The 236462-nt window shown below is 40.7% G+C and overlaps 2 protein-coding genes across 5 annotated transcripts; both read right to left on the bottom strand.

Annotated features, from left to right (window-relative positions):
- Nucleotides 1–98417: 98417 nt before the first annotated feature.
- Nucleotides 98418–176968, bottom strand: OGFRL1 (opioid growth factor receptor like 1). Of its 3 annotated transcripts, XM_030447405.1 has the most exons (9): nt 176839–176968; nt 169393–169504; nt 144339–144517; nt 110205–110291; nt 109596–109677; nt 107816–107894; nt 107659–107725; nt 107374–107519; nt 100631–105265 (listed from the first exon to the last, which is right to left on the bottom strand). In XM_030447405.1, exons 3-9 carry the CDS (start codon nt 144339–144341, stop codon nt 104506–104508), a joined length of 1224 nt encoding a protein of 407 aa, XP_030303265.1. In that variant the 5' UTR covers nt 144342–144517; nt 169393–169504; nt 176839–176968; the 3' UTR covers nt 100631–104505. The 3 variants fall into 3 exon arrangements, with proteins under 3 accessions (XP_030303264.1, XP_030303265.1, XP_030303263.1); XM_030447404.1 differs by lacking the exons at nt 144339–144517; nt 169393–169504; nt 176839–176968 and adding an exon at nt 112214–112605 and having other exon boundaries at nt 98418–105265; nt 109596–109674; XM_030447403.1 differs by lacking the exons at nt 144339–144517; nt 169393–169504; nt 176839–176968 and adding an exon at nt 112214–112542.
- Nucleotides 176969–194427: 17459 nt separating this feature from the next.
- On the bottom strand, nt 194428–216557 carry ASRGL1 (asparaginase and isoaspartyl peptidase 1). Of its 2 annotated transcripts, none has more exons than XM_030448652.1 (7): nt 216463–216557; nt 215034–215276; nt 210988–211130; nt 205788–205939; nt 200368–200486; nt 198294–198404; nt 194428–195674 (listed from the first exon to the last, which is right to left on the bottom strand). In XM_030448652.1, exons 2-7 carry the CDS (start codon nt 215218–215220, stop codon nt 195439–195441), a joined length of 948 nt encoding a protein of 315 aa, XP_030304512.1. In that variant the 5' UTR covers nt 215221–215276; nt 216463–216557; the 3' UTR covers nt 194428–195438. The 2 variants fall into 2 exon arrangements, with proteins under 2 accessions (XP_030304512.1, XP_030304513.1); XM_030448653.1 differs by lacking the exon at nt 216463–216557 and adding an exon at nt 215377–216366.
- Between the last annotated feature and the right edge of the window lie 19905 nt (nt 216558–236462).

The following is a 236462-nucleotide window of genomic DNA, read 5'->3' as shown; positions in this document are numbered from 1 at the left end:
TCTTTGAACTACTGGGGGAAGGTATGATAAGAACCTTTAAAGGCAGGTGGATAAAACAGAACAAAATCATTTGGTAAATGAAGTGTGTCTGAAATGTGAATCTCACTGGTCTGTTGATACAGCAGAGGTGGTGAACCCTTCATTTCTGGTTATCCATGCTGGATGTGCTGCAAGAAGATGCACAGTAGCAAGGGACATAAAAAGGTTCAGGAGAGGAGACCCTGAGTAAATGTAAGAGCTTATATTAAATAAAATTTGATTAGGTGGCCTAACAGTCTTGGCATTAACTCATGTGAACCATTTGCACTGGCTGTCCATCATGTCTGTGCTCTTGGCTGGATGCCCTGTACTGGGGCCAGTGGGTGAAGGCAAGATGCAGGCAGAGGTTGCCCAGGAGAGAATTGGTTATGCATGCAGCCTTCAGAGTACGTGTGCTTGGCTGTGTTAGCTGGGACAGGCTTTTCCAAAAGTGATGATAATGAAATCCTGCTGCAGACATTTTCAAAACATGGGAAATCCTTTGGGTTACCCATCTGAAGAGCTCTTCAGCCTTTTGGCACAGGAGCAGCTTGTTGTGGTTTCACAGACCTGAGAGATGCCAGCACACTTTGCCAGCATCCTCACAGGACTCACGGTGTGCCTCTGATGAAAAATTAATATCAATCCCTACTTTGCAGTGAGTAGGGATTGTGTAGTGAGGCACAAGAGCCCAGAGCACCTGGTCTGAGATCTTCAGCACTATCCACCACACCCTCTGACTTTCCTGGGGTGCCTGACTCTGTGATGATGGAACAGTAGAACCACAGAATGATTTGGATTGGAAGGGACCCTAAAGATAATTTAGTTCCCCCCCCACTAGCTGGACACCTCCCACTAGACCAAGTCACTCAAAACCCCATCCAACTTGGCCACGAACACTTCCAGGCAGGGGGCATCCACAACTTCCCAGGGCAACCTGTTCCAATGTCTTACCATATCTAACCTAAACCTACCCTCCTCCAGCTTAAAACCATTCCCCGTTGTCCTACCACTACGTGCCCTTGTGAAAAGTCCCTCTCCAGCTTTTCTGCCCAGGCTGAACAACCCCAACTCTCTCAGCCCCTCTTCACAGGGAGGTTCTCCAGCCCATGAACCTCGCTCTTCAGGATGCCCCGCTGCTGGTACCCAAAGCTTCAGCAGGGATACTGGGAAGCGCTCAGCCAGACCCAGGCTGCGGGCTGCAGCCCCACCTAGCGGACAGCGGCGGCGCCAGCGGCAGGAGATGCGCGCTTCCTGCGCTGACCGCGGAGCGTTCGTCGGGGTGGCGAGGGGGAGAGAATTTTCGTTTCCGTGCTGCAGCTGGAAGGACTTTGAAGGATGAAGAATTAAAACAAACAAACGAACAAAAAAGTTTCCACACTCCTCTCCCCCCCGCCCCCCTAAAAAAAAAAAAAGGCGGAGTTTGGGGGGTTGGCACATTAAAAATGGAGCTGTCAACACAGTGGGGTTTTGGGGTTTTGGTTTTGGTTTGGTTTTGGTCGGTGGAAAATCAGTTATTAATCAGCAACTATTGATTTTCCAGCTGCTATTTCCATGGGGATAGTAAGTCAGCTGTTGAAGTGGGCACGCTGTGGAGTGCCACCAGGAGCACCGCCCGCCCAGAGGAGCGGGTCGATCCGCAGCGGGAGACCCGGGATGTTCGGGGGTCACCGTACAAAATAGAGCAGCTCCCAATTTGGAGAGCGTCTGGGTTTGCATTTCGTGTTTATAATTAACAAATCTGGGCAAATTCCCTGTTGCGTTGGGAGGCAGAATGGAAGATGTAGTATGGCTCTTCAGCTCCACCTAAAAACATTTTTTGATGGATGTAGGCTGTTTCCAGTCAGTTCATGGTGGACCTGAGGAATACATCATTTTCCTCTCTCAGAATTCAGTTAGCAATGCAATCTCTCTTCTCTCCCCCCCCCCCCCCCCCCCCCCCCCCCCCTTTTTATTTTTTTTTTCTTTTCAGTGGAAATATTCATAAGGTATTCAGTAAGTTACAGTCTGATTGTTTCTCTTCTGCACACAGCTCATTTGTGATGGTTCACCCAGGCAGACGTGCACTGATCTGGACCACGTGCACTGATCTGATTTGCCTTTTTATTTTAGCTAGGTCTATAATGGAGACTTTTATTACCAACCACAGGGATTTGGGTCCCTTTTGCGAAACCTGCCCAAAAATGGAGAATTCTGAGACCTGAAATTCTTTTGTAGTGTTTGTCCTAAAATCCCTGAGTAATATACTCTGGCATATCACTGAAATACATCCACAATGCAAAGCTTGTGCTGACATTTACCCAGGAGTGTGTCAGCAGCAGCAGCAGTGTACAGTGCTGCATAATAGGAGCAGGCCAGTGTTCTTTCGTACTTTTTAGTATGAAAATTATAATTTCATGATCTAGAAGATGCCCTGATTTAGATCTGAATTTTAACTGTCCAGCAGTCAGCAGAGAGTGAAGGTTTGCTTGGGTCTATTTTAGGCACCTTTTCAGTATGCACACAGTCAGTGTTACTCTGCATTTCCCTGAATTTCTCTAACTGATCAAATTGTGGTTGTTTCTTCAGTCATGGTCCAGCAACACAATGACAGCAGCTAAAATAGGAGCTCTCACAGCTGTCATTAAAAATCACAAACTCGTTTACTCACTACTGAAACTTTTATCTGAAATAATCCAATACCGCATAACTATTACAGGCAAGTGGAATGAGGGACAAAATATCTCATTTTGGTACTACTGCTATGAAAGGATTATGCTGATAAGAAGAGCTCTGTGCATAGTTCTACTCTGATGATCACCATCAGAACACTGGAAGGTAGGTTAGATGCTAAAATTGCTTATGGAAGATGGTATCTCAGCTGTCACTGTTACTACTGCCCCTATGGAGACCATAACCCTGGCTTATGGTCTATACAGCATCACTGCTATGTGCAGCCCTACTACAAGGAAAAAAGCGGCCAGCTCACATGGTTTAAACTGGGATTAAAGCAATTTATTGATTTATTAGAAGTCCATAATAAAGAAGAGAAGGCTCTGAGAGAAACTTTGTAGCAGCCTTCCAGTACCTGAGGGGACCCTACAGGAAAGATGGGGAAGGACACTTAGCAAGGACAGGTAGTGACAGGGTAAGGGGGACAGTTTCAAACTGAAAGAGGGCAGGTTTAGATTAAGTATTAAGAAGAAATTATTGACTGTGATAGTGGTGAGACCCTGACACAGTTTGCCAGGGAAGTTGTGGATGACCCCTTCCTGGAAGCGTTCAAAGCCAGTTTGGATGGGGCTTTGAACAACCTGATGTAGTGGGAGATGTCCCTGCTCATGCAGGTCTGGGTGGAACTAGATGATCTTTAAGGTGCCTTCCAATCCAATCCATACTATGATTCTATGATTAACCAGCAATCAATAAACTCTATTTTCAGCAGCAACACTCTATATGAACAACACATCAGATAAACCACAGTGCTGGACATTTGCAAAATGTTAATAAATGCCTGCAGATGTCTAAGCATGTTTCTATAGCCCCAGCATTTAAGAACCCCTCTCCAAGGCTGTGTGCATTACACACCCCACACCCTGCCTGTGGATGCAGGTGCCGATGTGCAGACCCTCCTGTGGAGATATGGGTGCTCCCACTGTGCAAGCATCCCTGCTAAGGCACCACCATGGGCAGGTACACCCTGAGCAGGGATTGTTCTCCCCCCTGTTACCCTCATGGGGTGACAGCTAGGTGACAGCTGCTCCTCCACCCCCAGGGGAGCTCCTGGGGATGCTGCTGGGCAGTGCTCACTGCTCCCTCCCCTGCTCCAAGGCATCTGCCACGAGTCTCTGTCAGGTGGTCTCTGTCTCTGATAACTGTTTATTCAGGCTCTTCATCTTCATTACTGCTACCAGGCTGGAGCAATCTCCCTCCCAAGCAGTTTTAGGTGTCCCATAAAGCCACTTAGCTGAGGGGACTTTGGGGCACCCCCACTGGGGATGTGTCCCTGTGTTTCCATTGCTGCCTGTCCCTGTGTGTGCATCAAGCACAGCCCTTGTGTCTGGGCACTGAAGGTTCTCTAGATGATATTCCTCATTCTCCAGGTGTGCTGCCTTGGCAGGGAAGATCCCTCCCTCACTGCTGGTAAGGGAAGCTGAGCAGGAGCTTTGCCTCTCCTGGTCTGGGATTGTCCCAGGTGACTTCCCCAAAGCAAGAGTTTTGGAGGCACGAACCCTCTGCTTTGCTCTGTTAGAAGAGTTTGCAAAACATCTGTAGAAGTCTGAGTTTACTGGTAGTTATATAGCCCTGGGCCTGCAGGATGTCTGTTTAAGATGGTCTCTGAATAAGGCTTCCTAGAAAACGGAGGGTTTGTAACAATAATTTCTCTCTCTCCCCTGTACCAAAATTCTTGCCTCAAAGTATGGCAAAACTGATCTCAGCATCTCCTTTTAGGAAGTAATAGTAATAAGGCTGTGACTCCGTTTGTAGCTGTTTTCATTTGATGAGGATGTAGAAAAAGAAAGAGCAATTTGGGAGTACATATTTATCCTTTTCTTTTTCCTCCCTGAAAAAGTAAATGGTCCAGATTTTGCCTGCTGTGGTGCTTCTCTTTGGGGTCTTTGTGGCAAGACTTGAACAATAGTAAAACAGGGAAGCACAGAGAAAAATATGTAGTGCTAGCAATATTTTCAGATCTGAGAAGGTCCTTATGGATGTAGGAGTCCAGTGTTCTCCAGCTCTGATAGTTCTGAATTGTTCTGTAGGGGGTAAAAAACCAAAAAGACAAATTAAAAATGAAAAACCATCTCTTTTAAGTCCTTTCTTATGTGTACTCACACCTCCAGTTTCATAGCTGGAACCGAGCAGAACTGAGCCAAGTGTCATCTTCTTCCACCCTTTGAAATATGCAAAATGCAAAGTAAATAAATCAACAAAAATATAGGCGAGAGTCGTGTTTGCAAAGTCACAATGCAACCTCTTTACCTCGCTCCATGCAGTCCTCCCACTCCTATGTTTATGCACTATGTGAAACTTTTTAAAGCTGATATTTGGGATTTATCCCTGGAGGATTATCTTTGAAGCAAAATATCACTTCTTTGTACTTAAGATTTTTTTTTAATATCAAGCATTCATAATTCTAAGGCTGAAATAATATCAATATTAATGCATTGAAGAATTTTTTTTCCTGTACCTGAGGGTATATTGCTACCCACAGAGTTAAGTAGACTTTCATAAATATATACAAAAATCTTAACTTTTGTTATCATGACAGATCTCCAGTGTTGTAACTGTAATAACATTTTGGAGCATAACATTGTTACTAGCTGTAAAAGAGACAGAATCTACCACTCAGGAAAAAATGGCCCCATTGAGTCAAGCATCTCTACTCAAACTGAGAAAATGCTGAATATATATATATATATACACACATGCACACACTGACATATATCTATCAATAAAAATACAAAGGGGGTGTTGTATTAATATCCCCACAGATAAAGAGGTGAGTTGCCCTAATTTTTTCTTACCATTTATGTTGAAGAAGTCTCCAGTATCCCTTGCAGCAGTGTTAGTTATGCTTCTTTTATCTCTCCATAATTTTTGTGTAATGTTTATTGTGGAGACCTCAAGATTTTTCTTCAATATATTTGTTAAGTAGTAAGTGTAATTATTATTAGTTACCTATTTGTCTTTTAGACATCACACAGAAATTAATAAACAAGAGAATTTGCCAGAGATACTTTACAGCTTGAGTATAAAATAGATAGAAATAATTGATATACTGATAATTTATCTATAGCTTTCAAATGGGAAGCAAGAAAACTATAGAAAGCACACTTAAAAACTTTATTAAAGGCCTGGGGCAAAGTATTTCTTCCTGTAATGTATTTTAGTATACTATATGATGTATGAATAACAAAGCTGCATGAGATGCTTGCAGGGGAATTGGGCTCACTTGAAGTCGGTCTTGGTGTCATCACAGAATAGAAGCACACTTCAACCCCAAATCACAAGCTATACCTGTCTCAGCAATAAATCATCTGGGCTGGGCTGCTGTGACATTCCTAGATGTACAAGTCCAGAAAGGATTTTTGCATCCTCTGGTCCCCCAGCCCACTGGGTCACAAATCCTGTCTGAGATTGCCTTGGCCTCACTTTGTGGCTTCTTTCAGCTCCAGTGGTCAGAAACCACCTTCTGATTTCCAATATCTTTTTTTTTTTGGACTGGTTTGTGCCATTTCTGTGTTGTGCCAGTACAGTATTTTATCTGAAATCAATTTTCCCTTCCTACAATTTACCCCTCTGATGTAGAGGAGCCTCATCCTTCCTGAGACTCTTGCTCAGTGGAAAAAATCAAGCTGTCTTAATCCACTTTGCTAGATACAGAGAGTAGCTCTGCTCATCTTAAAAGCTCTATCCTGTCTCTAGTCTAATTAAAATTCAACTCTCTTATACATAAGTGACTAGAACTGTAGAAGACCTTGTTGACAGGCTGTGGGTTTTTTGGAGTCACCACTTAATTTGTTGTGGCCGCAGGGTGTGGAGACATCTGTGAGTTGTGCTTCTGCATAGGTAAAAGTGTATATATTTATCTAAGTACCTATGTACACACACATATGCCAAACATACCCGAGGAACTCTCAGATTATAATGATAATGATGATTGATGATTGATGACGGTGGTTATCAAAATGTATGGCCTAGTGTGTTATGGTGATAAGGCCTTTGAGGTGACACCCCATGTGACAGCCAGCCTTCCCAACACTGAGGATGATGCACTTGGCAAATTCTTTCCCCACTCATCCCTTTTGCACAGTTAATATTTCTAAAACTAAACCAGACTCAGTAAATGAAAAGCTTTGCTCATTATCTTCTCCCAGTCTTATATCAAGCCTTCCAAACGCATGCCATCCCTTCCAGCCCATCCTGTTGATATTTTCCCTACAAGCATCCTCACTCACACTACAGAGCTTGTACTCATTCTTCTCAAAGCAAAATGATTTCGTGTATGGCCGTATAGCATATGTTTCACAGATGTGTAGATAAATGAGATTTTTATCTTAGTAATGAATAATAAGAATCTTAGAATCACGGTTTGGGTTGGAAGGGACCTTAAAGATCATCTAGTTCCAACCCTCTGGCATGAGCAGGGACATCTTTGACTATGCTAGGTTGCTCAAAATCCTATCCCATCTGTCTTTGAAGACTTCCAGGGATGGGGATAGTAAATAATATCAATTAGAGTTTCCAAGAAAGACACTAGGCTCATCTAACAGATATGTTGTGTTGATCTTCCTCCCACATTCACATATTTAATTAGTTTTTCTTAATAGGACTCCAAGGCTGCATATATGAATCATATGCTCTGAGCTGCCCACCCTAGGCTTCTCCTCTTTTTCTTAGGTTTGTTTAAGATCTCCACTCTCAGATTTGTGACTATATGATTCTAATGTCTGGATCTGGCTGTGCTGCTGGTATTGAGATGGCAGCTACTTTCTTCTTCCTTTTAAAGTCTTGGTTACTGCATGCAAGAGTACATCTCTTATCTGACTGTTGCATAAGGACTTGAACAGACTGTTGCCCATTGAAGAACAATTAACCAGGTGAGGAAAGTTGGAGGTAAGGGATGGCAGGATGCTCCATCCACAGTAGCTCTGTCATTTCCATCATTAAGTTTGTTCTGTTAGACTTAGAATGGAAATATCTCTTCCCCATGGTTCCCACCCCAAAGCAGTTGCCAGCTTCACTTTTATAATTGTGCCTAGGGCTGGGACAGTTGGATGCAATCAACTCTGTCCTTCATCTCAGTGTTCTCCAGATATAAAGACCACGCATATGACCTGTGAGAGGCTGGGGGTTGGCATGAATGTGCAGTTGAGTTGAGTCCCATCAATGCAGTAGCAAACATTACTGCTGAAGCATTAGAGGTCCTTAGATGTGGAGCAGGACAGGAGGGATGCTGAGACTATTTGGAAGGTCAGGGGAGCACATCTTTGCCCTGTGGCCCTGCTGGACCTGGACTGAAAGTCAAGGCCTTCATTCCTAATGGGGAAAACAGCAGAAATGGGGGTCGTATGCAGGGTCTTAGTGCCCACTGTGTGGGGAGGCTCAGTGCATCCAGGCAAGATGTGTAGGGCCTCTTTGAGGAAACCTCCCCAGTGTTGACCCCAAAAGGGAAACAAAAATAGACCACGGAATTTCAAGAGCATGTGCAACAACTTCAAAAATCTTATACATCCCTGCAGTGTCAGTCATGGCAATAGTTCTGCCTAAACTCTTCCTTTTTTTCCTGTTGCAGTGTAATGAAGGTTTGCTCCCCCATTTAGCTTGCGTTTAATCCCCCTTTTGAGCTGGGCATGCCTTTTTCATTTTTTTCTAGTGCTTAATAATCATGTATGTTCGGTCCCCTAGGTGGTATGTTAATGCTTTTCTTTCATCTACTTAATTAGAAGATTTTGTTCTGCATAAAATATATGAGGCAGCTGGGGCAGGGTCTTATGAACTGGTGAGCATCCAATAACTATATTAAGCAGTTTCTTAAGGCTTTGAAATTGTCTTCAGATCGTAGCTGTTGACAAACCCTGCAGTGAAGCACTACTTGAATATTCACATGAAAACCACCACTGCAGTGAGGTTAGCGATGCATGATTAATTGGCTTAAAAGCTATGGTTTCATATGGAGTAAAATGCTTCTATGAAAATCAATACCATGACTACAATTAGCAAGAGCATTACTTTGAAGATACTAAGGGCCACAGATCAAATTTGTCAGAGGAAGAGTAACAGTGGCTGTATAAATGAATAAATAAACAACAGCTGGGTCTGTAACAGAGCATGAGGGGCTTATGGGTCTTTCCAACCATTCCCTTCCCTTCTCCTTCCCTTCCCCCTTCTCTTTTCCTTTCCTTCCGTTTCACTTTCCCTTCCTCTGCCCTTCCCAGACACAGGGATAGGGTAGCACGATAGCTATGCAGGGCAAATAAGACTCAAACGTGCTATTTAACTTCCACCCTGGAGGTTTGGACAGGACCTCTTGGCCCCAAGCACCTGCAGGTAAGCAGTGGTTGATGTTTTCTCCGAAGAGTGGCTCCCCTCTCTCTGCTACCTCTGTCTGTCCCCATTTCAGCCGGTGCTGGCAGCCTGTGCCAGCCCCACAGCTGACAGAACGGCAACCCCAGAGTTTCACAGGGGTCTTGCTCCTCTACCTTGAAAATCCAAAGACTTTTTTTTTTTTTTTGATTGTACAAATGTCATTAATACTGTCCTTCTCTTCTTGCATCCCCACTAATTCCCTTTTACACTATTGCATAAAAGCCTCTCAAGGACCAAGAGATACTTGAATCCACAGGCAAATGAAACACTGTATTGCAGTCATGGTTGCAGGGGTACACAGGGGATACTAGAGATTTCAGAGTCTTCCTAGGATATGTGTCCTGAATTAAAAAAAAAATATTTAAAAATGCACCACAGGGTGCATTTCTTTAATGTTTTTTGTTCACACAAATGTGCTGAGTGGTTGGTTCTGTGTACCACTCCAAAAACTGAAAGCTGTCTCTCTGCTGAGGGACTGTTCCTCTTGTCTGGAAGGTGAAGGAAACAATGATAAGATTTTTCACTTAGAAATAAAGAGAGAAGGATGGAACTGACTTCTTTAACCTTCATGCCTGGATAGCTAATATATAAAAAAAAGACAAAAATAAAATAAATAACAATATGACCAATCTGTAATGGAACTACAGAAGATGAGAAGATGGAAAGTACAGAGAAGGAAAGTGAATTATTTTGAAAACAGGAAAACATGGAGGCTAAACAAGGGCTGTATTGACCTTAATATTAACCTCACTCTTCAAATAACACAATAAAGCATCTACACCCTTCTTAGAATATTAAGAATTATTAAATTAATTAAATTATCAACTAAAACAGAAACATACAGTGTACTATAAAAATATTAATTTGAGGTAGAGTTTTGTCAAGTATCCTGAAAGCAACTAGTAAGAGAGTGCTTTTGAAATTTAATGGTGACCTGAAGATGAGAGGCATTGTCAATATGACAGCAGATGATAATATCAGGCACAAAAAAATCTATCCTAAAAAGACAGACAATAGAATAATCTTAAGATTGGAATAAAGCTCAAGATCATATAAAGAATAATGTGGACACTAAAACCTGGGGTCTTATCAGCTAGAAATGGAAATGAGTGTAAAGCCCTGGGTCACTGAGTCAGTTAGGATGAATATTGCCACCAGTGTGATGCAACCATGAATGGCAAATCCAGGCTAGGGTTCCTGTGATGACATATTTCCAGTGGAGAAAAAGTGGAATTCAGGAGGCTTTGTAGAATACCATTCTGAGACCATGTCTGAAGTATCCTGCACAGTGGTGGCATCTCTGTGCATGAAAGATGTGAGAGCTGCAGAGGACAGCCCATGGGGTGGATGTGGGAGGGAGAGGCAGGGACTTGGATCGCTTAATCTTTCCAAAGCTAAAAAGAGATGCAATTGTTCCCTACAACTGAGACACTGAATTCTGGAGAAACAGAATATTTCAGCCAAATATCATTCATATAGAAACAGCTGGGAATACATCTAGACTGAAAAACTTTTCAGAAAATGTTTATAATTTACAGTGTTCTGTGGACCTGGAATAGGATAGCGATGGTGTAAAACCTGATCATCATTAAAACAAAGTTTGGTCAGCTATTGTATGACTCCAGTATATTTGTCAAGTACTGGTATTAAAGGCTCAGAAGCTCCTTTCCAGTCTTCTAGTGCTCCAACTGGCACCGCTTAAAGCTAGGAATAGATGGAGTGTTTCATCTCCCAGAAGAGTCGATGCCACTGGTCTGTTACACCAAGTCCAAGCTGTTTTAATTGCTTAAAACTCAGCCATCCTGGTCTTCTTTTATGAGAGCTGTGCCTGCTGTGGGAATTGGAGGAGAAGCAAGTTTGGTTTAATTCCAATTATTCAGAGCCCAGCTGTTGTTTATCCCTCTGAGACAAGTGCCCAGCATCCCTCCTACTGTGCTGCATCGTCTGGCACCTCTGCCCGCTGCTGTGTCCCCACGCAGTGCTGTGCAAAGCAGCCTGGTGTATCAGACATCCCAGAAGCAAGCAAATAAAATTATCCTGGAGATAGGTGTGAGATTCAGACCTAGAAGCTCTCTCTTCTTACTGCCAGTCCTCCCCAACCAAGAATCAGCGTCTCTGGCAGCCTTAAAGGTTGGTTAGCCAAATACTCCTCTGCAGCAGCTCAGAAATACTGAGGAGGAGGGAGAACCCTCATGCTCTGCACATGCCTGGCCTTGCCTCTGCAAGGCAGTCACCTTAGGATTCCATAATTTATATTTGGCTTCTAATGTCTTGAGGGTGCAGTTATGATGTTGTGTTTTGCTCCAGACACTCCTTCTTCTGCCTGTCCTGTAGACTTAGGAGAAAAGATGCTTCATCTGGCTCTGGCTCTCCTGAGCCAGGCTGGGAGGCACTTCTCCATCCAGCCCTGGCCTGCACCACTGCTGGTGGCTGACAAAATCTGCCTCACTATTTAATGAAGCAGAAAGCAGATGTCAGAATACAGAGGGGTGTTTTTTTCCTCTTTTAAGTGAATAACAGCACCAAGGGACTCAGGAGATGCAGCAGACAGGCAGAGATGCAGCAGGATTGTGTTTTTGAGCATATTTTTTTTAAAAAAACCTCCCACTATGAATTCTGAACAGGTGGGGAGAGGAGGCAGATTTAGTAATTTTTTTTGTCTCCTAAAAAAACGTGTGATTTATTATCTGAAGGCAATAACTCTAACCAGTGTTATTGGTATGCAGCAAGCAGGGATGTTGGTGGTAGCGCATCTTTATTAACGGTGTTATAAAAGCTTCTACTGGGATCCTAGTTATCAAATGACTCTGACAGCAATTCCTCCACAAAGCCCTGTGTTTTAATTTCTCTCTAACTGAAAAGAAATGGGCTGGGTGGGTGGAAAGGCTCCTATTTTCAGCTGCTTTGTCCTTTGCATTAAAGCCTGGTACGTTGCAAGTGTAAAGGAGGAACATGTAGGATTACAGCAGGAGGAACACATCTTTGAAAAATAAATATCCTGTCATAAAAAGCATGTTACAAAGTGACAGGTACCATCTATTGATATAATGGAGTCTTTGATTCCAATATTGCTGGCCATTATAAGAAGAAGTACATAGAGATGTGAGCCAGAACCTTGAAAAGCTCTTTTGAATAGCAGCAGAGCCACAAATAGCAGCAAAGGCTTTAATGGTAAAACATTTTACAAAGATTTTGCTGTGTGCACTGTAAAACAATAGAGAGTCAATGAATTACTGGAAACAGCAAATATCTCATTTGAGACAAATCAGAGGCTGATCAGGAAAGCAGCTAATTCCTAGGACTGTCTCCTTCTTCAGCTCTCTCTCTAGCCATGGTTATACATGGTCAGCTTCACATTGCTGACATTTTTAAATTGCTAGCACAAAAATTGCCTGGCATAAAAATTTGGCAGATTTTTAGAAGAGACTTAACCAAAAAGTAAAATTACTAAAAGAAATTTTGTTCTGTCCTGACTCAACCAAGACATATACACAGAAGATCCAGACCCAGCAGAATTTGTGAGAAAAAATGATCAGCTAACCCAAGTAAGCAGCTAAAAGATAATATTTTTTGCTTATTACTTTTTCCTGCAGGGCTCAAAGCTTCTCCAGTTGTGTGATATTACAGTGTTGCATCATGTGGAGGTAGCAAAGTGAATGCTGAGTGAATGATGCATAAGATGAAAGTGGAAATGGGGAATATTGGTGATTCTCAAAAAACACAGGCAGATGTATGTCTTAACTTTTCCCCCTCAGCTCATTGCTTAGCATCTGTCCAGGCAAATCTGTCCTTGCATCTCTTTTATCAAACCCTAGAAGGACAATACGTTTTCCAGATTATAACTTTGAGGGCCAAGTCTCTCCCACATGGGTATTTTTGTGTGGCTGGGAAATGCCATTTCAGCAACATTGTGGTGTGATGGCCCTTGTTTCCAAGGAAGATGTATTATTGCTTGCCTGGAGAACCTGCTGCCTGGGAGGATAATTCCCTTTAATTGAAGATGCATGGTGATGCAGCCTTTAAAATGGCCTTTAGCCTATTTGGAGGTGAAGAAGGTAGTAAGGGCTTTGTGAGAGTGGCCCTTCTTGTATGGCCAACACATACATCTGCAAGGACATTTTATCCAGACAGGATTTTATGTCTCACACTGTCCTGCTCCAAGCCTTTTTTCCTTTGCAAAAGGCAAAGTCTTTTAAATTCTATTTAATGAGCAGTGGGTCTTTTGTGGCTTTGGCTTTATAAGAACAAGGTGTAGATCTCAAAACTGAGTTCAAGCTGAGGCTCTGTCCCAGTGTTTGTTGTTGATATGGTTGTGTCTGTGATGATATTTTGCTTAGGTCAGAAAGGCTTCTGCTAGCCATTGTACTAGGAGCCAGGTTTTTAATCCAGTTGCTTTTCTGGCCTGATGCAGTGAACAGGCTTGCCAAAGCTGCTTCTGAGTTGTACACAAACCAAGCTGCTTTGGAGTTGCTGCTAGTGCTCTCTTCTCATTTTATTTATCTCTGTGTGAAAATCAATCAGATTTCTGCCAAGGTTTGGCACAGGCTGGGAGTGGTGGGGAGCAGAGCATCCACAGAGTCCCTCACGTGGGTAGAGGAGAGATTACTGTAGGGTCCTCTCCACATCTCCTCTACCAGCTGGCTACCCAAGTGACCTGCCCCTCTCCAAGCTCTTTCACTTAGGTAGAAATTCATTATGAACATGGCTTGAGCTTCAGCTTGAGCCAGCTGTAGGGGGAGTGAGAAGCTGTGGGGTGTGTGGGTTTGTACTCAGGGTGAGCCCAGTCCTGGGTGAGTGGTTCAGAGCCTTGAGAGAAATGTTCCTTGGAGGTGGATTTTTCCTTGAAGGACTGTGACTCAGGTGTCCAGCAAAGCACTCGGCATATTCCTGGTATTTAGCAACCACAGTAATAATTCCTAGTTGTCTGCAAAACCACCAGCTCTTAGTGGCTGAAGAAGTAAACAATGTTTAGGAACAGTAATACTGCGGTGTGTAGAAGCTGTATCCAGAGCAATACAAGCACCTCGGAGACTTTGAAACCTTTCATCCTGGCAGCAAGGATGTTCATCTTGCCAACACACCTTCTGCTCCTAATTGCACCACTGGAGAAGAGAAAGATTAAAAGAAACTTTTACATATCAGTCTCAGCTTTTTGGAACAGCCTGCAAGTCTCTGTTAGAGATGGGTATCGTTAGGAGGCAGAGGAGCAGCAGGAGTGGGCTGCTGTGTGCATTTGATCTTGGCATGACTCTATATGGTATAGAAATCATTAAGGGAAATGAAACCAGAAGATGACCTGTAGGAGTGCAAGGCAATGTTACTGCATGGTCCTGTGTGGGCAGAGGATGGGGAGGTGATGTGCAGGAGCAGGGTAGTGCGAAAAGAGCTGCAGTGCCTCGTAGCAGGGCACAGGGAGGATGGGAGCACAGGTTAGTCAACAACTCTGCAACTGAATACCCCCCATACAAAGGGAAAGCAAGAAAACTGGAATGAGGTAGTAAATGAGGAGTCCTGCAGCGAGCAAAGCTTTAGAAATCACAGACAGTGACTATGGAAACGTTATGCTACCCAAATAGGAATAAATAATTTAGGAAAGACTCATATTAAAGACTGAATTTCTCTCCCAAGATCAGATAAATGGACTTCTTCCCTTGGATAGATAAATTCTATCTCTTTGAACAAAGCACTGCTCCATCCAGCATTTCAGCAAAAGGTAACACTCGACCCACAAAGCTTTTCATCTCTTCAGCATCCAGTATTTAACCCATACGAAAGAAAGATAACATTGAATTAACCTCATCTGTAGCAGACTATGTGTAAGCTAATTCACTTTAAGCTGTCTAGATAGAGAAAAATAATGACTTTTTTTTTTCAGGATAAGTATGTATCGAGTAAAAAGAAGTGCACTGGCTTTGCTTCCTGCCATTATTTACGTGGCAGCCCAGGTGAAGTCCCTGATGCCACTGCTGCTGCCTCTTGAGCTTAACTCGAGATGGATGAGGATGGTTACAGAGGTTTTGCTGGCTGCTTGCCTGCCTGCACAGCTCCCCTCACCTGGCCCTGGGGCTCTGCTCCTGGCAGTAAGGGATGGTTGTAATGGGGAAGGGGAGGAGAGGCTGCTGCTCTCAGGGGGATAGCATTTCATCCCTTGTGCCAGAGCTGATGTCCAGCAGCACAGGCTAACCCCTACCCTATGCAGTCACTAAGGGATGACAGAGCATACACTGGGGAGTGTTTCTTTCCTAAAGTTTGGGTCTCTCTGCAATGTAACAGAGTTACAAGCTACCTATCTGCAGCTGAATTGTTTTTCCTGGGCTACTCACATTAGTAGCAGCAGCATTTGCTGCCAAATGAAGAGTTTGGGGAAAAAACTGTTGAATGCCAAGTAATCCATCTTGAAAAGCCACCTGCTCAGAGGAAAGGAAATAAAGGATCTGGGGGTGCCTGAAAATCATATTTCACCAAAGCGTTTGGCAAAATGTAGAGTTTCAGCAGGGTCTTCCCTCTGCTCTGGTCCTCTTCTTTCCCTGCTCACTTCAATAGCTCATTGGCTCATTCAGCACTAGTCTGGCCTTCTACAGCTGGGGCAGGTCACTGGTGGCACTGATCACCTACACAGAGCATAAACCCATTTTCCAGGCTTTTAGGCACTGTTGTAGTAAGCAGAGAAGTTGGGTTTTTTATACATTACGTCCTTCCTACTTGTAACACATCCCGTCCCAAAGACTCGGGTCCCATTCTTCTGGGAAGTTGAATCCCATTTTGTGTCTGGTCATCCAGTGTTTGTCATCTGATGACACATGGAAGTCACAGTTACTCAGGCTCCTGGAAAAGCAAGGAGGGGAGAGGCAGCACTGCAGGCAAGCAAATAGTGAGAGAATGAAGTGAAGGCAATGGAAAAGTGTGCAGTGAAAGGTGCTTGGCTTGGGGATTGCTTTCTGCAGGTTATGTTGAGGTTTGGGTCTCAGGATATTAAAGGGAGCATCTGCCAGACATTTCCTAATCACAGAAGTTTTTCATATTGGACTGAAGTCCCTGATTAAAAAGTCCACAGCTGGGAAAGGGCTGTCTGTAGGAGCTTACATATTATTTTTATTACTTGCAAGTAGATGTTAAAACATTTTCTACTGCAATTCCCATTCATTCAAAATTTTCAATATTCTCTCTTGAAGTAAATTAAACTGCATACAGAGTCCTTAAAAATCAAACCTTGGATAGTTTCCAAAGAGCCATAAAGCTAAGGTTGCAGGATGATAAGAGTAATTTGTAAAAGTAAATATTATAAAATGAACAGCTGCTTGTATGAAACAGCACCACAGACTTCCTAATGACTGGGTTGGTTCACTTGGGGTTTCAAAATAATTCAAGTTCTGCTTGTCTGAGTGCTGTTAATTGATCAGAAAGTAAAGCTGATCACTGCTTGCTTTTCCCATGACATATATGCTTTAATAAATTATTGCTTGCAACTCAGGCAGTGTAACTCATTATTGACTTCAGATACATTAGCTGGCTGGCTGGAAAGGACTGTTCACCAGAACCATTAATACCATCCTGGAGGTTTTTGAGGTTCTCAGCAGGACCTCTGCTCTCTGACAAACTCCCATCAACAAACCAGTGGTTTTCAGAAAACTGCCAAAGTACTTTTCTTAGAAATATATTCAAGTGAGCTCTCCTACTAGGAGAAATTTCACTTACTAAACACATTTAGTTGGCCATAGGCAACAAATAAATATATGTCTTCAGATTTCAGCTGCTGATAAAGACTTATTGTGTTCTTTTAAATACGTTATATCTGTATGCAGCACTGTTGGATCTGAAACTTTAATGATTTCTTGATTTTCTTAGTAATTCTGCTCTTTTGGCAATCCCTGGAGAAAAGGTTGGGACTTGACTTGGGAAACCCTCTCTTCTCTGAAAACAATCTCATACAAGTTTAGAAAACTTGTTCAACAACTTGTAAAAAACATATTTTTCTAAATTTATATATGATGCAAGAAAATGGTGGATGGGGAGACTGGAGGAGGATGGATTGAAAGAGATACAAGGAGAAAGAAAAAAGTGAAAGAGGCACTTAAAAAGAGAGTAGGGAGAAGTGAAATGAGATAAGAAAATATTGAAGGGAAGCAGAAGAAGATGAAAAAATAAGTAGCTCATATATTTATTTTATAGGAAGTTGGCTGACAGGCTGAATTTCTACTCTGTTCAGGGAATCAAAATTATGGTGGGCTCTGGATGAAAAGTGAATAGAAAATATCCTAAATTAAGAACTCAAGAGACTGAAATCTGCTTGTAAAACTGTTTTGGAACAAAAAAACCTGCCATATTTTAGCACAAACTCTTGCTGATGAATAATTTGCAAGCAGAAAATAGCCTAAATGTCGCTTAACAAAGAACTAGAAAAATGTTTGCCCCAAACCACTGATGAAGTGAAACACTATACTGTGTTATCAGCTTTCCTTACCCTGAATTCCATTTAAAATAATGAGATAAAGAATCTTGTGCCATTAACAATGATATTAGCTTTTCCTTTCCTGCAGGTAGCTGCCTTCATATAGTTTGTGGCTGGTGCTGATTTATGCAATCCTGGTAAGCTTCTTGTACAACCAGTGGTAAATTCATTCTTCAGGGATGAATTCAACCTGACTTCTAATGGAAATGGGAGGATGGGGAAGGATGAGGAAGGTCTCTGAAATGGAAGCCATTACAGGGTAGTCCTGGGCAGCAGGGCTGGAAGGCTCGTGGGACCTATCCCTCCCCAGAAACATGATAACTTGGACACACTGTGCAACTACTGCAGCATTGATCAAGGACATATGGCCTTCCCAAAATGTATAAGCAGAACATTGTGATTTTCCAATAAAAAGGGATGCTTGAAGAGAAAAGAGGATGAGCGTTTTATTATTTATTTGATAGCAACACCATCTTCAAAACGTGCAGTTGACTGCTGTAATCATCCCAGTAAAGATTTCTCTGTGTTTGAAAAGCAGCAATCTTTCAGAATCTTGGCAAATAAAAGAAGTGTAAAACTGACTCTTTTTGTTATTCAGATCATAACAGAGATGGAGCTAAAGATCTAAGAATAGGAGTAAATTTTAGGATGCTGTATGTACACATCGAGGGGTTTCTGGTGGGATACATGATGCTGTGGGGTACTGGGGGTGCTGGTGAGGTCAGGGCCAAGTGTCCAGTGGCACCCAAGCCATGTGGCCAGCCAGCCTCATGCAGCTCTTGTACCATGGCAGGTCAGCCATTGGTGCATGAGAGTGTCTGATCTTGGAAGTGAATATGAGACCCCCTAAGTCTCATCCAAAAGGCTACTACAAGCCTATCAGCTCAGAGACTCTTATCTGTTATGCATCTATTACCTCTTATCTGGTTGATTGTTGGAGATCTGTAATCATAAGTAAGTGCCTTGTTTCCCTGCACAGGTTGCAAGATTCAGTGCAGCAGGGTGAACTTTTGATTCTGAAATGAGTCTGGGATAATTCCTGGGCTTGCACTCTTTCACTGTTTTTGGCTGTTATTATTCAATCAGCTTCCAAAGAGATGTGTAGCCCTGATGGGTATCACTGCCAACTGGAGCAGAAATGTACCCCCCATTTCTGATAGAATGGTTTCCATATTTCATCATGAAGTCTTCTTTCAGGAAACCCATTGCTTACATGATAGCACTCTGAATTATAAAATGTGTGAGAAGAGGTATCTGTCAGGACGTATCTGCTTTTTTTTCTCTTCCAATTCATAAATCAAGCAAAGCAAAAATAGGAGTTGAGGAAAAAAACCTTAATTCAGTATTGAATTTCCATGGTAATAGAAAAATTCAACACTGTATAATACAAACTGATCTACTGTGTGCAGTTTCCCAGACTTTGATGCATGATGATCTCTCATGGGTACACCTTTGAATCAAGTTAGAGGAATCTAACCCCCCTGCCACACTTCAGAGAAGGTTGACATGCCAATGGGGAGGAGGTAGCTAGGATAACAACAACCTTTATCATAAAAACAGGGCTGTGCTGTCATCCAAATCAAAGGTGTGTGCGTGCAAATGGTGGTGGAGGTATTTATCTGGGTACATTTTGTGGAGGTCTTTATGTCTTTGAGAGAAACTGCAGAAAGAGCAGAGGCAATGAGAGAAGGTAGCAGTATTTGGCCTGGCAAGGGAAGCTCTGAGATAAAAATCTAGGCAAAATAAGAAAGAAAACACCAGGGGGTGAGAATTAATTGGCGGGGCATTACTTGCATTGCTTTAGAGCTCAGCGAAACAGAATTTAACTTATTCTTGGTGAGGGAACAAAGTTGCATTAAAGCCATACAACTCTATATTGATGTTTTCTCTTTGAAGTTAAACTGAATCTAAAGTCTGGTCAACAGGTTGGCTGAGAAAGTGGTAAGAGCTCTAAAGATGAAAGTATGAACAGAGTGCAACGAGAACAAGTAATGAGAATCAGATATCCAGGATTCACACCAATACAGCCTCCAAAATATTACAGTTCATGTAATATTCACTCAGCCTTCTTGAGTGAAAAAATGTCACCACATGTTCAGATGGTACTTCCTGTGTTTCAGTTTCTGCTTGTTGCCTCCCTGGGTACCACTGAGAAGAGCCTGACCTCTTTGCACCCTCCCTTCAGGTATTTACATACATTGATGAGAGCCCTCTGAGCTTTCTCTGGCCCAAGGAGCTCTCATAGGTCTTCCTCATAAGAGAGATGCTCTGGTCCATTACTCATCTTATTGGCCCTTTGTTAGATTCTCTCCCATATGCCCATTCTTAGGTTCTCTCCTCTACTGGGGAGCCCAGAACTGGACTCAGGACTCCAGATGTGGCCTCACCAGTGCTGAGCAGAGGGTAAGGATCACCTCCCCTGACCTGCTGGCAGTGCTTCTCCTCATGCAGCCAGGATACCATTGGCCACCTTTGCCATAGGGGTACATTGCTGTTCAACTTGTTTGGTCTGCCAGGACTCCTATGTCCTTTTCTGCAAAGCTGACTTTATCCTAAAACCTGCCAAAGACATTGCTGAATGTCTAAGATGACAACAGTGATGGTCATGTTGTCTGCACTAACACTGAAGAAGAGGCCAACACGTGGACAGGCTGCCATGTGCTACACTGCACGGGAGTGACCTAAATTTAACGTGTCTGAAAAATTAATTGAAATTCAAGAGTTGGATGTCATAGCAGTGTAACAGTGTGTACCAGTAAGAATTTCCTTTATGGCTCCTACAGTCATTAATTTAGTGCGTGGAAATTATGTGCCTACCAGAACTGGAGGAAAGCAGGAATTCTGCTTCAGCCAAAGCTTGTACTCTATTATTATCTTACACTCCATTATTATCTAAATGCAGAGCATGTTCTGGAATCAAAGCTGTATTTCTGTGCTGCATCTGGAGGTAAAAAGTCAGGGGAGAGAGTAGCTACACAGATATTTTTTGAATTCTGTGAATACTCTTCATTCAGATAGAATTCATAAACCAGTAACTTCTTATCTTATATTCATGAAAAGATTACCACTAGCATGTAAATGAGATATTTAAAATCTTAATCACTCTATGACTTATAACTACAATTTGAGATTTTCATGTAATTACATTACAAGAAAATCCATAAAATAAAGGTGAATAATTTATCACTTACATGAGGCAGCCAGAAATGGAGGCTCTGAAGTGAATTGTAAAATCTATTTTTATTTGGACTTTTTAAGTGGCAAGAAATAACACTAACATGTGATACTGTAATATTGGTTCCTGATATGATCTTCCTGATACTCCAAAGCACAGACGACCAGCATCTACTAATTGGATTGGGACACACTAAAGCTGGAAGAGGAAAAGGGAAATATTAACATATGCAGCAACATATGGATAATGAAAGAGCATATGCTTATAGTAAAATGATGCTTCTGATATTTAGGAGTTCTGTGGTAAAGAATGGGCATATAGAATTCAAAGTCCCTGGTACAAAATTGAACCCTTATGTTTGTTAAGCATAAGAATCCTTACAGCATATAGAAATTACTCTTTCAAATAACAAAAAAAATCCAAGGTCTGGAGATGTAAGGATGAAGAGAACAGCCTGCACATGGAAGAACTGCAAGAAGGGACCCATCCATCTAGAAAAGGGTATATTGTAATTGCACAAGCTTCAGTGACACTAGCAGCTTTGATTTATTACTGCCTGTTCTCAGACAAATATTCCAAGAGTTTACAACAGTGGTCTGCAGAATGGCCAAGAGCAGAGACAACTGAACATCTTTCCCTCATTTAGTACATTATCAAAGCATTTGGTCTGATCTCGTTAGGCTTACAGGAAAGGGTAGTGTATGTTAGATACTTGGGATTTTTTTCTTCATAGCACTATGCAGTATAAACAAGGATCTTATAATTTTTACATGGAACTTGCCAGCCTGTAATCTGTGCATGGTGTCAGTAGAACTTGCTGACCAAAATGAACTTTTTACCTAAAGAAAAAAGACACACTTTCTTAGTGACTCTGTGTGGCCACAAGGCAGTAGCTGAGCAGGTGTATCTTCATAAGAGGATGGCCTTAGTTTATTTATCTAGATTTTTAACCTGGTCCATATAGTTCATGCTAAAGTTGATCACACATGGAGCTGCTCACAGACTGTAGTGCTGCCTTGTCAAAAGCTTTTTCTAAGCCAAACAATGGAGCAAAGCCAGGAGCGCTTGGAGCGTCATCAATCATTTCTGTACGTCTATAAATGGTTTCTGCTTCTGACTGCTGAAATAAATCCATACAATTGGCTTTATATAAATTGACAGGAAGGCAATTTGAATCCTTTGCCACATATAAAAGATGTGATGTTTGTTTCAGTTGCCTCCAATGTTGTGTTTGCTTTGGTGAGGCCAATGACTTCCTTCAGTTCTGCACTGACTCTTTTAAAGCTCAACAGAAAAACATGGCCATAGGTGAGAGCATTTCTAAAATGATCTAGCTTAAGCTAAGAAGAGGGTTAATCTGAGGGAGATGTGGGAAGGAGAAGGCAGATAGAGTACTTACAGACACAAAATGACCCAGGGCTTAACCTTAGAGAGGAAATCAATATGCAGCCATACACATGCAACCCATTTTGCACTCTGCAACATTTACTCTAGGAAAACTCAAGCCTGCTCTTCAGGGGGTTTGCCACTGTCTGCAGTGGTGCAAGACTGGCTTTAAAGCTCCCCCAAACCCCAAGGGCCCCCTGCCAGCCTGCAGGCGGCACTGGCACACGGATCAATCACTGCTGGAGCACACTTAAATAAGAAGAGTGTGAGTTACAGCCAGAACAACACAGCTGACAATATTAGCAAGAAGAGTGCTAAAAGCCAGTGCTATATAAGGGGTTAATTAACAATGTGAACCACATCAGCAGCATGGACAGAAGGTGACAAGATACTGTATGTTCTCTAGAAATAAGTGTAAACAATGCATTTGGGTTACTGGGCTGCACTGGAAGTGGAGAGAAATTGCCTGACTAGATGCCTATCATTACAGGGCTTATTTGTGATAAAGCTGAAAAGAAGTTTAAATAAATTATTTTTTTTTTTTTTAAAGACAGGATTCTAATGGAGAAATATTTTGCTAGTGACAGTCTCAGTGGCAAAAGTACTGCTTCAGATATCCTCTGTTAAGAAGTGGAAAGATGGGGATCGAGACCACCTGAGTGATCTGATGCAGAGAACTCAGACAGGAGACCTTCTCACTGGCTCCTCATGGAAAGGGGTTGTGAGCTGCTTCTGAAATCTTTCTCTTCTACCAAGGCAGAAATCAAAACAGTGACTATTGCACCACTTAGTAGGTGGAAGATGGCTCTGGCTGAAGACTGATGAGATTGAACACCAGAAGTCATTGCCAGTCCTAGATGCTCAGTAACCATGGATATTGATCTCCCTTCTCATGTGCACTATTCCCTCAAGTGTTGAACATCCTTGAATTGTATATACAATGCTACAGATCAATTTTCACTGTCCTTTTCTTCACAGCTTTATGAAAGTCTATGCCCCACATCCTTTTGGACACAGGGATTGTCTGGTCTGTGACCTGATCATAGTGTTTGCTGCTTCTCATGAAGAAGGACTGCAACGTGGTGTGCTCCAAGAAGTGGTGTTGAGTTTTCACATTTCAAAGGGATTTGAGGTGTCTAAATACCTGGAAGGGTTGGGATGGCCCCATTCACTGCAGCCCTCAGGTATGGGGTAGAGGTAAGACCTCTCATCTGGCTAAACACCTGAGGTGAGAGAGAAAGGGAATCCTGCTCCAATATGAAAAAAAAAAAAAAAAAAAAAAAAAAAGTATCTATGTGAACAGTTTTTAATCTGTTTCTTTTAGGTCTTTACAGCACAAAAGAAAATGCTCATTTGGACCTGCAATAGGTGTAGGCAGATTGCAAAATCAATTAAATAGTTCCTGTGCAAAATAAAGGTGGGGTATACAGAGGACCAAAGGAACTGCAGTGTCATATTTTCTTAAAATGTAATTAATTATTTGTTTATTTAGTTTTATTGAATGTTCAGTGGGTGTGTTAGTGAGCTGTATGAAATGCAGTAACTGAAATCATGCATCTTTTACAAAGTTGTATCAGATAATTTCATAGCTTCCACCTCCCTGGAGCTGAGACATCTCTTGTTTTCCTGCCAAAGTAATTTCAGGATAAGCAAATAGGAAGTAAAAGCAAAGCAAAATTTATCTACAATTCATTACATTACACTTCATCTAGAATTACATGAGATTACTTGTATACTTAAAATAAGGTGCATAGCCAAGGGCACATCTGAACTTTGGCCTTGAAAATATTATGTGCACTCCAAGAATCTCTCACTGTTTAAGTTGCTGCATTTTCCCAAAACACAGTTCAAGCTTTAGGCCAGAGAAAGAAATGGTAACTCTGTAAGGCACTGATTGCAGCACTCAGCTGAAAGCAGGGTATAGTGCAAGGACAGCCTCTGCTAGGAGAAAAAGTTTCTGTATTGTGGCCAGAGGCTGGTATAAATAAAATATCTAAGTATCCCTTAGTACAGGAATTTAAACCAAAAGTTCTTTTTCAGTGATCCTCAATCAATTACAGCTTTTGGCCTGTGGTTATTGACTTAATCTTCTGCAATTTGGAGGAGTTCAAATAAGAAAAGTAAATAACACTCCCAACCTGACAGTGGAATGGGAGCAATGCTCACCAGGGATAAAACAGAAACAGGTCTGAAGTTTCACAAAGCAAAGAGAGATCTGAACCTGTGTTTCCCATTTCTGTGGGAGCATTTTGAGACAGGGTCCCAGTTTTCCCAGAATGAGGGGACAAATTTATCCACATGGTGTCTTTAAAGTGATACCAGTGAGTTTTATGTGTCTCATATTAGGAAAAAAAACCCCCTAAACCTGAATGTTTCAAAGCAAGAAACTCAAAGTGATTTACAGTGGAGGACCAATAAGCAATTATCCCCTGTCTCCTTGTGCTTTATCAAGGCTTTATCAAGGGAACTTCTCCCAGCTGTGGAGGATCAGGTGCTCCCTCCTCCTGGGGGGCTCTGCAGTGATTGCCTCCATAGTGCTCTGATGGACCAAGACTGCAGCAGTCCCATGGGCCAGACTATGTCCAGCACAGTGCCCCAGTCACCCAGTGTTGGGACAGAAGGGTATTGAGACCACCGGCAGCCTTCCCCCTACCAGGATATTGCAGGTGAGTTACTGTTTTGTGGTTTATCATTGTCTGCAGTGCCATTCAGTCAGGTGGATGTCCTCAGTCTTGTATTCCATTCAGTAAGGTCTTCTGTGATCACCCTTAAGTGCAGGGTGATGGGACACTGCTTGCCATCCCACAAGTGCCTTTCTGGAAGCACAATCCTAATAATAGGAAAGTACACATTTAACCAAATCTTACACACACACACGTTTCACTTGAACCTATCAGCTACTTCTAGGGTGACTTGTTCACATGTAGACACCTATCCCCAGTGCCCCAAATAGAGGAGCTGCGAATTTCTATTTGTCTCTGACCCATTAACAGCCTGGTCCAGCTCTGGAGGGGAGCATTCAGGAGCAAAACACCCCTAATACACAAGTTTCCAAAATGACCACAATGGGGTTGGGATGTACTGGAGCTGCCAATAGTGCCTGCACCATAAATGGCTTCATTTTGTGCTGTTCCATGTTTGATTGAACATGTGCAAGGGAGGGGAATGCCCAGCTTCTTGTGGCAGCTTTTACCACAGCTGATGGAGGAGGTTTGCCTTAACACAGTGCCAGCATCCCTTTGGCAACACCTCAGGCTGCAAGAAAAGGGAAAAGTTAATGGGTCCTTTATCTCCTTCCCCTCCCTGCAAGGACAGTTTTGAGACCAGTCTTGAAAAGGGAGATGAAATCCTTACTACCACAGGTATGACTGCTCTTCAGTAACTTTGTATGTAGTAGCAGCAGAAGTCCCCTTCTGAGACTAGAACACCCTTGAGATATTTCCACTGGAAACACAGAGACAGTCCATGCTCTGAAATGTGCCCAGCCTAATGAATCAGAAACCCAGGAAGCAGCTTGGCATTTTGGTCTGTCTTGTCTCTGCAGTGAGTAGATAAAATCTCAAAACATTTTCATGTGTATGATTTGTCTGTGTTCACAGTGGATTCTGCCATCACGTGCAGGATTTTATCTCTCAGGTATGATTAGCATTAAATATTGAGCACATTATGATCTTGAAAATAATTTTTTTAAAATTTAGAAATTGGAAAGACCTTTAATATCTCCTGCTGGGATGCAATATGAGTTTCTTCTCTCTGTAAAGTAGAAAATGGTGATGAACTACATCTCTGTTGAATGCTGTTATTATGTTTCCACACTCAGCTGTCACTTTGTCTCCCAACAAGAAAAACATGTTTAATAGATGTGGGATTTATTTGTAGTTCTGAAACAAATTAATTCCAAACTCATTCTTTTTTTTTCAGCTTCTGTTCATGAGCATGTTATTTAAAATGAGGTGAAACTCAGCTCCTAATTCCCATTTGTCATGTCTGCTCTTTTGAGAAATACTCTTGCCCAGTGGTTCTGAAAACACCCTGTGCAATCTAAGAGGAGACTATTTTTTTCCTTTAGCTGGAGTTCCTACTGACATCTTTTTTTCTAGTGGTGTGCTGAGAGTCACTGGCAGTTTTTAGGAAGAGATCAGCACTGGTGAGGCCACACCTTGAGTACTGTGTCCATTTCTGGGCCCCTCAGTTTAGGAAGGATATTGAGGTCCTGGAGCAGGTCCAAAGGAGGGCAGCCAGGCTGGTGAAGGGACTCGAACACAGACCCTATGAGGAGAGGCTGAGGGAGCTGGGGCTGTTCAGCCTGGAGAAGAGGAGGCTCAGAGGAGACCTCATCACTCTCTACAACTACCTGAAAGGAGGGTGTAGCCAGGGGGGGGTTGGTCTCTTTTCCCAGGCAACTCTCAACAAGACAAGAGGGCATGGTCTTAAGTTGTGCCAGGGGAAGTTTAGGTTAGATATTAGAAAGAATTTCTTTATGGAGAGGGTGATCAGGCATTGGAATGGACTGCCCAGGGAAGTAGTGGATTCTCCGTCCCTGGAGATATTTAAAAAGAGACTGGATGTGGCACTCAGTGCCATGGTCTAGCAACCGCAACGGTGGGTCAAGGGTTGGACTTGATGATCTCTGAGGTCCCTTCCAACCCAGGCAGTTCTATGATTCTATGACTCCATAACTGGCTCAGCTCATCAAGAAGTTGGAGGTTCCTACCCTCTATGCTTTTGGAGGGAGACAGGTGATATATTTTGGAGTATCTGGGTAGTTGCTGTGCATTTTATGCACAATTCTTATCACGTGGATAATAAGAATAGAAAGAAATTATACATGTTGAGGATCAGGACCTTAATATTGGCCCTTGCTAAGACCCTCTTAAGCAGGTCTAATCAAGTGCCACTATTTGACATCTTTGCTTTCCTCCTCTCTTCCCTGTGGCTTTAATGATGGAAGTCTTTTTAAAAATGAAATGTGTGCTTTGAGACAATGTTTTTTGAATTATGTATGTATTGTTGTTTACATGCTCCTTTCCTGTTTGTTTCTGAATATTTAACTGCAAGTGTCCTTTTTCTCATGTTGGGTTTTTTCCCAATCTATATTATAATTTATGTGCTCCAGAAAATATTTTTGAAAGCATGTGCTGATATGAGGATCAAAGACTTAAAGATGGGCCTAGACCTACAAACTTTAAAGATTTTCATTAGTTTTGCTTCATCTAAGGCATTTCAGTAGTTATTCTGAATCTCTGAATAACCTCTATGACTTTGGGTAAATGCCCTGAGGATGCATACCCAAATAGCTGTGCTTCTGCTCATGCTGCCTGAAGCAAGTCACAGAAAGAAGCTTAATATTAATAATACACCAAAGTTTGAAAACACAGCATCAGGCCTCAGTGAGCCCCACTGGTGCAGTGAAGCCCTGTGAAGAATTTATTGAGAGCAAACAGCATCCCTTGCAATGATGGGGAGAGTGTGGCCACTCCAGCTCTGGAGGATGTGAAGGACAGGACATTAAATTGAAGGCTGCTTGACAGCAGAAGCATGAAGTGACCAGGACAGCACCTCCCATGTGCTGGGACCAGTGTTCTGCTGTCTGGTTTGAGCTCTGGTTCTATGGCAGCTGCATCTGCCCCCTTAGTGCTTTTTACACGTAGGACAACATCTCTTTTCAGAGGAAGACCATAAGGTGAATGATTGGGTTAGACAGAAAGGGGTCCAGGTGCATACCTTTTCTGAGGGACCTTGCACCATCCTCCTGTGGGTGCCAGGCAGCTCTCAGACCACCCCCAGGCAGCTGCCATGGACTGGGTGCTCCTTAAGGACATGGTGCCCCTATGGACATGTGGACACTAGGGATTCACCTGAAGCTGGGAAGCCCCATAGTCACCCCCATCTGCTGTGCATGTGCACCAAAGCAGAACTTTCTGAAATACTTTCTGCTTGGCTCTAGATCAGCAGGTTTCCTGGATGTGTGCATCCAGCAGCTCTTGTCAACTGATGAAACCCTGCTTCCAGGCTATGACCTTCTCTTCGGAATCAGATGCCTCTGCCTTGTGTGTCCATCTTAAGAGTCCTTACCAAAAGGGCAGTATTTGTCTGCATTAGTACATCCCTCTAGAAAATCAGACCCACTTAGAAAATCCCAAATTGGTCCCATATACAAACATTGCATCCAAACCAATGCCCACTTTATGTATAATTCAGACAGACTCGCTTTATGTATAATTCATGCAGAAAGACCAGAAGGAGACATTTTGGCTGGGCAGCACTTTTTCCATGTAAAATACATTTCGAAGTATAAACGAAAGCAAGATCTTCCTAGTACTGCATTTATTGTCATAGACTTTGAAGTGAGCTGAGCCTCTCCCCAGTTTTGAAAGGATCCCAAACAGCAATCTTTAATCATTTCTCTTTCCACTCTTCTCCTTATCAGCTGTCTCCACACATCAATTTTCCCTGAACTTTTGTCCTCTATTTTATCACATACAATATTTGTCTTGACTTATTTAGATTGCAGGATCTCTGAGGGAGGGAATGTGCTTTATCTGCTTGGAAGAAATAGCCGTGGAAATGTATGGCACTATATAAATGCTTTGTAATACTAATAACACAAAATGTGGCTGAAGTTTGTGCTTTTTATGGTTAGTAGATTTCATGGTGATTAAGTCCTTTCTATTCCTTGAGATGACAAACACCTTTTTTTAATGCTCTCAAGGCATCTCAAACCCCTCCTTCTGCTTCTTCCATTATCATAGAAAGATAAAGCAATGCATCTTTTTTATTTTCCTTTCTTAAATGTGGGAGGTCTAGGGGGAGGAGAGAGTGTTACACCTAAGCTGAATGGATCAGCAGAAATCACCCAACAGCACTTTTAAGTGTTAAGGATGAGAAAAATGGAAATCTCAAGGCAAAAAGGCATGAGGCCATGTTTTATTTACCCCACTGTAAATCAGGAGTCAATTTTCTAGTGAAATATTGTCCAGTGTAAAGTGGTATCAGGCCCATAAAGACCTGGACTGTAGGCAAAGGTCTCAAGGGGCAATGACAGAGAAAGGAGAATGGTAGGAGAAAGAAAATAAACATAAAATATATTACAGTAAACATTGCTGGAAGCATGTATTATAAGACTGATGAATGGGAGGTGTATCTGTTGTGGGAGGGGAACAGTATCATTTGTATTGCTGGACTGTAGCACAGACAAGAAAATTATGGGCTTAAAATCACTGAGGAGTGGAACTTACAGAAAGGATAGACCAGGTGACATGGAAGGTAACAGGGCATTAACACCAAAGAATAATTTTATGTTTGATGGAAGAACATTAGGGCTTTACCTGTCACAGAAGAACGTGACTGAATTTGTGATAAGAAGGAGGGCCACATTAAACTGAGTTTTGATTGGTTCTTAATAGAAACTTGCATGAAATTATGGTACATCCCCAGGCCTTTAACAAGACACTGCCATGGGTCATTCTTCAGTTATTTTCTGCATAATAATTCCTGCATAATGCAGTAGCATTTGAAGGATGGTCCCTTTCTCTCCTGACTGAGAAGGTGCTTTAGAAACTGAAGTTTCCTTACTGTCATGTGAATTTCCACAATTAAAAGACAGCCTGCCTGTGCCAGATGTCCTTTATAATGCAGTTTAGTATTACTTAGATACCCCTGCACGAAGCTGATAACATAAAGCCAGTGACTTGGATGAGCATTTCTTTCAGAAGGTATTTTCTCTATGCCTTGATATCAAGAGCTGGAGAATCAGCCACTTATTTTCCTGGTATTTTGTGCTAGAATTCATCAACCTGATGTTGAAAAATATGATGCTTACATTTTATGTCCTCTGCTTCCCAATTATTTGCTCTTGCTGTGTGCCTAGTTTTGGTAGAAATTGTCCAAAAGCTCTGACTGATAGCACTAGGAATGCCAACTCTATATGCAAAATCACACTTAGTATAAGAACAAAAAACCACTAAATTTGTCTCATAATCCTCAGCAGTTGATTTCATACCTGTTCAGGCAAGCATTTCCTTGGGTGGTGCATTTTAAATTTTCTATCCATTGAGCCTTTGGCCTCTTCATGGAGTCAGCAAACAACATGGCCTATTTGAGATGAGAAACAGTGGGATGAACAAATAAACTACGTTTGCATCACACAGCAGAGATCTTTGCAGATTTTCAGTCCGACATTTTCAGAATCAGTGTCTCGTTGGCAAGAGACACTAAGTACAAAATACAGTCTTGTTATCAGTCCCCTGAGCCAGCCACTCCACTAACAGTTTTTATATAATTTATCTCTGTATTATGCTACTACTGCTAATTATTTGGTCTACAAATTGTGGTTTTACTGTCAATTTACTCCCTTTACTATCTGCAATTTTCAGCCTGTCTGTAATTCTCCCCGACTCCTATTCTAAAGCAGCTTTAACACAAGGCTCTTTTTCTTTTCATGTACAGGCTCAATTTTTCAAGTTGTATGGGTAGAACTTGCCAGATATATTTCCAGTGTCAAATTAGTTTGCCTGTAGCCCCTGCTACATCCAAAGATGCAGAGGAGGATTTACATGAACACTCTACCCTTGCATGCTTCCAATTAGTGCTCACGAGCTGGGATTTTGCAAAGCTAATTAGATATGGAATAAGACATACAGACACTTGAAAGCAAGGATAAGATTCAAATCGTATGAATCACCCATGACTTCTTTTGGACCATGACTTTGAGAGATCCTCATTCAAATTGGTGCTCAGGAGTCAACAAAGCGTACTTCCAAGCAGCCAAATCTGGCTCCTGCATGTCTATCTGTAGTAACTGAGCAGATAACTCTCACTTTCTCTAAATATGCACCCTGTAGATAGACACACACCACTGCTCAAATAAATCAAGGGAAAGTAGCAAGCTAACGGGCCATCAGAAAACACAACATCAGTCTCCTCAGGAGCATATTTTTAATATACCTTTACCTCAGGTGTTCCTGTCTATTGGGAAAGTAAATGAAGAATTCTGCTCATTTGCTGCCAGCATGGAGGAAAACTTATCTTAATCTTTGGGAAGGTGTTTGTATACACCAACCTAATCCATTCTTGTCTCTACTCCTACAGTGCAACTTGTATCAATACATCATGCAGATTTTTCCTCCTACAGCTCTGAAAGCAAACTCCTGTGCATGATGTGCATTAATACAATGGGAATGATTGCTGCAGCAGGTTAGGACGTTTTAAAAGGACTTGCTTCCAATGAGCTTCGTGGCAAAAGGTCTTTTGAATCCTGGGCAGTTAGGGTAAAACTCAAACTTTCTGGCAAAGAAGTTAACAATGTAGAAATCAAATGCATAATAAACTGTAAAGTCTGCTTCAGTGATAATTTTGTGGGCCGATGGCATACAATATCTATCCCATTCTTACATGAGTTTCAGAGGTACAAAAATGATCCACTATCCTCCTCAAAATTGTACAGACAGGTATAATTGCATGTACAAGTAGTATTCCAAAAGAAGCAAATTATCACACAGTGATAGAAAGAGAATTAATGGGGTTCTTTTAGCATAATTGTTGCAATCAGTTCACTTTTTTCCCTAGCAGCATGCATACATACAAGAGCCCTGAGCCAGTGGCTTTTGGTTATGACCTTCTGCTGTCACTTTCTCCCCATTTTTAGCCACTTTGGTTGCCCTCGCAGAGGCCAATTGCCTGTCCCCTGGGGCTGAGGATTGCAGCAGTGACACCACATTTCTCCACTGCTCTGGCTTAGCAGTTCACACTCTGTGGAGAAAGACATTTCTCTGGTGCACGGCCCCAGTTCCTATCATTCTGTCACAGCACAATGTTATCAAAGAAGGGATTTTCTGTGGTTAGCACAAAAAGGCTCAGACTGTGGTCATTAGCACTATCAGCATACCCAAGCAAGCAAAACAGTGTAAAAATGACAAAGAGTGTTTGCTTTTCTGTATTGTGAGCACTACAATAAAATATGCTTCCTCAGTTATTAGATAGCTTGTGAATAAACATATTATCACATTAGGCATCTCATGCCTATTATGTTAAACACAGTCTTCAAGTTATTGTTTGTAAGACCACGAGTTTTGAGTTATGTGATGGGTTTTTGCAGAATCAGCTTAGAGACAGAGGGAATTGCATGAGCAGCAAAATGGTTTGCTCTCTGCCAGAGGTGCTGATTTGCATCGGTCCCTGAAGCAAAGTTAACCCCTGGGAAATGGGGATTTAGTCTTCAGTAGAATTCCTGTAGGAAGAATTGCCTTGAATGCCTTCTGGCTCTTTCTTTCAGAGATCAGGGGTATGTGTAAATAAGGCAAGTTATACTTAAACCAGATCTACAGTGCTGTTTGCATTGCAATGTAGAGATACTTCAATAAACCTTAAAAAAACTAGCTCAGCTCCTGAAATCTGTCTGCAGCACTTTAAGCTGGTTTCCAGCTCTATAGAGTTCTGCTGTGGGTACAAAAAAAGAGTTGGAGTTGAAATGCAGATTACGCTGGGCAAGAGAAGTAACATCTCAGTGCTTACCCTTGAAGAAAACTCTGACTCTGCATCCCTGGCATCTTCTCTCCTGGGAGATTACCTGCATGGTGTTCCTGCTCAGGAGCAAAGACCAAGAGCCTCAGCAGAACTCCTAAGATCCAGAGAGAGATGGCTACGTGTTTAGTTTTATCCCTGTTTATTGTGCCTTCCTCTTTTCATGCTAAGGATTAACACAGAGAGAAGTAATCTATGAGCAATCAAAAAAAAAAAAAAAAAAAAGTATGTGACATAGACTGTAATTATTCCCTTCTGAAGGAGGAAGAATATCCAGCAGCACCTAAGGAATACCTTTTAATCAGGGCTGATGCTTTCCATTTTTTACCACACAATGTTATGTTTTCCCCCATGCTTTTAGAAGGACTGCAAATTTCTCTTATCATCTTCCCTGAAGCCCTACTTAAAAATTATCCTTTGTTCGGTACCAGGGTAGTGGTTGGTATTGTTATTTTTTTTGAGTTGATATATGTTTGTTGTCTGTCCTAGCCTGAAGAGGTTTGAGAGTTATTTGTAACAAAATGCCTACTTTCATACTTATTTGTTTCCCTTTGGGGCCTGAAGATGTTATCAGCTATTTCTCCACAATATACACCAGTTCAGGCAGTAGGTACTTGTGAGGCTGCTGCTGCCTGTCCCTGGTTCCCACAGTGGCTCTGCACCACTCCATTTTGATGAAGAGATGGACTTTTTCAGGATTTCAGGCCATACCCATATTTTTCTTTTGCCTTTTATTTCTTCAGGTTCTTTGCAGATCTGGCATTGGTTTCCAACCAGCAGGTGCTCTTGTTTTCAGCTTTCTATTGAGTGAAACACCAAGGGAGGACAACTGACACTTCCCTGATGCTGCTCTGAAGTGAGCAGCAAGCAGGCACCAGGCTCTGATTATGCTCTGCTCCCTGAGGCTACCCCATGGGAAAGGCTCCATGCCCATCCTGAGCAAATGCCAGTTCTGCTTTTCATTTTCCTTTGATTGGAGATAACATGGATTTCTTGCTATTTCTATAAACATTGGGGCTTTTATAAACATTAATTGGGGCTTTTTGTCCCTAGGTGGTGGCCTGAGGAGATAGCAGTTTGTTATCTAGCTCAGCACTAGCAGGAGGAGCAAGCAGTTCTCAGACAACCAGGTTGTATTTTTCCAGTAGCAAAAGTAAATGTACTTTGCACAAAGGACTTTTTTTTTCTGTCACCTGTTCAGATTTTATACTGGCCTCAGTCTCCTGTCTTTGGCAGGTGCAATAAGCTTTAGTAACTCCCATCCATATTGTTGCTCATTTGATGTAAATATAAAACATGGCAATAATGGCTTTGATATTTTTGTTATATATTATTTTATAATAAATTAATATTTGCTTTTCTGTTTTGTTCATACTAAAAGTCCATCTCATTTTGAAGGCATCACTTAACATCAATAAAAAGCCTGGGAGCATTCCATCCCAGCCACCTGCTAAGGAGTCTTAATTACTCTCTGCAGTCCCATCCTGCAACAGTTCTGGCACTCAGCTATCCATGTTTTGGCTGGGATATTTTTTTTTTTTTAAATCAGATTGATGTGAACATCATTTTCCTCGGGTCTTTGCTCCACTGCATTCCTTTCAAGCTCTTTACAAGTGTGCCTGCCTCCCCCAAACCCTCGCCAATTTGTATTCTATTTGCGTAAGAATTTACCTACCCCAGGAAGGCAAAGCAGCCAGCAGCCAGCCTACCCTCCTGCCTCCAGCAGCCCATCTTGCAAAGGTGTGAGGAGATGTTGCATATTTTTTTCATGGTGTGGTTTGAAGGGCCCATCACAGTACATATATTTTGGTGAGAAGAAGAGCTTAACATGGGTAGATGCACTGAAGTGCAATTTCTCTGAAACCTGGCTGCACCCGTCCCCTCACCCCACCCTGTGTTGACACCCTTTTAAAATCCCTATGCAGTCATCCATGCAGAGAAGCAAAAAGGTACAACCTGTACCTGTCAACCCTGGAGCTATTTTTGTGGCCCTGCATTTTCATGCCTTTAGGAAAGCATCACTGTGCTGTCAGACATGCTCTGTTCAATGCTTTCCTCCTGTCACTTCCCACTCAACCTCTGACCCTTGCTGATACACCTGGGGTTTATTATTCTCCAATTCAATGAGATCTTATTGTTTTCAGGCTAGACATTAGCTCATTCTTCTGTGGCAATTCACCGAGGACAATGAACTATAGCAATTAGAAAAAGAAAAGGTAGAAGGCAGATGTGCTTCTTCTCCTTGGCATACCCCTCCAGCCTCCAGCAGCTGGTAGCTTAGAGGCATCCAGGGCAGGAGCTTGTTCCTGAATTATCATGTGTAATGGACAAAAATAGGCCTGTGTTAACAAATCTATCTAAGACTAAAACTGATTTAAACTTTGGCTTCTAAAAGAAAGTGCTGTGTTGAGTTTGCTTTAATGCAGCTGCAGGACCACAGCCATGGTGCCCTCTAGGTTTTGTGTCCAGCACAACAATGGACACAGCAAACTTGAGTGTTTTACCCAAGAATTAGCCACAGGGCCAAGGGAGGTGATCCTTCCCCTCTGGAGACCTGTGTCTGGTCCTGGCTCTCCAGTGCAAGGGAGAGTCCAATGAAGGGCACTCAGATGGTTGAGGGACTGGAGCATTTGTATGATGAAGAAATCCTGTGAGAGCTGGGGCTGTTCAGCCTGGAGAAGAGAAGACTTAGGGAAGATCTCATCAAACCTGATGGAAGGCTAGAGAAGACAGAGTTTTCTTGAGACTTCTCTTTATTAAGTCAGGAGGCAACAGACACAAGCTGGAATATGGAATGTTCATCACAAGGATGGTCACACCTTGGTCACATTCTGGACATGCTGCCCAGAGAAGCTGTAGGATCTCCATCCTTGAAGATTCAAACACTCAGGTAGGAAAGACTATGAGCAACTTTATTTGGACCTCCTTTGGACAAGGGATTGGATCTGGTGACCTTCAGAGATCCCTTACAACCTAAGTCATTCTGATTCTCTGAGTAAGCATTTTCTTTTTACATCCTTAATTCTGTCTGTAATTCCAAGATTTCTTCCTTGTTTAGCCACCTGTCCTGTGGAAGCACCCAGAATCATGCTGCTCATCTTTGTGTATTTTCTAGTTCTGAGATGATGTGACATGCAGCCAGCAGTATCATAGCCCTGAAAAAAACGAATATCTGTTTTTCAAAGCTTGAGCTGTTGTTGCCCCTTTTTGGCACTGATAATAGCTGTTTATAATCAATTTCAGTGAGTGCATGGCTTCCAGAAATAAAGACATGAAAATCTACAGTCACAGAACAAAACCAAGGCCACCTTGTGTTCCTGGATGGCCCAACAGCCCATTTTTCCAGAATCCACAGCACATTAACCAGCGATCTTCAATTTTGACCTCACAGCTGCAAGAGGACTGTGCAAATACTCTGCACGGAGGCATCCATGTAGAACTTTTTTTTGTGCTTTCCAGCTCTGAATATTTCCATCAGCTTCTTCCTGAGCAACTGCACATCCCAGCCATCACACAGTTCTGCTCACCAGCAATCAGCATGTGGTGAATCAGACTGAGTGTCCAAGGCTGCTTCACCACTCTGGACTATAAAGGCATCCTACTAGGTATAACCCTGCCCAAACCAGGACAAACCTTAAATTTCCTATTAGCTACCGATACACCTTACTGTGTTTTCTTTTCTCCCCCATATCTAGGGCAGAATGTACCTCAAATGTCATTCAGTCCTTTTGTGTTAACAACTATCTCTAGCCCTTTGTCAGCTAAGATCCTGGGCTTCACTGACTCCTTTGACTCCTGGTTTGATTCCATTTCTCCACAGATAAGCATCAAGAGATGCTGGAGGCACACTGGCTTTGACCACCAGTCCAGTGAGGATGCCCGGTGAGAAAATGCTACTGTCCTGATGCATGAAGCACAAACCATCCATTTCTTCCAGGTATTCAAACATTATAGCTGGTGTAAAAACCTTATTTACATATTGATTTAAATCCTTCTGAAACCATGCATCAATGAAGAATTATGTCATGCATCAATGAAGAATTATATATTCAGTGTGACATTTCTGATTCTTCTGCTCTAAGGTCTCCAGACTAATTAAAACACCCTCTTTACTTTTGCCTTAAGTAAGAACAACGTTCTTAAAGATAGGAACCACAAGGCAGAGTTTCCTTTCAGCTCCACCCTGTGGTCTCCTATCAGCTCCCTTGTTCCCTTCAATTCATTCCCACACCAGCTCTTTTTGACTCTTGTTCCCCAGCTTCTCAAATGAGAGGACACTTTTAATGAGGCCACAGAACAGAGAAGTTTCCAACAGAGAAATGCAGATTTCTCACCCTCCACCCTAAATATTAGTCATTTGCCTTCTGCTCCCTGTATTTCTTCCTTTAGCATTCGTATCACTGCTTTTAGCACCGGGTTGGTTTATTCTCCTCTGCTCAGTCAAAAATTAATAAACCTCCAGTTGCTTTCAGGCTCCATCCCCCTGCATGGTGTTCACCATTCACAAAGGTGAAACTATCAGTGTGGTTTTCCATCTAGTGTGTGCACCCTCAAAGAAGCTCTCTGTAAAGTCTCAGTGAGCAACACACTCCACTGTAGTTCTTGTGTTAGTTCCCCAAGGTCAAACCTTGTCATGGCTTGTGATGTTTCCTAAAGGACATATAGCTTCTGACACTGCTTTTTGAATGCTCCAAGCTTCAGGTTTTGCATCCTTAATGTATCTGGCTGTCAAAGAGCTAGTCACATTCTATAGGCTTCATACCAGTTTGCTTAGACAACTCTAAGTTTGTTTTGTTGAGGATTAATCCTGGGATTTGCTGGAACTTCCTTTTAACTTTTGATCCCATTCCGAGTCCCCAGTCTGGTCTCTTCTCAGAAGTACAAATTGCTAAAAATGGGAGACATATGATCAGGAGTTGCAAAATCCATTTTGTACTCTGGAAGCACATTTGACAGTTGTTTCATTTCACCACTATTCCTCATTTTTTTCGTGCAGTAACACAATATCATTATCAGTCTGAGTTAATTGAGGGCTATTAAAAAACAGAAAATGCTTCACAACCAGCAAAATTCAGCCCTATACCCTCATATCTATCTATTTCTGCTCCCCTTTCTTGCAGACAGAATATTCAAGCCCTCTCCAGTTGCTTTCCATATTTCTGTGCAATTTCACTGTCAAATTTTTATTTTTTTTTTAAATCATCTTCATTCTTCTTCCAGGAAATTTTCGTAGTGCCTTTTATTTCTATACCCACACAACACATATTTTGTGCTTAAACATTTTGGTTTAAGTTGCAGGAGACAGTAGAGCAGTTTCATTTGTTATTTGTGCTTTCCCTTATCATGATTCCAGCTCATCAGCCTCTGCCCAGTGGAAGATCTGGCCCTGACTGGCTCTTGCCAGCATCTGCTGAGGTGCAGCTTCACCCAGACTTCCTCCCTACTGCTCCAATAAAACCAAATGAATAGAACCATGAACACTTAGGAGACAGCAGGAAGACAATTTACAAACTTAATATGTTACCTCCAGGGTTACAGGGCATCACACATCTGCTTTCTTGCTACAAACATTACTCTTTCTGCCTCCCCTAAAAGTAATGGATTTTTTCTGCTAAATGACTCCATCAGTTTATGCAAGGAGACAAATGCCTTCCTCCTTCTGTGTCTGTGAGCATACCAAAACCTGGTACAAAGCAAGAAGTCAGCAGTATATGGGGAGAGGTAAATTATGTGCTCGTATGGTATTAAGTTATGGGCAGCCTCCTGCACAGAATTCAGGCTGTAGCAGGGAAGTGAAAAGGACAGGCTTTGGAATAAAAGGAAACCCACCTTCTGACACCATTTCTTCTTCAGTTATATGCTTTAGTTTAATGTATCCCTGTTGGTGACCAAGTCAAGGAGCAAAGGCATGGCTCGCTCAAGTCAAGATGCAGACCTATTATTCTACCTGTGGGAAATAAGGCTTTTGCAGTCTATTATGGGAAGCAAAATTGCTTCATCCTCAGGAATCCAAGTATTTCATGAGCTAGCAATAGGGAGCCCATACAAAGCTATAATTTGCAATCTGAATCTAATTTCAAACTTCATCTCACCAAAAATGAAAATTAATGTATGAAGGGACTTCTTGTATCACAAGTGCTCTCTTCCTGAATTCTATTACCTTCTGAGTTAACCCATAATTTAGTTTTTTAAACAAATCAAATTGCAATTGATGGATGCTTTAAAGTTTATAGTTTAATTTCTTTGTGTACCGTATCTTAACAAATTACAGTCAGTTTAGGATAAAGCCAAGTGTACATAATATGAAATAATCTTGCTGGGAAGCCTACTTCCTTAGGCTGCAGAGTTTTCAAATCTTCTTAGCATAAAGAACTTTTAATAGACCTTATCCAAGTGTATTGAGACCGTGCAGTGCTGCACATCTACTGAAAATAGATGGTGAGGGCAAATATTCACTATCCTGGATGTGGTTTTAGCCTCTAATTCAATACATAAGTAATAAAACTCCATCTGATATGAAGAACACTACATTGGAGGAGACAGGCTAGATACAGATTGTCTTAATGGGAGTGACAAGAGTGATTTTGAGCCACCAGAAAGACAATGTTTCCCAAGTAGAGGTAGGACAGACAGCTATGATTTTAGGCAGATGGGGTCTTTTGAATGGTGTGTTTGCAAAAGGCTTTGAAGACCAGGTTGGTTCAATAGGTTCAGTGAACTATAGGGAGGAGGTCCCTGGGGGGCTTCAGTTACCAGAGTAACTTCGGTTTCTAAGAGTAAGCTCATGTAAAAGCTAGTAAAAATAAATAAATCATCCTAGCTAGTTCCTTGACAGTTTTATCCATGCTTTTAAGCAGAGACTTGTGTTCTGGCAACTGATCACACTCATGCTGGGGACATGGACTTTCTTGTCCCTCTGAAACTTCCTTGAGTTTGTCTCAAGCTTCAGACCCCATGGAAAGCTCTGCACATGAGTGTTCAGGGAGGATTTACCAGACCCAGTGAGAGCAGCAAAGTTCTCTGGAGAGCCTGCTGGCAGTGGGCAGGATGTGCTGCCTGGGTGCCCTGCCTGCCAGGGGCTGCCACCAAGCTGAGCAGGACATGGAGGGTACTTACACCAGCTGTGGTACCCACCAACACTCTCCCTGTGGATGCTCATGTCTGCAATAAAGAGGGAGGGCAGAAATACAAATAAATGTTCATGTTAAAATTGTCCAGCATCCTTAATTCAGCTGCTGATCCCTACCTGTTCTCTAACCCAGAGGGTCCTGTTTTGAAATCTTAACATTTTGTGTCATTGCTTACCCGCAATAAAAATAACGCAGATTCCGTGTCTGATGTTTCCAGGATTTGTTTAGTGACAACTGATTTACCCAGACTTGTTTTGTTTTGCTGTTAATTTTTATGGGTGCTTTCTCTTTTCAGGTAGTAAAACCTGGAGAAATATCCTGTCTAATATGGGTTAATGTGGTTATTTCTCTGTGGAGTAAAAGCAATTGCATGAAACATGAGTGCTTGTTTTTGTCATTGCCAAGTGGTACTTTTTTTCTGACTTGTATCACCAGTTTCTCCAGCTCTTAACTTGGAAGGACTGAAGAGTGTGAGGATTTTGATGCCATGTTCTCACACTCCCTGTAGTCCCATAACTGATCTCTCAGTCCTTGGGCAGTAGCATGACAACACAATCCAGTATAAATCCACAAAGGCAAATGCAAATGCTACATCCACTTGTGGTATCTACTTACTGTAAAGAAACTGATTATTGAGGAGTAAGTAAGTAATTTTCCAGAATCATTTAACAACGTTCTGGAAAACCTGCTATATGCCTAAGCATGGAGAAGAAGCCTGGATGGGCAGAAAGGAGGAATCTGTGGGACAACAGTTTTCTCTTGCAAATGTGTGAAAGGTCCAGCTTCCAAGTGGCCATTTATTAAGAATGAGCCTAAGCAGGGTACAACTATTATTTTGACTATCATATTTTAATGTGAATGTGTAGACAATTCTGTAATAGATTAGCCTCACCTGTTCTCATGAACATCTTTTGCTAACAAATGCCTTTTAGAAGGAAAAGAAAGGAAGCACAAATATTCTCAGTACGTTTTCTCATTTATGCACACGTATTACTGCTAACTAATGTAAATTTTTGGCAACAGAAATTTATTCTTGTGTCTATTGACATTAGTATTGCTGTTGCTGAGAACAGATTTCTCATACATATGCATTACCTCCCCTTTCTCACCACACACCAGGTAAGAAGTCACCAGTCAGTATTTCATCGTGTGAAATGACAATAAAGAGTCCTGCAGCACCCACTGGTTTTACAGCTTCTGGCTCTCTACTTTAAGCAGTGTAGTTTTAAAGTCGTTTCCCAGAGGCACAGAGGCTGGAGGAAGCAGGTCTAGGAGCAGAAGTTTAGCTCTGGAGTAGGTGGTGCAGTGGTGCAGGTCACTAGGAACACATCCATCCATGTTCCTTCCTTCCCCTGGGGGGCAGCAGAATATTGCTGTTAAGGTCAGTTCACTTGCTGCTGAACCCTTGGGACTAGCAGAACACATATTCTTTGGCCATGCTGGATTTTCCTACCATGTATTCCTGCCATCCTGCAAATAATGTGTGGTGTAGATGTGTGGGAAGAACTTTACCAGGTGAGGAGAATGGGTTGAAATGAGATACTTCTATTGAAAGTTTTAAGGGAGACAAATTTCTAACCTGCGGGTACCTTTAGATTGCAGCTTGCTTCTTGCCTCCCTTGAATTCCTCATCACCTCTAGGAAAGCTCATGTCTGAGATGCTGAATTGGTTTATTGAAGGTGTTATATTGGACAGGGCTGGAATAAGCTCTGCCTTGTCACAAATGTGGAACCTGTAGGTCTGGACCCACAGATGGTACAAGAAGTCTCTGCAGCCTCTGTGCTATGGCAGTGGTTTGTCCTTTTGTGGGTATGCACAGTGCCGCTTGCGTTGCATGTCCCAAAACCCCCAAGCATCAGCTATTCCATCTGATTTGTTCAGGCTTTTGAGCAGCATGAATGTTGCCCTCCCAGAGAAAGTACAGTTCAAGCTGTTCAGCACAGCTTTTCCACACTGTTTTGCCTGTGTCTTTCAGCATTCACCGAAGCAAGGAGCACCGTTTTTAAAAGCAAAAGGTCTTAAGACATCACTCCTCACATACTGAGTTTAAATGTTCAAAAGCAATGAAGTAGTGAGGCTGTTTGGCAAACCATTAAAATGGCAGCATATGGGGGAATAGAAACTGGGAAATCTCTTTGTTATTTCTCCTTTCTGGGACCATACTTTCTGTTTACTTCTCAACTGTTCTGGTGATAATAATGAGCCAATCAAACCAGAGCCTTATATATATATATATATATACCTTTGTATACAGGCTGTGAATGCTGCTCAGGCTGCAGTATAGCTGCCTATTGCCGGGGCAGGCATTTCTGCAGTAAGCAAGGGGTTGTAAGAAAATTAAGATGGCTACAAGCACATTTCACATTGGTTTTCCAATCAGAGTGGCCTCAAGAGTGTCAGTCTCAAGCTGGCAGCTTGGAAGTAGAAGATGCCATATCTTATTATCAGTCTCACCACATCCTCCCTTTCAAGCACTGCTTGAAGAAGCCCGAGGCAATTGAGAAGCTATTGAATCACTTCTGTTAAAGCTGGACTTCCTAAAGCTCACTGTGACTTATTAAAAAAAAAAAAAAAAAAACCAAACAAAAAACACCCGACAAACAACTAGCACTGGAAGAGATTTAAAGAAAGCATAAATTGTATTACCTTGGAAAGTACTGGAAAACAAGTGTTGAGGTCCAGCAAGGGCATATAGGGTAATGTATTAAATATGATATCCTACCACAAACAGGACTTTCTTAATCTGTAGGAGAGATGATGAAAAATAGGGCTAAAAAAAGGTTAAGAGGCTCTGGATTCTCAATTACTTTGTAACAAAAGTGTCTCAAGGCGATTTATGAGAGATTCAGGACTCTTACGCCTTCTGGGAAATGAAATTTTTTTTTTTATGGGAAGCTAGTCAGCATGCCATAAACCCTTATTTTTTTCCAACTAAATATATTTTGCACCTCCAGGTATTGTGCGGCAAAATAAACAATAATAGTAATAAAGACAGGTCAGATGAAAAGCCTCATATCTGTTGGATAGCTGTCTGCAAGAGAGGCTTCAGCATTGTGTGGTGGTTGAGGAAGGCAACAGGGGACACATGTGAGGACACTCCTCACCTGGAGATGGCTGGTACACCCAAAACCCACAGAACCTGTCTGGCTCCTGGTGAGCAGCAGAGGCTCTCTAGCCAGAAGCAGGAGGTTCTTCCTAGAACTGACCCACAGGATGAAGGCAACCACCCATAATGGGCACATGCTACAGTCAAGGATGATGATGTAACAGCTTGGTAGCCACTAACATTATACTGCTCTGAAAAGCAACTGTGTGCTATACTGTGTTTTTCCATACAAACAGCCTGTATATTGGGGCCATCAGTGTTTCCTGGAGTGGGCAAACTACTTATTTTTTACACAGTTTTGTTCTCATTGTCCCAGAACAGCCATCACCATTATGGGGTGTTAGCCGGATGCTTTTCACTGTAAAACATCATCAGCTGAGTCATTTACTGAATCCTAACATTTTTGTATCTGGGTTGCAGGAAAACAGATGTACACAAGTGGCTCTGAAGACTGAAATGACTCAGTGCTAGAGATGGCATGTGAGAAGGAAGCTTGATAGCAGCTTGGACTGCAGAGCCCAGGCTGAGTCCTTAGAGATGGTAAGGGGAAAATTTTAAACTTGTAGCCTGAGAATATCTCTTATGGAAACCACTGGATGATGGTAAGCCTGAGTGCTGTGTGCCACTTCCTTACAGTGTAATTTCACAGCATGTAAGGACATCATAAAAACAATACCATTTCTTGGGTCTGCAGTGTAGCTCCTGACTTTGATGTTGTCTTTTCTGTGTGTCAGTGGGAGTTCTCACCATATAAAGTACAGAACCAGAAGCAAAATGTTGTTTGCAGGTTGAGAATAAAAATTTTGCCCTAAGACTGATTAGAAATTAAATTTAAAGATGCAGAGATTTATTTACTTGTTCAGTCTGTAGTCAAACTGCTCAATGCAGCAATGCCAAAGAGAATTGACAACTCTCAGCCATTTGCTTATCCTCCTAAAACACCAAAATCAATCCTTGCAATGAAGTAAATATAGGCACATTGATCTGGCAATGACCTCATTTTTGAAAGTCACTAAGAGGCTATAATGGTATTTTAATAAAATACAGCATGTGTTGGAGGGCTGATACAGGCAATGGGAGGGTTACGTGATTGCTCTGATCCGTCTTGGGACTCGAGAGCAAACAGTAGCAGGAATCTTCTCCAGGGTACAGTCGAGAGACAAGGAGATCATTAAAACCCCAAGTGCTGTTCAATTAACTATGGTGGTCTTGATAGAGAGGTGATTCTTCCAGATAACTTTGGCTTAAGAACAAAAAGATCCCTTGTTTTCCACTTCTTGGAGGAAGCTTACAGAAAAAAGTGCCCATTAATTTGCTCTTGGCAGCTCTCTTAAGCTGAGATCCATGGAGCCAGATTTGGGCAAACCTGGCTAAAGGGACCCTTCTGGATACACTCCATACCATGTGTGTATGTCCAACTGCTATACTATATTTCTGTACCTTATGTTTCTGTAAATCTACAGGTTATTATTTCCTATCCCCTACATTACTGTTTGTAGCAATCACCAGTACATGAACAGCCTCACCACACACCTTCCCTATGCCTTCCTTCTCCTGGCGTCACTGTAGCCAGGGCTATCAGGGATCCAGGGAAAGCAAGGGGCAGCAAAGCCATTTACAGGGTCTGCTTTTTCAGAGGCATGAGATTGTCCTTTACAGACAGTCCCAGTTCTGAGTGCCCCTGGTGCTCCTGTTTACCCTCTTTGCATTGATGACCATAGGGGCTGCTGGGCACTGACACCTGCCCTTGGGGACAGGCTCTTCAAACCTGAAATTGAAGTGCAAACTTCCAGCTCATCTACTGTTTTTTCAGTAATTCTGTTTGTCAGCTTGAGGAACAAATTACTTACTTGCACACATAGGGAAACCAGCTAAAAACACTTTCACCTTTCTCTAGCTTTGCTGGTTATATTAAATATTCATCTTAGTTGTTAGCTGCAACACTGGTTTCTCACTGCCACCTAACAGTGTAATGGTCCTGCCCCTGTTTTAAAGCTCCTGTACAGCATCTCACCCTTCAGCTGGGGGAAGCCTTATGTGCCATTTTCTTGCCTAACACAAGCTTAGTGCATCTTTAGAACCTCCAGAGGTACCAGGAGATGTTTTTCTGTTGCATCCCCTGGGGTTACCTGTAACCTCGCATCCAAGCTATACATCCCATTCCCCTGGGATGTGTACAGTCTAGTGCTGTTAGGTCTATACTAACACAGAAGTAGGGATGTGCCAGCTCAAACTCTCTGTGTAGCCAGCAAATGTATGCCCTAAAATTGTCTATGTGGCTGCTACCTAAACCTAGTGGTCACCAATGCCTTCTGCTAGTTAAAGGTGGGATTTGGCTTCAGAGTCATCCATCTACATACACTCACACTGAGGCTCCTACAGGCAGGTATCTACACAGGGCTTCTGTCAGGTCCCAGCAGTATCTCTAAACCTACAGACTGATGTTCATTCACATTTCTCCTCAATGTCCCCTATTTCCTTTTTCCTATTCTCTCAGCCTCTTTCCACTCTGGTACTTCTTTTACACAACAATTTTCCCTCCTTCTTTCAGTGCTCTTGCATCAGCAGGCTGATTAAGGCAACTAGCTTGGGAGTCTGAGCTGTGGATCCAGGCTCGAGACCACTTTACACATGCCCTTTTTTTCAGATAGGTCCCTTTTATCCAACTCTCTGCTTGGCTTTTGGGCCTCTGCAGATTTGCTGACCTGGATAAAGTGCCCAGAAGCTCCTCTCATGCCTGGATAAAGCCCCATAGGTTCATCTTGAGGAGCTGTCTGTGGGTGGAGATGCCCCTCAACAAAGTCCTCTTCAGGCTCCTGGTGCTGCTGCTCCTGCACATGGCTCAAAGATGTACATCCTCATTTTCAAGCCTTGAACCTTCAGCACAATCCTCTTGGGGCACACTTAAGAACTGGGGCAGGTGGGCATAAGAACTGGGAACCTAAAGGGTGTAGATTGATACAATGTCTGATGAGGTTATGTTGTAGTTGACTGCAGAAGAAAAGCAAAAGCACTCAAGTTGATGCCTCAGCACATCACTCCATCCTATATCTCTAATTAAACTCTGTACAGTATTTTACGTCCCTAGAAACCAGTCAACAGCTGAGAAGCAGCTTGTGGGGGGGGGGGTTTTGCTGTTTTTTGTTTGTTTGTTTGTTTCCCTTTTTGCTTCCCTACAGTATCCATTATTTAGCTTCTTTAGCTTTGATTTCTAAGGCAAGCTCTCTGATCCTTGTTAACTTCAGCCATGTAATCAACCTCCTTCCAGTACTACAGGATATTGTGTCCCTCTGTCACTGTATTACCTTTTGTGTTTTACCTTATCAGGTCTGGAGCACCTGCTTGCAGTGCTCAGCCAAGGTTCCTTGGAAAATCATACTCTTGGTAAGCTGTTTAAATAATTCCATCCTTTAAAATCCCAGGGTTTAATAAAAAAAGTTGTTCTTAAAAAACTTGACTCTGACTGTCCAAAACAATTTCTGTTCTTTTTTTGATGTTACCTCCTGGATACTTTACACTTTCTCTTTGGAGTTTCTTTTCCGTGCTGGTTTTGTATGTCCAGCATTAACTTTATTTTATTTTGCCCTGGAGGCCACAGGTCTACCTTGTAATTATAAATCTTTCTTGCCTTTGAGTTCTTTCCAGTGTAGCAGTACCTATTTTAATTGACTTGGCAGAAAAAAGATTTGAGCCTGAAATGCACCAAAGATTACAAGAGCATTGTTTTTTTAAGTTTTGCCTGAGCAAGAGCAAGGTAGATTTTTGGTCTTTTGGCAGAAGCTTGGATCATCTTCCAAGTCTAACCAAGAGCATGGCCTCTGTCTTTGCAGTCTCTCTTGAATCAACTGGAAATTGCAGAGACCAAGAGCTCCTATATGGATGAACATGAGTTTCTACAAGGTCATTGATGCCATAGAGCTCTGTGCTTGTGGAATATTATAGACCATATTTCTCCTGATACAAGGCCATTTTAGAGAGAGATGTTTTGTCTGAATTGGATACCTCATTGAGTTTAAAAGTAATTAGGGTGTAGAGAGCACATTACAAGCAGAAGATTGAATGAATTTTAATAAACTAGATTTGAAGTAGAAAACATTATTATTGGAAACTTTTGTAAACTATTTTTCTCCCTACTGGCTACAATGCATCATATTCCTGCATTTATCATTCCTTGCCTTTACTTTCAGTTTCATCTTCATGATTAAACCTGAAAGACATCTAAAGTGAATTTATTTGGTTGTAATGTCTAGGAAGAAAGTCCTAGTAAGAAATATCAGGTTGTCCAAATAGTTTTACAGAAGAACAGGAAAGTCACACCCACCACTGGCTACTACAAAGCTACTACCCACACTACTACCTACTATTACAACTAAAAGTCTTTCATTCAAATCATGATGAATGGAGGAAAGTAGGTATAAAAATCCTGTATACACACATGTGGATGCAATTGTAAGAGCTCTTGGAGCAAGTCCAGAGAAGGGCCACAAAGATGATCTGAGGACTGGAGCTCTTCTTCTGTGAGGGTAGGCTGAGAGAGCTGGGGTTGTTCAGTCTGGAGAAGAGAAGGCTCTGGGGAGACCTTAGAGCAGCTTTCTAATACGTGACGGGGGCCACAGAAAAGCTGGAGAGAGAATTTTTATAAGGGAATGAGGGCTAATGACTAAAGTGAAAGTGGGTAGATTTAGGTTAGACATTTGGAAGAACTTCTTGACTATCAGGGTAGTGAGATGTTGGCACAGGTTTGCCAGAGCAGCTGTGGATGTCCCCTCCCTGGAAGTGTTCAAGGCCAGGCTGCATGGTGCTTTGAGCAACCTGGTCTAGTGGGAGGTGTCCCTGCCCATGCAGGGGGATTGGAATGAGATGATCTTTAAGGTCTCTTCCAACCCAAACCATTCTATGATTCTATGGTGCACTCCCTCCTATGAAAGCACATCAGGTAGGATAGACTGTGTTAGTGATTACCTGAGTATCTAGTGTTAGTACTTCATGTAAATATTTTGGATTTTATAATTTACAAACCCAAAACTGTTGCTGCTTTGTGTGCAGGCTGAATCAATGCTCTCATGCAAAATCCCAGAACGCAGTGCAGCCTCACTGCTACACTCATTTCTGCTCACCTGTGGAAATGACCCTGCAAGATGCTGAGCAATCTGCCATGAGTAAAAACACTCTAAAATATAACCTGGTGGGTTAAGTATGAAAGTTATTCCTCTGAGCCTGAAGCTCATTTTAAGTAACCGCAGCGGTAGCGGATCAAGGGTTGGACTTGATCTCAGAGATCCCTTTCAACCCTTTCAATTCTATGATTCTGTGATTCTAAGTGCTTCAAGGTGGGCTAAGTACATGGGGAGACCAGAAGAGAGGTGCTCACCCCTTTTTGCAGAAGTAAGCTCGATCTGCAGTGGCACCCCTGCATGTGGCAGTAGATGCATGCAGGGCTGGATCCTATTTTTGTTTGACAATTGATCATGTTATTCATTGTTATAGGAGTCCACCCAGCAAAAGAGCAGGTTGGCTGCATGGGATATAAATGTGCATTTAAAGAGCATTTTGGAAAGGTAAAACTTCCCCAGAATATATAGGCAAAAGGCCAAATGGAGAACCAAGCTCATTAAATGAGCTGCTTTTCAGCTTGCACAGCCAGCCAGAGACTGGTTACAGCAGTACTGGTTGTGCTCTAATTTACATACAATAACATTTGATAATAGTCCAGAAAACCTTGGTACTCCTAAGACCAATGCTGTTGCTGGCAGAGAAGGCTGTTGAGAGCATCCCTCCTACAACTTGGTGCAAGATGACTTGTGTTCAGGAGATGTCACTCTTTTCAGAGATGAAAAAAAGCTTTTGGGGTGAAACATGCTGGATTTTGGGTATTACAGACAAATTGTTGAAATACAAACATCCACTTCAGAGGGCTTTTCCTCCACACCTAAGGACTTGTAAGTAAGATGTTGAGATTGCAGCAGAGCAGTGGGCTCTGGAGATGGCTGTGGGAAATGAAGAGCTTTTACTGCATATGTGATTTCCTAATGAGTGCAGCAGAATTAACCCACGGCTGCTTTTAAAGCAAGAACAATCAAAATGAGGAAGCACTGAGAAGGTGACATTTGAAATAAAGATTTTTCTTTACTTTAAAAATACATGTTTGCTTCTAAAGAAGGAATATTTCTGATGGGTATCTGTTCTGGTTAAGTAGGTATTGTAAAGGCAAATAGTTTCATTGTATAAGTTTGTAAACTAACATTTCTTAATATTCAACTAACTAATATACTCAATATATAAGGAAAAAAGGGTCCTGATTTTAACTGACCAAGGCAGTGGGTGGTCATGAAAATGGAAGATGTTAATATTCCAGCCTTCACATATATACCATGTCTATTTGTAAGTGTATTTCTAAGTGCTCAATCATAGTCACATCTCCCTGGATACTTTACAAAATCAGATAAACCATGGCAACTGAATAATAATGTGGCTTGAAAGGAAAAGCCATTAACAAAAAGAATGCATTCTCCTCACTAGTGCCTTAATTTAAAATTCACACCAGGCTTCACCAATCTGAATATTAGAAGAAAAAAATTTACAGAGAGAATATGCAATGACTAAGTAGTTATATATTCCTGTCTCCTCCCAGAAGAGTAAATGATAACTATGTTTGGCAGAAAACTGAGGGGTTGCACTACACCCAATTGCATCCAGTTTTTGCCTCCACTGATGGCCAGCAGCAAACTGGTTTGGCACAGGATGTTTGGCTTTAAGCTTTGTGGCTCCAAAAAAGGCCAAGCACTACTGTATGTGTACAGGAGTTCTGTTCTTCATTGCAAGCCATGGAAATCAACAAGGCATATATATGCCTCATTAATATTCCATCCTGGTCAATACAGCAGCACTTAATCTCCTTAAGGTTCCTGGAAGTTGTGGTCTACAAGGGGCTCTGGTACAACTGCAGAGCCTCTCCCCATCATGTGGCAGGGCATTAGAGAGCAATCAAGGCCACTTGTTCTATTCCTTGCAGAAATATCTAGCTCTTGCTGATCTTTCAAGAGTGGCTTGTGGCAGTGAATTCCAGAAGACAGTTGTATAATGTGTGGAAAAGAACTGTCTTTGAGGAATTTCTGGTTTCTACAAAGGTGGTTACCTCTCTTTAAGTTTGAAAGTGCCAATAGTAGATTTTAGTTTCTACCTTATTTTAACCCACCTAAAAGGAGGTGGTAGTGAGGTGAGGATTGGTCTCTTCTCCCATGTAACCAGTGATAGAATGAGGGGAAACGGCCTTAAGTTGTGCCAGAATATTAGGAAAACTTTTTTCACTGGAAGAGCTGTCAATCATTATAACAGGCTGCTCAGGAATGTAGTGGAGTCACCATTCCTAGAGGCATTAAAAAATGTGTACATGTGGCATTTCAGGACATGGTTTAGTTGGCATGTTTGGTTGACTGTTGGACTTGATATTCTAAGAGGTTTTTTCCAACCTTAATGATTCTGTGGTTCTATGATTCTATTTTCTGTGTTATAAACTTGTTCATTCATCTGTTTTAACTTTTAAAAGCTCTCCTCATAAGGAAGAATATATTCTATGCATATTTTTGGTATCATCCTTTTCTCTGGTTTCAGCTGTAATATTTTTAGCTGGAGTACTTGAAATTATGCATCCTAGAGATCTCCTACATTAGTCAGGGATGTTTCAGTAACCTGCAACAGAAGGATTCGGTCTTTTTTTTATTTGGTACTGTTCTTTCTCACCTTCTTAATACAGCTTAACATTTAATTTCGTCTGCTTCCTTATTTCCTGTTAGAACTTTTCAGTAAGATATCCATGGTGATGCTGGTGTTCTTTCTTATTTGTTTGATTTAGAGTACTGTAGCACTGAAGTAGATGCAGCCACCCTCTACCTTGCATTTCTATCAGTTAATTTAACAGCAGCTCTCTGTCTTATGTTCAGTCTCCTCTTTCATTACATGACCTTTAAGGCAACATTGTTAGATTCTTAGGGAATTCTACATGGCCTTTATTTTCCTATTATGATTTTGTGTCATGCTAAAGTGATGTTAATTTGTTTTCTCTCATTCACACAGTCTTCTGAGTAATAAAACACATATTCATGGGCTTTTCTCTGCTTACAGCATTTCTTTTTGTTGAAGATAGCTTGTATAGGCTCTTTCTCTGATGATAACTTTTTGAATTGCTCCAAAACTGGAACAGAATGATTTCCCCACATCTGGTTTTGACTCCATGGGTGGTAGACAAAAACATTGGGATGAAGAAATGCTATTACAATATTTTAAGGAAAAATAAACATGTATTCAGACTAAAGTCACATTTAGTATTCTGAAATAAATATTGAAATCCGTGACATTGATAGACTGTCATAGTATAACCATAAGTAAAATAATTTGGGTTGAAAGAGACCTTTAAAGGTCACTTAGTCTAACCCCTCCTGCAGTGAGCAGGGACATCTTCATCTGCATCAGATTGCTCAGAGACTCTTCCAAACTGACCTAGAATGTTGGCATCTACCACCTCTCTGGGTAACTTGTTCCAGTGTTTCTCCACACTCATCATAAAACACTGCTTTCTTGTAGCTAGTCTAAATTTCCCTTCTTTTAGTTTTAAACCATTACCCTTTGTCCTATTGCAACAGGTTCTACTAAAATGTCTGTCCCCATCTTTCTTACAAGCCTCGTTTAAGTACTGAAAGGCTGCAATATGGTCTCCCCAGAGCCTTCTCTTTTCCAGGCTGAACACCACCAGTTCTCTCAGCCTGTCTTCATAGGAGATTTGTTCCATCCTGCTGTCTTTGTGGCACTCCTCTGGACCCACTCCAGCAGGTCCATGTCTTTCCTGTGCTGAGGACTCTGGAGCTGGACACAGTATTCGAGCTGGGGTCTGATGAGAGCAGAGTAGAGGGGCAGAATCACCTCCCTCAGCCTGCTGGTCACGCTTCTTTTGATGCAGACCATGAAGGACACAGTGGGTTTCTGGGCAGCAAGCACAAGTTGCCAGACAATGTCCAGCTTTTATTCTACCAGCAGCGCCAACCCATTTTCTGCAGGGCTGCTCTCAATCCCTTCATTCCCCAGCCTGTATTGATAACCAGGGTTGCCTTGACCCAGGTGCCAGACCTTGCACATGACCTTGTTGGGCTTCATGAGGTTTACATGGGCCCAATCCCCAAGACTGTTGATGTCCCTCTTGGTGGCATCCCATCCCTCAGGCATGTCAGCTGCACCACACACGTTGGTGGTGTTGGCAAACTTGCTGAGGGTGCACTCAGTCCTGCTGTCTATGTTATTGATGAAGCTATTCAAAGATGATTAAAAAAGTTCAGTCATCAATAAAAACCATGGCTTGCTTCTACTTGCAGAAATCAGGGTAACACCAGAAGGGTTTCTTTGCCATACAATACCTGCAACATGATGTCACATCAGAGGCTAACAAAGCAGGCATTGGGTACCCTAAATTATATAGTGATTAGTGGAATACCTGTGCATTAGGCTAAGTAAATATTAGATTACGGGCAAAAAAAGGGTTTTCCTAACAGCTTCGATCCCCAGAGAGAAGTTAATCCTGCATGTCACACACACCATAAACTGCTTCACTAATAGTCTCCACCATCTGCTAAAAAAATAGAGCAAGTCATTCAGTTACAAGAATGTGGTAAGGTTGATAAATCCTCAAAGGCTAATGAAGTAAAAGGTTCTGAGCAAGGATTTAGTGAGATCTATGCTCATGGGAATACTGCTGGCATACCATACATCCCCCTCCTTGAGCCATTTAGGTAAAACCTTTGGTGTTTTGGGAGACAGCTGGGCACGCAGGCACATCTCTGGGGTTCATATCTCATGCTGCCAGTGTAGCCATGCCACCTATAAACCACAGGTTGCCTGCAAATCAACAAGGCTACCAAATTGCTGTGGGCTTCTCTGAATGCTGACATGTGAATATAAAGGAAAAGGCCACAGTCTTGTGTTTCTGCTGAATTGACACACACACAGGGGCAGATCTCATTTTCCAAAGCACTGCCTTCAGCACACCCAGCCAGTCAGACACTTGTCCCAGGCATGTGGTCAGAGCAGCCCCAGCCCCAGAGCCTGGAGAGCTACAGGGCACCCCAGGAGACAACAGCACTTCCATCTCCTTTCTGACCAGCTGCAGCCTCACTATCCAAACCACTGCATTGGATAGACAATGTTTAATTCTAAGACTTTTAGAGATACTTATTTCATAAGTTGGAGGAAGAGGTAAGAGACACCCATTCACACGGATGTACATATGTATTTATAGCAAGTAAGTTGATAAAAATAAAACCAAAACCTTCAGCTACCAGCTTTAGGCTCAAGAAAAACTGACTGAGCTGCACTCCCAGAAGAATATCACATCTCTCTTCTAGCAAAGAGAGAGGGAGAGGGCATGGTCTGCAGCTGAAAGTCCCTTGGCTGAAATGGGAATTCAGGTTGCCTGGAGGCCTCTCTAAAACACAGCAAAGTAGCATCTGCTTGTGCAGATCTCTCCCAGGGCAATGTGGCCTAGGGAAAGCAAGGCAAAAAGACTTGCAAGCCTTTTAGACTTAATATGTTAACATAATTATGGCAAATTTCAGGCAGAAGTCTACTGATCCCCAGGAAATTCCCAAGCATTGCCACCCTTGCCTGCCTGGCACTGAGGTGCACTCGGTGATGGGGCAGGCACAAGCCTGCACTCATCTCTGGAGAGCAGCAAGGTGGCAAGAGAGGTGGTTACTGCAAACCAGCTTCCAGGGGAGAAAATCACAGATGACTGGCCATGTGAATTGGAGGGAGGACAAGTTGCATTCTTCTGAATGCATGCAGGTGAAAAAATTGTATTCTTTGAGGTGAGTTGTACTTGACAAGTCCCAGTGTGGTTTGTTGGTACCTCCTGAATTACTGGGCCTGCTGGAATTACCTGCAATTTTGAACTTCAGGTACAACTGTAGATAAGGTTTGATGCTCTGTCACTGTGGAAGTCTTGTGGGGTCTCCTACTACTATTTTGGATATTGTGAGCAATCCAGGTCCTCAGTGTCAGGGACAGCATTGCTAGCAAGCAAATTATCTGCAAAACTGTGCAATGGACATTTACACTTTGTTAGCTGCTTGTACAGATTTTAATAACCTTGTAATCTCAGCCAAGACCATGTTTGGCAGGACAAACAGAGTTTTGCCCTGTCCCTGGACTTTTCCTTGCCAGAAGTGCCTCTGCCAAGATGCAGCTCTGACAGGATTAGCTGAGAGCAAGCAACTAAACCAGGGAGTTACTGTAATGGAAAAGTATGAGGTTGTTTTTTTTTAAGTTGATGTGACTAGCAAATGAAATATAACCAATTAACAGCACCTAAAAGTCTGTAGCACTCTTTAAATACTATAATGGAACTTTACCAGTTCTAACAGGAGTCAGCTCAACCCAGCTTTGTCTGGTAAAAATACCAACATCTGCTCTCTAGCAGGAGCCAGGTAGCAGGGATCATATATATTTTTGGAAGGGATCTTAAATCACAGCCTTTCACAGTTACTAAAGTAAAGACATTTTGAACTTGTCTCCTGAAAACCCTATTTTGGAGCAGCTGTTAGAGTCAGCAGGATTTCTGACACTTATTTCAGTGAGAACTCTAAATCAAAGCATCTTTTGTTGGCAACATGGTGGTGATGTATCTGTTGGAAAAGAATTTTTGATGAAAGACTACAGAGTACGTGTTTAAAAATGGAGGCAGGCTATCAGGAAAAGCTCTCCAAAAGTTCACGCAATTGCAAGACTGAAAGAAACTCCAAGACAATTTTTAAGTGAAACCCCTGCTTTGCAGCAGAACCAAGTATTTTTATACTACTCTAACCTCTTCTTAAATCTAAAGTGAAGGTTATGCAAAAGCTTTCCTTAAAAGAGAACCTGGAAAATGTTTCCTAATATATAGTATTATTTTGCTTTACTGCAAATTTGTCTATTGTCTTGTCGTTAGACAAGAAATATAGTTAATCACTGTCCAATAAAATGGTTTGGGGTTGGTTTTTTTTTTTTTTTTTCATTTTAAGACCACTATTATATCACCTGTATATTCCACTTCCCTAGAAATCAGGCTGTCTGAATTGTTGCATTCTTGTTCTTTTTCCTGTGAATTCTTTTTTTCTTTAAAGAAGGAAACTAAAGCTCAACACAGTATTCCATCAGCTCTAAGAACAACCAAATTATTAACTCTCATATCTGAAACTCCTGGAAATACATCTCATGATATTTTTCTTTTTGTGCAGTAGCTTCCTGGGTTTGGCTCATGTCAAAGATCGTGGGAGTTTGTAACCCCTGATACCTTTCTGCAGAGTTATCCCTGTTCCTTCTCTCTTGACATCCCCAAGCTAATATCTGTTCATTTGATTTTTTCACTTGCTAAGTGCAGCACTTTGTACTTGTCTTTATTTCATTTTATCTTATTGATTTCAGGCATTTCTCCAATTTGTCAAGATCATTTCAAATTCTAAACTTGTTCTCCATAGAGATTGCAACCCCTCCCATCTTAGTGTCATCAGCAAATTAGTATACATGCTATTCCACCATTTGAACTGCTAATGAAATTATTGAAGAGAACTGGCCCACGATAGCCCCCTGTGGGAGCCCTTATAAAATGCTTGTCTGATTTGATAGAGAGTGTTGATAAGAATGTGAATCATTCTGACTATATTTTTTCCAGCAACATATCCACTGTACAAAAATTTCAACCAGGCCACCTCCCACTGTACTATGAAACACTGGAGAACATTATACAGGACTGTGTCAAAAGCCCTACTGAAGAAGTCACAGAGACTGTTCTCCACTTATCCAGCAGACTTATTGAGAGAGGAAATCAAATAGGTTTGACATGGTTTGTTTTTTACAAACCTGTGATAGCTGTTTCCTATCACCTTATTATTCTTCAGGTGCTCATAAATCGATCATGTAATAGTTTGACCCAGGATCTTCTCAGGTACAGAAATTATGCTGTCCTTTCTAAAACTCTCAAGGGTTTCTTTTATTCCCTTTCTGAAGACAGAAACCATATTTGTCATTCTTTGTCCTCTGACATTTCAACTGTACTTCTCAAGTTCTCAAAAAATACTCTTTTTAGATTACCTCTGTGCACTTTTTCTCGCCCAAATTCACCTCAAGACACAGGCACTGTAATTGCCTCTCCACCCCTCCATCCCATCCTCCTAGGCTGTCTGTGGTCTTCCTCACTGCAGCCTCTGATGCTATGCAGTAGGTCTTGCAGATGAGAGGCCAGTTCCTGCCTTCCCTCCACTTTGAACTATTCCTTTCCCCCAGCCCAGGGACCCCCCCAGCAAGTTCCACCCGTGCCAAGCTCTGTGGGGAGCAGCCTCTCCACAGCCCTATGCTGCCTCTCAGGGGATGTTACAGGATCTCTTAGGAAGGATGTTTAATAAATCCACTCCAAAAAAGTAACTTAATATTATGCAAGTGAGTTGTTACAAATCCTAAATTCTGAGACAGAAGCTCTTAGTAAGGACTCTTGGATAAAGTCTTACTATATATTCAGCCTAGTACGGTAGTCTGGAGAGCATTTCAACAAGATGTAGATTAATTATTATTCAAAGTGGGTTTTTTCTTTGTTCAGTTTTGTAACTCTTTTTATTAATATTAATGGTGATCAGCTCCTGGAAACAATTGTGAGTACCAGAGCCAAAGAAGGAAGAGGAAAGTCATTAACATATCAGCTTCAAATGTGTCATTTTCCACATTCGCTCCTTCTGTTAAGTATGGCCTTTCTTTCAGTTCCATCTGCCTTGTAATGAATTTGGAAAAAAAAAAAAAAAAAAAGAGAAAAAAAAAAAGGTAACAAACAAAACCAAACAAAAAACCAAACAAAAGAAAACAAAATTCAAACTTTTTTATTGCTTACTCTTTTAAAGTTCCATCAGTTCAGATGGAGATTATTTTCCTGGAAGAGCTGATAGAGTTTCTTGACACAATTACAACACTTGTAGGAAAAACATACTATAGGTGCTACAGGAAGCTACCCATATGGACAAAGGTTATGATCTTACATGATTTCTCCTCTCCCTTACAGTCTGTAATATTATAATGAGCAGAAGAAGGAATGCATTGATAGAATGAGAATTTGGTTAATTACGTCTTACTTCAACTAACCAACTCCTTTCTCAAACACAAACTTCTTGCAGGGCTATTTCTGTTCTGAAATCCTGATGCAGTTTTTCTCCTGCAATCAAGAGCTGACAAGTCAGTGCATTTGCAGCATGCCAGCCAGGCAGTGCTCCCTTTCAGAAATTTCTGCTGGCTTAGCAGAGAGAAGGCCACAGTGCTCATTCTGGGACCAAGTCTGTGGCACCCACCAGAAGGACGAGGGAACAAGTAGGAGAAGAACCTGAAATGCTGTGTCCCTTCCTCACCTGTGGTACTGAGTGAAGCCAAATCAACAACTTCCCCTATTTGGCTCCATAGCAGACATTGCATTTTCAAGGTTTTATGCCAAGTGTTTTTCTGTTTTCATGCTGAGAAACGATCAGCATATTGATGCAAAGCACATAGCTCCACTTTTCCTCTCTCTTTGCACTAGATATTTGGATGCCAGCAACCCGTAGTCATAGGTGCAGGGAAGTGTTGCTTCCAAGGAGAGTCTATGCACTTGACAGCTTTGACTGCAGATGTTTTCTTTCTGAACTTTTAATTAACAGACTTTTGTATATACCTACACCTAGAGCATAAGGTATTAACCACTTGCCAGGGTGTATGCACTTGGCATAGCACCTGAATGCAATACCTTTAGCTTTTGACATTACTTTCATTGACCATGGATAAACCTCAAAGAACTCACAGTTCTTCCCTATCAAGAACCTCCACTTCATCTGCCATGGAAAATTAAAAATAGACTCTCTCCAATTAGAAACATATGTATTTTTCAGAAGTTTTTTTCATCTTAATATGAGACAAATAGTTGAATATTTTTTTAGTTAACAATATAATAAATATACTGCTATCATAATTTGAAAATTAATGTCTTAGAGGCAAACAGAAATATTATGATTTGTAAAAATTTTTTGAAATAAAAATTGATCCATTACCTCAAAGTATGTCAGTGTGAGTGAGTGACAGGCTTTGCCCACAAGTTCTCCCTACAAATACTTACGTCCTTATATTGACCTCAAATACCTGAAGAGCAGGTCATTATATCACTATCTGGCTATCTCACATACTAAAATTAATTCACCTTCACAAGTGCCATGTTTATTAGGTAGTATTATCCTTCTTATATAAATAGGGGAATGTCTTCCATCACCAAGGAGCAATTTTGTCTGTCTGATAAATCACAGATGTTTTTAGCCCAGACACTGAACCACAGATTCAGACAAGTGCAGGCAACCTACATTCTGCCTTTTTTGCCTCCTGTTTGACTACTCTGAACCACCAACCTGATTCTTCAGCTACACCGGCATGCACAGCATAGCCCAGGCACACAGCTTGGTTGTGTGAGAGAACATTGCCCTTCTCTGTCCATCTTGAATAGACACTGCCTCACCCAAAATCCAGGGACCTTGGAGATGTCCTAACCCATGGCAGGTCCTCAAAGGCTCATGCAGCACCTGTAGGTCAGTCTGTCTGAGCCATAAACTTGTTTGTCCCAGTTGTGCAGTATTGTTATTGATGGGGGACTGAACGTGATGCTGCTGGTGGATGCATGAACCCCACTGTGCTCAGCTCCTTAGGAATGAAATATCTTGACACAGAACTGTGGAACAAAGGTATTTCACTGAGGGAGGTAGGCTGCAGTCTTTCATTATATATTGCAAAAATGCCATCTCTTAAGCACAATCATCTTGATGCCTTCCCACATTGCACCTGTAGCTATGCACCAACCTCATCTCAAGCTGGTGCCTAAATGGCATCATTTATGTCATTTGCTGTGACTGTGCAGTGGTTTACCACTCTGTAGTAAGTGCTGATTGTTGTTATTGAACACCAGGTCTGAATTTTTTGTTTATCATGAAAACAGAAAAGTTTTCACCATCAAATTGTCAAAATGTATAGGTTGTGGCTCACGCCTGTGCCTTTCTTTTCCAATATGATCTCAACAGCTACATGACAAAAAGATTCACAAAAGTTTCTCCTTTCAAGTCTTACTTTTCTCCCTAGGAGAATTAATTTCTATTTAGCAGTTGGAAACATTTAGAAAATCCCACAGCGAAGTAAAACCAACATAATTTCTGCCAGTGACACAGAACCCCCTCACAGCTTTCACAGGAGCATTTGCCCTAAGGAAATACTGCTGCAGCAAGTATAATTACAGCTGGGTAACACACACTGAAGAGCCAAGTTATAGCAGCTTTAGCAGAGACTGTATTATACCACTAATATGTTTCACTATATGTTTTACTAAAGGTTTTCTGAGATTGACAAGTCTTCTATCAATTAATGTTATTCCTATGGTGAAATCAATAGATTAATATTCACTGTACAGTTCTGATGTTCTGGGAGAGATAAATGTATTCTTTGATATTGTCCAGGCTTTCCTTCTTCTTCTGCCCATTTTTTGTAACACTCAGAACAGTATTTCTGTCTTGTCAATCATGTGCTCAGCCTTATTGACATTGTGTTTTGTTGTGGTGTCCCCTTTTATTCTGATCTTTTCCCAAGGACACCTGGAATACTGCAATGCTATTCACTGCCTTCCCCTGCCCAAGCCCTAGATAATATCTGGGCCTCAGTTTCTTGTCTTACTGATAGCTGCCTGGGAGAAGAGACCAACCCCCCCTTCGCTACCCCCTCCTTTCAGGGAGTTGTAGAGAGTGATGAGGTCTCCCCTGAGCCTCCTCTTCTCCAGACTGAACACCCCCAGCTCCCTCAGCCCTTCCTCACAGGACTTGTGCTGGATCCCTTCACAGCCTCCTTGCTCTTCTCTGGACCTGCTCCAGCACCTCAATCTCCTTCCTGAACTGAGGGGCCCATAATACCTCTGCTCTCAGAAAAGGCCAGATGAAACTCAGAACCAGAAAAGACCCAGCTATAGGGACAAAGCCTTTTTAAAGTATGCAAGTTGTCACAGAAACTGGACTCCAAATTTTCCTAACCCAATTAGGAAAAAAATAGCAGTGATCTGGCCAAGGCTGTTAGGCAGAGAACGAAGCTCTAGGAGATAGATATCTTTCAGGCAGCAGCCAGCTGGTCACCGGCCCAGAGAGACGTGAGAACTCCTATAATCCCAAGGTACACTCCTCCAAGGAAATGAAATTGGTACAGTATGAAATATTGCTGAAGATGACAAGAAAGAATAAAGAAGCATTGGTTGCTAATGAAGAACCCTTTGGGAACTACTGCCTTCTCCTAAATATGTCTTTGGCTGGTGCATTAAAGGGTATTAGTCTATTAAGGCTGATTTGGATGACAACTTGTGTTGGGATCCTTTACTTTTATTTGAAATTCAGCAAGTCACAATAGATTAGGAAATGAGGCTCCTTTTTGTTTTCTTCCTACTAATTAAGCTTTGCAAAAAGTTTTTAAAAATCCTTTACCTTCCAGTAAAAAGGTTTATTTTCTGCAGGTGTAATGATTTAATGATTCACTATGATAGAGATGATCAAAGAAGGGCTGTCTGTCTTGGAAAAAGAAAACAGGTATAAGATTCTCTAATCCTGGTGTTAATGAGGGAAAACGAATGGACAATTTACAGGTGTGGGGGTTTTATTGGTCATTTTTCTTCCTTTTTTTGTTTTCTTCTGAAATTCTCTTCCAATTTTGAAGCAGTGAGTTTATCCACTTTAAGAAAAATCAGAATGTCTGATCATAGTGCAGATCAAGAGCTTCATTTGCCCAGTATCTTGTCTCCAGCTAAAAGTGAATTGTAGAGAAGAGTGGGAACAGATATTTTTTAGATTGGATGTTAGAAATAGTTTCTTTTAGTGGAAGGGTTATCACACATTGGAACAGGCTGCCCCGGGCAGTGGAAAAGTCACCATCCCTGGAGTTATATAGACATAGTACTTAGGGATATACACCTAAGTATATAGGTGTATATACCTATATACATAAGTCATATAGACATAATCATATAGACATAGTACTTAGACATATACTTAGACATAGTACTTAGACATATAGACATATAGACATAGTACTTAGAGATATGACTTAGTGAAGGTCTTTACAGTGTTAGGTTGACTTTTGGACTCAATAACATTGGAAGTCTTTTCTAGCTGAGGTAATTCTGTGATTCTGTGAACAGGACAGAATTTGATACCTCCTGATCTTCAACTATTTTCAACTTAGAGAATTTTCTGAACTTGATTTGTTTCCTGTATTTGGGGATCCAAAGTGGACCTCTCCTCCACACACGTTTGTCCATCCTCCCCTGAAACTTATGAAAATATTCTGTATTTACAGCTTCCATTGGTATCAAGTGTCCCAAGTCTACCATCATTGTGGGAACCACTATTTTTAGTTTTGTTTTTCACCCAGCTCCTGTTAACCATATTTTTAGGCTCCCAGTTCTTGTATTGGAAAAAACAGTCGCTCCTTCTTCACTCTCTGTGCCATCATGATTATTCACATCCATATTATTTCCCCTTACTCCTATCAAGTATCTGAAGGGGGCCTACAGGAAGGCTGGAGATGGACTGTTTGCAAGGGCCTGTAGTGATAGGACGAGGGGCAATGGCTTTAAATCAGAGAAGAGTAGATATAGATTGGATGTGAGGAAAAAGTTCTTTGCCATGAAGGCAGTGGAAAAATGAGACAGGTTGCCCAGGGGTGTAGTTGAGGCCTCATCCTAGAAGATATTCAAGGTGAGGCTTGACAAGGCTCTGAGCAACCTGATCTAGTTGAGGATGCACCTGCAGGAGGGTTGGCCTAGATGGCCTTTAGAGGTCCCTTCCAACCCAAATTATTCTATGATTCTATTTGCATTTTGACAGAGGAATGATCTGCATCCTACTTGTTCCTTCAGCCAAAACCATTGAAGCATTCTGAAGATTTGATCCTTTGGGATACTCTTTCTTGAACCTCTCCCAACACCAGAGCATCACTTGGGAGATTAAGCAACTTAGAACCACACACAATATTCAATTTTTTTTCTGTCTTTCCTCTGGCACTGAAGTAGAATACAACTGTTATTCTTCTGCCTATACAAACAGTGAGCTCTGGCCCATCCTTCTTCAAACCCAAGACCACCCCCCCAGGCACTGCCGGGGCTGTTCCTGTGCCTGGGGAGGGAAGGGGAGGGCTGGTCATGTGACCCACACAGACCAATCACAGCACTCCTGCCCATGGGGATGGGTACAAAATGGCTCCTTGGAGAGCCCTCTCATCACTTCTCTGCCTGGGGTGTGTGGTTGTGGTTGTTGGTTGTGGTTGTTGGTTGTGGTGACTTCTGCTCATTTCCTCATTGGAGAAGATGATTCAGTGGGACAAGTTGTCTTCTTCTGCCATCCCAAGTAGTATCCCAAGTAGCTCTAGGGCTATTGTGAACTGTCCCTGGGAGCCCCCTCTGCTGCCAGGTTCAGTGTGGACCCCTTCTGTTGGAGAAGGAATTACCAGGTGAGGAGTGTGAGTACCATATTTATGCATACTTGTAAGTCACCATTGTTATTTTCTTTTGCATGCATGGATTTTTTGCAAGGATAGCAGGTGTTAGTTTTATTAGTGAAACTTCGCTAACCCTGTAATAAGCAGGAAAAAAAATAATATGTTATTCTGGTATCTTTCCCCATGTGCTGATAATTCCTCTTTGCACACTGCTGATCTTGCTCTTATCACTTTAAAATAGACAAAGGATGGCTTGTGGGATTTGGGAGATAGTTAAAAATGGGAAATCTAAAATTTTAATGTTAAATTAATTAAAGAATGAAGTTTTACCAAATCTTCTATCCAAAGTTTGACTTATTTTTTCATTTGAATTTATAGCTTGCAATGCCACTGAATATAATTCTTGTCTATAATGTGCTTTATTAAACTGTGCAAGCAAGTTTTTTCCCAATAGGCTACTCTGCTCGATAAGAAAAATTGAGCTGATTAAATGATGCCCATTTCATCCTCATTAGAAACCTATTTCAGTATAATAAAGTGCAGCTATGTCACAGCTCCTGGCTATTTGCAGTCCTCATTATTATCCCTATTACACCTCTTCATAATTTGTCCCAAGCATTTACTGATGTATATTAATGCAAGTATTCTGTTTGCAAAGTGTTCACCTTGAGCTTTATGGCCAACACAGTCTCAAGCAGGGTACCTAAACCCATATGTTAGGCATCTGACTCAGCTCCAGAAAAAGGCATCTACCAGACATTTCAGCCAGCCCCATGCTCAGAAGTGCCTTTCTACTGCAGGTATTCTGCCATAAATGTCAGTAAAATGCTCCTGATGCAGGCATAGCTCTGTATTGATAAATAAACACCTTGGATATTTTTACATATAAATTTTTCTCTGGTCTTTTATGATCATGTAGGCTGTTCTAAAACCTGTTCATACTGATTTTGCCAATTAACTGAGTCTTCATTAGAGTGTGAGTTGATACCTATGGTATTTGATGTTACTCTGAGTCTGAAAAGCACACAGCTATACCTGAGAGGTGCATTTAACTGATAATTCTCATTTTGGGTACTAAGCTCTTTTCCCCTTTTCAAGGTGTGGTATGTATATAGTTGTTTGAGTTTTTTTAAATATTATGTATTTCCAGGTATGACTGGAGCTTTCCTTGCTAAGTCATCTACCTGGTGACAACTCTCCTCAACTCCCCATCTCCCTCTTTCTGCTCACTGTATTGTGTTGGTCAGGTTTTCTTCCTGACTTTACAAGACCTGCTCCTTTCCCCTCTCAAAACTGTCCTTCATCTCTGCTATGGTATTATTTTTTTCCTTGTGGGTTGATTAATGGCTTTTTACTTGCACAATGTGATTTTAAGTCACATTATCCAGAGGAGCGTGAGGAGAATGTGCAAGATAATGGGGTGCTATTTGGGATTGTTTACTAGTCCTGGAAAAATCTGTTTTGAAAATCAGAAGGGTGTGGTATTAGAAAATTACCCTCAATATAGCTGCAAAGAGTTATTGTGCCAATACACAGGCACATGCTCTGAGAAGAGGGCAGCTGCATAGAAACCAATTGAATAAGGAACAAGAAGTCTCAAAAACTGATAAGAAAAGGAAAACCAAATGTGGACCAAATAGCCAGCTGAAGTAGGGGCATGAGAGAGACATTAAACATTTTAGGAACAAAAGGAGCAATAAACTTAGTTTATTGTTCACATTATTACACTAGGATAAAATAAATATCATTTTAGTGATAACCTAATAGGATGTGGGTCTTGGCCCTGTTCAGCTTATTTTTTTATCTGTAATGTAGAAGAAAATACGGACTTAAAATTGATAAAGCATTCAAACAGCACAAACATACAGTTTTGTATCAAGACCCAAACCAGGACGATGATTAGAGTTCTGGATTGCTTACAAAGGAGAGGAAATACACTGTCTTTTGCTATGGGCAAGGAGAAGCCATATTTCAGAATAAAAGGAATGCAGGGTTGTGAGACTTAGAAGGGGAAAACCACCCAGGTTCTGAAACATGGGTTGTGGTTGGTAATGTGTAGGGTGCAGGCCATGTGCGTGAGTGTGGTACCAACGTACATTTTGGGTTTAGAAAAAAAAGGAGTATCAAGCAGAACTAGAAAAAATACATCTGATTGTACATCTGATCTGAGTGTAATTTCTGCTAGGCATCTATACTTAAAGAGAAGCACTGAGAAATTGGATGCAACTCAGAGAAGAAAGCCCTGTGAATGATTAAAGGTTTGAGAGATACAGCTTGTAGCAAGGCACTCAAAATGTCAATATGTTTGAATTATCAAAGAGGAGGTTAAAGGAAGCTTGTTTTCAGTTCAGGAATATCTACAAAGGGAAGAAAACATTGCTAATGAAGGATCTTCAGAGCTGTATACAAAACACAGCTGAAAGGTAAAAGAGGTAACTGAAGTTCACACTAGAAATAAACTGGTAGCTTTATCAGGAAACATAATAAATCCTGGGATATTACACAAGCTAGAGCAGCACTAGTTGTTTCTTTCTATTTAGCAAGTTTGATCTTTATTAACTGATGGCAGATGTAGAGAACCAAGCAACAGTAACATCTTGGAAGTTCTCCATATATTGTAAAATCAGTCTAGAGGGTTGCAATAATCTCTGATGGCTTCTGAAAATCAGTAAAATAGTTTTAAGCTCATGAAATGCATATAGTTTTTTTGCACAATGTTTGTGAAAATGCTACATTAAAAAAAATTTATAACAACCATCTAAAATTTAAAAAGGGGTAATTTTATTTTTACAGTGTTTCCATCAGAACCCCCAAATTTCTGTTACCGATTCTTCCTAAGAAAAAGAATCTTGACTACTCCCTTATTTTTTCCATTTCTTCCTTTCTTATTTTAACACCCAGCAGATTGTTTCAGGGAGAATGAAGGGAGTGGGTTAATACTGATACTACAAGTCATTGCCTTGAAGTCTAAACTGAAACATTTTATCTGAGAGGTTTGGATTATATATTTTTTTCCCCTTTATTAAATGTAAGTCACTATCAAGCACGTCTTCCATTTGCTCACCTGATGAGCCTTAACCTGGAACTTTGCTGTAAGCATTAAGGGTTTTAATAAAACCACAAAACTGGTTCCAGGAACTAGCTATTACACAAAGGGGAAAAAGGTTGCTAGAGCACAAGACTTTGTAGTTCTCTGTGTTAGATTGCAGGAAAATCAGCAAGAATGACAGCTCAGCTGTAGGATAATTGTACTCTTTAATACACAGAAATACTGGAGTGAGAAAGTTTTGTAATAGTTTAGTCATAGCTATTTTCAGTGGCTTAGAGTTGCAATGACATCCATAAAACCTCCTGCAAGCTTGGAATCAGTTGCAGGGGAGAGCAAAAGCTGGTGATGGAGACCTGGGGCTCATTGTTGTGTGTTTGCATTGATGTGCCATGGAAATTTCTCCACACTGGAAGAGACTAATATTCAGAGCTAATATTCATACTGTGAGCAGAATGATCTGGGTTATTATATGTGGGCTGTGTCTGACATCAATTTGAAAGCTGTGCAGGATTCATTTGTTAATGAATCTAAAGTAGACACTGTAATTAATGCACATAAAGCATGGAAAATGGATCTGGTGAAACACAGATAATTTTCATTTTTGGTAAGTTTACAAATTAAGTTAATAAAGATACCTACCTAACTCTTACAAAGCTAGACTCCTTAGTAACAGACACCATCACAATTAAAAAAAAAAAAAGTGTGATATCAGTAAAATACATCTTGAACAAATTCATTGTTGTGTAGCAGTCAAATTTTAAACACCAATTTTCAGTGGGGAACCAGTGGCAAACATTCTGCAAGCTCTGCCAGTAGACTGAACACTACCAAAAGTTTTGCAAAGATCTGGATATAATCATGAGCTCATTACTGACTGAAACTTTGGGTGATACCGGGAAAGTGGTAAATATTGATGAAGGCTGGACTGTCTTTTGAGACATCTGAATAATTCAGTAGAGTATCCCATTCATACAGAAAATATTTTCACACAGCCAATATATCCTGATTTACAGGACTAGAAACTGTAGCCTATACCAAGAGAAGGGGTACTAATTGGCAACCACTGACTCCTGAAAACCATTAGGGATTAGAAAGAGTGAAAAGGTGAATGGATGTCTCTGTGAATTAAAATACCAATCCTGTAGTAATAGAGAACACCAAGCATGGGTGCTCTTACTCCAGGGATAGGTGAGCCTGCTACAGAACTGCTCTGCATATTTTAAATGGCAACATGTTTTGGAAAAATCTTGAAATATTAGAAAATGTGCATAAGAGAATAGTTCTGAGTGCAGGAGCAAATGCTTCTGGATGAAGATATTTTCAGTATTTTTACACTCTAGTTACTGCACTGAGCTTTGTGTTGCTGCTTCGATTACTTGACCTAATTCTTCAAAAGGTTGCTCTGTGTAGTGTATCAAAAGGGAACTTGGGAGGCAAATGAACTGCAAAGTGTACATCCCTTAACAGGAAAATATGGGGGGGGACACTATATCTTCAGCCATTCTGGGAACGTCATGCCAGGAAACAAGACAGACAAATGTAAATGCGTAACAAGACAGATTGTTAATGATGAGTGTGTTTGGATGCTGCTAGAAATATGCAGTGATGTTTTTTCTCTCCCATTGTTTTCACACTAGGTCTGAAGGCATTTGGAAAGTCACTATTTTCCAAATGAGCCATTGGGATTCATGTAAAGGGCAGTAGGGAGGAAGTGTTCAGCCTGTTTATATAGGAGGCCACTCTCTTACAGCATAGGGCTCTCCAACCTCAAATTCTGTAGAGTACTGCCACTGGTTTAAGCTCTGTGAAAAAGGAGTGAATCTGGATGCAGTATCAGATGAATTGTATTTTCTGCAATTGCCTAATGAGGCTATAAAATTCCCTCTATCATTCCCTTGTGTTGTCAGACTGTTATGTCTAGCAGCTATTTTTGAATTCTTGCTAATAGACAAGAAAATATACAGGAGATCAATCAGAGGAGATTCAGAAGCCCTTTATTATTTCCCATCTCTTTATTCCCATAGCAATGACAAAGATGAAGCATCCTCTATAAAAGTGCCAGAGCTGCTAAATCAGGACTCATGTGAACGCATCTGCTTTTACCACCACCCCTGTGATCCTCCTCTTGTTTACACGGCTTTTATAATTGAAGTTATATTGTTGAAATCATAAGTAGGACAAGAGCTCCATATTTATTTTTCTTGTCCATGCCTTTGGTCTGAGATTTCTCTGATAAAGCAGTAGATTATCTTCCTGCTATGCAACCAGTCCTTCCCCACCTCCCCAGACGCAGCCATTCACACCATCTACAGACCTCTGATCTTCTTTCTTCACTTGTCCTTGTCATTAAAAGCAGAGGCAGATGCAGCCCCCAAATAAATGGGAGGAGCTGTGCAGATACAAGAACATCAAATGACACAGAGATTTTACAACAAACCAGAAAGTGCTAACAGACATTACAACACCCACCCTACTGCTCTTCTCCATCTGCACCTCTGGGAATCTGGCACTGGTTGAAGGGAACTCTCAGCTCTGCAGGATCTTTGCCATCAAGGTATTCGTGTGTTCAGTCTATTTATTCAAGGGTACAACTTCATATCTTGCATAAGGTCAAAATGCATTGAATTCGTTGAGCACTTTCCTCAAGGAGCTGTTCCCATATTTTTCCATACAATTTCTGCACTTTCTCCCACTTCTTGAAGGATGCAGGAATGCGCTGCTAGCATCACTCAACCTTCCCATCCACCTGACATTTTGCAGATTTTTATGGGAAAGAAAATTAAAAGGCTTACTCGTGGTCACACAGCATGTCCACCCCAGGTTTAGTCAGGTAACCCAGAACTCATGGCTCCCCCAAAAATCAGGCATGACAGGCATGAAGCATACCATGTATTTTTTTCTATTCTTACTTTTCCACTTAAGTATTAACACAGAGCTCACCTGGCAAGAAATTTTATTTAGAAGTTTAAATGAACTTCAGCACCAGTGTGTCCTTTTGAATTTCTGTCCTCTTCTTTTCATGTTTGATTTTTACTCCAGTCTGAGGTGACAAAGGATTTGATGGTCTGCTATAAACATGGGTATGACAGCAAGAAGTGAAGGTTGATACCAAGTCCAAATGCCCTAAATTTCCATTGAAATCGGTGATTCTCAGTGTCTTAACAGAGTGAATTTTACATTATTACACTACATGCCAGAGAATATTATCCAAAATGTCAATTTAAACTTGGGCCAGCAATAAATGACAGTTCAGAATTTGAATTTCATGCAGCACTGAAGCCACACTTCTACTAGGTAGTAGAAAATGAAGAAAAGATAGAAAAATTTAAACAATATTTTTATGTCCAACTTTTGGACATAAAAAGTTTATAGGGAGTTTTCATTATATTTTTATTAATACACAGTCTTTTTTGTTCCATTGATTCTTCATTTGCTTTGTTGTTTGAATCTCATTAATGTGGTGCAGAAATATGAACTGCAGAAGATACTTACAGACCCCATAACTGAAGTTATGTGGAATTAAGTGTTGGAATTAATAACCAGACCGAAAAAAATGAATATAGCACTTTATCAGGACAACAAAGTACCAAATGTGATAACATTTTTATGTCCAGAACCCCTCTCAGATGGCAGTGTCATGCTGAGCTGATTTTCCTTGGCACATCAATTTCCATTCTAAAAAATAATAAATAAATCATCTTTGGGCCTTGGATTCATCATACCACTGACAATTAATGATATTTTCAGAATGCCTCAAAATCCACCACAATATGTCTGGCCTCTAGAACAGCAAGACAAGAAAATTTAACTATTTAAAACCTATGTTTCCACCAGCCTCAATAACAAAAATGTAACAGTACAGAATCCTGAACACTTTCAGTGCATGAAATAAACAATATATTGTTCCGAAGCAGTGTTTGTCATAAGGAGAGAAAAGTGATTGCAAGGAAAAACTAGAAAAACAGATTTTTCCTTGTATTTCCCTGTAAGTTCACCACTTACTAGTGCTTTTTTTTGGGACACAGTGCTTTTCCAAATGTTGTCTTTCAGATAAGATATGAGAGTCAGCTCTATACAAGACCTGGCAGAGAATGAGGTATTAGCCAGAACACCAGGAAAAAAAATCCACCTTGGGTAATTTCTCTGCATTTAGTAATTATTTCAGGAAATGAAGTTGTTTTTCTTCACTTTCTGGCCTATAATAATAAGTTACATCTGCAAATTGATGGTATGGAGCTGGATTGAGCTCCTCCAGGTTGAGATTACTTTCCACCAGGTCCCTTCTATGAAGATGGCTCTTAATTCAATGCATTTTCCATTTTACATTGAGTTTTTTTACTAGTCTGGCAGCCAAACCATGTTAATCACAAGCTCCCTGGTGTGCTCTGGGTCAGGCAGGCATGTCCCTGTCCCTAATTGTCCTCCTGCTCTGACACACTCCCTGGGCACCACAGGTAGGAATGAACAAACACAGCAGAGGAAGCAAATGTCATCTGAAATCCTTGTTAGTTCTGGGGTTTGATGGGAAAGGACCATGAAAAGTCATGTGGGAAATAATGGGTGACACTGAAGGAAAGGGAGGTGAGTGGGGACTCAGGAGTGGGAGAGAACAAGGAAAAGCAGTGAAGCTGAAGCAACTGGGAGGTGTAGGATGGAGGGATTTCACTAAAGGCTGAGCAAAATTGCACTGTGTCCTCTGAATGGCCATTGATTTCCCTTCTCAAGGTGGTAATTTTGCAAGTATTGTTACTACTTTGTTCAACTGTAAAAAGTTCAAAATGAAGCTCTTAAAAGCATACCTTTGCCATGTAGTCTACAGGACGTTTTGGGAGTGTTCAAATTGAAAAATGCTACAATAAAACTAGGTTATTAGAAATAATTACATATTCCAGTCTTGCAAACTTCTGAATCCTTCGTTCCCACAGTCAAAGCTTTTTATAGCACAAGGTTTTTATTCTTTTAATTGTAGCCTTATATTAAACTTGTCCTGCATTTTATCTAGCTTGAGTATCTGGAACAATGGCTTATCCTTTCAACTATATAACTTTTGAGCTCCTTTGTAGCATGAGAGAAAGATGAAGATGCTGAGTTCATTCACAATAATTATATTGTTCCATTGTAAAGAACCACAGAACACTCATCTTGCATTCCTCATTAAAGATCCAGCTGTGATTAAGCATTAGTAAGGCCCATTAAAATGCTAGGCTACCTGGAAGATAGGTATCCTAACAAAAATTTCTTTTTTCTCCACTTTGATCACTGTTATATTGGATATTTTCTATGCAAATTAACTACATTTTCTTTCTAAGGTATTGTCCTCCCTTAAGCTTTCCATGATTAACTATAACTGTGGCTTTCTACTCATAGTCAGTTTAGCCTTTCTCTCTGTAGTTCACTGCACTTTAAAATTGCCTCTTCACTTACCCACCTTCACTGAGCTCTGGAATTTGGTCAGGCTTTGGCATCTCCCCTTGGATATCTAATCAGGGGCTTAAATGGGGAAAAACAAAACTCCTTATCTTCCTTGTTAAATTCTCAGACTCTCTGCTACTACTGCCACTATCCCTGTGTTGCCCTGGATACTATGTGGGGTTTATTTTTCTCCTTTTTGCAAACATCCAGGCCAGATTTAAATCCAACAGAAACTCCTTCTGAAGCATATTATCATTGATTCTTAACAGGCTGCCGTTCAGACCCTCCTCACCTCCCATAGCCTCAAAGACAACTATATCACTTTTTGTTCCTTTTGTCTGTGTTACTCCTTTCAAACTATCCAAAGATGAGGGAAAAGCTAATGTGTTCCCGAGCCAGCAGCCCAGCCTTCTCTTCACAAATTCACCCTTACAGCTGCTGAACCCGAGATGTTACACCTCACGGCACAGGTTTTGCACAATTCTACCTTGTCCTACTTCTCTGATTTTTGTCTCAGAACATGTTGTCCTTCTGCCTTTGGTTATCCTGATCCCACCTTTGAAGGTTCCCTTCTCTGCTCACCTCACAGAAGGCTGTAATCTTCTTCCCACATTGCTCCTCGTATATCCGGCACTCAACCTGCTGTGAGACTGTGATCCTCTTTAAAACCTTCCACAAGACATCACTGCCTTCTGCAGCCAGCATGGGTAGCCCCCAAGAAATCAGTCATCCATTAATAACCAAGACACTCTGAAGCTTATATTCTTGGTGTTTTCTTATACTTAGAGAATCAGACGGAGTGATACTTTGGAAACACAGAGCTTCTTTTTATGTAACCACAGTGTTGTGTTCTCATCATCACTGTGCTTGTTTTCATCAGGTCCTTCATTATTAGAACTTCTTTCGAATTCCATTTTAAGTTCTTTGAGGTGCAGATGTGGCCTTCCCATGTAGCCATTATCTTTCCATTTTCAAGGAACCTTGCTTCCAGCTGAGGACTCCAGATGCCAATTTATAGGGACAGGTCCCTTTTACTAGGAAACACGTAGTAGAAGAAAAGTTAGTTGGAAAAGTTGTGCTTGCAAATTTTTTTCAGATTATTAGGGATTAGAGGATTTAGGGAGCCCTGGATTGGAAAATTTGCCTAGCAAACAGCTTTGGAGAGGTTTTGATGGGAGTTGTTATGGAAAGAAGCTGATGTTTGTTCTTTCCATCCATGCAATGAGCTCCTAAACTCCCCAGAGTGCAGATGTTGCTTTGTGAGCTTTCTATTTTGACTATAGCCTGGTGACAATTTCTGCCAACAGTTGCTCAACTTAGTAAGGTTTGACCTTTTCTTGCAGATGAAAGCTGTAGCTAATGTAATTTTAAAATCCTAGGGCAATGTACTTTAGTGCTACAGTATACACCAGAAAATAACATACTAACTAACCAAATGTCAACAGAATGCAATTATATAGGACAACTAAAATTATATCTTGAAGGCAATCCAGAGTACAGTATTAGTGTGGACTCTTTTCTATGAAAAAAACAAATATTAAAAATAACACCTTGTTGGGTTCTGTTCTGGAATGGACAATTTATTCAACCATGTCCCATCACTTGTTATCAAGTGAGATATGTAATAGAAGTGATAACTGTAAGAAGACAGCAAAATTATTAGCCTATCATAACTCCTAGAGACAGTAATTTTTTTCACAAGGCTGTGCATGCTGAGTAGAAATACATTGCTCAATAGTAAGGGGAGGTAAGGAGCAACTATTTTATAGTATTACCTTCTAAATCCCCTTTACTCAACATCTGCTGGCATTGCATCACCTCCCATCAATGTATTACATGTATTTTTAATAAATGCAAAATTTAAAGAAGAAAATTAATCAGTGATGTCCATATTAAGAAGTAGCTTTTTTTGGCATCATCAGAAAAAGGCAGCAGAGCCCACCTGGGCCACCTCCTCCCTCCACACCAATGTGGATGGAGACTCCTGTTCCCATGCACCATCCTTGCCCAGCATTTCACACTCCTCTGTTGAGGGCCACTCACATGTCCTTTCCTACAAGAAAGTACCTACAGTGCTCAGCACACAGCTGTTGGGGGAGATGTTGCTGTTCATTGCTGGTTATGAAACGATAGATTCAGTAACAGGCCCCAGCTACAAGCAAGTTCTATTGTGCAAAAATATTGTGCAAAAAAAGTTTGCCTTCTCTAGATTGAGATTCTCAGAGCCATACTAGCACAATAGGGCACATTTACATTTCCCCAACAAAATCCCTTTGCTCCTTATGTCAGAGGCTACTTCATCTCAGTCATGGAAGGATAAGAGCCCCAGCTGGGGAGCGGGCACTGAAACATCTCACATAATTCCAGGCTCAGTGAAGAGCTCCCTGTCCTTGCTGCATTGTAGAGCTGGCCACCACCCTTGAGGGGAACACAGGATCTGCCCACAGGCCTCCTTCATATTTCCAAAGGAAGCTCCATGTTTTAGTGTTGTACAGGTATGAGATATAATTCAGACAGGAAGATTTCTCTCCAGAGACACCTTTGTTTCAACATTATTTAGCTGTACTCTGTCAGTCCTGCTGCTCTTGCCTCAGCCAAATCCCACCTGAACAAAGATGAAAGATGATGCTTTCTCTTCTCTGTCCCTGGAGGACAATGCCAAACTAGCCAGCCCAGCATTTGCCTCTGTTGCATTTTGTGGCTGTGGTGCAGATTAACTCCGCAAAATGCATGGAGTTACTCTGAGAGGAGTAAGCAGGGTACTTGGTTGACATTTTTTACTTACCCCACGCACTCCCCTTAGAGAAGAGAGGCTGATGAAGAGATATGTGAAGGTTTGGATCACTCTGCATATCCACATATAACGGGGAGAAAAAGGGTAAAGAACGAACCTGTGGAACCTGCCAAAGTACCTAAAATGTGCTGAGGCCAAGGGCTGCCCAGCTACAGAGCTGCTATGTGCACCCTGTCCAAACCCACAGAAGATGAGCACATCAGCATGGAGGCAGCAGGTGTGTATTCCTACTCCTTCTGCATCTCAGCTGTGACAGTGGGTAAATCTCTCAGCCCTATGCCTCGCAGTTTCTTTTTTGTGACTTCTTTGGTACTGGCTATGTTTCAGACCTGGTGTTTGTGCAGAACCTTCCTTTCAATCAGGTTCTCTCTCCTTTTAACTGTTCCTGGAGATAGAATTCTTATAATACATACCATAAGGAGACAGAAATACCTTTTTTTCACATAGCAGGAGGGAAATATGGAGAACCATTAAATACTAAGGGTAAAACAGAAGGCTGCTCGTCATTCTTTCTATGTAGTTTTAGAAGAGGCTTTGTAATTCATAATAAGTAAAGTTTCATGAGTTCTGGTATTTTTGTTTCAATTCCCACTCAAACTTTTGAAATGTGGTTAGTAAAAACTGAAACAAAGGAGACAATAATCTCTAGAAATACTAGAAATGGAAGCACAGAGGAGCAGTTAGAATCTATATATCCAGCTGTGCAAAAATATGGTTTCTGCTACTGCCTCAAATTGGTACTGGCTGTAGGGCTCAATTCACAGACCAAACCTTGATGTCAGTCTTGGTTTTATAAACCATTTATGTTTAACTCCCTGTTTCCTCCTCTCTTTTTATCTTTCCACTCATGTCAGGCAGGCTTGCTGTCTCCCCTTGTGCTTCCCTCCTACCTATCTAGGATCATTTGTCCTCCTGCCCAAAATCATTCTGTCAGTGCTTTCAGGTTTTCCAAATTGCTTTAGAAAATGCCTATCCACATGCTGCCAAACAACTGTCTTAGCAGCAGCTCTTGTCATTCCCTTCTCCTCCACCTTTTTACCTTACAATCACTGTCACTCACCAGGTTACACCAAGTATCTTCTTGGAAGGATTTCTGTCCTTACACATTTTTTCAAGGTGTGTAGCACATACTTGATAGCTTGAAAGAAAAAAAAGGTGAATCATATTCAACATCTGTATTGATGACCTGGATGAGGAGACTGAGTCTACCCTTAGTAAATTTGCAGATGACACCAAACTGGAGGGAAGTGTTGATTTGCTGGAGGGTAGGAAGATGCTGCAGAAGGACCTGGACAGGCTGGGTCAATGGGCCAAGGCCAACAGTACAAAGTTCTACAAGACCATGTAGGGTCATACACTTAGGCCACAACAACCCCAAGCAGCACGCAGACAGGGGGAAGAGTGGCTGAAGGGCATCCCTGCAGAGCAGGACCTGGGACTACTGGCTGACACCGACTGAACATGAGCCAGCAGTGTGCCCAGGTGGCTCAGAAGGCTAATGGCATCCTGGTTTGTATCAGGAATAGTGTGGCCATCAGGACTGGGGATATAATTCTCCTCTTGTACTCAGCACTGGTGAGGCCCCACCTCGAGTACTGTGTCCAGTTCTGGGCCTCTCAGTTCAAGGACATTGAGGTGCTGGAGCAGGTCCAGAGAAGAGCAAGGAGGCTGCAAAGGGACTAAAGGGAAAATCTTAAAAGGAGAGGCTGAGGGAGCTGGGGTTGTTTAACCTGGAGGAGACTCAGGGGGGACCTCATCACTCTCTACAGCTACCTGAAGGGAGGTTGTAGCCAGGTGGGTGTCAGGCTCTTCTCCCAGGAACCTTGTGAAAGGATGAGTGGGCACTGCCTGGAGCTGTGCCAGGGGAAGTTTAGGTTGGATATCAGGAAGTACTTCCTTATGGAGAGGGTGATCAGGCATTGGAATGGACTGCCCAGGGAATCTTTCCTTAACACCCTTTTCCTGGGGTGGTTTAAGGAAAGGCTGGATGTGGCACTTAGTGCCATGGTCTAGCCAGTGTGGTTGTGTTGGGTCATAGGCTGGACTTGACAATCTCAGAGGTCTTTTCCAGCCTAAATAATTCTGTGATATTCATCTACTAAGACATGATTTTTAGCAAACTGAGTGTGGAAATTTCCTAAAAGCTTCTGTGGATTTTTATGGGTCACTCCCAACTATAAGTCTCATACAGATCTCATGTAGATCTCACTCTGGGTCTGAGCAGAACTGAGGGGATAGCCCACAGCAAATCTGCATTAAGGACAGGAAAGCCACGGCTTTGGGTGCTGGGATGAAATCCCTGCCATGGTAGGGAATCAATTTTGAAAAGTCACTTTGAAGACTGCTTTTGAGACAGTCAAGGGTGTGGGATTTCATTTGGGTAGTTACCCAGCAAGGCAGGGTGCTTCTAGCCAAGACTCTTCTTGCATTAGTTATTACCCAGGTATAGTCACAGAGCTCTGGCAAATCTGGAGTAGGATGTATTCTAGCAGAAATAAAACATCGACCTTGTAAAAGAAGTCTTGTTCATACAGTGAGTATGGGGATGTGCAAAGAAAAGTATGACATGCTGGACTGCAGCAGTTAATGTCAGCAAAAACATGAAGAGTTTAATTAACACACTCTAACCTATTAAGTGACCTAGACCCGGGCATAGGGCTTTATTTATTTGTAACAAGGATGCTTAGCATTACCCACCTGGTGAAGTCACATTTTAGTGGATTAGTGTATGGTTGATATTCAAAAAGAGAAAAGTGCTCTAGCTTCTGGTGTGCTTTGTTGCCATACCAGAGAATGTTTTGACCATTAGGTCAAAAGCCTCAGTGATACGTTCAAAGAAGCTACAAGAATGAAAGAGGAGTTTTAGCATCAACACTTTGGTCTAAAACCTCATCTGTACTTCTCTGTAGCACCTATATGTCAAATGCAGCAGTTTGATGTTCACTTCCTCTCCGTGAATCGTGTTCAAGTGCTTTCAGATCTAAGATTTTACTTGTTTTTTATTTCTGTTAATCTTAAAATAAGTTGTGGTAGATCTGAGGTGATTCAAATTACGAAGATGATTCGAACTTTTAAAGTATTCTAAAATATGATTTAATAAATTGTCCCATTTCTTCTCCTGATGCCCTAAGCCCCCAGGGTCTGCACAATAACTACTCCTTTCTCCAGTCTGCTTCATCCTTCAATGAAGCAGATTAATTTAATAACCTTAACAGAGGGAATTTTGTATCTCTCTAATCCCTACATGTCAGAGCTCTCGATATATATACCCTAGACACAGACAAATTGAAAATTCATTCAGGACCAGAGTGATAGAAAGACTGAGGGAAATGATGACACCTGTGGCAGCTCTACGGGTGTCTGTACTCAGTGGAGCTGACAGAGGTTTGGCTCTGAGGGCATCAACCAAAATCTAGGGGAGCTGAAGACAGCTGATACACTGTGAACGCTTCCTTTGGACAACATACTGTAAATGGAAAATAATTATTTATTTTGGGATCTGGATAATGTTGACATTTTCAGTGACAGGAGTCAACTTGTAAGTTTCTGTAACCTTCAGTCCTTGCTGACATAAAGAGTTTGTTCCTTGCATTATCTTACTCACTTTACATTTCAGAAATGCCTGAAGTACCTTGGGATCAAAACTACTCCCTAGATAAGCCTAAGTTACTATTGTAGAAGGGTAGTATTTACTTCTTTGTGATGCCCTTTCCTCCACTCTCACTTTAAAATGAGTTTTCTGTTGGTTAAAAACCCCACCAGATTGACAGCTTTATAGGCTGCAGCTCTTATCCTCATAACAAGTATATTGCAAATAGCAGGACTCCACCATCCTCCCTGCCACGTTATCCAGGCAAGTATTTAAAAGGAAGGAGCTGCCCTACTGGAGAAAAATCCACCCACTGCAATGGTCATTCAATTTGTAATTGGTCTGCAACAGGTGTCAACTGATATTCTAAAGGATGAAGCAAGTTACCCTGAGACTGTAGTTAGAGCCTAAAAAAAAATACTGATGCAGCTGCACAGTATTAATATCAACTTCACTTTAAAGATCTTCAGTGTAGAGATGAGCTACTTGTCCAGAAGTTCTGTGTAGTTTGAGTTTGGGGTGAGAGGCAGGACCATCTACAAGGATTTGTCTCAGATAAGTTGGATCTTAAATGCCTTGTTTATATGGAGATACTTACAATGCAAGCACTTGAATTTCGATTGATGAATCCCATCCCAAATATCATTCACAGGGCCAGAAATTTTTTTTATCTTGATAGTGTAGGTCAAATTCAAAGTTATGGTTTCAAAGGAAAAAAAAGTATGTTGTGATTAAACTAAAATTTTCAAAGATGCTGATAGTCCACTTGAAGTACTAAACTGGCACTTCAGGATGTATAATAATAAAAATAAAAATAAAAAGGGTCTATATTTTGCACATAGAGTGCCCTGTTTTCAAGATATTAAGATGCTCCAAAATAGTTGGTATTAGTATTATATATTATTTTAATTTTACCTGCAGAGTTCCAGAAATGTTGATGCAACTTCACAGAGAAATAAAAGGGGCAGTACCTTACTTAAGAGCTTAAAATATTAATGAGACTAAACACAGGAGGTGATGACAACAAATGAGTGGATAAAGTCAGGCATGGAAAAAGTAATTCACAGCAGCATAACTACATGAGAGAAGCACTTTGAGGTGGTTATACTCTTTAATACCTCTTTGGCTCCTCCAGTGACTATTTTTGTATGTGTGAAGGGGATGACAGAAAAAGACTTTATCAAGGGAAAAAAAGGGCCAGAATTAAGACTATAAACTGCAGTAGTTCACTAGACCTAAATCAAGACACTGCACCAAATTATTTTGTGAAGACCTCACAGCTGTGGCATAAGTAGAAGTCTGAAAACAGAGTAAGGTAAAATGTTCATTGGATCTCTCCTTGCTGAAGGAGGTTAAAGCAACTTTAATAGAATTTCACACAAACATTTCCATTCTGATGGACAAATTTCAGCCCAATGCAATTGGAAATGGCAGTTGAAAAACCTTGATAAAAGGGGTTTAGATGAGAACACTAAAAAAAAGCAGTAAAAATTGGCAAGGTTAATGCAAGACTGCTTTTCTTCCTGTCCCACAATAATTTTGTAAGCCAACTATTATATTTCTCATAATATTCATTAGGTAACTCCTGAAGGATGCTGTGAAAGCTGCCATTCATGTGCTCTAATGGATTCCTTGTTGTCTAAATCGAGGAGACACATTCAGATCATGAATCCAAAGTAACCATCTTTTTTACTTCCAAGATTTTTTAGGACAACATTTTCCTCATATTATTACAAATTATGGACCCAATTCACTTCAGGCTACAACAAACTATGTTTCAGTATGTTCGGGGAGAAGATGATTTATTAAGTGCCTGATAGAACACATGCTTAATTAAGTAGGATCATCTAACCCCTTACCAGCTAATTAAAACATCTCCTGGGATAACCTGTCTGTAGCACCCCTCACATAAAATGACAACCCTCTTCTCCTCGAGTCTTGAGGAAGAACATCAGCATTCATGACCCTTCTATAATGATGGTCCTTGAAATGCCCTAAGGCCACTGTTAAGGAAATTCACATATGACCTTCAACCAGGGGTGACAGCATAGGGTTATGTGTGCAGCTGCAATTAAAAGATGCACAAGAAACTGTATGGAGAAAAAGCCAAGGTATTTTTCTAAAACTTTATTAGCAAGACAGCCACAGCAAGCAGCCAAGAAGGTAACAGTCATATATGAACTAGACATGTGCAAGCTGTGGGTATCAAATGGGAGAAACCCTGCACAGGTGGTGCAACTACCAAAATTGCTACAAGCAGGTCTGTAATTTACATCTTGTCCTGGTTTGTTTCTGGGGCAATTACTCTTTCATTAATGACACTGAGGGAAGGACTCTGAAACGTTATTTTGCTATTTAGAGTAATGTTTCTGAGTGCCACCAAATGTTGTGTGAGAAGCTCTGTTTATCTCAGATAATATTGAGGCGAAAAAAACATTGTGTGCAAGTGAGAAATTTTTTTTGGGGTGTTTAAATAAGGGCACAGCTCAATGAATGAGGAGGGAATTGATGTAGTGTGAAGACAGGTGACAGGACAAATGGAACTGATGTGAATAAGGTATAGAGCACTTGCAAATTCTACACTTCCACACATCACATAGAAAACTGATTATTTCTTTGAAGTAGCAGAAATAATCATGCCTACATCTTTTAAGGAGTAAGTGAGCTGGAATAATACACTGCTCTACAGAATAAAATTTTCCAGCCTATTATAGAGAGATTGTGAATAACATTGCACCATCTGGAATTCCATTTCTCCATATCTTCTATGTTGAAATAAAATGGATTAGTAAAATCTGAAATCAAAGCAGTCCACATTGCACTGAATTTCCTGTTGCTAGGCATCCCTTGGTCATACTGTGATAGGAGGTGGTTTTTTTGTTTCCAGCACCACAAGAAGGTGGTGAGATTTTCCCACCTTATAAACATTTAATCAGGCAGTAGAACAGATAAGCAGATGTCAAAAAGAAGTGTGGCTAGATTCATCATTCTTTTAAAACACAGACAAAACCAATAACTCAGTCTAGGCAAACTGTTCTCCAGGATCATGTTTGTGCCTTTATGCTACTGGTTTTGTTCTCTGCCTAGCAGCCTGGCTCCTATCCATTTGACCTTGTTTTGAGGCCAGTAGCTTGGATTGTAGAATGTACTGCAGGAAATAATTGAGTTCCAACCTGAAAGCAAGAAATGGAGAAGCTACCCTTTCCCCTAAAGTTGTTCCCAAATTACTCACTCAGACTGCTTTCAAAGTGAATGTGACTGGCTGTAGGTTTCAGCTACCAATTCCTTCCGTCTTCTCTATCATCAGTAAAGGATCTTTCAGTACCTCATCTTCTCTCTAAGATAATGACACTATAATCAACTCTTCTCTTTAGAGTCTGTTGGATAAACTAAATTCACTGAGCTCTGCATGAATATCCATAAAAGGCTTTTCCTGTAGCTGCAAAATACTTGTGGTATCATCTCCAGCATTTCGGAATCTGAGAAAAATTGTGGACATTGAAAGTAGAATTCAAATAATCAAAAGCTGTTGTCTAAAACACACGTCTAGTCCAATGTAATAGCTGTGTCTCTCTCTCCAATGACTGAAGAGACAGACAGTGCCAGGAGGCAATTTATCCTACATCTGAGGCACCTAGGAAGGACTGGATGCCCCATGAAGGTGTCTTAATCAAATGCACAGGATGTCTGAATGACTGGTTTAGACTATGGGCCTGTCTCAAATGAATGCTAGGCGAGATGTGTAACACCACAGAACTGTACAAATTCACATACCAATCAGAGAAAATATCACCTCCCACTCATTCCTCACTTCTACTAGTGATACACTCCTCAACAGAAGTAGTTTTTTCAATTTAGAATTTTTTATTTAAGTGATCCTCAGCTATAAGCACTAAAGCCATTTTTAGAGTCATGTTTACAGCATATATTCACACAATGTGTAAAGCAGCCCATGCACTTCTAGCTTCTAGATGTGTCATTTTTTTCATTCAGTTTATGTAAAAATGCTCACTGTGTGAATCAGACAGCTCCATCAAGACTCCCTTGACCACTGTGTCCATCTTATTATCATCTATGTTTAGCAACACTTCATGCTGGTGTGGACCCTGGAAATACATTACACACTGGGACCCAGGGTGTTGTCAATAAAATTCATAGTGATATTTCTCCTTTGGGGAGATTACAAAGTAAAACAGCACATCTGTTCATCACTCACTGCAAATGGAGAGACAGATTAATAGAGAGCGTCTGTTATTCGGTTTAATTGCCGGGCCAGTGTTAAACCGTGACAAGTTCCTATGTCTTTTTTAATACAGTCAGTAATCCTATTGTTTGCATAAGCTGCCAAATTTCTGAGTTGTAAGGGTTTAATCCACAGTTCAATATTGAGCTCAGTTTTCAGACTCAGGAATATACCAGACACTGCACTTCGTGGAGATGTCTAATGGGGTAGATATGAAGCCACTCTGGAAACAGATGACATTTACTGAGGTCCTAGTACCACAGGCACTGCTATTAGTGCAGCCTCAGCTCCCTGCTTCCACCCCAGTGAAAGAGATGGCTGAAAGAGGATATGAGCAGTCATCATCAATTCCTGTGCAAATCCTCCATGTTAAGTTACACAGCAGATCATTCTGGCTGATTTAATTCTAAAGTGAATTAGTCTGGAAAGGAACAGTCTCCTTGTAGATATGATATAATTTCTTAGAGGTTCTGAATGGCACATTGAGCCCTGGGAAAGGTATAATGGCCAAAGGAAGCCATCACAGCTTTTGCTGTGATAAGTAGGTAAAATCACTATTATCAGTTGTATCTTCAAGTGCCATAAGTGGAAACAGCCCTAGTGGCTACCATTTAACTTACCCAGCAATTCTGTGGTCATGTCTGTGTAGGACACCAATTGCTTTGATGTCAGTCTTTGTGGCTATGTCAGTGCTAGTAAACAATATGGAAAAAGGATGTGCTTTAAAAAAACCCTGCTATTTTGTCCCAAAGCAGGGTGACCTTTTTCAGGTTGCCCACTTGCCCCTGAAAGTGTGCTGCCAGACATGGGTCCTGACATCCACAAAGCGTGGTAACAATCAAACAACAGAGATGGTCCCTGGGATGGTGTTCAAGCCCCTTATGTCCGGTTGTGTCTGGCAGTCTAGGTGTATGCAACCCAAAGGGCCTGAGAAGCAAAATTTTTCCTGCTGAACAGAATGGGATGAAAGACCAGATGCAGAACCTGTGTTTGTAAAGTGGCTTGACATCTGTTCCCTGAGCAAACTTGATTTCTAATTCTGCTTTCATTAGGTTTCAGACTTAGAAAGGACAAGTCAGTTATTGATGGTAGTGATTTTGAAGTGCTTGTTTGTTTTAAGTACTTTCCTATCCTGTTCGCAACCAACAACAATGTAAAGAGCAAGTTATTTATTGAAACTTTAGAGCTGGAGACTTTCAGGTTATGTAAGTGGAGATCTGAGCATGCTGAATAGAGTTATCAGATAATAACCCATCCCTCTTGTTCTGTACTCTAGCTGTGAAGCATGGGAGTTATAAGTAATAATCATTAAACTGGTATTAAACGAGTGGTTTTAGTGGTTTCAGCATGTGTTCCTTACAAATTAAATTCTGTTTCTATTTTAAACAACATAGAAATAGCAGTAACAAAGAAAATGTCCCTAGGGAAGTATCTGCTTGAAATTCCAGATGGACCTGAGAGAGGTAACATGCAGCTGTCCCAGCCTTGATATGGGGACATATTCTCATCTTTGCAGATATTTCCAGACTTGACATTTTTTAGGTATTCACTGTTTCCCTAAACTGTTTGTTTCTCCAAGAAAGCCCAGGCATGGAGCAGAGCAGCAATTGTACCAACACACAGCAGAGAGATGGTTGTTGTCCTAAGAAACATCTTTTTATTTAGGCAGAATGTAAGGAGAGAAAACACAGGTGCCTCTTCCTTGCAAACACCTCCTTAAGGACCCAAAGGTGGCTGAAACACCCCTTCAGGCTGTTACAAACAGGTTGATAGGTACCAGCCACAGACACTCCAGCTTCTTGCCTCGAGCTGTTAGTCAGCTAGTAATGCACTCCTTTTTTTTAACCCTCCAAATTTGATTTTACTGAATTAGTTACTTCCTGCATGAAAAACAAAGGATGAGACTGTGAGGTTTTTTTCTTGTTAAAGCTATGCATTCACTGTAAGGTGGATCATCAACAAAAAATGTTATGCATGTACAATAATTAGTTTAGGCAGGTGAGTCATGCCTCTGATTTGCTTCTGAATCCAGATATTACTTCAAATATTTTGTTCAGGTTTCTCTGTGGTTTTTTTCTGCTACCTGCTGTAAGAATGAAGCACTTAAATTTCCTGTGATTTAAGCTGGGAACAGCCAGGTTAGAATAAAGAAAAGCATTGAGAGAGTCCAAATGAGCCAGCTTTCTGTCACTCTTCCCAGGCTGATTACAAGTCTCACACTGTGCTATGCCCCTTTGGAGTATTTTACAAAAGATTTAAAACTGTTGAAAAGGTAAATGAAATTCATCATCAAAAAAAAAAAAAAAAAAAAAAAAAGATTTCTCTGACAGTCTTTGTTCTATGCAGTTAAGGGATTGCTTCTGTATCATTTAGAGCCTTTGTGCACGGTGAAGCTTGTTGACATTCAGAATGGCTTTAATACAGTGTCACTGTGCTTGGAAGACAACCTAGATCACACCGTGATTTTTTTTGTGTTGGAGTTGCCCTCCCCTCCGAAAGCAAAGCAGTTGTTGCTGCTTTGTGAAAAAAAAATGCATTTTTTTTCAGCCTTTCCACAAAGCATGTTTATTATTCTCTGAACAGTCTCATTTAAAAATAGGCATTTAACCATCATACACTTGCCAGAATTTAAGACTGAGTGATACAAACTGTGTTAATATTATTTTAATCGCTGGGTTCTTTTAATCTTCCACACATCAGTGGTAGAATAGCTTTCCCTGAAGCATGAAGCATTCAAATACATATTTTGTGTTTCCTCCTGCTGTGTTAATGAAACTGGGCAGGTTTTAGGGAAATCAAATTAGTCTTCTCTTTAAATATTCATTAATTTGAACAGGAAGGCTGGAAAATTGGTCACTAGCTATTCAGTAAATAGCACTCTCAAATTGGCTATGTCCTTATGATTGCTATGATTTTTTTTAATAACATTGATTTCTTTATGCAGTGAAATAACATATTGATACAATCACAGTCAGGGCCCTTAGTACAGTTATTGTTTAACTGTAGGGCTCCTGCTTAAAAAATGATACAGCAATATGGCCTTGTAGGTACTTTGTGAAGGCATTAAGTAATATTTCTCTGACTGTCAAGCCAGTAGCAAACCTCAGGGATAAAAAACCACAGCCATAAACACTAAAACTCCAAACAGAAAAGATGCAAGCACTTTGGGAAAATTTAGACCGAATCCTATTTTTGAAGAAATGGACTCTTGAATGTGGAAGTGATTCTTGATTATGGATCTTATGCTGTTACTTAGTTGCTTTTTAAAGTGCTACATATATTGCCTATACCTGTATCACAGACCTGCCATATTTCTCTCCCAGATTTCCTAAACAGTCTTTTATGAACGAGCTTGCTGAGTCTGCCATGAGCAGGGTGTACCCAGCCTGCCATGCATTTACCACTCAAGTGAAAAGGATTTGTAGAGTAAACCTGAGGTCTCCTCCATGCAGTGGACTTGCTGAGAAAGCAGTGGCTATCTGTCTAACACTTGAGCAATACTTCTGACCCTTCCTGACTCAGCTGTGTGCATGAAAGAGCTGAGGACATAGTTTAGGAATTTGGAAAGGTTTGGAGAGGCTCCTGGCCTGAACTGACTGCTGGAGATCTGGAAATCCAGGACTAGTGTCTGTCGTCTTCTTCCTCCAGTCATATTAAATTTTTTGGTTGGAAAAAAAGTAAATCCTGTGCGGAACCTTGATAACAGCACTTTAAGTACAGTAGGTCAAGGGCATTTGAGCTAGGAATGCAGAAATCATTGATATTCACCTTCAGGTAACAGCACCCAGTCGGGGAAGATGCTGAGCACTACCAGAAATCCCCTTCTCGATTTACAATTAGGCTGTGCAATTTATCACTTAGCCAGTTCTTCATTTGTTGCTCACTGGCTGCTTTTGTGCAATGATGAATGAAACTGCCCAGTATGTTAGAGGAAAATTTCAGAAGACAAATGAGAAACACAGATATAGGTCACAAAAGCAATCCTACTTCCTAACCTTTACAGGAGAACACTTCTTCACTACTGAAAGGAAAGGAAATAGGACTTTATGCATTCCATTATTACAGTTTTCTATTCTATATACTGGATGTATTACAGACAATTGTGTCTATATACATCAACTTCTTTGAGCTACCGCATAGAAATCTGAACCTTTCTCCACAAAACTTCCCTGTTTCCAAAGCTAAAAATACCAGCTTTTCTGAAATCTTCTAAATAACATTATTACTGAGCTGTGGCAGTAAAATGGAGACTAAATTTTTTTTCTTCTGATCCTCTTTATGTTATTTTACTTTCTACATGGAAGTGTTCAAGGCCAGGTTGGATGGGGCTTTGAGCAACCTGGTCTAGAGAGAGCTGTCCTTGCCCATGGAGGAAGTACAGGATTTGGCCCAATTTTGTATGTAACACATTGGCTGGGGCTTCTGTGCTTGACTCACTCTTCTACCACTCTCAGAAGGGAAGGAAATTCTGCCTCAGCTTCAGAGAAGGAGGTTGGTGACTGGTGACCCAAACTCTGGGACACAATCCTGTTGCACACATGGGTGAACTTAACATCAGCTGTGGAAGACTTCAGTACCTGTGCAACCCCCTTTGCCAGCCACCAAGAGAAGGTAGAGCATCATGTCATCATAAGATAAAAGGTCCTGCTTCAATTCTTGCTGTTCTGGGGTGTTTTTTTGAAGATAATAAACAAGTAATTATTTTAAAATAATATGCAAACACAAACATGTTACTAAGAAGAAAAGAAAATACGGGGATGTACCAGGTGCAGGTGCCTTGGCACTGCCAGCAGGGACTGCTCGGTGGCCTCTGAAGGACTGCAATCCATGGGCAGTCCACACTGGAGCAGAGGAGCAGCATGAAGAAGGAAAGAATGACAGAGTGGAGCTGTTTGTGGACTGATCACAATTCCCTCTTCCCACCCCCTTGTGCTGCGCAGGGCAGAGGAGGCAGAGGAATCAGGAATGGAAGAGTGAAGATGATCCGGGAAGAAGGCAGTGGAGAACGTGTTTAGGTTTTTTTGTTTCTTTGTTTCTCACCATCAAATTCCATTTTAGCTGGCAATACATTCAATTAATCTTTCCCAAGTTCATTCTGTTTTGCCCGTGATGATAATTGGTGAGCAATCACCTTGTCCTTATCTCAACCTATGAGCTTTTTGCTTTTATTTTCTCTGCCCATCCTGTTGAGGAGAGGGAGTGAAAGAGTGGCTGGGTGGGTATCTAGCAGTGGGCCAAGGTCAACACATCAAAGGGGAATGTGGAGAAATCACAGAACTCAGCTAGATATTTACCTCAGGGGAAAAAAACCAACACAAACCCAACATCTTTCTATCTAATTCTACAAGTCCTTTGCCTCACTTTGCCCAGATGATTGTTTATGTCTCTACAAACAGTGGATCTATGAACATTCATTTCCTCCCTCTCTAAGGTTACCTGTGCCTACTGTTTTGTTGGTGAAGTTACAGAGCCTGGCAATGATTTGAGCCTCAACATTCTGCCTCAGCTAGGGAGTATTGTGGTGAAGCAACTGGGAACCAGAGGGCAGAAGAAAGCTTTCCAGGTATCTGTGGAAACAGGAAAAACAGGCAGACAATTCATTGCCACTAGCAAAAGGCAAGTCTGCAGGGCTGTCACTCAGGTAAATGTATCAGGTTATGGCATTTTTATTCATTTTGCTTCAGCGGGTCAAGACACTTAACAGAACCTCTTTTCTTGGCACCTCTTTTTCTTAGTGGTTTTCCACATGACAGGCTGCCCACATGGCTGCAGACAACAAGCCAGTTCTTTAGGAGTCTGTGAAGATTTAGGATACTGCATTTTTGTGCTATCCAGCACAGCCATAGACTAAGTAATTTCTTTCTTTCTTAGGACTGTTCAAGGCTAGTCTGAAGCATTTGCAGACTCCTACAATGTTTATCATTCAGTTTGTGTTCTTCAGGTTAACAGTCTGAGTCTGTTAAGTACCTCTTTAAAGGTCATATATTTTAGCCATCTCAGCATTCTTGTTGCTCCACATCATCCTCAAAGCAGAGGTACAAGACCTTGGATCAAGATCTCTAGGTTACTCCTACAGCATTATTCAGCATTATTAAGGCTGAATTACCACAGCTCTACAAATTTCTTCACACCGCATATCACTACATTAACTGTGCTCAGAATTTTCCTTCATGGTCCTATTAAGGAAGAGCTGCTTACATTTGTTTGTACTCATACCACAGAATCGTGAAATAATTCCATCTGGAAGAGCCCTCACGGCTGTTCAGCCTCTGCAAAGAGCCTGTCAGTCTCTTGCTCATTCTTCCTGACAGTGTCCAAGCTCCTCACCTCCTCCCCAACTCCTTCTCTTGCCAACAACTCCTCACACAGTGCACTTATCCCTCCACAAGGACGCTGCCACTGTCCCCTGCCCCAGCCCTGGGGCACCAGCCAGGCACTGCCTGGGACTCTGCTGGTGGCATCCTCTCTCAGCACTCTCTCTGTGCTGAGGCCTCCAATACACTGAGGTCTATGCTTCCACCCGTGTAGGAGACCACCTCCCATGTGCTTCACCATCATCTTAGGCTAATACATACAAAATCTTTCTGATTTCAGGTATATATATGCACTGGTTTTATATTCTGGCTTTTTTCCAGTCGCCTGAAGAAGGCTTTATCTACTTCTTCCTGATCAGGTGGTCTGCAGCACACACTGCAGTCACAATGTCATCCATGACGTTCTGCTCTCCAACCTGACCCATAAGCTGGCTCATCACTCTCCTAAGGCAGAGCTCTCTCCCACCTCTGGCTGTCTCACTAGATGCTGAGAGCAATGTGGCTCAGGTTTGGCTGCCCAGGCTGCCCAATCTATACCCCACTAAGGTGGGAGGTGGCTTTTCTTCTTGAATGAATGCAGGTGAGAAGTTGCTGGAGGCCTGAGTGAAATCAAATAAGAAACCTAAAAAAAAAGTGAAGATTGTGGCCTTCCTCCATGGCAGAATTGAGAGGACAGCTGATGAAAACCCCAGCAACATCATTCAAAGTTCTGAAAAGAAGAAAACTGGAAAAGTGTGGAGGCGAGTCCAGAACTTAAGGAGAGGCTCAGTTTTGGGTGTGTCAATATCCCACTGATCTCAGATGGTCTCTTTTAGTGGACTGAAACACAGGTACACAAGTGCTTGGCTTAGCCTGTGTACTTCTCAAAACACCAGGAGGTGCCAGGTGTTTGGCAAACAAAATTTAAACAGTAACATTCTTACAGCCAAGACAAAGGTTTTTAAAAGGTGATGATATTGAAAACCTGAATGCAAAAGGCCCTGGGATGGCTGGAAAGAGTAAGATTTTGTTTTGTGAATGAGTTACACTGTCTTCTGATTCAGACATAAGCAGTTGAAAAGATGACCTTATTTTTACATTGAAAAAATGTTATCAGTTGTGACTAATTAGAGACCAAAGGCAGGGTAAAGCTTACAGACCCAGTAATTGTTCTTGTCTGATCAGAAGCATCAAAAGAGAATCCCTCAGAGAGCTAAGTTAAAAAATGAGATTCCTCTGGCATGTTGATCATAAGATTTATTTCTTCTGGACACGCTTGGACAAGGAGGAAAGAGCTGAGTATGATTGAATACAATTTTGCTGCAACAAAGCTGAAGAATTTGTTCTCCTTACTACGTGCCTTGTTCTATATTATGGTCACATTTCCATTTGTCTGCTTGACAGTTACACTTCTATTCTTTGAAGAATAGAGAACGTACTTTCTGGCTGTGAAATATCTGTGCTTATAGGAATTTCATTGTTAAGGACCTGAATAAATGAGTGCTAGCAATGATTTTTAACTGAAGACTTTTGCTCCAAGCAAGGCCATATTAATCCTCTGTCTTATGGCTGGGGATGCATACAGACATTCACTGAAACACTGAGTCTCCTGTGGCACCACACGGTGCATGCAGGAAGCCCAGGGTGCTGAGGCTGAGGAGTGGGAGACCACTGGGAAGCCCAGCACAGCCAGCTGCCACCACCACACTGCCCAGTTCAATCCTGTCAGCACTCAGGACTTGGGCCTGAGGATGCCTGAGCTGCTGAGGCAGATGGTGCTCTGGGTGAGCATAACTGGCTAGAAAAAAATCCCCAAAAAAGGTGCTGCTGTCCCCTGCATGTTCACCCCTGTTTGCACACGCTGAGATTTCCAAAATAGGACTTTTCTCTCTACACTTCAAAACTCAATGCCACCAAAAGCAATAAAATGTGAATTGATTTACAGCTTTGTGATGGAGCATTGTACAAAATGTTTCTGGGAACCTCATCATAAGGAAACCTCTTTAGTATTATACAGCCTCATTCAGGAAGTCTCCAGAAGGGGCAGATCCCGGTGCACACAGCTGGGGTAAGGTGGTATCCCATACCCAGCAAGCACAGCTGGGATTCACCTCTTTAGGTTGCTCTTCAAGGTCTCCTATTTTTTCCAGCTACAATGAGGTCTCATCAGACAGGGATATAAAAACTGGGGAAATGGATGAAGTCAATGACAGGCTGAAAAAAATTCCCAGCTCTTTCTCTTGAAGTAGAAGATCAATATCATACGATAAGGGAAGAAGAAGAAAGCACATTGCCTCTTGAAGGTTTCCTTCGCAGCACTCCTGCTCTGTCAGGGCCCTTCCACAACTTTGAGAAAGGGGTACAGAATATGTATCTACAGGAAGCACTCACTTTATCAGAGCCTGCTTTGCTCTGGGGCTTTTTTGAGAAATGAATACATTTCACATTCTGTCTCTCTGCTGTTTCTCTAGCTGAGTTATTCCTTTTCAACAGATGCACAGCCAGCTCACACCACACTGCTAACACAAATGCCTGAGTTTCCTTCTGTGCTTCTTGATGTTCAAGAAGGACAGGGATTTTCTTGAGAGTACAATGAAGAGCTGTGAGGATGATTAAGGAGCTGCAACACCTGCCTTATGAAGACAGGCTGAGAGACCTGGGGCTTTTTGGTTTGGAGAGGAGAAGACTGAGAAAGGATCTAATGAATGTGTATAAGTTTATAAGGGCTGGGCATCAAGAAGGAAGGGACAAACTCTTCTCACTTGTGCCCTGTGAGGCAAGGGATTCAAGATAGAGCACAGGAAGTTCCACCTCAACATGAGGGAGAATTTCTTTACAGTGTTACAGAGTCATGGAACAGGCTACCCAGAGAGGCTGTGGAATCAGTACTGGCATTTTTGAGTGACCTGCCCTAGTTTTGGCCCTGCTCTGGTGGGGGGGGGGTTGGACTTGATGATATTCAGAGGTCTCTTCTAACCCCTGACATTGATTCTGTGATTTATCTTCATCACAGTACATGAAATAGATACATGAGTTGGCCTCCTCAGTGTCCTCTTCACATGCTAGTTACAGACCAGTCTTGAGTGTTGAAGACATTTCTGTCATTGTTACAGGCTTTTCTAGAGAGGTATCTTGTTAATGCCAGTTCAGGATCTTTGAATTCCTCTCTGCTGTTGCTTTTATTACCCATTTCTGCTACCTAAGGACAGAAGAGCCAGAGCTGCTCTCTGTGACTGCTCTTTCCCTTTTGAGTCATTGCACTCCGTGCAAGCTGGGCATGAGATGCATTTTTGTGTCCTTCTTAGCTAGGCACTTCATAGTGGCAGTGCCTTGCTACATTTTTCTTCAACTAACGGGTTTTGTAAATTGATGTACTAGAAACACCAGTGTTTTCAGCTCTGGACTGAATCCCAGAATAGAGAACCAGTGTTTTTCCATTTAAAAAAAAACAACTCACAACCAAGCCTGTCTTTCAGAGATGAAGAAAAGATGTAGGAAATACAGCAATCTATTAGATTAAAATGATAATTTTTGTATAAGATTTTATGGCATGTACTATTGTTTTGATACTACAGGCAATGATCAAAAATAGGTCAGTTCCCAAATCACACAGGACTGAAATGTGCAAGATCAAAAACAAAAAAAGAAAGCAAGGAGGAAAGGAAGGCAAATTTTAAAAGAAAAGCCAGGTTGAGCTGTCATGTAATTACTAGATTACAGTGGCAGGAAAAGAGGAATTTATCCTTTGGCTGATCCACAGGAAGGGAAAAAAATGTTATCCTATTTCACAGATGAATAACAGAAACATAAAAGCCTAAACTCATCCTGTCCCACTTTGAGCTTCTAACCCAGCTGTGTTAGGAGCAGCAGTATTCCCTTTAGTGTTTACTCCTGTTCTAGGAGAGAAACAGGCACCTCCAGAGAAGAGTTCTTCAGCAGTCATGCTACCTGTATGAATATGCTCAACACCAACAATTGCAATGCTTTCACAATCACATTTGAGAACCCCAAACTCACAAACTGGCTCAAATCAGAAGATTTAAGGCAGTGCACTTGAAAGTTGTTCCATTTTCTGTAGCTCTTAGGTAGAGATGGGTCACTTAACCATAAGACCCAAAAAGAAATTTTAAAAATATAAGTGTAAGATTCCTGAGTAAAACCACGTCTACTGATGCTAAGGCTTTAAAGAAAAAATGATGCAGCTTTCAAGAAGCTGCAGGCTAAAGATGAAGAGCTGGCAGCTTTCTATTTCCCCTCTCTGAATGATAGATTTGAAATGCCATTTTTTCAGCAGGGCTTCCCTTGCCTGACTGAGAAACTTTCTGTTGTTGTTTAATTCAGACAGCCTGACCAGTGAAGTGGTAACTCATGGCTGGCGGGCTGGTATCAGACACTCACCCTGCTATGTGTCCCTGGCAAAGCTCTGCACACAATTCACTCTATTGAAAAGCCAGCTCATTTCTACTTGCAGCCAGCTCTATTCATATTCCTCTCAGAGTTAGTGACAATAAATATTACAAAATCACACAAATCCAGATGGTGTGAGTTGGAGATGCCAGCTGTTCCACCACTCGTGAATTGCCTCTCTTGTCCTGCAGCTTGGCTTCCACAGAAAGCATCTCATCAGTTTCCTGTGGTCTCACTGCATTTCCTCACGAGCCATCCATCACCTGCTCACCCTGAGATATTTTCAACTTTCACTGTAGATAGATAAGAGAGATAGAGGTGAAGCAATCTGGAGGCAGAAAATCAAAGAGCCTTTCACCTCAGAAATTGAGGATTATTTTTCAAATAGTGACCTTAACCTCACAACAGCATCCCAGTTTTCACCTGGAGACCATTTGAAGAGTTCAGCTGATTTTTACTAATAATCTTTAGAAGATTTATAAGTAAAGAACAGGTTCTCTAATCTTGCCAGTAATTATAATTGCAAAATCAGGAGGGAACCAGTGCCAAATGAACACAGAAACTAATATTGTCATGACCTGTGTGAACAGCAATGTGTAAATCCTAGACATTCCTGCAGTTACCTTGTTTTAGCTTTGAGTGTTTGCTCCCAGCGTTGATTCTTTGAGCCTGGGGTGGTGTCTGCAGGCTGGAGGCAGTCTCCAGACCGGTAAAGTTACCATCCAAATGACCACCAGAGTTAGGAGAAAGAAAGACTGCAACATAGCTACGCTCAGCAGTGCTGTCATTAGTGTGGATATGAACATTGATATGACTAACAAATGTGTGACTGCCATTAGTTTTGGTCCTCATACTGGCTATCTTCTGAGTTCTTTGTTGTTGTAAAGGGATGCAGAGAAGAATGAGCAGGAGGCAAGAGAGGTGGGATCAGACCAAAGCCAGGACAGTGAGAGTGGGAGAAGAGAAAGGCTGAGCCCAGAAGAACAAACAAAGCCACCAGCTGTAGGGCCATGCTGTAAGTCAGCAGGCTCTGGGGTTGTGGTGCCAGGAGGGAGCAGGCACCAGCAGTGGTTCAGAGCCTCACAGCTGCTACTCTGGCTGGTGCCATGGTTTGGGGCTGCAGTGGTCCAAGGAGGATGTTGGAGGAAGGAAGACCCACAGTGGCCCTCCAGGCAGGTGTCTGAGGCATTGAAGCATCTTGCCAGCAGCCTATCTCATTATATTTGCAGCGAATTCTATTCAGTTAAATCACTGTTTAATATTCTACTTCCCTCGGTTAGCTACAAAATTGAAAAAAAAAAAAGCAAAAACCCAATAATGCCAAAACAGGTCCAGTCAAGCCATGAGTAAAGTCACCCAGCTGGGTTCACTGAGTCAGATGGCTGGGTGCAAGCACAGCTGCAGCACAGCTCAGGCAAATCTTAGGGATCAGGGGTGGAGGGGTGGGCTTAACCCCAACTTCCCTGAGGAGCAGAGGAGGCCCTAATGAGGCATCTTACAGTTCTTTCTTCTACAGCTCTTTTCATTACAGTCTGAACCCAGGTTACAGGATTGCACTGGATCAGGGATGCCCTTTTTTTTGCACAGATATTGCAGAGCCTGTATGTGAAGCTGGGCCCCTGACATCAGGCTTGCATTGAGACAAAAAAAAAAAAAAAGAGCAAGATTTGTGATTAAGGACTGTTTCTCCATGATGATCTACAAGAGTGAGCATTGGCCCTTGAGAAAATCCTGTTTAAACTAGGCTCAGGACTTTTTAACAAAGCTTTCCACTCACAGGATAGTGAAATTAGATTTCCAGATCCATGAATGCACTGGGATTTTGAATACAAGTCTCTTTTGAAATATTTCTACTTATCTTCAAGTCAATGATACCCAGTTAGCTCTGGCTGAGAAAGCGAGTAGGCAACAAGGGGAGCACCCACCTCCAGTCTATACACAGTCTGTCTCACAAAAGCATGAAGGTCCTTTTCTCATCCCTAAGTCATGCCTTCAGCAGTATCCTTGGGCAAGAAACTCTCCAATGCAACAGACTTCTTTTTGTGCCTTTTCTCTGAGAATCCCGCCTTGCACCTCCCTATAATCTTTCATTAATTCCCATCTGCCTCCTGATGTTTAAATTTTGCCATTGGAACCTGCCCAGAAATGGGACATCAGGCATGTGGGAAAATGTGACTTTAAAGGTAAGACAATTTAGGGTAGGGTAGACACTGAACTGGAGCTATCTGGATCACAGATTTTACACTTGGAACACTATTTTTTAATTTGATTTTTTAATTTCATATCGAAGGATTCAGTCACCAAAGTCCTAGCTTCACATTTGCGCTTGGATGGTTCACACCAAAGGACTGGGATATATATAATCTCCCAAATTATTCCTGACAAAGTGGATGTGGCTTGCTGGGATTAACTCAGGTGTCAGTGGATGAAGAGTCTCTATTTTCACTTCTAATTTCAACAAGCAGGTCCCAGAAGACTTGGATTCTGTCCAACAAATATCCTTGAACTACAATGTGACTCTTACTATGTAAATTTATCATGCTTCTGAGTCTACAGAAAAAGGTCTCTGTAAAGTTCTGGCCAAACTCTGACTCTGCCTTGAATTTACCTGGTAAGACACCTATTATCTCAGTAGCAGTGCAGCAAATGAATCAGCAGAGAAGGTGCCACTGGGTATGTTATTTAATCATTCACATCCTCTGCGTTCAGGGACACAGCTGAAATAGGCTTCGGTGCTCCCAGCCATGCCTCAGGGAGGCACTTACCCTATCCAAGTGTGACTCAGCAGCATTTCTTAATTATCTGATGGTTGCAGGAGATTTCAAGATTGAAATTTTGTCAGCAGCATTTTATACAAAGTGGTGGAAAGCTTCTCAAAAGCACTTTTGGGACATATTCTTGCTGGCTTTATGGCACTAGGCCTTCGTTACCATAAACAAACTCTAATACCTGAGTGGAGTCTTTTGGGAAATTTTACATCAAGTCACAGGAATGCTCACTGCAATCACCTACACATGTCCTTAAAAGCAGTGGTACTCCCTATGTGGGCTGGATCTGAGCTGGGCTCTCCATTTCCCAAGGGATGAGAAGAGGGAAAAAAAATTTAAAAGAAAGAACTCTTAAGTGAAGAGTTAAAATGTGGGGTTTAATGATAACCTTTTCAAAACTGACTGAAGAATTAGACTCCTCCTGAGCTCCCTTTAGATGCAGAGACACCCTTCACAGACTTCCTGAGAGCACTCATTAACTAAGCATCATCATTAGCTGCCTTAGAGCTTCAGAAAATTCTTCTACATTTCCAGATTTTGAGTTAACCACGTACTACACATTTGCTTCCAAGTGACTGAGGGATTCACATAGGACAGGTCCCAAGTCTTAGTTCTCAGATGTAATCTAAGACCCTAAATTCAGCTGTCAGTCTGGAAGCAGAACATTTGAGGCTTCCTTGTTTAAGCTTACAAAGGAAACTGGAGAAGTGAAAATGTGAGGGGTTTTTTTTTTTCTATTTCTATTCTGAAATTTCAAACAGCTGCAACAAAATGTTTATAACTATACATAGTGCTCAATAAATGTCTAAACCTGGAAGGAACTATGCATGAATTATGTCTGATTTATACATTAAATAAAAATAAAATGACTCAGTTGAATTTTAAATGTTCTTCCTACATTCAGTAAGCCTGGAAATTACATATTGCCTACAAAAACACCTGATCCAGTGCATATACTGTATCAGAAGATTTTAAAAGCATATCAAGAGTTTATCAGATAAGGCAAATATTTCAGCATAATTAAGCCTCCATAAATTGTTTTTATGATAGATTTCTTGGAAAATAATTTTAAGTTCATCCTATAATATGTAAACCAACCATAAGGAAAGGTCTGAGCTGCAAATAATTGATGCAGGTAACTGCACTCAGGCAGGTACCCCCAGGAAGATACCTTGGCCTGCAGGAATCAGACCCCAGCAGTGAGACACAACATCCCCTGCCCAGCCTTGGATTCTGGCTGGGAGTGGCAGATCCCAAGCCAGCTCTGAGAAAGCTTCAGCTCATCTCCTTATGGGGAAATGAAGTGTGTTTGATTACAGCATCTTTAGAGAGGTAGGAGCGGGGCCATTTTACAACCCTGACCCCAGACTATGCCTGACTGTCCCACTGTGCCAGCCAGCAGTGACAGCCTTCCAAGGCAGGGACAACACCAGGGACCCCAGTATTTCTAAAAACCCACCTTTCCTACCCCTGCTGAAAAGAGCCACACATGAAAGAACAGGCATCATGAAAATGCAAATTTCATACTGGGTACAAATGACTCAATAAAGTCATACTAGAGTTTTGACTAGGATGTCATCCACCTCAGAAGATACCTGAAGCTAGTATTTTTAAAGCAGTGTCAATATATATCTTTATTTAGTTGCAAAATACTTTTGTAGATACTTTCGCTGCTTCTTTGGAGGATTAATTTTAAACTCTTCAGTTACACTTAACTGGTTTAACTTTGAAGTAGTAATACTTGGTCTGTTTGACCCCAGGGAGTGAAGATATTTAATATCTTGTCTTCCAGTTTATTACCAGCCAGTCAAACAAAGCAAAATAAATCAATTAAAATGTAATTTTGAGTATTCCCAGGTTTTGTTAGCTGAATCCCATTTTTGCAATTAATGTGATCGTTACAAACATTTCAGGCCTTGTTCAAGATCATTCACATATGTAAAAATAAAATATTCCCATCTCAATTTTATGGCACAGCTCTATTAGAAATATTTCAACAAAAGAACAAAATCAAAACAAACCCATGTGGTTTAGCTCCCTAAACAACAGAGGTAGTTCAGGTTTATTTCATCCATCTCCATCAACACCCTGTGCATGACAAAAGTGCTTCCCAGCTCTCCTCACACAAAACACAAGCGCTGCTGTCTCAGTTTGTCCTTGCTGGGTGCCCCCCGTCACCCCAGCACCTGAAAATTTCCAAGATTTCACTGCCCAAAAGAAAGTAAAGCAGGAGGATGTATGCCCTGAGCACTGTGCATGTATTACCAACCAACATCATATCTGTATGGAGATAGGGGGAGAGCAGCGAGCTCCTTTACTGACCCCAAGGCACAACAGAGGTCACCTGTCCCTTTGGCACAGGAAGGCAGCAGGCAACGCACTGGGTGCAAGCACATCACCCCTTGCTCCACCTCTGCCAGAAGCTGGTTTGTCTCAATTTAACTGGGACAGCTAGATTTGGGCTATCACTTTATGTTCTTACCCTTGTAACGAGCCCCAAGGAAACCCTTCAGAAGCAGCTCTGGCACTCATGAGGGTGCATGCTCATAGAGGAAGGACCTTTTTACTGAAGGCACGCTCAAAGTCTGAAGCTGCTGGTACAACAGCCAGGAACATGTCTAAGTGTCTCCATATAGGCCACAGCCCTTGAAGTTGTTAAGTTTAGGGCCCCAGGGTAGAGGAGGCCAGCTGCCTTGCAGCCAGTCTGCCAGGGAGTAGATAAAACCATCGCAGTTGCCTCAAGGGGAGTGCAACTGCATTTTCTGAGAAACCAAAGCACTGATGCATCGTGTTATTGCCTACCCCTTCAACCCCAACCCTGGGTGGTCTGACAACAGGGAAATAAGTTAATACAGCCATGCTAAAGCCAAGCTTTGTTTAAAACATGGACTATGCATGAAGCACTCCTCATACATAAGGAGCACCTACTTCTCGTTTGAAGAAGGAACGTGTGAGAGTAGCAAACCCTCTCCAAAGCTGCTGGACCCTTTATAGAGCTACACAGATCTACAGTCCCACCATGCAAGTAACAGCTTATTGGAAAACTGGGGTAAAAGGAGCTGAAGCCATCCAATTCTACAACTTAAGCAGAGGATAAATACAACCAGCAGGTGAAATGTTTCCTTGCTAAGTTTAAGCAGCAGTAGCCAGTTGCTGGCACTGCTCCAGAGAGCTTCTCCCTGCAATATCATTATGGATATCTTACCCTTTAATGTTAACAGAGTTTCCATAGCATGTATTTTTTCTTAAATTAAAAAGCCCCTGAGCCTTTAGTAAAGCTCACTGCGAGCTCTCCCTTATTCCTCTGCTATCCACAGTGGTTTTGTCACTGACAACAAAAATAGGAGAACCAGAGCCTTTAATGCCCTACTTGTAAGTGTCAACACATTTACAGAAGACTATACAAACAAGTGCCAAACAGCAATTACACATCATTAGAGCTACACAATATTTGTACATGTTGCTAAAACAATACTGCTAAATGAAGAAGCTTTATTGATTTAGACGTTTTGGCTGCTGTTATTAAAAATATATTTACCTGAAAGGAAATCCAAGTCTTTAATTTTACAAACCAGTCAAAATATAGCAGTAAGCAACATAAACTATTGCTTTTTTATGTTTATACATTTTTTTGGCATAACACTGCCATACAGTTACAGAATTATAAAATATATCTTTTTAGTGCATTACAAATCCAGAAACTGGTTACCACTCCTACCACATACATATGGTATTGGTACTACCAAACATGCACAGCATTCTGTAATTAAACACTGCAAAGGAATACAGAGAAGAGAGCAGGACCACTCATAAAAACTGACATGTAACTTGTTCCATTTTGCAAGTAAAAATTATTGGGTTTTGCTTGATTTTTTTTTTTCTTTGTATTGCACTTTTTTTTGGTTTTAGATTGCATTTTAGCAATGAAGCCTATGTAACTTCCAAATTTTATCAGTGCAAAGCTATTCCTAATCATCTGTCACTGTCAAACAGCATAAAGGGCAAACAACCGTGGATTGGTTAAAACACAGAAAAAAGAGCAACTAATGATTAGCAAACATGCTTCAGCAGATCCCAAAAACATATGTGCCATAACCCGTTTTTTTACTGCAAAACAGTAATTTTCACACAGTTAGCCACAGCAGTAAATACATTCAGTATATTTCACAATAAACTTTAGTTGATGAATACACCACTAGACTTGTAAGCATGGTAGAATTAAAAAGTGCTGAGTTTCTAAGAAGTAAGAGACTTCTTTCAGAACAATTTGCCAATTCTCATGTTATTTTATAGTAAACAGCTTAATGCTTTTGAAAATAAATACAAAGGTGATGATAAATGTAAAGCCACAGGAAGTCTCTATTTAATTGATCTCTAGCTTCTGAACTATATTTAAGACTCTATTAGGTATGGCACGTATTAAATATATTCTTAAAATAAACTCTTGCTTCCCCTAATGGTCTAAGTGAGAATACCTGAAAACATGGGTTGTAAAAAGAACAGAGCTTTCAGGAAAAGAAGCAGTTGATAGGCAATACAGAGCACAGAGATGTTAGAGACTCAATTTCCATTCCCCTTGGGGAACTGCATGTAAATACCTGTTAGCAGTGAAGCTGCAGTAATGACTGTGAAGTGAACAAAGGGCAGGTTGCCCATGCTTAGGCATTTTTGACCCATCCTTCATTTTCAGACTCCCATGGCCATCAAAACCACCTTTTGAGCAGTCACACCTATTGCAATTGGAACTGGGGACAGGTATCAAAATAAGTTACCAAAATGTGGACTGAGGAGGGTAGTTCTCAGGAAACTCCCAACAGTATTTCTGTCTTCTAAATGATCACAACATTACAGCCATCAATGCTGGTGTCTCCAAATCCTAAAGAACCTCACTCAGATATGGGATAGGAATGGGTTTTGCCTTTGACTGATTTTGGGTTTACACTGATAGAAAAAAATTAAAATCTGTTCTGAAGTTGCAATCTGACTTTTCATACTTGATAAAAAAGAAGTTATGTGTAAAAATTTATTCAGATGGGACAAGTACAAGAATATTGTCATCAACACAGGACAAGTTTTCAGCCTAAGCAGACAGCCTCAGGACAGAAACACAGGACATTTTCTCCCTAAGCAAGTATTTTAGCATTAGAATCTCACATGGCTTTTAAAATCTAACTTGAAGTGGATTATTGTTCATCTTAACAGTACTTTCAGCAACTGTGTTCAAATGCACTAACAATTCTTGAATAATCAGATCTGAGACAAGTGAGACAAACTTCTTCCACAGAAAACAATTAAAACCTGGAACTCATAGCCACAATTGCAGAGGCTGAAAGAAAATAAGTTCAAAAATGGAAAAATTCCTGGAGAAAACTGGGGTCACCTCATTTGATCTTCGTTTCACATCATTAGTGGCCACTGCTGGGAGCAGGATCATAGTGTCACATTTTTATTAATGGCAAAACTTACTTCACATACTTTCATCTTATTCATAAATACAGCTTTTGTCAAGGAAATTCAATATAATGTTACCTGTAAAAGTTGGAGCTACATTTTCAGTTAAACATATATATCTTACTATAATTTGGGATCAGTACCACCACAACCATCAGAAAAAGAAAGGTGAAAAAAATTAACTAAATTAGCATATATACATATATTTTGTTTAAAAAAATTAAAAAGATCTCTTTTCTGTTTAAATCTAGTAAGTCTCCCTAGACTTACCTTACTGGATCAGCCATCAAAATTATAAAAAGTTTGTAAACGTTCTGGCTATAGTACAGGTATATGCACCTGCAGATTATTATTCTGGAATGGCTCAAGGAGACTTACACCAGGGTACAGGAAACATTAGCTATGATTACACAAATACCTAATACATGAGACTGCTGCAATCTCAAAGCAGCAAACTGAGGAGCTGACCAAGCCTGAGAAAAACTCTCAAAGACTCACTGCAAACATTTCTCAGGATCATGCCTTTAAATATGAGCAAAATGGACATCAAGAGCTCAGTTCTGCTCCTAGATATATGCCAATGAATAACTGCTCATCTTATCTGAATGGTCTGTGGTGCAAATCTCCTCTACAGAAGCCTTCAGTCTCTACATCCAGACAGTATCAGGTACCAAGGTACAGTTACATCCTGGATAGTAGGGCACAAAGTTGAAACTAATCCTAAAGTGTTGCATTTTCTGCATGATTTGCAGGACCACCTTCACTTGCATGTGTGTGCACAGTCATGTTGTAGCAAGCTGTGCATTCCTCTCACCTTAGGATACTTAAAACCAAATCTACAGGTGTGTAGGTATACACACTATTCCCATTTAGCTGTCCCAGAGGCTACTGAGATGTACTTATTAGGAAAGAACACCTGTATGGGAGGTTCTGTTCAATTAGTAAACGAATAGCTCAGATTCAAAAATAGAATTATTGTGCAATTACACAGAAATCACTGAATACTTAGGTGCATAGCAATGCAAAAACAAGCTTAAAAATGAGCAAATGTCCAGACTTCCTTTGCATATCCCCAGTTCCTGAAGTAACGATTCAATGACTACTGGCGTTTTTAATACAATCATTTCTACATATTGTACTGTAAACCTAAAAGCCAATATTAAGAAAACTCAAGCATGGGGAGCCTCTGGTTGCTAAGGCCATGATTCTGTAATGAAACGCACACAGTGCACCCACTTGATCCTCACAAATCTCAATGGGATGCTACGCTGCAAGATTGCTCTGCAATGAATCCTTCTTTTAAGCGCTTACAACATCAGAAGAAACAACTCTTTCATGAAAAGAATAATATACTGTCACATTTTACATAGAGAAGAATGCTTGTGTTAAAGCTGAAGTGTCACATGGGAGTAATTCTGCTGCTAAAGCTATAAAACAAAGATCAGAGTGCAAGAGCCCACCTGACACAAGAAACCTCACATACCTAATACCCATACTTTTTTGTAGGCAACTGGTATGCCACTACTCTTTTCACTTCTGTAAAAACTTGATAGGAATACAAGGAGCTGCAGATTTTAAAAAAATAAAATAACTGCAGAGTTACTAAGTACATGAGTCCCAAAGTTCTTGATTGTATTTTCAGATACACTGGGCCCTTAACGCAGAGAGCCTCACCAGATTAAAAGCACATTAAGCAGCTGATTTTGAGTGGTTGAACCAGCAAGCATGTACAGGTGAAAGCTGTGTCACAATAACAGAATACTGTACTGCAGAGACATCTTTTGGATGCAAATCCCAAGAGCAAGATTTGTTATTTTTTCTTGGCAGTAGGCAATATTCTATGTTCAATCAAATGGCAGTATAAATATAGTAACACTCCGAGCATCCCTTATTTCACTTGAATACTAGGTATTTTTATAGTGTTTAGCCTTAATACTAAAGTCCATAAATTGAAGGCTCTGTACAACTACCTACCTTCTAGTTATGTTCTTCATACGCAGTGTGTAAGTTTTCCTTATGCCCTTCAAGAAATAACTATGTAAAAACAACACTATTAAGTCAGCATGGTGAGGCACTCAAGATTTTAAAAAGTCATAGGCAGAACATAAAGTTGTCCTGCCTGTGCTTACAGGTGGGGCCAGAATCCTTAACTACACAGACCCATTTCATCTCACTATTTTGTGTCCCCTTCTGCTCCAAAAGTCAGAGGCAAACATAACACAGGCATCCTAGTTCAAGTCCTGGGTATTGTGAAAGGCTTCTTTTCACCTTTCCAGCTTTTAAGCAGCACTGGCTGTAGGAGGAATTATCTGGAGCATTTCTGCTATCACATACTTAATGTTTCCTTGAACAATCTGGGTTACCTTTAAAAAAATCCATGTACAAATGACCCTTTCTTTACAAGTAAGCACAGGAGAAGGAGGGACACACCTTCCTTCTTTTCTGCCTCTTTAGGATGGAGAGAACCTTACCTGTGTTCATAGGTACCAATATCTCTGGCTGCCACTCTATTTGATCCCAAGAAACAGTGCTACCCAGGGAAAGCAATGGATGATAAACTGCCATGATGGGTATTAGTGAAACAGAAAAATACAAGACATTCTGTTTATGCTCTGAAACCCCCGAAGACTTTGTCTTCTTGAGCTGTGAGACTTGATTAAAGTCTCATAGCACTCCAACACTCAAACTGTAGTCAGCTACTTGCCTTGTACCTTTTCATTAAAAATACATTAAAGGCAGTGGATAACATATAGACTTTTAAATAGAAAACACATACAGAAGTTTTAGATTATTTTAGGACTGTAGAAAGTGTGAGATTCTACCTGCATTATTTTTAAATTCATGTTCCACACTATTAACTTCCTGGGTACTATCATCGTTGATTGAATGGTACTAAATCAGAAGAGGCTACTCAGGGAAACCAGAAAGTCCTTCAGTAAAGAAGGTTGGGAAAGTTCTTAATTGGGAAATTCCTACCTGCTGGCCTCCAGCCATGGCAGCAGACTGGCCAGCCACAGGTTTCAGCCTATAATCAAAAGAAAATTAAACTGTGAAGGACCTCTGATACAGAGCAAAAAGAAGAGAGAGACAGCAGGAAGGAAGCATCAGGACTGCCTTCCTCTCCCAGCCCCAGCAACAGCAGTTCAGCATTGTGCAGATCTTACCCAAAGCCATCCAAGAAACTTGCAAGTTCAGGGAAGATCCACCCGGACAGGCCAGGTAACTTTTTCTCTGATGGCTTTGATGATTATGCAGTGTTTTGTGTTGAAGCCACCTCTTTTCAGCTGCTTTCTGCTTTTCAAGAGGCCTTCCAGGTTCTAAACCCAGCTGAGAGAGTTGTTCTGTTACTGATTACCAAAGAGCTTCCACACTGAGACCAAGTCTGAGTGATCAAAGAGATCCCTCCTTCCAAATTAGTAGTAGTAACTTCTGAATGAAGAAAGAACTTAACAGGGCCTATAAGAAATTTGAAGAGCAAGTTGCTTTATACCCAAAAGCTGTGGATTCAGTTTCACTGTTTTTATTCAACATACACTGACACCCAGCTGCACAGGACATTTTGATAGCTGTTACTAAGTGTCTTGGACAAGGATGTTAATCTCAGGTAAAAGATGCTGTGCAAATACTGCCATTAATCATCAACATAGCTCCTAAAAATACCCAGTCCACTCAGAAAAAAAACTCTGTGCTCTTGAAATAATTTCTAGTCATTTCATAATAAGAAATAAACACTTAAAGCATATTGAAAGAAATGTAAAAAATTCTTATGCTCCAAGGCCTTCTAGTGGTTTTTTTGTTTGTTTGTTTAAATAGTGGATAAATTTAGTGGCTACAAAATATATCACCTTTTCTATGCAATCTGTCTGGAAAAGATAAGGAATTTGTTAGCTTTGAATATACATGAATGTTTTAAAGAGCTACACCTGGTTGACTAGTGATAAACTGAGGTTGATAAAAATATAATTAACTTAAGTCTAATCTGATGTATTCACAACAAGCATAGTCTCATGAACATTTTATACTACACTAGATGGAGATTTCACCCAAAATGAAGGAGCAATGAATTTGTTGCTTCATTCAATATGAAACATAATGATTTTTAACTTCAGACTCATGATTTGAGCTCATCCTTGATTTTTGTGGTGGTCCCCCCAGAAAGCGTATCCTTATCCAGGTTATCTTGTAGATCCACTGTTGTGTTATCTGACAAATTCTCAGTGTCACATGAATCTTTCTCTATCGTGCCTGGGTGATTTCCACAGTCATTGCTCAGATTTTCATCATCTTTTTTCAAATGAGAAGCATCTTCCTTCCTGTCTGAAATATCATTAGTTTCTTCTGATTTTGAAAGCTGATGGGTAACAGTTTCACTGTTCTTTTCACTGTTGTTCTGCCTAACAGCATCACAGTTCATTTCTTGTTCATCCAAGTCATTTTCTTCTCCATTTTTTGGGAGTTCTACCTTCTTTCCTTCTGTTGTTTTACTGGCTGAGCTTCCACTTGCTGATGTATTCTTAGGCTCTTTTGGTTTCTTATGCTTAGAAATGTAACTATTGTGAATAGAAATGGGAGATGCTGGCTTTCTATTTGTTTTGCTTCCTTCTGACTTCTGTTTTCTTGGGGGTCCCCAGATAAAATGCTCTGAGGGTGTATAATGCTGTTGGGCAAATCTCAGGAGTTTCCTCCTTTCTCTTCTGTCTCTAATAGTATAAACAAAATATTCTAGAGCACTTTGCTTAATGTTGGGAATGGTATCTTCCACAAGAGCTTCATGGAGAATGAATTTTACCAGGGGAGATTTGAAACTCTCATATCCAAGCTCACCAAGACTTTTCAGAATTCGAGTGATTCTCAAGTAGTTGTGTTGAGACCTTTGAAAGAAAAGGGTGAAAAAATCCCACTGAATCAGAAAAACAACATACCTTACAGATACAGAATTGGAACAGCAATTCCTTGCTAATTTTTATGAATCTGGGTATGTTACTTCAGGCTTCCTGTCCTTTAATTTCACACAGCTGCTGAAGACTGCTAGCACCTCCTTCACTAGGATGTTGTGAGTGAAAATTGGTCTCTGTAAAATGCACTGAGGCAATGCACCAATGGGGTGGGAAAAATCTGAAGTGTGTACTGGTTTGATTCCTTCTACTGTATGTATTCTTTCAGAGGAGAATACCAAGTCACTTTATAAAACACAGTTTTTGTAGTGTATTACAGTAAATTGGAAGGGATGTGGCTAGTAGGTCTAGAGAGGTTCTCCTCCCCCTCAACTCTGCCCTGATGAGGCCACATCTGGAATATTGCGTCCAGTTCTGGGCCCCTCAGTTCCAGAAGGACAGGCAACTGCTTGGAAAGAGTCCAGCACAGAGTGACCAAGACGCTGAAGGGAGTGGAACATCTCCCTTATGAGGAAAGGCTGAGGGAGCTGGGGCTCTTCAGCTTGGAGAAGAGGAGAATGAGGGGTGACCTCATCCATGTTTATAAATATGTAAGGGGTGAGTGCCAGGAGGACAAAGTCAAGCTTTTCTGAGGGGTGACTGACTAATAGTAGGACAAAGGGCAATGGTTACAAACTGGAGCATAGGCAGTTCCATTTAAATATTAGGAAGAATTTTTTCACTATAAGGGTGACAGTGCACTGGAACAGGCTGCCCAGGGAGGTTGTGGAATCTCCTTCCCTGGAGGCATTCAAAGCCCACCTGGATGCATTCCTGGGTGACCTGATATAGGTGACCCTGCTATGGCAGGAGGGGTTGGACTAGATTATTTTTTGAGGTCCCTTCCAACCCCTAACTTTCTATGATTCTATGAAATACAGTTATGGAATAGGATTCACTGCACTTCACTTAAGGTATTTAAAATCTGGGTCTCCATTCTAGACTAGCTACCTACACTTCTGATGGTCACTACTGGGAGAAACAGAAGCAAGTCCTACTGTCCTAATAATCATCAAAGATAAATAGAAGAAACTATCTTCTGGAACTGCTTCTGAAGAGCTCTTTCCCTTGTAAAGTACACCTGAATGAACATTTAAATGCCTAAATTTTAGATGGCTAGAATTACATAGAGTCCCAATTCCTGATTTAAAATTCTGTATTCTCAGTTGTGAGAATATAGGGATTACAATGTAAATACTTCCAGTAATATTTGAGCTTCCTGAAGCCCTGTTTTATTTGTGACCTGAGCCTTAAGTCCACACACAAGTTAACTCAGAGAATATATGACTAAAATTAATTAATTAATCAACAAATTATTTTCATTATCCATTCAAAATTATCCACTAGCAAGCCTCCCAACAAGCTTCCATTTAGATAGCAGTACAAAATACTGCAAGAAAACAACCTTCCAAAGTGACCAACTGATTTGAAAAATATTTTGATACAATTAATCCACACAGGACTTATGCAAACTTATGCTCCACTCAATGCCAATGAGAGGTGACAGATGTTATTTGCTGAAAGTCGGGCTGAAGTTTGACTTAATGCACGTCTAACCCTCGCCTGCTAAGCACTGCCATTGAAAGGTATTAAATAAAAATAAAGAAAAGTTTTGAGGAGAGAAATATTGTTATTTAGCTTCCATACAGGGGTGGAGATTTTGATTTTTCTCAAAATGAAACATGAGCACAACAATAAGCCACTTGTTCTTTCCAACTGAGCAGCAGCACTTTGGGATCAGGTGAAAATGCACTCAGTAGCATGAAAAACTAGTTAATTTGGAACTGTGATCTTCTTCAGCACCATCTGAAGTTATATTTTCAGGGAATTCACTGATGTCAGTTAAAATGGTAACAAGTGAGAAGGACAATCAAAAAAAGGGGAAGGAAGAATACCGACACAAACCAAACACTGACTATTCCTTTTTCTCTTTTTCCTAGCAGGCTTTTTGAAACTATATTTTCCCTTTCTCTAGGAAATAATAAAAAAAAAGCTAAGGAGATTCTATAGCAACCCAGGAGAGTGGAGTGTATGTCATTACTTACTCATTCAAATGCTGAAATCTTTCTTGCCAGTTAGCAGCTCGTGCTACATTTCCAGTTTTATCAATCAGTTTTATTCCAAAGAACTCCAACATCATTTTGTAAGCCAGAAGGAATCTTCTAATTGCTTCTTTTGTTTTCTTGAATTCCTAATAAACAAAGAATACATCCAAAATTCTAAGCACTAGAGCAAGTACTTCTGCATTGTATAAAACAACTCTACATAACAAAAAGCAGTTAAGTATCAACATTAATGTGCTGGTTTGTTTTGAGCTCAATTTGTATTACCTCAATTTCATATGTAGTTAATTCTTTAGCGTAGAAATTCAGACCTTGTTCTCTCAGTGGAAAAAGCCTGTTAAAACAAAAAGTGCATATGTTTCACAGTATATGAACACTTAAACAAATTAATGCTTGAAAAAGAAATAGATAATAAGTAACCAACCACTGTATGTATGTGTGGTTATGTTCCAGTTTTTCGTAGTCTCCTTTCCATTTATTTAGGACTTCTTCAATATAAACCCCTGCAAAAAAACAATTTGAAAACTGTTAGGTAGCCATCAAAACCAGTGTCCTGCTACAAAAAGTCCATGACAAGTTAACATAATGACAGAATACATACTTCTGATTTTCCTTAACATATTATGTTTACACCCATAAATAAATTCATTTTAATTTAAAATTAATTCAGTCACTAAAACTTAATTGGGAAACTTTTCTCCATTAGCTGTGGCCAAAAGTCTTCATTCTGTTGCCATGAGTTTGACCTTGGGGTCTCAGGTCGTGATCAACAAATGACAATTTCAGGCTTTAGTGGTCTGAAAACCACACAGTTGTGGACCTCAGTCAGTTCCTCTTGGAAAGACACAATGACAAAAAAATAGGACAAAGTACATGTAAAAGGAAATTAATCAACTTAATCATTCTTCACACTGAGTCCATACCATGAGCAGAGGCACCTCATTTCATAGAATCATAGAATTGGCTGGGTTGGAAGGGACCTCACAAATTCACAAGGAACATAAAAGGATGTTCCTTGTTCCAAATACTGTACAGTCTCTTTCCATGTGTGAACACTCACTGTTAGCCTGTTTCAACCCTGAAACCAGCAACAGTTTTACAACTGCATCATGGCCTCTCCCAGAAATCAAACAGCACAAGTGTGGCCTACAAGGACCAAAGCTCCATGCAGATAGTCTCCTAGTACACATATGAGACCTACACTTCAGATACAGTATTGCACTAGAAATGTCCTTTTTAATTAACACCCCTAGTGCCTCAGTCCCTAATGTGGTAGCCTAGGCTTCCTCTGAACACTCAAAGATCTACAGACTTATGTCAAGGTGGTGGCTACTCCTTTCCATTCTCAGTAAAAACTTCAGCATAATCAGTCATCCACATTTCAGCCTCGTGGCCTATCAGTCACTTTTCAGAACACCACCTGTAGTTTTGTCCTAACATTCTATGAGGCGTTTTTTTCTTTACAAATTTTAGGAGAAGACCCCTCTCTAACTTCTTCTTTTCTCCTGGTTTATCCTCTTGAATTACTCCTTCATTTTATTCTTCAAAGGACCCCTCTTCCAACTTTTTCTGGCTTTCAGTTCCAGATTAATTCTACTCATGTCTATCATTCTAACCAAGATTGTTTTATTGCCTCCTTCTGCTGCCCCATCTGTCTGCTACCCTCATGTCTCTCATTCCTTGCTCGCAAGCTCTCTAGAGCAGTGTTTGTCATCTTTCAGCTCATTCTGTGTTTGTGCAGAACCTTGCAAATGCAGTTCCTGCTCCACTACCAGGACCACCAGGGACTTCAAGAAATAAGGTATTTTATTATTGTTATTATAATAATCACACAAGGGAGATACAACACATTCTTTTTCCCTTTCACAACACCAGGGACAACACCCATATCGCTGCCACTCCTAGTCAAGTAACAAGAGTTTGTGCAGCATACTTGAGCAGCTTTATTTTTGTTTAATAAAAGGTTGTGGCAGTACCATAAAGTACTGGTACAAACAAACTGGTACTACATCATGTTAAGAATGCCTGAGAAAAGCAGCACCTCCCTAGAGCCAAAGCTAACTCGTTTTACCTACTCCAAATGGGAGGTTAAAGTCATAGCTATACACCTTTGTCAGCACTGTAATACCCCCTGCAGTTTCACTTTGTTACTATTACTAGTGAACATTCTTTTGTTCTCACTCTTATTGCCACAAATTGCTCACCATCAGGTTTAAATGGGATTTTATTTTTGTAGAAGCGGAGGTTGCACAAGTCATTTTGGTATCGGAGATCTTTGAAATTCTGCTGAAAGAAAGAAAATAGCACATTAGTAGCCTACAAAAACCTATCAAGAGTATGCAGAAAGTAATGTTCTGCTCTGAATAATTTGAGGACTAAAACATTTCAGAGTTTTATAAAAACTGGAAATTGCTTAGAATTACTCATGCATTTAAAGGTCAGTTTAAGGACCTGGAAGTTCCTTCTGACTGGTACTTCTACTGAGGCAGAGGTTAGAGCAGCAAGCATAGCAACACATTTGTAAGTCCAAACTCTGCCATCCATCCTTTTAGATGCTCAAGGCACAAGCCTTTTTCTGGGCTCCTACTGCTGTTCCCAGGCTTACCCATCTCGTGTGTTTTTACATACACCTGGGATGAATACTGTTTCACTCCTCTTCCACATTCCTCCGCATCAGCTTTTCTGATTCTTCTCATATGTCATATTTATAAAGCACCAAAGGGTACAGAATCTTCCCAAAGAGATTTAGAAACATTTGGGTTGTGTGCTGTCTTCTACTAAAAAGGCAATTTAAAACCTTAAAATATTCTTACTGGGTACTGGTGTCGGTACTTGTATAAATCTCTTGCTGCGTAGAAGCTTCTCTTTGGCTTGGCTGTCAGCTCAGTTCCATCACCACTCTGAAACAGTTACAAAATAGAGAATAACCATCCACAAACACAGCAAATACTGAATTGGTGTAACATTAAAATAATTATTTTATAGGCCGGATTTCAGCAATACAAATGAACACCAATTGATGTATTTGCCTACTGTTTGGTCACAACTGAAAATTTCCCTGCTGAATACTTAACACCACACTCATTAAACCTAAATTAAAATAATAAAATACAAAAGCAAGACAATGAAACGTCCCCCCAGTGAGACAGAATTTGATTTGTTTCAACAGGTTGATTGTCATTTTCAAGTGCAACACTTCAAAGTAACATAGAACGATCTGGCACAGGGTGATACAAGGAACTAAACGTGAAAACGCAGACACCATTCATTTTGAACAGGAAACCACAATATTTGCAAAGACTATATGTCCCGTGTACATTGACTTAATTGCTATCACTGCATCCTGTGGAAGAAAACAAATAGTGACAGAAAGGCTAAATTTACATTTTAATGCTTTCTTGAACTCTATCAGAACTGCAATTGAGAGCCTAGTAAGAAGAACCACTAAATCCTGAAAACAAAAACCCGCTTAGAGGAAATACACACGTATGAGAACTTGTACTGGTGCCCAGCTGTACAGAAGCTGTGACCTGAAACAAGAACCCACCAAGGTCAATGAAAACAATCCCACTGCCTTTACAGAACACTTGAAAAAGCTGCAGATATTGAAGAAAAGCAGAAAATGAAGCATTTGCGTACAGACTTCAACTTGCTACCAACAACTTTATTTTCTTTGCAATTTCTATCTAACCGTATTGCAGCAAGGAGTTTTTTTATTTTTCACTTTCTTAAATAAGTCTCTACACTGAAACCAAGACTACATGAGAAACAAAAATTCTCTCTACTCCTTGCAGAACACACATAATAGGTTAAAGTCAAGCCTAGAAAGGAAAGTCCCTGTGACTGCACTGGAATTTTGTCTCTATTATTTTTTCAGCTCTTAGTTTATCAACAGCATATCAATGACAAACAAGCATCAATTTCCATTCTTCCTTTTTCAAGTTCAGCTTTTGACCACACCTACAGGCAAAACGAGCTTGCTTGAACGAGCAGCAGCCCTTGACACTCAGTTATCAGGCATTAGTATCAATCAGAAAAGGGGGAAGCCTGTATGCTTATTTAATTTTGCAGTTTCTGAACCAAATATACACATATCTACCAGACAAAAAAAAAAAAAAAAAAAAAAAAAAAAAGACCCAGCTTGTCCACCCTGCATTCAGTTCTAATTCCCCCCCCAAAATACTGGCAAAGCAACCCTTTATTTCCCTAGGGTAGTAATTTGTAAACATTCCTTAAAGACAGAAACTTGCCCTGAAAATTCCTCACCTCGGACCGACAAATCTGTTGCCACCTATGACCCAGTATTCAGATTTTTCACCCATTTCATTAAGATGCCACGTTCAAGACTGTATCTAATTTAAAGCAGAACCTTCACTAGAAACAGCAGCACTTCAAGGCCTCAGCTTTCTCCCAAGAGCCGGTCCTCGTCACGATGGGGGGTGAGGAGACCCAGCTCCTTTACCCCTCAGATACAGCGCCAGTTCCCCACGAATCCCCCCATGCTTCATGCGGTGCGAAGGTCCCCGCGCCAGGACCCTGCTCCGACCCGCGGGTACCGCAGAGCGGGGAGGGCGGCAGGCACTGGGGCTGGACCGGACCGGCCCAGGTGCTCATCTCGTCTCCGCCCGTTCTCCGGAGCCACGGAGTTCAGCGGGGCAGCAGCAACAGCACCTCCCTGTCCGGTCCGGCCCGGCCCTACCCGGTCCGGCGCCGCACGGCGCAGACGCCAGCGCCGAGTGCCAGCAGCCCCCGCCGCTCTTCCCAGCCCGGCTACCGAGCCCGCGGGCAGGGCGAGGCGGGGAGTCCCCGGCGCTAGCGGTACCTGCTCGGGGCTGGTGGCGTCCGCCTCTGCCCGCTCCCCTTCCTCTGGCGGCGGGGCCGGGGCCGGTGGTGGCTCCTGGGGCCGGCAGTCCGCGGCGGACAGCTCTGCCGGCTCTTCTCCGCCTCCCGCGGCGGTGCACACCCCCTCCTGCCGCTGCGGCTCTCCGCCGGCGTCCGCCGCTTCGGGCTCGGAGTCGGTCTCCCAGGTGGAGTCGCAGTCCTCCACCGTGGTGGGCTCCTTGAAGCTGACCCCGCTCAGCAGGCTGCCCATCGGGCAGGGCAGGACCGGGCCCGCCGCCGCCGCGCCGCCCGGAGGCCGCGGAGGCCGAGGGCTGGGAGCGGCCGCGGGCTGCCTACGGCTGCGGCATGGCGGGGCGGGGCGGCGGCCGGGGCTGCTCCCCCGCCCGGCCCCAGCCCACGGACACGCGCGGGGCGGAGCTGGAGGCTCCGGGATTTCCACAGGAGACACGCACGCACGCACGCCCCTTCCCCGCCCGCCCCACGCCACCCTCGGATCTCAACCCTGGCGGCGGGCACCGGCGGTACCGGCGCCGCGGAGACCTGCGGGGTGTCCCAGCGCTATCCCCCGTCCCCCCGGGGCTCCTCTCGCCCGGCCGCGGGGCTGGGGAAATCCGCGCTCCTCAGGGAGACGGCAGAGATTTCTCTGAGGAGGGGATACGCCCCGAGGGGACCCTTCCTCTTGGAGGAGACCTCGGTGTCCCCTTAAGGGTTACGAGAAAAGCAAGAGGGTGCAGACGTTTCTTGAGAAGAGCAGGGGTGGCAGCTGCCACAGAGCAGCGGTCTGTGAAAGAGATGATTATTTGGCGACAGAAGAAGTCGTGTTACCAGCACTGTGCAAACACAGACTATCCGGTAGCCAGGGGAAAGGTTGCGGTGAGGTGGACCTCGAGGAACATACAAGTGCCAGCGGTGGCAGGACCTAAGGGATTAATAGTGTGGCACCCAGACAGTTTCAGCTTCTCCTAAACCTTTGTATAGTCTGAGACTAAACCTAATTTAAAGGCAGATTTGGCACGGACAGTGGCAGTGTATTTGGCTTAGAATGCCATTTGGATGGAAACTGCCTGGAGCAAAGACCTGATGAGCTGAAGGCTCAGCACACTGTTCCAGTGGCCATTCCTGCTGTTATGGTTATAACTGTATGCTTCATTTCTAACCAGAGCTGCCAGGCTTCTGTTCACACTCAGAGATTTCTGCCTTTTTAGTCAAAGACAGTTCTGTGCTGTCCAGTATATTGACTGCATCTAAACCTGTGCACTACCATCAAATCATCACAGCACTTGGTAAACCAAACAGGTTAAGCTTCTTCAGCCTCTTGGTCTAACTTACTTTTCCCATTCCTTCATTCATTTTTATGCCTTTTATTATCTTCTTTTCTTCTTTTCTTTTTTTTTTTTCTTTTTTTTTTTTTCTGCTGCTGCTGGTTCAATGTTTTAGCATCCTTTCCAAGTGCAGGTACTAGCACTGTAACTGGATGTCAAGATCATCAGTGCAGAGATGATATAATCTATATTTTTTTTTCCCTGTCCAGTCTCTAGAAACTGAAAGATCATTTTGATTCCAGTTGTCTCAGCATCATGCCTAGATACATTTGTATAACTCTCTCACATAACCCTCTGTCAGGTACCTTTGAATTTTATGAGCCGTACACATGGATGGAAATTACTGGGAATACCCTGGTTGTCCAGCTTTGTTTCAGGCAAGATTATTTGCAGTTGCAGCTGACCTAGATGCAGCCACAGCTGCATGGCTGAGCTACAAGCTTGTCTGACAGTTCAGTGTGCCTCAGGTACCCATGGCTCTGCCTCCATCCTCCATCACTTCCCTTGGCCAAGACAGTTCTCTTCTGCTCTTCATGGAGACTGATGAAGCCCATTCAGTGTTTCCCATACCCCTAAGTCACCACCATGCCAGCTGCTGTCCTCCTCAGGACCCAGCTACTCTCACTCAGTCCAAAATCAAACCTTCTGATCCCAGCCAAGACCCACACCTCAACATTCAGGCAAACTCTCATCCTGCCTCTATTGCAGCCCCAGTACCAGAAGCTGTACCCATGCCACAGTAATGGTTGGGACAACAGGATTGTCTTGCACAAATTGATCAAACTTTCCAGCTCTTCCAGTGTTGAAAATGGTAATTTAGGGACACCTACTGAAGAATCTAAAAAACAGGACATTTGCTTAACAGTCTTTACCCTGACATATTTTCCCAGCTTATGAAAATTGAAAGCTTTAGAAATCTCCAGTGCAAAAGGTTCATTTTAATATCCACCAAGTCTTCATTTTAATATCCACCAAGGACTTATTTCTATAACATTTACATATATTTTTTGACCTTTGTTACATAGTGAAACAACATTGCACAGTTTAAAGTATGTTATCTAGTAACTAAATATGTTATATAAAACATATATATTTTATGTGTACATAAAATGTATATGTTATATAAAACATATATATTTTATGTGTACATAAAATGTTACATTTTTAAAAAATACTGATTAGTTTAGTTTGGTTTTGTTTTTAATAAGAAACAGAGTATGGTTGTTCCCTGCTTGCCTCCATGCTAGTCACAATTTATAGACTCTCTCACTTCAACACCTATTGTTTTTTTTCTGAAAAGTTCTACCCTATTTGTTCTTAGCCAGCATGAAAGCTATTGCATTCCTGTCATCGCCCTTGTGACGTTTTCCTGTAGGCTTTCAAGCCTATGTTCTTTGAAATCTGGTAATTAGGAATGCACATAGTACACAGGAAGGGTCAGCCTCATTCTTGCCTATGGACAGTGTTTTAATATGGAATAAAAAATCCCCACCAAGAAGGTACAAGAAAGGTTGTAAGAGGTCAAGCAGCAAAGCTGGATGCCAGAGCTGCAGTTGGAAGAACAAAGTCTTTTGTAAGACTAATGCTTATATCTCATATTTTTGGAGAATTCCCTCTTCTTTGGCCTTATGTTGTGCAGGAAAGGCAGATTTGTTTCCTTTTTCCACAATATCTCCTCCTACACACAGTTTGAAGGAATTGACTTAAGAAATGCTGATGTCTGGAACCCATTTGTCCTGGCTGCCTGCTGCCTACCTACTTCCATTGACAAACATCAACTGGTCCCAGTATAAACCAACTCTGTTTCCTCTCCACTGCTACGGCTTTTGTAAATACCCCCTCACGTAGACTGTGTTTATACTAGGGACAGCAGAGCCTGAAAAACATGCTGTGTGCTTGTGTCAAAAATCAGGTGAAGGTTTTGAGGATATCTAGTTTGCATGGCAATTAGTCCTGCAAATTAAAGATCTGTTTGCAAGAAAGCTCTGACTTGTGCAAATAACTGCACATTATTATAGAGAGCTCAGTTCTAGCCAAAGAGCAAAGGTGTCAGCCAAATCTCATCACAGAGCTGCAGGAGGATTTTTAGAGGATCTGGATCTCAGACCACTGATTAAGAGCTAGGGCTTAAATTAATTGACTTGGTATTGCTTTTGGAAGCAAGGAGCAGAGACTTCTTTGACATGCTTACAGTAGCCCATGCTGCTGAGGTGATGTGATGGACTTTTCTGAATGTATTTTTGGAGTTTCTTAAGGCTTGATAACTAGATATACACTGTTGCTAGCAATCTATGTAAGAAGTGACAGACAGAACTGAGGCTGGCTGAAACCTCATCGGCTGGTTGGTGGTGGATTGCCAGGGTGATGCAGGTTTTCCTAGCCTGCCAGAAATGTTGTAAAGCATTATTCACTGCTATCAAGGAGCTTATTATCAGCAGGTAGGCTAGAACTCCCACACTGGAAACTGAATTGACAGATCGTTGGTATGGCACTTTAAAAAAAAAGGGCAGTGGCACCAAAGATGCAAGCCTTCAAAAAGTTTCAAGTACCAATTCAAATAATTTCAATTTTATCTGAGTCAGCTCTCATGCAATTGGTTATAATCCTTCAGCTTCTCATTGGATGGTGGCTAGTTTCTAAGTGAATTTGCTCAGGAAAGGAAGATTGAATAGCCCTTACTAGATCAACATCCAGCAAGATTCACTGGTTAGACAGTGATGGGGCATCCAGCTGTGCCTATTGAGACCTGGCTGCAGTGTTGTGATGAAGAAGTGCTAAAGCCAGGAGGATCTGCTTTGATCACAAAATCTGAATTCTGCATAGCACAAGTCAGAGGAGTCCCTTCCTACCCATTTCTGAAGAATGATAGAAGACCTAGGCAAATGCAGGCCACTATCACATCAAATACTGACTTTCATAAAGCTGTTGAAAAAAGATAAGCATTTGGCTTCTGTTTAGATACTTTAATATATGTTTTAAACAGCACAGATTAGTGAAAAAATTTGGTTTGTTTGTTTCATGGTTTTATAAGAACCAAAAAGGATACCAGATAACTTTCTGGAAGCTGATGTTGTGTTTACATCAGCAAGATAACTAAAATTTGATTAAAAATTAAATATGGGGTAACTGTAATACTTCATCATTACCTTGGGAGAATGCTTTGAACAGGATAACAGAGAGGTCAATTAACAACTGTGGAGAGTCTTACCAACCCAATATTAAGGTGGTATAAAGCTGAGAGAGATGATGCATCTTTAGAGGATATGAGTAGATTACTGAAACACTTTGATAAATGGCAGAAGAGGGCAAAATAAATAAAGTTGGTAAAATGAAATTTAACTGAGATAATATAAAATGATTCATAGTGGCTACTTATTCAAAGGTAGATTTTAGAAATACAGAAGGACAGCAATAAAACAAATACCTGGGAGTTACAGTATTATTAACATTTGTTCAGACAAGGGTCCAAATAAATTTGGACACCAACATATATTTGGGCAAGTATAGAAAGTCAAACAGGTATGGTTTGTAGGCACTAGCTGTAGCTGACTGGTGTTTTAATGGAGTTTGTTACCTTATTGGATTATTTTTTAAAGGAGCTGGTCAGTCTCAATTAATATCTGACTATGTTGATTTTTAATTCTCTTCTTTAATTCATTACTGCCCCAGATTGCTAAATGCCAAAGCAAATGTAGTATCTATAGAAGGTGAATCTAATTTATAAAGTTATCCACAAGTTTCCTCAAGTGAATGTCATTGGAAATGATTAACTAACTGGAAACTCAGAAGTCAAGTTTTATATATGTGCAAATTTGTTTCTATTGGAATCTGAAATTGATTTGCAGAGAAGAAAAGACTTCACATAGATCATGCTAGACATCACAGATCAGCTTCCTAAGCTCACCAAAGCCTGTGGCAGTTCTTCCTTTTTTTTTTGTTGGGTTATGATTACAACATGAAGACCTTAAATAAGTCCCTGTTTATTGGAGTGTCTTGTACTAGGGCTCTGTAAAAGATCACAGCCAAGGAAAGGCCAGAACAAATAATAGAAGAGTTTATTAACTTAAGATGGTCTGTCCAGGTGGCCAGAGAAGTAGTCTCACTCCAGTCCTTAAGCCTGTAAGATTCTGCTCAGTTTCTTCCCCAATTGGCCTTTCAAACATTGCACAGGACTGCACTCAGTTTCTTGAGAAGAAACTAATGCTGTTGTAGAATGCTACATGGTCTAAATGAGCTGCTGGGCAGAAACCCCTGATTTAGAGCTAGGGTCCTACATCACTCTTGTGATGGACTGAAACCAGCTGCCTGGGTCAGCATGTTCAGCTTTCCTGCAGCAGGGCTTGACTGCGGTGCATCAGCTGCCTGACACCACCCATAACAAATTATACTTATTTGCCAGAAATTCACACAGGGTTAGGTGATGTCACTGAGTTTTGCTGAAGAGCTCCTGGACTGCACCAGGTAAGCTAGGAATTTTGTCAGTGGAACCTAAGAAGAGGTTCATTTCCCTGAAAGACAGAGAGCGTGACTCAGAAACCCAAGTGTAGGCATCCAAGTGCCCTTGGATGTCCCTTAGTGTTTCCATCTGCTGCTGCAATAGAGGTTGTTGATGATTTTAGGCATTTTCAAATCAACCTTGGTGAACCATATGAAATCCACAGTCGCCTGCCCAAAAGCAAACTACAGAACTGCACAAATGTGTATCATCTAACATGGACTTTTTAACTTGTAGGGATCCTAGGAGTCCCATGAGTCACATCAATCTTGACATCAATTAGATCTTCAAAATAGCTATCCTGCACCATCCCAACCACATAAATTCATAGTCACACACAGAATCCTATTTAAGAAAGAACAAACAGAATCTGTGGTCTTGAAATAATGTTTTACTGGAGATATATTTTACAGGGACAGCATGAGCTCCAGGTCTATTCAAATTGAAGTATCATATAGATGCTAAATTTATATAGATGAAATTCTGCTTCCAGTGACACTGGAGAGCTCACAAGGTGTAGGGAAGATTTTTTTCCTTACACAAAGCTGAGTTATGTGTTAATAAATAATAGCACCAAATGTTCACTTTAGGAATCTGATGCAGTGACCAAGATCATCTGAACACCACGAGTATGTGCAGTATTCCAGAATTAGACCATTTCATTTTGTAACATGCCATGTCATAGAGTGAGTCCACCTGGCAGCTGGAGTACAGGCAGCCTTTGATGTGCTGGGAAAAGACATCACAATTCTTTGCCATCAGTGTTTGACCAGGCTGAATAGCCAGTGGCATCCAAACAGCTCACTTCTCTCTTGAATAGAGAGATGAGTGAACAGTAGGCACATCATTGTCCTTTCTGCATGTGGCAAAGTGGGCCAGCAAAAACCTGGTGGTAATGTGCTAAAATAAGAGTGCTTTGTCTTCCTTTAATACATTACATACAGGAGTTTGCTTGCAGCAGGATTTAAGAGCAGTCAATTTGTTAAAAAAAAGATAAATTAAAAATAAAAAATGCTGAGCAGGATTTGGGGATGACCAAGGGAGTGCAAATTACATAAATTACACATGCATTGATCTGTGGCATGGTCTTTAAAAACCACCAAAAGCAAAACTCAACCCCCCCAACATTATCACCATAATTACAGATGAAATTGGAGAATTACCAGTGGATAACACTGTCAAAGGTCATTGTAAAGCAAAACACAAACCAGGACACAGGCAAAAGTGCACAGGCAAATCCATACTCAGCTGTCAGACCTGAGTACAGCCAAAAAAGAATAGGGATGATCCAGGCCAAGGATTGAAAGCAAGGAGCAGCTTTCTTGCTGAGTAAATGTGGCTTATTTGAAAGACAGGAGCATCCTTACAAGGAGGAGAACAACTAAAACTATATACCTGCTTCATCATTGCCATAACCTAAAAAAATCCTCATATTCATCCTAGAAGAGAAATGTATGGCTGACAAACCAGGGGCAATTTTTGTTCTTGAAATTGATGTTTAGAAGGACAAAAAGCATTTGCTTGTTCTTAAGAACTTTAAAGCAATGCCATTTCCTAGCTCATGGTGCTTTGTAGTAGTGTTGCTTTGTAAAGGGAGTTCACAAGTTAAAATCAGGAGATAATGTCAGCATTGCAAGCAACACAGCAGAAAAAACCCAACAAAACCATGATGCATTTTTGTGCTCGTTAAAAGAATTCTTCAAAGAAATCAGGATGAAAACAAAACAAAGATTGCCAGACATACATGAGTAACAATATTGAGTGTTCTGGATGGTTTTTATGGGAGCTGGATGAAGCTCTGACACAAGCAGTTCATCCTCATGCAGGTGTTTACATTTTCTAGAATGTAATGATCATCTCCCTGTACTGCTCCATATGAAAATAGTGATTAATTTTTGCATTACATTTGTATGAAATTTGTCACCCTCTAACACCACTCAGAGCTGCCCTTAAGCAGAGAAATATTTGGCAAGTCTGAGGGCATACCAGAGCAAAAACCAAAGCACTAGTGATAATGTAAGGATCATGCTAGGGGTAAAGAGATAGAATAGGAAAAGCCCTATTCACCACCACTGTTTTGGGTGGGACATGTATCTAACTGCTTTGGTGTGTTCTTTCATTTACATTACAAAGGAATGTTTCTGGCAGAAAGCTGGTGTAAGCAGTATTCATTATTCCTTTAAGGGACTGATAATTCAGTATGTTAATGCACTTCAGGCTATCAGTGCTGTCAACAGTCCACCAAGATACAAATTAAATCTTGTTCCAACATCAGTATTTCTACATGCAGCCCTGAGGTTTAATAGAATTGGAGCACAGATCATGGGGTGAAAACTAGTGATGGTTGACATATTCATAAGACATTTTTGGGCCATGGTGAAGACACCAGGAGCTGATTAAAACCAGTGAAAGAAGTCATCATAAGCACACTGGGTAAGAAAATGACAGAAAATGAGAAAAGATATTTAATCTGACTAAAAAAACCCACCCAATCCTCAAGTATATCTCCGAAGTAGCTCAGATACAGAGAGGAGAAGAGGACTTCTCATACTGCTTTGGACATCTACATTGTGGTTGCTTCTAAGTGGTGGCTTAGAGTCCCCTTACAGTCAGTGAAAAAAAAATGAAACTTTTAGGTGATGAATCATTTAATCTGAACAGAGACATTTAAACTAGGCCTGATGACATGCCTCTGTCTTTATAAAGGAGAACAACTAATTGACTTAGAGGTAGACATTTATACTGAAGATACATAAGGTTGCCCAAGAAGCGATCCATCTTCAGCACCTAGCCACATTGTAATTTATCAGACTGAGCTTGTTCTCCTTGGCCATCTCATGAATGACTGTCAAACTCAGCTGCTTTAAAGAACTCTTGCAAAACTTGGTCCCACCAGAGACACAGCTTCACACTCAGTGCTGTTGTACAGAAATCACAGAGCATCTCTCACCACACAACTTTTCTGCAATAAAATAGCTGGTGAGTCTCCATAGACTTGCTATGTGGGGACTGAGGGAAGACAGAGATTCCTTCAGTAAGAGATCCAAAACTGCAACCCAACTTTGGTGCTTTGAGGATGCATCTATATTAATGCTTAATCTGGATCAGAAGACAGATTTAAAGCTATTTATTTAATGAATTTTTTTTTTTTTTTTAGATTGAGTAAACTGGAAGATGGAGCCCAAGAATGTATGCAATGCACATGAGATACAATGGGCATTCAGAACTATTCTGAAGAATAAAAATAATCCCTAATATGTTTATAGTGTGGGTGTCAGGTCCTCAGCACTGGCTGGTTTGCTCCTCAGGTCTGCCACTGGTTTTCACAACCTGCCACTATAATATAAAGTGGATATGGCCCTGGAAGAGCCCCTTGCTCCATTAATCATTGGAGGAGTTTAGGAAGATGGAATAGCCAAGTTAGCATGCTCAGAAGTGAATGAAATTAACAACCACCATATGGATTCTATGCTAGTTTTCCAAAATCCACTCTTCAAAGACAACATCCATTAAACCCAGGCAGAAACAAGTCCTGGGTATGGCATGAGGGTAGTGAATTATCTGAGGATGGAAGGAAGGTACCTGCTGATTACCATTTCCTCTTCCAGGCCTACAGAGTTAGTATACCTGTCTGAGATGGCTAGTAAATTCAAAATACAGCTATCAGTGGGATTTTGTTTATGGCAGCTTCAGGACTTCATCCAGATATAAATTGCACTAAATTAACCATGACATTATTACTGTTGACATGGCTGCAAAGGAACAATACAAACCACAAAGTAAAGCACAAAGAACATTGCCAGTGCTACCGACCTAGCTGGGTGCACCATTTACCCCCACGAGAAGTAATATTGCATACCTGCAATAATAAAGGACTATTATCTCTACTGGAATCCCAGCACAACAAGCAATACCTTAGGTTAAATCTTTTAATTACACAATGGTACAAAAAGTCATTAAGAAACACCACTAACTAGGGCTCTACCGAGGTAGCCTGAGCATACTAAGCCAGCTGAAAGAGTGTCCTGAGTTGCTATTGCTTTTGGATCAGCCTTTTGGCAAAGGCAGACCTGGAGTGGTACTTGGATGGGAGACTGCCTGGGAACACCTGGTCCTGTAGGTTTTTGATGAGTTACCAGCACTGGTTTTGCCACAGACCCAAAACACAGCACCACTATGGAGAAAGTTAACTCCATCCTGGCCAGACCAGCACACTGCTCAAATTCTCCCCCCACACCTTGCCACCCAGGAATCAGCTGCCTCAAAGCAGACACAGTGTTTAATCCCCTAACAGCTCTCTGCTTAGAAGACAACAAAATCAGGTTCACATATCACAGCTGTACTATAGTTCTGATTGCATAGGGATGCTCAAGAAATTGAGTGCTCGTTGCAGTGAGGTTGGAAAGACCCATCCTGGAGGAGAAGAGGAAAGTGCCATTCTTCACTCTCCCTGCAAAGTGGATCCCAGAGGAGAGAAGGAAGTGTAACTACTGCTGTCTCCATTAAATGGTTCTCCAGAGATAAGTAGGGCAGCAAAGCAGGGGCCAAATACCAGATTGGGCTTTTATCACAGGTGGTAAAATACACAGAAAATGACAAAAGCTTAAAGGAACCATTAACAACTCCTGGGATACAACACAGAGCAAGAAAGGGAGCAAGTAATGGAGAAGGTAAGGGAGAAAATATGCTATCACAACCAGCAACAGCAAGTACCAGCCTATCAAGTCTAGCACAATGTGATCAAATCCCTCATCATCTTGAACCTTTTGAGTCCCATGCTGGGTGTCAAAAAGGGCTTTGGTGGGTTTATCCTATCCAGCAGCTAAACACCCACAGAGCTGCTCACTCCATGACTCCAGCAGGACAGAAGAATAGGAAGAACAAAACTGAGACAACTTGTGGGTTTAGATAAAGACAGTTAAATAGGTAAAGGAAAAAGAGAAAAGGTGCTCTGAAGGAAGTCTTTCACCACCTGCCACAGGCAGATTGATGCTCAGCTTTTCTCTGAACATTGGCCACCTAGGTAGCCATGCTCTGTCCCTTTTTCTTCCTCTACTTCAGTGTTTATTGATGAGCGTGATGCTACAGGTGTGGAACATCCCTTTGGCCAATTTTGTGTCAGCTGTGCCAGCTTTATCCTCTCCCAACTGCTTGTGCACAGAGTGGGGAAAAGAGAAATTCTTGACCCCATGCAAGCACTGCTCAGCAAGGGCTCATTGCTGTGTTGCCAACACTGCTTTAGCCATAAATCCAAAGCACAGCACCATGTGGGCTGCTGTGAATTAAAGGATCATAGCATGGTTTGGGTTGAAAAGTGCCTTAAAGATCATCTAATTCCAACCTCCCTGAATGGACAGGGACACCTCCCACTAGACTAGGTTGCTCAAAGCCCCATCCAACCTCTCCTTGAACACTTCCAGGCAGGTGGCACTCACAACCTCACTGGGCAACCTGCTCCATTGTCTCACCACCCTCACATGAAAGAATTTCATCCTAATGTCTAACTAAATCTACCCCCTTTAAGCTTGAAACTGTTTCCCCTGGTCCTATCACTACATGCTTTTGTAAAAAGTCCCTTTCCACCTTTCCTGTAGACTTCTCCAGGTACAGGAAGGCTGCTACAAAGTCTTTCCAGGGCCTTCTCCAAGCTGAACAAACCCAAGTCTCTCAGCCTGTCTTCATAGAAGAGATGCTCCAGCCTCCTGATCATCTCCTCTGGAGTTGGTCTTCCTCTGGGTTCGATCCAAGAGCTCCAAGTTCTTCATGTCCTGGGGGCTCCAAAACTGGACACAGTACTACAGGTGGGGTCTCATGGGAGCAGAGTAGAAGGTGAGTATCACCTGCCTTGATCTGCTGGCCAAGCTTCTTTTGATGTGACCCAGAATACAGATGCAAGCACACATTGCCAGCTCATGTTGAGCTTCTTGCCAACCAACAGCCTCAAGTCCTTCTCCTCAGAGCTGTTCTCAATCCATTCTCTGCCCAGCCTATATTTGTGTTTGGGATTGTCCTGACCCATGTGCAGGACCTGGCACTCCGCATTTTTTAACTTCTTTTGCAAGAGCCCACCTCTCAAGCCTGCCAAGGTCCCTCTGGATGACCTCCCTTTCCTCTAACATGTTGACCAAATCACACAGTTTGGTGTCATCAGCAAACTTGCTGAGGGTGCACTCAATTCCACTGTCCATATTGCCAGTGCCAGTTTTAATATTGACCCCTAAGGAATACCTCTCATCACTGAGTTAACTTACTTTTGGTTAGTGGTTCCAGGCAGACCAGTGCACATTGGAGGAACTGCTCCAAGTGGTCATGGCAAGAATTGCCTCATATGACATTATCTCAGAGGGCTTTCATTGCTTCACCAGTCTTAAGGTACATTTTTCCTCATGCAATGTATTTAAAGACTTTTGGAGAAGCTAAAAAATCCTTTATCCTTCCTGTAAAGAAACAGACAGACACTTTGATTCTTAGGAAGAAAAAACTGAATATTTTGTCCTTTAATGATTCTGAATTTTAGAAAATAGATTTGCCATATTTCCACAGTTACTTTTTTTTTTTTTTTTAAGAATGGTAAACTGTTTCAACCCTTCACGGTTCAATATGGTTAAAATTTAATGTGGTTCAATGTGGTTAAAGTTTAGAATTCCTGAGAAGGCTACTCTTCTACCAAAGGATCAAAATACCTTCTCCTTAAAAAAAACCCCAGCAACCTAATAAAACAATATTTTGGAAGTATATTAGAACAAGATTATCTCATTGGTTGTTTGCTCTGTACAATAGGTGTATTAGGGCAAAAATAACTGTAGAATGACTTTAACTCTACATCTATAGCATTCAAACTTTGTTGCACTGATTTTCTGATAGCATAAAAACACCAGAAAGGATAAATGTAATATTCCACAAGGAACCACAACATTTTACATTTTTTCATACTATAAAAATAAAGAGACACAATTCAATGCACTAATCAATAGCTACTGATCTTTAAACATGAAAATTTAAAATCAACTGGGATCTTTGTTCAAAAGCATTCCTACTGTCGCTCAAATACAATCAGACATCAATGCGACTGCAGCTTCTCTGCATGGCAACAGAATAACACAGACATTTCTGGTCATCTGTGGGTGTGTCTGCAAAGGGTTTCACACTGATGTAATTCTGCTTCTCCATTCTCTAGCCCTTCCCATTCATTTGCAGAGGACGTGTACATTAAAATAACCAAGGATTCTTCTATTGAAAGCATTTACTTCCTCCAAGAATGGAGATGGCTAAAAAAGCTAAATGATGTAATAATTTAGAGGAAATGATACAGCTTCAGCTGTGAACAAAAAGTTTCTTCCTTCCTTATGCCTATCTTTTTTAACAGCAGCATCAGTCCTGTTCTACTTGTAAATGAACCTCTTATTGTTTGGATTAAACCAACATCCACTGGTACCAATCAAGGACTTATTGTGCCGTGGCCCTGCACAAAGACTGCACAAGCTGTTTCCCTGACCTTGAGGGACTCACCTGGGGCATCAGCTCATACAAGCACTTCCTCAGAAGTCATACAGCATATGGCAGAACAGTGGTACTGCTCATCTGCAAAACTAGCTCTAAATTAAGATAAAAATGTAACTCAGTGATGTTAAAATTGAACAGGGAGTGGGTGGGGGGATGGATGAGATGTGTAACACTGAGCAAGTGTCTTCACTTTGGTGGGCTGTAAGCAGAAGGTGAAGGACTCAGGGATGGATCACTCAGTTTATTGAGATGGGGAGATTCTCATGTCCCCATCAGACATCAGCAATGGTCTGTGAGATGCCATAGTCTGGACTGTGCAATGCTCTTCCCTTACAGCATGTAAGGGGTACCTCAGCATCAGAGCCCAGCCCTGAGGGCACAGAGCACACAGTCTGGCAGCAGAGCTGCCCCCTGCTTCTCCTGGTTTGTTTGCTGCTGAAGCAGAAGAGTCACTCAGGCTGCCAGCAGCACAGGCTACAGGGATGGCCACACCAGTGCTCCCACTGGATCCGTTCCCTGCAAAACTGAGTCACCAGGTACAAAGTGCAAAGACAGTGTTCAGCTGATGTGACATGCACGACGAGGTGTTCAAAACAAGAACACAGCATTGACAAGGTATTGTGGTGAGTGCCATGGTAACATGAGCTACTGAGAACGTGCTGTGTAGGATCTCTGCTTATTTGGCCCAGCTTGTGAAAGTCACCTTTCCTCCATTCCCACATGGAATCCTTTGTCCCTAGAATGATATTAACTCCACATACATCTACACTGATCATTCCTCCAACACTAGGCAAGAGCTAGTTATGAAGCCATTCTTTCAGCTGCTGATTTTACACCAGCATTTGAGTTTACCCAACTGAAGATGTACACAATGTTCATTGGCTCTGAGCAAACTTCTTCAGTATCAGACAGTGGGGGTGGGAAGTGATTCAGCTGCCCAAGCTCAGATGTCTGGTGACATGAAATGTCCAGGGGAATGAAAGACATCCTGTACAGCAAGACATAATACAGGGCTCCTGGTAGACTTACACCCTAAAAGCAGCCAAGCGGGACACTCAGGGACATCTCAGTTGGCAGATACTTTTGCATGGACAATTTAAGAGACAGCATGGGACAGGACTCTGGATGGAAATGTAGGCATTAAGTGTTTAAAGGTTTACTTCTGTGCTGTGACAGTAGGAAGTCTAACCAACAAAGTTTACTGTAGTAAGTGATGACCTAACATGGTTCAGGAAGGCTAAAAATTATTTGCCTCATTGCAGAGCAGACATGATAGCCAGTCAGGTGAAGCTTTCTACTCTCACTGAAACTGGAGTAGCAGCATAGAGCATACAGCAGTAAAAAGACTTCAGACAGCTACACTAAGACTTCAGTCTCAAGCAGGATCCTTCTAACCTCACCACTTTTGAAAATTATCCTCTATAAGAAAAGCAAAAGGCATCATTGCCTGGTTTTTACTTTCATGACCTTAATATCATTGGTTTGGTGGTGGGTTATGGCCATTTCAGCAACAAGTTATTCACACAAGAATCACATTGCAAGTAGGTATCACACAAAACAAAAAGCCTTTCTCTACTTACATAGAAAGGCAACAAAATGTTCTTCCTTTTTTTTTATGACAGCACAATGACAGTCCTGTTTATGTCTTATCTCTCCATTGAAATGTTACGAAGTCATAAAGCCTCAAAAATTCAGCTGAAGTTAGACAGTTGTGAAGCCAAGACAGGCATTATCCTAACCCAGGCTGACTGTATTCCCCCATGCATCTATATCCATTTGCTATTTTGCTTCTGTTATGCCAATATTATCCATCATTTGGGGCAGGGGAATGTCTTTTATTTTGCAGCTGTCCAGGACTAAGGAATAGGTGCTACAAGAATACAAATCACCAGTACTTCAGTGCCTGTGATGATTTATTCTCCCCTGCTGGCTTGCCCCTTCTGGAGAAGAGCTGAAATCCTTGCATGTTTTTTTATGAAGAGGCATGTACTTTTTTAACACTTGCACCTCAAATAGCTGGTGGAAACAAGTCAGGATTATCAATACTTCAAGATTTGCTGCTAAGCATTAACATACTCAGGACCACCAGTTACTTTCTTTAGATTTGCAAGAGGAAGTGTCAAGTGCTTTTGTCAACCAAAACCAGCAAAGGTGTGACAGCTATGGAAAGGCAGAGCTAAGCATAGAGCAAACCAGGGGCAGGTTTTTTTCATGGGCTGAGCAGGTAGGCCAGGAAAGGGGCTGAAGCCAGTAGAAGAGACTGGACTTTGATTGCAGAAGCCTTCTGCTGGTATTCATGAAGTAATTATAGCAGTAATTCTACAGGAATGAATCTCTGAGAAATCTGCCTCTGTCAAGGAAAGTGCAGTAGCTGTGCTGACAGAACAGAGAGAAGAGGCAAAGCTGAACCACTCAGGGCACTATATACCATTTTTAATCTCAAAACCCTAGTCTTAGATTTCCAGAACACAACTCCAAGAACAACCACCCATATTCACATTACAGTATGTGTATATATCTGTATCTATGCAGACATACATATATGTATATATATATATATATATAGTAGGATAAGAGGATGATAGAGGGAACCAAGAAAGAAGTTGGCTTTTAGACCATCATACAGCTATGAAGTTCATCACATAGTCATAGGCAACAATCCTGTAGCTTGGTTAGACAGCCCAGGGTCAGCACCACAGGATGTTCCCCAAGGGAACTTCTGCTGCCACAAAGAGGAAATGGGTGTCTTCATATGCCCCAGAGGATTTTTCAAGATGTAGAAGCTATTTCCTGTAAGGAAACTATGACTGTATTGAAGGCTTAGTGCAACCCTTCTAAAAATACTCCAATTAACCTTAAGGCTAACGAGTGCAAGCACTACAGAAGTGCAGCAGCCGCAATGCGGGACTGGGCGTGTGCCATAATCTCCCCTGAGAAACAGGGAAAATATTTAAACAATTAATCCACATTGAACAGCACATAAAATAGCTTCATGTAGTCATTGAGCTGGTTATCTGGTGTTTTTGAAGCAGGGTGGGGATAGTTTAGTTGGCTGCAGCCCTCCCTGTGTTATATCTGTTGGAAGGGAGAGTTTACCCACTGAACACTTTCTCACAGCTCCAGTAAGCAACAGCATGGCCATATCCACTCCAGGCATTGGTTTGGATCTGGGTATGCCTTCATATCTTTGATGGAAATGTTTAAAGCCATACCTATGCTGTCCAGAAAGACTCTTCTCTGAGTGGCCATGAACACCTCCTTCTCATGCTGCTGTCCCTCAGGATGCTTGGGACAGCACAGTGTCTGACATGCCAGGAAAGCACTGGACATTTGAGTTCCTGGGCTAGCTGGACAGCATGTCTGGCTGTGCCTTAGTGCACACTTGCAGTTTAATCATGGTTTCCTTAGCATAGCACGTAGACACAAAGTCTGAGGCTGCAGTTTAAAATAGTCATCCAGGTTTCCTTTTCAGTTCCCAGTAAGAAACATGCACCATCACATCACTCATGTCAAGCTTCTTCTCAGCACAAAGCCCTGTCAAGGTGTGTAGTCACTAAGAAAGTTATCTAGACCCCCTTTACTAACTAGTTAAGAGTTTGGTCTATTGAAATTTACTGAAGTGAATCCCATTCCTTACTACAGTTTCCTGAAGGTGGAATGGGCTGCTACCAGTTTGTCCCTGTGAATATCTTCTCCAAAAGGACAACAGGACGGCAGTGAGTGTTTGGTAGCAGAGCAGAACCCTCAGCTTTGACACCAACTTCTAGATAGAAAAGTGTCTAATACCACCGAGACATTCTCTGGTAGCTGAGATATCCAGGCAGGGCTGGTGGGACTTGTCACACAAGACTCTTGTGAGTCTGGTGTCCTTTTGGAGCACCAGCTGGGAACCAGGATGATGGCATAAGGGCATCTTGGCTACCACTGGACACCGAACCCTTTCTAAAGAGAAGTGGGTGGGTGACCCACTTGTTAAGCCAAGGCAGACTGAGTCAAAAGACCCTGGAGATTGATTCAGCTTGGTCCACAACAGACACCACTGCAACCAGAACACCCACACAAGGTTGGCAGATAGGATGCAATATTTAACAGAAATTGACAGACTTCTGGAGCAGCAGCTGGAGGCCAAGCAGGATATGTAGTGAACAGCTGGACACCTGTGCTTGGGGATCTGAACTGTGCCCATAGATCCATGTTGCTTCTGTGGGGTGACTGGAAAGTCAAAGCATTCTGCTAGAAATTAAACTACAAGATGTATCAGCTTTCATCCACCTATTTCCAAGAAATGGCAAAATTTAGTATTCACTGTAGTTACATCTACTCAGTGCTGGCTGGTGGGACACTGGATGAGATTCCAGTGCTCCAGGTGCCTATGCAAGACAACCAAACTGCATTTACCTCACAGGCAAGACACACATACCTTCTAATATTTGTTTTAAAGGTATAAGGCTTAAATTACTTTCATCTTGAAAAATAGAAGGCATGTAATTTTAAGGCAGTAGTTTTTCACAGAGGGCTTCAGTTACTAGCTTCTTTCAGCATGATCACAGGCCGAACTCAGTTGTAACACAAAAAATTATGGTAATTCAAACCAAATTTCCTTTCCATCAGTGCAAAGAATAAGGCTTCCTTTACTCAACCCACTATACCAACCTCCTTCAGTATTACAAACTGAAGATTTAAAAAAAGAATTCAGAGTAAAAAACAACACTACAGACACTGGTAAGGAGTTTCATCTTAACTAACAGAACCCAAGAAAAATAAATCACAAACTCTCATCTTGAGAAATTTATGCAACCTATAGTCCCCAAAGGGAACAATCACATCTGATAAAAATCTTTAGACTAAAATTAGAAAGTAACAATAAAGCTGACAGAACTGCCTGAAATACATATTTTTGCAGACAGTTATTAGAAAGTCAGCATAAAGTGCCTCTTAATCATCCTCATCATGTATCTACTGGCAGTAAATCCAAGCAATCCTAGTTTTATATCCCTCTGTAGACTTTGTTTTATTGCTTACTTGGTCAGTAAATTTAAACTAGGTATATTTGCAAATATGCTTAGGGTGTCACCTGGAAGAGGTAACTTCCTATCACTCATTACAAGTATGATTTAAAATATCCAGTACTTGGAGACAAAGGTCTGAATTTCTGAAGCTCAAATTATTGGTCAAACCATTAAAAAGATCCATCTTCAATAGTGTTTTTTGGGTTTTTTTGTTTTTTTTTTAAATCTTGTTGCAGTTATCTGGCTTGAAGTTATATATCTTAAATGTATTAAAGTTATGTATAATGTTTTCAATTCCTAGAAATTCAACCAAATTATTTAGAAGGTAAAAAAAAGATCTCTAAATCTCCTGGATCTTCCAGTTCCCCCCACACCCCAAGTTTCCCTCCGGAAAAGACAGATAAAACTTCTTCTCATTCCCACTTGCTAAAGAATGAATAGCATTAATATTACCTAGGCAGGATGTGAAGAAACAGGCAAAACTTTCCACCAGGCACCATGAAGTTCCATGTCAGATGCCACAAGAGTTTCCAAGCTATTTCACAAGGAAAAAATCAGTGTTTAAAAACTAAACATTCAAGTTCTTATTGTAATTAGCATTAAAACAGGATGGAGAATTGACAAGAGGCTTTTATATGGCAGTAACACAAAGCAAATTATTTTTAAAAGACAGTTACCATTTCAAATGTTCCAAAACTTCCAACAAGGGACTAATTAATATTATTGGTTTACTGGTTTTAGTAAAATGGATGCTATTGTCTCCAAAACCCTAAATTACTGTGCAATCTCAGACACATTGTCATCTGCTTTCAACTATATTTACTACTGCTTTATCATTTAAAAATACAACTTTGAAAGTAGGAAGACAAAAACTAAATTTATTTGGCCCAAAGGGAAAAGAATTAAAGGAAATAGCTAGATAATAATATAAATATACACCAAAAAATAATTATGACAGCAAGATAACTATTTCCACTGGGATTAATTGTAATAGTTTAAAGGCTAAAGTTGAAAAAAAAATCTGTTTAAGGTCTGTATCAGGAAATAGTGTTTTTGAAGATACTATGGTTGGCTGGACAGAGAGGAAACTGACTGCTTTTCAAGTGATACAACTCAACCCCGTCCTTTACTCCCTCACAGGCAACTGGAAGGGTTCTTCAGACCTGTCAGGCCTAATTTGTTAGGTTTTACCATCTGATTCTCAAAGAGAAAAAGGTGAAAATTTTATCTTTTCACAAGTGAATAAAATTATTCAAATTATCGAAAGATTACAAGATTACAAACTCTCAGGAGCTTCTCTCCTCCAGTTTCACCTACTTAATGGATATTTTTAACCAAAGGGGAGTACATCTTAACTTCTAGATAAACCTTGCAGGAAGGTAGGCAGACAGATGAGGAGGGTAATGAAAACACTGCGGTACCTACCCACATACTTGGGCAGTGACAGACTTGGAACCTACATGAGAGAAGGTATATGGTGTCCTCTGTGCATCAGAGGTATTAAGTTACTGCTGTAAAGGAGGTTTTGAAAAAACAGATAAACACTGGACATTACTATCTACTCAGTCCCTAGGTGGTGGGGAGGTATTCAAGAGGGCACGGTATTCTGAAGATGCTTTAGCTTACACAGAAACATCTGCAGTGAGTCCTCAGAGTATTTGTTTTCCTTCTGAGAGATGAACAGGATGGTGCCTGCATATATGGCTAAAAATTAATATTTGGGTCATTCCCTTATAAAAACACCACAAAATCTGTTGTTCTGTTACTAATCTCAGAAAAAGTAACACCATTCTCTTCCTCACAACATCTGCCAAAACAGTACAGTATCACCCCAACAAATGCCCAACAAGGTGGCATTTATGGGTAAGGAAAAGATGCAGAAGATGTTCTGGAATGAACTGCAAGCACAAAGGCTTGGCTACTCTGGTTAGACAAAGCTATAGCATCCATATTCCTCTCTTCAAAAACCACATAAAGAGAACCCTGAAAGACAGTGAGAGGTCCTGTACACTTCTCATTGAAATGCAGGGAAATTTTCCCAGACTTATGAAAGGAGAAAAGAGAAAGAGAAAGAGAAAGGGAAAGGGAAAGGGAAACTCCATAAGAACATTTACTCTAACTTGCATCCTTTTGTAGGATGTAGGATCAGCTTTTAAGTAGATACTTTCTTCCTTTAAGTCTGGCTTCAGCTTTGGTCAAACGCCTGATGCTGAGCAGCTGGCACAGACACTGTTGCTGTTGGCAGTGTTTGGATTTGTTTTTTAAAAATTTGTTATGTTGATGGCACTCCCACCCTGGCTGGAGGTTAGCACCTGGCACCAGTGGCCTGGCAGCAGACTTCTGAGTACACCTTATCCTTGCACAGGCATCCAGATCTATTGTAGATACCACCAAGGGCTCCTTAAAAAGAAAGACAGCCTTATGAAATCTGCCATGCCAAGTGAGTGGCTGGCAGTGGTAACCTCCAGCAGCAAATCCATACCAGCCAACAAGTAGGCAAGGAGAATCTCAGCATCACAGCAGCTTCCACCCTAATCACCAGTCTCCATGTACAAACATAGGTCTGCATTAGTTAGTCAAGCTCCTTTAGAGGTCAAATCCACTACAAGTTTCTGAGGATTTTATGCTCTTCTCCTGCTTTCTTAGCTACTCAAAGTATAATTTTTTTGCTTTAGGTTTTTTGTTTGTTTGTTTAGTAAAGAACTTGTACTTGCCAGTAAGCAGAGATTAAGACTGTGCAACAAATTGTTGCCTACTTACAGGACAGAAAAGTGGGGCCCACTCAATAAAAAGTGAAATGAAAACCCAATTCTATTTCTCTATGTTATTTAATAAAATATTTGTTCTGAACTGTGACCTCTGACAAAGGAGGAATGAAAACAACTTTCTTAATGGAGAAAGAGGAATACAGATACATTCAAGCAGTAAATCAGCTTGTATTAAAAATTTATCCCAGCTCTCTGTCCTGCCTTTTAGAACAGGTAGATTCCAACTGCACACTGAAACCAGTATGCATTTTATGTATTCTCTTTGGAAGCCAAAAACCTAAGCATCACCAAGTATCCTTCCCAACCGATACGCTCTTTTGGGGCATGCTTGGAAGCTTGTTAGAATTACCAAGTCACCAAGTTCCATGGACTTTGGGTCAGACCAAGACCACCTTGGCCATGAAGTAACAGCAAATGACTTGGCCTCCTACATAATATTACAGTAAGTACCAGCAACAAGGATTTGCATCTAAACCCACACAGATTTCTGTAGCATGTGACATGAATTGCACCCACAGGAAGATGCTACTTCCAAGTTGCACTATCAAGAAATATTCCCTGCCTTTGGCATAATTGTTCAGTAATATGCATTTTGTGTATGGAATAAAACAGAAATGCTGACGGCTCAGCTTTTATGGCTGCTGACACAAACTTTCTGAGCATAGTTGTATAAGATCTGCTGACACAAACCTCCTTGAGAACAGCTGTGATTGCCTGCTGCTTTGGGGAGGGAATGGGGGAGTTTGGGTCTTTTTTTTTCCCGCAGAGAACTCTGAAGTGCTCATTGCACTGATAGGTCTGAAGTATCTCCCAGTGCCTGGTTATGCTACAGATGTGAACATATAAAAGACAAAGTCAGTTCCCCTCCTGGCTTCATCCCCCATTTGTCTTTCCGATTATTTAATAATCCCACACTCAGCAGTAGCATTTGGATAAAATGGACAATTATCAAAAGTGCTCCAGCTAAAGCTGAATACAGCATTATGCTTGTTCTTCAGGGTAGGCAAAATCCCCATGAAGAGTCAGATGTGAAGCACCATTTACTTGAAGGTTAGTGAGAACATTCACAGAAGACAAGTACAGCTAGAGGCTAAGGCAGCAGCTTCTTCTAGGCCTTTCATTTCAGGGCACAGCTAGCTTCTAAGGGTTTTAAAAGATACTCAAGGAGCATCCCAGCTCCCTGTTCAGCACAGATAATTAAGAGCTTATGTCTCCCCTTCATCAACAAAGCACTTAAGGATATGTTCTGCTGATTTAGTGCCTCAGTAACTTATCTCAAAGGGTCTGAATGCCCACAACTTGCCCCTGAAAAAAATAAAGTGGCATGGAAGGAATTTGTATGTGTTGCAAAGTCTGTCCTAAGAGTTGCCACAATAGAAACCTTATTGCTTAATTTAGATTTCCTACAGCAAGTCTGGGTTGATGCAGTAGGCAGTTTGAAATTCCATATTTTCTTGAGTTGCAAATGCTCATTCTACTGATCCTATAGTTGCCTTAACATAGCACAAGATTAGTCTGGTTTTCTAACCACCCTGCTACAAGTGTCCCAAGCTCACAGCTTTTGTCAGCAGAGCTGGTCAGTTCCTCAGTGTCACCATTCTCAGTATCACCAAGTACAGCACTCATCAGCATCATTTGATTGTTTATCCTGTGCAAGAGCTTAAGAGCTCCTGAAAAAGCACTTAGGGAGTCAAAAAAAACCACCTCTGCACAGTTACAATTAAAAATAAAAAATAATTCAAAAAAATCAGTACTTGTGTTGTAAGATGCAGCAAGACCAGAGTGCTGAGCCTGAGTCAACCATGCTCTGCCACTGCCTGCAACAGAAGTTGTGTCTGAGCAGACACCATGCACACAATCAGAACTGTTTTGGGTTTTACCCCCCTGTTCATGTCATAAAGGTGATTAGAATAATGTAAATTCTGTCCACTGAAACTCCCGTGTTGCAAACAGAAATCAGCAAGCCCACATTGTTCAACGTAATTGGATGCAGAGAGAAAGCCTGGCAGACAGATGAAATGCTGCAGTGATGGACAAGCCAGTACAGTAGGCATTCATCTAATGCAAATTAAAAAGCTTTGTCTGTTCTTTTTTTGTAAGAACAGTAGCTAGTGAAGCCATCCACAGCTCCCCGGCATAATGACTTTTGTGTCCAATCATGCAGTGAAAAATTATATTAAATTTCAGCAAAATTAAAACATGAAATAAATAAACTATCCCCCACAAGATAGTTATTTCTAGATAAAGGTCTTCAAAAAACATTCACTGTGCTTTCCTGGTACAGCAAGTCCAGTTTCTCTCTCACAAGCTCACACTAGCAGAGCCGTCTCACATCTTGCTGCTATTTGATTATATACACACACATTGCCCACCTTTTGCATTTTATGCCCTCTTCTGTGGGATTTCATGTCATTTCCTCAGCTGCTGAGGCTTTACATCAAGTAGCAATTCCTCATCTTACCCTGGTTTGCTCTTCTCTTTGTCTCACAAGACTCCTCTCTACTTTAAATGTCCTAAGGTTTCTTCTGCTAAGTCTTTGCAGCCCTGTTTCTAGGTCTCTCCAGGTAACCATACTGATTTAGTCCTCTTGAACTTCCCAGGTCAGCTACCTTCTTCTCAGCCCAGTTTCTCTTAATTTCCTAGTGACACAAATGCAAGATACGGGGGACACCAGCTGAGAGTTGGTACACAATACCACCCAGTGCAGTCGGGCAAACTCCATGGAGCAGACAGGCAAGAGAGAGGGACATGGAGCAGGAGATGCCAATGAAATGCCAGGCACCATCTCAGAAAGGAATAAGCCCTGTCTGCTAAATATTGATCTCTACAGGACTGTCTGCAACAGCAGGGACTATGTTTGACCTTTCAAAAATTAATCTCTTCTCTGTGGATGATCAGCTCATTATTGATTCCTTTTCCTCCACCTCCCTTCCCCACAAGAAAATTATATCCCAAACATAACTGGATCCTTCTGTACTTAAGAAATGAGAGACTAAGATGACTTAATTTGGAAAATACAGTCCCGAGCAGGCTACATGTAAAGGTCTTAAGAGTATAAAATAACTGCCTATTCCATCAACAGTGGAGTAAAGCTGGCCAAAATATGAAAGAGCAGGCTGCTGTGGATGCACATGCAAGTTGGTTCACTGTTTTGTTTTTGCTAAAGTTATCAGGATTTCAGCACCTGCTTTAATTTTTCAGCTGTATATGAGAGAGATGTACTTCAGTCTCTTCCTCTTCAGTCCCAGTGTCTGCTGCAGGTTTGCTCTCACTGTTCATGCTTAAGTCACAGTCTGGATCCAAGCATCTTTCTCAGAAGTTCATTCAAAGTAAAGAATATTTCCATTTAAGAGTTCAATTTTCAACAAATTGTCAAAACTTGTTTATGCCTAAAAACTCTACTATAATGAAAGCAGGGTGTACATTTCAAATGGAATGGATGATTAAAAATTAAAATTAGTTTTGGAAGCTCCCATTCCAGTCACTGAAGTGTTGGGCAGAGCTGTTCAGAACAGGTCTATGTACAGGCAAGTCCCAGGAACCAGGTAACAAAAAAAAACAGTGTTCTGCTTGAAAAAGTGAATCTCTCTTCTCTTGGTCCTATCCTTTTCTGTCTCAGACGAAATTCTCTTCAGAAGCACAGACATTAAAACCCACCTTACACTGCTAAGCCACGTGAACTAGCCCTAATGGTGACAGCTCTGTGTATTCATCCTTCTTTCAGGTTAAATTGAAGAGAAATAAAACTGGACAGACCTCTGGGATTTATTTCAAGTTCATCAGAGGAGCTGGAAGAGAAGGGCTTAAGGACACAGAGGCCCCCCAGTTGCACCTGCTAGGATCTTGGTTTTTACAAGCCTGAGAGCACACAGTCTCTGACTCACTCCCTCACATCCCCACAGAACCAGGGAATGGTATTAAACCAGCAACACGAAAAAGCCTGTGAAGGCCTCACCAGAAATCTTTGCACAGCATAGGAATCTTGACTCAAATGGATTGAAATAAAATCCTTACTTCCACATCTTCACTAGACACAAATACAGATTACAGAGAAAGGAAGGCTGGGGAGTTAAACTAGCCTAGCATCCTAATGATTTTAGCAGTATCAAATAGAGCAAACGAACAGATCCTCTTCTAAAAAACAAACAAACAAACAAAAAAAAACCCAAACAACCCACAGAAATAAAAAAATAATTGTGACCTTTATGTCCAAGTTCATATGCAACACTATGACTAAGTGTCACATAGATTTTTCAAACTGGTAGTATATGACATCAAGAGCTTACCTTCCCTCTCATTTCAGATTAAAATGAGAAGCACAAATTGCATTTTTGTTAAAATATTCAAAATAAGTCTTGCTTTTGAAATTAAGTGACAGACCAGAATCTGAAGCAGGAACTTCTCTATATATATTCCTTTATAGGGAACTACCTTACTTGCTATAAACAATGCCTTTGGCATATATTCAGACATCATTCCAGCCTGCAACAATACTCAAAAACCCAAATATAGCTAGATGTATTTTCAAGCCTATATGAACATTTTTCATTTCCCATGTCTACATTTTCACAATTTTGTTCTATTTTACATATACAAAATCTTAGATTTGTCCCTGGAAGACCTTGAATCAACCCAGTAAGAGTCTTTGAGCAGGCTTTCTTTTTCTGCCAAGAATCTGGAGTTTCTTTTCTGACTGCCAGTAATTATTCTGTTCCTGCATATAAAGACGTAAATCCATGCTGTTCTCCATTCAGATTTGTCTTTAAAAATTCCATAGGGACTTCAGAGGAAAGCTTTCCACTCAGTTTGTTTCCAGAGTTTCCTGAACTGACAGTTCAGACACCAGCTTCAATTTGTCTTTTATATTCTTCATTTTTCATCCTTTTTCTCCTCCACTTGGAAGAGCTCAGCAAGTTCATAGAAAAATATTTTCCATTAATCTTTTCTTAAAATTCCCTTAATCTTAATTTTCCTAATCTTTTCCAGATATTTTCCATTCCATTTCTTTTGTCCTCCAAGTTTCAGTCCTGCTCCTTTCCTATCCTAAGTTATACTACACGGTGAGTTGATATTACTCTGACTGAACTAAAGAGCAGCAAGTCCCCACTGAAGAACACTTGAGCTAACACACACACGTCTGCAGGAGAGAAAAGCATTAAGTATAGGTGAAAACACACTGTCAGAGTAAAATCTGCTACTGGAAGTATCAGAAAATAGGTCTTTGCTAAGCAGTAGTGCTTGTCTTCCAAGGTGTAGTATCACCAAGCACCCCTCAAAATGGATACTTGCTGAGGCTTTCAGAGGATGAAAACTCCAGCAAGTCTGATCACAAAAGACAACTGATGATTTTCACTTTCAATGGGGAAAGTAAGGGATAAATACCCAGAAAGCCCTTTCCCAGGGTCAGATGGAAGGCACTGCAATGGTCATCAGAAGAGCCAAGGTCCCCAGACTTCTAGCCATGAACACGAGTGGACATTTCATGAGTATCAGAACTTTTCAGCAAAGAGCAGACAAGTTTTCATCACTCCTGTTCTTGCAAGCCTAGATGCTATGGCAGACATCTATTCTGAGTGGCAGGAGCGACAACTGGTTTTGTCACTTCTAGATCTGAAGGCTGTATGCTACACACAATTAGCCCAAGGCAATAAAAAATGATCTGTTTCAATTTAGATTTGATTTGCTCTTCCATGCAGGCAGCACAAAGCATACTGTGGCATTTCATCAATTGCACATCTTTAAGATGCAAGATCTTAATTAGCAGCTCTGTTAATACCAGTGCAGTGAGTACGGTCACTGCTAGGAAAAAAAAAACAACCCACTGTGTACATTTCCTCTGTACTTTGTGAACTAAGCATACTACTGTAGTGGTCTCTCACCATCCTTACCAAAGCTGTTTGCAAGCTAGTCAAATTGCACAAAGTTAAACTACATATGAAATTCACATACAAACCCATCTATTTCTGTCCAGGGAACAGAACATGGATTTTGTAGACTCATTGTAGAATCGTTTCACTTGGCAACACCAACCTATTCCTTGCCCATCAGAGCAGTGTTATTTTAGTAACACTTTTTCAGAACACCTGAGCCAGCAGCTGCTTTAGGCTACACAGAAACAACTGGAGAAAGGCAGCCTTCAAATGATGTGAAGCCCTGAAATCCTTAGTTGGTGGTGATGCTCAGTGTATTTCTGCTGATGAAAGTAATGAAACAGGGTTGGCTGGACACTCCCACAGCCTAAGAATATATCCAAGCTCTCAGAAAGTGGGGCGAGCTTGGCTTGGAGCTGACTTCTGTGCTGCCATAGCTGGTCTGCTCTTTCTAACCCAGCCACCTGGGTATGACTGTACAAACTGTGGGATGCCCTTTAAGCACACACTTAAAACCACCACTAGAATGGGTGCTGTATGCCTGCTTGGCACACGTGGGAGGATGGCATCACAACAGAAGCGAAAGACCTTTTACAGAAGTCTTTATGATAACCCTATATTAGGTCTTGTAATAAGCACATCTTTCCACTCGCCAGGCAGTACAAGTGAGCAGTGCAATCTAACTCATTGTGAAAGGCTGGAGCACAACCAGACAAACCAGCTTGTGATGGTATAATTTGGGAAATGTGCTTCACTGGAAAAAGAGACACTCCTAAACAACATGGGGTTTTGCATTAGCAGAGAAAGCATCATATTTCACAAAGGAGAAACTGAAGTACAGTGCAACTGTCCAAAGCCAGGATTAGAGCCCACCTTTCTGCTGTATTATTTTAACAGCTGAACAACAACAACAAAAACCTGTTAACCACAGCAGGAACAAGACTGGATCCGCTTGTGCAGTGGAGTCAGTATTGCAAAGCTAAGGCTTAAATGACACAACCATACACTCCCTTTGGAGAGTTAAATAAGGTGTAATTTAGCTATCATATTACACTATTTCAAATGAGCAAGCCCTCAGCTTTTCTTTCAAGGTACTTTGTAGTTACAGACTGCAACACTTAGATGAAGTTTGCTTATTCTATAAAGTGGTTGCTACAAGAGAGTATTTCCATTTAATTATTTCTAACATCCTTAAAACCAAAGGAAAAAAAAAAAAAAAAGTCTAACTGTAGCAGAGTAGGCCTTGGATGGAGCCCAGAGCTCAGAAGAACCAGAAGTTTTATAAAAGAAGCTTCAGCTTTTGCATTCTGTTTGATTAAGTGGTTTTTAAGAGAATCAGGTTACACAACAGTTTTTTTTTTAAAAAAAGAGAACCTAATTTTGAAGGATGCTTCAATAAAAAAAGTGTTTGCTCAGAATTTAAGTCAATGTATTTTTAAGCTTTAAAATCTATGTTTGAATGTGAATGCATAATATCTCTATTTCAGATGTTCTACACTAGTTTGCATTTTCTAGAAGGACAGTTGCTTTTACATATTTTCATCTTAATCATCAGATACAGAAAATTCAATTCTAGAATTGGCTCCTTTCAGGGGCAGCTCTGACTGAAGTCCCTATGATGCATTTTTTTCCCTTTCTTTCATTCAAAGCTCTTTTTTTCCTCTTCAATTCAAATATGTGTTAACAGCACAATAGCTTCTCATATACCTTTAAATTCTCCTGGTCTGAACTAGAATCAATGAGAGTGAGGCTTACTGTGTAAAAAAGAACCCAAGCCTCAAGGACAATTGCTGCTCTCATTCACTGTATAACCAAGAAAGTGTTTATGCTTAAAACAGTATATTACTTTTCCCCCTTTGAGCCACAAGTCAGATACCTCTCTTCCTCTTTACCTCTCCTCTCCCTCACTAGCAGCTGTTTGGAAATTGTAATTTAACATTTTTCTGAAATTTCCCTTGTAAACCTTGAGGTCACTGTAATCACCAAACAAGCGACACCTCTGCCCAAGGACTCCCACACATTCTTTCTTCCCAGAGTCACTCTGTGTATTACCAAAACTGGATGTTAGACAGCTACCTAGAAGGACAATGTAATAAAAAATACAGCTTAAAAAAAAAAAAAAATATTCTGCTTCATCTCCTCGTCAAAAGTTTTGATGGAAAAAAATTATAATACTTAACATTAAGCTTAGAAATACAAAAACACGATAATAAGAACTATCCTCCTCTTTCTCATAAAAAGAATAAAATAATAAAAACAATCAGAGCAGCACGTTGACTTTTAACATGCAAGAATTCTATTGTCCCAGGTGATGCCAAGAATCACACAGAGGAAGTCACTTTTGCATCCTGGCAAAACCACCCTTCAAGAAAATTTTAAAAAAGGGGCCATGCCTGCAACCAGCCATTTCCCACTGATGACTTGCTGTGGTAGCTATCCAGATTCTCTCTCCATGGATCAAATCCAAAGCTCATTACTGGTAACAGGGTTTTGAAATAGCCCTTTGGTTTTTTCACAACTGGAGAGCTCTACATTTAACTGATAGACTGTAAAGAATCCTAAACTCTTTGAAGTCTGAGACTAACAAAAGAAAAGGATGTAACATTTGCCTTTCTCTTGTCAAGTGATACCTGGGGGAAAAAAAACCCTCTGTGATAAAGAAATAATGCAATTTGTACAGTGCTCAGTATGCTGCAAGTACATCAGAGGATACCTTTACATTTTAAATTCTGGAGATAGTAAAATTACTGGTTGCTCCCTATGACCAACACAAGTCAGTTATTAGACTTTACAAACCAATCTTTCAAAGAGAAACATGACTGGCATTCAAGAAATTAAAAAGTTTAATTAGAAAAATTTTATATTGATTTATTATTTAGGACCATTTTTGGTAATGCATTCAAACTCCATTAACAGAAGAATTTATTATCAAAATAAAATGCAAAAAGAAACAAAACCCTGTAGTTGCTTTAGAATTTCATAACCTCTTTAGAATAAACTGTTCTAGCTCTTCAGAAAAGTGGCAATATTTGAAGGAACTAGCATTTTCAGTAGCATTTTAGGCCACAGCACAGCTGATCCACATAAAAGCTGTTTTGCTTATTTGGCTTTCAGTGCGGTCAAGCCACTGAATTAGCTCACAGTTTAAACAAACAATGTCAGCACAAGCAAAAGGGCAGGAAAGCATGGACAAGGAAAAACGTATGAAAAAGCCTCCAGGAGTCTCAATTTATGCTGATGAAACTGAAGATGGAATTTCCCTATTAAATGCACAAATAAGCTATGCTAAATATAGAGAATTTTTTCAGTTGACACAGAATTATTCGAAACCTAAATCAAATCTAAGTAAGAATAATATGTAAACCAAACCAAAACTACAACACAATTTCAGGATGTTACCTCCTTCCAGGAGGTTGTTTTTCCTCAACACCATAGCCTACAATCCCTATTATCACACAGTGGAGGATCTAACTGTGTGCTCCATCATGCTCAGCAGCCTGCCAAGGGAGCCCTGTGTATTAGGAAATGCTACCCTCTATCGTTTGACTAGTATGAACAGCTATTGCCTCCTTCAAACAATCATTCTAAAAGGCAAACTCTGCTTATTTTAGAAACTACTCCATGAAATGTGAGTCAAAACTCCAAACCTGAAGCATTGGTCTCAGTTACTGCACAGCCAGACCTCAACCTTCTTTTTACTCACAACCTTACTCCTTAACTACAGCACTCTAATGGGCCCTGTGATTCCAGTTCCTTTTTGGCAAAAGTAAGGCAAGCCAGAAAAATAATTACTGCTTGAAATAATTCACTTTTTTTTAGTTCTGCCTAACAGTTTGAGTTCTTTTTTGTATAAGCACTATGTCAAATCCTTTCATGATCTTTCACCATTCTCCTGTTGTCTAGACTCCCATCACTTTCCAGACCCTGATATTTAAACTCTTAGAACAGCCCTTATATCAAAGATTTCACAGTTAAGTGCCTTTGCTAAAAAGCTGAAGCAAAAGGATCTGAAGATGTGAGAATGCTATTGCAAAAGGAGCTAAAAGGTGATCTTTGAATGAAACCGTATTATGAGCAATTTCTTAAGATAGCACAAAAGGTATTCTCTCTCATAAATATAAAAAAAAAAAAAGGAAAATATTCTTTCCGCCAAAGTCACTGCTTAAGAAAAGCTGTTGTACATGAAGATTTAGACCATGCCAGCAGAGTATCAGATTTAAAAATTATTTTTTTCAGTTTATTCTGCATTTAAAATTAGAAACTCTACTTGGCTGACAGAAACCAGAATGAAAGAAACACATGCAGGAGGAGGAAGATTGCCAGGGCAAGTAAAAAGATCCATACAGTCTAGGGGGGGGCAAGATGCAGGGAACAGCAACTGAAAAACATAAGGTAATTACTTTTGTATCTTTAATTCAGTTAATTTAGGGATGGAGTTAACTAGTTTTCAAATTTCTGAATTTCTTTGAAAAGAAAGCTATTTGAAGTCCCCTACTGACCTCTGATCCTAGCCAGTGAGTGAATCTTGGAAAACAAGAATTGAGTGAATCTTGGAAAACAAGAACCAAACATTTAAGGATTATTTTGATTAAATACACAATTGATGTGTCAACCTGAGGACCTCTACACTATAACTTGTATGTACCACCATCTATAACCAAACAGTGGGACAGGTCTGTTTTAGAAGCTGCTTAAGGATGGAAATATTGTAATGTATTACTGCAACTATTTAAGTTTCCCACAACCAAACAGTGCAGCTAAAACATAGTGTAAGGCCCTTCTGACCTCAGTCAAAACACAAGACACTGATGACATGATATAATGCTACTATTTGCTTACTGACACCACAATGTAAAATATGAAATACAGGTTGTCAGAAATACAATCAACAAAGAGCTCACGATACTCCATCCTTGTCCTCCAGATGATTTCTAAGGCAGAGAGAGTAAACAGCCTTCTCCCAGCTTTCTTACTTTCCACAGCTGAGAGTGTAGGATGTTTACAGTACCTGTCACTCAGAGCTCTTAGAACAGACCAAATGCCAGCAGACCTTGAACAGACTTCTTCATCGACTGCTGGAAACATGCAGATGTCAAGTAAAGGGAGGGAAAAACCCCAAACCTCTGACTGGTTTATACCATATGAATCCAAATCAATGTTAAGTCCTTTGTGGCCAAGCTGGGAGGGGTAAGAAGGAAGTTCACAAGAAGCTGAGCATCAGCATCTCCAGAGGACAGGCACTGCTATTGCCACTGTGGTACTGCGAGGCTTCCCACCAGTTCACTCCAAAGTACTCATAAATCTCTTGAAGTTGTGCCTGTGGAAAAGAGAGAATTCACCATGTTAATGAATGTACATATAAACAAGAAAACAAATTATCAAGCAGAAAATTTGCATTTGTATTCCACGAGTAAAAGCAGGAAATGTTATTCTTCTGAAAGACAGGAAACCTTTAGCACAATTTAAAAGCAAAATCCTAGAGTGCTGGCTTAGAGGAATGCCTAAAATATCTGGCTTATTTCTAGTTACCAGAGGAATGATGGTTTTGGGGCACCTTTGAATATGGTAAGGAGAAACAATACTTTTAAAGTCATGGCTTGGTAAATTTAAGAGTTCAGTTACATAAAAACAGATGACTGTTAACAGCAGTCTTGATATGTTCCTCTCAGAAATGGATTAAGCATTCTGTTTCCTTAAATATACCACCTCTGGGTAGAAGGGGAAAAAAATAAAAACCAAACAAGAATATAATAATAATGCATAATAAAATTTTGCTTATGTAGAACAAAAGCCAAAATCCTCAGAGGAGAAAAAATTCCACTTAAACATGTATTAGTACAACATAAGAAACACTTTGGGGCAATATTATTAATGCTTGTTACTCAAAAAAAGTCAAAGAATGTGCAGAAAACACAAGCAAGTGACTGGGGACCTGAATCATCTGAACAAAACACAGCAACCTACTTTAAGAAAAGTTAAATTTGCTATTAAAAAAGCAGAAGAGCTTTATCTGAGAGCTTAATCCCTAGAAAGGCTGCCCCCAAACTGGTACTTTGCTCACCATTATATAAAGACAATTTATAGCTCAGTATATCTGTCAGAAGAAACAGCTTTCCTTTGGTCATGAAGTACGTTTCTGCTGGACCAAAGTTATCTACCATTTTATCCTCTCCCATTACTTGCATCTCATTCCAGTGCTTCTGGAAATCAGGACCCATATCTCAAAGCCCATTTCTTGCAGTCAGAAAAATAGCTTTTGGGTATCACTTTGGTCAAAGCAAAGAACTACAGCTGCAAGAAAGAGACAGAGGGGGACTATGCCTATGTAATTGCATGCCCCACTTTACCATTCATAAGAAAGCTTGGAGCTTTCCAGGAGCCTGGAAAGTTGAAATAAATGCCAAGGTACACATCACCTTCACTTTACAGTCTGCTACAAAATAACATGAACTGCAATGGTAAAGAAGGCAAAACCAGCAAGAATTAAAAGGTTTCCTTCTCAAGCTGTTTGTCATGAGTAAATTAGCTCTCTGGTCAGCAGCAATTCAATCTGTGATATTTCTGAGCTCAGAAGACACATTTCTTATAAAAATTCCACCAATTTTACATGTTGACTGAGACCATGGGTTGAATGTCTCTATGACACACAGTGGAAGATGGAAATCCCTGTCCTTTAATCAAGTAGCCAAGCCAGTCAGAGTGCCAGGTAATCCTGAAAGCAACAGAATAGTCCTGTGCTGGCTCACCCATTGAATCCAGCAGTAGAAACAAAAGCATGAACTGCAGAAACAAAGACACTGAGTTACAATTTCAGATTAAGAAAAAGGAGTAAATCATAGAACAATCCAGCTGTGAATACATCTCAGGAGGTCATATAGGCCTTGCCCCTGCTGGAGGCAATGCTAGCTTCAAAGTCCCACATGAACCAGAGACATTATAGACACCTTCTATTTCTCACTGAAGGTTTCCCAGGCTAAGTGCAGTTTGCAGAAGTCACTTCAATGTTTTACAAGAGAGGGTGGAAAAGTAATACTGAGGTAGTCTCTGAAGTTACCAGAGTACTCTCAACCTTCAGCATATATTGGGAGAAAAGCCACCATATAGAAGCCACAAAATATAACAGAACAGTGGAAAAAAGCAAGCAGAGTATAGACGGGTAATTGCCCTGTATCTGAATGAAAAATAATTCAAATATTTATATAGTTATATAAAATGCCACCAGATGTCAGCACAGCCCAGAAAATTGCTAGTTAACTCTCCACTCCAGGCTGATAAGGATATTTATTTATCCACACCCACACCCTTCCTCGACTGTCCAGATACACAAACCCAGCCTTGCCATCAGTCGTGAATGGAAAGTGTCACACAAAGTAGAAAATCCTGGTTTCCTACAGAGAAGCAGCCCTTAGTGCCTGCCATATCATCTCAGTTGCATGTTATAAAAAAAAAACAAACCACAAACCAAAACTATAAACAAAGCTGTAAGAATAAGGCATCAGTCTCTACTGCTGCAGGCCATCAAGCTTGATAGTAAATAATCTCTAATTAAGGTTCAATGCCCTCCTCCCTCATGCTTGTCAGACTCTCCAGCTATAGTACTGTGTCTTTGCCACCCCCAACCTCCCCATCGTTTGCATTTCCTCTGTTCCTACATAGCTTTAGCCTCCTTAGATTATGCTTCAGTGCTGAGGAACAATTAAAAATGAGGTTGCTAAGCTAAATAAAGATTTCCTGCAAAACAAGCATTAGTATGATTGTCCTTGTGCTACAACAGAGGCTCCCTCCGCATTCTCCCCGTCTCTGAGTTTTTTTACAAGACTTGTCTTGAGAAGGAGACTCCACAACCTGACTGGGCAGCCTGTTCCAGTGCTGTCACCCTCACAGTGTAAAAGCTTTTCCTTATGTTTACAGGGAACCTCCTATGCTTCACCTTGCACCCATTACCCCTTGGTCCTATCACTGGACTCTTGAGAAGAGCCTGGTTCCATCCTCCTGACATTCACCCTTTACAGTATCCTTACAGTCCAACGTAAAGACCTTTGAAAATGAAAGAATTAAAGGAAACATTAAGTTAAAAAACATTAATAGGAAATGAACTTTTTAGGCTCATGGATAGGGAGAGAATTTACTGAAAGATGCCTAATGGAATGGTTTTAGCACAAGTCTGAGCTTTCAACTGAAGTTTTAAGCCCTTAGATTTCCTTTGCATGGTTTCAGGTCTCAAATTGAGTAAATTTAGAAGTGCAGCAACAATACAAATATACATAGTTTTTTTTTAAAAAGCATTTAAGTTTTCTAACTATAGATGCTGGACTATTAATATGGAAAAGAGAAATAAAAAGCAGAGAGGCAGAAAGCATCCTAGATTTACCTTATACAATTCTGGGGGGGGGGAGATGGAGTACGAAGTACCTACTTGAGCAGCAGCAACCACAAAAAACAAATCTGAAGTAAATTGCTTCTCAGCAAATCCCCAATCCACCGAACATGGTATCAGAATTACGTGCAAAGGAAGAGTGCCTCTAATTTTATATATAAACTGAGCCCTGATTCAGATGAGTTACGTAGTCTCAGAAGTTTCTCTCCAAAGAGTCCGATCAAGGCTTCCAGAGGGAAGAGAAGTTCTGTTGCAAACCTAAGTACATAATTAAATATAAAACCTGCAAGCGTGTTTCACCTTGCTTTTAAGTTTCATCAGGAAACCTTTGCACAATTCCTATTTTCATCCAAAGAACAGCAAGTCTTTGTCAGGTTAAAACAAGACATAATTGATGTGCAGTCTCTGGAATTTGTAATTCATCAGTCTTGGCTCTAATTGTAAGAAAGACCCTTGAGGCTCATAGTTTCTCTCTTTTAACTTCTCTCCCACAAATTCTCTACACGTAAACACTTGTTTCTACAACAGCTTTTCTGCAAGTCATTTTTTATCCACTTTTTGCACATTCAGAACATTCAAAAGCCATCTCCAAGCACCTGTTTTACATGTGCTGCTTGCTCAGTCTGAGTCTGACTTGCCCAGGTGACCAGAACTATTCCAGTCACACTCTCTTCAGGAAATCTTAAGAACATTGCTAGCATAAAAATTACACGACTGAACCAGCTTGCACACTATGCCAGAATAATAGAATAGCTGGCTCTTCTTCCCTAGGAAATGTAACTTCTTCCAAATTTTTAAGGAGGTAAAGAAAAATTTCAACTTCTGCAAGAGCAAAACTTCAAAGCTTCACTTAATGATTTACTTAAGATTTCACACTGGCACCAGAATTGAAGTAGAAAGAAGTATACAGGCAGTTACTATTTAGTGCACCCCCATTTCCCAAAATCTTTCAATAAAAAGTTCACCCTGGAGCTTCAAAGGTTTTTTTGCATCCCTTTCTAAATTACATTCAGCTAGCCCCTAACATTGCCTCTAAATCCACCAGGCAGTTAGCTCAGCTGCTGAATGAACTGTGGCAAATGGCATTCAAGCTGCAAGACTTGATAGAGGCTGGCATTTCAATAGTTACAAGGCAGAATTTCCATGACCAAGCAAGATGAAGTATGATGGATGCATCTTCTATTCCTCTACTGAAAAGTTCTAGATAAAGATGCTTTGAAGAAAGGGCAATTGCCAACCTGAAATGCTGTCATTTTTACGAGGACAAGTAGGAATGAGGTTTGGCACAATGCTTGAGCAACTTGTAAAGTCAATTTTTTTTGCTGCTGTTTGTAGAAGGGTGTTATTAAATTCACAGAGCAAGAATTAAGCAATGCATGAAGCATTTCCTACTGCAAATGCTTATGGTTACTATCACCATGTTAAAACAATTTCGTTCACTCATGTTTAATACCATGCCTTTTTTTAGGAATTCCAAGTAAGTTTTATAAAAAGGTATGCATTATGTGGGAATTTCCATCCCTTAGCCATTTCCCCTATCTTGGATACTTTTCTCACCTCTTCATTCACTACCCAAATTTTCTTTTCAAGTCTAAGCACAGGAGCTGCCTCGAGTTTCACTTCAGTTCGACTCAGCTAACAGTGTTCTTGCCAATATCCAAAGATGTTTCCACTTTTCCATTCCCATGCTTTTTAAGTTTTAAGTGATCTTTTCTGTGATGATCCAGACCTTGGTCTCATTCTCAGCTACTTTTTTCCTCCCTTCTCTATCAGAACATCCTCCATTTGTTTATAAAGTAGAGATCCTGAAAAGCTCTTCTGGACATCCAGTCTCTGGGTGAGCTACTGTGCAATTTTTAAGAACTACCACCTTTGTGAACATGGTCTGGAAAACTGCCTCTACTCCAAAATCTGTGTCCCTCTATCACTTCTGAAAAATATGCCTGCCAACTCAAACACATCATTAATGCTTGGAACTCCACAGACCCAGCCAAACACCCATTCTTGAAGATTCTTTATGCATGAAACCTAAATTTCAGGCCTTTCAATTGATCAGAGACCCCCGAGGCCCATAGTTTCTCTCTTTTAACTTCTCTCCCTCAAAGATTCATTTTTACACAATGTTCTTCAATAAAGAAAAAGCAAAAAATCTTGCTGTGACTGTAACATATGCAGAAAACTACTGCTAGAAAGAACAGCATATGAAGATGTCCTTTTAAATCCTCTTACAGCTGCCCCTTCTCAGTTGAATCTAACAGCAGCCACTGTCATGGTCTAGGCCTACCAAAGTCTAGAATCATAGAATCATCTTTCCCCTTATGAAGCCATCTTCTCTACCTCCAGGTATCACACGATGTCAGCTTCTGCTCCTCACATTATAATTCCATTTGTGCTCTCCTCTATATTACATCTTAACAGAAATGCAATTTCCAACTTCACAGCCTCCCTCACAACCTTCCTTACTCCTCTTTTCCTCACACTGCCTACAAAAAAAGATTTAAGTAGCAAACTGATGCTACTGGCTCCCCAGCCCCAACAGTGCTGCCTTGCCCCATGCTCACCCCAGTACATCCCTCCCTTTGTGAACCAGAACTACATCAGGGATCTCACAGACAACAGAGTGCTCAGCACCACTGTGTGCTGCAGTCACATTGAATACCTGACTGACAACTTAGACTTTAACCCATTTTAGGCTCAGGATGCCAAAGTAGCAACTCCAAAACCAGAGCGAGAGTAATAATAGGTTGAAGCCGCAACCCTGAAACTTAAGAGAGCATTTAAACTCACCACTTAAAAATAAAGATAGTAACAAAACTCATCTGAACATACTTTTTCTCCCAAGTAGGCAGTAAATTTAAAACTTCTTTCTTAGGATTTCAGTTCAGCTCATCAACCAAATGAGTTGGGTACATGATCAACCCAAGATCAAGTTGCACATCTGTATTAAACGACAGTTTCTGTGGGATAAAAGCAAGCAGGGCTTCAGTTTTACAGAAACTCATCTGAGGTTTCTGTTTTGGCAAAGATGATGTATCTGAAACCAGGTATGGGGCCAGGTCCCATTTGATCTGGCTCTTCTCAATGCATAGATTTCAGGTAAATTCAATAGCTCCTCCCTACCACCACCGCAACACAAAGCTTTTCCCTCCATGTGCTAGCACGATTAAGTATCACATTTAAATACCATCAAACTCCACTTTGTTTTCTCACTCCTTCCCTGAATTAGCAGATTACTGCAGGAACAGGCACTGAACACCCAGCTTCTCCCACTCATTAACATCAGACACGCTGTGGCATGAATCCAGGTTGTTTTCCTTCAAAGGATATAGCTTCTGTGGATGGGAACAATCTCCAGCCAGAGCTTAATGCATCAGCCCATTTCCTCCATTGGAAGGGAGTCTCCCAACTCATGACCTCAACAAACAGAGTCCCAGAGCCAGCCCATGGACAGTGTTTACAGAAACAGCAATCTCCGTGATAGGAGAGTTTTGGATACTGAGGAACAAAAGCAGCAAGGAGGAAAAAAAAACTCCAAACAAAGTAGGAATCAGTAAACACTGATACATTTTTTTAAATCCTTTAATAAAGAGGTTTCTTTAAAAACCACATCTGTTTTACTGTGGTTAAAGTAAATCTTGTGCTGAACAAAGGAACTGAAAGGTACCAATTTAGCAACAGCTCTGTATTTCCATTCACACATCTCTTGAGCCTAACTTACACAAGAGGGCCAAGTAGTACCAATGCAAAATGAAGGAATGCTTTTTGTTGTGTTTTTATTATTGTTGTCATTATTATTTTGTTTTAAATGCACAGAAAAACTTTGTTTTCACAAAGTTTGGGCAGTCTGAAGGCAGGGGGAGCTGCAGTATTTACAAGGGTTCTGCACTATTTGTAATTCTTGATTCATGCACTCTGACAACCCTGTTTAATTAGGATCAACCTTACACCACGTAGCATGCTGCTACATATTAGTCTATTTTTATTTTATTTATTTTAAGGAAGTGGAACAATACACTGATCATCAAAAATAGTACATCAAAATAGTACATGCTGTACCCCCTACTTAAACAAATAAATACAGACAACTCTAATCCAAGAGTAGAATATAAAAATATAAACTCTAAGCTTGACAAAGTTCATGAGAATGATAAACTTTTGAAAACTAAGTCCATCTGGTGATGGAAGCATTTTCAATCTCCCAGCTACTAACACAAGAACGAAGCAATAAGCTGCTCCTGTCATGCTTTTTGCCTGTGGATCAAACTTGTAGCATCGCATGGTTGATATATAAGAAAAGACAAGCAGGCATAAGAGAAAAAGGCATCATGTTTTTTTCTTGTTCCTATTTCACTTCTGCCTTACAACTTGCCTGATGACTATGACAGACACAGCTAGTAGGAAACAAGAGGCAAAGCAGCATCAGTCAGAGGCAATGTGGATATCCAGGCGCCATCAGAAAAGCAGGAAGGAAGAAACTCGAGGGTCAGCAGCTGAAGATAAGGGCAGAGACAGGCTCCTGCACAGGAGTTTTTGTAAGTAAGTGGCCTGGCAATAACAGTAATATTTTAAAGACTTTCCATGCCTCCTCCCCCATCGAGGCTGCTAAATTGCATCCTGTTGCCCTGCTCAGGGCTGTGAATCATTGTGCTGACCTGGACTGGTGCCACCCACCTCCAGAACTTCTCCCTGCTACAAAAATCAGCAGGCTAGTTCTCACAAGAAGTAGTTTGAAAACAAAACCTTCTAGATGCAACCATCAAACCGTGGATGCAGGCTTAGTTTTCATTTCTAAAGTCTTGCAACACCAGGAAATCTCAGAAGCATCACAGGAAAAAAGAAAAAAACAAACCAAAACACACCACCACAAAAAACACCCAGAAACCCAAGTGATCACCTATAGTTCTGCTTGTGCCCTTTGTGGCTTGAGAGCAGGCGGCTAATATTTCAGATCATTCAATGCAAGTGACCTCTCAAACTACCATCCCTTATTAACTTCCTGATCAAGCTAAGTGAAAGCCTGCCAAGTATTAAAGGGACATGAAAGGGATGCAAGCAGCTTGGGTACTTCCTTTCGCGAGATATTTTTGACCAGTACTGATACTCTACAGGTCGTATCTGAACATCTGACATGATGGGCAGCATTCAGCAACATCCTGATTTTACCCTCTGTCCTGAACATAAACCCAAAGAGAAGGCTGACAGCAAGTGCCATACAGGCTGTTGGGAGGCTATGCAAAACAATCAGAGCCCCTTGTGATGAGATGAGAAAAGCAACGATTCTGCCTTCTTTCCTAACCTGACATGTTTCTTGCTAGAACTACCCTGCTCCCTGCTCAAAGGTTCAGCCTGACAGGCTGCACAAGGTGCTGTTTAAAGCTACTGCAAGGAAGTGTCAGAAATGAGTCTGCCATCACTCTTAGCCACTTCAGCAGAAGTCAAAAAACATATTTTAGAAGCTTGGTAACATATACACCTTCTTTGTAATAGAAAATCTGTCCTCGTGCTGTTGATTCTAGTGCCAGGAAATTTTGTTCTCAAGAGTCCAGCAACATGACACCTCCTGCCAACACAGGAGTAATGTCAAGAGATGCTAAAATGGGAACCGAAGAGGAAGTTGAAAGTTAAGTTCAGTTCAGATTTTAATTTTGAAACAATGAAATCTACTGTTCTAAAATTATAAATGTGAAAGTGAAGCCTGAAGGATGTTCAGTTTTACGCCATACGTCTTCAGATTCTTTAGAAAGTTAGAGAGCTGAGACAGATTTCCTGAAGCAGAGTTTATTATGGCAATAGTGATTTGAAAGCATACAACTTGTTTTCTAAAACACAAATATTTTACTCTTACTAAGTTCAAAGTATTATGAAACAAAATGATCTCTGCAACAAATCTTACTAAAAACCCATAAACTATACTAAACTATAAAAATTACTGTATTGAAGGTACATGAGTTGCTTTTTTGGTCAGCTGAGAGACTCCGATTCCACCAGCTAACAGTTCTCTCCTACGAGGAGAAACTGGTTCCAGCAAATCAAAGCACATTCGTAGCAATATACAGCAAAATGTTGGGAAAATGAAATAAAATCTGAAGGATTATTTATTGCTTACAATAAAAACGAGAGGATTTATACCTTCAGATGTCCTTTCAGTAAGCAACTGAAATTCAATGCTAACCATTTCTCAATATATGATGCATGTCACAACTCTGATTTAGTTCGTGATGCAATTTTTAGCACATGCTGTTTTCACTCACATACTTCACATGACAGAACAGATTTGCTGCTGCCCTGAAACATCTTCAGAAAGTTAAAACCAACTTGGTTTTCAAGCAAAAATTCTGTATTTGTACATTAGAGATTGAACTGAACAATTTTTAAAATGAGCTACTAAATCTCTACAACAAAGATACTTCATCAGTCACTAAAAGAGCAGGCACTCAACAGATGTAGTTTAGGAGTACTTCCTTACTCCACAGCTGTCAGGAAGAAGAATGCACACCCATGTACACTATTTTGTAACTCAACACACCTAGCAAGTGGAGTCTGACAAAGGGCTAAAAAGCTTCTCTGCAACCAAAGCATTGACAATGGTATGACCAAGCCTAGTCACCCACATCCCAAGACATCATACAGCAAATTCCTGAAGACCAAAAGACTTGAAGCACCAGATACTCTTTCTAGAAACATTCTATCCTCTATTTTAACTACATTTTGGCATGGAAGTCAAGAAATTGTGTTGAGAAGTGTTTGCTGTTGACAAGGCAGACTGTGTACACCTGAAGGGAAGCACTCAGGCAGGCAGACATACAGCACCACTGTGCAAGCACTTTCATGAACATCCAACAGTCTGCTGGCAGTGGAAAAAAACCTGTATAACCACAAAAAAGTAGTAGACAAGCTTAGAACTAGGTCCAGCTGACACTATTGCAAGGAAAATGCTTTCCATATCTTCATTTTATGTTTGCAGCTTTTTGTCTGCATCCTAATGAGAAACAGTTGCCTCTTCTTCCCCAACTTACTTCCACTGGGAAGTATAAGGGCTGAACCAGTCTTAGTAAACTGAAAAAAAGATCCAAATCATTTCAGAAATTAAACTGTCCTCATAAGCAGCAACTGCAAAATGTCTGAGGCAAAAATGTGTTCAATTCCAAATTTTAATTATTCAGACTGCACTGAAACACTCATGTTCTCTTCCTAAAGTTACCCATTTCACTCCATTTAACTACTACCTGGAAACCCTTCAGATCTTCCCTGTTGAGGAGGAGAAATGTTCAGATCAGGAAACTTGCAAGTTATTTTCAGTATGAGTTCACAGCTCCTTTACACCATTGGATTCTCAGCTCAGCACACTGTCAAGGAAGGAAGTTTAACAGACAAATAAGATCTTTTAACAAAGCTGGTACATCTGTAGTCAGTTCCTCACAAGAACAGCACGCTCAGCTTTCCAAGAGAGCACCAGATATATTCATATAACATCTTTGTGATAGAAACCAGAAGAACAACAAGGCTTCTCTAAAGATTTCCTCACCCAAGGCATGAAAGCCTTCTGTGCATAGTTGCTATGGTGCAGACTAAAGAAAAAAAAGGAGATGAGACTTCTTTACAGGTTTCCAGTATGCTCCACTTGATCTATCTTGAAATTGAAACCCTTTATTTTCCTGTCTTTATGTTGTCTGATGTTAGAGGACAAACATGGGGTTAGCAACTTTACAAAACTCCCACATGTTCTGCATGTGGATTAAATGACAGGAGGGACAATTTAGTTTAAAAAAAAAAAAAAAAAAGCTATAATAAATTTTTAGACTTACTCTGGGAATGAAATGCCAGATTATCTTTAAATGCTGCCAACACTTCACAACAAAGCAACACTGCATGATGTACCTAGTTTAAAAAAAAAAGTGCCATTTCACAATTCTCTGGCAAAATCCTTACACTTCTGAGAACTTCTCACAGTTTTCATCCAGACAGGAATGCCTGGCTATTTACAGATTCATGAAGAAGACAAAGACATGTAAAGTAGGAATCAACTCTCAGTAAGATACCTATATCATCTAAAGACACATGAACTTCCTCTAGAGATAGCAAAGCCTGCAGAATGGTTCAGCTCATCCTCCAGCAAACACCTAGGTACTTGAATTACACTAGAAATGTCTAAGTATCTGCTGTCAATCTAAACATCCTGGGATGCCCCACTTCACTTAGAATTGCATCTGTTGTAAAACCTGCAGGTCCCAGGTTGTAACCATCAGTGTTATGCAATTTTATCCAATGCAAGAGATTCTGACTGGCTCTAGGTTTAGGGAGGTGACCAGAGGGCTGATCAGCTGAATTGCTTTGCAAGCTTCATTAACTCTACCAACCAAATCTTCATCAGCTATGCAGATAGTATTGAAACTTGGTGCGGGAATGTAAAACTTAATTTTTTTCATCAGTCTTGATGTCACGGTTGACATCTTGATGCATAGAATGTATCCTTTATTCTTTTGCCAAATGAGAAAATAACTTGCTTATAGAACAGTCTTGGGCCATTCATTTTTAGGGGGTTTTGGTGCTATGTAAGAGATGTGGCATTAACAGTCACTTCTTTAGGGTTCTGTTGTCTGAAGTAGCAGCAACATCTAATTTGATCTCAGATTCATTATTCATGTGCCGAAGATTAGGTTAGAACCTTTTTTCCAAAGTCTTCTATATAACCTGCCTGCATCAGCCACCTAATCAACTTTTCTTTAGTTTGGTGTATAAACCTCACTCAAACTTAACAGTTCAGTTTTCCCATTCAGTCAGGCTGGTTCTGTCATATCCTGTGTTTTTACTGAACATGCAGGGCAGTGTGACTAGAGTATCCAAAATAATTCCAGTGTTTGGGAACTTAATGATGCAGTCATCCTAAAGTAAGTGCAAATTCCCCTGTACATACAGAGATGCTTCTAAAAACCTCCAGAGGGAGATGCTGTCTAATTTTTGGTATCTAAGTATCTGAACATCCATCTTAGACATTACTGGCCACGCTAGCATCTTGCAAAGCCTGCATATTCTATTCTATCAGGTAAGGAATGCAAAATTAGGAAATTAATCGGCAAAGAAACAAGGCCTATAACAGATTTCAAATTCCATGGCAGTTTTCTTGCTCTCTTTACAGTCAATTTATTCACCCCCTGCCCTCAATTCTATACCTGGCCTAGTGGAAGGTATTCCTGTCCATGCAGGGGGATTGAAACTAGATGTTCTGCAAGGTCCTTTCCATGCCAAACCATTCTGTAAATCGATGATCATCTACTGCAGGTTTGTTGGGGGTTTTTTTACCTGCTTACTTTTTGAGCAAAATGTAAAAATCATGTTTCCTATTCCCCTAAATTTTCTCATCACCACATATACACCTAGAAAGCTTAACTAACACCCTAAGCTATTTTCTCCCTACTGCTAGCAAACAGCTGAAACTGAAACCATAGCATCTAACCTGTATTTGGGCTATTACCAGCACCACATGAATTTTGAAGGAAAAAAGTAAGCCAGATCGTACTACTCGTAGACCTCTCGTACTACTGTAGACTTCTTTCCATTATTTTTGGTTCTTCCATCTCTGGGATTAGTTTCCAACAAAGGATCATTAATCTCCTGGCTGCTAACCCAGAAACCCTCTTGACTGTGTTCTTGTCAGCAGACTTTCACCAAGGCTAGACTTGGACAGAACTTTTAAACACACTGGAGAAAGCACCATCCTTTCACTGTAATGTTTACAGACATAGTTCCCCTTCCCTGTTTATTTAACAAGCATCTGAATGATTTTGCTCATGTAGCTATAACCCAGTTTTCACAGCTCAAGACAAGGGATGCTGTGCAAGGAAATCATCCTGCACCCAGTGTGTCTACAGCTATACTCGTACACACAATTCACTCGGTAGTAGGAATATTTAAGAGTCACAAGGTTCCCATGGAGAGAGAGCTGAAATCTTGTCTGATTTCATTCCAAATCCACTGAAAACAGAGAAGAGCTTTTTCCAAGGCAATTTTGGCAATTATTTCCATCAGTATTTTAGCTTGCCAAATTTCATTTGGGTTTTGCTGGACTTATTTACTTGTTCAGTATGCTTGGAGAAGTAGAACCATTTGTTGCTGTAGAGAATTTGGCTTACTTTGGAGACCTGGAACAACACTTAAAAGATGAATCAGAGACTGACTGACTTAGGAATTTGATCTATTAACCTCAGCTTATAGTGGTGGTGTATCCTGACCTGTTAAAAGCAATCTGTAGCTCAACTACTTAAGGTCTGAGACCAGACAACTCTCAATTCTCAATCAACACTTCTAATGTATTATTTTTATATAGCCAAGTTCTACTCCTTTTGAAAATATCTTCCAATGGAAGCTGTAACATGACCCTGAAGATCCTCTTCAGGAATCAAAGACCACAACACAAGTGCTCTTTGCTGACTGTGTGGAGATAACTCCCGAAGGCCTGATTTTCAGAAGACATTAAGCATTGTCACAGTTTAGGCATCCAGTTTCTCCCTCAAAAAGTAAGTTACAGCCATTTCAGACACCTTTAGTGAAAGGCTGATCTCTCCCACATTGCTCTTCTCAGAATGACTCCCCATAGGGCTGGTCAGCACTCCCATCCCAACACTGGAGCAGGCAGGAATGCAGGCAGGAATGCTTTTGATCCGATGCTCAGAGGCACACCGGTGACATATTCAACTCAGAACCCAGAGTGATAAAATCAAACTATTTCAAAACCATTACCTGCAGAGGTTGTTTTTGAGGTTTTGGCACTTTTTCTCTCATGTCTGTCCATTCCACATGTTCTGCTTTACTAGCTTGCTTTATGCTTTTTTATTTTTTTTCCCTGAGCAAGACGTTCCTTATTCACACCTCCCTCTATTGCACCATCTCCTGACTCTGCCCACCACCTTGCAATAGGCCAGCAACCTTGCCTTTCCTTTCCAAGCACAGAAGGCACATACTGGGTGATAGCCACAGTCCAATTATCCTCAAATCACGTACTGCTAGAGAAAGCACAAAATACCACCCAGGGTTATATAGTAATTTTTATAACTCCTCACTCTTGTAATACAAATTCATCCTGGAGGCATAATATTTCATATAGTTTTCTTTTACCTTTTAAAAACATCTATTTTACAATTTCTTCAACTCATTACCCAGTAAGTACATGCAATGCATTTTTCACAGAGATCAAGTATAAAATGTGCCCTAAATTTCTAATTTCGAAATGTGTATGTATACACACACACACACACACACACACACTGCATTCAAGAACAGTACCAACTTGCTTCCTAAAAGATACAAGCAGAACTCTGTATGACCTGTTCCCATCTTCACTGCACCTTTTCACTACTCAATTAACTTGTAAAGTGAGCAGGAACACCTCTGTTTTCTTCTAGATGAACCAACAACACAAGAATAAACAAAGAGAACATTAAAAGCATCAATGCCTGCCTCTCTCCACCCCAGGGAAACATCACTCAATGATGATTCTCCATTGATACTTATACTTTTAAGTCTGTTCAACAACTTTTAATCCCTCTGATACACAGTTTATGCTGTCAAATATTTTTCCTTCAGGATGTTTCAGCTGCCAAATCAAATATCCTGAAATACATCACAAAGGTTAGCCTTTGTGAGGCTACTAATCTGCCCTACTTAAAAAGAAATAAAATAAAAAAGATGACACAATAGATGAGCTCCGTTTCCCAGTATGATTTACTCTACTTACCCACTTTGGTCCAAGTCCAATTTCATTACTTCTGTCTAAAAGCATGTTGAGCTGACAGCCTGTAAGCAGTCATACACTCTACTTAATCAACTAAACCCCAGCACAATTTAGTTTCTATCTGTAATCAAAAGTACTCTAATTTTAGATTAGCAGTCCACAGAGTTTCTCATATTACTCTCTAAATCCTTGATAAAAGTTATTGACATCTTGTAAATTATGTAAAATTTTAATAGCTGTTGTTAAACATCCTCCTGGCTTGTTAAATTCGAAAGAATGCCACCAACATTTGTATGACTAAATTCTAGCTTTTTAACCACATATCTGAAAAATCTATCAAATATCTTTGTCTTTAAGCACTCCTCTATAACTTCTACCTGGTCATGGAGCACCAACATAAAAGTTATTTTTGTTTCTAATTTAAAAAAAATATCTTTCTTACTCCAATTGTCCAGCTGCCCTCCCTTCATCCATGTCGTTTTCTTACTAATTTCATACATTGCTTCATTATCTGCTAATTTATATTCATAGAATAAAAGCAGACAGCAATCTATTTAGGGACTCCTAGTGGCAAGAGGAAAGGAAAGAGTATTTTTAAGAGCCGTTTCCACCTCTGTTCTCATTTTATCTCTGCTATATCCCTTGACTGGGGATTCTTCTACAACTAAGGTTTTTGGAAGCCATTCTAAAGTGCTCCACTTTTTCTGTTTGTATTTCATCTTTCACCTTGTGTTGTTCAAAAGCTTTCTACCTTTTGAGTTTCCTCCTTTGAAAGAAAAAGACTATTCATCAGACCACATATGAACTTCTATGAGCCAAGATAGTCACACCTGAGCTAGTTATCCCAGACTGACTTTGAAGATAAAGGACAGAAATAAGCAGGGCAACTGGGGACAAGTCATCTCATTCCAAAATACATATTTAAAATAATTCTTATAAATTGTTCTTTAAAAAAGCCTCTCCTTCTCTATTAACATAAGCCTAAAACAGCTCAGCTTGGACATATTTAACTATAGCACAGCTGTATTAAGTTTAGCAATATGAATCCTTTTCTTAGTAACTTCCTACCAACTTTCATGAACAATTAGATCCTCACAGAGTATTCAAAGACAACTATGCAAACCCACCTTAAGATAACACCATACTTACTTTCAGAGAGTTAATTCCTATATTTTCTCTTTATGAAGAAGCTTAAGTTGTTCAGAAAATAAGAAAATAGCCATTTTTGTGGTACTTAGCTTATTCAGATACCTGTATTTATGTGACATGCCAAACAGTGGCTATGCCATTTCCAGGGGACACCTTTGATCAGAGCTGTACATCTGCAGGGTCACAGCCCTAACAAGCTCTACAGAATTTATACAGCCATTTCAAAGAGGTCTGACCAGTGCCTTTGAAATATCTGTGAAAATGCTAACTTCTTAGAGAAGTTGCACTCAAACTTAGAGCTGAGCTGGAGAAGGTTTAGCATGGTTTGGCAGACAAGGCACTGTGTCCAATCTGCAGAGCTGTTTGGGTGCTGCTTTATCCTTTTTTCCCCACTGCTCATAGTTGGGTCTTGCCCTGTAAGCCTAAACTCTAAAGTTCAATTGCTTTCTTTGACTGCTTTCCATGCATTACACAGAAGCTCCAATTATAGCCTAGAGTGTCTCAAAGGACATTACTATTCATACAAAAGACCAAAAACCTTCATAGCAGATACAGTTTCAGGGAGGTAATAAGTAGTGTTGTAAATGCATCTCAGGCTTTCTAGTTAGTTAGTTTCAGTTGTAAAAAAACCCTCCATATGTTTTGAAAACATTTCAGGATGCTGATGATGAGCAACTCTATAGCTATAGAATTAACCACTGTTATGAGCCCCAGAATCTCATCAGATATGCAGAAAGCCTTTAAGGTTACATGGCTTTCAACAATCAAAACAGAGGAACTTCGCAGCTCATTCTAGCATCCATACATTAAATTTGTGACACACCCTAAGAGCTTTGCTCCAAAGAATGAGCAGTCATTGTTCTTAATGTAAAGAAACTAAATATTTAGTTCCTTTATTTTTAAAAAAACAAATAATTTGAGCAAAAGCTTCTGATGAGCACATATTCATGGAATAATGTCATAAATAAAACACATCTACATAATAAATCTACATAAATAAACATCTACATAAATAAAACACATTTGACCCTAATTGCATTAAGAAACTGTAGAACACAAAACAAAGCTAGTTTACTCTCCTCAGCACAAATCTAGGCAACAGGTGGAAAAGAACTGAACCATTTCCACAGCCCACTTTGCTTCTTCTTCTTCCCCCATATATGTATGCATCTATGTGTACACACATATATAAATGCACACAAATAAAAATACAAGGCAGAGTGTATCTAGCCTCCTAGAATAGAATTTCTTACTACAATTAGTTGCAATTTACATAAATGAATACATATAAAAAGGACATACATGTTGCTCTGAGGAATGGTGAAAACCTTTTTGGAGGATGCAAAGTATTTTCATCACTGTGCACAGAATAAAAGTTTCCACTAAAAGAGCAGCACACATCAAAAATGCAGCTATCAACTCTGCAAAGTCAACACTGCAATAAGAAAATATTAATTCTACTCTCAAGGTATACAGAAGGTGATGAGGGCAAGGGAAAAAAAAAGTACTATAAACATTATTGTAACAAGATCTCTCAGCAGCCTGTTGCACTCAGATGAGTGCACAAACTCCTCCCAAAGCTTTTACTACAAAAAAATAGTTAGAAAGGTTGTTGACTGATTAGCCTTTTTACTTCTGAAATCGAGCAAAAGATTTGAAAAGCTTGAGAAAAGATAAAAAAGTTCAAGGCACTAATGGAGAATAGCATTACAGGACAACTAGATGTGAGATTTAATACATGTATAAGCTGTGATGGCCATGAAGACAAAAGAAAGCAGTTTAAGTTGCATTTAACGCATAAAGGTGAGTCAGGGGAAGGCAAAGAGAGGAGTGATCTGATGAAAGCAAAGAGATCTCTGCACAGCATCCTGAGAGCTAGATGCGAATCTTCTGCCCTTACACAAGACAACAATAAAAAAAAGAGTGGAATGAAGAGGACGGAACAGCTCAGAGCACCTCCAGAAAGACACTGAAATAGTCTGAAATAGACCTGGATGCCTAGAAGAGACTGAAAAAAAACCTAAGCAATATTCCTTTCTTCCAGTGATATTCTCATCTTGCTATCGGCAAAAGCTCTGGAGTTCATTTTCTATGTTCTGCATTATCAAAGGAGGTATGTAGCTAATGAAAGGGCATACAAGGGAAGGGAGAACGAAAAACATCTTCAGCAACACAAAACAAGTTATTGAAAATATCTACAATTTACTCCCCAGAAAAATCAAGTACCAATGACAGGAAGTCTGAATTGGAGCAAAATGCTGGTTATCCGTATTAAATCAAGAGAAGTATTGTTAAATAAAAGAAGCTACGTTTACATCACAGCTATAAAGATGCCTCAAGCCATCATCTGGAAAAACACTATGTCACTGCATGGCACGTGGCTTCCTTCTCATATCCTTTGTTCTTCTATTTGTTTCATAATAACTGTTTGAAGTTTTAGGAAAAAGAAAAAAACAAAAAACCAAAAAAGAACAAAACAGTCCATCTATACAAGTATCAAAAAAAAAGTGATTTTATGCACCTTGGTCCATAAATTCCTGCTTAAAGAGAAAAAAGTTATACACCCAATGCAACTCAAAAGAATCATCCTTCCCAATTCAGATTTATCGAACAGCTACAGTATTAATTCATCTCCTTATACTGTGTTTTTAAACAAAACAAGCACGTTGTATAATGCCTACTTCACATATCATTAACAAAGAAAACTCCCTAAGAAGTGTGGCTCTTAAACATTGCCACTTTTCACTCAAGGAATTACAGCACATATCTGAGCAATTTACAGTTTTGAATGTGGCTTGAGTAGGAACAGCAGCTCAGTACTGAAAGCTTTCCATTCATATCATCAGCTGTATTCTCATCACAAGAAGTGCTTTGGGCAGATGGACAGCACCTTTTCCAACAGCTGCCCCATCAATTTGAAGATGATTTCCATAAGCAGCACGCACGAATAAGTAGCAATAGTTGACCTTCCCCTTTGCCTGGCTGGCAGACAGAAGTTCTGCAGAGTCAAGAGCAGGATCCATCAAAGAACAACTGCTCTTCCCTTTCAAACTGGGAGGGAAATTGCTTTTTAAAGAATAAGTCAATTAATTCAGTAGAGGGATAAAGAGGAAATGATGTGACCTACTCAAATCTGGAAGCCAGGACCTAAAAGCAGGACCCAGCCTTCCAAGTAAGACAGTGACCTCAACAAATACCAGGTAAGACAACATACACCAGCCAGCTTCTACTGCAGACAGAAATTAAGGATCACTGTTTTCAAATTCTTCTTAAGTAAAACCTAGCAGGTTTTACGAGGTAGCTGGCAAAAGAGTGGGTTACTTGTCTGAAACTCTTTTTCTGGAAGAGAACTCCTTGTGTGAATGTAGTGAGATTAGAGGCTGAAGAAAAGAGTCCCAACATACTACTACATTTTCTAAGAGGAAACATGCTGAACTTTGAGACAGTACGTAATTCAGGAAGAAGAGTAATAGAATGGGTATTGAAAGAATTTCCTCCCAAAGCACAAATATTATCAATATGTAAATCTTCACAGGAGGTACTTAATGCTTTTGATACTAAGTACTCTGCCTATGCAAGCTCTCTCTGTTGCTCAATCCTGTTCTTCAACTACAGAAAAGCTTTCCAGATGAGGAGATGATTATATCAAGAATCCTCTGCCTAGGTAGTGCTTCTCAAGTGCATCCAAGTTCCATGAATTTCATTACAAGGTCACTTAGCAAGTTCTCTGGGTTGTCAGCAAAGCCAGTTTTAAGCCCAGAAATGTTTCAGAACCAATTACCTAAAAACTTGTTATTTGCTGGACTACAGCTCTCTTCATTATTGTCCTACTTAATCAACAGTAACACCCAGTTCTATCATCCACAAATAAAACCTGGCTGTTGTCAGTAATTCCCATTTCTCTTTTGTCATAGATACTATCAGAAAATTCAGCTTCTTCTACAATAAATGTAAGCCCTAACTTTGGCATCTACCTTGGCCCTGAATTTGATCAGCACATCTCTAAGTTTACAAGTCAAATGTTGTAATCATATCGACTCTTCTTCCAAGTTCACTACAAGTTTTTTTGAATTTTGGATTTCCAAGAATAGGCTTTGAAAACCCTTGCCCATTTCATCTGCTCCCTCTGCTGTACTTAGGAAAAAACAGACCAACCTAAAAACATAGATTTATCAGCATCTGTCCTAACTTTAAATGCACATACCATCCAACCAAACTATCACATTTCAAGATATCAAGAGGCAGACAACTAGCTAAGAAGATCCATCATCTGTCTTCCTCCACTTTAACTAAGCAAACAACTCAAAGCCACCTACACTCACACAGACTGTTGCTCTGTCCTCCTGGTTTTCCTCACTCTTCCCATTTGTCCTCTGCCCACATCATCTGCACTTCACTTTGATGCCATTGGTCTTGAATTAGATTGTAGTCTCTTATTGGGATAGCTCATACCTTACTACAGATGATGAAGGATGCAAGATGACTTATAGTGCTAATCCTAACAGAAGCCTTCTGAGCACTACTGAAACACAATACAATATGAATCTATGGCAAGTGTACAAATCTACACCAAAAGCTATTTGCCAACCACAGATTACTGAAGGTTCCTCAGTAAACAGAGTATGCTCTCTTGACACTGGAGATACTGCTTTAGCTGCTTACACGTCAATGATGTTTTATAAGAGCTCTGACCAGGACATAAGTTCCTTTTTTAAAACAAAACAAACAAAAAATTATGTCAGACTCTGCAGAGTCTTATGTTATCCATACATATATGAAATGTAAAGGGACAGATTAATGTTTACATTATGTTCCTTCATACTGCCCTATGAACATGCATGCATGTTTGAAAAACAAGGATACTGACAACAAGAAAAAACAAGTTTACAATAAAACTCTCTTTACCAAAGGCATAGGTATTTAAAATACATACCAAAAAGATGCATATCTTCCCTCAAGAGTGAATACAGTAGTGCTTTCAGCATCAACTTAAGTCAGTTACGTGCTACAACCTCAATGCTCTTTTTCTGGTATGATAGCAATCATTGTTAAATACCACCTCAATCACATAAAATGCTCTCTATGTCCTGGGGTCATATTTAAGCACAGGGGTCCACCCACACGTAAAACTAGCTGGCAGGACTGGAATCTTGAAATTGTCTCAACTGCCTTCTAGAAAAGTATGAATCAGCTTAATCAACTTTCAGTACTTCCTCCTCTCTCTCTCTCTCTTTTTTTTTTTTTTTTTTTTTTTTTTTTTTTTTAAGGGAAGAGGGAGGAGGATCACTGAACCACTGGAACAGCTGAGATGCTGTGGTATGTCAGAGGTGAACTCAGTCATATTAAATGTCCCATCTCCCTGGTCTCTCCATCATTTTGCAGTGTTGGGCCTCCTCCAATAAATATTTCTTAGATATACTTTTTTTTCCCACAGTTACTTTAATTGTTTCATTTCTAGTTTCCATAATTCTTCTAAGTGATTGCTTCCTACAACATTCAGGATTTCAATTTTAAATGACACTGCAGAGATGCTAAACATACAAAATCATTTCATAAAAACTTTGCAGTGGAGTCTAGAAATTAAGCCAAACAACCTGTACAGCCAAGCAAGCTGCACAGAAATTCACCTCTGAAAACTTAGAATTAATTCTGAAGTTAAAAATGCAATCTAAATGATTCCATTTTTCCTCTTTTTCCTACGAGAAATTGGACAACTTCTAGATATTCAAACTCAGACATCACAAGAAAGATTAGGCAGTATGCAGAAAACGTTTGGCCTAAATTTATATGTCTGTGATAAACCAAATATAAGTTTTAAACAGACAATTATGTTTTAGGTGTCAAACATTTCTTGACGTCTGTGGCAGTTGGCAGCTGCAAACATCCGACTGAAAGCCCCATCTGCTGCTTCACAGCTTCCAGTCGAGGATGTTTACAGTCGCTCACTGTCAACAGCAATACACATTCCTCAGCTGTTTACTTTATATTATTAACATGCAGAGGCCTCCGAGCAAGTTAGTTAAGATCACTACAACTTCTGTTGCCGTGCTGCTACCCACAGATGTACACGGGACTGTTTTTGTGAGTATTTAAGTGAAATTAAGTACAACTTCCAGAGGAACACACGCAAAAAGCCAGGCATCTTTCTCTTCAAGCATTATTATATTGCCTATTTTACACCCAGTAAAGGCATGAAAAGAGCAGCTTATTTCCACTGCTGTATTTGTTCTGTTTGCCAAGAGACTAGAGGAATCCTGTCTTGCTCATTACAGAAACTGCAGTACTCCACAACTAAGTTCACTTATCAGTACAGAGACTAAAGATAGCAACCAGCACGGAAATAGAACCAAACCCTTCTTTTTTTAAAGGTATTTCACTACAGAGTCTAGGATTGCTTCCTTCCCCACAGAAAAGTGCATGTGAGGGAATTATGTGATATTAAAAGTTATTTTATGCACTATTTGCTTCCAAATAAAACTGTGGAAAAAAACCACGCAACCCACAGGGGACTGTGGGGAAGGAGGAGGAAGTTGTGTAGCAAGCTCTGCAAAGGCTTCAATGAAGTTCAAACCAGTGAGAAGATTTCCACAAATTATCTGAGCTAACCAGTTGCTGCTACACTTGGCAGAATGGCATTTCTCACCTAATGAAAAAGCCAAAAAATCTGGCATAATAATGTCCTGGTTGTACAGTTCTGCTGTTTGTTTTTCATTCTATCTCCTGTTTCCTTATTAAGTTAATGATGGGGAAAATTAAAGATTAATCACTGAACTATTTTTCTGAAGTCATATGAAACCGCAGCAGGCACGCAGAGTGATTATATCACTCTAATTAGAAGGTGTTTTTTCCTTGAAAAGCTTTCTTGCCCCAAAATGAAACTACCACACTATAAACTGAGTAGGTTATGAAAAAAATGTAGCTGGAACACAAAAGCCTGCAGCATATTTACTCAAACTGATAACTGTGAAGGGTCTCTATAAATCATTTTCAAAACTCAGGGTTATATTTTCTATACTAAGGTTAAGAAAATTAATCTTTCAGGCAGCAGGTGAAAACAAGCAGAATTATGTTGGGGCCTTTCCCTTTATTCAATACCAACTTTGAGCTATTAAAGCTTCCTAGGGAACCAGGCTTTCTCAATGGGTCAAGTCACTAGGGAAACAAAGCAAACTTTATCAGTGCTGCACAACTCAACATTCCAGGAATTCCTAGCACTTGGCATCTCTATACCACGCCAGAGCCACGGGATCCACTCACCCTCTCCTCTGCAGAGCTAGTATGACAAGCTATGAAACTCTCAGCAAGGTGCTCAAGTTTACAAAGTTGCCAATACAAGGAGACACTGACATCCCTGCATGAGGACTACTGAAGGACAGGAGGGTAAGAAAATGTATTTCTTATAACAATACTTTTGAAAAAAGGAAAAAGCAGCTCCTCTTCTCTCAAGTTCCATCTTATTTATCATAAGCCAGCTAAGAAAAACACAAATAGTCACACTTCAAGACAATATACATGAACTGAAAAAAAGAAAAGAAAAGCAACAAAAAAATTCTTAGATGTAAATAGTTTATTGCATAATAAAAATATTTCAGCTTAATTATACCTAGCCATGAAACAGAGATTAACCTTTAATTTGTAAATATAGTGGTTTAGTACCCACAACCTGAAGTGGGAAGAAGTAGGGAGACTATAAAATCCTATTACTTTGAATCAATTAGATTAACGACATTATGTCAGCAACAGTGTGCAATTCCACTCCATGTATGGTTTCCTTTCCACTTTTAAAGGACATCAAACAGATTATATCTGCCTGAAAGTCAGCACAAGGTCAATCTAACACTGTGAGGCATTTTATCACACAGTATGGACTGTTAGGCAGGAAAATGGAACCAGTTATCTTTATTGCTTTCTTTTTAATTTGTACAGTACTCTTAGAGAGATGTTTAGGCAGAAAATGTCCCAGACTCAAGTATCAATCTACAGGGCTTGATATATGCTCATCCTGCTAAGGTTTTGAACAAATACAGGTAAGGAAAAAGGAACAACATTCTAACTTTTCAATGTCTTCATAAATTTCCACTTCATGTCACAGAAACAGAAATGAGCAAACTGCTGGTGCTTAAGCATTCTCCAGATAAAAAAAAAAAAAACAGTTTTTTTCTCACACTTTTGAAATTTTCAAGCCAGATGAATGGATTATTGATGATAATGAAAAAGGAAAAAAAAAAACCAACACAAACAAAGAAACTAAAAAGAATTTTCCATGTGCTGCTAAAATTCAAAAAGAGGGCCTCTACATTTCATATCACCTTCCATACCGATAAGGTAAATTAGTTTTTAGTCATATTAGAATAACAGTGGAGTAATAATGGATAAAAGTAAAGACTCAAAGACGTACTGAACTTTAAAAAACTTAGCTCTTGGCAATTGTTTCCTAACCTGCTTTGTAGTATACATTTTCAAATTTTCTTGTCAAAAACCTTAAAATATGGGAAAAAATTATTCCAGCTCTTCCTGTCACTGGCAGCACAGGAAGATTAAGTAGATGCTACTTATACGAACTCAAGTTCACAGCTGTTTTGATACAGCGTGAGTATCTCCTATCAACTGTTTCAGATGAATTCGAGTCTCCCAGCTGCATCTGAAGTCACACTGAAATGCCTTGAGAAGCAGGGTCCCTTTGCACTGAGCAGGCAATGGCAGACAAGCAGCTGAAACTGCATCTGATTAGACAGAGAACATCCAAACGTTTGTGAAAGAGATGTCAAAATGTAAAGTAAAAGTATGAACAACATGTAGTACTTTTTCTTGAGCCTCTTTCTAAGAGTCTCTCCTCAATGTCTAATCATTGGAAATTTTAATCACCATTTAACACGCCAAGATGAATGAATACTGTGGTCCACCTCAGTAGAAATTTATCTTGAGAAAAACAACTTACTTCTTGGATACCAGCTGATCCTGCTTCAGTCCCCTTCATGCAAGACACCCACACCTCCAGGGAGAATTGCATTCTTCAGTCACTGAAGAGTGATCCTCAGATTTCCAGGAATCTGCATCACACACATCAACAGAAGTTATTGTAATTCCAGAAGTTCAGATCACATAGTTCTCATTATTAAGACTGCCTGCAAGAAGTCAGATTGCTTCTAACAGCCATTATTAGAACTGTGCCCTTTTCTGTTATACACATTTAAAACTTTCACTGTGTGCAAAGTGACACATTACTCCTGAATGCAGCTGCCTCTCAATTAGAGTAGATAAAGACTAACTGCCAAAGTAGTGTAATTATTCAGAACCCATGCTGAAGTAGTTAAATATCCCAAAGACAGATATAACAACCTATTATTTTAAGAAACATATGGATTACACAACAAAAAGCAACCATGCAATAAATCTGAGACTGAGTGTCACTTCAGAAAAGCAAAATCCCCTGAGTCCTCCCTGTTAAGCCTTTAGGACAGAGAAGGAATTTATTCACACACTCATTCTGGAGAAAATTGGACATACAGAACCCTTTTGTAGGTGGACGGATGGCCAGACACACGAGACAGAATCAGATTATTAGGAAAAAAACAAGCCAAAACAAAAACCCACAAAGAAATAGAGAAATAAAGAGACTGAGAAGAGCACAGAAAGAATACAGTAACAAGACCTAAAGTAAACCTATCTGTAGTAGGAGGATACACACATGACAGTTCTGAAATCTGTTACGAGCACAAAAGGGGAAGTAAAAGAAACACAGTAAGTAAGAGCTTATTAACTTAAATGTGTATACTTAAAATATATTATTTATAAATTTCCACTCTTGACACCTTTTGAAGGTACTTGAACCAGTTCTGTGTGTGACCACATGAATGAGGATGGCTTTCAGAAACACACCTTCTCTATCAATCAACCAGTTCCAGCAACAAGTGAAGGCTAAGGAGGGATATCAGCATTACTTATGCTCTGCTACAGAGTCAGTGAAGAGTACAGTGTTGTTTATTACTCTAAGCTTCAAGATCACGAGGACATCACTGCGAAGCCCACAAATCTTAAACACTGGCAAGAAAGGAAGGTGCAATAAGTTCAACTGTGCTTTTGTATCAGCTGGCAGAAGTGGGTAAGGCCCAGGTGGATCAGAGCTGATGCAAAAGGCCAAACAGCCAAAAGAACCATGGCCCTTCTGTTCCACTGTAGAGCAGAGCAGAGCAGGTGACTAGCCTGCAGTGACAGAGCAGGTGAAGCTGTGCTAAGTATGCATCCCTGGGTCAGTTCCAACACAGAACACCTTAAGTTAGTGGTTTTCTGTTTCAGGTAAACACAAAGAAGGTGTACTGGGTCAACATAAGAATAGAGCATGTATTTGGACAACACAACAACCTCCAATGGCAAAATGTCCTTCTCCCTGTTATTTGGGAGAGGAGCTATTGAAGAGAGTGTAACATACCAACCCCCAAGCTTAGCAAAGAACATTTACTTAGATCTAAGAGGGTGAACAAACTACCTACAGCACAGAACTTTCTCAGCCTCATTGCCCACATTGAAAGGGAAGCCTCTGGCACAGGGGACACATTACAAGCGGCATGTGACCCATAACTGAGATCCCTGCACAAGGAACCTGACAAATATTTGGGCTGACCAGAACCATCTTCCAACACCAAATTCTGCCCATACATCCTCTAAGAATTTCTGGGACATCTTCATCATGTATTTGCACTTTCTCAGTAGTTACGTTTCTTAGGTCCTTTATTCAGGATACATAATGTGCTCTGGTGTCACACCTCAGAGGAATGTATTTTAATACCCTCCTGTACTCTTGAAGACAAGCAGTGAAATGAACTCTGACCCTTGTGTTGGTCCAATGGCCTTCACATCACATGCTACAAGTTTACCCTGCTATTTCTGATTTCAGGGTCAGTTGATCAATGCAGGAATCAGTTCTACTTGCCCATAGCCAGGGCACAGCACCCATCCCAAATCCTCTGCAAACACAGGGAAGGCCTTTTTCTCTTTCTATTGCTCCTCCCCTTGTACAGAGCTCAAAGACACAACTGGGACATAAAGACTCTCCAAATAATTATCACAATTATAATGTTTGTCCTTCATCTCCAGTAGATCAAAGCAAATACAGCCTCAGACCAGAAGACTATTTTTACTTTATGTGCTCCATAGTGAACCATACAAGCCCCAGACACTGCAGAAGAGTCTGCAAGGCTTTAGTTTATACTTTTTTACCTATTAGGCTGTGCAATGTATTGATTATTCTTGCCCCAGAGGGACTTGGAACATTATCAGAAATTAGATCTAGAAGCAAGAGAACTTCTGGTTACAATGCTGAGAAACACATCCACAAAAAGTGTGGAGAAAGCAACTTCATTAACACCACCCTGTGCTAAAGTAATTCAGAAACTGCTTGTTTATTCATGGCATTATGCAAGTAAAACACAACAGCAACATTTAAAGAATAGAATTAGAGTTCATGTGCAGCAAATGCATAAACCTTTGAAAAAAACAAACTGGGACAATACACCTACTCAAGTCCCATTCTTCACTGAAATCCAACAGTCTCCCCTTTCCCTGGGTATGACCAGGATTAGGGTGTGAGGGAACGGAATAAGGCTGAACAACATCCTCAAGGTAGTTAAAGACTTGATTGTTTCCACAGTTTGTAATTAAATACTCTGACCTACCGGATAAAATGCTGACACCATACTGACAGAGCCACAAACCTGAAACTCATTAATGTTACACTTGAAAATTTCTCTTAACCTGTATGCTTATCAGTGTGAAGAGGTTTTTCCTCCCAGCTTTCCAGAAGCAGAAGCTACAAGAGACTAACACGCATATGGAAACACTCAAGTTAAAAATCATTATACTGAGGGCACAAGGAGACAGAAGAAATCCTCCTGCTACCTTTAGGCACTGAGAACTGAATTATCCTCCTTTCACCTCAAAATTTCTAGTCTAGGTCACAAAGAACTACTTTAAGTGCTTCCCACACACAGCCTTCTACAGACACAAACAAGTGGTGTTAACTGCATTTTGCTCCTGATCAGCAGAATAATTGCCCAGATGGAGCCCAGAAAAGGAGCAGAAACAGGGACAGAAGGACACCTATGAAATCGTTTCCTATCCAAAAAAAATTTCTGATGTTTATTTTCAAAGAAAAGCCCCAGCTTTTATAGTAAGCTAAAAATCAGCGTTATTAGAATGCATCTCAACAGCTCCAAGAACAGCTCTCAGTCGCCTAAACTCATAGAAAGTTAATAAATCAACTTGCCACGAAAGCTGTTATTTAGAGCATGTGTCATTGAAGGAAAACACTGAAGCAAGACCAGACTTTCTTATTCTAATGTATTAATAACTAATCCCCTGGGGATTATGTCAACCATGTCACATTAGGATGGCTTGGATTCACCGTGACTGGCAAGCATGTTAAAATGCAACTAAACCCATCTACATTTGCACTCTAATTCATGGTTCTTTAAAATTTTAGATGGTTACAAAAGAAAGGTATCTGTGGGAGTAATGGTGATTAAGACTACACTGTGTTTTATTCAACATGGATAGGCATAGGCAAAAGTTTTGTTGAAGAATAATGTAAAACATACTTTCTACACGTCTGAATTTAAAAGAGAAGGAGGAACTTTTCTTTGCATCATGTACTTGCTATGGTAGGTTTTACTATTATAAAAAGCACATCTGTGCAATACCAGTTTTTTTTGGTGCAAAGGGTTTTATATGCAAATGGATGGATTAACAAACTGGAGCTGAGAATGAACTTTTCCGGTTTCTGTTAATTTATGGCCTGACATTACATTCCTTTCATGCAATGCCATAATCTTCAGTTAATGACTTCACATTATCCTCCTCAGCGTAATCTAGGAACGCAGATGCAAAGAACATCAACCATCACTGTTATAAGCCTCTCATTCTTAACCCTCAAGGATTTAGGTGCCTGATAGAGTTTTAGATATGAATAAAACTTCAAACATCTGTGCTCAGCTGCTACTACTCTTCAAGCACAAAACTTTCTGACAGTGGGTACATGTATCAACACTGAAGCCTTCTTAATGCTGCTTAAACTAGTACCACACATCCAAACCTCCACACAGTTCTCAAACCCATCGAAACACAGGAATGTGCTTTTCAAAGTGCAACTTCCGTATCTGTCCTTTGTCCTAACAATGAAATCAAAAGTTTGGGAACTGACCGGCTGCACCAGAAACCTTTATGTGCAATATAAACACCAGGACAAGAAGCGTTCAGGTTACAATTCCCCCTAGGTCTGTGTCAGCCACAATCCAAACCTTGGCTTCCATTACCTCAGTTGAACACCTATGCCCTTGTGGTGAGGCCATTTTGCTTCAAAGCCAATTGCTTTGTCCAGCAATTTCAACAGGAGAGGCTTAACCCAGAAGTCCCTGCCACAGAGCAGGGCAACACATTCAAATCCCTCTTCCAAATCAGCGAGATGACCTAGTGAAGAGCCTTTGGAAAAGGGGGCCTTGCTCAGACATCTCATTCCAGGACAGTGTTTGCAACTGCAAATAATACCAATGGATCAACACCTTGACCCAGCTATACTCAAGCCACTATAAAAGCTGACCTGAGTGACAGATCTCTCTCTACATGTCCTGCTAGCCACCTGAGGCACTCTGCTCCTTGCCCTCTGAGGTGGACAGAGAAAACCTTGCATGGCCTTTCCCTGCAAGTCACACAGATGGAGCAGGTGTCACTTCTTGGCTACTGGGTATCACAGCAGCTGCACATCAGGTATTTGCATGCTCCAGCCCTTGAACTACCTTGGGCTTTTTGCCTTCTCCTTCTGTTAACTGTACAGAAAGTACAGATGTGTGGTCGCTGTCTTTATCTTAATTCAGCATTCTGAAGATTCAGTGAAACGAATCCCATGCAGCATTTTCATCCATAGCACTACAATTAACAAAACTCAAGCACAGGATCTCTTCCTTAGCACTGAAAGCACCTGCATGTTGCTGGAGGCAGCCCTGATGAAAATGCTCCCTCAGATGACCCCACCCCTGGGGTTTAACAGCTCCGTATCTTACAGAGCAGCAGGGCAGCTCCTGGGCTGCAAACACAGCTTCAACATCACATCTGACTTCACAGTAAGGGAAAGGGATTTCAGCTACAATGGCAGCATTAAGAAAATAGCTTAGAAAAGTGTAGCAGCACTGTCAGGGCTCTAACTTTCTAAGTAGACTTACAATTAAGAATAAGAGCTATTAATTAGCTTTTGATTGTAACAGCAAAGAGCTAATGATCTACTAGGAATCACAAACTGCATTCAAAATTTAGTATTTCACTCACCTCACACAAGGATACAGACAGACATAGAAATTCAACATAAGACACATGAAGTCTCAACACGCACACACAAAATCTTACTGGTGCTATTAACTCATCGGGAAACATATTCTTCTGAAAGTGAACGTAACAGAAACTAATCTTTACTTAGATCTTTCCATAGCAGCCTCATAAGTAATGTTTCCATTCTCAGAATCTATTTACATTTTGGTTACAACAAAGCCATGGACAAAATTATAAAGCAAGTAGTGTGCACTTTAACACTAGGGTACTAGGTTTGACTTTAAAAGCCAAGCTGTGGTGGTTTGGGTTTTTTGGGGGGTGGGAGGGGAGGGTGGCTTTTTTTCTTTTCTTTTTCAGAGAGGGGGTGTGGGCAGGATAAGCAGAGGGAGTTATCTTCTGCAATCGACCTACTGAAACTTAGCTTTCTTCATCTGAACAGCTGGAGTTCAGAAGAGCTTAAAAGAAAAGAGTGAGCCATTGTGTTTTGACTCACAGTAGACACAGAAGTAACCTTCAAGGTTACCTTGCCCTATTTGTGGCCTCAGGAAGGAGAAAAAACACAATTTCAGCAAAGGAATTTCTTGCCTGGCTGCAGGCCACACCCGCCACAACAACTGATGGCAGGAAAGCATTTGGATTCACAACTCTAACCCTAGCACCCAGCCCGAGGCAAAGCAAAACTTTCTCATTTTCGGAGAAGAAAAGAAACTCTTGCTCAATAAGTAGCAATTATGCTGCAGAATTTATATGCTGAGCACGGCTGGATGTAGGAACACCAGATCAGTCAACCATAGCTTTAGCGCTTTGAGTATGATTAACAGAATGAACTTTCAAAGGTCAATTAAATGTCAACACATTTTAAAGAGGTATTCTTAAGTTGGGGCGATGCCTTCCAAAGCTGATGTGCCACTTTCACCTTAAAGTTCTACCCATCCTGTACTTACGTGTGCAGATATAAATACAATAACTGATTAAGCTTTGATAAGTTACATTCCTGGCTTTCCTATTGCTAAGCTGTTCTTTACTGCTTGTGTCTAACTAAGTACACATCCACACTTCTCCCTCTCCCCAAAATTTCATTTCAGCTGTTCAGTGTGTGAGTGAAAGGAGAAGAAAAGGAGCAAGAACAGCTTGAAAGTCTAATAATTTATTACATGAAAACAAGAATAGGCTTTTGATATGCAACTGAGCTGCCTGGATGTATAACGGGGAGGAAGGGGAGGGAGGGACTGTAGCAGAATTAATTACGAACACATTAATCATGATTTTAGTCAGACCAGTGACACATCTTTTCACTTCCAAAGGTTTCTGGAAATCCAAACCTCAGGTAACTAGCTCGAGACATCTTAAAATTGATGCTGAAAAGCTGAACACTCAGAAGAGATCTACTTAAATCGCCTCTCAAACTTGATGCTCATATCATTTCTTAGTTCAAAAAAAAAAAAAAAAAAAAAAAGTCCTCATCTCAGAAGAAAGTAAAAGGATCAAAACCATGACCAAGTCCTTACAACAACACTATAATTATCCTGACATATGCTGTATTTATTCAAGAGCAGAGCTGACAAATTACATGAGGGCTGAGACAGACCGGCGGAGAGTCGCACTCTGTGCAGCTGCGAGAAAACGGGCGGGAGAGTTTTGCCTTCCGAGGATCAGCGGCCCCTGATTCCCTCTCCACAGGTAGGTCTAACTCCACTCAATTTTAGGAAGAGTATTCCAGGCGGTACCCCCGCCGGCACCTGAGGACAGTCCTCGCCGGGTGTGGGACCGGGTGCCCCGGGTAGCTGCCGGGCATCCCGCAGACAGGGGACGGGGCAGGCAGCGTTCTAAGTTTCTAAAAAGTTCCGAGCCCCCGCGGCTGCCTGACCGCCCCCGGCCCCCCGGAGCCCGCCGGGAACGGCCGCCCACCCGGTCGCTGCCGGAGCTTCGTCCTGCCCGTCCCATCCGTCCCGCCGCACCTGCGTCCGGCGCCCGCCCGGGAGCGACGGGCGTAGCGGTCAGCCCGGCCCGGCTCCCGCAGGTGCTCCGGACACAGGCGGGGGGCTCGCCGGTCGCCGCGCCTGTTCCTTACCTGCTCGAGTCCCGCCGAGCCGTGACGCTGGGCCCAACTTTCCCCTCCGGACGAAACTTGCTGCAGGCAACTGACCCGCTCCCGGCCACCGCCTCCAGCCCGTCCCGTCAGGCGGGGCGGAGACCGGGCCCGGCCCCCGCCGGGCCTTGCCACAGGGGCGGAGAAAAGGGGCGGGGGGAAGCGAGTCGCCCCTAGGCGCCGCCGCGGCCGGGGCGGGCCGGGCCGGGCATTGTCCGCCCCCGGAGCGCCCTTCCCGGGGGGGGGGGGGGGGAAGGGGGCGCAGGCTCCTCCTCCCCTCGCCATGTTCTTTGTTTCTCCGGCTCCCCTAGGCCGTTCCCCTGACGGCCGCGGGCCTCTGGTGCCGCCTCCTCGGGGCCTGGACACCCCCATCCCGCCGCGGCGGGGCCAGAGGAGCGCGGCCGCCGCGGCCGCCCCGGCCGCAGGTGACCAACTCGCCGCCGCCCGGCGCCCGAGAGCCACCGCCCCCGCCCGGGGGGATCCCGTCCCGCTCCACCAATTAGCTCAGGGGGAAAGGGGCAGCCCCGGCCAATGAGGCGCCGGGGAGCTCGGAGAGTCCCCCAGGGTGAACCAATGGGGCGGGGAGCGCCGGGCAGGCCCGCCCACCCTGGCGCGCAGCGCGGTGAACCCGGGCGACCGCCGTCCGGGCGCGGCAGGCGGGGGGGTCAGCGCAGCCGCGGGTCTGGCTCGGGGCTCGGGCGCTGTGAGGGGCGGGGTCGCCGCTCGGAGCTCCGGCGTTGAGCGCGGGAGGGGGCGGGACCCGGCACAGCGAGTCCCGACCGTGACCCCGCCGCGACTGGGACGGTGTCCGCTCAGCGGCGTGGCCGGCCGGTGGACTGCTGGGCCTGCTGGCCCCGGCCCCGAGGCCCTGCCGCCCCCGATACTTCTTGAAGGAAGGGATGGAAGGCAGAAAGGGCGTGCGAAGAGATAAGAGTTATGTCCCCGCCGGGGTCCAGAGAGAGAAGGTGGTAGGGACCGCAGCAGTCACGTCAAATGAGAAGCAACAGTCTCTTGTCACGGGCCAAAGCTTCCTCTGATTACTCCTTCCATTAGTTTTGGAGTGTAGGGATCACAAAGTCCCTTATATATGGATGTATAGTGAAGTGAGTGAGTAGAAGAAATAAAAAAATAATAATTAAGAGGTGAAAGCCACTTTCTTGGGGTCTCATGGCTTTTCCCATGACTGTTTTATGCTTATTTGTTGACGCATGAGTACACTCAGAAATACCCAAAAAGTCACAGATCTCAAAACTGGATGTATTTATTTTTTAAACTCAAAATCCGCGTCGTGGTTTGAACTTCCACTATGTTATTCCAGTTCTCAAGTTCTGGCAAATCTTTTTTTAGGTTATCCTGATTCTTCTCTCCTGGCTATCCCAGCCTCCCCATTAGGAAATTTCATCAGTACACCCCCATACTTTAGTACCAACTTTGTGAGTGAAGCTGTTAAACTTCAGGTAGGTGTACTGCCTGATCCTTCTGGAGCTTCCTTCTGCAAGGCAGTGTTCCCTCTGTGGGATCTCCCTTTACCCAGTTTCTTATCCATTCTGCAGCACCTCACCAACCCCTGTAACAGTTTCCTGCAAAATCATGTCCTGCTGACTGAGGTCTAATCATGCTGGATCTCCTGCCTCCTCCTTGTTCAAGAACTTTACCTCTTACAGAGGTGCTGTGTTTGCCTCAGAAGATTTGCTTTTGACAAAGCCCTGTTGTATTTTATCCCACATTCCACTTCCACCTGTTTAATTACATTTTCTTACACATTTGCTCTCAATCCTTTTGTGACTAACAGTGGCAGACAAGAAACGTGTAGCTGCTTGTTGCTGAGTTTGAACCCTGGCAGTAAGAGGATGCTGGTGGCTAGCCCACATGGGCTTCCTCCTGCCTGGGAAAAAAGTCTGATTTTTGCCCTTTAACGAGGTTTGCCATAGTCAGAGTCCCACCCATGGACAGAAGAATAAGAAAGGGTAAACCCAGCTTCTGCACCAAACACTTCATCTGGTGACCATGGGAGAGTCATCAATATTACAAGTAGCAAAAATAGACTAAACTTGGATTTTTCTTCTGTACTTGGCATGGAAGTGCTTCTTTCTCAGTCTTTTGAGAGCTGAGTATCAATACCTAAGCACAGTGGTGCCAGCATCCTCTCACTTATATCTCAAAACAGAGACTCAGCTTAGATTTTTTGCTTCATTTCTGTTTCTCACTTAAGGTCTGACCTCCTGAGCCAACTTGGTACCTTTCCGGTGTCTGGGGGTTTTAGCCCAGAAGTTCAGGCTTTGGTGTTTGTAAGTCTTGTCTTTCCTGTCACAGCTGGGAGGAAGTCCAGGAACAGAGCCTGGGCATGCCACTGGAGTACAAATCTCTTGCCAAGGACTGTCCTGTCCCAACAATTCACAGCTCAAGTTGAACAAGATGCAAGAGATGCTGAAGGAACAGTGACATCTAGGATTTATGCATGGAATAGTTACCTAAGGGTTCAGCCAAATCTCAGCAGCAGAGCAACCCAAAATTCTGGAGTTACTCAAATCCATACTCCAGAAATCCCTCCTGCAAATGCCACATCCAGCTTCCCGACACATGGGTAAAATAAAGTGTCTGCAGATACCCAGGTGATTTGTAGCACCTTTATGAGCTGCCACTGATATGATAATGGTATGATCCATGGTAATTGGCAATGTTCCTGCTCAAAAACTGTTTCAAATGGAAGAAAAACACATCTTAAGCTGTTTTCACAGGGGAAGAACTTGATGTTAGCATTGAATCTCACTTTTGCCCTGGGCTAACAGTAGGGATGGGCAGGACTGCTCAGCTGACATCTAGTACTACATCAATAGTAATCTCTCAGCAGGCTTTAAATCCCAGATGGATTGATGAGAAGGCTGGATTAGCCCAATCTTGCCAACCTTTGAAGAGCTGAACAGTACTGTTTTACACTTAAAATAGCTTGGTACATACATGAAGTTCAGTCATGTATTTAAGATGTGCAGGGTTATATTTACTTGCTTTTTTTTTTTTTTTTTTTTTTTTTTTCCCAGTCAATTTATTACTGTAATATCTGTAAGGGAAAGTTATTATACTCTGCCAAATAAATGCTCTTTGATTTAAAAATTGTGTCTACTTTGTTACAGGCATGTTTCTCACAAACACAGTAAGTCAATGGTGTCCTTGTAGTGATTAATAGAGAAGCCATTCAGAATCCTGGGGAGGCTGGGGGGAGTTAGGATTTTTTAATTACCAAGATAATTTCCTCATCAAATCCATTGCTCAAAGACAAAACCAACTGTGTTTTACTCACTTTCATTGCTCTAGTAAGATGAAGAAGTGTTGAGATATACTCCCAAGAGGTCATCAGAACTACAAACAAGGTTGTGGACCTGATGTATACACACAGACTGATGTACAAAGCCTGGGGTTTATTGTACTGTAAGATAAGCTGAACAGAAGGGGAGGAGGAGATGAAACGGGATTTGGAAAGAAGACGTACCTACCCAACATGACATCTGATTTGCAGCAGAACTTCTGTGTGGGAGGCTAGGAGGAAGAAAAAGCACAGCAATTTTATTTTATTTTTTTAATGAAGGACAAATACACTGCAATATTAAGGGCCAACTTAATCGTATCTTCTTGTGTCATCTGATCCAAACTCAGGAAATGTGTTTCAAATACCTTTCAGACCAATACTCATTGCCACCCAGATTATTTCCACCAGGAAACCAAGTCAAGAGTAGAGTTGGGAGAACTGACAAAGTTTTGCCTTCTTGTAGAAGAATATATCTTCCTCTATATTGATTCAATACTCCTAGCTTTCTTCCAGTCTTTTCTACCAGAAAGAAAGAGTCCTCAAGTTTCTCTCAGGATGGCATTTTCCACCCTTCCTTTGCAGCTGTGACTGCCTGTTCTCTGCCTCTTTGGCTGTTCCCAGTCACAAAGAAGCATCATGTTCAGGCTGATGTTCCATTTCTGGCATCATGGCCTATATAATTAATACTGAAATTAATACTATGCCATTTTTCATACTCCAAAAATATTTGTACTAAAAAAGTTACAAAGTTAGGCCCTCCTCCAGGCAACACATTTCAGCAGTACAAAATTATTTTCTGCGTAGTCCAACTTTCAGTACACCTTTTGGGTTTATAATGTCTGGCACAAGATCTGATGTGGATTGGCTGATAGATACAACCATCATGAACCTACTTAATAAATAACACTAAGACTGAGCAGTTCTTCCTCTTCATTTCTGAATGAAGGTATAAGTCAGAAAAAATCCTGTTCCAAAATTTGTTTTCATCTCCATTTAAATGATAGTTTCTCATCTGCAGGAGATGTAGCATGTATATATATCATTTGTGCAAGAAGGGTTAGATCTTTGCCCTCCACTGTTGTCTTCAGTGCTGGAACAGTGCTGAGTTTCTCTGAAAACACAGCAAATGTCTTTGGAAAGTAGCTGATATCCAGTTCACTACTTCTACCTTCATGCACACAGTGAGTTATACTTGAGGACTGGTATGTAGTGTTTAGCCTTCAAAAAAGACGATCAGAGTAACTGGAATATTGTCTTGCCTTTTTGCTCCTCTGAACTTTAAAGGAAAATCAAGGCAGCTTAGAAAATACTATTTTGCAATTTAATTAAAAGTGACTTTTAGACTTCAGATCTCAGTTGTAACAAAATATTCCTCTTGACTGATATGGGTCAATGTAGTGCCTCACAGGGATGCCCACAATATCTCCAGTATTACCAGTTACCCTCTTCAACCTCGGTAATGATTAATAGCATGGTTTAACTCCATACAGCATAATAAGAGATATATGTGCTAACAACAAAGTCCTGAGTGCCCTAACAAGAGTAGATATGACCCTATGAGGAGAGGCTGAGGGAGCTGGGGCTGTTCAGCCTGGAGAAGAGGTGGCTCAGGGGAGACCTCATCGCTCTCTACAACTCCCTGAAAGGAGGGTGTAGCCAGGTGGGGGTTGGTCTCTTTTACCAGACGACTTTCAACAAGACAAGAGGGCATGGTCTTAAGTTGTGTCAGGGGAAGTTTAGGTTAGATATTAGAAAGAATTTCTTTACGGAGAGGGTGATCAGTCATTGGAATGGGCTGCCCAGGGAAGTAGTGGATTCTCCGTCCCTGGAGATATTTAAAAAGAGACTGGATGTGGCACTCAGTGCCATAGTCTAGCAACCGCAACGGTGGTTCAAGGGTTGGACTTGATGATCTCTGAGGTCCCTTCCAACCCAGCCAATTCTATGATTCTATGATTCTATATGATGTATGCATGACAGCATATGCTTGAGATCTCTGATGAGCTTCATTGGGCAGTGCAGCAGGTAATTCCAGAGTAATGCTGTGGTTGAAAATAAAAAAACCCAACAAAACCAAAAGACCACAGCTGATTCCCAAGAGATGCAGAAGCTCTGTCTGTTTTCAGGCCATGTTATCAAATAATTTGCAACTTATATTTGAAACAACAAAACCCTAAATGAGTAGTGAACATACCTAAGTACAAATACAGGCATGACAGCTTCAATGCTTGTGTTTGCTTCACACTAGGTATTGCAGCTCTTCTTTTTTCCTAAGCTGGCAGCTTTGGAAGAGAATTGGGATTTTTCCAGTAGTTGTTTTGAATTGCGTTCTGCTATTGTCTGATAGCATCATTAGCTGAAACCTTAGTCATGAAGTCCAAGTGAAGCCAGGCATGAGGAAACTTCAGTACCTGAGGCCAGCAATAAGGGCAATGTGACTTTGAGTCAGTGTTGGAAGAATGAAGGGCCCAGCTTTGCCATTCTGGTATCAGAGGGCTTTTCTTCTTAAGTTGTGTTGCTAAGGGCAACAGGACAGTTTAGTTAGTGCCACTTGAAAATGGTAAAAAGCAAAAAACAATCTAATATTTAAAACAAAAAATTGGGCAAAAGTAGAAATATTTCTAAGAAATGTCTTGGCAGACACAGACAGTATTTCTCCTGGTACAAGATTTTACATATTTACTTAAATTTAAAACAAGTTATATTTGTAATATTGTAAGAGAACAGTAAATGTCTGTAGCTCTTTGTACTTTCTACCAGAAATAGACCAGAATATTAAACTTATAATTTTCTAGTGAGTTAAAATTTGAAGCAGAATTGAATACAGAAACAAAAGAAGGAAGAATTAAATACTGTATTGCAGGAATTGGGATTTACTAATTTTTGGACAGTCTTGTGATGGCAAATGTGTGTTACTGTAACGCGTGTGCCGTGCTCAAGCTTTTAAGGATCAGGGCCGTGTACATGCTGAGGAGATGCCTTCAAACAGCACAAACTCACAATTCGGTTTTACAAGACAAGCTGCTCAGTTCCCACTTATTATATGAGTATGAATGTCTGATGATACTAAAAGCCTTTTTTTTTTTTTTTTTGTCAAAAAGATACTTTAAAGCTCCAGGCTCTCCATGTTGTTCACTAAAATATTTGTACAGTAAGTACAGTATGAGAAGCAAACAGATAATGTCACAATATTTTATCACATTATTATTTTGATAATATTAGATCAGTGAATATGTTATTCATGTTCAGCATATTATTAGCATATTATTTTCTATAGTAAATTACCAGTAGCAGTAAGCAGTAGTATTTTTATTACAGTTTAACTGGTGGAATGTAATTAAAGACTGTATCATGGAGGTACCAAAAAAAGTTGAATTAAAAAGCCTAACTGGAGTTCTTACATTTCCTGACTTGTGAGTGCTTGATTTTATAGCATTCTTTTAATGTAGCTTTGGTAAGTAATTTCCTTTTAAAGTAGGAGGAGAAAAACATGTCAGGGTTGAAGTCTTTGGATTCTCAATTGGAATTGCAGCCACCTGAAGCAGCATCTGTTTGCCTGAAGCAGTAACTTATTTTCTGTAGGTGAAGCAGCACAAGAATAGGTCTGCTTGCTGAGTATTAGTGGTGGGGGCAGCCCACGGAGGATTTAGGGAGCTTGGGTGTCACTACAGGACCTACCACACTGTGTTTTCATGTGACAACTCCTCTACTTGCTTCTCTTGAGGACAATCCATTGATCCACAGCGCTGCTTCCTTATCACCACCACCACCCCAGCCTGCAAACTGCCATGCATCTGCCTCATTCCTTCCATTTCTTTTCTTTTTGTAAAATTCTTGGAGATCTTGCAATGTAAAGACCAATGCAAAATGGTACTGGAGAAGCAGGTGCTCTTTCCAAACACTTTTGAGAGAGATCTGAGCAAAGGAAGAAAATGAGCCAGAAATGGGAAGAACTCTGCCTGATCAAGTGAGGAGCACTAAGAACGGGTGAAACCAAAGATAGAAGATCCATATCCTCCCAGTACACCTGTAGAACTGGTAATAAACCTGTTTTTCAGGTCTCAATAGTTGCAATAGTACAGATACTGAATTTCTATGTGTCCCTCATCTGTCCACAACAGAAAAAAAAAAAAAAAAAAAAAGCTTTATGGGCAATTTCATGTTTTCAAGTTCATAATGAGAAAAGTTCTAAATCACGCTGTCACTTCTTAATTTACTCAATGTGGAAGATGACTCTCAGGCACTAAAATTCCTAGAGATCCCCTCTGTACAGGCAAGGTTGGGTGTCTGTGCTGAGGGGAAGGATTCAACCAGTGTTTGGTGAAAGAACTCTTTCAACCTGAGCTGTGTGTCTGCAAGGGCCCTTATCCCACCCTCATCTTTGCACCTCACCCTCGTCTCGGGATCCCACCCTCATGTCTGGATCCTGCCCTTATTCTCAGTCACCAAAGCTTCTCTTTCACTGGGGATTTCACCTGGAAACACTCTTCCAGATCCAGAACAAGCTGTTTGGTTCTCATTGTTTTCATGGTAATATCCTAGTGAGTTTCAAAAGTCCACTTAACTGACAGCACTATTATGGTGGAATAGCTGGAAAATTCCTGTGCTAAGGCATATAGTGCTGCCTTACCTCACAGTCACATCTAACACACTACTAAAAAAAAAAAAAAAGAAGTTTAGAAACATCATAATACATGGTTTTGAATAGAATCTGCATTTTTTTTCTATCAGCTGAATGACTGAATACTTGTGTTTATTCAGCAAGACTGGGAAGGAGCTGCTGTGGCAGTAACTTCACGATGACAAGTTCTGACTGCCAGGCAGTGCTGTTTATAGTAGGTCATTGCTCTCCTCAGTGCCTGAGACAAATATTAGATTCATTGGGGGATCTTTCATCAGAAGGGTAATATGTTGAAAAGCAGCTTGGTCAAAATTACTTTGCTCTTAAACAATTTCTAGCAGTCACAGAATCTGAAATCTGATTTATTAATTAAGTCCTATCAGCACATGCTCTGAATAAACCAGCATAGCTGAACCATGTCCCTGTTAGGTGAGATTTAAGGGCATGACAAAAGTTTGTAAAATATGCCTCAGCCCACATTTCCTGTAAAGGATACAGCTTGTTATTTTTCATAATATGCTGAATATATTTTCTTTATATATTGTTTTTTTATGACCTGTGAGAGCAATTGTAAAACTGAAACGTGGAAGAATGAAGGGAAAAAAATAACTGGGCTATGCAGAAGAAGCTGGCATATCCTGACTTTATTATCTCTCCTTTGAAGGAACAGATCGGAACATATTTGGCCAGATTTTCTCCAAAAGACATACATACTTAGAAAGAATCTTTGCTTAAATATTTGTCGAGTAATTTTTCAAATAGAGGTAAATGACATATAAAGAGAAATAAGCTGATCTTAATGAGAACAAAGGGAAATGGAATGAGAAAGCCTATTAAATAGTAACACATAGCTGAGAGTATCATCCTACGGCACTTCTATGGGGCCACTGGAAATAGTAACTGGTCCCACAGCATGTGACACATATCTTGCAGTCTGCTCAGTGTTGGGTAATTATAATGTACTGAGCCTGTATGTTCAAATTAGTCCTTGGTAGGAAAAGGATTTCCTGAGCCCCAGCAGTTAACACCATAGCCAGATGTACACAGCTTGGTGCCAGTCTCCAATGTCTCTGTGCCTCCAAGACTCCAAGCCCCAGGCACACGCCTCTCCTGGCTTTCCAATTCTTTTTGCTGCTGTTGTGTTTTTGCACCAGGCTGTGCTTCCTTCTGGAGCCTGGGGGTCAGCAACCCAAAGTGCAGCCTCCCCACCAGGACCTGGCCCTCGTGGCCAGCGTGCTGCAGCCCCCCGGCCTTTGAAGTGCGTTTGGATGCCCCATGTGCTGACATCAAGACACATGGATGATGGGGGGCCAGCAGTATCTGAGGGGCTGAAGGGTTGGGCAGAGCTGCTTTTTCCTCCTACTGATCTGTACTTCCCTACATCCCCAGCCAGCCAGTGGAGACATCCCTTGGCATGGAGCAGGCTGGGGGCTGGAGGGACCTCTGCTCTGTTCTGACCCTGTTGGAAGGGGACTGCCTGCCTTCTCCCATGGGCCCTGGGAACCCCGTCCCTAACACAGCCTCACATTGCCCACCTCCATCTCAGCATCTCTCAGTGCCTTTCCTGTCCCACAGAGCCAGCAGCAGCCCTTGCCCTCTGGCCTCCCACAGCCCCCATACATGATAAGGGGGTTGGAAAGTGCCACACACAGAGCAGCAACATGGGTACAGCTGAATAAATCCTGAAATACTCATTCAGGCTGTAGCATACAATAAAATCACCCTTGTTTGGTACCGCAGTAGTTTATGGGGTATTACTGTGGTGCCAGGGTCCTGCCTACCTTGACTTTGACCCAGTCTGTACAGTTACTGCTGTGGGCAGCATATTGCCCTCTTTCCTCTACTGTAGTGCATTTTCTGGGTTGCTCCTACACCTTTTTCTGATCCTTTTCCTCCACACTAGAAAAAAAAGGCACGGACCTTTTTCTGAGTTCTTCTTTCTTATACCAAGGCACTGTCTAAGAGCACTGGGTTATCTCTGGTTTCAGCTTCATTGCTGTTCCAGGTCTATACCTACTTCACACAGCCTGTGTAATGTGGTACTTCAAGCTTGTGGTGTCACTTGGTAAGCTTCCTGACAGCAGGAAGTCCATCTCCACATTGCCCCATGCTGTGGTGGCACCTCTGCAGCCATGACCTGGCTGCTGTCCACACCCTCACAGGAATTATGGTCCTACTTCTCCAGTTCCCCATTCCCTCTGTGGGGTGGGTGTCTGGTATCCAGACAGACTCACTGAAATTGTTCATCACAGGTTGTTTTTTTTTTTATTTGCTTTGATTAGCCTTGTTTCTTGTCATGCCTGCCATTTGGCTTTGAGAGTGTAATGAGAAATTGGTTTGGATGTCACCCCTTTGGGCACTGAATCAGTGGCAGAGGATACTGCCACATACCAAGCATCTTCCCCTGAGAACAGCCCATCCACATCCTTCCTCAAGCATCCTCCTCATAGCCCACCTTCAGAAACCACAGGAATACTGCACAGCGATCGCACTGCTCCTGGCATGAAATGTGAATGTGCCTGGGATGACATTTTGCCAGGAGTGGACTGGGATTTCATACAACTCACCACAGGTACTTACACACATGAATGCTTGGCTAGACAGTAAGTTTTGCCTTGTAACCGGCACAAAGCACTGATGCACCAGTGCTTGTGGCAGCAGATGACTTGCCTACTTTCTTCCAGACATGAAGGTTCCAGATCCATGCTACATCCCTTCCCTGGATTCACAGAAAGCTGCAAAGGAACCGTCTCCTGTCATTTCTCTTCTCCTGCCTGTTGGGACCAGCTCCAAACTCATGTTTCTACTTTTCATAGTTCATTTCTGAAAACTTCTGGTCTTCTAGAAACGCTGAGATTGGGAGGAAAAAAACCAAGCAAATCACAGCATGTGTGACACAAAGCAAGAGGATAATCAGTGATCCTTGAGAACTGGAAAATCCCTTCTCTGTTAATTAGCAGGGACTTGAGTGCAGGCCCTGTTTGTGGGCCAAGAGGCAGCTGTCAAGGGCTTGTGTATGGGCAGCCCAGAAACACTGAAGGGATGGAGAACTGGAACACCAGAGCTTTCCTTGAGTTTCTGAAATCCAAGCCTAATTCTCACACATTGCAGTACAGAAAGGATGCTGAACAACCACATCTAGCTTCAATGGGAATTTTCTCTGTACCTGCTGTATTGCCTCCTCATCTGGAAAAACAGGGGGAATGGTTCCCTAACATGACAGAAAGCTCAGGTTTAAATTCAGTAATTGCTTTTAGAAAATACTTCAGGATTCTTGGACAGTAGACTTTGTGTAACTATTGCTGGTTATCACTGCTTTCTCCTTGGGGATGAAGAAAGGCTGTAGCAAATATTCAAGGTAAGAATAGCAACAGGGGACTGATACTGCATTAGTGTGCCGGATGGGTGAGATGAATGTCATCTTCCTTTTATTTGCCTTCATAGGTCCTTTCTCTCTCTTTTTTTTTTTTTTTTTTTTTTTTCTTAATTTTTAGAGATTTTCATAAGGAATGGTGATTTTCACCTTATATAAAATGGACCAAGTATCATCAGGGAGGTAGCTAGTAGGAGTTTTCATGCCCTTAGTTTTGGTCCACAATGGCAAGAAAATTGCTTAGCAATCTTCTATATATTTGTTTCTATGGCATTAGGCTATTTGACGTTCAGGAAACACTATGTTGTAGACATAAACACACCGAATCCCTAGTGGAGAACATCTAAAGAGAAATGCAATTTTCCCTTAATAAAAAGGTAAGATAAGTTGGCCATTTGGCAGATCTTTGCTCGTGACACAGGAACGCTGTGGGTGCTCGGAATTCATTCCTATTGTCCCTGGGCTGAATTGCTTTGAAAAAGGTCACATGAGGAGGAAAGGAAGTTTTGACTTTCACATGCCTGTTATTGCTAAGGAAACCACTTCCTTGGTATTCACATATTCAGCGTGTCTCCAGTTTTGGCTCTCTGACAAATGACATGGTGCTACTGCATCAAGTAACAAAGAAGGGTGGGGAAGGCAGTTAGATAACTTGACGTGTTTGAAACCCCAGTGCAGGTTTTGTCTGTCTGCCAAACTTCAAGTATGCTCTGTAAGAGTTAGCAGTGTCTTTTGTAGATGAGATATCTGGAGTTCAGAAATATGGAAAAAAGGTTCTGGCCTAAATCTCAGCAAGCTCAGGTAATTCAGAGGATTTCCTGGGTTGTCGCAGTGGCAATATTCTTACATCACTGTAGATTCTGGGAGATCAGTCTTCTGCTACAAACACACCTCAGTTATTCTCAGTGTAGCATTTACTTCAGCTTTCAAGTACGTACTCGCCTTTTCTTTGGCATTCAGATACCACGAACCTGAGTATCCTCAGGTGCCATGGTGACTTCATTAAAGGTACTTGGATTTGAACTTTTCTGCCTTCTTATTCAAACAAGGAATTAGAGGGAGTGACAAGCAACTGTTGGTTAAGACTGAGAATCTCCACTGATGTGTTTGGTTTGGGTTTTTTTTTTCTTTGAAGAGGAATGAAGCAGAATTTCTTTGAAGTAATCTATTTGCAGATCTCAGTCTGGCAAGAAAATGTATCATAATTAGGCTTATTTCTACTCTAATGGAAAAAAAAGTCTAGTGTGCTTCAGGCTAGAAGTGGGTTTCACTGTAAATATACAATAGCTACTGAGATTACCAGAACCAAGCATGAGGCATGCACAAATCACAGGAATTGAACAGCTAAAGCCCTGCTCAATTTACTGAGAGGCTACTGAGCTTTTGATATGTCAAGATCTATTTGTCTAAATGTTATCTGTTAAAACAACATAATGTAGTGAAGTGAGCCTAGGACTGTGAAGGCCAGAAATCAATATTCTAATCTTGGTCCTACCTCAGATGCATTTGGTGGCCCCAGAGTACTTGTTTAATCTTGCTGTGTGCTCACCAGAGATAAACCAGTTCGAAGATAATAAACTCTACTGAAAAGCTGCACAGATCAGTTCACAGCTTCTGTGTGCCTCTCTGAAGACCTGAACTGTTATATAAACATTACCACTATATGCAGGACTTCTGAAGGTTTGTCTCCAGGAAAATATGTACCACTGGATGTGAAATTTCAGATGCCCTCACACCATGCAGATTTCAAGCACGGCCTGGTGGCAGCACAGAAGCCAGAGTATCTGCCATGATAATGTCTTTTTTCTTCTTCTTCATTTTTTTTTGTTGTTGTTTTTCTTTCTTTTCCCTTAAATGTGTTAAAACAATTATTTAAAAGAGGTTCAGGTGTTTTCTCTCAGAGAGTGTCCTCATTTTCATTCTGTCTGTGGCAGGAATAAACCATACTTCAACAGAAGGTATTTGCTTAATGTAGAAATAACAGAGAGAAGGACCTATGGTCTACTTATTTAGGAAGTAAGGTGAGATAATAATTGTGATTTCTTCTGGCTTAAAGTACTTAAAAATGTGCTGGGTTTCATGCTGTACTCATTTTCCCTAATATCATAATTTCTAAGTGATTATCTTACTAAAGACTTAGCAGAGCTCCACTCATTCCCAGCCATCTCAGAAGGGTTACCTGAGGTGAGACAAAAGGTAGTCAAGAACTCCTGAGTGAAGCCATAATAACCTTTTCTACCTTTTAAAAAACAAAACTACTGAGACAAACAAAAAAAATCTACCAACCAATCAACACCACCACCAAGCAGTCTCTCTAAACTAGGAAAGGAGAGAAATACTGGAGTACCCAGGCCCCGGAAAACTGTGCAGTTTTGCAGCCCAAAAGAGGAGCATTTTGTGAAATATTCTGGAAAATGCCCAACTGGACATTTGGAAATTGCTAAGAAAAAGCAAGTTCTAAACTAATAGGGCCTACACTTACTGATATGTGTATTATACAGTCATTCCTATATGCAGAAATGAGTCCACCCCTTGTAAGGGCCATGGGTTTTTTGTCCCTGCATTGGTCAGATGTTGTACAACAGCTGTCAGTGCAGGCTGTGGCTGGCAGGTGGTAGCTACACCCACCCCTAGACATGGTTTTGCTCACCATCAGGAAAATCTGGAAATATTCATGCTGTCCAAGGAGAAGTGGTGCATGGGGGTGATGCAGCCTGTGTTGCTAAGCACACAGTGTGCTATGCTGCTAAGCAGGCTGGACCAGGCAGAGCCAGAAAGTCTGGAGGCAGCTGGGTATCTAGTAAGCTGCATGCTACTATGCATTTACATAGCTTAAGTTGCAGTAAAGCCCCAGCAGTAAAGGGTTAAAAGTGTTGGGATGGAGGGCTGAAGCCCACACAGACCACATCGTAACCCATCCTGTCCTCAGAGGAAAAGGACCTGGGGAACATCTGCAAGAAAAAGAGGCTCAGTCCAACTAAGGAGAAATTTAAAGGCAAAAATGTAAAAAATAACTGAAATTAAAGCACATGTGGCCAGGTCTGGCAAAGCTCATTTACACAAAGACTGAGGGATATCTAGATGCCCCCAACGAGCGGAGCATAATGAGTGCAGTGGAAAGGCAAATGATATTCCCCTCCTTTCTGGTTAACAGGTCTAAACCAAAACAACCGTTTGCTTGTGCTGTGTGATCTTACGGTTCCTTTATGTGAATCATTTGACAATTATTTATTGCCCACTGTGTCTATTAAACTATTTCCCTGGGCGTCATCTTCACCCTGTCACTGCCAGAGACCAGAGTCCCCCGCAGTGGCTCCCGGCAGCAGGGTCTCTGTCCTCTCTCTTGTCTCTGCTTCTGTTTCAATCCTCACAGAGCCACCGGCTTTGGACAGACGAGCCCATGTCTGATTTCATTTCCTCCAGTGTAATCATGGACTTCAGCTGCTGTGCTTTTCATTTACACTGACGTAACCAAGATTGAAATCTGTCCCACAGCAAATATTTATCAGAGCATATCAAAGGAAAAGCAGATCAGAAGAGAAACAAGCAAAACAGTGAATGCCATTAAACTTTGCCAAGGCAGATTTCAAAGTCAATGAAAACCACCCCAGAGACACAGAGCTAAAATGTAGGACAAAGTAGAACACTGAAAAAAAATAAACCTAAATTTCCAAACTCTGATGTCCCGCAGAACATTTTTAATTACTTGTAACTTCAAAAGATTAAGAAAGAAAACACACACAGAACTAACAATATGACAGCAAAGTCAGTGACCACCATGCTGCTGCTTTGGTTAATATCTTGGCTTTGTTATTTATAACCATCACAGATACCTGCTTGGGTCAGGTACCTTTTCCTGTAGTAGTAAGAAAGCAATAGGACAACATTCACAATTGGCTTTCAAAATGATATAAAATAACAGGATCCCACACTTTAATTAGATAATTAAAACTCTGTTACTGCTTTGGTACATGCCAAGGACACTCAGTTTCTTGGCAACAGACCTCTAATTTTCCTTCTTTGATATCCAGGTCACAGCCATTTGGATGAGAGGCTCTTTTCCAGCAGCAGTGCAGGGCAGTGGCACACAGCTTCCCATCCTGCTGTCAGTATCCTCCTGAAGCTGAGCATTTTCAACTATAATTATAAAAGCTGTTAAATGTTAAAGCCCTTATAAAGGGTAGTTCCTCAATATTCACAAAGGTCAGGGGACATGTAAGCATATTAAAAACTTCAGTAGTTCTGTGCAACACAAGCAGCTTCTTAAAATCAGCAGCAATATTGTCTGTTCCAGCTAAAAAATTTGGACTGAAAGGGTAAAGAGAGAGAAGGAAAAAAACACATTACATCCCAAGCTCTCCAGTTTCTTTGCAAGTTAGGTCTACCTCATCCCTGGCCTGTCATCCCACCTTCATATGACAAAGGGGAACACTATCCTAAGAGATCTATCACCTGTCCAGGTTTTGTGTGGAAATGGCATTATGTGTGTGAGGAGTGCTGACTCAGCTAGCTGGAAGAAAAACAGAGAGCCCTCACCAGCTTTGCCTAAGCTGCCACCACTGAAACTGCCAAGCCAACTTCAGGAAGCCTGGGGATTATCAAATCATCAATCCAAGTCTTGTCAATCCGTATGCAAGGCACAGACCCTCATTCCCAGCCCTGCATCAACTGAGAAGCCATAACAACTTACTTTTTCCCAGGACAGGAATATAGGGCATGCTACTAAGGAGCGGGTGAGACACAGCAAACCATCCAGACCAGATGGCAGTCACACTGCTTAATGCACTGTTGGAAGGTGCCCAGTTAGTCTGCAATAGAAGAATGTATATAGGATAATGCTCTTTGTTAAGTGCCAGCAATTTATTACATTATATTCCTGAGAACAGCTGAGGTGAATTAACCACAATGACCGCTTACTACTGAGATGGTATCTGTATTGTTGCCATGGTTGATGGGACCTTCTGGGCAGATGTCAACATGCTCAAAGTTGACCAAAAGTCAGCCGTCCAGGTCAGCATAGTGCCAATCCCCAGCCAATGAATCACCCAGTGGGCATATCAGCTCATGCTTGCTGCTACACTAACCATCTCTTGGGTTTTGGTCAACTAGGAGCTTGACTAGAACAGGCTTGCATCCACTTACAAAACATAAAAGCAGAGCCTGACAAAGATGATAGACCAGGTGTTGTGGCAATACTGGGTTAAGAGCTCCTCTCTCCAGCTACGTCAAGCAAAAGGAATGGTTTCTTGGTCTGTGCCCTTTATGGAGTCTTTAATCTGGTAATGCCGGTGTATGACAAGGTATCTGTATTCTCTTGTGTATAGCCTACATCCATGCCTACGTATCACCACTTAGCTCTAAAAAGGACTCTACAGTTTTGATTATTTTTCATTAAAAAATCATTGAGCAATTTCATCAAAGCAAAGTGAGGTTTGGCAGAATTTGTGGAAATCATAGTTTCTGCTGCCTGCCCTGAATCTGACCTTGCACTAGGGACAGGTGAACAAAGAACCACAAAAATCTGAATTGCCTTTATATTCTGGCAATGAACCTAAGACAATACTGTTTTGGAGGGTTTTTTTGTTTTTGTTTTTGTTTTCAGAGAACAGTCCAGCCCTGTAAGGTTAGTATCTCGTGCACATAAGAAAAATACTTTTACTCAGAAGACTACTCTCTTTACAGATGAGCACATCTTAGATACTGTTAAGTGTTTCATAAACTGCCAGTGATGAGATAGCCATCTTCTACATTATCTCTAGTGGAATAAAGTACCCAAGTACTTCATGGTTATGTTTTGCATGCATCTACTCTTAAACCATCACTGTCTATATCCAGTCATCTGCAACATCTAATAAACCATGGATCAAAGCAGAGAGATGGTTAGACAGCCTTGGTAACCTCACCATTCCCTATGAGCCAGATCAGTAACATGGCTTATTGTGGTTGGGAAACAGGTAGGAGTGGTTTCAAACTATGATTTAAGATGTTTGCTATGGTTATTTGGGTTATCTTGAAAAGGGAACATTCCACTGTAGGATGGCATGCAATTGTAACATACCAATCTGTCTGCAGAGGAATCCTAATTCCTAGCTAGAATCCATAAAATTATTACACAGTCTTAACACAAAAAGCCCTCAAGTAGATATGTTAGACAAGAGGGAAAAGAAACCCTGTTCTTTCTTTTTTAAAATACAAAATCTTAATGAAGAAATTGTATTAGCAGTATGCAGATCATAAATTCTTTTTTAAAAAGAAAAACTCAATGCAAGAAGCTAATTAAAAGGTAGTTTTATTTGGTTTAGTACAGCTTGCTTTTATCACTTGATTTTAGATAATTATTTTTCCAGTTAGTCATCACCTCTCCACCTCATGTGTAGACTTAAAAGGTGCCTGTCACCTTTGTATTTGAGTGGTAAAGACTGCTGTTCAATTTATGTTTACTGAAACAGTGACCTGTTTTATTACTACCACAGATATTAAGTCAATAATATCCTTTCACAGAATGGTCTGGATTGGAAGGGACATAAAAGATCATCTACTTTCATCACCTCTGCATGGGCAAGGACACCTCCTACTAGACCAGGCTTCTCCAAGTCCCATCCAACCTGGCCTTGGACACTTGCAGCATCCTTCCTGTTATCTATCCAAATATACTTTGAAATACTGGTTTTTAATTGTAGGTTTGGTGCCAATTAATTAAATAAAACAGAACTCCTTAGAAAGCATCACACTTCCCAGCTCTGAAGAAGAATTATTTTCTTTACTTCATTATGACTTCCCCCAACAGCTACCTGAAGCCTGTGACAGTGACCTAGTATGAACCCTTCACTGCTGTTTGGTAGTATTTGACTGACAGTTAGCACTCTGTTACCATGAGATGACTGCTCAAAAGATTCTGGAGAGCAATGCAATTTTCCAGATTCAGTTTTTAATTAATAAACATTCATCTCTAAAATCATCCTGGCAGCAGTCTCCGAGAAAGTGCATGGAAAGCAGTTCCCCTAATACTGAAACTCAGGGTCCCTTTAATGTAGGGCTAACACATGGTAACCAAGAAACCTGCCAACCATTCTCTTTCTTATCTAGACAAAGAGGATCTTCTGGCTTCCCAAAGGGTATTATTAAACACTATATATATCCATGACTGCTGGAGAACTATGTCCAGATTTCATTTTGACTGTAAATGTGGTGATGCCTGTGCACCAATCAAAAGAGTAGAGTTCTTTCAGTCCTACAGCAAAAAATTGAGACCTTCACTCTTCCCCAGTCAATGCTTCTTCATTCTCAAAATCCCTCACTTTCAGATCTAAGAGCTTCCTCAACAGATTTTGTGTGTCTTTCCCCAGCATAAATCCCATAATGTAGCTGGTCATCTTTTACTGTAGCCCAGGCCATCTGCTTGGTGGAGAACCTTGCTGCCCACTCTCCTGAATTGCTCACAACAATGACACCACCCAAGCCCCCAACTCGTGTCTTCATGTAGTCCAGTGCAGTGTCAGCAGCCATCTCTGGTGACATTCCTGAAAAGAAGAACAAAGTCTTTGTAGTAACTGTCTTGAAACAGGTTTTAAAATTCTCTTGAAGTTTCAGCTCTCCCCATGGAGCCAGCCAAATCTAATTCCTCCTTCAACTAAATGGGTAGGAAATTGCCAGTGTAGCAAAGGAACTGTTTATAGCAAGGCTATAGACAGTTGCTATAATAGCTGCTATGGTATGGTGCTGCTACAAAGACAGGGTTTAAATAGTTTCACATTATCAAAAAGTTTCAGTGTTTGATGTAGACTAACTCATGGACTCAGTGGTCAAGACACAGCATTTCTTCATTTGAAGGGAAAAATGCCAGTGTGCAAGCTTTCTATCAAAGGTTTGTCACAAGCTATGTCTAAAGCATTTAGAATTTGAAAAAAATTCAGTCATCATCTATGTTCACAAATGCACTGGCTACAATGGAGCTCAAAGCATGTACTTCACATTGTCATAATTTATCAAAAGCCAATCTCATCACTACTCTTCCTGAAACTTCTAGGAGTATCAGACAAGATGAGGACTTATGTACTAGACATCAGAGAAACAGCTAGCAAAGCAACTTTATCTTTTCATCCCACCTACTTCATATTAACAGGAATTTTTTTAAATACATCCAAGTTAGTGTCTACATCATACACATAGGCCTGAAATAGCTGCAGAATATTTGTTCACTGTAACTTTGAATATATATTCAGGAATGCAGTCAGCTCAACCTAACTGTTCTAAGACATATACCACTTGGTAATGTTATGCAGCTTAAGTTGCAGAGCAAAACCTGACCTTCATGCCTTCCCTGCAAATTTTGAGTTAAAACCAAACAAAATGCGCAGTCAGAATTATTCACAGCACTCGTGACTGACAGGATAAAGCTCCTTTCTCTGACATTATGGGTGACATTGTGACTATTCAAGTCAGTGGCACTGGCTTCCAAGGGTCAGTATTTCATTGATTTTTCATCAAGACAACAGCTGCCACCATAAGGCAGAGATTCCAGCAGCTGTTAAGACTGGCAAGCCAATTCACTCCTGAAATATGAAAGTAAATTTTGCAGCACTGGTCCGAAAGAAGATACTTACTCTGTGAATTACTTCAATAGCTGAACAGAATTATGAAAGAGCTTAGTAGTTAATCTTAAATATGCAACTTCAGTTGACCTTTCAGGGACTCAAAATGTTACAGTAAGCTGAGGGTTTGTTTTCACTGCCTCCATGGAAATGTGGGGGAGGGGGCTGGGGTGGAAGACAGGCAGGGGAGGAAATCTATTGCTGATGTATTTTCCTGGCAGCTGAGTTGTACTTCTGGGCAGGATGAATGAAGGTAGAGCAAGCACGGGCAGGGTGAACAAGTGCAAACCAATTAAACATGCACACATGTGCAGTCATTTTCTTTTTCTCTTTTCAAAAAATTTATTTTATATTTTTGAGCCTCTTTTGCCTTTCATACTGATTTATCACAAGTAAAGTAACTGATGTCAATGCATAGGTTTTGCAGTGCAGTTACCTTCACGCCGAAGAATACATGGGTTTACAGAGTTTAGAAGAGATGTTTAGAAACCCATTCACAAATTGAATGGCCAGGGACATAAAAGAGAGCGTAAGGGGAGATCATAACATGTCAGAGCTTTGGGAAATAAACTGTAGGTTGTATTTTATGCTTGAACTATCGTATCAGACAAGAGATTTAGAGAGAAAGCCCCACATTATATGTGAACAGCTTTATAAAGCATAACAAAAATATTCTCAGCTGTTACTTGTCCCTCTACTTACTGCTTCTCCAATGAAAATGTAAATTGAAAGTTTTCCAACTATTTCCAGTTCAGTTGCTCTCAAAGCAAGTTACACTGTACTGCCCAAAAGCTATGGCCTTCTAAAAATAATGGTGATATCTCTATTAATGGTTCTTCAACTGCATGCAATACCAGTACGTTGTCTGGCTATGTTTACAGGCTGTAATATAATCAAGGGTTTAGATGACAGACCAACTCATGAAGGTAAAGCTCCAAAGGGTCATCCCACAGTCAGATTATATTACAGTCACATAAGACATCCTGTGTCAGCTGTTTATCACATACCCACCCAGTCAGTTCAGTACATTTTCCAAAACAAAATGAAAATTTAAATCATAGTTAAAACATCTTAAAAGCATTTCTGTTGCTATAATCAGAGTTCTTAAAAAAAAGCATGTTAGTTTATTGGAAAGGTGATATTCTATGCTTTCAGCTCTGATTATCTATGTCTAGCATTCCCCTACTGCTTCCTTAAAAAGATCTTGCTTTTACTCATTCAGTGTTTCTTTGTTAATAAAATTTCAGTTTAAAATTAGAAGAAATTCTTAAATACAACTTCAGTTAAACAAAGCGGCCAGTAATATCTTTTGATATACATTCATATAAAGCATGATAAAACATCAAGGAGCATAGATATGCATGTCCACTTGAAACTATTTTAGCTTTATTAATACTTTAGTACTTTGTTTTGTTTTTAAAGAGAGGTAACCCATCCACACACCCCTGGGAGCAACTCTTCTGATAACTGTCCTAGGATGATAAAAACTGTCATCAGGCACCATTTCCTACTCTCATTATTTCAGCTTACAGGAAGTTTGGAATATACCTTGCTCCATGTGATAGAGGATCAGTCGGGCTAAGACCACTTTCATAATGCTCTCCCCATGTCCCGTGGTTGAAGTAGCACCAGAATGGTTATCAGCATAACCTCCACTTCCTTTGCAGAGGAAACAGAAACAAAACAAACAAATAAAAAACAACCAACCAACCAAAATGAAGGCAATATTCTGTAATACAATTTATAAGCTCTGTATTGTTTAAAATAGGTGCCAAAGATTTCTTCCTAAAGGTCTCAGTGCACTTCTGTGCACTTTTGGAAGTAAAGTGTCAGTAACTAAAGTAACTAACTCCTTTCTTATTTCTGGCTCAGTTTGAAAAGTAAAATATATTAAAGAGTTGAAGAACAGCCAGATGAGGTTAGCTGCCAACTTCTAAGCTAGAAGACCAGTGATCTGCTTGTGGTAGAAGAAGCAGAAGCAGGCCAACAACTCACACAGACAGGCAAAAATATTTTCCAGAACAGCAAGGAACAGTATATTGAGGATCAGCAGGAGAGTGGTGGGATGCAATGAGGTGAGGACCTTGTGAGGACAATGGTGAATTGATCAAAGTTGGAGGGGAACTTATCTGCAAGAGCAAAAGCAGATAAGAGACTTGAAGAGCCTGAGCTCTAGTGAAAAATCACAAAGCACCCCTGAAGAATTTTCCAAGTCCTTACCACAAACTGAGTGTTTCTTCTGTTGAACTCCTACACTTCCACCCCTTTCTTTCTCCCCCCCATCCTTGTTTTGCTGGCATATTCCACATCCTGCTCTCCACCAAGCTTCCGCTTGCTCAACACCCATGTTTCTAGCACATCTCCTAAGAAAAATACTTCTCAGGAGTTGGGGAGGAGCACACCACACACTTATCAACAAGGTACTGGGGGAAGAGAAAGAGGCACAGAAGACCAATGGAAATTTCTTCCTTTCTGTACTTGATCAGATAAGACCCATTCAATGCACCCCGATTTACATGTGGAAAATTACTACCATAATCAGTCTGTCAACACGCTTTCAAAAGGGTCTAAATATTAAAAGGACAGCTATCATTTTTTTGTATCCAATCCTGCAGATGTCTAGTGAAAGCAAAAGTTGTAAGCCATATGCTCAAAATTTCCCAATTTCACTTGTCCTTCACAGACCTATGTCCCACACTGTAAGTGCCCTGATCATGATCTACATATGAGAAACATATTTTGCAGTCAGAAGGTTGCAGTCAGAAGTGAAGCTGAAAATCACAGTCAAAATGCAGAAAGTACCATAATACTGTCAATTTAGGGTGTGAAACGAAGTTAGTAAGTTAATGTTATTCTTATAATAATTATATACTGACAACATCAGAGTTTGCAACATGTTTTACTAAAAATTGTTATTGTCCAAAGCCCAACTGCATGGTAGAACCCTGAAGCAATCACTCTGTAAGTCTGTCCTGTGAGAGGAACAAGTCTGGGAAAAGGACTTCAAGTGTCTCTTCATACTTGGATAAGAGACCTCTTGAAATATTTCCTTTATTCCACACTGCATCTGTTAGGCTCCAAGACAGACTTGTAAGGGCTCTCTAAGAACAGGAATTTACTCAAAGTTCTGCTTCACTGATGTAATGAACAGTCATTACAATTACACCTGCATTCTTAAGCATCAGTAAAACTGCATCTTAGTATGAACTGGCCACATTTTTGGACTTAGCTGTAAGCATGCATGTACAAAAAGAGAACTTTATCAGAATTAACAGAAAGGAAATAGAGAAAAAGGAAAGTTAGCATGCAGGAAAGGACAGAAAAAAGAAATTCCCATCCCTGTTTTCCAAACAGTTTCCAAACTGTTTTCTACAGTGCTGGTAGGTAATCACAATGATAGCACTACATCTCAACTCCCAATCCTGACTTGAAGTCTCCATGTTGCTTTAAGAAGCTTTGGCTTTAAGACATTGAATGTTAGACTTCCATTTCAGATGTAATAGTATTTATGTTTAACTTCATTAATGAGAAGAAAAATGTGTAATACTCTTTTTTTTCTTTTTTTCCTTTTTTTAAATGATGTACCTATGAAAAATGGGAGGCAAAACCCCATGCCCCATACCTATGCATGCTGTGTCACCAACACGGCCAATCAGTTTATTAGAGAGTCCTCCAGTGGATGTTGCACAAGCCACATTTCCTTCACTGTCTATAGCAACAGCACCAACTGTTCCAAGGTCTCTGCCAAGAAAAACAGTTCATAAAATTAGACAGAATTAAAGCATACCTGCTAAATCATGTTGCACTTATTTTCCAGGTAGCTTTAGAAAAAATTACTGCTCAAAATAAAGCTTTTTTTAAACCATGCTTCTCATTAAAAATATCAAGAAATACACAATTCTCATAGTTCTGTATTTAATAAAAGCAGAAAACTCTCAAAAATTTTTATCTCCCCCCCGACCTGTTTACCTTCCTAGCATGGAAACTTCAGCTTGGGGAGGAAAACACCCACAAAACGTAAGCACACATGTCAGAATTATTTCTAGCCATCATACTACTGGAGTAGATTTTTGGCTGTGATATACCTGACACGTAACTTTCCCCTAAACCGCAACTCAAAGTTGTGAGAATTGTCTCTACTGTTTCAATGACAGTTTACAGATCACAGAATTATCAGTTGGAAGGGACCTCTAGAAATCACCTAGTCCAACTCTGCCCCTAAAGCAGGATCACCTGGAGCACATTACACAGGACTGCATCCAGGTGGGTTTTGAGTATCTCCAGAGAAGGGCACTTCACAGCCTCCCTGGGCAGCCTGTTCCAGCGCCTGGTCACCCTCATGATAAAGAAGTTTTTTCTTGTGTTTAAATGGAAACTCCTGTTTTCCAGCTTATTCCTGTTGCCTCTCATCCTGTCACTGGGAACTCATGAGAAAAGTCCAGCTCCATCTTCCTTGCACCCACCCTTTAGATACTTGTGGAAATTAACAAGATATCCCCTCAGCCTTCTTCAGGCTAAAGACTCCCATCTCTCTCAGCCTTTCATCATTAAGTGATGCTGCCAATCCCCAGCCATCTTGGTTGCCCTCTGCTGAACTCTCTCCAGCAGTCCCCTGTCTCTCTTGAACTTGAGAGCCCAGAACTGGATGCAGGATTCCAGCTATGGCCTCACTAGGGCAGAGCAGAGGTCAAAAATGACCTCTCTCGACCGACTGTCCACACTCTTCCTTATGCAACCCATGATCCTTTTGGCCTTCCTGGCAGCAAGGGCACACTGCTGGCTGATGGATAATTTGCTATCAGGACTCCCAGATTCTTTTCCTCTGAGCTGCTTTCCAGTAGGCCCACCCCTAACCTATACTGGCACTTGGGGTTCTTCCTTCCCAGATGCAGGGCCCTACACTTGCTCTTGTTAAACCTCATTAGGTTCTTCTCTGCTCAGCTCTAAAGCCTGTCCAGGTCAAATGGAATTATTAATGACAATGCACATAAACAAGTGAATACAGAAAAGGAGAGTTATGTTATGAATGCACTGCATCACTTCCTTCCTGTTCCTCCTCTTTCCTCTTCCTTATTCTCCTAACTGTTTGAATGTCAAAAAAAAAAAAACAACAACAAAAAAAAGAGGATTATTTATGTGCCTTTTGACTGGTATTGTTCACAATGCACCATTAATACATATTTTTGTCTTTGTCCCTAAGCAATCTTGAGGTTTAAACAACTTGGCCAGTAGAATCTGTTCAAATCACATGCCAGCTTAAGAAGTTTCATGCACTGAAGAAAACAGAAGTCTGAACAACTGCTTTATTTCTCCAGCACAAAAAGAAATTACATATAATAGGTTGCTTAAAATATACATATGTAGTCATACTCTGAAAAAAAAGGCTAATGCAATTTACTGTTGCTGCATTGAAAAGCAAGACAGTTGAGTGTCCACATATTCCAATCTTGGCAATTCATGTAGGAACACAGTGTCTGGCTAGGGGAGGTACCCCAAAAAAACCCTAAATCCCTCCACACCAGAAAACAATCCGTGCAATCCTTCAGTGAACTGCCCAACAGGTGACTGGTACAGGAATGACTCTGGAAGTTGCGTGGGCACTGGTTAAGGGTCTTGCTATAACCCCCCCCCCCCCCCCCAAAAAAAAAAAAAAATCTAAGCTAATAAGTCAAAGTCTGCATGTTCCACAGCCAGTTTTTCAGAGAACCAACTTCCCGTTCCCTCATGCTTATGTGGAACATCACACTGTCAGTCCCTACACCTCATTCACAGCAATTCAAAGTTGACTGATGAATCACAGGCCTTCCAAACTGCTGTGACATTTATGTGGAGACAGACCTGATCTCAAACTGGTATCATGGTGCAGATGGGCTTCCCACCCACCCATCTGTTACAAAAGATTAGCTGAAAAGTGTATTTGTAAATTCAGTACTTCCTTGCACACTCACATGGCAACCTTCAACCACCTGAAGTTACGTTCTCCTGAGAAATTAAGAAAGGTGCATACAGATGTACATTTTCTTAGGTTTGCCTTAAGCAACTGTGAGAATAATGAAAGTACACAGATCATGTATGCAGCAGCTATCTGCCCACTTAGGTACAAGAGCTAAGTGAGTATGTCCAACATACCTTATCTGCAAAAAGATAACAACACTGTATTTCTTGCTGTCCCTTTAAACATTCTCATTGCTTCAGTGTCACATATTTTCTTTGTTCCTCTTCAGAACGAAGGCAAAAAAAGATATAAACAATCTGTTCCATAGCTAGTTGTCTCAAAAAACATTACCATGGCAGGCAAAACTGTCTAAGTAAAGATATAGTGTTATGCCAGTTAGAGGCAGTATTAAAAACATCAGTAAGTACATTTAGTGTACCAGGACATGCTATTAGTAGTAATGGTTTTGTTCAATCAAGAATTATTTTTACATATTGTGCACAACTCATGGCCAGGTTAAGCACCCTTTCTGTGGGGTTCTCAAGCAATCTCCAGCAATTCTTGACTAGCATTTATGGTCAGAATCTTTGGAGTGAGGGACTGAAAACCCATCAAACAATACCTTATTCTCAGTAAAATATGTACAAGATGCCATATTGTACATGCAATGGATTTTAACATAAATGAATGCAAACTTCTAAACAGCAGAAGAGAAAGGTCTCTTTTCTGGAGACAACAAACTGCTTGGAAAATAGTGAAGATCCAAGGTTTGCAACACTGTTAGGATCAGCAGACTGTAAGTCACCTACACTCCAACTTCTGAATTCCCAGCATGATCTGGTATTATGCTGCCTCTGACTAGTACTATTTCAATTCCTGCCTGTTCACCTCAGGAAAGTTTCTGCATAATCACTGTAGACATAAAAATGAAAAAGAACATTTCATATGTAATACAGGAACAAATGGGCTCGAGTAAAAAAAAAATTCCTGTTTTCAACTTTGTGAATCTGTGCTGGTGTTTTGGGTGTCAGAAAAAAGACAGCATGGCTAGAACAAGTCTCAGAAATATACAAGTCTTCTATTATATCAGGCATTCCAGAACAAAACAGTTCTGAAATTGAAGATGCCTAACACTGTCATAAGAAAAAACAACACAAAACCCTCACCATTTATAAAAAATGAATGGAGACTCAGATGTCATACCCTTCCAAGTTCCATGTTCAGGACACCAAATGGTGGGTAGGGGCTATGCCATCCTGAAAACTTTTCATACTGAATTACACTACCACATAGTCCTTGGACAGACCATGGATGAAAAGAAAACTTGTTGGATCCAAGATGAACTAAGATTGATACCTTCCAGTCAAGGAAAAACTTCACTTTGTTTACAAGGCCATATTTACACTTGCCTCATGAATTTATGGTTCCTTCTAGCAATTTATTGAAAGAAACAGAGCCTGTACTTTATAGCCTCATTTCATGGACTTTAATTAATGTGCCCACAGAAGAAATTTCCTCCTTTTGATCTGCAAATTTTTCAGCTCTGCTTCTCTCATTATTACTATTTCATGGAATGGATTAACAACATGTGATACAGTTCCTATGTAATATAATACATGTTTTCTTTATGCTACAATCATTGAGGTACAAGCAGAAGCTCAGAATTATTCAGTATTTATGCCTACCTTGCGTGCATAAAAAGATATAAAAGATTTAAAATAAAATAAAATTAGATTTATGATAAAGTAAAATGTTTTGCTTCTTTCCTATCCACCTCAACCTTTCTCTCTATTTTATGTAAGACTCACCTATTTTTCAAGTGACTTGCATTTTGCTGTTACGCAAAACCATCCAGCAGCATCTCCTTTCACATTCACCTATCACTAGACTGAACTTTTTTCAATCAATTTTTTCATTCCTATCTACAATAACCAGAAGCTGTTAATCAGCACTCAGGAGTTTACTGGTTGTAGTGAAATGGGGCAACCAGGTGCCACTAATTACCAGGTAGTGGGCATGAGCTTGTGTCAAGCCCCCCTGTGCCTGATTAGGTGGGGCCCCCACTGTGCATGAGCAGCATCAGGGGGCCAATAAAAGGTGAGGTTCAAACTCAGAAGCTCAGCTCCCTTCCTTGAGCAAGCTAGCAGAGAGATTGGCCACTTTTGGAGCAATAGCAGTGATCCAGGCTGGTCAACCTGAGGGCAATAGACTCAGAGCACTATTCGCGAGTTTCTGCTGGTTGGACCTTGGAGCGCGGTGCCCTAAGAGAGGTTCGTCTTGCAACAAACTGGTCAAAATCTGGTGTTGTCAACTACCTAATTCCAGTTTAAAGACAAATCTGATCAACCTATTGAACCAAAATTCAGCTTTATTATTTTTCATGGACCTATTTTAATATGTAATATTTTTTTACATTACAGTGTCTCTGGAAGAAAAACTGATGCACACCGTTTTTTAAAAGCTGCTCTATGTACTCCTAGAACTGGGTAATTTTCAGAGCATATTAAGTTCTAACTTTGTCCTCCATTAATGCTACAAAACCTATGTATACCAAAGTGACCAACAATCTTTTTAAAGAATCAATAAGTTTGCTCTAGTCACTTACACATGAGAAAATTAATTGAAAGCTTGATTATTTAATAATGATAGGATTGCAGGAAATTGCCTGAAGTTGTACCAGGGGAGGTTTAGCCAGATAGTAGGAATATTAATTTCTTTGCTGAGAGAGTAGTCAGGCATTGGAACTGCCCAGGAAGGTGGTAGAATTACCATCCCTGGAAGTATTTAAAAAACATGTAGATGAGGCCCTTCAGGACATGTTTAGTGGGCATGGTGATACAGATATTGATAAATATATTTATTGAGGGGATGTTGATGTTTGGACATGGTGATCTTGGAGGTGTTTTCCAACAGTGACAATTCTGTGATTCTGTGATTTCTTGCACTGAGGATATCCTGTAAAGACTGTATTCAAACCACATAACACTCAGAACTGAAGTACTCTCAAGTCTGAATACAGGCCTTCAGGCTTTGTTTTGATTTAAAACTGACAGCACAAACTAAACTACCTGAATTCGAAGAGAAAAAATATTTTATAAAACCCCTACTTCTGAAACTCCTCAGGGTTGGAATCTGGCTCAAGATTCTTCTTCCATCTTTCCCGGGATCTCTGAGTTATGAGTTTCTCCCCTGGAATCTCAGGAATACCCACGGCCTGAGCGAACAGGTGTGCACCATGGTCAGTCAGCATGTGCTTTGTCTGCAGGATATACACAAGAAGTTCATTAACAATTCTTGTTTTGCCTCATACTGAGCTGGTTTTATCACCATTCTATTTTTAGAAGTGTCTACCACAAAAAGAGAACTCCAGATTTGGTTTTATTTTTTAAACTTTTTAGATTTCTATGCCTATATCCTCTTCCACTACCTGAAAAAAAAAGAAATATGGCTCTCCAAATCAGATACAAATTTTCATCACTAGGAAAGAAGAACTGTATTTATTTGCTTATTTGTATGCGATGTATTTGAACTGTTCCCAGACATCAAATAACTAGTTAGCTAATTTTTTCCCCAGTCAGCTAAGAGATCTAGAACAATTTTACTTAGAACTGTAAAAAAAAATCCTGTTGTTTGAATATATCTCATAAGAGTACTGTAATCCCAAAATGTAAATATCATACACTGAAGTGTTTCTTAACATCAGCTGAACCATTTTATTTTAAATGCTTCCTTCAACCAGCTGCTATTCTTACAGACACAGAATTTCAAATTAAGAACAGGATATTCTTCTCTCATGTTGACAAAAAATGTTTGCACCTTCTAACAGTATTTGCAGAGACTTTATTTTAATTTTCTTATTAGCAAAGCACAATAACCTAGTTAATCTAACGCTTCAAATTTTAGAGAAACTTGTTAGATAAATATTTAATTTATCCTTATACTTTAGTAGGAGCTTTAAAATTAGATTTTTTTTTTTAATAGCTTGTGTCCAAAAATAGGCATCAACTTCTTAGAACACACACACAGCAATTGCTAATCAGAACCCTGGAAGGTTCTGGAGCAGCAGTAGTCTCGCTGTACGGAGCATTTCAGAACACAGCAGCTAACTGCAAGCAAGCTTTTAGGCCATGCAGCACCACACCACAAAAGCACCAAAAGGTAGAGGACCAAAAATCAGAACCAGGTGATGCTGCAGGCAACAGGCCTGAGGTGGCATATCCTTTGGTTGAAGTGAAGATGCCAGAAGCTGGGTATTTCCATGTCATTCTGCAGGACATTCACAGCCTTAAAGCTTCAGACTTTAAGATGCTGCAAACCATCATATTTTGTTGATTTCTAAAGCAATGACAAGCAATCCCTACCATGATCAATTGTTTTGAAAGATATGAATGAATTGAAAGATATGAGCTGAACCTCTTCCTAAACCACAGACACTTAGCTCAGCTTCAGCCTGCTATGGCCTCTGCAGGAACCCCTTCAGCAGCTTACACAAGCAGGAAATGTGACTGTACTCCAGAAACATTCCTGAACAGTCATTCACATGTGGTGGCCCAGAAGTAAAATATTTTGAGAATTTAAATGTCCTTTTACAGACAAATTAAGTTCTCAATTCACTGGGTGCTGCTTTACAGAACAAGAGTGGCAAGGAAGAAGTCCTCTCTATATAGGGAAGCGTGGACAATAGGCTTACATCCTAAGTGACCTTACCAGACAATAGAAGACCTTAGTATTTCCACCACAGCTGAAGTGTTCTTCCAACTATAAAGGTAACTTCTTTGTCCAACACTGCCCCCCTCTGCCAGAGCCACCAGAAGCACACAATAGGAATTCAAACTGGGCTTGGCTGGATGGGTTTTTTGTTTATACATTTATACATTGAACTCATGGCTTTATCCCTATCAGAAGGCTGTGTGCATAACTTACTTACTTCAGCAAAAAAAAAAAGTAAAAAAAAGGAATTTATTTCTTAAAACTTTTTCAAAGTGTTCCTTCCCATATGCAGATTCCTCAAACCACATTCCTGAACTGCACAAACAACAGACAGGAATAAGCTTCCATTACAGGTTTGGGGGCTTTTTTACAGTCTCACTGAAAAGAAGGTACCTCAAGGATAATTTGATGTGTTTTTCTCTTCAGGATATTTAGTTGATCAAAAGAGCTGGTAGAACATTGCCAAACAACCCAAAATGCACATTTTTTTGTCTTTCTTCTACAGTTTCATGAATATGTTTGCTAACTTTCTTATGTGCCTCATTTTTCTAGGAGTAATTTATACAGAGTAATTCAAAAGGACACAAAACGTAAAGGGTTTCAGAGATGTCTACCAAGACACAACAAATGTAGGCAAGTTCAGTTAATTTCATATGAAAGGAAGAAAAGAGAATCCCTCAAAGTTTCTGGAGCCTGCCTGAATTCAGACCATCACTGTTAACAATCCTGGCAATGCACAGAGCACAGTAAAAATTTGCACCTTTGCCTTGAGAAGTCTATGGTCTAAAATAAATTCTCCTTAATCTAATATGAAGAGTTGGATGATACAGAAGGGAAAAACATATATATGGTTCATGTATACCAATGAATCACAATGAATCAGCATTCTGATGTTCACAATATGTCCAGCTAATGAAGTGTTGGAGCTGAAAGATTTTACCTGCCCCATTTTAAAAAAGCCATTCCAATGTATCATTCTATTTTTGTTCACTACAAACAGGAATAATTCAATAGGAATTTAACTGTTTTCTCATGGATTTGTGAATGGGTTAACATTCTAAAAGCCTTCCATCCCTAGAGGCTACCATGTAAATAATGAATGGAAATGGACGATAGTGTCCTCCTTTCTTCTAGCTCATTAATTTGGACAATTTGGAGTCCAGTAAGAAATGCAGCAGTACACAGGACAGGGTGGGATATATCTGTGCAAAAAACAATTCAGCAGAGCTACTCTGTCCACCAAGATGGAGCCCATATTGCTCCATAAACAGGAATGGGAAATACTATTACAAAGCAGGTGGGGAGCAGTTTTTTTGGTTGGTTGCTTGCTTGCTTTTGGAAGCTGCCACGTTTCAAAATTCCCTAAGGCAGTGAGGCATTTCACTACCACTGATTAAATATCCTATCAAGCTTTGGACCCCAGGAAAATGAGTCTTATTACTAGGCCAGAGAGTTCAGCATATTTTTAATTATTCACAGTAATGCACAGCAAAATACACTCAGAAAACACATAATACAAAGCAAAAAGTACTGTGAAATAACCTGTGTTGATGTCTTAAAATTCCTACGCAAGACAGACAGAACAACTACAATACCTGGTGGATAAGGAACAGGAATTTATCTCCAAAATATATCAAGAAATTTAGGTCATTTAAATTTGAACTTTGTCATGTAGAAAAGATTTTTTGCATCTGGGCAGAGTAATTTACCACAGAACTTTATGAGTTTAGAGTGATACCATTATTCGTGGTCCTGTACAGCTGCCTTTTATGATTTCCTTTCAGAGTTTGCCTCAGCATTTTTGAAAACCAGAAGCACCACAAAATAAGAAGAAAGACCTTGAAGTAGAGGAGAAAGATAAAGGAGGGATTTTTTTGTTGTTCTGGGGTGTTTTGGGTATGTTTTTGTTTGTTTGTTTTAAATCACTTTGGAAAGTTATGTTCTCAAAACTAACAGGGTAGTTTTGACTTTATTCTTGTTGACTTAGGTGGGATTTTGTCAATAGAGAAAAAAAAAAAGTGATTCTGAATTATGAAACTGAACAGTAGGCATTAAAAGGAGTTATTTACAGAAAAGGAAAAAAAGGAACACCAAATCAGCATTACTCTCAATATTCCAGAAGATATCTCTCCCCCAGTCCTCCACCTACATTCTTACATTCACGACTTTTGAGAAATTCGGTTGTGAAGCTGTCTGCCATCTATGCATTTCTTTTCTCTAAATGAAAGAATAATCCCATGTGAAAGAACAAAAAGCTTATTCATCGTAAGTTTTGATGTTGTTTTTTAGTGGATACACATTTTTAAATTATTTCTATTAAATACTTCAGTGAAAAGCTCTGAATTTAAAAGCAGAGCTATTCTCCAATTAAGAGCAAAACCAATTCCTACATTCTCTGGAAGCTGCTGAGGGCAAATTACATTCCAATCAACTTTTATAGATCACCGAGAAGTTTTGTTTCTTCAAAACTCACTTTGAAAGGTTAAAGAAACACAAAACCTCATTTTTAGTGTTTCTTCAAAAATGAACTCTTTTCAACAGTAGAGCAGCTGCATCAGAAAGATGAAAGATGTAGACATTTTGACCAATGTCCAGTAATGGTAATACAGATGCACATACCACACAAGTGACCAACTCCATCCCAAACTATCTCAGCTGCATCAGAAAGATGAAAGATGTAGACATTTTGACCAATGTCCAGTAATGGTAATACAGATGCACATACCACACAAGTGACCAACTCCATCCCAAACTATCTCAGCTGCATCAGAAAGATGAAAGATGTAGACATTTTGACCAATGTCCAGTAATGGTAATACAGATGCACATACCACACAAGTGACCAACTCCATCCCAAACTATCTCAGCTGCATCATTTCTGAAAAATGAGGTAAGTCTTCTGTGGCAGATATTAGAGGAAGTTCTTAGTGGAATAAGGTGGAACTGATTTTATGTAGAAGGTCAATTAACAATCATTTTGGTGCCCTGATAAGTTTGATTCTCTTAAAAAATCTGTCACTATGACATGGTGCTAATGTTACCCTTGTACTTCTGGAAGGCTATGACTATGCACTAAGACTTATACCACCTGATTAGGTCACAATGAAGAAGGTCACCTAGAAAAACATAAAACTGCATTACATTGCCAAAGATGTTATTGGGTCATTTAATTCAGTTCCATATAATTTCAAAGTCAACAGTACATTATCCAAGTTTAATCTTGAAAGATCAAGCAGAAGACTCAGAGATAGCATAAAAGCTCTTCAAAAAAGAAATGAAAAAGACCCCAGAAATCTTGACCACCAGCTGCAGAGCTACAGAAGACTGGCCTGTATAGGTCAATTTCTCCTTGAGCTTTTAACTGAATGGCAGAACTTATGTTTTCTTAGAATGCTTTTTTTAATAAATACATCTCAAAAACCCTTAAAACACAAGTTCTTCATGGCCATTACCATAGTTTCCAATTACTATCACCCATTTCTCCCTTCTTTCTTGCTTTAAAGAACTACACAGACATCATCCTTGATATATCAATATATCAGAGCAAGTTCCAAGGAGACAAAAACACTTCCTATTCAAGTACATATTCCAGCATACCTTTTCCATGACAAGTCGAGCAAGTTTTATTGGGTTTGCTATACATTTAACAGCAGATACTGCTCCAGAGTCTAATTTTTTTCCATCCATGATAATGGCATCCATTTCTACTTCACCTTTTTCATTTAGAACAGATCCACAGCCTAAAGACCAAAAAAGACACGATAATCAGCAAGGAAGAAAAAAAGAAGAAAGTCATTAAGTGCTAACCATCAGGTGATTCAATTATTAGATCTCATCAAGTAAACTTTCTCTTTCCCAGTTTGTTGCCTCACTTATTGAAAGCATCTCTGTAATACAAACATAACAGCAGAAAACACTGCTGAGTATAGCCACAGAAATCGAATCATTAACTGAAGTCTCACAAGGTACAACATCTACTTTGAAATTGAGTTTTACTTTTATAAGATGAAAAACACACTTCCAGTCCCACCCACAATTACGTACAAGGTATGAAAGTTAAAATGAAACCCACTAATGAACAGAATTCTTTACCTACTGTATCACCCCAAGTGCACATAAAGCTATTTTAAAGGAGGATACAACATAACCCAACAAAATAGTACAGTGCTAAATCCTATTAACAGACTACCATCACATAATATTCCAAGAAACTGCCAAAATTGACAGAGTAGAATATAAGTATCCACTCACTACTGTAAGAACAGCTTGAAATAACAAGTTTTTGATTATCAAATAAAAACATCAGAGGAAGGAACTAAAAAAAAAATCCAGTAATAAAACACTGGGTAGTGATTTTCTTCTGTAATTATCAGTGCTATCACTAACTTAATCAAAAACTAGTGAGATGCAAACAGAGACAATCCAAATAGTTTGTGGGTTTTTTAAATATAGCCAGTAATAACGCATTACAGGGGAATAGTCCATTTTAAGTTGTCAAGTGCACAAGACTTGAAAATAAGGATGAGACTAAAAGTAAAAAGAAGTAAAAAAAAAAAAAAAAAAAGCCAAAACAGAACATGGGAGGCTTACACAATACCTCAGGTAGAAAGACTTGAACATTTCACAGAGCTAAAACAGTGAAGATTTTTTTCTCTGTAGGAACAATTCCCACTTGCCTTAAAGAGCTGTGTAGCCACTCTTTCTCATTCCACTGACCACCATGAAAGTCTGTGCACCATGGCAAGCCTAGATAATAAACTTCAGGTTACCTGAGGTAGGATGAATCCTTCCTTCCATGGTTACAGACTGTCTTTTCACCTGTCTTCCAGTACTATGGGTGGGAAGTCATATACTACATGCCTGACTGATGCCATGGTATCCACTGGCAGCAACACTAAAAACAAAGTCTGGCTCACTTGGATGCAAGGGCAGGGGAAAAAACAGACAGACAGATCTGTTCTCAGCAAAGGCTGACAGGGAAAGAGGGTGCAAGGATCACTATAATGACAGTTCTTGGATCTGGAAGATTGATGCCAAGCTAAATAACACTGCTAGTCAGAGAGATCCCATGAAGAAAACATGACCAAGGACACTTTCTCATTACAAGCAGAACTTAATGGCCTCATGCAGCAGACGACACTAAAATGGTAGTTTTAGATGACAGCATAGGTTTTGAGCCCCTCCACCAAGCCTACATCAAGATTATAGCATCACAGAATTGGAGAATGGTTTGAGTTGGAAGGGAACTTAAGAGATCATCTAGTTCCAACACCCCTGCATGGGACACCTCCCACTAAACCAGCTTGCTCAAAGCCCCATCCAATCTGGCCTTGAACACTTCCAGGAATAAGGCATCCACAGCTTCCCTGGGAAACCTGTTCCAGCATCTCACTACTCACAGTGTCTCACAGTAAAGACTTTCCTCTTAATGTCTAACCTCAATCTCCCCTCTTCCAGTTTAGAACCATTACCTCTTGTCCTAACACTACACACCCTTGTGACACATCCCTCCCCAGCTTTCCTGTAGGCCTCTTCAGGTACTGGAAGGCTGCTCTAAGGTCTCCCTGGATCCTTCCCTTCTCCAGGCTGAACAACCCCAACTCTCTCAACCTGCCTTCATAGGAGAGGTGCTCCAGCCTTCTGATCATCTTCACATCTACACTGCATGTAACCCTATCACTCAAAAAGCGACACAACTTGATCATTATGCCCATTCTTCCCAATCTTTATTGTTGTCTCCCAACAACGTCTGTGTTTTCCTAGAAAATACTAGAGTAAAACCAATTTTTCTTTTTCAAAGATAAATACCACAGGGTGAGTTTTAAACAGCCACTCCAATCAGGGCCCTCTCCACATAGCTTTCAGCTCATTTTCACCAGTTACTGAGAGCAGCTGTATCTAATGAGTGTTAACACAATCAGATATATCTGTGATTACTAGCCCACTTGTCATTAAGATCAGCATAGCCAGGCTTGAAAAGAGGCTTAAGGCTCAAGTTCAGTTAAAACAAACTTTGTTAAAAGTTGCTCATTTATTATACTACAAACAAGGTACAATACCGTCAGAACAAAGTGAAGTAAACACCTCTAAACCAAAAAAAAAAATTCAATGTACATTTAATTAAGGATAAGTGTGATCTTGCACCCTGAAAAAATGTGTCACAAACACTTACTGCACTTTGTAGGATAAGCAAAATGTGAAGTTGGGACTATGTATCAGTCATTGGATACAGTAGAGTCCAAGGTCCTACCCTCAGATGATACCATCATTGTTAGAGAAGCATCCACTGCTCACAAATGGGAGTTCAACAAGAGCACACTATGAAAGAGCATGGCTCAGATAAAGCAGTATTAGTGACAAAATTCCACAGAGAGGTTAAAAAACCTCGTAAGCAAAACACAGAATATTGCTAGTTATTGTGATCCTACCTAAGATTAGGGCCCAAACCCCACAGTTTTGAAGTGGGTTCTTCATGTCAGGCCAAACATTACCAAAGAGATACAAGATTTTTTTCTTGCCATTAAGTACCTTGCATTTTTAAAACAGAAAATCTAAATTCTCTCACCAGAGAGGTATTTTTGAAACACAACCAAAAGCATAAAGGGAGCCAAAAGCCAAATAGATACTGATTTACTGATCTGAGCAAAACAAAGCCATAAAGGCTAGTGACTTATTCAGAGAATAGGTAAAGAAAAATGAAAGTGGAGTGAGAGAATGCCACCCCAGTGTTAATTATATAGTAGTACATGCCACACCTCTACATTGGCTTCATGATTTCAGCTTGAATCTGCTAAAAATCAAGATGTTAAATCCAAGTCAGAAAAAAACACTGTAAGTTTCATATGAAGTAAAAGTTTGCTCCCACTTTTAATTACAAGGTGAGAAGTGACACGAGATCTGCAAACTGTGTGCACATAACGAGTGTTATTGAAAACAGACTGCAGACTGATAGGTCTTTCCACGTTCATTCCTGACATACCTTGGCAGGGTGGAGAAATATTTTCACTGAAATTCATCAAAATAATAAATTTGAGATCATGCAAAGAGAAGTATTTAACTATTGATTTAAACATTAATGAACATTAATCACTTACTGTACAAATTCATGACTCACATACCATTATTGCATTATTTCTGTAATTTATAAAAGCACTAATTGCAAGCATTCTTTAAGAGAAAAACACCTAAAACCCCCAAGAACAGTATTCCTATGGCAACAGTAAAGCTGAAGCATTAAGGCTTAAATGTTGCTGCAAGCTATAGTGAAGTGCCTTAAACAGAAGTGTTAACTGAGTGTATCTTTCATGAAGGAGTACATGTCTTAAAACTGAATACACAGTGCAGTAATGGGTAAAGATTTACAGAAAATATGGCAGCACAGGAATGAAATGGAAGCTATAAAACACTGAAAAATTGAAAAAATAGTAACTCATCTGCCTAAATGTACTCACAAGAAACTATCATATATATACTACCTTCTTTTATTGTACAGATAAATAGTGTATCATTAAACTATTTTGTGACACCACCATTTGCTCCGCTGCAATGTGTAGAATTCAAAGAAAACGCAAGCCAGCATTTTCAGAAGTTAAACTCTTGAAATACATTACGATTTTAAACCCACTTATTTCTTGAAAAATTACCTGCATTAAAATGAGGATCATCTTCCATTGATCGTACTGCTTCCTCAACTGCATCTAAAGCACTACCTCCCTGTTTGAGGATACCATAACCTTGCAGAGCAGCTCTGACAACACCAGCACGACTTCCCTCTTCCCGTTCTTTAAAGATCCGGCCAGCTCCACCATGCACCACAATGACAGGCTTCATTCTGACAAACTCTTCCTGAGGCTTTCAGCTGTGCATACAGGTTACTTGTAATGAGCCTGTTTTGGAAAGAACAGTCTTTAGCATGTGCTCCCCCTCCAAACTGAGAGAGCTTGCGGTTAGTTAGCAGATTCAGTCAGTTTGACTGCAACTATTTACCTTTCTTTCAGGAGGCTGAGTTCGGGTACTGATGGGAAAGAGCTCCCAATTCAAGCCTGAACTGGAGATGATCGAGGCTTCTTGCAATCCTGAGGTCGGCCCTGCTTTGAGCAGGGGACTGTGCCAGGTAGCCTCTGAACGCCCCTTCCAGCACGAGTTTCTCTACAACCTTATAACTTAGCATGAACCTTTTGTGTAAAAAGTACAAGCTGCACAGAAGCAAGAATTTCAGTAACCCTTGATCCCGCTCTTCGCCTTAGCCGGGTAGCTCTGTTGCTCAAGCACAAAACCAGAGACAAAGAGAAGCAGCTCACTTGGCCCGGGGTTAACAGCTTAACCAGCTCTGCTGCCTGGATTTCAGACCTTTGACCTCATGCAGAACTGTATTACTTGAGGCGCGAAAACAAGGTATTCACCCCTGGCATCAAGAGTTTGCTGATGCTGCTCACAGCCTCCTCTGAGCAGATCGGAGACTGGTGCTGCTGCTGCCCATCTCTGGCGATGGCGATTGCGGTGTTGCTTCCCGAAAAAGCCAGAGAAGCAGCCTCATCTTTCACAGGAAGCTAGAAATCCTCAGAGCAGAAACCCTCCTCCGAAAAAAGTTTTTCAGAGGCAGCTGTTTACGGAGCAACGAAATCCAACAGCCCTTCCCTCACCCTGCACACAACCCCCCCAAGGCAGAGCCTCCCTGCACCACCGACAGCCCCGTCCCTGCCTCTCCCGCCCCCTCAGGAGCAGCACTTGCTCTCAGGGCCGCTCGCCAGGATGGCAGCGGCAAAGTCCCAGATGGCGACCCCGGCCCATGCAGCTTGCGCGTTACTGCCTAAAGTGGGGCAGGAAAGCCTTGATTTTCACCAAGGATTCCGTAAGCGATTTTTACTTCAGTCTACGCACTCCTCCCGCGGGGCCCAGGGTAGGAGGAACTGGCAGGGGCTCTCCCCAGCCGCGGATTAAGCCTTGCCGGGCACCGCGGCAGCGTCTCAGCTCGGGCGGGCCCTGTCGGCGCCCGCCCCCGTGTCCTGTCCTGCCTGCCCGCCCTCCTGCCTGGCCGCTCCCGGACCCCCCGCCCTCGCAGTCGGAGCCCACCTGCAGCGCGGCGTCCTAACAGCAAACCGCGGCGGCCAGAGGCGGCGCCAGCCCGGCGGCTGCCCGGACGCACTCAGCAGCGGGTGCCGGCGCGGGGCGGGTGCCGCCGGCCCAGCCGCAGGAGACACGCACGGCAGAGGCGGGCGAGCGAGCAGCGCTTTTTCCCGACCCGGTGGCGCCGCTGCCGGCAGCTGCCCTCAGCGGACATAGTAACCCCCCCCAGCACCACCCCGCGCTGAGGGATGCCCGCAGTTAAGATGGCGGCCGCTTGACGAGTGTGTTCATCTCGCCCGGGGCGGGCGTGAGCGGCCCGGCGCTGGGCGGTATGGCCGGGGGCCGCCGCCGCAACGCGGCCTCCTCGGGGTCTATTAGGCCGCAGCCAGGCAGGGAGCGAGTTCTTCGGTGCTTCCCTTCTCTTTTGGGCAAGAAGGGTTTTTTATTCCCGTTTCCAGGCCTAAGGCTCTAGGGTGTAAGTTGAAGGGGCTGTGGGGGACATCGCGAGTCTCTGGCAGCCGTCAGGGTGGCCCAGGGCAGGTGAGGATAAGCTCAGTGTGACCATGCTGGTCCCAGATAGATGGCAGAGGCAAGAAATAAACTACTTGTGTCTTTTTTTTCAGTATTTTTTAAACAGCTGCTGGTAGAACAACCAGTTGTTTGCTCGAGAAAAAAACTAAAAAAAGTTTTTATTGAAAAGTAAAAAACAAATTGTAACATAGAGTTCTTAAAAAAACCAGTATGATTCCACATCTCAAGGTTAAAAAAAAAAAAAAAAAAAAAAAATCTCAAAATTTATAGAAACTCCACCCAGCAAGCTGCCAGCCTTCTTCCTTGATCACTCCTGGTTTGCTCACCGCCCCTTTGCTTTTTTCTCCATTTTGTTGCTCTAGGACAGGCTGCCCGCAGAGCAGTGGGCGCAGCCTGCGGTGGCCTCGCACAGAGACCAAGTGACACAAGTGCCCAGAGTAAGAAGGATTTATGACAATGTGCAGCCACTCAGTTTAAGATCTGTTTTGATTCTGAAGGTCGGTTTAAAATTAATCAGTGTGGTTTAATTAAATGGAACCACTCTGGGAGTTTTTTCACTGACATTGGTAGAATTAACATAGAGGACTTTAAGTTTTGTATGTGAATTATTTGAGGGCACGGCTTTTTTTTTATAGACTATTCATCTGGCTTTCGGAGGTAGTGTCAAAACAGGAGGCTGATACTAGATTAAATAGTTGAGAAGAAATACTTAAATTGTTTGCATGGGTAGCTGAACACTAAAAGTATATAGTTATTTTAAAATTTTGTATTGGTCTGGCATTGTTACAGTTCAACAACACAAGCATATTGCTTGGTAGAATTGAAATAACCTGTTTCCACATCAGTTTTCTACCTTAAGCCCTCTTTGGCCACAGCCTTTGCCATTGTGGTCAAATAATTTTTATTTTATTTTAGAAATGTTATAAAATCTCTCAGAGGTTACTGAAAAGTATTTTAATTATGTAAGTGTTATGTAGGGTTGTTTTTTTTAAAATCAACATATTGAATTGCCTATCTGGAATCTGTCCTAAAGCTAAGGTTTGAGACCTGTTGACTTAATTCTTGATAGTTTTCTTAAGAGAGCTTTGTATATTGGAATTGCCAGAGAAACAGCTTTAAAATTTACAGAATAAATTAATTCTTTCCCATGTGCAGCCTTAAGATCAGTTTTCCTGCTGGTAAGCTGAATGTACAAAACTTGAAAGAGGTGGGAATGTGTTACCAAGGGTGAGTAAGGGCTGGAGAGCCAAAGCGGGCAAGTAAGCAATCTCGACACATATAGGTAGGGAACATGTGTGTTGTACTAAGTAATTTTTTTAAAATAAATGTTGATGTAGCAACTTGTCTCAAGAAACTATTTGGAAATCTTCAAAACATGTTGTAGAATAGAAGCAGCGTTCTTTGTTTTATTACTTTTTTGTAGGAGCATACAGTGTTGATCAGTGCCGACGATGCTTGAGCAAGTGTCATAAGCATGCAGAAACACAGTAAGATATTAAAAATCAACAAATCTTATGTTGGCATAACTGTCATAATGAGATGACTGCAAAGTTAGGATGCACAGGTTATGCTCTGCAAAAACTTAGTCATGTTGAGTAACTTCATTGATGTGCACAATTCAATTAAGTCTGTAGAGCACTAACCAAAATCTTAGTACAAATAGTAAGCTACTATTCAGAGAAGATGGAAAATCCATTTCTAATAATCAATTAATTTTTTTAACATCAATTGCAATATTTCTTAAACTTGATTTCGGGTGAGGTCAGCAGTAAAATGCACAGGAGTAAGAAAATGGTAGGTGTGGTATTTACTAAAATACAAATATGATCATCACAGATTTATTAATGACTTGTGTATTGAATAGTGTAGCTGCATACATTTTCTTGTTTGGAGGGACTAGAATCACCAATGGCAATGTTTTTTTTTTCCTTTTATCCAGAAGTGAGGTTTAACTGAAAGTGGTTTCATTTTCGTACTTCAAGAGGATTTTAACCCTAGAATTTGGATATCCTTCATGTAGCAGGTTGCCCCAGACAAGAAGTTGGCGGCGTCTTACTGCCCTCAGTATTGAAGTATTTTGCAAACCATGGGATGGTTGCAACAGAGAGACAAAAGTATGGAGTTTTGAGAAATCTCTTTACTTGGGGGGAGAAGATATAGTTGCACAAGATGTAGTCACTGGAAATGCTGGTTCAGATACTAGTTTAGAACCAAGCACAGAGTGGGTTTGATCATTTTTTAAAGCTGAAGTTTAAAAATGGTCCTAGTGGCTTCTGTCTCTGTGTCATATATATTTACTGAGCATTTATCAGTATTTATCAGTTTCCTGCTCTGCTGAAGATGCATTTGAGATGAGTGTCCTAAGCACAAAGCACATTTCATTCTAAAATTAGAACTTCTTGTTTTCCTTTTCTTCTTTATGTTGTAAGAGCCTTGAAACCATGTTGCCTTTTTGTCACTGCACGCCTGAAAAAAAACCAAGTTCACCTATCACCTCTGTGCTATTGAAGTCCCTCCCACAGTCTGTGAAGTCTATAAATCCCAGCCTGCTCCATTCTAATCACTTTAACTTCAAAGAAGGCAGATCAAGTTCATTTTTTTGAGATTATTTTCAATTCTCTGTTTATTCAAGCTTTACATTCCCCCCCATAAAACTCGCTCAGACATTCTTGATTAGTCTGCATAGTACATAGGTGCAGCTTGTTGGAAAACTTGTCTGCATGTCTGACAGAAGCTTACAACTTCCCTGCAAGTGCAGGAGGCTTCTGGGTTGATCCATTTAGAAAAGATGGCACCCTCAGAGCTGACAAGAATCATATTTACTTTACCCCCATGCCTCTAGCTGAAAACACTTGCAAGCTCCTGAAATGCCATTGGAGGCAATTAAAACCCTAAGATTTAGGAAGTATTTCTCTTATGTGCTTCTCACTTGTACTTTGTCTTTAAATATTGATTACATTAGGAAAAATACAGTTCTCATTTTTCTTAATGGTAAACAATTACCATGCTAAAGCCTATAATTCAGAGATAGTTTAGCTTAGCAATGTTCTAGGTAAAAGCATCCTTACTTGTTAAAATACACTTGAACGCATTTCCTTAAATACTGCTTGAGATAAGGCCACAAACTTTTAAACACTCCATGAATTTGCAGGCAAATTTATAATACCTCTTAATAAAAAAATTAATAAATCACAAAACAAAATCTGTTGAAATTCTTTCTCTGCAACTTGTTACTCAAATGCATGGGTGTGTAGTAACCTTGAATGCAGGGTCACAGAATGCAGGAAATAAAAGAGCATCAGCGAGGCAGATACATACCAAGTGTATGTATGATACTTGAGAGATACTTGAGATACTCTTCCTATTTGAAGGATGAAATGAAACTAAGGTGGGGTGCAGTCATGAAATTAAAATAATTAATTTTTAGTAACTTAAAGGTTTAACCAAATTGCCAGGCACTAGAGAGTGTCTTGGGGCTCCTGGATCAAACTGAAAATTCCCTCTCAGTATTTGAATCATAGAATAATCATGGTTGGAAAGCACCTGTAAGAGCATTGAGTCCAGCTGTCAGTCCTACACCACCTTAAGCACTAATTCATCTGTAGAAGCTCCACATCTGCCCGTTTTTTGAATAATTCATGGATGGCAATGCTACCACCTCCATGGGCAACCTGTTCCAATGCTTCACTGCTCTTTCAATGAATAATTTAACCTTAATATCTAATCTGAGCCTCCCCTGGTGCAACTTGATCCCATTAGCTCTTATCCTATCACTAGTCACTAAGCAGAAGAGGCCAACGCCCACCTCACTACAAACTCCTTTCAGGGAGTTGTGGAGAGCAATAAGGTCTCCTCTCAACCTTCTCTTCTCCAGGCTGAACAGTCCCAGGTCTTTCAGCCTCTCCTTATAAGACCTGTTCTCCAGAAACATAATCACTCCAGTTGCCCTTCTCTGCACCCTCTCCAGCACCTCAATGTCCTTCCTATACAGTGGTGCCCCAAACTGCACACAGTACTTGAGGTGTGGCCTCACCAAGGCTGAGTACAAGGGTAAGGTCACCTCTGTGGTCCTGCTGGTCACACTGTTCCTGATACAGGCCAGGATGCTGTTTGTCTTCTTGGCCACCTGGGCACTCTGCTGGCTCTCAGTCAGCACCCCCAGGTCCCTCACTGCTGGGCAGCTCTCCAGCCACCTCCCCAAGACTGTAGCACTGCTGGGGGCTGGAAATGGGGTTCAGATTGTAGCAGCTTAGTAAATGCAGCTCTGGGGGTCATCATCATTACCTGCAGCTGCACCCGTGGAGGTGGTTTAATATTGCAGAAAGGTGGGCAGGGAAAAATTAAGCTTTAGATATTTGCTGTGTATAAGGGCATTACAATGCAGGTATGCTTATAGGTAGCAGTTACTCTGTTACCAGGAGGATTATAATGACCTGGTGTGGCCATCAGAAAGGAAATAAAGGCATGATAGTTTTGCTTAGTTCAAGTGTTTGGTGTATTTGTTAGCATTATTTTTGTGTGTCATAAAATATAAAGCTGAGACATAACCATAGCAGAACTATGAAAATTTAAGTGAAGCTAGTTTGATGAAAGTTATTGTTGTAACCAACAAAAGAATATCCTAATTTAGTAATTAAGTTAATGCTTAGAAAACATGTATATGATGTAGATAAACAAAATTAAAAAGGCATGTTTAGAAAGGCGTTCTCCAGAGCTTTGCTCAATTTGTTTTTTTGGAAAATTTCAGTTTTTCCCATACACCTTTGCTGTTGCCAATCTGGTTTTGAGCAAACACCTGGTTTTGTTTTTTCATAATAAGGAGTTGTATTCCTTCTTCTTCTTTTTGACCTGAATATAAACTAACACAATATCTGTAATATTGTAATAACAATTGATCCAAAAGGGACCTGGGAAAAAAACCTACTGTTAAGACACCGTTTTGGTTGTAGTTTTTAATGAGGGAAAAAAAACAATTAGTGAAACATCAAGAACTAGAGTGGTTTTATTTGAAAACTTGATCTTTTATTCTTGCAGGAGCCTAATTCTATTGAAGTAACTAAAGACCAGGTTGTAGATCAGTCTGATTTGGGATTGGAGTGTTAAGATATTAACCAAATTATTTTAAAAATGCATAAAATGCAAAAATAGTACACAAAGTAGGCCATGAATAGCATGCTAAGAGAAAATTCTCCAGTATAAATCAAAGAAGTCAGTCATAAGGCTGGTGACAGGGAAACCAAAAGGGAAAAGAGAAAAGGTATATTTTAAAATGAGACTGCTAAATGAGATAGTTAATTGATGCCTGCCTCATAGGCAGATCTATTATCGAGAGAATTATGTCAGATTGCTCAAAGATGATGCTGTAAATGCAATATAACAGGTGATGGGATTTCTGGTGGATTTGTGGGTAAGCCATGCAGGATTCTGGAAATGAAATTGGTTGTGCTATGAGTGAGGAACCAGTGGAATTGGTTGACAGTGGGAGCAGACTAGTGACTTTGCCGTCAATCACATGAATGAAAGCAGTGATGTCAGCTCCCCATTGCAGTACAGAAAGTGATAATTTCATGAGAACGTGGAGAAATACTCAAGATTTATGGCTTTCTCACGAGGGGAAGACTTGGGGCTGGCACTAATTTCTTCACTCCTGTGACCAATGATAGGACTTGGGGAAATGGTAGGAAGCTGAATCAGGGGATATTAGGAAATCAGTTAGATATTAGCAAATATCCAGAGGGCAGATGAGCAATGGATCGAGCAATGGATCAAGCAATGGATCAAGCTCTCCAGGGAAGTAGTCACAGCACCAACCCTGCCTGACTTCAAGAAACGTTTGGATGATGCTCTCAGGCACATGGTGTGATCCTGGGGGTGCCCTACACAAGGGCAGCAGTTGAAATAAATGATCCTGATGATTTCCTTCTAACTCATCATACTCTATGATTCTATGCTAATTTCAGATTAGCCCTTGTGCTGATGGTAGGTGGAGTACATTGTTTACTCTGGTACTGTTGTCTGGGAAACTTCCTAAAGTTGCTGAAAGCAGCAGACTTAATTTGCCTTCTTGTAAGCAAAAATGCAGCTTACACATGCACCCCCGACTACTATCTGCCTGCAAAACTAGATGTCTTCCTGAAGATTGATCATACTGCTGGAGCTAGCAGATTTCTAAATAAGCTTATATGAAAAGAAAGTTCAAAATTGTAATTCTAAAGTTACAGAAGGAGGCAATTTGTCAACTGATCTTTAAGGAAAGATAAATTAATGGGAGTGGATTCGCAGTATATTTTATTGAAGAGACTAAAGCTATTGAAGCACTAACAACACATGAGTAAACAAGTGTAATTAGGATTGTGGTCACATGAGTACAAGTGTAGAAAAAAACATTACTAAAGATGAAAACATTCTACTATTTTCAGAACAAAAATGTATGTTAAGAAACGAGGCAAACACAAACACTATACCTTGTATTAAAGCTTTTCTTTTTCTTCTGGATTTGGCTGGAGTTGTAAACTGCGAATCAATTATTTTTTGAACCAGAAATTTTTCTTTTTCTTCATTTCATACACTTGTGAACAGCAGCTGGTATTATCTGCAAAGTCCCTATCTTAATATTATTTCATAATATAGTCTTAATTTAAAATGTTCTTAAAGAAACCTTGCAAGAAACCATTATGCATATCTTCACATTAGTAGTCACCTTCAGTTAGGCATTAATTGGCACAATATGAAACATACCTGCTATGGGTATTCACATGTTGAAAGTTATATTGAAGGTTCTGCTGGTCTCTACAGGAGAGAATCATAGAATTGGCTGGGTTGGAAGGGACCTCAGAGATCATCAAGTCCAACCATTGAACCACCGTTGCGGTTGCTAGACCATGGCACTGAGTGCCACATCCAGTCTCTTTTGAAATATCTCCAGGGATGGAGAATCCACTACTTCCCTGGGCAGCCCATTCCAATGTCTGATCACCCTCTCCATAAAGAAATCCTTTCTAATATCCAACCTAAACCTCCCCTGGCACAACTTGAGACGTTGCCCTCTTGTCTTGCTGAGAGTTGCCTGGGAAAAGAGACCAACCCCCCCCTGGCTCCAACCTCCTTTCAGGGAGTTGTAGAGAGCGATGAGGTCTCCCCTGAGCCTCCTCTTCTCCAGCCTGAACACCCTCAGCTCCCTCAGCCTCTCCTCATAGGATCTGTACTCGAGTCCCTTCATCAGCCCAGTTGCCTCCTTTGGACCCGCTCCAGCACCTCAATCTCCTTCCTAAACTGAGGGGCCCAGAACTGGACACAGGACTCGAGGTGTGGCCTCACCAGAGCTGAGTACAGGGGCAGAATCACTTCCTTGGAATCACAATCACACAGTGACTAAACACTGCACCATGGAACACCAGTCAAGTAGGGAAACTTCCAATCTGACCTAACTTTGGAGGCTAGGAGCTGCCTGGAGCTGGCTTTAGACACAATTTTCAAATATTTCAAACAGACATCTACTTGCAGGTGCTATATTTCACGTGTGGATTTCCTGCACACATAGATTTCCTTGTACACATAAGGCTAGAAGGATTTATTTCTTCATCTAAATGTTTGCACATTTAATGAACAACCTTGGCCCTTATGTCTGTGGAAACAACAGATCTTTGGAGTTTATGGAGTGTATTTTTTAAAGGGCAAGATTTCAACATGGAACTAAAATCTTCCTTTTGAGTCTTAGGTTTTTCCAGAGAACAGGAGTAAGTTTTGTGATTGATGAGCTGTGGCAAGGCCAAGCAAACAGCAGTTTTGGGTATCAGGTGGTTTCCAGTGTTACTGTAAGCAGAGGAGACTTATGAAATGTGGTCTTCTACAACTACTAGATATTTCACACAGGGGAGCTGAACTCAGACTGGTATATAGAAAAGACAAGGCTTATGACATGGACCTAAAGTAGCACACACTGCTGAACTTTAGGAGTGCATGGTAATGGTGATGGAGGTTGTCTTCCTTCTTTAAGATACCACGGATAAGATGTGATCTGTACTTTTGTAGCTAAACTTTTTGTTTGGTAACACAAAGTTGCCTCCTGCTGTAATCAGTAAGAGATCAGCAGTTGCAAGACAAATGCCCTTTTCCTTTTATTTCTTCCACTTTTTTCTCCTTTCTCTTACCTCTCTTCGCCCCACTCTGAATTTTCTTTTTTTTTTTTTTTTTTTGTTATAATGGGCTTAACGAATAAATTTGCAATGAAGAATAAGGATTTCAAGTAGGTGGAAAATTCAAGAACATAAGATAGTACAAGATTCATCATGTTTGGTGCCCTGTTTCTGCAGAGGAATTCCTTAGCCAAACCCTACTAAAGAGAGAATTTGAAGGAAAAGTAGTTAATATCTGGACATGAGTATCTCTAAAATTTCCTGAGAATGTACCTAGATTTATTAACTCTCTGATGCTTTTGTTCCTTCTCTAGCTTTTGCATTTTTAAAGAAAATATTTCAATACCATTTATTCATAAGTAATTGAAAGTTCTTTTCCCCCCACAGTTTTTTAATAAAGAAAGGGGTTTTATTATTATGGTATTGTGGATCAGTGATGCCTGTAACCAGTAGAAATGTTTCAAAGTAGATTGAAAGGAGGATGCTGGGCTTTCTGAAGTGCTCTCTGATTGAATATGAGATATGGGAGCATCCAACTTGTTTTAACAATGAAAACTCTTTTTTTTTTTTTTCCTTTTTTTTTTCCTCCTGTGTAAAAATAGATCACAGTGCAGTGACCCCAAAGGGAGAGAAAGAATGAAAAAGATGTGTGTTTCTCTAAAACTCCTGACTATATTGTTACAGTCTGTGCCAAAGAATGACAAATCCAAATTGCACTGCTTCCTGTGCTCTTTGAATTAGAGCTTGGTGGGTGCTACACTATTTTGACCTCTTCAAAGTTTTGTTATCTATATTAGCAGATTTCTTTTTCTCTATCCAGCCCATCTTGAAGGGGAAAAACCAGTAGATGTAGACCACTGTGATAGTATTTTATTCTTTTCTGAGTATAGCTGCATATTTTGAAGACAATTTGTATGAAGGCATTTTTGTATTATTTTAAATCAGAAGAATAGAAAACTAGGAATCAATATTAACCAACAAGGATTAAAGAATACCTGAACTGGCTAGAAAAAATTTTACTCCCCAGTCACTAATTTATAGGCTTGGTGTTTGCCAGGGTATTTGCCCAGCTGCACCTGTCTTATCAACTTGTTCAAATGTGAACTGATTAGCACAAAAAGTTGGCAGAGGCATAGGGAATTTTTCAGCTTAAGGTCAAAACCAAGGCAGGCTGCTAATGATTTAGTGCTGTTAATGGTCTGGTACCTCTGCACGAACTTCTCTCTATTGCCATCAGTTGATGTGTCTGCGTTGGAAGAAACACTCTTGTGACTGACAGGGTTTTTACAGGAACACTAAGTAGCAGGCACCCATCGTAGCTGGCTAGGAGTCAGATGTCCTGGCTAAGCTAGATCTGTAAGCCATGGGGAGAGGGATTTTCAAAGTGATTCATCCTGCTCTAAGATAGATGTCTAAAATAGACGAGCTGAGTCATCTTCTGGGAGTACCTGCCACTCTACTGACGACAGAAGGAGACCTGAATGACTAACTTATCCTAGATAGCTGAATTGTGGAGTGGTAAACAATACAAGAGCACTCAGCACCAATGTCTTTTAAAGAAAAGAGGCTCAAATACGTAGTTATTGGAAAAAAGTATGGAAGACCACTGGTCATGTAGTGTATGGTGAAAAAGAGGTGGACCTGCATTGCTTTCCTGCTCTATCTTAAATATGTCGATTTTCTTTTTTGCCAAACGAATCTATATCAAAGGGAGGAAAAGATGTTTATTCACCTTAAAAATCTCCCTGGAAAGGGATAAGTGTTACTTGCATTACATAGATATATGGAGCACGATGTTTATTCTGCATCAGTTTTCAGTATTGAAATTGCTTTGCCTTGAAATTACTTTGTCTTGAAATTGCTTTGGATTTATATCAGTGGAACTGCATGTAAAATCCATTATGGGCAGGCAATATTTACATACCAAAAACCTGTTAGCATGTATCTGTTTAAATCCCCAGAGGAGTGCACATGACACAAGTGTCACTATCCACTGGTTCCTCCTTCAATGCAGTTTTTGCAGAACTTAAAAAAATAAGCTACAAACGCACTAATATTTAATTAAAACCCATCTCTTGGCGAAATGAAAGTTATGATGTATCAGTTAATATTTGGGAAGTATTCACAACATCTGATTTTAGCTATTGAACTAGGTTACTAAATAAGGAGTCCAGGTACCTGCTGTAATCAGCAGAGATGTGGCACCTCCAGGGGACCATTCCGAGTGGCTGAGCAGGAGGTCAGTGCTCTGGTTGCTCTCCACAGTACATACACTGCTGCCTCACTTGAGTCCCCTGACATAACCTCTTCAGTGTCTGCCCTTCTCTGTTCACTGTGGAGGAAGCCCAGCCTGGTTTTATAGGCTGCTAAAAGTGGGCAACAAGAATACTTCCCTTATTGTTTCCCTGACAGTAATAAAATATCAGCTCAGAGCAGAATATTCTATTGTAGTGAAATGAGGCAACCAGGTGCCACTAATTGCCAGGGAGTGGCATGAGCTTGTGTCAAGCCCACCTGTGCCTAATTAGGGTGGGCCCCCACTGTGCATGAGCAGGATTAGGGGGCCAATAAAAGGTGAGGCCTGAGACACAGGCTCAGCTCAGTCCTGAGCAAGCCAGCAGAGAGATTGGCTGCTTTTGGAGCAATAGCACTGATCCAGGCTGGTCAACCCTGAGGGCAATAGACTCAGAGCACTATTCATGAGTTTCTGCTGGAATACCTGGTTGGACCTTGGAGCGCGATGCCCTAAAAGAGGTTTGTCTTGCAACATTCTGTGGAGTATATTTAGAATATATTTCTGAATGTTAGATTTGGCTTGCATGAAAGGTGGATGCTGCATAGTTAATGTTTATAGTATGCTCAGTTTAAAACTAAGCTTTTGTAACTTAATTGCACCCCCCCACATGCCCACGATAGTCAGCAAAATCCATTTAGGGTGGTCTCTGGTTGAAGCATAAACAATTCTCATCTCTCCTGTGTCTGTAAGGCTTTGAGTACTGAGCTGCTGATAGCACAGAAATCATAAGGCCCTCCTCATTCACCATTGTATTCAGAGTGTTAGAATGCAATGTTTTGGATCAATGAATTTTTATATTTTTCTATTGGTCAACAGCTGCACTATGCTCTCACTATAGCTTTGAAAGTATGATTACTGGTTCTATATTGCTTTGTACAGATTGCACAGAGTTTAGGAATTCAGGGAGTTGAACTGATTAGCCACAGTTTGAAAAATGATCCACAGAGTTTTAGGAATACATTGACATGGTCTGTGGAGATCTGTGGATTTTCCTTTCTCGTAATACGAAAGTCCAAGTTGGGTAAAGCACAAATTCAGGAAAGAAGAGACAGCACAGAATATAGACCAGCCTTGATCAACCTTCATTGCTCTCAAGAAAATAGCTCAGTATAGGGCCTTATGTTCTCACCTAAGGCAGGAGGAGTTTCCGTACTTTCAGGGAGAAAAGGAGGAAAAGACAACTCTACACCAGGTATTGTCTTCTAGTGAAGGAGTCTAGATGACAAAATGACTCTAATATGGCAACCACAAGAAATAGTGACTGCGTTCACCAGAGACAATCAACAACCTTGAATCTGTTGGATAAGTTCAAATTCTACTCCTTGGTAATTCTTATTTTAAAGGCAAAGGAAGGTAAAATTGCAAAGGACACAAAGGGTGTAGCCAGGGGAACAAGTACATCATTTATAGTCACCATAGTTGTTTGATGAGGCTCACTTGCTAGATACTTGATAACAAGGAAGACCAATCTGTCACTGTATGGTTCCATAAAGAAGATTTGTCTACAATAGGGAGCATTAAACAAGGTAATGGAAATCACTTGAACAGCTACTGAATTAATTTTCATTTTAAAAATACTCTTATTTAAAGATAATAACCGTCTGGACAGCATGGCAGGTTTTTTATCTGAGTGCATCTGTTTATCTGTTAAATAAAGGACTGTGAGAAGTTTGCTGGTGTTGAATACAAACCTGGTGTGCTGTCAGCTAACATCTCCCTTACCTAGGGCAAATCTTAAGGTGATGCATAATACAGGTAGGACTAAATTGAGGACTCTTGAAATCATTACCTCATACAAACTGCTGTGTTTTTATACAGAAATGTAATTGTTTCTCCAGAGGGTGATGAATGTGATTCATTATGTTTGATCTTTTTTTTTTTTTTTTTTTTTTTTTGTACCAGAAGACTTTTTGGCAAATCAAAAGGAGACTGCTAGTTTGGAGCATTTCTCTGTCAGTTTGAAATCCCCAAGCTGTAGTTTCAAGCCCGGCAGTGAGTGCTCTGCAGTAATACCAAGAGAGATGAAATAATCAACAATAGAAACCTTTTATCTCATGTCTGAAATCCATAGATAGAAAGAGAATGTATATATAAATATTTCTCTTTAATATTTCACATCATGCTTCCACTTAAGAAGTTTAAAGTTCTTTTGCCAACAGACATAAGCCAAGCCAGCCACAGGATTAATCATAAATAATTTACATGAAATCCCTCTACTAAGATATTGTGCAATTTCATAAAGAATGAACACATGTTCTGAAAATACATAAGGATTGCTAAAATTAGCTTGCTTTAACATGTCCGGGAACAACACATGAAGCTGCTGTTGCAGTTTTTCTGACATAGCTGATCATGTTGCTCACTATGCACAAATAAATGTTCTTTTTCTGTTGGGTTTTTTTTCCTTTTTTGTTTGGGTTTTTTGTGGTTTTTTTTTTTAACACCTTCCAGATAAAGAAAAAAAAATCTACCAAGAATTGTGACCAGTGTTGACTGGTAATGGCTGTAGAATAACTATAGCTGCAATAAACAGGATTAGTTTTGGATTACTTTCTCTACAAAGACTGCGGCAGTGCCTTACTTCTCCTTGCTGAGAAACATCAACCCTTTCAGGTCTCCATGGTTATCTCCCAGAATGAAAAGTAAAAGTGTTCTCAGATGATTATATAAAAACTTGTAAAGGGTAAGTGCAAACTAAAAAACGGTGTTTGAGGACAAAACAGCACGTTTTCAGATGGCTGAGTCTCTCTTTTTGTGTATGGTTGGAGAGATCAATAGGAGCTTTAAACCGTCCAGCATGGGATGGACCTTGGTGTGGGGAAGACAAAGAACAGGCCTGAGTGATTTATTTGTGCATCTTTTAATGCATGATTTTATTAAAGCAACAAGGAATCATAAGTAGCTGGATTGTACTTCAAAACTACACCAGTAGCTTAATTATTAAATTTAAACATCAGAAGTATACAAAATATTCAATATTCCTTAGATGCCTGTACAAAAGACATTTAAGAACATAGTGAAGGCTAGGCCTGCATGTGGATGTGCATACCATTAGAGCTGGGGAAGTGTGGATTTCTGCCATGTTCTGTAAATATAAGATACATAAATTAGAATTGCCTAGGGATAGTGTTTGGTATATTAATCATTACTCCACCATTTTTCATTTATGAATAAATATGCTTGGTGTGAGTACTGTTGTCTCATAGTGATCTCAAGCAGCAGAAAACACTCTGCATGCAATGCCTTGCAGATATATAATATCCATAAGCTATATTTTTCCATATTGACTACAGATACTTTATGTTTACACACAAGCCAAAGCTGGAAGGGCTGAAATACACCCAAGAAAGGCTCAATATTGGTATGGAGAAAGAGTCTGAGTAATCAGGATGCAGTTCAGGGACAAATTCAAAGTATTGCTCAATTTAGATGGTGTTTCAAATCTAAACTGTCGTACAAGGAATGGATGAGGTTAAGCATGAGTCAACAGTGTTGTGTTACTATAAAAAAAGTAAACATGCTGGGAAAACATGTCAAATACCAAGTATTTATTAGACATGAAAGTCAAGAGAATAGCCTGTCCTGTGGGAGTAGGAAAATATCAAATAAGCTTAAATTATAGAAAAATTTCAGGATATATGTTATTGTTACCTTATTTTTGTTGAAAGCACTGGGGCTTCTCTGCCTGCTTGTTTGTGAGCTGGTCAGACAACTATGTAATAGATGCTGCCTTGGGACTAGATACATCTTTTGGTTCCTAGCAGATCTGGAGTCTATTGTTCAATATTTTATTCAAACTTTCCAAGTAGTGTCATGCAAATATGCATAATGATGCAATTCAGAGGGAGTAAAAAGTCATTGGCTCTAAGCACTGCATGAGATATGCAGTTTTCCTCCAACATAAGAGCTGCTTCTGTTTTCAGTGAAGTAAATAGTCGAGCTTCAAATGTACCTTTGATTTCATATTGTCATCTCAGTGTCACTCCTTCACGTGCTCTCACCCAACTCACTGATCCCTGTGTCAGGATCACACCTTTGCCACCTTCCTCCTTCTTGGTAAGCCGGGACAGCACAAAAGGAAACAGAAACCACTGAGGACAGCAAACTCAATTCAAGCTGACAATATGATGCTGCTGTTGAAAAGGCAAAGCCTATTCTCTGATGTGTTAAATAGACATCACTCAGCATCAGCTTAGCTATTTACTACAGCTACTTAGCATCAGCTACTTGCTACAGGGCAACACACACTTCGAGACAATACAGAGGACAACAACAGATGCATTTTAGAAAATGCAACCTGTAAGAGACAGCAGAATGCAGTGTATAAATGGGGAGTGGGGAACTCTCCTCATTTAGGTGTCTGACTCAGACTTTAGCTGTATGTGTTTTTTTGAAGACTAGTGTTTAATCAGATGTATATGTACATATACCATGTATATGTATATAAAGAGTGCTCTTAAGGGAAGCACATCAACTCTTCCGTTTTGTAAAAGGCTGTTACAAAGGCAAGACCAGTTCATTGAGCAAGAATATATAGAAATTTCATTTTTTGTCAAAACCTCTATTCAAGATAGAATATATTCAGACAAGCTCTATTATGCTGCTTCTCCTTTTACAATTTCTGTGGGAAAAAATTAGAAATAGGTTGTCCAAATATCTTTCAGGATTGATCTTGATATGCTGAATTTTGCTCTCAACAGTTCCATCCCCATTTTGGGACATTTCCAAACCTAAGTTTTTGTGTTTTCTATTATGTAATAGGGTTTGTACTTGGTATTTTTAATCAGATTTTTCCCCACCCTGTTTTCATTCCGTCACCGCATTCAGAATATCCAAGGCAGTGGAAGAGAAGCCTCCAGAAGGTCAGTGCTGACACTGCTGTGTAGTGCTTAGGTACTTGATTGCCATCAGAAAACGTAGCAGAGTACCACACAGACAGGTTTTGAGGAAGAATTTTCCTGACAGAACACCATATTTTGGTAGTATCAGATCGTGCTGGGCATGTGCAGTGTTTTCTTTATGTGGGACTTGGTGAAAGGTGGCTGCCTCTGCCATGCACAGACCTGGAAGTTTCGTAATGGAGTTCATAGGTTGTGTTCTTTCATAGGACAAGAAGAAGCAGCCTCAAGTTGCACCAGAAGAGGTTTAGATTGGACATTAGGAAGAATTTCTTCACTGAAAAGGTTACCAGGCATTGGAAGAGTCTGCCCAGGGCAGTGATGGAGTCACCATCCCTGGAGGTATTTAAGACATAGAGACATAGAGACTTCTATGTCTCCCAGAGACACAGAATTTAAGGATTTAGTTAAGTTAAACTTAAGGTTTAGCTAAGGACTTGTCAGTGTTAGGTTAACAGTTGGACTCGGTCATCTTGGAGGTCTTTTCCAGACGAGCTAATTCTGTGACTTACAGCCCCAAGATGCCTATGATTAGACTGCAAAATGGGAGTATGCATAAAATGTGTACTTTACACTGGGTCACTGATCCAAAATCCTTTTACCAATCCAGAGTCTAGATGCAAAAGAACCTGATGGACAAGTTAAAATGAGATTGTTCAAGGGAGATCAAATGTGTTTTATTTCCCATTGCTGAATCTTCAATCAGGCTAGGCTATGTTTTGTTGGGTGTCATAGAAGTACATAGGTCTTAATTTTCACCTCAAAGCACTTGAGTTTTGTCTCACTCCACACTCTACATATCTGATGATAATGCTACTTACTAAAACAAAAGACGTTGAGAAATGTCTATTTCATTATGTACACCTAGGTAAATACAGAGGTGTTGCAGTGTAGATGATGTGCATAAAGAAAAAAAAAAAAAGGAATAAAACTGATCTTGTGTGATGACTCTCAAGATCTGATGTAGTTTTCAGATACCTCACACCATTAACACTGCCTTAATCCACTGGGTAAAGATTTTTCCAGACTGAAATGATTCAGGATTTTGCACAGTGTAATATTTGGTGTAATCAAAGGACTTTTGAGAGCAGTGAAAAACCACTGCAGAAAGGAAGTTTTTAGATAACTGGCGTTATATAGCTTGTGGAGTGGGTTTTGAGGTTTGTGGGGTTTGTTGTTGTTGGGAGGGGTTTGTGTGTTTTTGGTTGGTTGATGCATTTTTTTTTTGGTTATGTTTGTTTTGTGTGTGTGTGTGTTTTCCCTAATAAATAAGCTAATTTGCCAGAATGTTATGTAGGGTATTTAAAGGGGTGACAATGAATTTGCAGCCTTTATTAAGGAAGGACTTTGGATGACAAACTGTAACAGTTTAGGTGACCCCTGGCTATTCTAAGCAGTGCAGGCAGGCATTGTTTCTGTTTACACAGCAGTATTCCAAGTAACTCTTTTGTACAAGTAATAAATATTTGAGTAAAAAGCTGAAGTATGCAGTCAATATTGTCTGTGGAACTATTGGAAACCTGTCATGAGTAAAAAGTTTTCAAATTTAAGAAATTTAATTGCTTTTCTCAATTTCCTGGGAGACAAAAAGAAAAATCTAAGATCTTTCCCATTACATGCAAGTGACAGCAGACTCATCTTTAAAATAATCATCAATTTCTCATTACTTGGATTTTTATAGAATTCTTCTTAAAAAATCATTTACCTTCTATTGAACAGTAGATGCCTCAAAATAATTGCATTCTGCTAGAACATGTTTGCATCTTTCTTACCTAATCTATCAAGAAGCATCTTTCCATTTTTCTCATTCTCAATTTCACCTGGCTTTTAATTTCAGAATAGAAAAGGAAAAAAAAAAAAAATTAAAATCCCTCTTCTTAACTTTTAAGTAGCTGTTGTCTGATATCTGAAGATATAACCAAAACATCTGCAGAAAAATCTGCAAATTTGAGTCCCACGTTTTATTCCTTTTTAAATTAATGGTCCATCAATGACTATGTTTAAAAGACCCCCTACATAAGTGTGCCAAATATCTATTACAGGCTATTACCTTAATTCAAATTTTAAAGTTAGCTGGAGAGTTTAGTATGATTAACTTTTGGTGAAGGGATATTATGCAGTCTCACTTGGACCTAGTTAAAAAAACTTATTTTGAACAGAGTGCTGACTAATACTTGAGAGACCAAGTAAGGGAAACTAGAAAGAATCTAGGTGTGATCTGTGATTTATAAGCTGTGAAGGTATTAGCTTTTGATTGTTCAAAGCTTTATAAGCCTTTTTTTAAAAATACTTTTCAAAGGAAAATGATATTTATGTTTTATCTGTGTGTCTCTCTCAACTTTCTTTTTCTGTTCTCTGCTTCATGCCTACTCCTTCAGAAACTTTTGAGCCTAGTAGCCCATTTGAACCAAATTTGAGAAAGGAGAAAAAGCTGAAATAATTTTCTGCAAGTTTCACGAATGAGGATACTCAAGGAGGCAAGTTGCCCTGACCAACTGAGAAGGAAATGCTGTGTCCTAAGAGCACTCCTTATTGAAAAGCCATCAGAGAAGCTATACTGGAGCTCAAACCTGAGGGATATATCTGTGGGATACTGGATCTCATGTATTCCAGTAGATTTCCTGGCATGGTTATTTATATCAGTGGAAATATCCAAAGTTTGAAAGCCCAAACTCTAAATAATATTCAAGGGTGAGCAGTGTAAAATAATATGAAATTATGGAATAGTCAAAGATTGTGATATTTTTTTAAGTCCTCTGTCAGTTATATACTATATGGAACCAGTGTACAAATATTAAAAGGACAGTATAAATAATGAGGATGGTCAATAGCATGCAGAAGTGTAAATTTAATAGAAATGTGAATTGCTGAATCATAGTTAAAATACACAATAATGGAATATGGGATCCTAACATTCTCTCAAATTCTAAGCCAATCTGGTAAGTTTTGTTACAACATTTTTGTGAATTCATCTAATGGATAAGGAAAATAATATGTCAGTTTTTCTAAATGTTCAACTGCAGAGCACTTTTAAATACCATATTTTAGGAGTTCCTTACAAATGGCCTAAAGCCACAAAATTTAATGTATTTTTGCTCATGGTTCATGAGAATGGGAGAATTGATCCAAGATGGAAATCCTTGTGATTTACAGCCAAATTCATTGAAGGCTGTTGCGAGGACCTAGAAATTATCAGATGTATGTGAAGAAGCATCATAGACCAACAGAATGAGCTTTCTGGCCTTGTGGTCTTGAGTCAGGCAAATAAGGCCTGAGTGATGAGGATGGAGGACTGGATGGTAAGCTGCCTCCTCCTGGTCTGTCTGTTCCTGGCACACATTTAAATGAGAATATAAATCTTACAGATGGGTGAATATCAGCTGCAGAACTCTCCCTTCTGTAGACCATTGCTTGATACAGAAATGTGTTCAGAGTCAAGAGCATTTCCTTACACTCTCTGATGGCTCTGCCCCACAGAGCTGGCCATGGCAGCAGCTGAATGAGAAGCAGAGTAGATCTTCTGTATTGTAGACCTCGCATTTCTTCTGTAATGTGAATTTTAAGTGTGAATTAAAATGTTTACAGATTAAAATGTTTTCTCCCCAATTATGGTCCCTCCATCCTAACTATAATTAGCTTTTCTGTCTCAGACCTAATCTGAAGCTCTGTTTGCCTACATGTTGGTGCTTGATTCCACTGTATTTGTGATCCAGACATTTTCTTGAGCCCAACCTCCATCTTTCTCTCTTTAAAGAGGCCTCAGAAGAAGAAACACACTGCAGTACCTGTGGAAAACTATTCAAGCAATAATAGCTAAATTGTGTAGCAATAGATGTACCTTTTTACAAACTTTTCAAGCTGTTCACAAGACTCCCGTGGCTCCTGTTTAAAACTAGGCTCCATCTTTGAATGTACATGTGTGAAGATGCAGAGCCCTGCCATAATGTTTACACGTAGGTTGTGTGAAAACAGAGGCCTGACCAAGAGGCTCCCTGAGCCAAAAAAAAAAAAAAAAATTCAGGATTGAAAATAGAGATAATAAATTATTTGAAGCAAATGCTCATGTGTTCACACATCATCTAGTATAATATTGCCTTGGTTACATCCAGAGCTCAAGCCATATTATTTTACATACCAACTCCACAA

Source organism: Calypte anna, chromosome 3, assembly GCF_003957555.1.
Source record: "Calypte anna isolate BGI_N300 chromosome 3, bCalAnn1_v1.p, whole genome shotgun sequence".
Taxonomy (NCBI): domain Eukaryota; kingdom Metazoa; phylum Chordata; class Aves; order Apodiformes; family Trochilidae; genus Calypte; species Calypte anna.
This window is presented reverse-complemented; position numbering and strand designations above follow the sequence as displayed.

Bases quoted from the DNA above. Each gene is read 5' to 3' on its own strand.
- OGFRL1 (XM_030447403.1), bottom strand. From the start codon at position 112,483: ATGGGCAGCCTGCTGAGCGGGGTCAGCTTCAAGGAGCCCACCACGGTG. The intron at 110,292-112,213 runs GTACCGCTAGCG...TAACTGTTTCAG, and splicing joins ACGCCACCAGCCCCGAGCAG to AGTGGTGATGGAACTGAGCT. The intron at 109,678-110,204 runs GTAAGAATATTT...TCTTTCTTTCAG, and splicing joins AGTACCGACACCAGTACCCA to CAGAATTTCAAAGATCTCCG.
- ASRGL1 (XM_030448652.1), bottom strand. From the start codon at position 215,220: ATGAAGCCTGTCATTGTGGTGCATGGTGGAGCTGGCCGGATCTTTAAA. The intron at 205,940-210,987 runs GTATGCTGGAAT...TATATCCTGCAG, and splicing joins CTCGACTTGTCATGGAAAAG to ACAAAGCACATGCTGACTGA. The intron at 195,675-198,293 runs GTATATTCCAAA...TCTTCTTTTCAG, and splicing joins CCTCTATCACATGGAGCAAG to GAATGTCACCAGAGATGGCT.